This window comes from Coffea arabica, chromosome 8e (assembly GCF_036785885.1).
Source record: "Coffea arabica cultivar ET-39 chromosome 8e, Coffea Arabica ET-39 HiFi, whole genome shotgun sequence".
Classification (NCBI taxonomy): domain Eukaryota; kingdom Viridiplantae; phylum Streptophyta; class Magnoliopsida; order Gentianales; family Rubiaceae; genus Coffea; species Coffea arabica.
The window spans coordinates 49,943,634-50,157,738 of NC_092324.1; the positions used below are offsets into that span (position 1 = coordinate 49,943,634).

Consider the following 214,105-nt stretch of genomic DNA (forward strand, 5'->3'; position numbering starts at 1 on the left):
ATAATATTACACTTTTGCCACAGTTATTGTGAATGAATATATGCTTAATCTATATTGGAAAATATATGTGTACTAATTAATTATATTTGAAAAATAGATCATTCCATTGTATTGCACATACATTAACAATTTTTATTGCAAGGGAAACGCTATTTTTGTCAGAATCAAAATTTTAATGTTATAGCAATAAAATGACTCCTCCGCTCAATCTTTCAAGCCTTGGACTAAAAATTGTCTGTGAATGGAAATGGCCAACCAACAAAATCAGTTTCAACGAAGGCAATTCGGCTATGTAACACTGGTTACTCAAACTCAGGAGTGGTGAAATGAACTTTGCATCAACAAATGATTAATGCAGTTCAGCAGCAAAGTCTGTCGGGCAAATGGTGTGGATGTCTCAACAAGTCCACAAAACCAAGCACAAGAAGTCCCCATTCACAAGTAGTTTCTCAAACTCGAATCGATGGAGTGGAAAAGGTATTTGCATGAATGAAATCTCAACAAAATAAAGAAATTGAAAGACCACATTTTAGAGATGTTTTTGAAGAGATTAAATGGGAAAAGTTGCACGGCAAAGTTAGTTATATCCCACTTTGAGAACTGGATGATAATAGTGAAGAAGATAGTGACAGAGATCAAGGCATTATTATTGACCAAGAAATGAAACAGTAGAATTAACAAACCAACAAAATAATGCAAAAACGAAATAGTAAGATTTTAAGTAAAAAGGCTCAAACACCTTCACGGTACCCTAAGTGTGGAGCATGTTAATTTCATTTAAAAGTTTGTGAAATTTCCAATTTTGCAAATGATTGATTACACAGTCTAAGATTCTCTTTGAAAGGGAGTAAATACTTTTCATTTAGTCGTTGTTTTCTCTTGAACTTGGGTGTATATTTCATACGTATTTCTTTTTTTTTTTTATGTAATATCCATCATCTGTTTAGGAGGTTATTTTGCCAAAAAAAAAAAAAAAAAAGAAGATTTCCTGCCCCCGATTTCAAACAAATACAACTTCTATGACCCCGAATTTGAAAGAATGAAAAGTAGTAGAAAGCAAGAAAAAGAAGAAAGACACACACGTCAAGCCTGACCGGATGCAACAAAAATTAAGGGAAATAATGCAAATGAAAATACTGCTGTTACGATAATTTAAAAAGTGAGGATCCTAAAGAAAGAATAGAATCAATGAGAAAGTAACAAAAGAAGGGGAAAAAAAGCAATGAATGAAAAACAAAACATTAAGGTTCTAACTCGTCGTTTGCTCCCTGATCTTTGCGCAATGATTTTGACTTTGTCTGGTGGTACAGGACTATTCCACCTCAGATTATTTGTTCTACCTCGTTGACATATTATTATAAGCAAGCATACCCCGACTGCATAGCTACTAACATACTTGTTTTCATGAATGATTTCAACACCTTTTTTTTTTTGGGTGTGTGTGTTAATAGTCAACTACTCCGATTCTGATTTGTAGTGGAGGAGGAATGAACAGGGTCAAAGAGAACTAAAAAGAGCATGATTAACGCCTCTAAATCAAAGAAACGCACTACTATGGAAAGGACTCGGCGTGGCTAGAATTCCATGCGTTTCGGTCCGGTTGTTGTATTTTTTATATTATTTGATGTATCATTGTATTGCATTGTTGTATTTATAGTAAAAGTGATGTACAAAAATCAAATATTTGATATATATTCAGTACAACATTTTCATGTATTTGTATGCCAAAAATTCGAACACATAGAACAACCGGACAAAATCGCACAAAACATAACTGCATTGAGTTCTTGTCCAATTACTGCATACTCTTCGATTTTTTGGTGTAAGTGTAGAGGTTTGAAATTTGAACTTCTAACTTCTATCTAGGCTTGCACCTTATCTTTAATTGGCGTTCAACTTACCTAAGGAGAGTTGAATGATTTCAATGCCAATTGGAAGTCAAAATTTTAGTCCCTGTTTGATAACCCAATTCAACTCTTAAATTTAATATATTCAGATCTTAACATATTCAAACCGTTTGATAACCAAAAATTAAAAATCTGAATTAATTAAGTGGCACTAAATTTACGAGGCAAAACTCGCTTCCAAAATTAAGTGATAAGTTATTCACTTATCACTAAATGTGACATGCACTCAAGTGTATTAGATTTAATATTTAATAATTTAATAAATTCACAATTCAGATTTAAGATTTCAATTTTTAAATTTCAGTTTTATCAAATGCGCGCTTAGTCTAATGATCCTCTAACTTCATTGTTCTAATGATCCTCTGACTTCACTGTCTAAATTTTTACTCGTGTGAGTGATGAACATCACATCCAAATTTCTACTGCAAGTTTTATATTTCGTACTGCGTCCTACATGTGTATGGTTTAATCTTGTCCATACATAATTGGTTGGTTATGTTCATCATGATATGGATTGTAGTATAGCACATTGTCTAGAAAATTGAGGATTGAGAGTGTAAAAATTGAAATGCGTGATAGTATAATTTTAAGCTTTGTCATGGAATTAAACCTCTGCAATGGGGCCGATATTACACCATTAAATGCAATTGAAACGAATTAATCTAGAAAAACTTAGGTCCTACTTGGATTGCTATTTATAGAAATTTTTATAAAAAAATTGTATTGTTATAATTTGATGTATGTGAAGTAAAACGATGATTGAGAAATATGCTTAGGAAAACGTAAAAAATTTTCATAGAAAATTACAATCCAAAAACTATTCTCTCACCACATGAGATTTTGAGTGCGATCACCAAAAAATTGAAACGAGTTTGTAGTGCTTATGGTTTAGATAACTTTCAAGTAATCTTACGCAATTGATTATGTATGTTTTATTATGAAAATTAAAAGAGTATTATATTTCTATTATAAATTTTTTGAATAAAAATAACAATTTCATTATATGTGCACTAGAAAATACATCAATATCTCTATTATAAAGTTGGACAATTGTAGTGAATTATAATAACTTTAAACCCTAAGGAGCAATTGAAGTGCTAGTGTAGAGTGATGTTTTGTTTTGTTGGCAAGGCTTCACGTAGACACACACTAACATACACGCACCAAACAAACTTTAATTTCAAGTGTCAAAGCCAAAAAAAAAAAAAAAGGGTAAATAAATACTTCCACGAAATTCCAAGCGTGGCGGTGAAGTCACGACGGCAATATCTTGGGCCACTCTAGCCTCAGCTTTTCGTTGAAAAATGTGTCCCACCACAATTCTATTTCTAACTTCTAAGCCCCCTCTTTTCCGCCAGGAGTTCTCTAAGCTGGCTCCCCAGGGTGCCGTCACAATCATTCGACGGTGCCGTTTTTTCATCTTTGATTCTGTAATCTTTCCGTTGAATTTGGAAATTCGTTCTCTCTTTCGTGCCGTTGCCACTGAATAAACGAAAAAATATAGGGATAATTTCAGAAACCTACCCTGGGGTTTCTGACTATTTCACTTAGTTTCCTTAAAGTTTTAAAACATTATACTTATCTCTCTTAATTTGACACTTTGGTAACCAAATCTTAAAATAAGGTCAAAAATTTAATGAATATCCTAAAATACCCTTATCTTATAAAGTTTAATTTATTTTTCTAAACAATTATAAAGTAATTTGACACAATTATTTAAAAAAAAGGAGTCTCTAGTTTTTCATGTTAATATTTGTTATTTAATAATCAATTATAACAATAAATCATTTGCCATGATAGGTTATTTTTTATAGTGTTTTATTGAAAATATAGATTCTTTATAAGATAGAGAAGAAAGTTATCTTGTGTTTTTTAAGTTTATGGACTATTTTTTAAAATAAAAGTTTATGAACTAGTTTAGTGATGGAACTACCACAGTTTGTAATGATTTTGAGTAATTTGTTTTAAATTATTGTTGATTTATTCTTGATTTTGATACAAAAAAAAGAGTTACAAAAAAATTGGATGATATTAAAAGTCATGCAAAAATTCCTAATTTAATGTTTGATCTGGATAGATATTAGTGACAACATTAATAGTTTTTCTACACTTCTAATGAAATATAAGAGAAATTAATAAGAAGGAAAAAGAAAAAAATTATAAAACCCATCTTTTGTATAAACATGGCAATAAGTAAATTTTATTAAAAATATTAAGGTTACTATTGTCGTTTTAAATCGGTAAGGGAGGTAGGTGTAATTTTTGAAACCTTAAAGGAGCTACATGAAATTATTAAAACCTTAGGGGAGGTTTCTGAAATTATCCCAAAATATATTAGCTATCGCCACTACTCAAAATACAGAAGGCGAAATTTGCATGGCCGATTTGACAAATTTTCCCAATCAATAACGGTGTTCAGATTCAGGCACGTTAGAATATGAGCTATTCAATCAATCCAACTCAATCTATCTGAGTCACGTAACGAAAACAATTCCATAAAGGGTCTGTCTGACATTGGACGCCCGTTAAGATTTACTTCAATTATTAAATTTTTGAAAAGGTATGACTAATCAGGAAGAAAGTATAAATACAAAAGAGAATAATAATTATTATTGGGGAAAATGACCTGTTTCACCCTTCACATTTCGCAAAAATATTCTTTTCATCCCTCACTTTTATAATGAAGCAAATTCGTCATTGGCATTTAAAAATTAAAGCTATTACATCCCTTAACCTAATTTTCAATCTGAATCAAACCATTCAATAACCCAGTAATAAATTTCAGAAATAGAATTGATAGATCACTCGGTCAATTTCATCATATTTACATGACATTTATTAAACCAAAAAAATAAAAATTATAACATAAAAGGCCATTCTTTGTCTTGGAATAGTAGAGTTTTTTTTTTTGGTAAATCTTTTCATGCACCGATAGTATATCCGCTTGCAAATCTAGATGTGTATCATAAATATAAATTTTGGTGTTTAAATTTAAATTGAAATGATATGGGGGTACATAAAACTATCAGTGTATACAATGATGATGTATGAAAGATTAATCTTTCTTTTTTATGTTATAATTTTTTATTTTTTCTTTTTGGGTTCATTAAATTTTACATAAATATCAAGTTGAGATAATCAAGTAATCTACCAATTACAGCCCCAAAATTTGTAATCAGGTTAATTGGTGGTTTGATTTAGATTGAAATTTGGGTTCAAGGATGTAAGAACTTCAGTTTTTAAATGTGAAGGACGAAATTGCTTCGTTTTAAAAGTGAGGGACGAAAAGAATATTTTTGTAAAATGTGAAGGATGAAACCGATCATTTTCCCTTATTATTGTGTATACATTCATGATAGATCGAATAGAATTTAAATGTGTTAAGGAGTGTCGGTTGGACACGAATTAAAAAAAACTCTTGCATTAATTAATTAATTTCAAAAGCCAAGTTTATTGTCCTTGAGCACTTTATTTGAACCATTTCCTTCGTAGTAGAAGTTCTATTACTTATTCGAGCATGTTATTCAGATTTTCATTTATTTGAATGTGCAATGAATCAAGTATTATTCAAATTTTCATATAAAAAAAAGTATTATTCAAATTTATTTTCTTCAACTTATAATTTACCTGTTTTTCAACACTAGTTTTCGTTTGATAATATGCACTGTTTTCAACACTAGTTTGAATATGCACTGAATCAAGTATTACTAAAAATTATTTTTTAACTTATAATTTATGTGTTTTTTAACACTAGTTTTCGTTTGATAATAATAAATTTTTATAAATATGTGTAAGTTTTCTCTTCCTATTCCTATCAATAAAACGTGAAACTTATCAAAAAAATCAATTAAAAAATAACAACAATAACTTCTAAGTAATCACACGTTCTTAAGATTTAAATTTTTTTTTTCTAATCGTCACAACCTCGAATCATCCTTTTAAAGGTAGAATTCTTTTAGGATAAAATACAGTAAACTCCCTTGTAGTTTTGCTGAAAGACAATTAGACATCTTATGATTTCAAAATATTCACATAAATTCTTTGTGGTTCAGACCAAAGTGGAATAGTATTTTTGTTTGGATACCCTATTTTTTTAACTAATATTTTGTTTGTATCATAAACACATTTTTCAATCCACTTTTTTATATTACCAATCATTTTTTTATCTCAAATACATTACATTACAAAAAGTGTTACTATTTTTTGACCTATTGTGATATCGATACCCATCGTTTGTTACTTTTTCTTCCTTTAAAAAAAAAAAAAAAAATTTCTGGTCACAGGGAGGAGGGGGAGAGAAGGGGAGGGGAGGAAAAAGGGAAGAGGAGCGAGGGAGATTTTTGGAAAGGGTGGGTGGGAAGGAAAAGGAAGGAGTGGTAACCGATAATAGTGGTAAGTGACGGTGGTGGTGATATGTGAAGAAAGGAAGATGGATAATTTAACAAAATTTTAAAATTGTCTCAAAAGTTCTAAAATTTGCAAAAATGCTCATTATAGTTAAGTCAAAAGTTTTAAAATTTGTAAAAGCATTCACAATAGTTAAATTAAAGGAATTTGAGCACAAAAAAAAAAGGAAAAATATTTAAAAAATAATAATATACTACATCACTTGCACCTTCCACGTCAGCTTAAAGTACAAGAGAGTTACGTGGACATTTCGAATTGTCATGTGAAACCACAACAGAGTTTATTGTAATTTTACCCTATATTACATCTTTCCGTGGGGTGTGATTTTCTTATTCTTGTTGCTCACTTAGCTAATGCCTAATAGTAGTAGGTGGTTTGAGTCCGGGTACAATGGCAACAATGTCCTTGAACAAAACCACCCACTGACAGTTTATGCCCGTATTATTCACATATTTTTACAATTTCCCACATTAATGTTGTATATAACTCTATTCACGTCGATTGACCACTATCAAACTGAACTTTACTTTCTCCCTCTGTCAAACTGATTGCCTCCCTTCATCCGCCAGTCATCTTCTCCAACCGCCCAATCCCCCAGCCCACAAAACCACCCACTGAAACACACATAACTTGCACACAATTGCATTCTTTCTATAACCCTTCACGCGTTTTTAATTTCTCACCCCTCCTCCCCCTCTATTAATTATAAACAGTTACGACCATTCAAAAAAAAAAGAATTGGTTAAATCTTTGCAAGAATATCCAAAAGAAACTGACTTTCTCTAACAAAATTAAAAACCCAGAAGTAGTTCTGGGTTTTTTTCCTTCAATAATTTGTCGGTTTTAAATTGGGTGTGGTGATGATGCATGGAATGGAGAATGGGGGGGCAGGCTGTGGGTTTGTGGTGGTGCCGGTTTTGGGTTGGAGAAAAGCAGGGGAAGAAAAGGAGGAGGACGCAAATGGGGATTATGTGAAATTGAAAGATGATGATGTGGAGGAAGGTTATGGTAGGGTAGCAGATATCGGAGAAGCGGTGGGGCCTGCATCATCATCATCATCTTCTTCTTCCTCCTCTCCTTCTTCTCGTTGCAGCAGATGCTGGTATTCTATTTGGTGGTGGGCTAAATTGATTCTTTTGGTGGGATTTGTATCAGTCTTGGCAGCTGTTTTCTTCAAATGGATTGGACCATTCTTTATGGACAAGGTTAAATAAAATTCCAGCTTGTTTTTTTTAAAATGTTTCTTTGAAGAAGAAAGATTAAAAGCATGCAACTTTATGGTTGGTGCAATTCAATAGATACAAGTGAATGTGTGTGTTTATGGGTATATATGTTGTCGTTGGTATGTCCTTGCACGCGGGCTTGATGCTGTTGAAGGGTTTTGATAATGACATTTATATTGATGTGCTGGTGTTTGATTGTCATATTTACTGGTTAAGTTCTTCTTTTGTATTAATTTCTCAAATTAGCAAGTTGTTAGAATTCAATCCTGATTGTTAAATTGAAACAGTGTTGAAAATTGTCTTCGTAGGCCAATTTGGACGTCTTTCATTGAACGATCTTTATATTAGCAGAGCAACAGCATAACATTGTCTACCCTTTTAGTATACAATTAATATATTACAGATATATATTTATCGATAATCCCCAGATACTAGTAGCATGAATTAGTTGTTTGTAGCTTTATTAACTTGTGGTGAAATTGTGATAGATATAGGTTTACTGGCTTGTAGAGATAAGAACATCAGCCCTTTGACATCTGGTATTTAATTGCTGTTATACTTTTACTGGCTTTTAGATATAAGTACGTCAATCCTTTGACATCTAGGTATTTATTTGCTCTTAGTACTTGATACATGTCAAATGAAAGTTTAGGAAGATAATTCCTGATAATAACTGGTGGTTTAATATTGAGACTGTGAATGCATACTTGTTATCTTCATCAGCTTTGTTAATCTGCATCTTGCTGTTCAAGCAATAATTGATGTTCGTGTTATAGCAATGGGCAGTGAGAAAGCTGGATGTTGAATTCCAATGTACACCATTGAGCAATAGTAATTTCTAACTTATAAGTTGCCTTTTCCAGGAGATCATCCCTGCTATAAATTGGGAAACTAAAACATTTAGTAGACCAGTTTTGGCACTTTTGGTTTTTGGTTCTGTGGCATTATTCCCAACCCTGCTTCTTCCATCTTCACCATCCATGTGGGTGGCAGGAATGACCTTTGGATATGGTTATGGGTTTTTGCTTATCATTGGTGCCGTGATCATTGGTGTTTCACTTCCATATTTCATAGGGTCTCTTTTCCACCATAAAATTCAGGTCTGTATCCTTTTATGAAGGATATTCTCCATTGCTTCGCTCTTCCATCTCTCTTATTTCAATTTTATCCACATTAGTGATTTTATTGCTTTGCTGTGTAATGAAGGGATTGCTGGAACGATATCCTAAAAGAGCTTCATTAATAAGACTAGCTGGTGAAGGGAATTGTTTTAACCAGTTCCGAGCTGTTGCCTTGATCAGGATTTCTCCTTTTCCATACATTATTTATAACTACTGTGCTGTGGCAACTGATGTTAAATATGTCCCTTACCTGTTGGGATCACTTGTTGGCATGGTACCAGAAACATTTCTTACACTTTACACGTAAGAATATTCTTTCTCCCTTTGCTCCTTGTTGTTTTACTGTATAATGTTTATTGGCTGGGCCTAGTTTGCTCTTGTAAGTGTGATGCATTTCTTGTCCAACACCAATGTACCCATGTAACTGCTTAGTGTACTTCTGACCTCATTTTACTTCTTTCTATAGTTGGTTAATGCCAATACTTAGATGTGCAACTGTATATGTTTGACCGTATCTACTATCTTTTTGACAAGCTCTGGGGTTGGTTCCTGATGTCTTCCGCTCTAAATGACAATGATTCTGCTAACTATTGGACAATAACATATATTTGGTAGCAGTCAGTAGCATATTTATTCATTACAAAATCATTGGATGACATTGTTGCTAGGGACTTGATGAATCTGTTTATTCTGGGTGGTTTGTTTCATGGTTGGTTCTAGTGTAATTCTCACTGATTTAGCTCATATCTTGATTGTAACAGAGGATAATGTAATTAGATAACTTCTGAAACAAAAAGCTCGTAACTTTGTATTGCCCTTTTTTGGGTCAAGTTTGTCAGAACCAAAACAAGGGCAATTCCCCTTCTCCAACTTGTAGTCACATAAAAGACAAGGTTTGAACTGGATCTAGGGGGCTTGGCGGCTTGGGCAATCAGGTAGAAGTAATATCTTTAAGACTAAGTGATGCTATAGTCCTATAGAACTCTTGAAACTGAGACACCTAAAAAAATTTGAACTGATGCTGGGTTGTTTCTGCTGTGACTGGGCAGTCAGGTAGAAGCAACATCTTTAAGACTAAGTGATGCAATAGTGCTATAGAAGCCTTGAGACTGAGACCCCTTAAAAAAATTTGAACTGATGCTGGGTTGTTTTTACTGTGAACGAAGTGCTTCTTTGATGGTCAATAGGGTGATTATGTCTTCATGTACAATCTATCTAAATCATGGTTTTGGCTACAGCAGCTATGCTCTTCATTGCTTTGGTATTTTAGTTGGATACCTTAACTGAAGAAGTTCATGAATTGATTGGCATTTGCTTTCATGTTATAATTGCTTTCTGTTCCTTCTGTCTCTTTGCTCTGGGCTTTAGCATCTTCTCGTTTGATGATTACTCATTGATCCCTTCCACATTTCTCATCCAGTGTAAAGCTTCAAGTTTTCAATTTTGTTGGCCCATTCCTTTATTCACCACTTCTCGACCTCTCCAGATTCTTTTCTGAATGTCTTAGCATATGACTATCCCCCCGGAATCCACAAGTGCAGACATTTGTGCTTTCGCATGGAAGAGTTTTGTTTGTACCGGTGCACTGTTCAACAAACCAGCCATCTAAAATTAAAGAACACAGTTGGACCAATTTTTATGGTGGCTAGGGTTGGGAAAAGTTGATTAAGTTGCAGTTTTCAAAATTAACCAAAATGTTGTATTATGAGGATAAAAGGCATTTAAAGTGATTTGGCTGTATGATGCTGGAAGGAAAGGGTTATTGCAGTTACCAGTCAGTAGATGCTAAGTAATGCTGCTTGTAAAGGCAATGGAAAGTTTTTAAGTCTAAGTGGCAGAAAAAGGTGCTTGTGAAAGAAGTAGCAGATAGGTTGAACGAACTTCTTAGAAAGGATAATAAAGTTTCAGTTTGTACAGTGTTCTAAAGTTAACTGTCTATGCAAAAGTAAAATCTCTTGGATGAAATAAAGCAAGCTTGGAGCTTGTGTTCATAAAAAGACTCCAGATTAATTTCAAGTTCTATGAAACTTTTGATTGTGTTTGCTTGGTATGCTGCTTCATCCCTTTACCTAGGTTTTTATTGAGGTAATTTTGTCTGTTATTTTTTTTGTTATGTGTTAATTTTGATTTACTTGAGTAATAGTATACTTTTTTGCAGAGGTATTTTGATAAAAACTTTAGCAGATGCTTCACATGATCGCCGTGCCTTGTCAGCTCCGCAGATAATTTTGAACCTTGTTGGTTTTTGTGCTACTGTGGCTACTACAGTAGTGGTAACAATCTATGCAAAAAGGAGGCTCAAAGAGTTGCAGAAGGAAGAAGAGCTTTTACTTCAGTGAGCCTGTGTTGTTTTCTTTCGGGACCAAAGAGTGAGATTGATTTGCATCCAGTTCAGGTTTGATTGGCATGTCTAGATGCAAATTGTTGCTGGATGGATTGTTATTGACTGATTACTCCATCCTTAATTTCGTGGTCAACTTTGTGGGGCTGTGTCCTGCATGGATTATTGGTGGATGATGGGGAATTGAGACAACCAGCTAACATGACTGATATTTATACCGAATTGTATAGTTGTCCCAAAATAAGGGAAAATCATAAATGAAGTTGATGTATGTAACATCATTGCCTCCAACCCCCAAATGGAAAAAACTAATCTCCCTCTCTCTCTCACGTTGCAACAGTCACTGTATATAATTAGAATGCCCCTTATGGTTGTAATAGAATTCAGGGTGTTATTTTGTTGGATTTGGAAGATAACAATTTTATTCGATTGTTTAGAGATATTATCAGTTGGACACCCGAGTTGCCTATATAAATTTGGTGAAGAATTTATTGTATCCTGGGGCAATTTAGGTAATCATTATATTGGGATTGCACTGAGTTTGCAGGTGCCAAGCTGCAAGGGCTGTCCGGAATTGTAATCCATTTCCAACACTATGAATTTAGCTTTCAGCTATATTACTTCTTGATCCTTTTTTTTTTTTTTTTCTCTCAAGTTAATCTTTTACGTCGCAGATGAAAGCCCTTACCCTCGAAGGAAGTCAGCCTAGTTATTCACCCTACCTTACCTCCTGTCCCTACTGGTCGAGTCTGAGTCTCTTTATCTTTTGCAAGATTTCAGCTTGTAGAGGATATGGAAATTGTGAATAACATTACTGCATTAGACTTTTTACTCGCGCTATGGATCTTTTATGTGCTTAGCGCATGTTGGAAAATCTGGCCTGCACTGGATGCGGAGAAGCATCGGGAAGCTGCTTTGGCAATTGGAAGAACCTTCTACTTGACAAAGAAGGGAGGGGGGAAAGATGCAGGAAGTTTTTCCTTAAATTCTTTCCTATATCTCTTTTGAAAATTGCCTCATGATAGCTTGCCTTATTTATTTGTCTTGGTCAATGTTAATGATGACTTGCTATCCCTATATGACTTGCTATCCTCTTTTATCGAGAATTAAGAAGGGAAGAAATGTCAAACTAGAGGCTATGTAAAAAACCCTTTTGGCTGGATCATCATGAATTCATTAGAAAGCAAAGAATATGAATGTCAGTCATGCCTTGATGATCTTCTTACCCAGTTTTCTTCCTCGCTTTTTCTTGGAATCCTTTTTGTGGTCCATCCGCTGTCTCAATCATGTTTACTGAGAAGGTGGAAGCTTTGAACCTTTCTTCTAATTGTGTAGTTTCACAGTTGCATTACAGATGGATGCAAGTTAAGTATTGAACATTGGTATTAGCGACTAAATGGTATTGGGTTTAAGTCTCCCCTTCTCACTCCCTGCTTGCCAAATTCCACTCCTCCCTGCTAATTTTTTTTTCCAAAAAAAAAAAAAGAAAAAAAAAACCTAAATGGGTACTTATTTGGAGCCCTTGATCAGTTAATTCAAAGTTGTAGTATACAGCCAAGACTAAGTGTAGGATGCTGAGGTTTGTTTTGCTGCAAGAAGAGACCGTTTTTTGTATATCAAAAAGCTTTTACATTTCTATGACGTTAATAAAAGCAGTATGGTCTATGAAAGATGGAACCAGGTTTCAACACTGTTTCATCCGATCTTTAAAGTTGATTGTTTATTCCCAGTAAGTCACAGGGATAAATTATAAAGTATAAAGATGACTGGTGGTTCCCATCCCATGCAACCACCGTCAAATTTTTATTTAACCAACCAAAAAAGAGAAGCTTCTGCAGTTGTCACATTCATGTTTTCAATTTCACAGTGAATTAAAGTGAGTAGGAAATGATCTTTTAGTTAGCAACATCTATCATATTGCCTTTACCAAAATTCCCATTATGTTTCTATCGCATTTATCGGTATTGGCATCTGGTGGTTTCTTTCCCGTTCATCATTGGACCAAATGAAGTTATATATGCTTGTCAGCAGCCAAATCAGATTAATTCCAGAAGGCCCACATGCAGATCTAATCTGTTCTTGGCTTTAGGAATAAATTCTCCAGACAAGTATTTTCATGTTCATAAACCACTTGAATTAATCTTGGTCTCAGAAAAAGTTTCAAAATTTCTTTTTACATGTAAAAAAAGGAACTTGAAGAAGCATCTTCACAAGTTGAGGAATGGAGTAAGAGCAACCTTGTCCTCGAGCTGAAGGCTGAATGAAAATGTGCATATGAGACAAAACCCACAAACATAATACAAACAAGAACGGGACCTTATTAACTGGCCAGAAACTTTTATGCACAAAGGAGTAGTAATACATGGTCAACAGCATTTTTGTAAATTAATGAGGGAATCCAACTGTACCCTGCAGGTGAATGGTTGTTCTTTGATGGAGTAGTACTGTTATGCTCGTGCGTTTGTTTGAAGAGGTCCATTGCAGCGCTCGATTGATTCTCTAGCTTCTTCCCGGAGCCACGGTACATTTTTACTGCTGTGGTAAAATACATTGCGTTATTGTTTTCTCTTGCCAAACTTGAAACCATTTTTATGAAACCAAGCATTCATCTTTGCAAACAATGGAAGAAACATCACGACTTAAGCACCATAAAAAGAGAGTTGAGCATAATAACCTTGTGAATAAGGGATCATATTTGGTTGAAAAATATTTGTTTTGTTAGCTCAGTATACGTTAAAAAGAAGAAGAAGAAGAAGTTGCATTGTTATTTCAATTATTTTTTTTAATCTTTTCAATCATTTTTTTTTGTTTACTGGTATTACATCACAAAAAGTGTTACAATATATTCTAAAAAATTTGTTTAACATAATCCTCTATCCAAACACAAATTCCACTTGCTCTTCTCCTTGTAAGCTCTAAAGTATATTATAAGGCAAAAAGGAAAGGGAAAAGAGTTAGGACCGCATAAAACGTCTTGGCGTGCACTCATTTGTCATCTAACTATGTAAGCAGAAAAAAAAAAAACCCTTAAAAATGTCAAAGAAAATCATCAGAAAGGAACTTGATTAGTAGTTAAATAGTACTGCCTACTTACTGATCAAGGATGGTGAAGTAATATGTAGCATATAATATGATCACCTTTAGATATAAGAGTACTCGTTCCCGTAACGCAAGGGAGGATTGCTTATGCTAAAAGTTAAAGAATGATGTTGATATATGGCCATATATATATATATATATATATATATATATATATATATATATATATATATATATATATATTGATGTGGGAAACAGATAAAGGGAGAATTCCTAAGGCTGCAACAGCCAACGAGTATGCTTCTGTGGTTACTGTCTGGTGGGGTTCATTTCTTACATAAATTGCTATCTACCGTTTGGCTGGTCTCCTAAAAGCTTTTGATTCACTTAGAATATCCCAGGTATAAAAACCCTATTCATATATCCAGAAGGATCCCCAAAATAAGAAAAAAAAAGAGAGACTATTCTATATGTGATTGTTGCTAATCTATTTTGATCTAAGAAACCCCCACCCACAACAAGGTCCAAGGATTATTTTCCTAGGAAATGTTTACGTACATAGACTCGTGTGGCAGCAAGAAAATCTAGGCAATTATGCTTGCTTAAATTCCATTTTCTGTATACTAAAATCAAGAAACAGGAATAAATGCACATAATTAACACAAAGAAATATCAGATCGTGCATCTACTGCATAGTAAGTTCATACAGAAGACATAAATTGTCAAACCCAGAAAAGCCAAGAAAATCTTTTGCTACACGTTTTAAATGTTGAAAATTTGAGAGTTTGAAAAAAGAGAAAAGTAGAAAAAACAGGCTAGATGTTCCCAAAAGATTTTTAGCTCGCCACTATGATCCAATTTTTTTTTTTTTTTTTTTTGGCAAGCCACTATGATCCAATTGTTTGTGCACAAAAGTCTTCTACCGGATTTAATGCATATGCTATCTATCCATTCATAAGAATTCTCAAATGTTTGATAAATGGCAGTGCAAGTATTTCATGCTTTGTACTATATGACAAAGTAATCTCTACCTACCTTACCTTATATGAGCCATGAGGAGAGTTGGAACAAAATTCATTTGGACAATAGTCAGAAAAATGATGCCCGTGGCATTTTAGTATATCACTGATCACCTTGACCTTTAACCTTTAGCCGTTGCGAATTAAAATTGCATGGTCTTGATTACTTTTTGATTCTTCTTTGTCCCAAGTAGTCAAACGCGCAAATGAACAAAGGGATTGAAACAGAAAGGACTATAACGGGTTGAAAACAGATTATATATTTATGCAATTCGTAGAATCCAGATGGGGTTCAAAGCTTGAATGATAAATAAATAAAAATACTTAAACATGACAAGGAAATGAGAACTAATCATGGATGTCATCAATATTGGTACTCAGCAGCCAACAAATCACATGCTTAGACTCATCAACCAACTACATAGCTAGTTTAGTACTAAATCAGCTTTTGTTAGCCTATACTTATCAATGCTGTTTTTGTCTAATGTAGGAAACAAAATTAGGTGGACCCTTTTTGTTTACGTTTATGGAACAAGCAATAATAATATTCTGAGCGAAAATGGTGTATGCTTGAATTAGCAAGAAAATGTCAAATTGCTGGATACTTAAATTAGAGTGGCCAAAACCAAAACTTGAAGAAACAAAAATGACCGAGGAAAAATGCTCATTTAAGACTGCAGCCCCTATCATTCTCAAATTTGGGTACACACTACACTGTAGGACTCAGGCAGGGGCGGTGGCGAAGGACCGATGGTGTTGGTGCCCTGGTTGTTGATGAGAATAAATGCTTCTTTGCTGTGTTGAAACAGACCCTACATCAAGTCTGATAGGTCATAGTTATGGTCAATAGCATGAAGACTCGTAATCAGACAGAATGGTTCCTTCTTTTGTTTCTTTACCCCAGCATCCTCATTAGTAATTACTGGTCATAACCACCAACACATCCCACAAGAAGACCATAACTTTCTCTCTGTGTTGTGTGTGAAAGAGAGAGACTCATGGAGAGTGAGGTGTGAGAGTGGAAGAAGAACGGGGCAAAAAGTCCACGTGGTGGCAACTCTTTGATTTATAGTGACCTTTTTTAGTTTTTTCTTGATACAAGAGATTTGAGCAGTTAATATTAAATTTTGCAAACTGTACTGTACCTGCTCTTTTCTTTCCAGCCAATTTCCATTTCATTGCTGGCGTTTCTCTAGCATGCCATTGCCATTTGCCAGCGAGCCAGCCAGCCAGCCCAGCAACAAAAACAACTATTTTTCCCCACCTTTATTCTCTGATTCTCTCTGTTTATCCCCAGTTCTTGGACGCCTCAATTTTCTTGAAACTCTAGACAACCATAGAATTTAGGGCTCGCAAGTCACAAACTACCCTAACCTCCCACTTCATTGTGAGAGAAGATTCCAAAAAAAAAAAAAAAGAGAAAGAAAGAAAGAAAAGGGTTGGACTGTTTCAGGCCAAAATGTACTTGGGTTCTTGATTTTCTGCTGCAAGGTTAAGCATTAAAAACTAACAAAGATGCTTCTTTTCAGTCAAGATTGTGATCTCGTTCTTTTTCTTATAATTGAGGACCACTTACATTGATGGGCATCAGTGTGTATGCAGCACAGAAGCAGAGATCAAGCTGTTTTAGAATTGGATCCAGCAATTATAATGCTGGGGTTATGCTGGGAGCATGAAAAGATTAGGTACATGTTTTCATTGCCTTGCTCTTTTTAGCTCCTTATGTTTGCTAGAGCTTGTGACTGTTTCCTCAGTGACTGAAAAAGAAATCTTGCTTCAATTCAAGAGTAGCATTTCTAGTGACCCGTTTAATAGTTTGAGCTCTTGGGATCCAAGTGGAAGCCCTTGTCAAGATTACAAAGGTGTGTTTTGTAATCCTGCTGGAAATGTGGTGAAGATTGTGCTGTGGAATACTAGTCTTGGTGGTAATCTGTCTCCAGCATTAGCAGGATTAAAATCTTTGAGAATTCTTACTTTCTTTGGGAATAAATTTGCTGGCAACATACCTTCTGAATATGGTCAAATTGATACACTTTGGAAGATTAATCTTAGCTCTAATGCTTTATCCGGCTCTATCCCAGAATTTCTTGGGGATTTATCCAATATAAGATTTCTTGATCTGTCGAAAAATAGGTACAGTGGAGATATTCCTTCAGCTCTGTTCAAGAATTGTTACAGAACCAGGTTCGTTTCTTTTTCGCATAATAATCTTTCAGGAGCAATACCAGTATCAATTGGGAACTGCTTAAGTCTGGAGGGGTTAGATTTTTCTTATAACAGTCTGAGTGGTGGATTGCCTTCAGAAATTTGTAGTATTCCAGGATTAGCGTACTTATCTTTGAGGGGCAATGTGCTATCAGGAAGTGTTCAAGAGCAGGTTTCTGCATGTGGAAGCTTGGAGGTTTTGGACATCGGTAGCAATTTGTTTACTGGTTTGGCCCCTTTTGGAGCTCTTGCACTTGCAAACATCACAAACTTCAACATTTCCAGTAATGAATTTCAAGGGGAACTCCCTGAGATTGAATCTTGCAGTGAGAGATTCGAGTTTCTTGATGTTTCAGGAAATAACTTGGATGGAAAAATTCCATTAAGCATTATAAAATGCAGTGCTCTTAAGTACTTGGATTTGGGGTTCAACAGACTTACTGGAAGCATACCAGTTGAGATTGCCAATTTGAAGAGACTTTTGGTAATTAGGTTAGCTAATAATTCAATTGATGGGACCATTCCAAAAGAATTTGGGAGTATTGAATGGCTCCAAGCTCTGGATCTGCATAATCTGGGCATCAGTGGTGAGATACCAGATGAGATAACCAACTGCAGATTTCTTCGTGAGCTGTGAGTCCAATTTTTCTATCCAATTCTCTGTCTAAATTATCCATATTGCTTTCACTCTGTGTTTGAATGGACTTTGTAATGTTGCTGCAGGGATGTTTCTGGAAACTCGTTACGGGGCAGCATACCGCAAAACCTCTACAACATGTCATACCTTGTAATTCTTGACCTACGTAGCAACCAGCTTAATGGGAGCATACCATTCACACTTGGAAATTTGTCTAACTTACATTCTTTAGATTTGTCACATAATATTTTATCAGGACAAATCCCTTCTAGTCTGGGAAATTTGAAAAATTTGACTCACTTCAATGTCTCTTATAATAACCTTTCTGGGGCTATTCCTTTGGTACAAAGCATCCAAGGATTTGGACCTTCAGCCTTTTCAAATAATCCAGGCCTCTGTGGTGCTCCATTGGAGACATCATGTGCACCCAATGGCACCAAAACTGAAACAGGAAAGCCAAAGTTGAGTCCTTCAGCCATTGTTGCTATTGTTGCAGCTGCTGTGATCCTCACAGGTGTCTGTGTGATAACAGTGATGAACATCAAGACTCGCAGGGGGAGACGAGAAGATGAAGCAGTGGTTGTAGCAGAAAGCACTCCACTGGCATCAACAGATTCAAATGTCATAATCGGAAAGTTGGTTCTGTTCAGCAAGGCTTTGCCCTCAAAGTATGAAGATTGGGAGGCTGGTACTAAAGCATTGCTGGATAAGGAGTGTCTAATTGGTGGGGGTTCCATTGGAACAGTGTACAAAACTACTTTTGAGGGTGAGATCTCTATTGCTGTGAAGAAGCTTGAGACCTTGGGAAGAATCAGAAACCAAGATGAGTTTGAGCAAGAAATTGGAAGATTGGGAAATCTTCGACACCCAAATCTTGTTGCTTTCCAAGGTTACTATTGGTCCTCCAGTATGCAGTTAATTTTATCTGAATTTGTTCCAAATGGAAATCTGTTTGATAATTTACATGGGCTTAGTTATCCTGGAACCAGCACCGGTGCTGGTAATCCTGAATTAAACTGGTCAAGGAGGTTTCAGATAGCCTTGGGTACTGCCAGAGCCCTAGCCTACCTTCATCATGACTGCAGACCTCCTGTTCTTCATCTCAATGTCAAGTCCACTAACATTCTCCTTGACGACAACTATGAAGCTAAATTGTCTGACTATGGTTTGGGGAAGTTACTTCCTCTGCTGGACAATTTTGGGCTAACCAATTTTCACAATGCAGTTGGTTATGTTGCACCTGAGTTAGCTCAAAGTCTCAGACTAAGTGATAAATGTGATGTTTACAGTTTTGGCGTAATTATGTTAGAATTAGTTACTGGAAAGAAACCTGTGGAAAGCCCGGCAGCAACTGAGGTGGTGATTTTGTGTGAATATGTTAGGGATTTGATAGAAAGGGGTACTGCTTCAGACTGTTTCGATAGAAGTTTGCGTGGTTTTGCAGAAAACGAGCTGATTCAGGTTATGAGATTGGGATTAATTTGTACTTCTGAAGTGCCTACCAGGAGGCCAAGCATGGCTGAGGTAGTTCAGTTTCTTGAGTCCATCAGAAATGGTTTAGGCTTATAGCAAGTCAACAGAAAGAACTGTTGGACAACCATGGCATTCAGAGTACATGTGGGGTGATTAGGAGTTTAACTTTTTCAGTATAAAGATACAAAAGATTCTTTTGTATTCATTTTGTGATTCATCATCATCAATTGTTCCCTGTAATTCTGCAATAAATTCATTCGTTTTTTTATCATCTCTCGATGCAATCAGAGAAGAGTTTGTAGCAACTCATTCTCTTCCATCTGCTTTTAACTCAGCATTTCTATACTGGTACATAAACTGCTTTCCTAGACTCCTAATATCAATACTAACATCTTCTTAAGCCGAGGGTTACCAGCTTCTTCACTGGGATATATGTTTTTATCTCATTGCCCTGTGGATTTAGTTCCAAGAATACGTAGGCAAGGAAGATGCTATTTGCTGCAAAATGCTCCGTTTCTGCATCAAGCTTGAAGATGTCAATTTATAGTGAAGAAATGAAAGCGCTTGGTTGTTTTTATCATATTTGGTCATCCCGTGGACACCAGAATTTCCACTACTTTGAGTGAGAAGGAGATAGTAATTAATCACTTTAACTCAATTGTTGCACAAAATTGATTGCAGAGGAAAGAGAGTGACATAACCAATTCTCTGTCCTAGACAAATGTAAGAGTTCTTCTAAACTTATTATTACTACCAGAAAAAGGTCGTGACTTGCTTTTTGCATCAGCATTAAATGACCTATTTACAATTTCAGATATTTAAGGCAAATAAACTCTTCGATTTTGCAATAGCAGAATGAAGAAACCTACTAAGACACATCAAGGCCTTGTAGACACTCAGCTCATGAGTACATGATACTGTTCAGGCGTGCCAGAAATGTTTTGACTCCGAGTTCCTGCCAGAACTGTTCCTGTCAGCTCATGAGTATCTCCATCTCTGAAATGAACGGAAGACACTTCATCTTTAAACAGCCAGAACTGCAGACAAAACCAGATCATCAAATGCAGCACGGGTCTCCAATTCTAAGTTCCTCCACCAATTGTTCCCAAACAATCTGATATCTTCAAATCATCCCTCAATGATTCCCCTCATCTGGTCTGGTTCTGACGTAGCCTGAAACTCACAGAATTCTACAAGAGGACATCCTCCAAAGAAATTGTAGGGTTTTGATTCTTTAGCTGAATGAGCAAAGCAATATCAACTCAACTACGAGATTTACAGATTTCAGAAACTTTCCTAATACGATCCATGACTACAGGAATATCATTTTCGCTCAGGGTGGTGAAGCATAATCTGAACCAACCAGGTTCAATACAGTGACAGGAAGATCCGGGAGTAACATTAACCTTACCCACACTCAAAAGCTTATCCCAAAGCTCAAGTTCTCCTTTTTCATTATAAGATCTGATTAGCCCACTCATGTCCATCCAACAGTAGAAACCTCCATTACTCTTCATGCACTCAATTCCCAACTGCTTTAGTCCGGTAACAAATGCATTGTACATCCTTTCAAGTCTTTCCCGATTATTCTTCATAAACAAGTGGATGAATTTTGTGTCTGCCAGCATTGAGATAAGCAAACGCTGGCTTGGAGCTGAAATGGATGAAAATCTTGCCAACTTTTTAGCAGCAGCCAAAACATTCTCATTAAAAGTATAAATAACTCCAACCCTAAAGCCTGGAAGAGAGAGATCCTTCGAAAGACCATACACTATATGGACTCTTGTCCGATCAAAATCTTCAGAATCAATTATCTCTGCCAAACTGACAAAATCTTCACTTCCATGAGTGGATCCTGCCAATATTTCATTGGAAATGAGGTGAATATTCTTCTCTGTTGCAAAGTCCAAAAGACTATAAAGTGTCTCTCGATTGAACAAATTGCCCACAGGATTTGAAGGGTTCGAAATTATGATCCCACGAACTTTAAGCCCCCGTTTCCTTGCTTGGTTAAAGGTTCGATCAAGAGCAGTAGTACTCAGACAGAAATTGTCAGCACTGCGGCAAGGTATGGGTATAATTTCGACACCTGTTCGCCATTTTACATCCCTGTCAAGACTGGACCATAACTTATGACATCAGTGCCTGGACAAAAGAAGCTGATGACCAGAGATAAATATTCTGTGAACAGTCAATTAATCTTACTCGGGATAATATGGTGATGGAACAAGAAATGCATTTCCAGGATCAGCTAAGCAGAAACTGAGAATTTCAATTGCAGGGGTTGCACCAGCTGTCAAAACAATTTGTGAAGGGTTGAAGGATACTGATTTGTCCATTACTTGAGACATGAATCCAGCTACTGCCTATAAGACTAGTGAAATCAGCATATACAGCAACAAGATAAAAAGCAAGTCCAAGCACCGTACACATGATTGCAAGTCAGCTAATTGAAGAGACAAATTGGATATCCTAATAGCTGGAAGCTATAAGAGCTACGCCTAGAGCCAAAAGTAAGCTATAAGAGCTACGCCTAGAGCCAAAAAGTCAAACTTTATCCGAGTCCATGTTAATAGTAACCTGTGGACTTATTGCCCGAATAATTACGTTTAAGACTCCAAAAGTGGCAGGGGGAGAGAAAGTGCTACTACAAGAAGCAGAAACATATTCAAAACTATCATCTTTTAACTAAAGTGAGTTAGCAACTAGTGTTCATTAAGCACATCTGTCAATATCATAATTATGCAGACACAGTACTTTGGTTAGGACACACAGTAATGTCAAAGCCATTATTTACAAGTGACAAATCACATACAACAAATTGTAGTGACCAAACTTGTAATTCATTGTTTGAAAACCACAAATTTGATTACCAAAAAACATGAAACAGTAATCATTTTCTAGATTTTTGAACAAACAAGTTTTCTTTAATTGAAAGAAATGCAAATTCAGTTCATATTCGGCAAAAGCTGCTAAGATAACTTGAGATCTCTCAGCCACACACACTAGGCTAAGAAAAAGTTCTACACTGCAGAAAACAACTCAACAAATATGATTTCCATCATATTACTAAGAAGATAAAGCCATAAATAATTATAGACCGGATAAGAAAGAGTTTAATATTAACTGCTCCAAAGAACTGTCAACAGAAAAGCCCAGAATCACCAGAAATGAAAGCATCCACTTATCAAGATTATCTGTTCAATAAATCAAGGAAATTGTAGATTGAGACTTTAGGCAGGCAAAAGCAAGCCCTGAGTCTTGAATACGTTCGGAATTTTTTAATCTAGTTTTTCATTTTCTTGCCTGTACTCTACTACCAATGGAACGCATTGCAAATTCCAGTAGTTCAAAGAAGCAGTACAACATACATGACTAATTTGTGCTGTGACATCTGCCAAAGATTGTCTTCATGACACGACTCTGTGCATTGACATAATGATTTACACTCATGCAGGACATATTTGCTTCATTTCGAATGTCTTTCCTTTGTTTTTCTGTCTTTTGTTTAGATAGAATCAGGATATCAACCAGCTTCACACTCAATTTTGTATCACAGGTGGAGATTCTTCACCAAGGTTCTACTCGTTCTAAAGCACTTGCCAAAAGATACTCATATGAATTAAATACACATCTTCCGAAAAAAAAAAAGAATTAAATACACATCGTCAAAGCAGCCATTCAATCGAATTACTTGCCGCATGAGAAGTTTCTACTTCAATTTTAACAGAGTCAATAGCACTTCAGAATGGATATTGCTTCAGAAAAATTAACACATTAGAAGCAGGAAATGCAATAAACTTCAGAAATTCTTATGCAACTCGACAAATATTAACCGTAAAACAGATAGAAGGCATTCATTCGAATTACTTGCTGCATGGGAAGTTTCTCCTTCAATTTTAATAGAGTCAATAGCACTTCAGAACAGATATCGCTTCAGAAAAATTTGCACAGTAGAAGCAGGAAATGCAATAAACTTCAGAGGTTTTTATGCAACTCAACAAGTATTAACTGCACAACAGATAGAAATGAGACGTAATGTCAAAGTACTTGCCACTTTCAACTCCATCAATCCATCAAATGGCTGATAAGTTGCTATTCCACTAATACTCATGTCCTGTCCCAATATTGATTCCTTGGCATTCTCTGCTAGCCATTCTTGAACCAAATCTAGTGACAACTGTTACAATAAACAAAAAAAAAAAAAATCTTACAAGTAATTACACCCCATCCTTAAACTTAAAATCAGCATATAAACAAAAGCGAACACTTAAGTGAAACCTACAAAAATGTACCTAAACTGCAACCTACAAAAATGTACCTAAACTCATATAGGATACAATTCGATTCCAAACTTTCAATTTTGCCAGGGAACCAAAACGTTTGTTCTAATTCAAACATTTCTGACTACATAATAACCACACACAAATAAAAGAATTATACTATTCATTTATGCGTCAAAATAGCCAAATTCACCATGCAATGCTAAATGAAATGAGACAATAATTATAAAAATAGAGTTAAAACCAGAAACAGCTTTACAAGACCAAACACACTGATCCAGCCTTTTAACTAAAAAACTAAGAACATAGAGACACAGCCTTCAATAACTTAACAATGACTATCCAATCAAACTACCTACATTGCAATTAGTAAAAAGCCCAGTAGTTAACATCCCTCATTCTCTATCAGTCTATCTCAGATTCTCAGAGTTTGCATACCCTTTCTCGCTTCTTCCTTCCCAACCTAATCAGATGATTAATTAACAATGCCCAGGTAACAAAGAGACTAAGTTTCAATGACAAAAAATAAATTAATTAAATAAAGGGAAATACCCACTCTATTTTCAGCTAAGCCAAGTTGAATAACACCATCGGGATTACTTGACCCGTCATAAGGGTCCTCTGAGACTCTCTTCAACCCAACATAGTAGGGCCCGTCAGCTTGCTTGGCAATAGAATCGGCCCGTGAAGCCAACAGTGGTGCTGGCCCACTTGACCCTCCTCCTCTGGGAGATAACAAAGAACGAGACTGAACCCTTTGCAAAGGAGAACTTTCCTGCAAATGGGTTCCCGACGGTGACCTCGCCGGAGGCGGCGGCGGAGAGTTCTCGCCGGAGCCACCTTTAGACCTGTTGCGCTTTAAATAGAGCTGGAAAAAATAAAAAAGAGCGCAAGGGATTACAGAGCCTAGAATTAGGCCACCTCGGCCCTGAACTACACCTTGTAAGGGCACAATCACCCTCATCGCCGTCGTGGCTCCGCCGCCAGTGCTGGTGCTGGAAGGAGTGGATTCTTGGTCTTTTTTCATTGCTGAAACATTTTCCAGAAGCGGGCCCTCAGGAAACAATGAATCATGAACTTGGGGTCGTGGAAAATGTCAGCATGGGGGGGGTGGCTGAAGTGAAGGTAGCGGACGACGGATACTACGAAGGAAATGAGCGAAGGAGAAGTTAGAAAAAGAAGAGAGAGTGGCTGAGGAAGGAGGTTTCTCGCTATGATTTAATTTTTGGGATAATTTCAGAAACCTCCCCTGAGGTTTCTGACAGTCTCAAGGACCTCCCCTGAAGTTCCGAAAATCCCTTATACCTCCCCTAAAACTAAGTAGATAGTTTCAGGTACAACCCAATTGATGTGGACAATGAATATAAAATGTGTTTCAGGAGAGAGAAAATAATCAAATTCCACCTCTGCCCTCAAGATTGTCATTAGTGAGGATGTTTATGTTAGGGGCTGCTTGGTTAAAGGGTTTGGGAATCACAAAATGGAATAAATCCCTTATTTGTTGCTTGGGTTAAGCCTATTGGAATGCTATTTTTGGAATCATTCCCGAGTAAATTGGGAGGTTTTGGACAAAACCCTCAACTCATTCCCTCAGACAATATTTATCAAACCAGAGTCTTCTTCTTCATCAGTTTTTCTATCTCTTCTTCTTCAATCAATCGCCACCCATCACCTTCATCGGACATCTTCTTTCTCATTTCAAAGTCCCAAATTCAGGTTCACAAATAGTAGCAATAGCTTTCCAAGATCTGAAAGTCTAAACGAGAAATTAGATCATGTAGTAGATGATTTGCTTGAAAAGGTTGAAGCTTCCAATGTGGAAATTGGAGAAGAGAAGATTTTATTGATTGGGCAAAACATTCCTTAGAACCAAACAATGTCATGAGTGGTGAAGTTCTAGTGAAATTTTTTGATTGTGTTCTGGTAAATCTGAAGGATCTGCTTAAGTTTGAAAACAATTTGATTCTGTCTTTGAAGGAACAAATCTCAACCCTTGAAGTGAATTTACTATTCTTGAAAAACTTTGTCATCTTCACAAATAGGCTATGCAATGGGTATGCGAATATCGGACTGTTTTTTACTTCTATTGAAGATGCTGCAAATAATGGTATTTCGTTCTGGTGTTGGTTGGGATGGAAGAAATAGGGAGTCAAAAGTTGATAGTAATAGAGACAGCGACATTTTAACCCTTCATTCTAAAGCCATAAAGAGCTGGTGTTTTATGGAAAAATAGGTACTCTGTTCTTATAAAGTAGGAAAGTCATAAAGAGCTGGTCTTTTATGAAAAAATATGACTATTGTGAAAGTGACCGCGATTTGGTTTATGAAATTATCCCAAAAAAATAGCAGAATGAATTTGTTTGTTTTGAAAGTTGTATAACGGTCGTTAAACTTCAAATATTCCTTCCTTAAACTTCAAAATCTACAAAATCTCATATTTTGAACCCATTGAATGCCGAAATTAAAATAAAATAAAATAAATTTATTGAATTAAAATAAAAATTTTTCGGAAAAATCATGCCAAAATATGGAAGCATCATACGAAACAATGATGGGAAACTGAGGTACATGACCTTGCATTTGTTAAATGCAAGGTACATGATCTCGCATTGAAGGAAAATGGGTACTCTGTAAGTATAATGGACGAAAGCCATAAAGAGCTGGTCTTTTATTTAACAATGGGTTTAAATTTATTTTATCCGATAAATAAATTTCTAGAAAATTTTCTAGGCAATTTTCTAGGAATTCGTATTTATCGGATGCAAGATACAGTCCAACCAAAAAGCTTGCTAGTTTGATGCAATTTTTGGCGCCTTTTCTCTTAGCCCAAATTAGCAATTCATTTTATTATCAAATTCCAGTTAAGTTACTTAATCCTTTCTATTACTCATTTCACTAATTAATTCATGTTATTATCAGAATATATTACTTCAACAGCAGGGATATTTGTGTCAATTCAACGTTTTTCAAGTCATTTTGGGACCCAACAATCTGACAGGGGAGGTATAAGGGATTTTCGAAACTTCAGGGGAGGTCCTTGAGACTGTCAGAAACCTCAGGGGAGGTTTCTGAAATTATCCCTTAATTTTTGTTAGTATCGCTCCAATTTTTTTGTTAGTAGAAAAATATGTGTGGTTTTAGCAACTTTTGAGGATAAGTCTTAATAGGGTGGAGTGGGGAGTTCGAGTCTTCGATGATATTGCGCGGTTTTTGTTTCGGTTTCTACTTTCGACTTTCGAGGGGGAGGGGATGAAATGAATCTTGTCGTTGGGATCTTTTCGGAGGGCAGGTGAATTGACTAAAATGGCACTCAAGTAAAGTTGGGTGTAGTACAATTTTTCAACTTTCTTGGGGGTGTGTTCGACACAAAACCAAACTCTGCAAATTAAAATCTGAAACTTGAAATCTGTATTTATTAAATTACTAAATTTTTAAACATTAAATTTGATATATTTGAGTGTATATCACATTAACTTATCACTTATTTTTTGATTTAATTTTATCTAAAAAATTCAGCGTCGTTTAATTAATTTAGATGTTATATATTTTTTATCAAACGTATTTGAACATATTAAGATTTAAACGCATTAAATTTAAACATTGAAATAAGGCCTTAATTAATCATTGTCGCTGTAAATTTTATAAGCTTTCTTTCTTTCTTTTTTATATAAATAAGAGCATCAAATTCTAAATTTCTTCAAACCGAAATGTCTCTGCAAATTCTTAAAAAACCAAGCAGAATTTAAAAGCGTCTTATTTGTCAAGGAAAGATAGCCCTCCTGTGCTAAATTGCCCGAGATCATATAGATGTCCTAAAATTGATACCTATTCAAACTTTTTTTTTTTTTTTTTTTGCACTTAATGAGTTTTGAAAACCGTCAAGATAGCAATTCCATTAAATAAAATTCTGTACGGATTATTCTAAATATTTAAGAAAAATGTTTCAAAACTCAAAAATTCATATATAGAAGTTTATTTGTATAAATAAGTAGTTCACAAAATAGCGTAAAAAATATTTTTTTGTAACCATGATTTGCAGTCCAATAATTCACTATACGAGTGTATTTAGGTTCGTGCTACATGCAGTCATCCAGCCAACGTTGTTGGTGATTGTACAACAAAGATTCAAACAAAGCTATGGCTTGAAGCAAATTGGTTTACTTGTAAAATCTGAAGAATTATATTTAGAGAATCAAGTGGATATATATACATATATATATAGAGTAGATACATCAATTTACTTCCTGTATCCGGTAAAGAGTAAAGTGCATGAACTGATATTGCACATCCGACTAGCTAAGGTAACAAATATTTTTCAAATATGGAATGAGTAACGGTACACAAAAAATCAACGCTGTAAATTTATCATGGGCTCAATCATTTCATTGGGAACAAAAGAAAAGGCATTTCAGTCAAGTAATCATTTCATTCTAATGTTTTACTAGCAAGCATTTTCCGTATAAATAAAGGATCAAAATATTCCTCCCTCTAACACGAGAGGCAACTGGCAAGGGCATCATTTGCATGCGATGCCAAAAGTCATTTTTTTTATTGTTTTAATCCATAGTAGCTTTGATTGTGGGAAACTCCAATGTATTTGAAGAAGCTATCCTATCTTATATAAAAGTATTTTCGTTTAAGGCCTGGTTTGAATGGCTCTTTTTTTTAAAAAAAAATTATGTTTTTTGTAAGTATATTATATTTCCCAACTATTACCTTTTTACTTATAACATTTTTCTACAAAAATTCCTAAAAATAAATCCCTCTTAGGTCCTCCTTAGCTGCAAGAAGTTAAAATACCAGCCTGTCCCTTCCCCGCTATTGACAACCACAAAGAACAGAAGTATCCAATCCCATGAACGCCAGTGGAGCAAAAGCTGCATGGCTCGACAACCTCAACCACAACGGGAAGAATCCAGGCCGCCAGGAGCCCGAATGAATGTTGCCTTTTTTTTTTTTCTTTTACCCCTTTTTATTTTCCTCTCGGCAATAACTTTTAGATCTCAATAATAGTTTTTAGGACCGTAGAACACGCTACCAAGTAGCCTTGAATTGAATCTTCCTCTTATTAAGTATCTTTCCAATTTTAATTGAAATGAATAAAAATACTCGACACAAGAATACAATATATATATCTATTTAAAATACTTTTTTGATATAATTTTAAATTAAATTTTTTATCTCACATACATCACATCGTTACAGTGTATTTTTCTGCAAAACCTCCAATATACTTAGAAAAAATCTTGCTTCTTTCCAAGTCCAAAAGTTGCATGATGAAATATTCCAAGTATTTGTAGTTTTACGTTTTATGCACAGAAATTGAGCCTCTGCAGTATTGTCAGCAGTAGCATTAATTCGACAGAAAGAAAGATGAACCTAACTAAATAATTATAAGCCCTATGGGACCATGCAACCCACGAGGACCAGAGCAAATTATTCAAACAAACAAATAAACTCTTTTTATGCAAAAAAATATATCAGGAGATGTTATGAAGTCTTGATAGTAAGTTACAGTCAAGTACAGCTAAAATTCGCTATTTTTAAAAGCTTTTATAAAAAATTTATACTGTAGAAATTTGACGTAGAAAAATAGATCAAGCGATGTCATGAGCATGCAAGCGATGGTGAAGACAAGGTATCACCATTGCCAGATGCCGTCCAATTTGGGATAGGCCTTTCGTTTCTGTTTTTGTTCCTCTTTCTTTTTTTCTTTTTTTTTTTTAAAAAAATTTATTTATTCAAATGTCATATTCCTTGGGCAGCAGCAGTAAAGAGGTTCATTGTGTTAATATTTTGGGGTAGACACTTTTACCTCATAGTGTTCAGAGAATCAGAAGATATGGCTTTTTCCCATGGGCTCCTTGTCCAGATGTTGTCCAATTCGAAGGTTTACTGGGCTTTCCACACTGGGCTTGTTTTACATTTTAAGCCCTCTTCTTCCTCTTGTATGCATGAGAAATAGTAAAAAATCATCAATCAATCAACTAAAATAAAAGAAAATAAAATCCTGCATTTTAGTGTTGAGGTTCTACTACTTGATTCAAATTTTACATGGGAAATATCCAACAATAGGTTTAGCACTCGAAGGCAAAACAACAATAACAAAATTTAACAAACAAATGCATGTACCTTCAAAAAAAGTTAAAATTCATAGACATCTGGATGGTGCTTAAAAAATTCTGCATTCGGAATTGGTCATAAGTGGATTTCTTAGTCATAACGGGCTGGGCTTTAGCCCTCCAACAAACCCCAAAAACAAAAATATTAGGAAGATTGATGTATGGATTCCTTTTTTCTTGTCTTCTTGTGATGCAAATTGTGTAGCTTGATCATCATGAATAAATTGAATTTATTGAAAAGTAAACTCTAGAGGAAAAGGCACAAGTTACATTTGGCAAAAATGCATGTACAATTGGAAACAAATCCATCCTATGAGATAGGGTCCAAATGAGTCGAATCTCAATATAATTTTATGAAACTCGAATTCGATTTTGAGCTCGACGAGGTCAAAATCTTAAGTTCGATTCCAATTCAAGTCGAGATCGAGTTTAAAAAATAAAAAAATTATTTTATTTTTTAAAAATAAATAAAATAAATTTTTTTTAACAAATAATAAAATATTAAAAATATATATGTAATTTTACTATTTAAATAAAAAATTATATATATAATCGAATTCAAGTCAATTTGCGAGTTAACGAATTTAATATTTTTTTACTGAAATTCGACTTAGTCAGTTTGAACTCGACTCGAATTCGAATTCAAACTACTCGTGACCGGCTTGTGAGCGGATCAATTCATTTGCAACTGAGATAGACAGTGCATTTATTTGTAAACTCCAAAAAAAAGTTGTAAATGGCTGGCGTCCTCATAAATGATAAACGATGGGTGATGAAAATTTCGAGCTCATTTTCTCGGTAAAGTTTCGGTCAAAGTCTGGGATCAGAGAGGACAATCTTTCAATCGAGGATGGGCAGGCACGGGTAGTAGTATTGTGCAGGTTATACTACCATATTCCACTATTTATGACGCCAATTTATTACTTTTTTCAGCTGAAAAAAAAAAGTACATTTCCATTTTGTGATATTTCCCATCTTTTGAATTTTATGGGGGCGGGACCCACTACTTGAATTGACCAGACAAGGAAATCAACCGTTAGGGTGGCAATCTCGCGAATGGATGACAAGACAAGGGGTAAAGCTGGACGGGCGCCGAAATTTCCTTCGATTCGGACAGTTTTTGAGCCGCCCGAAACAGAGCTCAAAGTCCGATGGCAAGTTTGCCCCTCTCCTCAAAGACAAACATATTATCCTCTTTCCATCAAATGACGCTTCCGTCCCCAATTCCCCATGTTTTCAAATTTCAAATCAATTCTCTTCAATAATCTCAACTAAAACACACTATTAAACCAACCATTTGTCGGCCAACTACAGGCTACAGCTACACGCCAAAATAAAAAAAAAAGAAGAGAGAGAGAGAGAAGAAATTAATAATTGACTTGAAAAAAATTAAAGGTAATGGCCAATCGTAGACTTTATTTGATACAAATTATATATCAATTTGGCTAACCAATTACTAGCAATAGCATGAATATTCTTAATATTGTTGTTAAATCTTATGTATTAACTCGTTTTTGTAAATGTGTTTTTTTAACGGGTGCTCATTAGATACTTGTTAAGATTTATCTAATTTAATGTGTATATACACATACTAATAATTATTACTTTTTTTTATATTTATATACTTTTCCTATTATGCCTTGTATTTATTTATTTTCCTTAATTAACCTTACATTTCAAAAAATATGACTACTAAAATATATTTTTAACGAGTTGTCTATAAATAGAACCGTTAAACAGATCCTTTATAAATTGAATTGATGACCACGATAAATATAGGTATTTTTTATAGTATCTTTTCAGTAATATATTTGTCATTTTGCACAAAATTTTTCGATGGACTTCATTTTTTCTTCTAAGTTTCAAACAACATTGAATCGTTAAAAGTACAATTATAAAAACAAAACTAAAGGTATAGATTAACAAAAAGACTTTTTCATCTTTCCATGCATTGATTGCATTCCAAAACTATTTTTTTGCAAATCTTGATAACCAACCATACCCTTTGTTTACACCATAATGACCTTGGATTAAACTATTTTTGCATACTAATGACTTACAGCTTGCCTTTCACAAAAATACAAAAGATCAATGCTTATCCATCATAGAATCCAAAAGATGCCGAAGTAATTAAGAAAATATCGCCAACGTAATTCGGGGGCAAATTCGTCATAACGAACACTAAAATGCTAACGTTATCTGCCCGGCCCTTTCCCCCTTACCCGTCCTATTCAAAAATTCGATCCTTCTTATTCCATCTGCCTTTTCTGCCCTCTGCTGCTTTTCTCCATCTATACACACAAAAAATCTGTACCTATACAATACCCTTTTTTCACCGGCGCCGGGGGACTGAGATCATTAGCCGGACTAGAAGAGTTAGCAACTCATTTCAAACAAAATGGACGAAGACATGGAGGAGAGTGAAGTCTACACCTTCACGGCGGTCGAAATCGACCTTGATTACGAGTTCGACGCCGTTCGCTACTTCGACTTTAGCCGAGAGGAGTCGTTAGCTGAGGCTCATGAAGCCGAGCTCTGGTTTGAAACCGCCACTACTTATCCGCCTTCTCGTAAGTCCTTGCATCTTTTTTTTTTTTTTTAAATCCCCAGTTTTTGGAGGAAATTTTATTTTTTGTTAGCATTTAGTTAGTAATTCTTTATTTGAACAGAATAAAAAAGATCAGATTTTACAATCTTAGTGGGAACGCTGGGGCCATGGGAGGGTTTTAGGAAACTTTTTGGTGGTTTATTATGCTATTTCATTGACTTGAGTGATTAGTTATTTTGTCACATTTCTTTGCCAATTTCTTGTTTTCTTTTTATTTTTTGTGGTGCGTGTTTTCGGTTTCGAAATTCCTATCCGGAGCCTGATATTTAGCAATCATCGTTTGCATTGTAGTTAATTCAGTTATTTTAAGCTCTCTCTTTTCCGGATTGATAAAGAATTTCTGGCATTTAATTCGACTTTATTTGTACACACTGGGATGATGCAATGGCAGTGATGAGAGTTGGCATACTGTCCGTGGTAGGGTGACTTTATCATTTTAAATTTAGCATTTTTTTGGGTAAGAAACACGCAATAACGTGTGTTTGGGGTACGTAATTTCGTCGTTGTTGTAGTACAATAATATGCTGTTGCAATGTACAAGATGTTGAATTGCAAATATACTTTGATTTCACACTTGTTGAGAATTTTCATATTGAAACTTGAAACTTTACATCTCTTGCATTCTTTTTCAGCTTTTGTGGCAAGGTTGTTTAATGTGAATGATGGCTTGATGGAAAATGTAAATACATCCCCAAAACCTAAGCACGTGGAGGAAGCAAATATGTTAGAGAGTGATTCCGATAATGAGGTGGATGAAGAGACTTCAGCTGTGGACAAAGGTATAATTTATATCCATAATTTTTACTTGTTTCATTTCACGTAGTTTATCTTTTAGCTGCAACATCCATGAGGACTGGCCGAGCATGTGCCCACCTGTGCTCTGAAAATGTTCATTAGTTGTTTGTTGAACTCAATGAGTATATATAATACCACCTCATCTGACTGATAAAAGTTAACTGCATGAGCATGCAATGCTCCAAGATTTGCTATTTATGCGACTCTGAAGTGGGCGAAATACAAGAGGTACTAGTGTGTGAGACCGTCAATACTAGGTTTTGAGGATGGTTGCATGAAAAATTGCTCAGACTGTTAATAACCATCCATTTTAAACCCTATTATCTTATTAAAAATAAGTTTTGTCTCTAAGAATAAATTTAGAAGACTTTCATGAAGCATATTTGCTCTTAACTTAATGCTCCCTGCTGTTGATGGTTGAACAATTACTTACTTGAAAGGCATCCCAAAAACTTATCGGTTAAATGCAGTTCATGAGGGAGCTTCTTAAGAAAGTTCTCTTCAGGCTGATAATCATCCTAAGGTGACATGGGTTTTCCATTATTATGATTCTTATTTAACAGATGGTGGACAAAAAGAGTTCAACAGTAGAGAGACTTCTGCAATTTTGCAGAATAGCAACCAACAAAGGTTTCAGAACCACCAACAATTGGCTTCAGGTCTTATAGCTTCCTTCTTTCTGGCATTTGTGCTTCAGATTAACTCTTAGGATCTAAAATTTACGCTGATCAGAAAGCTCATTTGAATTTGACTTAATTTTCTAAATAAATGAAGTTTTTGGGTTTCAAACTCTAAATATAGCTGATAAATATTGCCTTCTATGGAATAACATTTTTGAGTAGCAAAAATGTTTAGATCTTAGTCCTCTTCTCATGCTTTCTTAGGTTGAAAATTATGCTTAGGAAACTGTATTCTGTGTAGGGTTAACATTCTATAATCACATGAAGAAAGATAGTTTAAAAGCTAAAACAAAGTCCAGTGTGAAGCCATATCTATCAAGGACTTCAACCCTAATGAAACCAACAGCAAGTCAATTGGCCAAGCAGAATGAACCTCGTCAAATGTGTTCTTCCAGGTATGTATGTATATGAAGAGATTATACTCCTTATTTCCTTGTTTTCCTAGACTATCTTTGTATTGTTAATGCATTTTACACAATGTTCTCTTCTCTCTGATAATGATTAGTATAGACAATGTAGAGTTTCTGGAACTGCTAAGTCACCTGGCTTTTTTGGGCTATTGATATCTTTGTTATACCATCTAGATGTGGGTTCAATTTCGGTATGCTTGAACTGATACTGAGTAATATACATTATTGTTGTCTCAATTTGCTAGAGAAGGAATGTTTACCAATCATATAACTCTTTGACCAGTGTTTGAGTGCACTGCCATTTGAGCAAGCTATTAAAGGTTTCAAGTCCTTATCATCTGACTAATTTCTTTCCTGAATCCTAGGTTTCAGAGGCAGTTGGTTGATAAAAATGAGAAAAGCACAAATAATTCTTTTGGTGTTGAAATTCAGGCTGCCAAGAGACAAAAACTTGAGGGAGGTCACTTGAGCAAGGTACTTTTTTGTTGTTTTGTGTTGATTTTCTTGGTTGCTTTAATCCACATTCAACTCTTGTATATATCAAATGCTTTTTTTACTGTTTCATTGTGATGGCCAATTAGTCACATTTCTTTATTTTTTCTTAGAATGTTGTTAAGAGTATCAGGTAGTCCTTTTGTTGGATATGATGAGCATAAGAAAAGGCCAAGTGAAGAAGAAATGAGACAGAGATATGAGATCATAGCATTTCCATGGTTATTTTTATTTGATGTTTTGATATGCTTATCCTTAGATGTTATTGGCAGCAATTTTTTTTTACTGTTTAAATTTAGTTTGTCTACAGCAGACACGTGCTATGGTTGCATGGATCATCTGCTTTTTGAACGCTGTAAATGAGCTAAAAATGTAAGGATGACAAATTTCCCATCCGGTAAAACAATCTTGGTGTGTTGGAGAGGAGTCTTGCTATTGATTGTTGCAGCCAATGGTCAAGTCTCCAGCATGCTTTTGTCTTTTAGATGACTTTGTCATCTTCATGAATCACTAATATCAAAGATCTGACATTTTTTTTTTTGGAAAGGGACTAATATAATTCTACAATTTCCTTTGTGCTTTTCTATATTCATTTCTTTGTTGAGAAAGATATTATATTATTTCTGTTTTTACAATATACTACTACTGATGTTGTCAACTATGTTAACGCTCATGGGCCACTGCTGTTACTTGATGTAATGATGGCAATGCGACAATATTCAATCATCATTCATTATGGCCATAAGGTGTCTGCTCAAAATTGCAGGATACAATGTTCTTTTAGTGCATCACTGAATGATCAAATCCTTATGGTTATCCTGATATATCATACATTTCTTAAGAACCTTATAAGTTCACCTCATTGACATTGTTGTTTTTTATGTGTTTCAAGTTTTTGTTTTTGCACAAGGATATTAATTTAAAGTGTCTACCTATTCTGATTCTCTGGAACAGGTTATTGACACAAAGCATCAAGTGAACTTTGTCCACAAGGAGCCTAAAAGGGTAAGTCACTTCCACTGGAAGTATGAAAGTCAGCCAATTTATGTACTTGCTTATAATATGGTATTATTGATAATTTTGACCCTTAACTCCTGCACATAAGAGAATTTGGCCATGACAAGGTTAGCCGAGTGTGCTGTCTTAAAGTAATAAGGCCCAGCTGGTTGGCATCTGCAAGTCTTGGTTGGTTTTTTATTTGATTGGAGAAGGCAGTTAGGGAGGGATTGGGGGACTCTTAAAATGGCTTGCATTTGTTTTAACCACTGTGTCTATGTGTGTCAGACGTGACAAACTATTTTCGTAGATTATCTGGAATTGTATAAAAGTTGTAAATTTTGTAGCCATTTGGTGCTTTGATAGCCCAGTGATTAAGAAAACAGTATATATAGGACTTCTCATTGCATCTTTTTCTAAATGAATTTTTGGTACATGTGATGTGCTCTTGGAATGTTCCACAGGATGGGATTGTTGTTGGCAACACCGTGCAGACCAAGTTGAGGATTACTATTCCTCGAGAACCTGATCTTGAAACAACTTACAGGGCTCACAGAACGAGGTATGCTATACACATTGCTGAGTTCTAAGCGGAGATATCTTTTTCTGAAAACATCAACTGATGCTTCTAATACTTGAAATTCAGACCTAAAACTGTTGAAGAACCTCGAAGTTTGACATCAACTGTTCATAGGTTCAAAGCTCTCCCATTGAATAGAAAGGTTACTCAAAACTGTTTTATCAAAATCTTTTACTAACTGCCTCTGGTTGTACATTGCTAAAAGTAAACTATTTGCAGATACTTGAGGCTCCTTCTTTGTTGGCTCCGAAAAGAAGCACCCCTAGAGTGCCAGAGTTTCGTGTAGGTTCTTTAACCATTGCTTTTCGTATTCGTATGTAATGAATTCGGCTCTGTATAAAAACTATTTCTTTTCCACAACTTTTTAGTCTTAAATTCACAGTGTGCAACATAAGTGATATCCACATGAAAACCTCTTGAATATATTTTTGAAAATTATCTGTCACTAAAATGTGTAGGAATTTCACTTGAAGACTTCAGAGAGAGCTATGCAGCACACTGCAATTGCTTCAGTGTCTGCTGCATCTTTCAGTAATTCCAACAAGGTTAGCTATTAGACATATTGGATGTGATGAGATTAGGTTCTTGTAGTGTATGGTATTCTATCTTTGTCAGCTATACCTGTTGTTCTTGACTTAAAATAAAATGAACAAAAGTAAATTGTGATGTTACTCTTTGTAAATTTTTTCCTGCTTTGTGGCATTCTATGATTTTTAATGGTGAGGCTGACCATTTCTGTTTACGGGGCTTACATTTATCGTATGAAAGAAATGTCCCCTTTACTAATATCTGAAATAATAATGCCTTGTTTTCTGATTAATGCAAAACTTATTTCAGGAGGTGGAGAGCAGGAATTCAGCCTCACAACAATGTAGAGATGAATCCAGAAGGTAAATTTAGTGGAAGCTTTAGTGCTTTTTTGTAGTTTACTTTCCAAAATTTCTCTACCACCTTGTGACGTTCACAAATTCTGTCTAGTGTTACTTTTGGTTTCATAGCTGTCCTGGTCTGTGTTTAAATTTTAGATTGTCTGAGAATTTGGGTACCCTTTTTAATGAACGGCAGGCCTTAAGCATTCTTTTTTTTTTGGCTGTGAATGTTACTTTCACTACTTTTGACATTAGTGCAACCCTGGCACTTCATTTTCTAATCTGTCTTGACGTGTTCTTGTTAGTATCCATATCGACATTTTCAGCTCCACATGCGTTCTTTTAATCTTTGGGCTGAAAGCTTAATTACACTAGTAGTTGCAATGAATTTGTTTGTTTTTGACTTGTGATTATTGTCATGCTTACTGTTTCTCCTCTCTCTATCAGATGTAATGTTGTAGATACATCAAAAGAGAGGTCCGAGTTATCTCACAATTTCAAAGCTCTCCCTCTTAATAGGAAGGTCAGATGTAAAACATCTCTTGTAGAACTTATCAAATTGTTCTCTAGGAGTTATTGATGGTTTCTAGTACAGATACTTTCAAGTAAAGGAGACATTGGAGTTTTTAGAAATAGCAAGAGAGAGATCACAGTTCCAATGGTAGAGAGCATACCATATTTCAATTTGTGGTTTGTTTTCCAGTTTGGCAATTCTATTTCCTTCTTATGTTTGTTCGCTCTATCTTACAGGAATTTAATTTCCATACAGAAAAGAGGGTTCAGCATAATCCACCAATTGAACTTTTTAACAAGGTAAGTCCCAAGATATCTACTCCAAGACATGCAGCAGAACTTCTGTTATTCTTCCACATTGACGGACTTCTACACTTCTTTTTTCTATGCCAGCTCTCTCTTACGTCTGAACCCAAATCAAAGATAAAGCTGCCACATCCTGCCAGCCTACCTGCAAAGGTAAGACATTTTATTTTAGAATTGATTTTGTTTGTCTGTGATGAATTCAACTGCTTATGTTTTCTGAATGAGAAATCTTTTTTCCTCTAAGGGTTCAAAAGAAAACAGATGGGATTCTTTTCAGGAAGAACAACAGGTATGCAAGGCTGTTCCATGATTTTATTTTCATTTCTATTCCAATAGGATTCGTAATGATTGTTTGAGAGTTGTTCTCTGTTAATTGCATAGAAAGCTGACAATCATAAATTTTGAAATATTATTATTATTATTTTTATTTAAGGTAAAACATGACATGAAAGAAAAACTACCCTTGAATGGAGGAAAGCAGTTCGGCAGCAACGTGAAGAAAGCTGATGATGGTTTAATCTCTGGCACCAATAGGTTAGTGGCTTTAGGCTTCTGAGTTTCTGAAGGTTATCTGTTGAACTACATATTCTGAATTGAGTTGGTTTAGGAGTTTGGGAGTTCGCTGAGAATAAAGGCCAGAGGTCATAGCTGCATCATTGATGGGCAGCTATTCACCTAAGCTTTCATTCTGATCGAAGTTGGCAAAACCATACAGGATATATGGCAAGTACATTCATTGTCAAAAAATTGAAGATCGTTAGGCAAATACATCCACAGTGAAAATATCGAAGCTTGTTCAGCACAGAGGCCAACTTTGAGGAACCTTGTTTTGGTTCTGCAAATCATTTTTTTGCAAGTCATGCCTGAAGGCAATGATACTACAAGTTAATCATCTCAATATGCTGAATGTTGTTGGACAGTGTACAGAAACCTCATTCCATCTTCTTCAGGTTATACACCATCGAAAGTTTACTGTATCAGAGCTTATAGCTAGACAGAGAAACGGCTCAAGATATTATATTAAATTATTAATATCTGAGCTGCTGCTTGTAATCGACCTTAAGCTAGATGGTTAGTTGATAAAGTGGTAGTTTTTCTATTTGAGAAGAATAATTAGTTGGTCTAACTGTTTCCAGTAGTAAAAATGCTAGAACTTTGCTTCCATTGAATGCACCAGATCTTCATCCCTTCCCAAAATTTCAGCATATCTCTGAGCATGGTGCTATTTAACCAAATATTTTGCTTAATATAATCGTATAAGATGGAAACTCATCTACTTCTCCTCAAAATTGGTATATGGAGTTGCTGCTTTTCTACGGCTGCATGAAATCTGTATGCTAGTAGCAGAATTGTTTATTTCTAGAACTCTCTTACTGGTCATGAGCACGTTGATAATTGCTGCAGCATTCAAATCTGTTCATTTCTACAAACACATGCCGTGAGTTGTAAAGGTACTGAAAGTTTTTCTGCACCATTTTCTGCGACCGAATGGCCTACTTACTGTATTTAAGAAACTGACTTATTGGACCATCTGTAAATTTCATTCTCTTTGCTATCAAAGTCTCCTTAGTTCTCCCCATCAGAACCCTTATTTCCTGAGTTATGCTTTCTTGTGGTAGATACAAGAGATAGAGGGGACTGCTTTGTCCAACGCTTTATGTCACAACTCTTTTTCATGGGTTTTTTCTCCTTTGCAAGCCTTCTCTTTTTTATGGCAATGGCAAGGTCATTTGGGAATAATGTCCGCCAGACAAAAGCATGGAGCAGTGTGGAGACAAACAATATTGACACCAATGCTGATGACATAAAAGAAAGAGTCAAGGCAAGGCCTTTGCTTACTGCTGAAGGGGCTGCCTCTGAATACTTGATGCTTGCTATTGACACTGTTGTCATCGGGAAGGTATAAGACCACCATGCAACAGAAAACCTACAGAATGCAAGATTATTTTTGCTGTTGGAAAAAGTTCTATATTCGGAACGCGAGGAAAAAGAATGTCATATAGCTATCTAAACAATCGTATATCTTGGTGAGGGTGGGAAGATAAATCTGCCTACAGCAATTTAGACAGTCAAACCCTACCTGAATCCCCTGAAGAAGTTGATACGGACAACCAGTGATGAGTAGAGAAATAAAGCAATGAAGTAGCAGGTCCTTGCCAAGCCATCAAATTCGCCATAGACAGCTCCCCAAGCAAGGCTTGCTGCAGCTGGAGTTGCTATAAACATGGAATAGACGGGGTGTAGCTCCTTAGGGAGTGCTTCACTTGTTGGCAATCGCTGATACAATGTTACAAACACCACCAGATAATGAGCAAACCCAATGGACCACAAGAACTTGCCAGCTTCTTTCCATCCCACTTTGGCAGCCAATATTGCTCCAACAAAGTTTCCAACAACTGAGAGATGGGAAGATGGATTTGCCACCTTGCAGAGACGTCGTTTTCCGCCCGAAAGCCATTGACCATAAATTTTGAGATCAAGAAACAGAATTGGGGCCATAAAGACACACCAAATCGCTGGATGAAGAGTTTCTGGTGCTATTCTCGGTGGTGCTCCAATGGCTAAGAACATGCAGACAACCCAAGGTGCAAAAAAGAAATTGACTCTTACTGGATGAAAATACTCTCTCTTGACTGCTTCAAAATACAATGCACATTTGAGTGCATAGGTGACAGAAATTGCAACAAGGACACCTACGGCCAACAGCCACAGCACAAAATTGATGAAAGGTGTAACATGAAGGAATTTGGTAGATGGACTGCTGGAGAGAGCACGCCAAAGAATGGCCTGACTGCTAAGGCCTAAACAGATACCAAAGCAACCAATTGGGAAACGAAGGAGGAATGGCCATTTCTCATCTTTGGGTAACAGTATGTCCTCCGAGTCCTGCAAAATGATTAGGAAGAAATTGACACTTTGGACTCAGCAAGAAGCTGGTAAAGTAATCAGGGATAGTGCTAAAGAAAGCATCATATAATGGAAAACATGCCACTGATCTCCTAGTGTGGCGGTCATCAATTTTCACTCGAAGGTTGGAAATCCAATGGTACCTTGACTTGGTCTAATTCAGGCCCTCTAAGAGCAGCAAAGTATCTTCCTGCGGGAACACTCTCGTTAACAGATTCACCATCATGTTGAAGCCCTTCTCCAGGAGCATCTTGATTTTTCTGAATATGATCAACCCCACTCTCTCTCTGGGGCAATGCTGAATTCTGTCTACTCAGAGCAGATTTAGTTCTGAAGATGTTGAAGTCTGCTTTCCTTCCTTCAACAAAGTGACGAGTTGAGCCATAGTCTCCAAAACTTGTTCCGCTTCTTCTAAGTAATTCACGTTGATCTTTGGTTTTAGACTCTTTACTCAGCACCGAGAAGCCTGTCTCCAGGGAAACTTGTCTGCTAAAATTTCTCCGAGCCCTCTTTCCTTCCCTAGCTTTAACAAGCCTGTGAAATCGGTTCTCTGCATTTTCAACATTGCTGGCTATCTCTTCTTCTCCTTCTGCTTCTTCGTCTTCTTCTTCTGGCAAGATCTCATGGATGTCGACAAAATGAGTTTCCAGGAAACTCGGAGAATTATTTGACTTTGTATCCATTTGTATTTGTGCGTATAAAATTTCGCTTCTTTTGTCAATGGAGGAGCCTAGGTTAATTTAATGCTTGATATGGTTTTCATGCATTACAATTAACTGATTAAAGAGACACAGAAATATTTGTACTTGTATGTAATTTATTAATGTTGGTAGGATCACGAGAATACAGTGTATACCATAGGTGGTTGTTTATTTGGTGCATGAAACGAGAACCAAGGTTTCTTTGAAAAAAGTAAACTGCTTTAAGGGGTTTCTCGTGAGAGAAGAAGAAGAAGAAGCAAAAGTTGTGGTTATTATCAACCATGATTTGAATTTAGGTGCAAAATGCAAGAGGCATCAGTCTGCCATACCATGCTTTGCTGGTAGATGAAGGAGGTTTCCACCTCTAAATTGCTTCACGGGCGCTAAAATAGTGGGCAAGAATGGAAGAAATCTACTGCCTGGAGTCTTCGATTGTTGAATAAAGTTCTGCGGAGTTTGACCATGCTGAAAACCAATCACCAAACTGATCACCGCTGGTCATGCACCACTCAGCATTAGAGAATACCCATTTTTGCGCTTTTAGATAATTATTCTTTGACTAAACTTTTGCAGTATATTCATTTCTTGACTTTCAGTGCTATTTAACAGTGTCGAGAAAAGACTTTTGCATATTTAATCCTTCGCACACATACATAATTTTTTTTTTCAAGGGAAAAAAAGGAAGAAAAGTCTTAAAAATCGAACTAGGAACGTCATCATGACGTGGTTAGTCTTGGGGATGAAACACCCACATTTGCTGCAGCATTTTTTTGTTTAGAAGTTTTATGAGATCCTAATACAGCATGATCAATTTGGAATTAGAATTGTCTCTCCCTTTTAAACGGACGTGGGTTTGTTGCGAAGGCAATGAAGAAAACCTAGGACGATCAAGTCGCAACCTGGGCTGGGAACTATTTCATGTGTGCATCCAGACCTAGACCCAACAAAACTTCAGATCCTTGACATCTTTGTTAATCAGATTTTGACCTTCATTGTTACAGGAAAAGATCACCGTGATAATTTTTATTGTTACAAAGACCAAAAATTTGTTATTTTTCTCAGGTCTATATTCTAGTTTCTCATGGTTATTCATGTTTATTCTTCTTTTTTTTTTCTTTTAATTTTTGGTATAGTCATGAACAATTAGTTGGATGAAAATTACATGTTGAAACAGAGCTAATGTGACACAACACAAATAAACAAACATAAGCACGTAAAAGCAGTTAACTGAAAATAATGATCAGTTTTGTCATTAACACACATTAGGTCATTAATTAATGCCAAAAGAAAGAATCTAGCTAGCAATTTAGCAACTGCTGAAGATCTAATTGCATGCTCTGACATTTTTATCCTGTGCTACCATTTGCTTTGCAAAGAGAGGGAAAGAAGAAAGAAAAACAAAAAAGAAGTTGTCCATCATGCATGGAATACTGGGGCACGGCTCAGCATATATTCTCTCTGAAGCAGACAGGAAACTACAGAAAAATCCACTTCTTGTTGAGATTATTACGCAATACAAACGAGTAGTTTTACTTTAGCCTTTTCCGGTCATAGCAGTGGAAGAAGATTTGCAAGCAATGCCAATTGGAAACTTTTAGTGTTTTTAAAGACCATTTCCAAAACGGGTTTATTGTGTTCCTCCTGAAAATGTGTTTTGCTATTCTCAAATAAGCAAAAGATGGCGATAGTTTTCTTTTACATACATTTCAATGTTACCCAAATAATGACAAAAAGGAAAAAAAATCTAAAATAAGGGCTTTGTATGTGATTACTCTTGCTAGTCCACGAAAGAAGTGGTACATTTGTGGAATGGACAATCACTGTGCATCCGGGATGAAGCTTGCTGTTGATGTTACTACACCTGATTTGGGATCTCCTGCTTCTGCACCTGCTCCCAGTTCCAACCCTCGCTCAGCTGCAGTTAGAAAAATGGCTCCAACATTCTTTGCTTGGATTATTGCTGCATTTGGTGCATTCTTGATGGTGTAATACATACATACACAGGCCCAGAGAGCCAGTACTGCTGAGATAAGAATATGCTTTTGCATTTTTTTTCATTATTTTCAAGTCAAATTCTTATTGTATTTTACTTTTCTGCGTTTCATATACATGACATAGAAATGATATATATAATTATGTTATGCACTGTTTCCTCTAGCGAGATTGTCTTAATCTTGCATTTTTTTAAAACTTGGCCTAACGTACTTGACCAATTAAAAGATATGTATTCTCGAGTTAGATCTAGATAGGGTGTGTAAACAAACTTAGTCAAGCCAAATCTTTAGTGTTAAAATTTGTTTGATTATTTTATCAAATTTAAAATTGTGTTTAATTTCATTTGTTTATCTATTGAGTCGAACTCAAATAAACATTTATCAAGGCGAGTTTGAGTAACTTAAGTTTTTACCTATACATTTTTATTTTATCAGTAATCAAGTTAAGTTTAAGCCGAGCTTACAAATTTATGGAATGCAAAATACTATTAAAACTTGATTGGATTAGTTAACTAATTAAGTTCGAATATGCTCTTGTTGAGCCAAACTCTCTTTGAGTATCGAGTAATTTGATTGATCTTTTAGCCTTAGATCTAGATGGTGTGACCAGACTGACTTGGAAATGTGTTTGGCATGAATATGTATATTGGTGAAAATGAGATAAAAAGAAAAATATTTCCTCTATGTGTACGTCTTGGACCTTTCCCTTTGTAATTTTGGAGATAGTACTGAAGTTTGATGGAATTATTAATTGGGATCATGCAGGCTACTACACTAAAATTGTCGGACTCTAACAAACTTCTTTTCAAGGATGGAGAATGGATATCTACACTGCTTCTTGGCCAGCAACCAGCATCAATACAACAGGTTAGGGAACCGCGGAACAGCAGTGACCGTTGCCAGATCAACCATCCCTGACCAGTATAACATTTTTTGAACGTTTTGTAATTTTATGTAAATTTTTTGTATATCCTTACAATAGAGGTGTGATATTTTGTTACTATTTATGTGAATTCCATATGTAATAATTGTGTCTCTGTTATTAAGTTTTACAAGTAATTCAAATAAAATTACACCTTGTTCAAAAAATATTATATTGTTCAGAGCTATTGTCACTAACAACTGTCCGTGGCCTTGGTCCGGTAGGCCATTATTGACAGATCAACTCGGCAACTAATTTTCACACAAGTGATTAACAGACCTTATCATAAAGGAAGAAAAATATGAAACTCTTAAAAGTAAACGAGGATTTTAACCGGTTAGCCCTCTTTGTATTGGACGCACCAGCCTGCCATTTTCTTAAGGAGGAAAATGAAATTTTTGTTCTCCATAGTGGATCATTTGAGAAACATAGAGAAGGAAAAAAAAATGAATTGGCTTTTACCACTTCGACCGTGGCAAAAGACATTACTCTAGGAGATAAAGATGATTGGAAGCTAGATTTTGATTACCAAGCTTGGGCTAAGGGAAAAGAGTTCTACGTTTGTGACAAGCTCAGTAGGTTCACAATTATTCAAAATTTTTTGGGTCACCTTCACATTTCTTTTTTATTTTTCCTTTTCCGGAATCCTCAATTAGCATAACATCTTTCACCTTGTAGAAAGAAAAAGTTCATATTAATAAAAAAAAAAAAAAGTACACGTTTATCGTCTTAGATAAGAATTCTCAAAATGGCTTCTCAGAATGCATCGTAAAAGTACATTCCATAAACAGTAATTTTTACAGGATTAGAATAAGCTAGCTACAAGGTAAAAACTAAAAGTGGGGAAAAAATGGGCGCTGCTTAAGATTAATTCGTTAAGCCGATAAACGCAGTAAAAATACAAATAAGATGTACAAAATAAATATGGAACTCTTTGCTATAGTGCGTAATTAATTGTTAATTGATTTGTTTTATTTTATTTTATTTTTGGTGATATTCAATTACATAAAAGGAGCCCACAACGTAGAAAAAGTGTATTGAAAGGGTTTCAGAGAATACACCAATCCAGCTGGTCAAAAATGCTCTAGATAGTGGGAAAGATGTAATCACTACTCTTGCAACTCCAGGAAAGAAATGGTACATTTGACTTTGAGGAGCTGCAAACCACTGTGAATCTGATCAGATGAAGCTGGTTATTAACGTTCAACAAAAAGAGGGATCATCTGACGAGAAATCAGGGACAGCAAAAGCTTTCAGTTCTGGACACTTAGAAGACATGGATGATTGCTTCATTTGCTCTCTTCGCCATGACAATGTTCTGAAGTTTGAGAGGCTGCAATGGAAAGATTAGTGCGAGATTTTAATCAATTCCTCCACTATGATATAGGGATTGCTGAAGTGAGATGCATGTATATATTGCTAATTATTTCTTCATTCGTTTTTTCTGATAATTTCAAATAATTATAAGTCCTAGTGTTTTTGCAAGGTTATGGACCATTAATAAGGTCCCCAAATTGTTTTAGGACGTATTATGAAACTCTAGTTTCTTTTTAATTTCAATAGCTTCCCCCCCCCCTTTTTTTTTGGAGAAACAATACAACTTAATTTATTAAGATAAGCAAAGGTAATTCACTAGTTTCTTAGATTGTGTCAATCTGTAATTAATACCTTTTACTTGATTGCTTGGCATGAAGGCCAAATTAATTGTTGCGGACGTTCTTGAAAAAAAAAAAGACATTCAAACAAGTAGATCGAGTTATGTAGTAAAGATTATCAATTGTGTTAAAGAATTTTTCAAAGACTCAGCATATGCAAAAAATGGTTAGCAGTGAATGAAGTAAGCCAATATCAGAAGAGTTGCTTGAAATCTTTTTGGGAAAGCAACATAGGAAACCATTACTAACCTGTACACTTCCACATAATTCATATCAAATAATTAAAGCTCAATGAGGTGTCGGTACATTAATCTCTAGAACTTAGAACCCTTAAAAGATGAATTAAGAAAGAAAAGATTGCCAGAACTAAAAGTGGAGAGAAGCTGACAAATGAACAACGAAATTGAGAGTAAATGAAAATGAACACCAAAAGTAATACCCACAAGGAACCGAAATCATCTGCAAATGCTCCACAATATGTTTTTGTGGAGAATAAAAATGCTGGTTTGTTGTACTAAAAGGTGTACTATTGTACTACACTACTTGCCTGCTTTTAAGAATATATATATTTTCTTTCCCTAAATGCATGCTTATATATGAGGCTCCTTGTACATGTTTAAATACTTTAACTCGATATTAGAACTCTTTCACAGAAAACTCTTGCCTATGTTATCACTTCACATTGAATTGGGATGAGCTGGTTTGATTTGTACGTCTAGTCTTAGTTTTTTTTTTCCCTTCTTTTTGCTTTTTTTGGTAATGTTAAATACGTTTCATTATATCAAAAAGAAGCTTTATTTATTCATTTTGGCCTGTTGCTTTATGCCGGAAGAGAAGCTTTTTTTTTTTTTTTTTCCCGGTGTCCAGTCTGCAACAATTGCAAGTTGCCACAAAAAAAAAAGGGTTCTCAAGGATCGATCGAACTCAGAAACAACCAAAGGCATGTCCAGCATATGCGAGGACAAGGAGGCCAAAAGTATTGATGGGAATCGGTCTAACTTCCCTGCTCTATTGTCCAAATGGAGATTTCGAAGCGAATATCCAGCAAGCTGGAAACAAAGGCAACCCTTCCTGGCTCAACCAATCCAAATACTGTTTTCCTTATTACATTGATGATTATTTCAAGGTACAGAAATTAGAATGTTATATAGACAATTTTTTTTAATGATTTTTTAAAGTATGTATGATTGGGAAGTATAGACGGTTGGAATATTAGTGTGGCCTACATGACCACATGATATTGTTTCAATATTCAATTGTTATCTCACTAGCTCATGAGATAAGTAACCACATGAATAGATTTATGTTGATAGTTTTAGAATCCTAAAGATAGACAAATTGGAGGAATTAAGAAGTTCCATATTCGTTGTATATAGACGTACTATATGTTGTATTTTATCTGATAATTACAGTGATTATTAATCTGTATCTTATCATAATAAAGTATCATATATCTGAAGATATTAGAGTCTATCATAATTCTATGATGGGAGGGATTGTGACTCTATAAATACTCTAGGGCTCCTGGTCCCTCTCACCACTCTGACATTCGTTATTTTTACCCATCACTAAAATAACATAATAGAGAGTTAGGTAAGGGAAGGCTAGACAGCAAAGGTTTATAGTTTACAATCTTGGTGATTGGAAGGTTTGCTGAAAGGGCTGTGAAATTCTTCTCCAAAATGTCTTCAATATCTCAAGGTATGCTAATCTAGAATTTATTTCTTAATTTTAATTTACAAATCATACTAAAGATCCTGCTCCTTATGTCTAACATTTGGTATCAGAGCTATGGATTGATGTTTATGATTTGTAAATCTATTATGTTAATAATTTTATTGGACTTGTATAAAATTTGATAGACAATCAAATGTAAACCTAACTATTTGTTTACTTCACCATAATGACTTGGTCTAGAATTGAAGGATCCATTTTCGTTTCCTTATGTCTAACAGGAACTGTTTGAATTTAGCTCACTGTTTATAATTGGGGTAGTACTTTTTTGGTGATTTATGTATTGCACATAACTATTGCACCGTACTTGAAGTTCTAACATATCATAATATCAAACCAATTATTAATGGGTTGACTTGGTATCACTTTAATGGTACTAATCAAATGACGTGAACGAGTTTGCATCTTTGACTCGTAAAAGGAATAAGCATCTGGTATTGATGATTGTTTTGAGTCTATCGGCATCATAAACTATCTAGATACTATATAAGGTTATATATATTTTTTAATCATTGAATTCCCGATCTTTACTTGTGAATACCATATGGGTTAGTTTAATGGTCTGAGATATATAAATTCAATAATTGAAAAGCCTATAATGGGCGTCTCTTATAAGGCCAGCATGCTTCAACATCACTGGTCACTTAAATGGGCACTTAATTGTTTAAGTCAATAAATGACTTTGTGCTTACATGTATAAATTAATCGGATATTAATGTATATATATATATATATATATTTTGGAAATTTTTGGTAATGCTATTTTGAAACTTCCTTATGGTTCATGCGAGTACTATGTTTTGTAGTCCCTTAATGTTTTGAATTGAAGTTTCTTACGTGGCATCAAGTTATGATTTCGATTTTAACATAACAAATTCACATGACCTTAGACTATATCAAAGGTTATTGTTTGTGAATTTTTGGAATATTTGTAATATATTGCTCTAATGTTATAATTTTGATATGCCCTTGTTATTTTTCACTGATTTTTGAATAATATAAATTTTATTGGCATATCTATTTTGAATTTAAATATTCAAACTTGATTTGTAAAACTCAAATTATTGAATATTGAGTTAACATGAGCTCAATGGTGAGTTGACAAGATTAAATAACCTTTATAAACATTTCAAAAAAAATTATCAATTAGTTATCACCAAAGTGGCCTAATCGATAGTTTATGCAATAGTTATTTATATCTATTTTATATGATGATTATGGTTATTAAAATTTGCCCAAAGGTATTTTAGTTTCTATAGTCATGAGTTATTATATTACCCAAAGGAATATGATATCTCTATTAAAGTTGTAAGTGAATAATTGTTATCACTTACTGAGTGAATCGTTAGCACGTCGTTTTTCTAGCCCAAAGGTAGAATACGATGATGCACTTGATTACTCTATATGTGTATCTTATGGCTTAACTTGTATTTATAGCTATTACTCCAGTTTCAGTTTCGGGGATTGCAGTTAATATTCCGGAGTTGAATGGGTCCAATTTTTCTGATTGGCGAGACCAAGTGCCTATCACCTTGGATTGGCTAGACTTGGACTTATGCCTCTATATTGATGAGCCCGCGCAATCTACTTCTGAAAGCACCAAACAAGAAAGGATCCTGTATGAGAATTGGGAGTGTTCCAATCGACTAAGCCTAATGATTGTTAAGAGTAAAATTGCAAAACACATAAGGAAATCAATTCCTGATTCTGATAGGGCTCGTATGTTTTTGGCATCAGTTGAGCAACAATTTCAGACATCGGACAAAGCTTTGGCAGGTACTCTTATGGCTACTTTGACAACTAAGAAATATAATGGGGTGAGTGGTGTTTGTGAACATATCATGGAATTGAACAATATTGCTGAATAGCTTACGGGTATAGATATGACTATTTCTGAGTCCTTTTTGGTGCAATTCATCCTCAACTCTCTTTCTCCACAATTTGGTCCTTTCAAGATCAATTATAATACACAAAAGGATAAGTGAAATGTTTCTCAACTTACCTCTATGTGTCACGAAGAGGAAGAGAGGTTGAAAAAAGAAGGATTGCAGACTCAGACTGTGCATGTGATTTCACAAGATCATAATGCAAATATACCTAAAAGGCACAAAAGGAAGTATCCTAAGGCACCAAATAAAGAGACATCCAACCATAAAGGTATTGGTAGGCAGTGCCATTTTTGCAAGAAGAAGGGGCACATGCAGAAAGATTGCGTAAAATGCAAGGCATGGTTTCAAAAGAAGGGTAATTTCCTTTCATTTGTTTGTTTTGAAACCAATTTAGTTGATGTTCCTTCTAATACTTGGTGGCTTGACTCTGGTGCAACTATTCACATTTCTAATAATATGCAGGGATACCTTACAACCAGCCAACTAATGACAAGGTAAAAGGCAATACTAATGCGGAACAAGATGGGGGTAAAAGTTGAAACTATTGGGACCTATAGACTTCTTCTACATTCTGGCATTTTACTAGATCTTCCAAACACTTGCTATGTTCCTAATTTTTCTAGAAATTTGATTTCTTTATCCCGTTTTGATTTAGATGGCTATAAATTTCAATTTGGGGACTAAATTTTTTCTATGTCTAAAAATAATAGTATTGTTGGCAGTGATTTTTTAGTTGGTGGATTATATAAAATAAATCTTGATCCTATTTTTTCACAATCTCTTTTCCTGCATATGAATGTTAATGTTTGCACTAAACGCAGCCGTAATAATGAGACTTCATCATTGTTGTGGCATAAACGTTTAGGTCATATATCTAATGACCGATTTAAACGACTTGTAAAAGATGAAGTTTTACCAACTCTTGATTTTACAAATTTTGATACTTGTATAGATTGCATTTAGGGTAAGCAAACTAAAAGTACCAAGAAAAATGTCACTAGACGTTTAGGGCTGTTTGAAATGATACACACAGGTATTTATGGTCCATTTCCTCCTTGCATAAGTGGTGAAAAATACTTTATCACCTTTATTGATAATTTCTCACGTTATGGCTATCTCTATCTGATTAAGGAAAAATCCGATGCTTTGAGTATGTTTCAAATTTTCAAGACAGAGGTTGAAAATCAATTAGATAGAAAAATAAAAGTTGTGAGATCTGATAGGAGTGATGAGTATTATGAAAAATATGATGAAACTGATCGTAATTTAGGACCATTTGCTATGTTTCTTCAAGATAATGGAATTATTGCTCAATATACAATGCCTGGGATGCCACAGTAGAATGGTGTAGCTGAAAGGCGTAATCGAACCTTATTAGATATGATTCGAAGTATGGTTAGTGACACAACTCTTCCTGAGTTTTTATGGAGTGAAGCCTTGAGGACCGCCCTGTATATTTTAAACAGAGTTCCTACCAAAGCTGTTACTAAAACCCCTTATGAATTATGGGTTGGTAGGAAACCAAGTTTAAATCATATATATGTTTGGGGTTGTCCTGCTGAAACAAGGTTTTATAATCCACATGAAAGAAAATTGGATCCAAGGACTATTAGTTGCTATTTTATTGGTTATCCAGAAAAGTCCAAAGGATATCGATTTTATTGTCCTAATCATTACAATAGAATAATGGAATCGAATAACGCTAAATTTCTTGAAAATGAGAATTTTAGTGGGAGTCGTGATAAAAAAGATGTGGTGTTAATTCCAGAATCAAAGGAAATTTCTGAAACATCACATCCTAATGGTGATAACGATACCATTATTCTCACAGATACACAGTCTGATAATCATCAGATTCTACGAAGGTCAAAAAGAACAAAGATCAATGCGATTTCAGATGACTATTTAGTGTATATGCAAGAACAAAATGGCACAGGTGTTGATGATGATCCATTGACGTTTTTACAAGCCATAAGTTGTAGTGAATCAAATGAATGGATGGATGCTATAAAAAGTGAAATGGCATCTATGCAGGCTAATCAAGTTTGGGAACTGGTTGAATTACCTAAGGGTGTTGTACCTATTCAATGTAAATGGGTATTAAGACTAAATGAGACTCAAAAAGTAATATTGACCGTTATAAAGCCCGACTAGTGGCTAAAGGATTCACTCAAAGAGAAGGAATAGATTATAATGAAACCTTCTCTCCAGTATCCAAAAAGGATTCTTTCCGTATACTTATGACCCTTGTAGTTTATTATGATTTAGAACTATATCAAATGGATGTAAAAACGGCTTTCTTGAATGAAAATCTAGATGAAGAAATTTACATGCAACAACCCGAAGGGTTTAAGGAGGAAGGCAAAGAGCAATTAGTATGTAAACTCAAAAGATCAATATATGGACTTAAACAAGCATCCCGTCAATGGTATCTTAAATTTCATGATACCATTACATTCTTTAGATTTCAAGAAAATAAACTTGATGATTGTGTATATCTAAAGGTTAGTGGGAGTAAGTTCATATTTTTGATCTTGTATGTTGATAACATATTATTTGCTATTAATGCGTTGAGTTTATTGCATGAAACTAAAAGCTTTCTTTCTAAGAACTTTGAAATCAAAGATATGAAAAATGTATTTTTTGTGCTTGACATTGAGATTCATAGGGATAGGTTCAAGAAAGTTATTGATTTATCTCAAAGATCTTATACAACCAAAGTTCTTGAAAGATTTCAAACGCAAAACTGTTCAACAACTCCATGTCCCATTATTAAAAGTGATAAATTGAGTCAAAATCAATTTCCACAGAATGATCCTGAGCGACATAAAATGGAAGCAGTACCATATGCCTTAGCTGTAGGAAGTTTGATATATACTCAAACTTGTACATGGCCTGATATTAGTTTTGTAGTTGGAATGTTTGGTAGATTTCGAAGTAATCCGGGATTTGATCACTGGACTGCAGTTAAAATGGTGATGCGATATCTTCAGGGTACCAAAGATTTAATGCTCACTTATAAGCATAGTGATCAATTTGAAATTGTTGGGTACTCGGATTCGGATTTTATGGGATGTGTTGATAGTATGAAATCTATTTTTGGATACATTTTCATGCTCGCTGGTGGAGTTATATCACGAAAAAGTGCAAAACAAACGATAACTGCTTCTTCCACAATAGAAGCAGAATTTATAACTTGTCATGAAGCTACTTCTCAAGCTATTTGGTTGCGAAATTTTATTGAAGGTCTTCAAATTATGGACTCTATATCCCGACCTAGTATGGTATATTGTGATAATTCTACAGCTGTATTTTTCTCGAAAAATAACAAGTGCTTTAGCAAATCTAAGAATATTGAATTAAAATTTCATGTTGTTCGAGAGAGGATTCAACAGCAAAAGGTATCCATGGAGCATATAAACACTGATTTGATGCGTGCAGACCCATTAACGAAAGCATTGGCACCAAAGAAATTTCAAGAACATGTCAACTCCATGGGTCTTGCTATTGTATGAATATTATGTATTACTCTGGACATATAATTGCTTATATATTATTTTCTGTTTTGTGCACATTTTTGTATTTTCGAAAGAAATTAGTCAGGATATAATATATAGACCATTAAAGAACATTCTTATTTTGTTGTTCATTCCTTCCTCAATTAGTTTATCTACATCTGGTTATTAAAATTGTGATATATGGAAGGGAATATGTTTGTCAATTGACACACAACCGCCATAATCCATTTTGATAACAATGTAGGGTAAACATTTTGTTGTGGCCACTTATTTTGTTTATGGATTGTGAATTATCAAATGAATGTGGTCATTTGTCCAAGTGGGAGGATGTTGGAATATTAGTGTGGCCTACATGACCACATGATTAGAGCTGTTAAGTCAATCGAGTAGTTCGAAAGCTCGTTAAAGCTCGACTCGTTAAGGCTCGAGCTCGGCTCTTTAATTTTGGTTAACGAGTCGAGCTCGAACTCGAACATGCTCGTTTAGTTAACGAGCCGAATTTGATACTCGAGTAACTCGTTAGAACTCGTTAATGAAGGGCATATTTGTCATTTTAGAAATCAAAATTATAAAAATTAAAAATTATAGATTTTTATTAAGGTTAATTTGCACGAACTCGAGTTCGAGCTCATGAAACTCGACTCGTTTGTGATAAACAAGTCGAGCTCGAGCTCGAGCTAGAGCCACATGTATATTTAACGAGTCGAGTTCGAACACATTTTAAAGCTCGTTTTCTTAATGATTTCGAGTCGAGCTCGGCTCGAATTAAACTCGAGTCGAGCTCGGCAGCCAAATACTCGGTTCGACTCGGCTCGATTAACAGCTCTACACATGATATTGTTTCAATATTCAATTGTTATCTTACTAGCTCATGAGATAAGTAACCACATGAATAGATTTATGTTGATAGTTTTAGAATCTTAAAGATAGACAAATTGGAGGAAGTAAGGAGTTTCATATTCGTTGTATGTTGATAGTTTTAGAATCTTAAAAAAAGACAAATTGGGGGAAGTAAGGAGTTTCATATTCGTTGTATGTTGATAGTTTTAGAATCCTCAAGATAGACAAATTGGAGGAAGTAAAGAGTTCCATATTCGTTGTATAGGTTAATTTCGCGAAGGTGTGGAGCCACCAGTTCACTCGCTGAGTCTTTTTGCATCCATGGTTGAATGGTGAAAGCGCCCAAACTCTACCAACTGAATCAAGCTATTTTATAAAAAATATATAAAAAAGCATGACTTTCGAGTCACGAGTTGCATTATAGGTTTTAGGAAAAAAGCGAGTGTCTCCGTCGTCTGCGAATCTATTGCTTTCATCGAAATAAGGAAGGGCTTCCCTGCCCCTTTGTGGGGACAGGAATGAAAGACTCAAAGTAGACGTATACAACGAATATGGAACTCCTTACTTCCTCCAATTTGTCTATCTTTAGGATTCTAAAACTATCAACATACAATGAATATGAAACTCCTTACTTCCTCTAATTCGTTTATCTTTAGGATTCTAAAACTATCAACATACAACGAATATGAAAATCCTTACTAATTGGAGGAAGTAAGGAGTTTCATATTCGTTGTATATAGACGTATTATATGTAGTATTTTATCTAATAATTACAGTGATTATTAATCTGTATCTTATCATAATAAAGTATCATATATCTGAAGATATTAGAATCTATCATAATTTTATGATAGGACTCTATAAATACTCTAGGGCGCCTGGTCTCTCTCACCACTCTGACGTTCGTTATTTTTACCCATCACTAAAATAACATAATAGAGAGTTAGGTAGGGAAGGCTAGACAACGAAGGTTTATAGTTTACAACTTTGGTGATTGGAAGACTTGCTGAAAGGGCTGTGAAATTCTTCTCCAAAATGTCTTCAATATCTCAAGGTATGTTAATCAAGAATTTATTTTTTAATTTTAATTTACAAATCATACTAAAGATCCTGCTCCTTATGTCTAGCATAGACTTGTTGATATCTTATGTACACAATTTGATAACTACAATCAACAACCCAAAAAAAATGATAAATTCTTTTTATGTCATTGCAACAAATTACTAGTTTTTTCTTTTTGTTTTGCCTGATAAAAAGGATTACTAGTTTTTGTCTTGAATTCGCAAATAGATGGTATTGGTTCTAAGTTTCATGTTTGGCCTAGGATTTTGCATCGGCCAAAAGTGAATCTATATACATCTTTCACGAAGTACACATTAATATTGTTTTAACGTTAATCTGTGAACTTATTCGAGATACGGCAATGTTCTTCCGGTATACTTCCAATTACCTTCAAAAGCCGCTGCCGTCAAAAGCCGGCTGATTTTGTCAAAGTTTAATCAACACTCTATATAAATGTTGTACCGTGTATTTGTTCCTCCATGATCAAAATTAAGGCACAAAAAAAAAGCTTTCGCAGAAGACAGAGAGAAATTTAATATACAAATGGCGTCGAAAGCTTTCTTGATTGCAGTAGCTATGGCTGCTACAATTGTCGCTCCAACAATGGCAAAGGAAATATTGGTTGGAGGTGAAGATGGTTGGAGATTGGGCATTAATTATCAGGCCTGGGCTGATGGAATTGAATTTGACGTTGGAGATACCTTGGGTATGTCAATCTCCTTCAATCCAGATCTTGATCATGATTCTTACTTTCATACATTCATCATAAAACATTATTCTGATTCTAACAAGTCAGTAATATTAGACAAATATTAGTCATGCTCTTTTTTTTTTTTTTTAATAATGACAATCCTGCCATCATTTTTGTCACGTAATTTTTATTTATTTATTAGACTATATGATAAAAAATAATGAAAATATCATTGTAAAACTGTAGATTACGATTGTTGAGTGAATTAATAATGTCTGAACCCAAAGTGCTTGCTGTACTGATTTATCAAAGCTTGCTCAATTCTTAGGAGTGGTATAGCATTTCAAAAAGTAATCCTTAAAAACTAATACAGATTGGACAGGAAAATGGTTATGCTTGTGTATCCATTGTGGATGCACAAAAAGCTTGAAATTTATCTCACATTGATTGTGAAAAGACCAGTGCGAGGAAAAGTCTAGCTAATTTTTAAGGCAAGAGATCCAAAGTGTCACTTTTTTTTGGATTTTCTAACATCCAACAATATGATGGCAGAAATTATCAAATTAAAATCAGTTGAAATCTTCATTTTTATTACCAAACAAAACAAATCTCTGTATATATATATATATATATATTTTAAAGATTCATCGTGTAATTCACTAACCAAGTCTTTTGGCAACATATAGTGTTTAACTACGTGGCTGGAAACCACAATGTCATCAAAGTAAATGGGACCGACTTCCAACGTTGCGCGGCGCCGCTCGGCGCTGCACCTTTAATCTCCGGTCATGATGTGATCCTCCTCGCCACTCCCGGAAGGAAATGGTACATTTGTGGCGTTGCCAATCATTGCCAGGCTGGACCAATGAAGTTTGCCATTACTGTCCAGGTCCAGGGAGGTAGATCTCCTCCACCTGCATCTGCTCCAGGATCTCCTTCACCTGCATCTGCTCCAAGTCCTGCCTCCCCATGTTCTTGAAATTCTGGAATTGCTTCCTCAAAGAATTTCCAGATTGTGTTCTATGGGACACACCCTTTGATGTCGAACATCATCCATTACGGATGAGGGGCTTATAGGATATTGTCAATAAAGTTGCCCAAGAAGTCATTTGGATTTCTTAGTTGGGGAGGGGTAACCGTCGTGGTCTTATATTGTTATTACATTTTCCAGTTGTATTTGAGTTTAAGTTTTAAATTACTAGTACAATAATCGGACGAGATGTTGGAGCAGCTTCCTTAATTGTTCTTTAATCATATTTAGTATGTTGTGCCTTGTAATAGCTTATTATTACACTTTTATCGACTTTGGTTATTCAACTTTGGTTGGTTATTTCCAAATGTTTTGGGGTATGAAGAAGGCCGTCTAGTGTATATCATTTCTTTCTTTGGAATCGGTTTGATGTCAATATTCTACCTGCCATATTTCTTAAAGTAGGAAAATTAAATTTTTATTCTATTTAGTGGATCATTTGAGAAATATAGACAATATTTTTTTTTTTTTAAAAATGGAGTAGTTTTTCCCAAGTAATTAAGAAAAACTTACCAAGTATTGTTCCTGATTCACTACAATGAATCATGTAATCAGTGACAAGAATTTAAATTCTCATTTCTAGATTTTTTTTTTCACTAAGCCAATGCACAAGTATACACCCATGAATTGACTGACTTCTTGGTCTATAATGTCTTAATTACTCAAAGTGAAACAGAGAAACCTCATACTTAATGTGCACGCGCGCGCGCGCACACACACACATATATATATATATATATATATATTCAAAATCCAAGATATTATCGAATCAAACATATATATATAGATTAATATCAAACATGCATTGATATATTTCTTGTACTAGGATATTGTACGAAAATTTGCACTTAGTTACGGCCAGTATGACATCTTCCACATTGTAGAAGCAAAAGGTTCATGTTAATGGATGATTGTACACATTTATTGTCTTAGATAGGAATTCTCAAAATGAATTCTCACAACGCAACGTAAAAAGTACATTTCAAAAGACAGTTCTTTTTCCAGGATTTAAAATAAGCTAGCTCCAAGATTTAGGAAAAAAAAAGTGGTAAAGAAGGCATAGCTTTAGATTCGACTTGGCCTATGTACACGCTACAATTAATCAATTTGATATAAAAAAAAAATTGACATAAGCCTCTTGTATAGAATGTTTAGTATCGGTTGTGAGCGCACGCGTAGGTGTATGTATATATGTATGCATAAATAAATATATATATGATGACGCAGTATTCAATTACAAAAATAGGAGTCCACAATGTATACAAAGTGGAGTGGATGGAAACCCTTTCAAACAGCTGACCTACCAAAGGCGAAAATGCCCTAGAAAGTGGGAAGGATGCATAGTCACTCTTGCTACTCCAGAGAAGAAATGGCATATTTGTGGAGTTGGAAATCAGTACTGTAAATCTGGGATGAGGCTTGTTATTAACGTCCAACAAAAAGAGGCTTCTGCTGACAAGAAATCAGAAAAAATCACTTGACACCCCTGAAGTTTTAAAATGTCACTTGTCTCCCCTAATAATTGCAAAAAAAAAAAAAACTATATTTACTCTTACTTGATAAATAATTCACATATCAAATAAATGGAACTCAAAAAATTACAAAAAAGAAAAAAAAGTAACTTTGTTCTCTTTCTCCTTTCTCCAACATTCTCTCTTACTCTTTTTTTTTTTTTGGATAACTATGCAATTTTTTATTTATAAATTACAGTAAATTGAATTTTTTTTATTTTTTATTTTATGTGATTGTCATACAGTGAGGTTTGATACGTTTGTTTATTTTAAGTTGATTTTTATAAATGATCAGTATAATTTAACGGCTTGAGCACAGGTTGAGAATAAGTTGAAAAAAAAAAAAAAGATTCATAAGAAATCGATTTTGGGCATATAAAGCTAAATTGGTGCTAGTGTATTCTTTGCAAATATCATTTTTGTTTTTCAGATTTATATTTTTATAAACTATATAGCATTATGACGTGGTAGTACTATTGGAGATTATTTTTTAGATGATAGTTTTCTTGGAGTAAACAAGAATTTTGTCGCACAAATAGCAAATGTAAGGGATGTAAGTGATATTTTTAAAATCTTAAGGGCGCTAGGTGATATTAAGAGAAACTTCAGGGGAGGTTTTTGATATTATCCCAACCGAATATCCGACAAGCCGAGAATAAAGGCATCCCTTCCCGTCTCAATCAATCCAATTACTGATATTCCAAAGTACATTAATGATATTTGCATTAGCTACAGAATAGTTATAATACTTGACATTTTTTTTCCTTGAAAATAAACAGCTGCTTGCTTCGAAGTTTCACGTATGACCTAGTCGAGAATCCATGAACAGCTTTTACGAAGTACACATTGTTATGTTTTTAACGTTAATTCGTGGACTTATTCGAGAAACGCATTCCACTTGCCAAATCTATTTTCGATGTACGGGTTGCCGTCATAAGCCGGCTGATTTTCTCAAAGTTTAATCAACACTTGCCATATCTATAAATGTTGTAGTACCGTGTATCAGTTCCTCCAAAGCTCACAATTAAGGCAAAATAAATTTTTTTAAAAAAAGGAAGCTTTAGCAGAATACATAGAAATATAATATACAAATGGCGTCGAAAGCTTTCTTGATTGCATTAGCTATTGTTGCTACAATTGTTGCTCCGACAAGGGCAAAGGAAATTGTGGTCGGAGGTAAAGATGGTTGGATGTTGGGCATGGATTATCAGGCCTGGGCTGATGGAATCGAATTCCACGTCGGAGATACCTTAGGTATGTCAAAATTCCTTGAATCCACAGATACCTTAGGGATTGCAATTTCCATTTATTGTGTTCCATTCTACAACGTAATCCTGAACTCACTAACGTTGAATGAGTTAATTATAATCTCTCGAAGCTAAAGAACTCTCTATACTGATTTTTAGTAATTTGCTCAAATAATATTTCAAAAAGCATAATCCTTAACAAGAACACAGATTGGACAGGAATAAGGTTAATCTTGGCTAGTTTTTGGGATGACAGAGCCCAATAACACCCGACAATATGGACGACAGAAATTATTAGAAATTAGTTAAAACCTTCTTTTTTCTATGAACCAAAAAAAGAAAAAGAAATCTTTATCATTTAAAGTTTCATCATGTATGTAATTCACTAACCAAGTTTTTTTTTTTTTTTGGGCAGTGTTTAACTACAAACCTGGAGCACACAATGTCATCAAAGTAAATGGAACCGAGTTCAAACTTTGCGCAGCACCACTCGGGGCTGCTCCTTTAACCTCCGGTCACGATGTAATCACCCTCGCCGCTCCCGGAAGGAAATGGTACATTTGTGGCGTTGCCGACCATTGCCACACTGGACCAATGAAGTTTGCCATTACTGTCCAGCCCGGTTTAGGATCTCCTTCACCTGCACCTGCTCTAACTCCTCCCAAACCCGATGCTGGAGCAGCCACCGGATTTGGTCCCTCAAAAACTCTCTCTTGGCTGATTGCTGCATTGGCCGCCTTCATGATGATCACGGCTTGACGGAGATTCAGGAGTAACCTTTACTACTATTTATACTTATTTGAAAGCAGAAAGACTTACAGGTTTCATTTTTTTTTTCAGTCCTTGTAATCCATTTATTTCTACTTGTTTACGTAACACATCAGTCAGTTAATGCATGCGGCTTTGTACGAGCTTTGAATAATACAGCATCTTGATCCCATTTGATTCCCATTGTAGCTTCATTTGAGTAATTACTTTTTACTGTAGGAGTTTGATCAGAATAACAATGATGGCTTAAATATTTATAACCCGTTTTTCATTTCACAAAAGTCATCCTCAATCATTTTAATTTTGGTCAAATCCGTATAATAAGATTGGAGGAAACTTTGAAGAGATGGAGGGTCAATAATAATAAAATATTGTCTTGTACGTGGTGATTGCAACAAATAAACCACACACGGCCATAGGTAAGGAAGGGGGGATGACATCAATGACAACAACTACATGCAAGAATTAATATCCGTTCTCCTATTCGTCAAGATTCAACCAACCAATCAAGCAATCCTTCATCGAAAGAGAAGTCCCTGAAAGACAGGGCAGATTAAATGCACAAAGATTTCCAGCCATTGCAGAACTTCATGCAGGATTCATCGTCAATCACAAGAAAAGAAAGAAGAAAAAAAGGGGCATAACATAGCAATCATTATTGAAAAAATTTGTCCATATAAAGTAGTAGTATATAATTTTAAATTGAACTCTTTTCATTATGAGCATAGTTACCTCTTGACCTTGGGTCCTTCCGCACTACTAAAAACATACTACCATTTAAAAGGAAGTTAATACAGTAGCATGTTAACTTTCTAGTAAATATGCTTTCCTTTTCCTACAAACTGCAAAATGGTTGCATGAAAAGTGCTTAGACCTGTCTTCCTAAAATCTTACTTCTGTCTGCAACTACGTTAACTATTCACAAGATTATCATTAAGCTGAGCTAGCTATGCTGAAAAAGAAGTCTCAACCACCAATTAGTGTCGTAAGTGCTAAGTTGCTTTCTCCATGTGGAAATGGTCCCACTCCTAACTTGTAGTCGACAGAGCAACAGCTGATATCAAAAAGAATTCCCAACTCCCATGACATGAGAGCAAAATCATAACAGTAGTTGAGAGATGTATATTACTTGCTAATCCAGATCAAAAGCAGAAGAATTCAGACCCAACTTTGGGACTATCCTTGCGACCTATTAAGAGACTGGGTACCTTCTCCTTCAGCTTAGAACAGTTAAGCATGTAGCATTGGCTGGCAAATAAAAAACTTAGATTATACATGCTGGCAGATTTAGATCAACTCAAGATTGACAAGTGACACATCCCTCCCCTCCCCTCCCCTCCCCCCAGCTAAATTCCTGTTTAGCACGAAACATCCCTCTAAAGCACAAGGAAAGAGGTTGACATAAGCTGAAATGGTAAAGTTCAACAAAATAAAGCGTGACAGATCGATCCATAGGAGTTGATTCAGGAAATGGACAAATAACATTTCCAGAGTCATGCATCCAATATCCTTGAATATAGATAGCAGCCTGAATTTCTGCTGTTTATTGACATCAAATTGATTGCACATGCTATGATGGCTAGTGACGAATTAAGACCTAAATACATTTTCTTAACAAATTACCGAACAATTTCTCAAACATCCTAATTTTCAACTTAGATGGATCACAACATCTGATCTCATATGAAGGCAATAGCTATATTACATTCCTACCGACGTGCCACCATACTGTTTTAATCTTGCATCATCATCTTCAACAAACCACGACAATTTCCCATTATAATCTGAGCTAATTATGCTAGGATCACTCCAAATGCAATGATCTCATACAAGCTTTCTCATTACATAAGATCCAATCCCAACTTTTGCAAATCCAACTGAGAAATCAACTACTGTATATATAGAATAAATGGCACCAGATCAGGAAACAAAGGGCATGTCTAACAGAAGTAACAAGAAAGAATAAATTTTCCCCCCTTAGATTTAATAAAAAAACTAAAAGAATTTGTCCTTCCTTCTGTGGTAATATCATAAAACAATATAAAGTTACACGAAGGGGATAGTAAAAGAGGAAACTTTATTCTCTTAAACCACCCCTATTGAAGAAGCAATTGTATAAAGCAGGAAAAGAAAGAGAAAAAGAGAATAAGCATAATCCCTTCTCCCTAGCCCAACTTCCTATACAACAAATCAGTGAACCTCTCTCCTTTTGATCCCACAATTAAATCAACCAATTAAAGACAAAAAAGGCATAGAACAATTGGAAAAGAGCCTCACCCCGTGTATTCTTGTGCCGGCACCACCACCAACTAGCTGATATTTGCTATCAATGAGCTGTAAGTTTAGACCTCTTCTTGGCCTCACTGTAAAGCACCACCCCCATTAGTGTCACAGCAAATCCGGTCATCCCCATAACGGTCACCGGATTCCTGAATATCAAGACTGAAACCACAGCAGCCACAGCAGCCTTGGCATTCCCCAACACTTGCAAAGTCAAAGCACTAGTATGCTTTGTCACCAAGAAGTTAGTCAAATTCACCAAATAAGCCACAGTGGCATTGGCAACCAACAAAAAGATCATAAACCCATCGAGCCTCGCCTTCTCAATTGTCACGGCAGTCACGTTCCCCTCAATATACAAAGTAAAGGGTAACAAAATCATAGCTGCCATCGGAGCCATGTACAACAAGAGATTCATCGAGTGCAATTTCTCAGCATCAGACGTTAACAACAACCCTTGAACCACAGACTTCAAGGCTCTCCCAGCAGTGGAACCTAATGCCATTAAAAACCCAAAAAGATGAAACAAGGGCTCGCTATTGCTAGCCAAAACAATCCCAAGAACCACAGGGACAAGTGCTAAATAAACCTCAGCAGATTCCTTTTTACAAGTAATCACAAATGCAAAAATGGCTGTGAAGAAAGGGGTAGTGGCACCAATTGCTTGGTTGAACGAGACAGGCAAGTACCTCAAAGAAGTATTCCCACAGACAACAGAAAAGCAAAAAATAGCAGATAAAGCAAGAATCTTGAAAAACTGCTTCCTACTATGAATTTGCTGAAAAGGGACAATTTCTAGCCACCTGATGGCTACAAAGCTATAAGAAGCACAAGAGATCATGTGCAGCATGGTAAGGAAGATTGGGTAACGGTAACCATAAAAGCTGAGGAGATATTTGTTCAGTAAAAGTACACCAATGTTTGACAAGTACCATGATGCAATGATAAGTGCTGTCAGCAAATTTGGAGAGATTAAGGATCCCACCCCCTGTTGATGTTTTATTTCAGCAGTTGGCGTAACTGGGATATCCAGGACTTGGTCTGTGGACTCCAATCTTGGGTTGCTTCCCCTCCTTGTTGTCCATGACTGTGCCTCCACCATCCCAGTTCCCAAACGTCACCCTTGCTTGATTGAATAGTCTGGTGTTTTTAGGCCTGTGCAGTGTGCGTAGTATGTGCAGAGCTGGTGGAGGAGATTTTGTTGTATACACTATACACTGCAGTGGAGTTAGAAGTCTTAGATCTGGGGGTGGTGACTGGTGACAAGGTGTGAAGGGGGCGTTGAGTTGAGGGGAAAGATAAGGTGGGAATGTGGGCTTTGGGCTTGGGGGGCGCTGATGGATCGGATTTGACTCGAAGGTGGAGATTTAGATTTGGGTAGGGAATGAGGACAACAGCCGTTGGATGAGAGATGGCGGGGAATAAATTATTAATGGCAATAACATCATTAGATTTCTCGAGATGGTTTCTGAATTGTGTCGGCCTTGACTTGGATTGGGTACTTCGGTAAGTTATGTACGTCACTGTGTGTACTCTACCCTCTCTGTGTGTGTGTTATTTTTTTTACTGTTGGTGGAGATGGAGAGATAGAGAAGGTATTTTCACTCGTGGGGTTACTGCTCCTGGAAAAACTACTACTACTACTAATATTCTCTTTATATGGGTCGGGTCGGGTCGGGTCTGCAGATTCTTTTTTCCTGTAGTGTAATGCTAGGCCCCTACAAATTTAATGCAGTTGAGAATATGTTGACTCTGATTCATGGACCAATAAGAGAGTGGTTTAGATTGTGATTCTTGGTTCCGAGTAGGGCTGCAAACGAGCCGAGCCGAGTCGAGTTTTGAGCTAATCGAGCCGAGTCTCGACTAAATTTTACCAAGCTCGAGCTCGAGCTCGAGCTCGACGAGCTGGCAATTTTCGAGCTCGAGCTCGACTCGAATCAAGTCGAGCCGATCTCGAGTCGAGCTCGAACTCGAGCTCGAGCTCGAAAAAAATAAAAAATAATTATTTTTTTTAAAAATAAATAAAATAATATTTTTTTCTTAATAAATAATAAAATATTAAGGATATATACGTAATTTTACTATGAAAATAAAAAATAAAAAATATATATATATATAATATACGTAATTTTATTATTAAATAAAAATAAAAATAAAAAATATATATATATACTCAAGCTCGCGAGCCGGCTCGCGAGCTAACGAGCTTAATATTCTGAGCTCGAGCTCGAGCTCGAATTTGACTCGAGCCGGCTCGAGCTCGACTCGAGCTCAAATCGAGCGGCTCGCGAGCAGCTCGATTCGTTTGCAGCCCTAGTTCCGAGCATCTGTCCATAATTGGATGGCAACAAAAAAAAAAAAAAAAAAAAAGAGGGAAGTAGTCCCTGTATTGACAAAAATAAAATAAAAAAAAATTTGGATGGCAACAAACTGTAAACTCTTCCACTGCCCAACCTTTGTATACAACACAACCAGCAACACTACACTTCTTTTTTGTAGTATAATTTATGGGATTACTATATTCTTTTTTTTTTACCTGATATGATAGACTTATTCCTACTTTATATTATGGAAAAATGGATGATCCAATTGGACCAATGGGGAAATTCGAGGGGGGGGGGGAACTGAATTATTACTGATCCAGACGGATACCTACGCCCTCACTGGCAAAATATTTCAGGAAATTCTGAATTTTTAAAATATAAATCAAGGATTCGATGGTCAGTTACTTTAAGAATAGTTGGTTTATGGGACTCCTGTGTTCACTTGAGTTGGCAATTTGAATCTAGAAACATGCTCAAGAAGAAGCCCTTTGCAAACCCCCCGTCTTGTGCTATTAAAAACACAATATTATATTTGTAAGAAAAAAAATATAGTAGACCCTTTTTTGGTTTGCTTTTCCATAGCCCATCTAAATTGTAATTTTTTGAGTTTTTTATAGAAAAATATATTATAATAATTTAATATATTTGAAATAAAAAAATGATTAAAAAATAGGTTTATGAATAATAATTTTTTTAAAAAAAAATGGCAATTCGAACGAGACATAAGTTCTTGATTAGTTCAGGATATCATTCTCAATCGGGCGACTCCCACTTGATTAGTTCTTGTTTTCTGATACTTGTTGGATTTCTTAAAGGATTAGATGTAATCAAACTCGAAAGAAGAAGAGAGAACAAGAAAGTGACTCAGAAGATTCCGAAGCATCATTTGTTACATGCTATTTGCTTTTTGCCAATTTGATATATGCTAATTACTGAATTGTAAAAGAAAAAAAGGATGGAAATGATGAATTTGTTGAACTTTTGGATTTACATCTAACGAAACTTTAAAAAAATTAATTTTACATATTTTTTCTTCAACTAGAATATCAAAATATTGATAATTTAACGGGTACATGATGCACTCCTCCGTAGACGCTGCTATTCTGCATATTTATTGAACTAATGGGGTGGATTAAGAACTTTGCCTCCTTTTTCGTCTCTTGCTCTTTTGTTGTGCAAATACAGATTGAACCTTTCTTTAAGTTTCAAGACTTCATATTTGCTTTAGTCTATAGAAATACGTGGAATTTTTTAACCAAAAAAAAAAAGAAAAGAAAAGCTGGTTGGACAATACATGGGTTCAAATATGCTATTTTCCACTCGTTCATCAATGACAAATGTGTTTTGGCAAAAACTTCTGTACAAAATAGGAATTAACTTTCTTGAATTCTTGTTTGATGCCAAATGGCTCCACAAAAAGTATAAATACAAACTGACCCATCTAAATTATGTTTGTTTCATTCGATTTTCTTTAAGACATACATTTGGAAAATTTAATACGTTTTTACACTATCTTTTTTCTCTTTCAAAAACAATTAATCAATAAAAGTGCTACACAAAAAACTTTCTATGACATCCCACAAACAATCATTCAAACGGAGGAAACGTAACTGTGAAGTCTCCATTTCCCTGTGACCAAGTGGTCCCTGCAAAATTGATTTGGGTACATCTCCCTAAAAAGAAAAGGAAAAATGTCTCGAAAGCCCAGTTCATGAACAACCAAGGATCCTTGTCAAGGGTTCTATTCCTTTCTTTCGGCCTAAATGAGAAACATCGACCCGGGTGTGTTCATGGCGGCCTGATTCATTCTGTCCCAGCCCAGCCCGGTTACCTTGGTATGAAACCTTTATCTACAATACTCTCGGCATTGGATGGACTTCCAAGGCCTGTTATCTAGAGCTTTTCACGAGTCGAATTGAACAAACCCTGCTCGTATATTATACTAATAAAGTTTGAATTCACATGAATATTAATGAGTTACAGATATTAGTTGAATTCAATTTGTTTATTTGTATAAATATTCAAACTCGGCTCGTTAAACTATACGGGTTGAATTCAAACTACAACTCGAGCTTGAATTCGATTTTGAAGATGATTTAATTATATTTTTTTAATAAATAATACATTATTTAGAATAAGTTTAATTGCATTTATTGGTTTTTTAAAAATAAATAATGCTAATTTATGTATAATTATTTTTTAGTAAAATATAATATATATTTAATAATATTAAATGTATTTATTTTTTATAATTATTTATATGTTCGCGAACTAGGGATGTAATTGATACTCAAACTCGAGTCGACATACAAGAAGGGTGCTTGAGCTCGAGCTCGAGTGAGTAGTATTATTAGAGCTCGAGCTCGATGCTTGCTTACAGAATTCGAATTCGACTCACATGGGTTTGAGTCAATGCGAGACTTATCAAGTTCGAGTTAGAAAATTTTATTTTCTTGACAATTTTTTAGCAAAAAGGCATTGTTGCCTTTTAAAAATTTTTATACGACATGAAACATTTCATAAATTCAACAACTCTTTTGGGTATAAAAGTAATTTTATAATAATAATATATTAAAGAATTAAAATTAAAAAGCTCAATAAGGTTCGACGAGTTTTCAACCATTGCTTCTGAATACTCGAACTCGACTCGCTCGCTTTATTGAGACACTCGAATTCGACTCAAATTCGGTCAACCCGAATTCAAGTCAAGTTTTTGAGCGAGCTGCTCGCGAACAGTTCGGTTCGATTATATCCCTATCGCGAACTATTCGAATAGTTATCGAATAAGTTCGTGTTCGACTTAATTATTAAACGAGTTTAATATTCTATTCGAATTTGATTCGTTTATTATACAATCAAACTTTTTTCCAACTCGGACAAGTTGAACACAAATACGTTCCTAAATAGCTCGGTTCATTAAATGCTTTGTCAGCTCTGTCATCCATTGATTCTGGTTTTTGTGGTCAAAATTAGAATTCAAAAAATACGTATCTTATAGTAGTTTCTCATTTTGGCTTCTTTTTTTATTTTTATTTTTTAAATTCAAAAGCTAAAAGACTAAGTAATTGAGAAGATCACGTAATATATTTCTCAAGCTCAGAAACTAAAGAAAGTCCATGAAAATTGGTTGTAAACAGATCCTTAAATCTCAAGTTCTCGCGGAATAAAAAAGGTAGGACCTACTAACTTTTATCCACAAAAGCTTAAACTTTCGATACAAAAGTATATGTAAATTAAGAGATGGTGATAATTTCAAAATATTTTAATGGGTGTTTATCTTATGCCTTAAGCCATATAATAGAAAAAGCATTTAATCTTTTACCATTCTCCCAAGTTTAATTTACTTGGCGAGACATTTACTTAGCATAAGTATCAAGTTTCTCAAGGCCCTTCGGCTTTCTTATTGTAGTCTTGAGGTCTAGATATCAGCAAATTTGAATGCAACTCGCGCATAAATGAGTTGACATTACCTTGAGTTAAAAACCCCACATTAAAAAAAAAAGAGAATCTTAATAATATTAATTCCATAATCAAGGTAGAGAATTTGCTATTCTTTGCCCCAATGTTCATTAGAGCGTAAGTGTTTTGAATTATATAACAGCACATCTCAAAAGCCAAAACCTAGATTAAGGAATAGCAAAAGAAGTTCCTTAGCGCAAGCAAGAGCTGAACCATCATTTATCATGCAGAAAATCAATGCACGAAATGCCAAAAGTTCACTAATGCCTATAGTTTTAATCCCTCTGTGTAAGGACATAACTGACATTAATGGAATTGTTTACTGAAACTTTGAAAACCGCCCTTGGATGGTCTACTATCATTGTCATTAAAGTTCTCATGATTTTTAAAGTCTAATTTAATTTACTATTCTTCAGAATAATAAAATGTTCTTGCCTAAGATGTAAAAAAGATATGCATAGAGTTCAGAGAATGGACAGTGCCATCCTTGGGAGGCAATGAGATGACCATTTATTTACATGAATATTGGTCGAGCTGTGAGAGTATGAATCGAGGAATTTTTTTCATATGCTCTCTGATGTAAATTTGAAAGTTAATTATTGATTATTTATTGACTTGCAAAAAATGTCTATTATTCAAGGCCTCCCATTGGTGAAAATGAAATAAAACTAGAAAATAAATAGCAATGATCAATCTTTTCCCGGAACAGAAATCAATCTTGATCATTTTATTCACATATGGCGTTAGTTAGCCATTAAAAGATACAAAGCCAGCTTGCTTAGTGACAAATTGATCAATACGAAAGGACATCGACTTGGACACTGAAATATGGGGGGATTCCCTAACCCCAACAGTCTGATAAGGAAAACTTCAACAATTTGAAACTCTCATTGGAATAGCAGCAAGTGGCTTAGCTTTCTCAAGTGTAAGCCCAAACTTATCTCTCATGTCCATATCCTTTGGCTCCATACCATTAGGAAGTTTCCAATCAAAATTATGTACAAGAGTAGCTAACAACAATTTCACTATTCTCACTGCCAGCGGCAATCCAGGGCAAATTCGCCGTCCAGCGCCAAAAGGGATGAAGGATAAATCCCTCCCCCTGAAATCCAAATCTGAATTCAGAAACCTTTCTGGTAGAAATATGGTGGGATCTTTCCAGTAAGCTGCGTCCCTCGTGATCGACCATGCGTTCACCATTACTTGAGTATGTTTTGGAATGACGAAACCACAAAGTTGCACGTCTGTCATGGCAGAATGGGTGATAAGCGGTGCTGCGGGATGAAGTCTCATTGTTTCTTTTAGGACTGCATCTAGATAAGGAAGTTGCAGGATGTCTGCCTCCTTGACACTAAACCCTGAGCCAATTTTTTCTACAAGTTCTTGCTTTACTTTTGCCATTTTCTCTGGGTTGTGAAGAAGTTCTGTCATTACCCATTCCACGGTGGCGCTGGAGGTATCTGTACCTCCTATAAACAAATCCTGTTGGTGGCGCAGAAATATTATTGTCAATATTCACAGAGTAATAATATTATATGTGGGAATTGGATGTTTGAGATAAGAATTTCATTTAGCACTTGTCATTCAAAAGTTCTACAAGCAAGTATTTGCGTAAGCTTTCTAACACATCCAGCCAATCACTTATCTGTCACCTTATAGTCCCCCCTCCCTCTTCAGAAGCTGTATTATGTATGGAGTACGTAGGAAAGTCAACGTGAGATGCATCTAATGTCATTTATCATAATAATAAATTGTAGATACACAGATAAGAATTACGTATTCAGGGTAACAAAAAAAACTGTTGATGAATGCAAAGTGCATCTTAAGTTACTAATCTTATAAAAGAAGAATTAGATTAAAAAAAAAAGAGTAGTTGGTAGATGAATGCAAAGTGCAATTTACGCTACTAATTACCATGAGTAGTAGTCTAACTTCGCGGCGATCCAGTTCATCCGGGCCATATTGTTCACTGTGATCGAGAAGAGCATCCAAGAAATCCCCCGATCTTTCTATGCTAGAAGCCCTTTGTTTCATCCGGCGATCAATATTGTTCTCAATTAGCGAGTGCAAACCATCATAACCACGCTTAATATCTCTTCTAATTCCCTGAGGGTCAAATAGCTTTAGAATAGGAAAAAAATCAGCGAGATTTGGCTTGCCAACAAGCTCCAAAATCATCTGAATCAAATCTTTTAATTCTTTAACTTCTTTTGAATTTGGATCCAGCACGTCAGCTGAAAATGACATGTTGGACAATAAGCTCAAAGATGTACCGAACACCAATCTCCCAATATAAATAGCTTCTCCAGCTTCTCGAGCTTCGAAGACACGTTTAAGCATGTTTTCCATCATTTGGTGCCGTAATTCTTGCAACGCATCCAATCTTTGGGGGGTAAAAACTTGATTGTTCAAAAGCTTTCGCAGCTTTTGCCATTTTGGACCTCCAGGAGTCCAAATTACGGAATGCTGGTAATCAGTTTCTGCAGTTGCCGCATCTGGGATTGGCCTGCTCAAGAAAGCCTGATCATTCTTTTGGAGAATTTCTCTAGCCATTTCAGCTGAAGATGCAACTACAGTTGTGACACGGCCAAGTTTGATTGTCATGAGTGGACCGTGAATCTTGGCTAACATGGTCAAGGACTCATGGGGTCTGTCACCTAATTTGAGGAGATTCCCAATAATTGGAAGGCCTTTGGGGCCTGGAGGAAGCCTCTTCTGCTTGTTGATTGATCGGTTTGCTATGTAAAGCAAGATGGAGGTAATGCAGAATAAGAGAGGAGACAGGAGAAGTAAACTGTTAAACTCCATGGCCAACTTTGGGGTTACCGACCGGAACATTTGGTTATGCTAATCCGGTATCAAACCAAGGCCTTAAATAAAAGGCGACATGAAGTGTTGAGTAGTTATTTATTCCTGAAAGAAAGAAGGGCCTGATCCAACGCTTGCTTGGTTGCCCCATTTTTGGGTTTGAACAATACCTTCTAAGACCGGACGAAGACAAAATTAGAGACCTTTAGCAAGTTAGGAGGGTGAGGTGACGGCTGTCTAATTAGCTGGGGACAGCAAAGCAATAGGAATCATACCAACAACTATATACTACAAAACAACGATGCAAAACTTAGAATATGTGAAGTTACCAACAATTTTTGATAATATAATATAAGGGCTTAGATAATTGGTGATATACTTTTGAGACGATTGTACAATACTGTTTCAATGCATGTATGTGTAAAATGTACCCAAAAGAAGTAAAATAAATTAATAATGAACTTCAAAATTTACAATCAATTTTATCCATTGAAAGAATGAGTGTATAGCAAGTGTTTGGACCAAAAAAAAAAAAAAGAAAATCTCTTACTCCTCTTCCCAGAACTTGCATTGTAGCACATTAACCTTTGTCTTTGTATATAGCCAGCATCCTTCCGAGTTCTGGGATTCTTTTTTTTTTTTGGGAGGGGAGCTGGTAGAAACCTCATTAGGGACAAATTGACGTAGTCTTCAGCATACAAGGTGATTGATATATTTACAAGCATCCTCATTTCCTCAAAAGATAAGAAGGGGTCTGACAAAAATGATATTCTAAAGGTTTTTTTGCTTTTTTTTTTTTATGTTTCAACTTGGATTTTACTACTATATTTTCTTCCCATCTTTGTTTCTTGTCCTTATTGTTGTTTAGTAATTTTAAAGAAGGATTCCGTTGATTTTCTTTTGAGAATTGTTTGGGTAAAATATGAAGTAGGGCATCCATGACTTTGTAGTTTGTCTCCTACATATTTTTATAATGATCATTGGGTTTGGTCCGGAGATTCTATTCCTTCCCATGGCGTCATTTTGTGAATAATACTACTACAAACGAGCTGGCAACCATGTCGGGTCTCCAGTTTTTTTTTTCTTTCTGTTTTTATTGAGCGGGTAATGTTTTTCTTTTTTGGTAAACTAGAACATGTCTCGATTTGAATCCTTAGGATCCGAGCCGGCACGCCAAACCGTAGGAGTGCGCCACGGCTCCACGCAGCGATTTCGGACGAGTTACGAGAGTTCAAATTCAAGGTAAAATTCGAACCCACGACCATAAGAGTCCTTAATAACCCGCTTACCACTGAACGACTCCCGTGTGGGCTTGAGCGGGTAATGTTGACTGTTGAGCTGAGTAACCAATGACCTACTGCAAGGATATGATTTGATCAATTGCAGGCAAAAGGATTTTCAGCACTCAACTTTATCAAATGTGACACAAAGGCGCTTAGTTCTTTGTTCCTTCTCTTTTGTAAGCAAGAAAGTAAAGTTCCTTAATAGTACTAGCAGAGTTTGCCAAGGATCCCAGGTTGGACATTAAGGCCTTATTTAGTCCCAGGAAGAGTGAGGAAATGAAAGGTAAGTTCCTTTGAAACCTCTAATTCGTTCTCCTATTTGGTAAAACAGAAAGGGGTGGGAAAATAGTAAAGGGTTTCAAAGAAAGTAGTAATTTCTTTGTTTGCATTTCGAATTTTTCTTTAAGGGAATGTAAACGAAGAACACAACTATTTGCATTTTAACCAAACAATAGCTAATTACATGGAAATTTCAATTTGGTAATTGTATGGACAGTTTCAATTTGCTAATTTAAGTTCTTAAAGTATTAATAATCATCCTCTAAGGAAATGAGGAGTTTTAGAGTCGAATAAACGATATTTGTCAATAGGAAATATTCCAACTATGACGAGTTTGAGAGTCGAGTAAAGGATTAATGTGAATAATATTCCTACCATGTGAACTGACCATTTAATGGTTATTCAAATATTAAAATTGAGTTGGATAGCCACCGCAAAAAGAAGTACTTGCAGTCAGATTAGGGACTTGTGACCACCGTATAGTGTAGGTACAAGAGCAACAGACAGTGACATTAACATAATAAATACACAACTAACATAATAATTATTGTTTAGTTTGACCAAAAAAAAACATAATAATTGTTTAGTGACTGTTGAGATTTTTTTTCAAAAGATAATTGTCAGCAGCCCAACTCTCCGTTTTCTAATCGGCCTGAAGAATCCAAATGTTTTCTTGATTTTGTGTTTCCGCCACAATTTCTCCGAGCCTTTTTCAACTGAAATTAAGTCCACAATGGAAATTTTTCCAAGCCATTTTCAACCAAAGCCGGACCAGCCCAGTTACCTTTTTCAATACTTGCACCCCGTTGACAATAGGGGCGTCAACGGGTTGGGTTTGGATCCGGATCCGATAAATTTTTTCAAGTTTGGATTGAAAAATAAATACTCGGATTCGTAATTGTTTATTGTAATAAAAACGGATCGAATACGAAATATAAGATTCCGACCCATATCCGATCCGGACTCGAATAATATATTAATAATTATAAAATAAATATTTCTAAATATATTCTTTTACCAAATTAACAATTTATTTATGACTTTGTAGATTGATTTGTGATTAGTTTTGGATTGGCTATTACGAGTTATTTGTGATTTAGTTTTGTAATTTGATTTATTTAAGTTTGGAGATTGGATTTGTGATTGATTTTGGATTTAATTTTAAAATGTTTAAATCTGGACATTTTCTTTCTATGTAGACCTGACCTAACTCGGGACCTGTCGGACTCGATTTTGAGACTCTAAGGTCAAGACTCATTGGATATAAGGATCAAGTCCGGATCTACTATATAAAAATGGGTTTGAGTATGGAATTTTCAATTTCGACTTGAACCCGGAACCGTTGACACCCCTAGATGACATCGACAGCATGTCTAACCTAGATCCGCATGTTGTATGCAATTGCAGTCCTCTAAGGCTGGGTCCGTTTGAATTGGGAGTTTTGTATGGAAAAATTTACAAATATTCTTTTGACAAGTTCTGAATTATCTTTTCACTTTTGAATTTTTTTTAATAAGTGAGACTCAAAACCTGTTACATACAATTCCTTTCACCTTATCATCCAACTCAACCCTTCTCCAGTTATCTTTTCACTTTACAAAAATCACGTCAATATGTTTTTTTTTTCACAAAAAAAAGTCCTACAAATACCAATCCAAACAGACACTAACACATGGTTGCGTGCTTTTCTATTTTTTTTCTTTTTCGAATTTCATTATGGAGATAAGCGTTTGGATGTAGGTAATAACCTAGATTGAAACTAATAGTTGGAGCTAATAATCGTTGTCAAGCGCTGCTGCACCTTCATTGTCATGCAGAAAATAAGCGGATGCATGTCAAATTAAAATGAAGTACATAGCCTGTAGTTTTAGCCCCGCTATGTAAAGATATGACTCACATTAGGGTAATTGTGTCTGCAAAGTTGAAAATTCCACTTGATCGCCTAATATCAGTATTATAAAAAACCACATGATTTGAAAAGTATGCCTTAATTTTTTTTTTTTGGGGGGCAGAAGAGTATATTTTAATTTAATTTCAGAATTTAAATTTAATATCTGAACGTACAGGGCTGCGGTTTGTGCGGAACTCTAGTTTATTACACTCAGAAGAATGAGATAATCATTTCCTAGACATGAAAACATCCTCGAGTGGAATTGATACGATCACATGAAACATGATCATTTCCGCATCCAGAAATCATGGTCTTGACTTTCTTATTGATAGATTAATTGCTTTACTCAACATGCATACATGTTGTAAATCCTTATAGGACCAGGACTTGCTTAGTAAGGAATGGATCATATCATTCATTACTAAAGAAAACTTTTGTAACTTGCTGCAACTCTTGCAGGAATGGCAGCAAGTGGCTCAGCCTTCTGAAGTGTGATCCCAAACTTATCTTTCATGTCCATATCTTTTGTTTCCATACCACTGGGGAGTTTCCAATCAAAATTATGAATAAGAGTAGCCAACAGTAAGTTCACCATTCTCACTCCCAGTGACACTCCGGGGCAAATTCGCCTTCCAGCGCCAAAAGGGATGAAAGATAAATCCCTGCCCCTGAAGTCAATATCTGAATTCAGAAACCTTTCCGGTCGAAATATGGTGGGCTCTTTCCAATAGGCTGTGTCCCTTGTGATTGACCATGTGTTCACAAATACTTGAGCATGTTTTGGAATGATATAACCACAAAGTTCTACATCTGTCTCGGCTCTGTGGGGCAACAGAAGGGGCGCTGTTGGGTGAAGCCGCATCGTTTCTTTTATGACTGCATCTAAATAAGGAAGTTGCAGGATGTCTTGCTCCTTCACGCTAGATCCTGAGCCAATTTTTTGGTTTAATTCTTGCTTTGCCTTTGCCATCTTGTCTGGATTGTGAAGAAGCTCCGCCATTGCCCATTCCATAGTGGCGGAGGTGGTATCTGTACCGCCTATAAACAAATCCTACAATTGGTTGCATAGATATGCTGTCAATATTTGGAGAATTTTTTGGATGCGAAAGGAGAAATTCATTTTTGGTTAATTGGTTATACGAGCAAGCTATTCGTCACCTTATCACTGTTTTGTCCCCTAACAATGGCGTATTGCAAGAGTTCATTGATAATTGCGTCTAACTCAAATACATTTCCTAATTCATAATAGATTTGACCAGACAAAAATTTCCGAAATAAGAAAAGCAGATATGCTTATATGATATGCTTATGATAGTCTGTGATTCTTGCTTGGCTAGATAAATTAAGGGTATTATTAATTCAATAGAAAATTCTGTAAGCAACGTTAAGCAGAGGTATTATATGATCCTGCCATTGTTCTGGAAACACTAGTGCATGTGCAGATGCCTACATACCATTAGAATACATGTTAAACTTTTAGCATGCATGAAACCAAAGAGTTCTCAGGTCAACAGATTTTTATTGCTAGTAAACTTCAATACGAGATTAAATTACCATATCTCAGGAGTGCTGTTTCCAAATTATTCTAGCCAGATTCAATTACCAAAGTAGATGAACGCAAACTGCAAACTAAATTAATCGTTACCATGAGCAGTAGCCTAACATCGCGGCGGTCAAGTTCATCCGGGCCATGTTCTTCACTATGATCAAGAAGAGCATCCAAGAAATCTCCCGACCTCTCTGATCTAGAAGCCCTACGTTTCGTGCGACGATCAATTGCGTTCTCAATTAACGCGTGCAAAAGATCGTAAGAACGCTTAATATCCCTTTTTATTCCCTGGGGATCAAGTGGCTTCAAAATAGGGAAAAAATCTGCAAGATTTGGCTTGCCACAAAGCTCCATAATCCTCCATATCAACTCTTTTAGTTCTTTAACCTCTTCGGAGTCCGGATCAAGCATGTCAATCGAAAACATCATGTTGGACAATAAGTTCAACGTTGTCCCAAACACTAACCTCCCAATATAAATAGCTTCTTCAGCTTCTCGAGCATCTGAAACTCGTTTAACCATGTTTTCCATCATTTGATGCCGCAATCCGCGCAACGCATCCAATCTTTGGGTGGTGAAAACTTGACTGTTGCAAAGTTTACGAAGCTTTCGCCATTGTGGACCTCCAGAAAGCCAAGCCATGGAGTGTTCGTAATCAGTTTCTGCAGTGACTGCATCCGGGATTGTCCTGCCCAAGAAGGCATGATCATTCTTTTGGAGAATTTCTCTAGCCATTTCAGTTGAAGATGCAACTACAGTTGTGACACAGCCAAGTTTGACTGTCATGAGCGGACCATAAATTTTGGCTAACTTGGTTAAGGACTCATGGGGTCTGTCACCAATTGTGAGGAGGTTCCCAATAAAGGGGAGGCCTTTGGGGCCTGGAGGAAGCCTCTTCTGCTTGTTGATGGATCTGTGAGCTACGTAAAGGAAGATGAGGGCAATGCAGAATAAGAGGGGAGAAAGGAAAGCTAAACTGTTAAACTCCATGGCCAACTTTCGGGTTTCTGTCGTGACCTCTGGCAATAACAAGCCAGGGCCTTAAATAGAAGACGAGACGACAGCTTGATGAGTTGTGTGATATCCACAAATCGATAAATAAGAGAAGGAAGACCTGATCCCATTCCAACATGTGCTGCGGGCAGCATAGGTGGGCTTGAACATGCAGCTTATTAAAGACAGCTAAAGTTGAAATTAGACAAGTTTAGCAAAATTAATTTAAGGGTTATGGTGGGTTTTAACTTTAAACTAGGGGAAAGCGAATAGAAACTATCTTTAGAATATGTTAAACGATAGTGCAATTTGAGTTTCCTTTAAATATGCAAATTCAACCATCATAAGAAAAAAAAATAATACTAAGCAATTCATACACTACATGTCTGCACTTTCCAAGTCTCAGAAAAAATTCCATCCAGCATTGCACTTTGAATTTGAAGCATTTCATCCATCAAGATAGCCAATTTTTTTGAATTAACAATAAACGTTGTTCTTGCTCCAACTCCCAAGATTTACAAACCAACAGATTAATCTACACCTTTGTGGTTGGCATTTTTCCTTCCACGTTCAGGCAAACATTGATAGCAGAACATGTTAACAAATTTATTACTGCTATAATCAAGTCGTAACTTCGGGTTCCTTGCCTCTCATGACCTCGTCGATTGAAACATCAAGAAAAGTAGAGAGGCTGGTTCTTTTTCAGGATTTTACTTTTTGAATCTGTCCAGGTTGGATCTTTAGTAGTATAATCATCTGAAATTTTTCTTTAAGTTTTGTTGGTGACAATTTCCAACATTAAAGCAAATTGATACGATAATATTGCTAATCCGTAGGCTATAATTACCAACAAAAAAAAAAAGGAACTTCAATTTCACCCTTTGAAATTATCAAACTTTTGAAGAGATTGTTTTGCAATAAACAACATCTGCATTCACAAATATTTGGTGCACCGTAAAATTATCTGGTGAAGTTTAGGTGGCGTAAAAGCTGTTTGGCCCAATCTCTGGGGGGTCTGAATGTAATTAAACTCTGATAGTAACATATAAATTCCCAAATATGGGGAACAATCATCAGAAATTAAAATACGATGCTAAAAGAGGACTGGAATTTAAGGCTAAAAGAGGGAAACACGGATAGGACGAGCAATTGGCATATTCTTTTTCAGTACATAGCATATTTGGCATGGAAAGGAAGGAATAAGTACTCCAGGCAAGGAAAAGAGGAAATTATTAAATTACAGTCTGGGAAACTAAAGGAATTGGTGGGTCAAGTACAACAGGCAATTGAAAAAAGACGCAGGTTGGAAATGAAAGAGGTAAGACTTATAAAATAGTCATCACCACCACTGGGATGGGCGAAAGCAAAGTTTTGAAACCCAGATTCTTCATTGATCCAGAAAAATGAGTGGAACTGGTTCAACTGTTTTGGGCTGATCGTTATTAACTAGTGATATTATAAACATGTCATACATATTATTAATAAATATTAAACATCTAAAAAACAAACAAATATTTGTAAAAACTTAAGTCATATTGTTAAATGTAATCGCTTCAATTCTCATTCTATTATTATAAGTAGCATTATTTGTTTGAGACTGAAAAATTGCTTTTATAAGTTAAAGGATTTTAAATATTATTATTTCATATATATTTAATTTTCTTAAATTATATGAGTACTAGTTTATATGATAAAAATTGAAACACTTAAAAGGCATTTACAAATAAATGAAATGCAATCAAAATTTTTTTTTAAAAAAACTAATATAGTCAATTGTATGTTATAAATGTTAAATAAGAGTTAATATGTAATTATAGAGGGGAGAGAGAGAGAAATGAGTAGAATAAGGCAATAATTGTTATTGTCTAATTAATTGAAGATAATTACTTATGGATAATTGGTAAACTATTATATTTGGAATGCCATCAACGAGATTGGTTGACCAAATTCAAAATTGTTGGCTTATTAAGGTTGAATATTAAATCGATCGGTTCTCACAAAACCGTTCTAGGTCAATAATTCAATAGTTGAATCGAACGGTTCAATTGATTTAAATATAAATTGATACTAACTGATTTTTTAATCAAATTCAAATTGGAAAAAAGGTCGATCAGCGGTTCAATCGATTCGACCGATCGGACTGGATTTTAAAATATTGGGTGAAAGAGTGAATGTTGATAAAGCTTCGAGAGCAAACCCAGGAAAAGCAAGGACCGCAGGTACAACCAGAGACATGATGAATCTAGGAGTAGCATTGAATATTGGTGCGGAGCTGTGGGGGATACTGAGTGGACTGAAGTTAGCTTGGGACAAGGGATATAGAAAGACGGATTCAAAGACAGATTTAAAGGTGGGATTAAATTTTGGAGACAGATTCAAAGAAAGATTTAAAGGGGATTAAATTTAGTCCGGGAAGCAAAATAGGAATCTCCTTACTTTAACCTGAAGGTCCAAAAAACAATGGGAAGGCAAGCTACAACACATTTGGAGAGAAGGGATATGATTGGGTGACTACCCCCAGACTTGTTTTGTGTAATTAGGAGCCCTTGCTCTTCCCCTGTACCAAAAAAAAAAGGGGAAAACGATGCAGCATTTGGCTTTTCACATATCCCTGTCTCCCAGGCATTTCAAGAAATTCACGCTCCCCACTGTTCCCATTCTTCTTCACACACTCTCACACGGTACGAGGATTCGTCGGACCTACTCCACGAAACTGTCAACCGAGTCACCTTCCAGCTCGCGACAATTCACCCACATCATCAACCTCCCGCGTCAGCTCGGCCAACCCGTTGATGTCGTCGCCGCACCGGGCGTCTCCAATTCCGACTTCCGGTGCGTTTATCCCCCTACTCAAAGTTTTATACTTAGCAATCAAAAATTGGATAAAAAAAATCCCGCATAATTGGCAGTGCTTTGTTATTTATATCTAGATTGCACTTCTATTTTATTTTCTCCGGGCAGACTTTTTTTGCAAGACTAAACTTTTCCTTGTCATCATAAAATGAATTTGTTAGACTTGCTCATCTGAATGTGTGCAAGAATTTTTGGGGTTCGGGACTAAACTGTATATTGGATATGGTTTGTTGCAGGAATGCTATTGAATCATCTTTGTTCAAGCAGTGGTTGAAAAACATACAAACTGATACAGGACTTCTGGCTAATGGAGGGATGTTGTTGAAACAAGTACTTATCCAGGTTAGCTAGCTTAGCTACTTTCATTCTTTAATAAGTTCAAAGAATTTTTGAAGTGATGCATTGCTGTCTTGGTACCCTTTTTTCCAATGGAGTTGTGAGTCTAGTCTTGTTGGTGCAGGGTGTAGATATGTTTGGGAAACGTGTTGGATTTCTCAAATTTAAAGCAGATATCTTTGATAAGGAAACTGGGAATAAGGTACCTGATTTTCAATTCTTTGTTTATAAGGGTGGGATCCATTTGTTTAACTTCATGGAGTTTCTGTATGGATTCAAAATCTTCTTTTGTTGTTGTTATGTGTGGATTTTATGTTAATATTTGACTAGGTTCCAGGCATTGTGTTCGCAAGAGGACCAGCTGTTGCGGTGCTGGTCCTTTTAGTCTCAGAAGGCGAGACATATGCTGTGCTGACTGAACAGGTAAGTTTCTGGGAGAACGACTTTCTACCTCATTAATGACATTGCGAATTTTGAATAAAATTCTCATATAAAGAACCGAACTGTATATATAGAAACTTGAGCTAGTATTAACTAATGATAATAGTTCTAATGTAAAGGTTAGGGTTCCTGTTGGGAGGCTTATTTTAGAATTGCCAGCTGGAATGTTGGACGATGACAAAGGTGACTTCCTTGGAACAGCAGTTCGTGAGGTCTCTGTTTCTTTTGCTCTGGGAACTTTCTCTCTAATTTCTTGAGTGCATTTCTGCCTCATCTGCTCCTTTTTACGTAAGAATGAAATAAACCGGGGTTCGTTGTCCATTTTACCTGGGATGGTCTTCAGATTTTAATCATGTTATTCGGTATTCTGTTAAAGATCTATGCATTGAAGTACGCTAACACTTTGCTTTTAAGTCTGTGGCAGGTGCAGGAGGAGATAGGAATACACTTGAATCTGGATGATGTGATTGATCTCACTGCCCTTTTAGATCCATCAACTGGATGCAGAGCTTTCCCTTCTCCAGTAAGTTGGCACCTGCTTGTTTGAACTTTCATTCCATGGTTTAATCTGACCTATCTTCTTTCCATCTCCATGGTTTAATCTGACCTATCACTCTAGAGGTTGACAATCAACTTGAGAATTCTGAGTATTTCTCAAGGAACTAAAACAGCTCCCCCTGGAAAAGATTTTTAGGCTGTATATAATATTTTATTATGTTTGTAGAATAGAAGCATTGTTAAAGACGAAAAAGAATCAAATCAAATGTTATAAAAGTAGTTGCCGCAACCCATACTATCTTACTGATTCTCTTGCCATTTCAGATTATTTGAATGATATTTATTCCTTCTCTCTTTTTTTGGGCTCTCTTGAGAAACTACTGCAAGATAAGCCATCTTTCTGTATCCTCCATTCAAAAGAACAGTTTCATACAACTCATTTACTGGAATTCTGCAGTAGTAGCCATCATCGAAGTGGCATGGTTATAGAGATTAAGTTTATGTAAAACTACATGTGCTCTGAACTTAAACATATATGTTAAAGATTTATTCATAATATGACATGGACAAGGAATAGAATTGTTTAGTAATGGTATCACACACTTCATTCCTAGAAAGATTTTCAGAAGATACTATAATTTCAAGCTTTTCACTCAGTTTTTTATTCTCTCATTTGTTTTCGAATGTCTACCTGTTGGATGGTTTCATTATTTTCTCTAGTCATCTCATTGTTGGCAACCTGGTTTCCTGTTTGTTCAATCGTAGGGTGGTTGTGATGAGGAAATCAGTCTATTCTTGTACAGAGGAAATGTGAGTAAAGAAGTCATCACGCAGCTCCAAGGGAAGCAAACGGGCCTTCGAGACCATGGTGAGTTAATTAAGGTGCATGTAGTTCCATATCAGAAACTCTGGCGTGCCACAGCGGATGCGAAAGCTCTAATGGCCATCGCTTTGTATGAAATGGCTCAGAGGGAAGGGCTGCTGCCACCTTTGAAAATTTGAGTCTTTTCCAGTTTTGTTCCACCGAATAAAATCATAATCTATACTGTTTATGGACTTATCAGCTGTGAGGTTTTTTGTGTGACTCACCTTTTTGCAAAAAGTCTGTACAGCTTTGCTGAGATCAATCATCAATTTGGTTCATCAAGATATATTTCATAAATTTTGTTCAACAAAATTGCCTTTTGACGAATTTTTTTCATTAAACTTTCTTTCTATTTCTATTTTCCCTCGCGTTTCATGCGTAAGAAGTTGTTATCCTATCTTTCTTTTCATTTCTTCCTCGCACTTCATTTGTTGACTGTTGTCATAATGCATATTTTTGGTTTGTTTTGGTCGAACACTTCTGTACATATTACATAAAGGATCTTAAAAAGTGAACTTTAAAATACTAACAGGGAGATATCGCCATGCATGCTGCCGTTTGTAGAACTATCGGCTCTCCATTTTGGGTAGGTTAAATGAAAGGCAGAGCGAGGATTCTTATGATGTGTAATGCAGACGAGTAAATCAATGTCTATAATGAAGTTAAAGGAGTATAATCAGTTGTAGTTACGGATGATCTGATTCGGAATTTAGATGAATAGGATCAAGAATTAACCGCAAGCTTCAATGAGTCACAGAAGTTTATTGTGTTAACCGCGGTTGTTTTAAGCAGTAATTAGCTCCATTTAAGAAGCTTGAGAGTTCGATTCTCCAATCCACATCTTCACGAGTCACTTCATTCTCATAAAAATTCTATGAAAGAACCAATGATTTGAGCGCATTGCTTCTTTGTTATGACCACCGATCTAGACATGTCCGATCCACCCCAACAAAAGAAGGAAAAAAAAAATTCACTTTCCAATTTCATGATCTCCATTGGAAAACAGCAACAGCCATCAACTTTCACCCTTTTCCGATCACTCCGCTTTGGCCATGTCTCCTGCCAGTCTCTTAGGCAAAAAGAAAAGAAAAGAAAGGAGCCTTTTGCATTTCCTTTATTGCAGCAAAATAAATAAAACATTTAGTTGCCTCACAAGTTATCCTTGCATCACCAATAATAATACAGTACATACATGACATCTGCAGGATCAACTGCTTCTACACGCATGGATGATGTATGAATCATAAATTTACTAGGCTTCCCAAATGGTTGTACCATCACATGTGCAAAGCTTTTTGTAGTTCTCACCCACTCCAGCACTTCTAGCTATCACTGCTGCTACAAGTCCTGGATCTGATTTATCTTCAGTTTCATATACCACGACAGATCGCCCAATGAGATCAAGAACTCGCAGGTTTTGTTTACCACCGGAGAAAAATGCATCACCTTTCTCATCAAATTCTAATGTTCCCAGGTCACCCAGTGGCTGAGAAATGAATGTAAATTTTAGAAGCAGCATTGACCATGTATTCATATATCAGGAAAAAGAAAAGGCAAAAGAATGAAGAGAGGACCCCACACACAGACTGCATGTGCACAAAAGAATGAAATTTAGAAAAGCCATGAGGAACATAAATTGAGGTTCCCTGCAGAGGAATCAATTAGAACATAAATTTCCGAAAGGGGCGCTTTCACAGAAGTTACTGCCTATTTCAAAAGGGTAATGATGCTGTGAGAGAAACTGTACTGCTTATGCAGAACAACATCTCTCATTGGTGGCATCTCATGCTCTCTTATTCTACAGAATTAACATAATCAATCCATCTTCTGAAAAACCATTAATATCACAGGAGTTGTTCATACCAACCAAAGCAATCACAACCTTTTGACATATTGCATCCACCTTTTGTCCAACTTTAGTATTTCAACAGATCCATACAAGTAAAAATAGAGACTCAAGCTTTGCCAATATATGTACTATTGATTATTGCAGCCTCTTCTGCATGTAGACATAAAACACTAGAAATAGAGAATAGTGAAAAGAGATTTTGTAGTATTTGGATTGCAATGGGTTCCTTGTTTTTGTGGTATTAAGCTCATTGGCATTTCAAACTCGTGACCTTGAGCTAAAAGGATTTTTCTGTTGCTTTAGGATCTATTGTCCTGTATCCTACAATTTGCACAGGCAGAGCTTTAGCAATATGGCAAGGTATCACTAAGATAAAAATCAACTCATGAATGTGTTGACAACAAACTAAACCTCAAATAGACAAACACACACACACACACAAAAAAGATTTCTAACAGCAACTTTGAATCCCTTCTTTTTAAATGTTCCACCTTGTAAATCTTATTGTGCATACATTCTTGTGCCACTGCTAGAAGAAATACAAAGTATTACTTTGACAAAATGTTATTCTCCCATTTTACAGGTTACTAGAATCAAATTTCTACAAGCTGTTCTCCGATTCTTCTTCTTCTTCTTCTGCAACCCCCCTTTTTGTGTTCCATGCTTTGAATGTTACTGCTAGGTTTGTTACAGTTCTTAAAGGAATCTAACATCCTATTAATGCAATGAACAACCATGTCATAACCAGAGTAGTTTAGGAACAAATTAGAACAAGCAAGATGTATTGTACTTATAAGAACAGGCCACAAATAGTAAGGTGCTTTTAAGTAATTTAAAGACTAGTACTTAATACAAGTGAAATTATCTCGGGCAAAAGAATGGTATAAAGCAGCACATAAGTGAGAAAAAAGCACACCTCTTTATCAGCAGAGTTAGCTGGGTTGTAAACTTTGCCAGTGCTTGCTGCACCCCCAGTCAAATCACCAAATTCATTAATGGACCAACCATGCTTTCCAGGTGATAATCCATTGAAATTAGCTTCAATTCTAGCCAATTCCATGTTTACTTGAGCGAAGCGTACAATACCAAAAACCAGTGGACCCTTAAATTCGGATACAGCAGCAGAAACCAGATAATCTGCAGCACATCAAAATGCTGAATTATGTCTAGAACATGAGCAATATCATTGCATTAAGACCAACAGTCCTTTGAAGAGAAAGGACACTGAAGCATCCAATACAAAAGATAAAAGGCAATATGCAAGTGCAACAACCCGTAGCACTCATTATGAATTTTACAAGACACCAAGGACCACAAACCAAAATTAAGAAATGAGCAAACAATTTCACAGTGGGATGTTGGATTCAAAATATCATGTAACCATCAAAGGAATAATTTGAAACGAACGAGTTGATGGACGACATGATAAATGAAAATAAAGCTCCAAAACAAACCATCAGGGCTCCCTTGTCCAATCAGCCGGGCTTTTCGACCAGTCTGCTCCAGAGCATCAGTCATGGTTTTCACAGGTGAAGTACCGAGTACCCTCACAACCTGGTTGGTCAAATCCACTTCCACATTCTTAACTCCTAAAAAACTCAATCAAAAAATGTAGAAGTCAATAACACCGCAGCAAAATACTGAATCAAAATGACATACTACAAAACTTTCAGGCACCCACCAGCTACCGTCTGCAATTTATTCTTCACTGCCTCAACACAGCCCTCACATGACATGTCCACCATATACTCTGTCTGTTACCATATTAATACCATAACTCTCAGTACCAAGACTCCATTTTTCCCACTAAAGACTGTCAGAAAGCATTTTCTATTACATCCATTTTCATCAATAGTAACAATCTTAGATCTTTCCCCTCCCCCCCTGCCCCCACCAGCAACGTATATATTTATGTTGATCAAATTGATACAAGACATGCAGTAAAAACAACCAAAGAATCAAACTTACAAGTAGCTCAGGCAAGAAAGCGCCATTCTGCGAATAAAAAACGCAAAAAATTAGCAAAAAAGAAAAAAACGAAGCTCTCTAGGCCTTAGAATCTAAGAACACCAAAAGAGACGATAAGAATATTCTCTTTCATAGAAAAATTCCACGAAAATTGATGTGGGCACCTGAATAGAAGAAGAGGGTTTGTGATTGGATGAGGGGGGCTCCATCTTAGAAGCAGCAAGACTCTTGACTACCCCCAATCTGAATGGTCCAAGATTATCTTTCCAAGACAAGGGAATTGACCCAGAGTTTAAGGTTTTCGATAGGAATCCTGGGAACTGTGAGGAAGAATGTGAGGAGGAAGATGAAGGTAGAGAAGAGACGAAGGCAGCAGCAGAAGCTATGGCAGCTGTTTTTGGTGTCAGCATCGACCTCAGAAATGCCATCCTTAATATATATAGTTCGGCTTTTTGAGTTTTTCCTTTCCCCCTCCGGGCTATGGAGGGTATTGCCTTTGTCTGACCATTTGGGTTTTCTTTGATCCTCACTTTCAAGTTTCAACGTTGTTGTTTACGGACGATGCGGCCTTCGAAAGATAGAGAGTAGTCAAGGGTCATGACTCTAGATGCATCCACATCACGGTCACTACGGCCTTGTTTGGGAGATTAAGATAACAAGGAGAGCAACATATCTTATTATTAATATAACAAGAAAAAACTCTATTCTTTTTTAAGTAAATCGTACATAAATTGATAGTACATACACTATTACAGTTGAATATATGACATATGAGTAAATTTTGGATTTTAATTTTAAATGCAGAAGAGTTATTATGCATCTAATGATGACAGTGCATACACTGTCAATATATAAAAAATTAATTTTTTTTTTTTTTTTATAGAAGTTAACCTTATACATTCATACTGTATATACTGTTTATGAATATAAAATTAATCTACATAAAAATTCTTTTACGAGCAGATCTCTCAATCGCCATTTTACCAAAAAATTTATCCCAATTGACAGACACATGACGCAGAATCCAAGCAAATATTGACCAAATAAATGGGTTTAGCCCACAACAAGTGCCGAAATGGACCTAAAACGGAAACTAGCCCAATACTTTTGGGCTCAAAAGAAGCATTTTTGTGTTTCTTTGGTTGTAGAACATCTGATGTTCGTTGGATCCTTAAGCCATTCATCTGCAAACAAAATGGAATGATGTACCAACGTGGGTATCCAGTACTTCAATATTGTTGACAGAGAATTGCAATTTTGATTTCAAATCTTTGGGTATCGAGTGTTTTAATCCTTAATGTTTGAATAAAAGCAAATGTAATTTTAAGTTAGTTTTTATATACATTTAGTTCTAATGGTTGATTTTTTACCAATCACTATTGGAATCTGGTCATGTGCCAACAACTAATTGTGCAGAAAATTAGAAAAAAATAATAGAAAGTTGCTAGCCTTAATATTTAACAAAAGATACTAATGACTCATATACTGGTCATGCGAGTAATTAATCTTTAACTTAATTTTTTTGTTAACTATTTTTGTATTTCTGAGCTAAAGAGTAATTATTCATGTGATTAGTATGGGAGTAATTAGTCTTCTTTCACTACAAATTATGACCAACAATATTTATATTAAGTTTTTTAATTCTTTTAAAAAAATTAATTGCCGGTATGTAATAACATGTCACCAGATTCCTATAGCAATTGGTAAAAAGAGAGGAAAAGTGACTGGTCAACAGAGAGAAAAGGAAAAAGAAGAATGTGAATATAGTCAACAACACAAAAGAAAAAAGCACTGATTTTTTTTTTTTTAATTTCTCTCAAAATTATTTATAAATTTTTCGTGATTGGCTCCAGCATTTTATATTGGGTGGTTCAAAATATTCACTGTTTTATTTTACTTACAAATGAATTTATGAACATGATGATTAATGAATCCCAGTGGACTAAAAGCGTTTGACACATAATCGTGAACCATGTCATTTAGGTTCCGTTTCATAAAACTGAATGTGAATTCTGAAGTCTGAATTCTGAAATCTGAATACTGAAACAATTAATTTGCTGAATTTTAAGCACTGAAAAGAAATATATAAATGTCTGAATTTTAATGTTAAACCTATTTATACTGTTTGATAAACATTTATAACTGAATGCTTAATAAATTAAATTGGACAATTTTGCCGTTATATATTTTCATCCAAAAAAGAAATAGAACCTATAATTTAATTATTTTAAAATTGTTAGGTATGTAAATGATAATATTTATTTTTAAATCAAATTAATATAAAAGATGAAATATATTATATGAAGAGTATGGAGAAGATGTGAAAGTCATTAAAAAAGGAGAAAAGAGAAATAGAAAATCCTTAGATAGAGAATATCAGGTTGTTTAATTAGATAAGAATTTTGAACATAATTAACAAATAAGGGTAGATTTGGTAGATAAGATAAGGTAGTTGAAGTAATTCTATTAATTCTTATCAAAATTAAGCATTCAGTTAGGATTCTTGTGCTGAAAAAAATACATACGATTTCAGCACTGCTTAACAAGTTCAGTAGATAGATTTTCATTTGTTAAACACTCAAAACATCTGAATGTCTGAAAAAGTTCATTTTCAGCATATTTTAATGTTATTAAACAGACCCATTGTGTTCTGGTTCAATTCAGACAAACGGAAAATAATTATAAAGAAGAAATCCTATAGAATCCTCCCAACTCCCAAGTATTGAGAAGACACCCAATTAATCCGATTGATAAGATATTGTATATACTTAAGTCATTAAAAATGTTCCATCAATAAAATAACCAAATAACAATGAATTTAGGTTCTCATCAAAAAAAAAAATGGTAAATGAAATAAGAAAAATTTTTGGACAAGTTCCCTGCATAACAAATAGCCAAAATTCGTTATATCTGTTTTGTGCAAAAAAGAGAGGACTATTTGGTTAAAAGAACAACCGCGTAATTCTTGTGAAGTGCTTTTCTTCTAAATTATTCTGCTCAAAGATTAACTGTCGGATAGATCAGAATCAATTGCAGCCAAATAGGGTAGATCCCATTTCATACTAAGTGATGCGCGAGTGTTAAAAGTACTGATATAGTGGCTTATGAAATTGAAGTCAAATGCGAGAATTGTTGATCAGCTTTTGCTTTATATAGTAGATTATTCTTGCAGGTTTGGCGTGTTTATGAAAAGCCTGATCGACGATCATGACTACTTCAACGCGTCCTCTGACCCAAAGAAGACTTGGTCACAAAATCTTCTCAAAGAAGATGAATTAACGACGAATTTCCCACCAGTAGAAAGCTATGATTGGTGTTGCTATATAAATATGCCTCTGCTGCAACCTTGAGAATTATGCTCAGAAAACTGAATCTTCACTTCCCTTGAGTAAATACCTTCATTTTTCGGTGCAGAACACTGGCAGCTGCAAGCTGCAATTTGGCTTTTTGAAATTTTTAGCCACTTCAGACATGGGATTGACGGAAATTCTCATTCTGATTTCTGTACTCAGTTTTCATTCTTTGGCAGTTGCTATTAATGATTTTCTTGGCAAGAGCAATTTAGAGACTTACATTGTTCATGTTGAGTTTCCTGAATATTCTGATATTCAACTTTCAAGTTCAAGCGGCCCAAATGAAGATTTGGACAGTTGGTACAGGTCATTTCTGCCAACAACATTTGCAAGCTCGAATGAAGCACCACAAATTGTTCATTCATATCACAATGTCTTCAAAGGTTTCGCTGCAAAATTATCGGCTGAGGATGTGAAAACGATGGAGAAGAAGCCTGGTTTCATATCTGCTCAGCCTCAAATGTTACTATCTTTGCACACTACCCACAGTCCTAATTTTTTGGGGTTGCATCAGAATGTGGGATTTTGGAATGAATCGAATTACGGTAAGGGGGTCATCATTGGAGTCTTGGACTCTGGAATTGCACCGGACCATCCATCATTTAGTGATGAAGGAATGCCTCCACCACCTGCTAAATGGAAGGGAAAGTGCCAATTCAATACTTCAGCATGCAATAACAAATTGATTGGAGCAAGATTTTTCAGCGATGGAAATGGTTCGCCAATGGATGAGGATGGTCATGGTACTCACACTGCAGGCACTGCTGCTGGAAACTATGTGAAGGGTGCTAATGTTTTCGGAAATGCTAATGGCACTGCTGTTGGTGTTGCGCCTCTAGCTCACTTGGCAATTTACAAAGTGTGCTCCCCTGGTTGTTCGGAGAGTGACATATTGGCTGCGATGGATGCTGCCATACATGATGGAGTTGACATCCTTTCCCTCTCCCTCCAAGGAGGATCAGGCCCATTTTACGCTGACAATATTGCTATGGGTGCATATAGTGCAATGGAAAAGGGCATTTTTGTCAGCTGCTCTGCTGGAAATAGCGGTCCTTTTAATCGCTCTTTATCAAATGAAGCCCCGTGGATTCTCACTGTTGGTGCAAGCACCATTGATAGGAAAATCAGGACAAGTGCCAAGCTTGGAAACAATGAGGAATTCAATGGCGAGTCGCTTTATCAGCCTAAGGATTTTCCTCCGGCATTGTTCCCTCTGTACTATACTGGCATGAACCAGAGCGATTTTAACTCTGGATATTGTGGCTCAGGATTATTGAACGACACTGGAGTCCTGGGGAAAATAGTGGTGTGTGACAATGGTGGCGGAGTATCACGAATTGCGAAGGGACAAAATATCAAGAGTTCTGGTGGTGTCGGTATGATCCTTATTAACCAATTGTCACAAGGATATGCAACATCAGCTGATGCTCATGTCCTTCCTGCAACACATTTAAGTTATACTGATGGAGTAAAGGTTTTGGCCTACATAAACTCGACAAAATCACCCATGGGTTCGATCTCGTTTAAAGGGACTATTATTGGAGACCATCAAGCTCCATTGGTTGCTGCATTTTCTTCTAGAGGTCCAAGCAGGACAAGTCCTGGTATTCTGAAGCCTGATATTATTGGCCCTGGTGTCAACATTCTTGCAGCCTGGCATCGCTCTGTCGAAAACAACAGCAACACAAAAGCCACTTTTAACGTAATCTCTGGGACATCAATGTCTTGTCCTCATCTCAGTGGTGTTGCCGCACTTCTCAAAAGTGTGCACCCGGATTGGTCTCCAGCTGCAATTAAGTCTGCGATCATGACTACAGCTGATATTGTGAACCTGGCCAAGAATCCAATTGAGGATCAAACGCTCCTTCCTGCTAACGTCTTTGCCACTGGCTCAGGCCATGTGAACCCCGCTAAAGCAAACAATCCAGGGCTGATTTATGACATCGAACCGAAAGATTACATCCCTTATTTGTGCGGATTGAATTACACAAACAGGGAGGTTAGTCACCTTGTACAACGCAAGGTGAACTGCACGGCAGAATCAAGCATTCCTGAAGCACAACTGAACTACCCTTCATTTTCAATCGTTTTTGGATCCAGTATTCAGAAGTATACGAGGATGGTTACCAATGTGGGTGAGGCTAAATCGGTTTACACAGTTAAGGTTGCTCCGCCAGCAGGGGTCAATGTTACAGTCAAACCCAATACACTTAGTTTCTCAGAGGTGAACCAAAAATTGACATATGAAGTCACATTTAGCCTATTAGCATCTTCTGCTAACAATACAGTATCTCAAGGTTCCCTTGCATGGACTTCAGCAAAGTACTCAGTCAGGAGCCCAATTGTAGCACTTTTTGGAGCAACGCAGAGGTTCTAGCAGCATGGGGGGATGGCATTGAACTGTTGCCGTCGTCTCCGGCATCACGAGTGTAAATTTTTTCTTGTTGAATTCTACTAGTAATTCTTTGTGCCTGAGTTGTAATCCAGGCTTGCTTGAATAAGTGATTGATTGATATCTGACATACATGTATTCTATTTTCTTGATACTGATTCTAAGATAAGTTGCTCCAAGAATGTGTACAAAGTTCTAATCTTCATTAATTGACAATCTGAGATGGAGTATTTGTTTAAATCATGCTGCACCACGCTCTGAACTAAATGTCCTTTACTTATTTCCTTCAGGTCTCTGAACCAAATGTGTAATTCCTGACTGTATTAGAAGAGAAATTACCTACTACCAGTTTTACTTATTACCATCTGTTTGGAAAGCTTTGCTATCATACAACAGTAAAAATAACTGGAACTTTCTAGCGAATTAACAAACTTTACCACTCCTATAGTACCAAATATATTAGGGTAAAATACACTTTACCTCTCTCTGCAATTTAGTGATTTTTCATATAACTCCCTGTAGTTTCAAAACTATACATAAGCCTCTCATAGTTTGTATTAAAGTGTCGATGTGACGGAAATATCTAAAGAAATGTCGAGAATATTCTTGTTTAAAAACTAAAATGACTGAAGTGACCAAAATATATAAACTTAATATGCATGACATTTTAATCTCTCATGGTTTTATGTTTTAGTACATAACCACTTATAGTTTAGTGATTTACCATATAACCCCCTTATGGTTTTTAAAATATATACCTAACTCTTGTGTAGTTAATTAATAATTTTTAACTTTAAAAGGGATACTTTTGACATTTTAGTTGATTTCGTTATGGAATGCAAATTCCATGACTTTGACACTTTAGATCAAATTATGAGGTGATTAGATATAGTTTTTCAAACCACAAGGGAGTTATGTGAAAAAGCGCTAAACCATAGGAGAGGTAAAGTATATTTTACCCAATATATTAGAAACTTATTACCTATATTCAAAATTATTGAAATTCAATGCTCGAATACCCTAAAACCGATTCCAACTCTCCATACCGCTTTCCAGTTATCGGATCAAATCCAAATGTCTCCAGTTTATTTTCCAAACCTTCTGTCAAGATCTGTTTGAACTTCAAACAAAGTCCCAAAGCGTGATTCTGCAATTATTCCCTTTTTTTTTTTTCTAATGTGAATTCACTGAAGTCCCCTCCATTTGTCCATGGATTCTAGAATAGTATGAGATGGCTAGATGTTGTAATCTATCAAAATTGGCGCCTCAAGTTACGGTCTCTAGCAGTCCCGCTTTGTGGAGGGCATTTTATGTTCCAGGGCAGCGAAAGAGTTTCTGGACAGCAACTTTATACGTTTTCCAGTCAGAATAAACAACTTTATATGACCCATAATATAATGTTTCCCTTAAACATGCATCTGCTGAATCCGTGCAATTGGAGAGGAAGGACAAGTAATGTCTGAATTGCCTTGGGCTTAAATCTTCTTAGGGAGAAAGAAAAAAAAAAGAAAAAGAAAAAAAGAGAGATAGGGAGAAAGAATAGTTATGGTCAGCAATTTGAGCGACCAGTTCCTGCCGTCAGTTCTTCACAACTAAAACCTACCCCAAGTCAAACCCTTTATACCGAATAATTCATGCTTGTTTGTGAGGTCAAATCTTTGATGATATCAGTTATACTAAACAAGCTGTTGCAGGAATAGTCAACTTGGCAAACTTGCCGTTGTGGAAGATTAGTTCTCCTTGTGCCAAGTCAAGATGACGCGAGTTTTGACATAGTTACATTAACCATTTCAACCTTATAATCTCCTCCGGATGAATTTAACAGTAGCTAATCTTGCATGATGCAGGTAATCAAACGCCGAGTTGCAAAATGACATATATTTTCTTCACTTGAAAATTAGCGCTTTTTTGCTCTCTGTGTGTATATGTATACTTTTGGATTGCTATTTTTTGACATTTTTTTAGAAAAATATACAGTAACAATTTAATGTATGTGAGATAAGAAAAATGAATGAAAAATGTGTTTATGAAAAATGCAAGGATTTTTCGATAGCGAACTGCAATCCGAACACCAGCTTAAGATTTTATTTTCTGTCGATTGCCTATGGAAAATTTACCAAGAACTTTATTTTTAATTAATTTTTCAAAGCATCAACAATAGAACTCCACCAACTAGCTCCTCATGTCTTGAATCCGATAATCAATTGATGAAGTGTTTTACTAATTAAATTATACTTCGTTATCAATCTACGCATAACTTTTAGTGGGCGAATTAAAACTAGATAGAAGAGCAATATATCCTACAGTAAATTGCATTCCGCCCAACAAAGTGAAAAAGAAGAAGAAGAAGAAGAAGAAATTCAGTGATAAACACAGTTTTTAAAATGATGAACATTTTAAAAATTGAAACTCTACTTAGGGTAGGCTCTCGAAAGCCTTTATGTTTACAATTTTTGCATTCTAGAAGTATTACTTTGTTGTCCACTTGAGACCAAATAAATGCAATTGGGGTAGATGTTTATACAGGCTAAGCCAAAACAATTAGGCGCCGAAAATTCAAGGAATTAAAAACGATGGCTTACCACGACGATGACCAAGTACAGTCATTCCCCGGAGCCCGACGAGTTACCGGGACCTATTCAACTATAACTTCTGGGGGTGCATGAAAAAGACTCTCCACATAAATTAATATCATCAAACACATTATAAATAGTAGTAGTTTGTAAGTCTTCTCCAAGGCAATTCTCAGCCAAAAACATTTTTCATTACATTGATTCATTTTATTAACCATCTTCAATTTCTTCAATATTCATGGCTTCTATGGCTTCAATTACTCTCTTTTTCATTCTTTTCCTACATTCATCGCTTGCAATACTAGTTGCAAGTGATGTTTCTAACCAGATTGAGTTAGAAACTTACATTGTTCACGTACAAAAACCTCCTGCAAGCAAGGTTTTAAGTGACTTGGAAAGTTTGGACAGCTGGTACAGCTCATTTTTACCAGCCACCACAGCCGACACAAATGAGGAGCCACGCATGGTTTATTCCTATCACAATGTTTTCACAGGCTTTGCAGCCAAATTATCTTCTGAGGAAGTGAAAGCATTGGAAAATGTGGAAGGATTTGTATCCGCGCGGCCTCAAAAAGTTGTATCATTACATACAACTCATTCTCCTGATTTTCTTGGTTTGCACCAAAATTTTGGCTTTTGGAAGGAGTCAAATTATGGAAGGGGGACAATTATTGGAGTGTTGGACACCGGAATTAGGCCTGATCATCCGTCTTTTGCGGACGAAGGGATGCCTCCTCCACCTGCTAAGTGGAAGGGAAGATGTGAGTTCAATTTCACTGGAGCATGTAACAACAAACTCATTGGAGCAAGGTTTTTTAGGAGTGCTGGAGGAGGGACGCCCTTAGATGAAGAAGGCCATGGAACTCATACTGCAAGTACAGCAGCTGGAAACTTTGTCAAAGGGGCTAATGTATTTGGCAATGCTAACGGGACTGCAGTTGGAATTGCACCATTTGCTCATGTGGCCATGTACAAAGTATGTTCAAGTTCTTGCCCAGAAAGTGACATACTGGCTGCAATGGATGTTGCAATTGATGATGGCGTCGACATTCTTTCCATTTCGATTGGTGGGTTTTCTAGTTCTTTCTATGATGACAACATAGCACTTGGTGCATTCAGTGCAATGGAGAAAGGGATCTTTGTGAGCTGCTCAGCCGGAAACAACGGTCCATTCAGTAGCTCTTTGGCAAATGAGGCCCCTTGGATTCTCACAGTTGGTGCAAGTACCATTGATAGAAAAACAACGGCCACTGCTGTGCTTGGAGACAATCAAGAATTTGATGGCCAGACGCTTTTCCAGCCTAAGAATTTCCGTCACACACAACTGCCTCTCATTTACCCCGGATTATTGAATGCAAGTGATTTCGGTGCTCCAACTTGTGGTTCAAGCACACTGAACAAGACTGATATCAGGGGCAAGATCGTGTTGTGCATGATAGGTGGATCAACAACAAGAATTGAAAAAGGCAAATTAATAAAAGATGCTGGCGGTGCTGGAATGATACTCATGAACACTCAATCCCGAGCCAATACTACATTAGCAGATGCTCATGTTCTCCCTGCTACTCACATTGGTTATGCAGATGGACAGAAGATCATAAGCTATATAAACAGAACTTCCAATCCTACTGCTACAATCATGTTCAAAGGAACTATAATTGGAGATGTTCATGCTCCAGCTGTTGCGGGGTTTTCCTCTAGAGGTCCTAGCTTGGTGAGCCCAGGGATCTTGAAGCCTGATATTATTGGTCCTGGAGTAAACATCCTTGCAGCTTGGCCTGTCTCTGTCGAGAACAACACCAACGCAACATCCACATTCAACATTATCTCTGGCACTTCAATGTCTTGTCCTCATCTTAGCGGTATTGCTGCACTTCTCAAAAGTTCCCATCCTGATTGGTCTCCGGCTGCTATTAAATCAGCAATCATGACCACTGCTGATCTACTAAACATTGAGAACAGGCTTATTGAGGATGAAAGATACCTTCCTGCTAACATTTTCGCCACTGGTGCAGGCCATGTCAATCCCTCAAAAGCAAATGACCCTGGACTTGTTTATGACATCCTTCCTGAAGATTACACTCCATATTTGTGCGGCTTGAACTATACAAGTCGACAAGTTGCTATCATTTTACAACGAAAGGTGAACTGCACAGAAACCATACCTGAAGCACAGCTGAATTATCCTTCATTTGCCATCAGACTAGGATCATCAAGCACTCCCCAGACGTATACAAGAACCGTTACTAATGTTGGTGATGCTAATGAATCTTACAAGGTCCAGATTATTCCACCAACAGGTGTTTCCGTAGCTGTTGGGCCTTCAACACTCAACTTTTCAGAGCAGAACCAGAGGTTGACATATCAAGTGACTTTTAGCCGAACGGCAAATAGCTTCAGTGGCACAGTCCATGGATTTGTTATCTGGTCTTCTGCCAAGCACTTCGTCAGGAGCCCAGTAGCAGCTACTTTTCTCTGACTCTCTGAGACAAGATAGAAGAGTTTTCTTTTATCATCTGTGATTTTAATCTTTTTCTTTCACGATTTTTTGGATTCTGAATAATCTCACGTCTGTACTTTTCTTGTCTTTATTTGTCATTTTTTTAGAATATGTTAAATTCCAATAACTAAGCAAGATCGCTTGCTTAATCACTCATCGATCTGTCAATAAATATTTCAATGGAAGTATTTAATCCTTCTGGTCTTTGGGCTCGAAGTTAGTGAAATTTTAAGGGCTTCTATAATTAATTTAGAAGAATTTGTATAAGTACTCATATATATATATATGTTACCGTTCAAAGCATTCTTATTTTCTAAATATGAGCTCAACCCTAATAACTACAACAAATTCTGATGCTGTTTTAACTTGATGATTACAAGGAAGTAAAAATGTTAATCATTGGTCATTGCTTCCAATATATATTATTACATGGTGAAAGTAATGCCTTTCCCCCGTTAAAGTTTCTACGCATTTTGGTTATTAGTCAAGAAACTGAATTTTATGGTACTATTCTTTTTTCTTGCTAATATCCTTCTAAAGCTACAAATCTGAAAGCCGTACGTTTGCATAACATGTCTCGTAGAAGTCAAATGTTTGAGGTCCTGAATCCACTCTTGCATGTTATCTGGCACTGCCATTCTTGGTCTTGTCTATGGCATTGTACCTGAAGATTAGATGACACATTTTGTGCTGCTTGATCCTACCACTATGCCTGCCATTCTTGGTCTTGTATATGACATTCTACCTGAAGATTAGATGCCACATTTGTGCGGCTGGCTTGATCCTACCGCAATGGAGGATTCCACTGATGGCTCCCATCCTTAGATCAACGGATGCAAAGACTATGTGAGGTTCGTTCTATATCAAATTAAATGTCACATTACGAAGTTGAGGGCTGGCCTAACAGCTTTGGAGCTATTCACGGACTCAAAATGATTAACTCAAATTATTAGTATCTCATGAATCCTAGACTTGTATACTATTCGTTTCCTTCCTCTCCCACCTGCGACTTAGGGCCTCATATATTTGATGGCTAGTAGAAATTAAGTCCAGCAGGAGAAGGCTTAGGTTGGTGGACAAAATACAGAAAATTTAAATGTAAGTCTTATCATGCCATATAAAACTAGAACAACTAATATTTGTGAATCATACCAGAACATTATGTCCCTACTATAAAATTATGAAAGTTATTAGTCATGAATTACAACTTATTAAAAACATTACACGCTACACAATTGTACTGTCAACTCTTCCACGAAAAAACTTCTAAGTAGCATATTTATACTCCAAACCACGTTCCCATGTTGGACTACTATTATATTGCTACTGATCAGTCTTCGACCAAAAAGAATTGTAAAGGATAATTACTAGTCAAGAAACTTTCCCAAAGCCAAAAGATAAAAGCCTAAGGTTCTTAGGAACCGCATCCTTGGGTAAAAACTATTTAAACAAGAATATTATAATGCTATCCTTTTGTTATGAAAAGCCATACACAGAAGTGAGAAACTTCAGGTCCTATAGGTGACCTAAAGTTTGTATCATCCTCCAAAATCCAACTACCATCGAACAAGGAAATGAAGTTGTATTTGCCAAAATTCACGAGTTCCAGCATTATTTACCAAAAGCAAACAAGGCAAATATTCAGATTCATCTTATTTTTAAAAAGTTCTACTAGAAATAAAGCTTGTAAATTTTGACTGTCAATATTTTAAGTAAAATCAAGTGCAAAAATCAACTAAAATGTGCAGTTGAAGGAGATCAAAGACTTACCTATCCTTGTGGATTATGCAGAACAACTAGTTGAGGGAGCACTGCTAGTCATGATTTTCTTGTAAACTCTTCCTTCCTTCGTTGGGTTTAACTCTTATGCCTAGTTTGGGAGATGAGATTTGAGCAAAAAAGAAAAAAAAGGAAGAGAAAGGTAGCATTTCCCATGTTTGAGAGTTTTAAGTGAAATAGAAAGGAAGAGAATCTGACTGATTTGGAAGGAAAAAGAGGCTGCTACAGTTTAAAAAAATTTCCAGCCCAAATCGGGCAGAAAGCAAATGAAAGCTAAGGAAAGGCTGCAATTTTTTTTTAAATTGCCCATTTTATCGTTAAAAAGTTATTGAATGAAATATTTATTGATCAATGTGTCCAAAATCACCTCCTTTCTTTCATAAACTCCCAAATAATATTAAAATCTCTTCTCTTCTTTTCTTATCCTTTCTTTTCTCTCATAACTTAAACTTTCTCTTCTTTTCTTTTCTATCCTCAACTCACAAACTAGCCATTAAGTAGGCAATTCCAATAAATTTCCACAGAAAATTCGAAAATCAGAAAAAAAATTAGGGTTTTTTTGCTAAAATTTCATATGTTAATTAAGAGTTCATACAACTACAAAATTTCTCTTCAAAAGCTCGAAAAGAAACTTATTAATGTTCTTATATCTAATATCAACAATAATATCAAAGAATAAAAGTAAAGGAAAAAAAAAAGCCTATATCTAATCCCAAGCTCAGCTTGATGATAGCAAAGCCTGGATGACGGCAGCTAGGGTTCTTGACATGGTGAGTAGAAGTCAAAATTTTTTTGTGAAAATTTTGCGATTTCACATCGCAGTAAGAAAAGAGAACTGAGGTGGTGAGATGGCAGCTAGGGTTCTTTCCATTTTTCAAAGGTGTTAAAATGCTTCTATGGTCGATGTTTTGAGATTTTTTTGACATTGTTTTGTCATTTGTGCACTAATTTACATTTTAACCCTTCTTTCCTTATCATAGCAAAAGAGGTATTTTTGAAATTTAGAAGAACTTAATACCTAAATATGTAATTTAGTACACACTAATATATATATATATATTATATTAACAAATAAATGAATGAATAAATAAATAAACAAATAAATACATATATATATTATAAATATGTTTCTTTATATATAGTAGGTACTGCTTAATTAGACTTGACAAGCTATCGAACTTAAACAAATGATCGATACTCGACTCATTTGATCGACAAGGTCGCGAGTTACTAGGTTCATTTGCATCCCTAGTCGTAACGCAGATGACATCCCATGTCACGATGCACTCTACATGTGCCTAACTCGCTGCTTCTTTTCAGTTTTGTCTCTATTTCGTTGTGCGACGTGGTGGAGCCTTCTTCTTAACTATTTTCATTTTGTGCGACGTGGTGGAGCCTTCTTCTTAACTATTTTCATTTTCTTTTCGACATGACAAGAGTTCCTGTTTTTTTTTTAATTGACAATAAAAAGTTTAAGTGGTTTCAATTCCAATTATCAATGTAGACCATGACATAACTTTACAAAATATTTACCAACACAACTTTTACATTTTAGAATCAACCAAGTGTTTTTTTTTTTTTTTGACTATTTTAGTATTGTGTGTCGTTATAATACGTTTTCTTGACAAAAATACTTGTGAATTGAATTTCATAAAAGCACAAGCACTCAAGTCGTAGAACTGAAGGCTTGAACATCATTACCTTAGAATTCTCTTTATTGTTTAGGTGCTTTTGACGTACAGCACAAGTAAGAAAACGAACTAGAGTCTAGAGCTAGCTAGCCAAAGAGAGAAAATTCAGTGGATGTTAACTAATAACTAATGTGTCAAACGCATTTAATTTCCCGACAACATTCGAAGGTATCAACAAGACTGAACAATCATGTGATGGCAAAGTTCGTAACTTGACAATCCATTAGCCCTTTTAAAGTGGAAAATGACACTCAAACACAAGTAGAATTTAAGAGGAAAATTATATTTAACCCTAAATATTATGTTGATTTGCTCTCGCAAAGTTGTGTTTTAAGGCGCAAAACCGCCTATAGAGAGATTCATCGTACTACCATCCTGCCAAAGATCCATACACAAAATCATGTGAAATTAGTCAATTTGTTTATGTCTTAATTTCTTCACATATATGCGCATACTTTTTAACATATACATGAGAAAAACCATTTTGACGTAGCTGGTTAAGGGAAGTTTTTTTTTTTCTTCTTCTTTTCCTCTTTTAGGCTATAATTTAACGTTACAGTAGAATGGTTCCAGATAAAACCAGCTCCTTTAGTTGTTTTTCAAATTATCAGTAACCTTGATTTTTTCTTGAGTTACGCAATTAGTTTTGTGAATAAATAGAATCGAGCATGATACTTGAAAAAGAGTAATATTGATTTAGTGAGCCTAGACATTGTAATAACTTTTAATTGGCATGAAGCAAACGAATAACGGATTCAAGTAATGGTCACGATAAGAGTTTCTCAAATACAAGTAAATAACAATCAGGGCCATCAGTGGTTCTCAGAGCTGGAGTGCTGCAATTTAGCAATTGACAACTAATGAAAACGATCAAAATAGAAACAGTAATCGTGTTGATTCATTCTTTGTTTAATTCTGTAGTGACTTACCTAAGACTAATGGCCAACAAGATATTCTATCAAGGATGATTCTGAGGGGTGTTTCCAAATTCTAACTAGAGTTTGACACACTTTGATATCTTTTGCTAGAAGATGCAGATGCCACGCCTGATAATTCATTGCTTCTCTTTCCCAATTTTGCAGTTTTTGGTATGCACTTCAGAATCGTATCAAAGAAAAACACAGCCCATCTGTATATAAATATGTTGTTATTTTAGCTGTAATTACTCGAAGAAAAACTCTGTTGTTCTTTAAACATGGCTGGCATGTTTGTTTTCCCTATTGCTTTCTTGCTTTTTAACTTCTCTTCAGCATTTTCTGATGAAACAAAACCAGTACCAGTCCAAACACAGCCAGCGAGAGACCCCTTAAAAAATTTAACAACTTACATTGTTCATTTAAGGCTGCCTGCTGGTGATAATTCTACCCAGTTGAATGACCTGGAAAGCTGGTACCAGTCCTTTTTGCCAAAAAATACAACAGGCCTGAATGATGCATCGCGCATGGTTCATTCCTACCGACATGTTTTCACCGGCTTTGCAGCCAAACTATCACCTGAGGAAGTTAAAGAAATGGAGAAGAAAGAAGGATTTCTAGATGCTAGACCTGAAAAAACCTTGAACCTGCAGACAACCCACAGTCCTAAGTTCCTGGGTCTGTATACCAACCACCAATTTCAGTGGCAATATGGACGTGGAGAAGGTGTCATAATAGGCATTATAGACAGTGGAATTACACCTGGCCATCCATCCTTTAGTGATGAAGGTATGCAGCCTCCACCACCTTCTTGGAAAGGCAAATGTGAGTTTGTTGGAACTGGATGCAATAAAAAGCTCATTGGCGCAAGGGACTTACTCGGCCCTAAACCTGGACAACCTCTTGACGAAATTGGTCATGGCACTCATACTGCTAGCACAGCTGCTGGAAATTTTGTGGAAGGTGCAAATGTATTGCGCCAAGCCAATGGCACAGCTGCTGGGATGGCCCCTCGTGCACACTTGTCCATTTACAGAGCCTGCTATCCTTCTGGAATGTGTACTGAGAGCGCCATTGTAGCTGCAATGGATTTTGCTATCCAAGACAATGTTACTATGCTGTCCATGTCACTTGGTGGACCTTCTAAACTTCCTTTCTTTGATGACCCCATTGCTCTCGGAGCTTTCCAAGCAAATAAAAAGGGCATTTTTGTGAGCTGTTCTGCTTCCAACTCTGGTCCAGAAAATGGTTCTTTATCAAACGAGGCTCCCTGGATTCTCACGGTTGGTGCAAGCACAATTGACAGGGACATTAGGGCAACAGCCTTACTAGGCAACGGCGATGAATTTGATGGTCAGTCTATATACCAACCAACAGATTTTCCTCCCACTTTATTACCTCTAGTTTATCTAGGAATGAATGGTGACACATTTGCTGCACAATGTACTGAAAACTCGTTGAAAAAGGCCGGTGTCAAAGGAAAGGTTGTATTATGCGAGACAAGTGATCTCATGGCAACAGTTGAACAAGGCCAAAATGTGAAGGATGCTGGTGGCGCTGCCATGATTATCATGAACCAGGAGATTGAAGGATACACCATTATTGCCGATCTTCATGTTCTTCCTGCAACACATGTGAGTTTTGCTGCTGGACAAGCTATCAAGGCTTACATAAATTCGACATCCATGCCTCGAGCAACAATACTGTTCAAGGGAACGATTTTAGGAGTCAAGAATGCACCTGCAGTTGCCTCATTCTCCTCAAGAGGACCCAACAATGCTAGCCCAGGCATTTTGAAACCTGACATTATTGGGCCTGGAGTTAACATCCTTGCTGCATGGCCTCAGTCTGTCGAGAACATCGCAAACACAAGTTCAACATTCAACATACTCTCTGGTACCTCAATGTCATGTCCTCACCTTACTGGCATTGCCGCCTTATTAAAAAGTGCACATCCTAATTGGTCCCCAGCTGCTATCAAATCAGCTATCATGACCACTGCCAGCTTCGTGAACAGAAATGATGGCCACATCCACAATGAACAGATGTTTCCTGCAGACGTATTTGCTACTGGTGCTGGCCATGTGAACCCCCCAAGAGCTATTGACCCCGGGCTAACATATGACATACAACCAGATGATTACATTCCCTATTTATGTGGCTTGGGTTACACAGACGACCAAATTATGAAAATTGTGCAGAGCCCAGTTAAATGTTCAGCTATCCACAGAATTCAAGAAGCAGAGTTGAACTATCCTTCATTTGCGATTCAACTCAAGTCTAGTAAGCAGACATACAAAAGGGTAGTAACAAATGTTGGCGAGGCTCTTTCAACATATTATGTTGACATTGACAAGATTCAGGGTGTTGAAATCGATGTTCAGCCTAGAGTGCTCAACTTCAGAAAGGTCAACCAGAAGATCACCTACCAAATAAGTTTTAGAAGGCTAAACATGTCCGTTGGAAATTGGTATGAGCAAGGGGCAATCACATGGAATTCTGAAAAGCACAGAGTCAGAAGTCCAATCTCTGTTAAATTTGCCTAAACGAAGAAGTTGGCTGTTATCCTGTAATAATCTAGCAGCTAAAGTTCCAATTGCTTTCTAAATAATCAAATTACTACCCACTGAATTGATTACAACAGATTTGTTTTCAAGGTTCAGCTATTTGTGTAGCAATATTTTTCAAGTATCAGAGGCATAACCACACTCAGCTCGTAGTTTCATGACAACACTTTTAAGCGGCAAAGAACCATTCATTTTTTTATTTTTAATGATATGCATTTGGTGAACACTTCAGGCAATATAGTGCATTTAAGTTCTTTTCAAAATCGCTACATGGTTAAAAATGCACCTAGACATGGCTTGAATTTTCAGATATATATTCCTTGCCGAGCTCATAGGCGGTATGAGAATTTTGGCTTCAGGGAGGACGTGGTTGATGAAAACTTGACCGAGTCCACCGATTTTATTTACTATTTATTTTTTTGGTGCCTATTTTGTTCTTTTAGAGCACAGAATAGAATTATTCTACGTTACCCTATCAGTTTCATGATTTCACCATTCCAAGTTTCACGTCAAGGTAATTTACCTGTTTACTTGGACAAGTGGACGGAGGTTAGAATAATAAGCGCCATATCCAAAAGCATGATAATATTAATCCAGTATTCAATTTTAAAGTAGTTATATTTAGTCTGAAACAAATATGAAAAAGAGAAGAAATCTTCAAGACCAGCATGAAGAATAAATCAGTAAACTAACATGTCAAAGAGAAGTCTAGATTCAGTCCACAGCACAGCGAATTTCTAATGTGAAATAATCAAAATTTTTATGATTAAAGTAAAATTAGTGTGATAATTTTGAATTTCAGTTAATCAAGACTTCAAAATCTTATGACTAAAGTAATCAAAATTTAGATTAAAGAAATCTTAGTGGTTAAACCTTCTCTCTTCATTCAATTATTCAACCACTGAAATGAAATGTGCAAAAAGGGATTCCACATATAGCATCTTAGTCGTCAGATGCTATGTATCTTTACATATCGGAAACTTAAATCAGCCCAACTTCTGATCTTCCGTTTCAGATACTGCTAAGAAATGTTTCAAATCAAGATGTAGTTCACAATGTTAGGTTAGACCCAGTTCAGGCAAATGGCTGCCATTCAAATGCATGCAACGTAACGTGCAACCTCCCACCATCCCATCAAAGATGATCTCGACGTAATTGGATATTTTCCTTTATTGGTTTAATATTTTCATCGCCTGTCCCTAACGTGAAGATATTGAAATGCAACTAATTTGTGCTAGAGCACTCGAAGAGATCCTACAAAGACAAATTCGTCTTTTCTTGATGAAATCTTTAAGATTCTGGAAATCTGGTCCCTTCCATACAGTATCTCTGAAAAATTTCTCAATACAAGACTTCGTAAAGATATTAGCTGATTTAAGAAGTGGTGCTTTTGGCTGCAAGAAACCGAGCGAAGCACTGAGACGAGGACGAAAAGCCTTCCCCATTATAGATTCTCAAAAGGCGGCGGACGCTCTAATTAGGCTTTTACAGGACTGTGAACTATGAACTAACAGCTACTGAAATCAAAAGAAAGATGGGTAATCATGCAAGTTGATGCAGCGAGGGGCCATAGAACTTTTAATACTTTACTCAAGACTAATTGCCAATGTAATTGTTTTATGCACGGGGGACATATCACCGCTGTTAAGCGATGTTTGCAATCCTGAGTGATAATATCAGAAAAACTTTTGCCATCCATCGTTCAAACCCATAATTCTGTTCAAATCTCTATCCTTGGCACGTTCCATAATCGTGTATGTATCTATGCGAGTAGTTCATAGAGCTGGGATGACTCAGAGTGATACTTTCCGCAACGGATCTTCTGTCCCACACCCTGTGCCACTCTCTATAACCATGCAAGGCAGGATATATCGAAATTTGCCGATGATGGCTCGTTTCCCAGTTGTCTCTTTTATCTTCATGGTTAGTTTCTCTCGAGCAGCTTTTCAGGAATTTGAAGTCATGCCTTTGGAAATAGTACCAGCAAGTAACACCTTTTCGCTGAAAGATTTAGAAACATATATAGTCCATGTAAGTTTACCTGCTGGGGTAAGTTCAACCAACTTAGAAGACCTGCAATACTGGTACCATTCTTTTATGCCGAAAACTACCACAGGCTCGAACGATGCATCGCGCCTGGTTTATTCCTATCGTCATGTTGCCACTGGCTTTGCAGCCAGATTATCACCAGAAGAAGTAAAGGAAATGGAGAAGAAGGAAGGATTTCTATATGCTAGACCACGAAGAATCTTTTACCTGCATACGACACACAGTCCAGTCTTCCTGGGGCTGCACCAGAACATTGGGTTATGGGCAGGCTCAAACTAGGGAGAAGGTGTGATTGTGGGGGTTTTAGACACGGGAATTACACCAGGCTATCCTTCCTTTGATGAGGAAGGCGTGCCACCTCCACCAGCTATATGGAAAGGGAAATGTGAATTAAATGGAATTGCATGCAATAACAAACTCATTGGTGCCAGGAATTTTGTCAGTGATGTACCCGGGCAGCCTCTTGATGTTGATGGCCATGGCACTCATACAGCAAGTACAGCTGCAGGAAACTTTGTGCAAGATGTCAATGTGTTTGGCAATGCCAACGGAACAGCTGTTGGTATGGCTCCTCATGCACATTAAGCAATTTATAAAGTTTGTTCTGGGAATAAATGTGCAGTTAGTGAAATGCTAGCTGAATGGACACTGCTGTTGAGGAGGTATTGATGTGCTGTCTCTATCAATTGGAGTTTCTGTTCCTTTCTTCGATGACGGCATCGCTGTTGGAGCTTTCGGTGCAATCCAAAAGGGGGTTTTTGTTAGCTGTTCTGCAGGAAACTCTGGCCCAGTTAATGCTTCTTTATCGAAAGAGGCTCCCTGGATACTAACAGTTGGTGCAAGCACCATGGATAGGAGCATAAGAGCAACTGCCCTATTAGAAAACAATGGTGAATTTGATGGAGAGTCACTGTTCCAGCCCAAAAGTTTCCCCAGGACATTATTGCCTTTGGTCTATGCAGGTATGAATGGCGACCAAAATGCGGCACTATGTGCACCAGGGTCATTGAATAACACTGACCTTAGAGGAAAAGTAGTATTATGTGAGAGAGGTGGTCAGATTGCTCGATTTGCCAAAGGGCATACCGTGAAGGATGCTGGAGGCGCTGCCATGATTCTCATGAATGAGGAGACCGATGGATATAGTACTTTAGCTGATGCTCACGTCCTTCCAGCATCACATGTGAGCTTCTCTGCTGGACAAGCAATCAAGGCTTACATAAATTCCATGTCAACACCTGTAGCAATGATACTGTTCAAAGGAACAGTTATAGGAGGACAGGATGCACCTGCAATTACATCATTCTCCTCAAGAGGCCACAGCTTGTCAAGCCCAGGCATTTTGAAGCCCGACATTATTGGCCCTGGTGTCAGCATTCTTGCTGCATGGCCTATCTCTCTGGAGAACAACACAAACAAAAAATCAACTTTTAATGTGATCTCAGGTACCTCAATGTCATGTCCTCACCTCAGTGGCATTGCAGCCTTACAAAGAAGAGCACATCCTGATTGGTCACCAGCTGCTATTAAATCTGCTATCATGACCACTGCGAATCTCTTGAATGTCAATAATGACCTCATCCTTGACGAAAGGATGCTTCCTGCAGATGTATTTGCCACTGGAGCTGGCCATGTAAACCCCTCGAGAGCTACTGATCCTGGGCTCATATATGATATTCAACCTGTCGACTACGTTCCTTATTTGTGTGGTTTGGGATACACAGACAAAGAAATTGCAATTATCGTGCGGGACCCTGTAACGTGTGCCAGTGTCTCCAGCATACCAGAAGCACAGCTAAATTATCCGTCATTTTCCCTTCAACTTGGATCTGCTAGTAAGACGTACACAAGGACAGTAACAAATATCGGAAAAGCTAGCTCAACTTATTACATTGACATTGGGTTGATTCCAGGTGTCGATGTGTATGTCCAGCCTGGTACACTCAACTTTACAGAGGTGAAGCAAAAATTGACCTATCACATCAGTTTTGGCAGATCAGACAAATCCATCAACAACATTTACGTGCAAGGAGCAATTACTTGGGTTTCTAAAGAGCACAGAGTTAGAAGCCCAATATCTATTGAATTGATATAAGACAGAAATAGCAGTTCTAGAAAACTAGCAGATTAGACTCCAAACACTGTTTTCAATAATAAGTCATCCATATGAAACAGGTTTCATTCAGAACAGTAAAGAGCTAAACTTGTTTTCCCCAACATGAACCAATTTGTCAAATTTCTTAATCATTAGGTTTCGCAAAAGTACTTAAAATGGAAATAATGTCCACAAGATGTCTGCAGGCTTCCACGGAATAGGAAGAAACAATGGATGCAGTCAGTAGACAAATCCATTTTCCAGCATTACCATTTTTTGGTCCTGGAGCTGAGAAGAATCAAATACGTACAATAAGCACATGTACATTGCCTATCAATTCCAAGGTAACCTGCCAGATAGTGTCGTGGGTAATTGAGTATCTGGAATACGCAACACCATACTTATGAGAATGAGAAAACTACATTTAAGATTTTTATATTACCTTTCAACATTTCATCAATTGTTTGTGCTAAAGACAGAAAAAGTCACGGATAAGTATGAAATGATTGAGCCATCACCAAAGGAGCTAATCCGTTCAGAACTCAGTTGACTGCTTCAATAGACAAGGCAGAGCGCCTCAGTGTTATCGTGGAAAGCTATGATCCAATGCATCAGTTGAACTATCCAATAATGATATAGCAGACAACAAAGCAGGCTTACTTCCAAGTTGATAAACAGTTGTATGAAATCTTCAAAATCCAATCACATTAGTATACCAATTAGAAGATCAGCAAGAGATGCAAGAAGAGAAAACAACTTTACCTCAGGCTGCCTACTGACTCATCCAACCACTATGTGACTAATAAATTAGCATATCCCTCAAAATCAGAATGCTATACCTTCTTGTCAAGCTTCCTTCTAAGCAGCCTTTTCAGATTAGCACACTACTTTTGCTTCATTATTCAAGGCAATAAGATCCTAAAGCGTTTGGAAAAACAAATCCAGTTCATCTCAAAGTAGAACCTCAAGCTAAAAAGGTAATGCAAGAATATCGCCAGTTGTGGTAAAAAACATCACTAACAAAATATTCTAACTACAGGACATCGAAGTAGAGTCCAAGAGGCAAACATTCTTTGCAACTTACCACAACAAACAAAAAGAGAGATGATGATAAGCACGATGCATAAGATACTTCTGGCACAAGAATTTGCATTTGTCAATCCAAAATATGCATTAAAAGAAAAAGTTATATGCCAATAACCTGACCGATAGAGGAGAAAAACCAAAATAATCTTTGATTAACATCATTTCGAGTTTCTCATTGTGGAAAAGTTCCAAAGTCACAAATTTTGACACCAATATAATTTTGAGTTAATAAATTTGAGACTTCTTACACTAGAAAACTACGTGTATCGTCATTGTCATGGACAAAAATTTGAAAACCTATGCCTTGCAGAGTTATATAAGGTTCCCTTAGAAACTAAGAGGTTGAATTACATCACGACTCGTCAACCAAATCCTGGAGGTACATCTGGGTCATCATCAGTATCACCATCTAAATGCTGCTCAATGACTTCATGAAACCCAGGCTGCACATTGTTATATACACTCTGAGGCTCCAATCTATCAGGCGAGGAAGTGGTCTCTTTTATAGGTTCCACTCTTGCTTTACCATCACAAGGCCTAGACATCCGTAGTCTCTTTCCAGGTTGATCATTCTCATAGCTGCTTTTGTTGTTCCAACCTTGACCATGTAGACTGAACCCCGGTGGTTCATTTGGCTCCCCCTCAGGCTCTCTGACATCAACTCCACTGGCTGAAACACTTCCATTAACATCATGTCTCTTGCGTAGTAGTAACAAGTCAGAATGCAGTGGTGATTCACCATCTTCATTCACCTTGGGGTCTAATAACTTGTTGTAGACTGATTGCACAGTTTCTATTATTTCAGCTTTCATTTCACTACCAGACCTAATTATCTGCCAGACACCATCAGAAATCTTGCTCATGACTTTGTCCCTGGAATGCAGGAAAAAAAGGTATAATTTCTGAGCATCAACCAGCAATCATGGTTGAATATAACTTCTAAGAGCTTAATAGGACAACCAGATGACAGTACTAGAATAACCACATTACTTCACGTTTGTGACATGACGTAAGTTTGCATCAAATAAGACGAGAAATATCATAACCTTGCAGTGGAAAACACCATTCAAACATCTGAACATCATAAGGAAACCTACCCAATTTCTTCATGTATGGCATCAGAAAGTTGCCGTGGCTTCATGGTTTCAGCACCGGGACGGTTAAGTACAGCTGATTGCTTCACCATTGATATAATGTTGTCCCGCAGTTCAGCCTACAAAATATTGGCACGTTGATGACTAAATAGTAGCACATTTTGGTAGCATATTTAAAACCAGGAACAAGTACCCTTTTTTCCTTATGCTTCCGAGAGTTAGTGTTTCAATATGTCAATTCATTCAAAAAATTGATGGCAGGTCACTTAGGCATTACAGATTCCACTTTATCTGTTCAAATCCTTCACGACAAAGGAATACATTGTTCAACTCTAAAAACAGCATGCATAAAACCAAAACCTCAGCACCACAGGGCAGAAGCCTTCGCAATCAGTTCCCTTCAGTCAGCCATGGTACTAGTCCAAAAATTTGTTACAGGAAAACCAACGTTGAACTGATATTTACTTATTTTTTAATCTTTCACTCACCGAAGGGGCTTCTAATGTTGAATATCAGATAAATTCCAACTTTCCCGTGAATGTAACTGTCTATGTCTGATCCATATCGATCAATTAACCTTTTTACTGAATCATTCCAAAATGACAACAATATAAATCCACTAGAAATCCTGCAAGGACTCCGTTTGTTTGTTTGTTTTTTTTTTTTGGCACAATAGAAGAATTCTAATTTTTCTAATATGAAGCATATTATCTAGTCTGCAATCATTCAGGAAACAAATGCATCACATCATATCACAAACAGGCAAAATCTCATCATAGCCCGAACCAATACATAATTCAACAAAGTTTTTTTTTTTTTTTTAAATCGTAATTCGTCAAAGTTGAAAAAGCATAATCTTTGAGACATATATCATAAATTTTTTACAAGAAAAAAAATTGTATGCTTACATCATCTTTGAGTGTGCGAATAATCTTGAGACGTAGCTTATCGAAATCGCCGTCGTCCTTGAGCTTCGTTAACACTTCCTCTCCACTAATTCTCGCCTTATTATTATCCATCATCGATACCTTTTGTCCTGCTCAATATCTACTGGAAGAAATCCGCAGAAACAAATTCACATACATGTGTGTGCCCGTGAGTGTTCTTGAGACGTTGAAGAACGATCTCTGGGTTTTGTTTTTACGTGGGAGAATTGACGAGGAAAAGCAGAGGTTTAAGGACTAATAGGAAAAATGAAGGGAACAAAATGGGGACGGTCAATCGGGCCGGCCAGCCCGAACTCGGCTTGTTTGGCCCAAAAAAAGCCCAATAAACCCGACATTTTAGTGAGCCAATCTTAAATTGAATCTAACCCAAATTAAATATGAGCCGAGATTTCAACCTTTAAAGATGTATTGGATTTATGACCGCATATTTTATTACTATTTTCCATGTATTTTGAACGAATTAGATATAAATATTATTGAAAAATTCTTAGTTTATGTAATTTTTAAGAACTATTACTTGTTCATGTTTAGTTTTAATGTTGTAGTCATGTGAATGTTAAACTAGTTTTACAACTTAATAGTTATAGTAATTATGCTAAAAAAATTGTGGAGTAATAAGTGAATTTGGGTTAAGCCAGAATAAGGCTCAAAACCTGAATATTTTGTGAACTGAGTGTGATCAGCGCATTAATTAACTCGAATCTCACGACCCGAAACCTTAAAGTATTACAAATTAAATGCGTTGAGTCTAAGTTTACGAAAACTCGGCTCAAATGGCCCGATTGACAGGTCTAAACAAAATGTCCTAGGCTTTTACTGTGCCAATTGAGAAAATTTTCCTCTTTTTTTATTTATTTTCAGAAGAATGGAATTTTTATAGGCAAAGTTTAAATGGTAAATAATAGGGGTACATGGTCATAAGACAGTAAGATCATAAATAAATCTTTTTTATTTTTTTAATGAGTAAGATCATGAGTAAGTTAGAGAGGTTTTTTTAATTACTAATTTGTAGGGGAAAAAAGAAAAAGGTTTGCTTATGTGATGATATGTTTCTCACTTTTTCTTCTATGATGAGTTAGAACTTAGTAAGTAATTTTATAATCTCATAGTTATTAAAATCCATTTTATTGCCCATCCTAACAAAACATTTAATTTTAAAAAAAAAAAAAAAAAAAAAAACAAGAGGCTGGTTTATATGCATGGAAATACTCTTACCAAATACACTTAAAGGGATTCAAGAACAGATATGATAATTCATGATAAGTTTAAATGTTCTAAAATACATACATTCATAAACGATACGGATCATTATGGGTGTTCTTTTTAGAACAAAAAATAGTGATATATCTTTTCAAAAGAGTTATGAATGGAAAACATTGCATTATTCACCAAGACGTGAAAATATCAGTAGCAGAGTATTTCCGCAATTTAAAACAAAAGGACGGGGGAAGGATTAGGTAATAACCATTTTCCAGGGGTTAAAATTCGGCTGAAAAGTCGAGTGCCACAAAACCAATTCTGGCTAAAAATGTGAAGTCCATAATTTTTGCAAATTAAGGTAACAAAGCAAAGAGTGAGATAAATGCATATACGCAGGTCAGGTCGGGCTTCAGTAAGCGTTGGGGTAGGAGTCCAATACGAAGTTCCTCCTACCACTCGCACAAATCCCATCTACATGATCGACCACCATAATCAACAGTGGATTTTCAATCTTCATTCATCCGGCTTGAATTGAATAATTCTCTCATCAAATTTGTCGAAATTACACAACCCTCTGCCTTAGCTTTTAATTGTTCTCATAAGATGGAAGACAAGTCATTGCAGCGAGGAGCTGATGACAGACATCAAGAAGGCCAGCTTTTACTTCATACATATTCATAGTTACATGAAAAAACAACCCAGAATAGTCCAACAGCAGAACTGTCCCCTCAACCAGTAGGCTCCAGATACACAGAGACCAATTAATCTGATACTAAAATCCATCAAGTGCCTTATAATTTATCCAATATGCACATCTGTTCCTATGTATGCAAACAATAATCCTAGCTATACCCTTTGAAATAGTAACTCAGTCAGCTATCTAATGAAATCTCGTCCATATTACAACCATTCAACATAAAACACCAAATACTCTGCTCTTATCAGCAACAGGAATTGCATAGCCATCAGCTTGAGCTGTTATCCTCTTCAACCCCTCCATCAGTACAGTATTCAGAGTGAGCATCACCTTCAGCCCTAGTTTTATCAACCAGTCCACCACCACAAGCCATAACAAAAGGACAATTATCAAATCTTGTACAGTAGGAAATATTCCCAGTTTTCTTTTTTTTAAAAAAAAAAGAGAGGACATCAAACTGACAAAACGTATCTAGGGTTATGGGCAGGCAACAGTCATTTTCTGTACAAGTTTGTTACCACCCATACAAAAAATTTACTAAAAAGATGTTCGCTAATGATTCATATAATAGGTCAACACTATAATACAACGTTACAACAGTTAACTCCTAGTTCCAGGAATTACAAAATAAGTAGTAACTCCATAGCAAAGCCATTTTGTGCAAAAAGAACAATTCTAACCCGGGACATTTTCAGTCTCATCATTGGGCTAACTACAGCAGTCTTTTCTTAGAAAAAGCAGTTATCGTCTTGGGGATCTGTGACGAGGCCTCTTCTTTGAACTGCTGCCCAACTTCCTGCAAATTGTGTGCCCTACATTATAAACACATCTGCCTTGCAAAGTGACCATTTATGGAAAATGTAAATAGCCTTACACATCATCAAAACGTGCAGCTTTAACTGATGATTTTTGAATGTTGGAGGCTGGCACAGCACCCTGTCAGATAAAGCATCATTGCACATGGGTCAGTTTGAAATCATAGTATGCAAAAATAAAGAAAAGTCAAACAAGAGCAGATCAATACAACTGCACAAATTAGGCGGGGGAGTCTGTCAGTTCAAAGAATTCTCAGCCCATACACTCAGCAATTTTGATTTTACTATTCCATACTTCTCCAACTATACACTAGAACATTCAATTGCAAGTTCCAACCAGATATATCATTTACTCGTACTTGTATCATATATCTTCACTGGCGAAAGAGTCTTTTGAGGAAACAAATCTCCGATATCCTAAAATAGAACATCAGCATGGCTTTAGCAACATTCATGATTTTAATTGCTTGTAATAAACCAATGTGCTCATGTCAGGATTCATATGCAGCCCAATCATGTCCTTTAGGAAAGAAGGTTCCAAGAAGACAGGAGTTCACATAAGCCTGGTCTAATTAAAACTTTGTCGATCTTTCAAACCGTAGTAACTCACACAATATATTCATCATCTCATTCTCTACTATATACTTAAATGTTGCGGTACACAGACTACTAACCGACTGGTATAGTTTCTTGTTGTGTCTGCTATGAGCTTCAAGGTACTCTTCATATGTCTACACAATGAGATAACCAAAAAAAAAAAAAAAGTATCAGGAAAACAATCTAAAATGAAAAGGCACACCAACTGTAATATCATGAATATTCAGGAAGAGTATAGCAACCACCAAAATGCAATGCACAAGAAACAAGGAACAATAATAACAGGAGTGCGACAACATTTAAAAGAAACCATTGCAAAGCAACATCTTTACAGGGTATTATCTTGTTATCTAATCTTTACTTAATCTTTGCTTTTGTTTTATATTGGGAGGAAAAAAATTTTGGGATACTTCATTTTTTCTTTCCTTGGGAAGGTGGGGGTGGGGGTAGGGGGTTAAGGGGCTTGGTGAGGAGCTAATGGTGTAAAGAGAGGAAACTGTAGCTTAAGCAAATTATGATGATCAATAAGCTAAAAGAATATCAGCCATCAGGTAACCAAAATCATTACAATCTCAGCTTTCTTAGAGAAACATATGGACAAGATGCTAACATACCAATAGCAAATTACAGTTGATTAGCTACAAAAAACATGGTTTAGGTACCTAGAAGTATTCCATACAAGTTCACGGAACAGATTCAGAATATTGGATACAGAATGTTAGACAATATAACACAATACACTCTAGCCAAGAAACTAAGACAAGACAATGCCTCTATTCATTTTTTCCCCGCTTATTCATCTCACAGCTGAAAAAGCAAGAGCAGCTATTGAGAACCACGATTTTGTGTCACTATTAATGTTCCAGAAGTACCCCTTGTCCTAATGTTACTTAAATTCAAAAGGGTAAAGCACCCATTCTCAAGGGAATTAAATTATTTCAACAAGGATTATATGCTATAGCAGTACTTTTCCCAAATTAGTAATTTAAATTTCAGTAACAAAACCATACCATTTCCAGGAGATCATCTTCAGTCAAACTACTAGCAAGGGGGCTCCTTTCAGTTGACTTTCCCCAACCAATAAACTGAGCAGATGTATCACTGTCAGAGCGTACATTCCCATGGCTTCCAGCTGCAAAAGGTCATGGTGAAAATGTAAGCATTATTCTTCTCAGAAGGAAGAACGAGAATCTCGAAATATACCACTTGGTCTCTGATATCCTTGGTCAAATCTACTAGCTTCAGCTTGATGGTGGTAGACTAATGAGGGATAAAGTGTGGGTGCCATATGCACTGAAGGCACAAAGTCTTCAAATCTTAATGAACCAGAAGGCTCCACACAAGGCCTCCTCAAAGGAAGATCAACCTTGGAGAATTCAACCCTGCATCACCTTGGTACAGCATATAAACTTGCTAACAAGTAATCTGCAGTATGCTCATATTCTAAATTGAAAAAATGTTAACCTTTTCAAACTGACATCCACATCATCCTTCCCGTCAAGAAGCTCACAAAGGGCTTCACCAATATCCTGAGGTAACTCCTAGAAGATCACATGAATCAGAATCGCCTATCCAAAAGATCTCCCAATTGACCAAAGGACAGGCAGTTTTACACACTAAAATTAGATGGGCATTAAGTAGAAGAAACTATAACTCATACCTGGCAATCTCTACTAATTTTAACAGGCTTATATTGATTCAATGGATTTTTTAGATGCAGAGTCTTTTGAAAAGGCAAATCATGTAACTGCAGCCATTTGACTTTAAAAGTGCGACCCCAAGGATTATTTCCACCAGTTCCTTGGCTCCAAACATTGTCTCGTCTCCAACCAATGGAAGACATCATTTGGGCATACCCTTGGAAGAACCCACTCATGTTGACACTGAAAATTAAAATTACTTTTCCAGAGTTCTGCAAAATGAGTACAATCCTCCTTTAAAGAAAAGTAAGAAAATCTTCATGAAATGTTCCAATAAACTGAAAGGAATCCTTACACGAAAGGCTTCTTCAAGAATAGGCTCATTCATGACTTGAGTAGCCCAAATTCCCTTCTCAATTGACAACTCAATATTTTGGTGGTTCAAACTCTTGATAATGAAGTATCTTGTATTGCATGGTTTACCCTTTTTAGTTTCACTACAATTTTGACGCTGTTCATAAGAGTGAACTTGCTCGTCTGCTCCAATTTGACAGCCATCCTCATTGGATCTATAGCTATGGCTCTCTGACAAAACTATTACAACTTTATTCATTTGAATGGCTAATGCAAAGCAACAAAGGTATGAATTGTTTTATCCATAGCCCCAGTGTAACAGATAAATAAACTTCATCAGGAGCAGCGGACTTTAGTAACCACATCCATTATAGTCACCAACTATGTGCAACTTGACATATCACATATTTACATTTACCAATCTTCCCTGTAAAGGAAAAATCTAGGAATAATGTATTCGAGCAAAGGAAATAAAAGAGCCTGACAAAACCAATCTTGTAATGAACCATTCAATTTTAACAAATAATTGAGGTTTTTCTCAAACAAACAAAACTCTAAAGAATTTTTCTTCCCCTAAACATAAATGCATGTTTCATAAACTCAATAACATGTTCCATGTCAAATATTTTCAGCCCAAAAATGCTAATTTCCTATCGTGCTTTCATGTCGTATCAGAAATTCATCACTCAACCTAAACATGGTCTTAGGAGATAGGAGCCAAAGTAACTTACAAAAGTATTCAAATCCATGCTGGAGGTTGCTAGGCCTATTTTCTCGCACTTAATTAAATTGGGGATTTTGTATAAGGTTCTCACTCATTACTCAAACCTGGGTTCCAGAAAGGAGTGAAAAGTAGCAATTCACATTAAGAAAAACAAAACCCTCAATCAGAAAACGTGCCAAATCCACCTAAAGTCTCAATAGGAGGACCCAATTTGGATAACAGAAATTCATCAACAGGTCAGAGATTTCTGAAGTAAAAGACAAACCTTGAAAACAGACACATTTTAGCATATGCAATAATCTAATGCATCTCAGGAAAAAATAGGTGAAAAGAAAAAGAAATTACAGAGGGAAAAAGAGAATGACAGGGAAACAAAGTTTTCCATTATAAGCATATTACATGTGAATCAACTAATCTAAGAATACCCATTTTTGCCTTTTTATGGTAAGGGGGGTAATGTTTGGTCTAGGATACTTTGCAAACTCCAACTGACAAAACATGCACATAATCATGAAAAGTCAGAACTCAGATGCAGCACAATCATCTAACATAATGCTGCTGACATGTAAATTATTAGAATTATTTGTACCTGGACCATCCAGATTCCTGTCATTTTTCCATTCAGTCACTGATGAATCAACTACAGATGCGTTTTCTTTGGCAGTATCAGATGACATGTCTTGTTGACCACCTATACGATCAGGTATCAGATGAAGGGAAACTGAATTTAATATCAAGGAATATCATTATGGAGCCAGAAGCTAGAAAATAACCACAAGAAATTTTCAAAAATCAACCAACAAAACATATCATGGAAAGAACCCAAGTAAACACATCCTTTCTGGTGGAACTATTACCAAAAGCTCATGCTAAAAAACATATAATCTTGATTATAAAAACGTTAGCAGGCACATGCCAAACTATTGCAAATTAGGCTACTATAGAAGCCAGAAAGCCAAAATATTACAAATCTACAAAATTATACTGCCCAAGCAATGGAAAAACTCAATCAAGCACAACAGTAATACAAATTCCATCTCTACTTTTCTAAACAAAAGACCATGTATAAAAGTAACTTAGTAAGATTATGCGCATCAATATCAGTAGAAGGCAATCCCTATAGTCAAGCAACATCAGCCTCGCAGAAGGAAAAAATGAGAAACTCCGATAGTCAAGCAATTGTCACTAAGGAAGATATGAGAAACTTGCAACATCAGCCTCGCAAAAGCAAATCTAGATGCCCCTCTTCATAGCTTAACCTCTTCAATTGTCCATAGGACGAGAACTAAAGCTGTCTTTGGTCTCCAACAAAATTGGAATTGGAATTGGAATTGCAAGTTACTCAGATTACATAATAAAAGCGATTCCATTTACAATCGGTTCCGAAGTTAGAAACTCAACACAACCAAGAAACCTCGCAAACCTGCCTTGTTTCCAGCTGTTACTATTTTCTGATAACCTGACTTAATTAGAAATCTTTAAAGTGAGATACATTCAATGCCAAACACTTACTAATTCAACAAGTCCCTCAAGACAACAACATTTCCATAACTCTCTTCGTATATTCTTGTTAAGCAGTCAAAACATTTCCATCCTTTTAACTCTTATACCTAGGACCACCACCAAACCAAAGATCCCACAGCCAATGACACCATATAAATCCTACAAAACCATTTCTTCCGTAATTTTGCCACTAAGTAAAAGCTAAAACCTTCTCCCCACCCCCTCTTCCTCAATAACTTCCAATCACGCTAAATCCTAACTTCCAATCACGCTCCATGAACAATCCACCTCCAGATTACGCCTATTTAAACCCTTAAAACCCAAGTAAAGAACAGATTTCCAATAAAAGAACATCTCGAATTAACCATAAAATCCATTCCGTCATTCATTAGCCCCTACTTAAACATTAATTACTAGAAGCAATAATTAAGACCAAAAGTTATCAAAATTTTCAACATACTTGATACAAATATAAAAATCATGCCAATAAGAAAACAAAGCAGATACAATTCATACTACATACAAATGCTGAATAATACATAAAAGTAGTTAACAACTTCAGAGCCGGAGAAAAAAGCTTACCTGATTAGAGGCACAAGAGGGTCGGAACAAAAACTTTGGGGAATTTTGGAAGAAGCAGAGACAGAAAGCGAATGAACCTTTTTCTGGGAAGATTTTCGATAAAGCTCTCAGCCCTAGTCTTTTTCCAGTGATAGTGGTAGAGTGAAAGAACGAAACCCTTTCTTAGGCCCCAACAGTAACACAAACCGGTTTTTCTCTGTTCAAATTAAAAACGAAAAAAAAAAGAAGACAGGTATTAGTTTCTGATTTTTTGAAGGGTTAATTACAATTTGCCTCCTCAACATTAAGGAAAGTCACACTTTTCCCCTGTGGAGTATGGATTGGAGCATAGGAGAGAAACATGATTTTGTTGTTTCGATTGACTTTTGAGAGGGAAAGAAAAGAATAAGGAGGAAAAGAGAGGGGAAGGCTCTAACTATTTTATTTTGTTAAATTCTATTTTCTGCCCAAAGTGGGCGGAATTTAGATTTCTTCCATTTAACATTTGTTGGAAAGAAACAAGAGTCACGGAGAGGGTAATAGCCAATGTTGAAGGTAAAACCAAGAGTGCGAGTGTTTCTCTTTCCCCTTTCTCCCACATCGGTCCAGTGAGGGTTGAGTGAGTGAGATTTAAGTCCCTTGGTCGAACCCAGAAGTCAGCAATTGCCTTTTGGGTTAGATTGAGAATCAAGTTTAGATTTCTTCCATTTAACATTTGTTGAAAAGAAACAAGAGTCATGGAGAGGGTAATAGCCAATGCTGAGGGTAAAACCAAGAGTGCGAGTGTTTCCCTTTTCCCTTTCTCTCACATCAGTCCAGTGAGAGTTGAGTGAGTGAGATTTAAGTCCCTTGGTCGAACCCAGAAGTAAGCAATTGCCTTTTGAGTTGGATTGAGGATCAAGTTTAGATTTCTTCCATTTAACGTTTGTTGGAAAAAAAAATTGAAATGAATTTAAATATTTTTAAAAGATCATTTGTTTTTCTCTATCTTTTTCACTAAGTTGATACTTATTCTTTTCCTTTTCTTTTTTTTTTCCTTCTTCAATCCAAATAAAAATTCAGTATTTTTTTTTCTTTTCCTTCCATATTTAATCCAAATAAGATGGAAGGAAACCATTTTCCTCTATTTTCCTTTCCTTTCTTTTCCATTCATATTCTCTCCTTTCCTTTCCCTTCCCTTCCTTCGTTTGGTTCAATCCAAACGAAGCCTGGACAAGAAACCAAAAGCTTGGAATATCAGTAGAAACTGTCGTCTATGTGTAATGCTTTAACATGGCATAGATTAGTGTCATATAACAGATTTTGTGCAATTTTTATGCGTTCCAAGAATTTTTTGGACTAGTACTACTCTAACCATTAAGTTTTTGAAGACGGACGCTATTTGTTGTGGGAAAAAGGCTCATAAAAAGATTGAGTTTTCATTTCTTTAGGATAGGTCCAGTCCAGTTATAACTTCGTGAACGAAGAAGAAGAAGAAGAAGCAAAAGAAAAAAAAAAAAAAGAAGAAGAAGAAGAGAAAAAAAAAAACATATTTCTTACTTAGAGCCATCGGTTTATTTTAAGAAATCAAAGAAATGGAGAGATTTTAAATTTCATAGAAATTGAGATATAAAATTATGATGATAATTAATGCACTAAAAGTCTACAACAAATTATTTGCTGTAAAGCAGAACGTTGTAAACTCTAAACAAAAGTCTTAATGAGGAAAATTACAAACAAGGCATTTCAAATACAAGATGCAACGGTAAGATGGGTACCATCCCAGAGGGCTGCCAGAATTATGCACGCCCAAATGTCTATAACGATGCATACTGTCTTTTTCCAACACCAGACAAATGAGCTACGAGACGGTCAATATTAATCAAGTGCAAAGGTTGACCAGTGGTTAAGTCCTATTGTCCTCGAATCTTGACGCTCGTCAGCAGGCATGGTTGGCACCTGGCGCCCATCCTTCCATTGGCTAACCACAACCTATAGCTTTGGTGTTTTCATTTTAGAATGTTGTTAGAGGATTAAGTTTAGATTTCACTCACGGAAAGCGATTGAAAATTACAGCATGCTTAAGTGATAAATATAAATGTGAGAATATTTAAAATCAAGGAATTATATCATTTTAACTTTGTTCCTATCATATAGAATCGTGTATCGCATAGAATGACATTTTTTTCCAAACAATAATTACATGTAATCTGTTATCTTCTAAACCTTGCAATGCCAAACAATTTCATTTGAGTACATCATTATTTTTCACGCGTATGGTAACCTTTCCTCTACCTTGTGAGGTATAGAAATCATTTCTTTCCTAAATCGGAAAAAAAATTTAAACATAGATTCTTCTTAGTAGTATGCGATATACATGAAACTGTAGTCATTCTCGAGCAAGTCGTAGCTAAAATTTATGCTATGCCAACTAATAAACTAGCGTATTTCGAATCAGGGAAGGAAGAGATTTAACGAGCGAGAAGAGAAAATAGGGAATTTGAATACATAATCTCTAATTGTTGAAATCTCAATCTCAGCCATCGGATCAAAACCTTCTTGACAACATATAAATATATAGTTTGATACAAAAAGCTGGCTGTTATAACTAGAATCATCTCTAACTTTTTTTTCATCTCTTTTTTTCCCTTTCTCTCTCTCTCTCTCTCTCTTTTTTTTTTCTTCTTTGAACATATAATTTCTAATTTTTGACATCTCAATTTTAACCACTAGGTCAAATGTTCCTTGATAACCTATGACTATATAGTTAAGATACAAAGCTGACTTATATAATTAGAATCATCTCTTCTTCTTCTCCTTCCTCTCTCTCTCTCTCTCTTCTTTGCCCTCCCACCCAAGCTTCCAACCTAGGCCTCAGGGATCAATTTGTTTGCATGGTTAATAGTATGAGATGTACCTGAAATTCCCCCTGATCAAGAGCCCGGAGTATAAGTTCAAAGTTCACTAATGTGGACACAAAATCAAACATTCCGTTTTACTATATATTCTGGCAAGTAAAAAAGATAGCAAAAAATTATAACAAAATCCCTACCAAATTTTGGATGCTCGATTTAGGTGTCACCAATCGTCAAGAAAACAAAAATCAATTCTTTTATGTTGTTCAAGTATTTCTGCATTTTGAGTTGTCGGAAATTGATTGTCAGCGCTGAGCGAGAATTCTTATATAATCAGTTGTTGCATCAAATAGCTAGACTGCTTCCGCTACTACAATCACGTGACGGATTATGGCAAATGAATACCAATCGTCCACCACCGACTTAGGAAACTTGTACTAGTATTATTAACTATATATTGGCATTGGGTGAATCAAAGTTTTAACTCCCTGAACTCCCACCCCACCAAGCCTTAATGACTGCCTACGATGCTTTCGTGTTACCTCATTTGTGAGCATGTACACTAAACGAGTGAAGGAGTTAGACTTTACTTGCGTCGTTGTATCAAGAGTTGATCAATTATGTAATCTTACCTAACTTGATACTCAATATAGGTCAAGTATAATCCTTTATTGAGTCATTGTATAATAGAAATTTATCCATTTAAAATGAAAACGTCCACACAAGATATGATTTCGACGTATAAAGAGTTGCCAGGAAAAGAAGGACATATAAAGAGTTGTACTTGTACGTCCATAAAAGTGGAAAAGAACATGTAATTAAAAACAAATTACACGCAGTAAATCTTTATTAGTGGACAACATTTTGAAATCATTTGTAAGGAGAGGTAGACAAGACATGAAAACAGTTAATCTAAAAACGTTTAAGTACTTTCTTACAAATGCTATGATGGGGCATTTTCCATGTAATTCTTGTTACAGAAAAGGTAGTTCAGCGGTACAAGGGCTCCTTTTTTTTTTTGGGTAATTCAGTGGTGAGCGGGCTTATTTTAACCTGAGTGCAAGTAAATTAGTTTTCATTACTACAGTTACAGATGCAAATTCTATCAGTTTCACTGTCTTATTCAATGGCCAGTGTTGCTTCCATATCAGATAGATCGCATATCTCTATATTTCTCAATATATTCCCTAATCTTCCAAAAATTAGTATTACTTCTGTCTGCCGTAATGATTTTTTAAAGGATCAATCGTATGAGGTGGCTGTTTTTGCAGTTGCCAAGTAATATAAATAAAATGTTATTATTTCTTTTTCTTTTTTTTTTGTTAGAGCTGTAAATGAAATTCCGACAAGCACAATTAGCGAAAGAGAAGTCCTTGACTTTTTAGAATCATAGTTGGCAAAAGTTGAGAGTGAGAGAGAGATCCGGTGAAAGATATGGGTGAAACCTATTATCATTATTAGAGGTCTAAACGAGTTTAATCAACTCAAACACTCTCGTGTTCAAGTTTGTTTGATTATTTTAATGAGTTTAAAATTTTATTCAAATTTTATTTTTTTTCTTACCGAATCGAATTTGAACAAATATTTTATCGAATTTGAATGTTATCGAATATAAAATACTATTCAATCTTGATTTGGCTAGTTGGCGAACCAAATTTGAACTAATTCTTATGAAACCGAATTCGATTTAAGTATCAAGTAATTGATTTATCTTTTAACCCTAACTATTATTGGCATTTTTGTCAAAATGTGGGTATTGCTAATTGTGGAAGTTATAGCATGACTGTTTGAGAGTTTTCTCCTCTATTTTTTTTTTCAATAATTTGACCGTTTTGTTGGAATGTCATAGTCATGATAACTTCTGTCAGTCCACATACGAAATTGGTTGACCTTAAATTTTGCATTCTGAGGTTTTTAAAATTTGTTGGTTTACTTGACCTGTTGGTTATGTTGATTTCTGGTTGCATCCATGAAAATTGTTGAGAAAAAAATAGTGAGCAAAAAATAATACAATGGGAGAAGCTGAATTCACAACACCTTTTATCTTAATTGGAATGGTAGAAAGTTGATTTATCCCCTCACACACACAGATACACACGCTTATATATATATATTTGTGTGTATGTATGTATATATATATATATATATGTTTATATATATACACACACGTATCTTTATGTATGTATAAGCATCTGTGCATTTTCTATGCATGCTCTCAACACGTGGTAAACCTAATATAGAGCTTTTAACACGAATATGTTTGCCATACCAATAATATTACAGCACAAGGGTAACAAAGGCAGCAATGATTGCAAGCCTATGCAGTGGCAGAGCCACGTCTCATTCACGATATGGACAATTGTCCCTCCTCAATTTTATAAAAATTAAAGAATATGCTTAGAATTTTTATAAGAATTTTAAAGTTTTTGTCACAATTTTCCCTAATAAGTATTAGGAACTACCCTTCCCCCCGACTTGAAACCTTATAGTTTGGAAAATTCCTATATTCCCTTACATCGCCTCACTAAGCAATCAACTTCTCTTTGACGTCTCTCCCACAATACAATTGTTTTGGAGTTATTGAAATAAATATTGAATGCTATTTTAATTAAAAATAAATTTAAAAGTTTTAAGTAGAAACTCAAAATAAATAAATAAACTTAATGCAAACTGCTCTTCATGCATGGCTTAATGATATCAATTTACAGGTATATATATTACTTCCCCACTAGCCTTATGTTTGGTTTTAGCAAATTATGAGAAAACATTGAATAGAGCAGAGCACCTACAAAACGCGACATGTTACGTAGTGCATTAAAATTGACCACTCACTGTCAAGTAGCAGTTGGGATCCTGTATGCCACTACTCGGTGCCACGTCCAGTGCCAATCCAACTTATCACGTGATGGTAGAAAAAATTTAAATAAACAACACATGATAAATTAAATAAATAAAACACTTGCCATAAATATATATAGAAGACACTGAATTGCCACTGAAAAAGTGACACTGAGGATCCCGTATGATCAAGTAGTACTTGGCTAACAAATACTATACAAGAAATGATTCAAAACAATATTTGGTACTTTCTGATTAGTAATAATATGCCACGAAAGTTAGGAATATATATATATATATATATTTTCGTGCTGCTACGACGGGTGCACCGTTGTTGGCAATGTGGATGGACTGAGCAACGAAGCCAACAAGATTTAGCTAGCAAAAACCTGGGAAAATCATGTAGTCCCCACAATGATTTGGCGCCCAAGCGAAGCCTTCTTCACTGCCATCCTGCCACCTTTATAAAGAGTAGCATATATACTTACAGCAGGAGAGCGACACAGCCACTGATTATTTGAATTTGAGCCAAGAAGAAGTAGAAAATAAAAAGGCAACTGGTTTTTCTAGCTAGCCATGTTTTCTCAATGGCTAAGTGACCAAGATGAACTTTTCAAGTTTATTTCACCTCCTCGTCCTCAACAACAAAACGATAAACTTCTGGTGGATGTGAATAAACCTCCCTTTAATGATTTGGATCTTAGTACTGTTGCCAAGTCCAAGCCAAAACAGGGCCGTCGAAGGAAGATTAGTGCCTTGGAAAACATTGAGGAGAGCCCTAGAGACTACATCAAGAAGATCATACATAGAGATGTCGAAAGGCAAAGAAGGCAAGAGACGGCTGGCCTTCACGAGACTCTGCGTTCACTGATCCCCTCTCAACATCTCGAGGTAAAGCTCGGTCATATGTTGTGTCAAACATTTATAGTTCCATGATCAAGAATCTTATTTCCATACCTTAGACGAATGCTAGAGGGTTTTGAACCTTTTACTGCCTCTCTTCCAAATCCTCAAACGTCGCTTACAGAAACAAAAGATAGGAAAATCAACATAGCCCTAAGATTAAGGATTTTTAATTTTTAAGAAAATGACATTAACATACCTTTTATTATTTTTTTTAAAAGATTTTTGCACATTGCTGACTCTACTATGTATTTTATTTAGGATAAATTACCTTTTACCTCCTGTAATTTGGTGTTTTATCACATGACTCTTCTATAGTTTAAAAATCTATATATAATTCTCTCATAGTTTGAATTAAAGTATCATCATTTATTTTTCTGTTAAAATTAACAGTCAATAGCAAAAAGTTAAATTCAAACTAATATTTCACTATTTTTTTAACTACCACATAGCGCGTAATATGCTTGTTATTTAGTCTAAAAAAAACATTGTGAATGGTGTGCAATAAACTAAAACGAGTGTTTGAATATCATTGGCGCACGTGACTTTCGTCAATTTATTCTCCATTTCCATCTCAACCTTCCTTGTCTAAAAATTAAAGAAAATTGGGAGGAAAAAATTCACTCATTTTATGTAACATAACATACTGAGTTCATATCATATTGAGGGTGAGCATTTCTAACGGTTTTGGTTTCTCATTGTTCTAGGGGAAGCGGTCCATATCAGATCATATTCATGCGACCGTGAAATATATTAGGTTTCAAAAGAAGAAGGTAGATGAGCTGAAGAGCAAGAGAGCAAAGCTCAAGGAATGGTTTATCAATCCGACCACTTCCAAGGTTGTAGAGAATGAAAATCCACAGGAAGATTTTGAGCAACCTAGTATTGTGGTTAAAACTTGTAGGGCAGGGATGGAGATCACCATAACCACTGGATCCAAAGTAGATCTTCCTCTTTCCAGAATCCTCAATTTTCTCATTTCAGAAGGCAAGTCTATCAAAAGCTGCATTTCCACACGAGTAAATGAAAGGCTACTCCATGTTATTGAATCAGAGGTACTAATTTTCTGTCATATTTATATATGTCTGTTTTTATGGATGTACATTTTGGTTTTTTCCAGATGAGATATCCAATAATCTTACTATCACTTCCTAGCTAATGCAGGTGAATGACGAGAAAATTATAAGTCCAAATGAGCTGCAGGAGAAATTGACGGAGATAGCGCGCTATCAAATCAGTTGAAGTACCATATAAACTTAGATAAGGGTCTCCTCTACTTCTTTATTTAGTAGAAAAATAAATTGGTGAGGTCTGAAAAAGTTTGATGTTGAACTCGAAACAGTGATGCTACCATAGGATCATATGCTTGAGGTGATATACTATCTTGCAAAAATATTACTTTTCGATCGGGCATGGACTAATATGCCCTACAGGGCGAGGGCCAACTCTGCTTTGATCCACCACCTGGATGGCTTCAAACTCTTCTTTTCGATGATTTGAAATGCGGTCTGTAAAGTTTGTCTTCTGTTTGTTGCTTGGCTTCCACGAAGCCATTGCATGAGGATCTCTGGCATCATGGCAATTGATAGTCTTCTTCTTCTTTTTTTTTTCCTTTTTTGTACTCTCGTTAAAGATCTATCTCTCTTTCTTATGAAACATGGATTATACTGAATTCTGTCTTTTTTTTTCCCCTTACTGAATTTTGTCTTCCTAAAAGCAGCTCAAACGACTAGCCATTTGGATCAACGCCTTTCATCCAAATGAGACATAAAGAGGTGATCCCACCAAAAAAAAAAAAAAAGATATAAAGGCATCACTTTGTATTACGTCCAAAATAACTTCTTTTTTAACTAGCCTGAAATATTGACTTCTTTTCTGAACTAGAAAGATCACTTATGACTCCAAAAACAAATGGAAATAAATCATACTTAACCTGCATAGTTCAGATACAGTTACACCCGTATAATTAGTTCAATAATCAGTAAGTTCTTCAAATGCATGCCTAGGATACCGAATACCGTATGAAAACAACATTTTTTTTAATATCCATTATTTCACCCTGTTGAATTTCAATTTTTTTTCTCGGTTAAATAACTTTTTGAGTATCATTATAATCATTGATCAACCATTACCCTTCACGTTGACAACAGCTGGGTAAAAATTTGAAGCGTTTGAAGTATTTTCAGATTTTACAAATACATGACTAAGTGGTATCAAATTTTTAAACCTTTCATAAATTTATACTTTGACTCTTTTGATCATGGTAGATTCTGTTAATACCTCAGTATTTTGAGTCTATTGTTGTAAATATCTCCTTTCCTCCTTTGGCTCTACTGTTGGAAAACGATGGCTGTGCATCAACGTTTTTTTAGCCTCAACGTGGCAGCAAAAATAGTAACTGTTCATGCTAATTTTGGAATATTTGATGTTTAATCGGAATGCCATATCATAAAACCATGCAAGTAACGTAATTAGGTAAACCATGTTGATTATTGAAGAAGTTAATAGCACATTCTAACTTTTGCGTGTTTTAATATCTCATCCTGATCCTGGTGTGGCTTTTTAGTAAATCAACCGGATCAGTACAATAATAACAGATATATATGGTTCCTTTTCTCTATAAACGTTTATTTGCAGAAAGAACTGAACTTGCGCTATTACTACTCCACCGAAAGGGAACGTTACGGCTGCTGAAATGGCCTTTGCATGGATGCTCCACGGAACGTGGAACTGAACTTAAGAGCAGCTAGCTTTCCCCAAAAACGAAAAAAATAAATAAATTAGGCAAACAAGTCAATAACAAACCCTAGAATCCAAAGATGATGGATATTCAATCAAAGGATAACCTAGTAATTAACGAGCTGATTAACTTCAGGATACCGTCTTCAAATGCACACACAAAATGGGATGGGCAGAGGTGCATCCGGCCAGCAATTTCTTCCAACTTTAGCAAGTACATATTTCAGCCCTGTGCATTCTTTAATTTAATCAAATGATAAAATTTGGACAGTTCATTGACACTGGGACACATCTCTTTAAAAGATCTCTATATATATTTTTTTGGGTAAGCAATTTAATACCTAATAATCATGCAAGGTTCCGTCACATCTGTCACATTTTAGACATCTTATCATGTCTAAAATGTTGATTGGAGCAACACAACCTCTATGCCAAACTGCATTAATCCAGCAGACAAAATCACTCGAAACATTTCGTTCTAAACAAGAAAAAGAATTAAACTAGGTAGTGGTTCATCTAGTGAGGCCACTAACTTTTAAATTTAATATTTATGTGAAACTAGCAGTTTTAATTCGTTATATAGGTTGCTGCGTGCTGTGTTATTGTTGTATGAAGCTGAGAATAATGCATTAACTGTATAACAAGTGGAACCGTTTGCAGTGGTCTTACAAAGCTTGCTGTGTTGTTACTTATTCGTTTGCAATGGTCGATCACTTGAAAGTATTGCTTCGGTGTGGTCGTCAATTCTCTTACACAATTAATAACGTGTTACCAAACCCTGATTGTCATTAGTAAATTAATATCACCCGGCAGTCCGTTTTCAAAATAATAATGATTGGTAAGCAGATCCACCAAAAATAGGAATATGGTTGCAACTCGGCATTATTCTCAAATAAGTAATTCAGGTAGCCAAAATCGACTTCCAAAATCTGTTGTAGGTCCTGGAAGCACATAATGACTTGATCTTGGTATAATAGTGGGCTCTATATGTTTAACGTAGCTGTTTCTTGAACTATTTTAACCCTAATGTCGGAGAAATATCAAATGTTGGTGGTACATTATGACATATCACCTCCACCAGTATCAATGACAATATTCTACCAAATAACAAGGTGAGCTTATTTTGCCATAATTATGGAACCAAAAGAAAAACTCGCATTGTTTATTTCAGTGTTCTGAAAATCGAATCACGAACCGACCATGTTTGTGATCCAGTTCAATAGTTAACCAGAAAGTTAAATTAAATCGGTCAAATTCAGTCAAGAATCAGTCACACCAATAAAAATCGGTAGGTTCAACCGAAATTCATTCAGTAAATTTTTATTTAAAAAAAAAAGATTTCAACTATATTCGAAATTTTAATATTAAAATAAATTAAAAATGATTAACTTTTAAAACGAAATTCAACTGATCGAACCAATTAAACCACAAATCCGGTTCGAATTTTGAAACATTGGTTTATTTGATGAACTATAATTGTTAATAATGTCATATGCCAGTATCTCGTGGCAAATCATTGTACAGTGTCATCTCAGTCCAAGAACGCCAAGTTGCCATTACCAATCCATCCTCATCTAATTTGGTCTTGCTATTTATCTTCCATTTGATGGTTACTTCTACTCTATTATTGGGAGGTATATTAGGATGTAGCACAAATTGTTTCTTGTTCCACAGATATATGTCAAATGTACTTACATATACACCTCCAACTAGGGCCTAGAAAGACTCTACACTTGTAGGTTTCCCTTTAGGTGCAACGTAAATTAATACTCCCTCCGTCCCACTTTGATAGTTCTGGTTCTTTTTTCATACAGTTTAATAAAAAGTACTCCCTCCCTTTTTTTATAACTGACGTTTAAGAAATTTGTTCTTAAGTACTTTTATCTGTCGTTTTACTATCCCCATGCAACATTAATTATTTTTTCACAATTTTACCCTTTTATCTCTCTTTTCCAATACAGGGTTCTTAATTACTACTCCTAGTTAGTTTGCATTGCTTTTGGCCTGGTAAAACAGCACCATTTAGTACTCTAGTGAGAGAAAACATGGGTGAATTGGACAATTAATGAGGGTACAAAAGGAAAGTAGTGTATAGATTTAAACAATGAAAAACTTTTCTTAATTGGTGTGCAAAACCTTAAACGTCAGTTATAAAAAAAGGGAGGGAGTAGTTAATTTTGTTGGAACAGTCAATTTAGGTAGCTATTTTCCTAAAATACCCTCACATTAATTAGAGTACAACTTTATGGGAACTTGAATTGATGGTAAAAATAGAATCAACTCTCATTAAATGGGGTAGGTTTATAGTAACAACAACTTACATTGAATAAGGGTATTTTAGGAAAATTAAAATACAACTATATTTTTCAATTGGAAAGTGGACTACAATTTGGGACAGACGAAAAAGAAAAACAGGACTATCAAACTGGGACGGAGGGAGTATGCAGTATAATATGACTTATTTAGCCAATAAGTTCAAACTTTTAAGCAATGTGCAGTATCAGCCAGCTACTTCAGATTTCAGATCTCTCTGTCACACGTTAGCTCCATGGGTCCTCTACTCTTCGTAATTGGCAGCAAATGAATACTGGACCCAATTGACCAGCTCCATAAGTCCTCCTTAAATGAATGCTGAAACCAAGTCACCATTAAATGCACGTTCACTTAATTGTTCAGTGATCAAGTTGAATTTTCTTTCGAATTATGCTGATTTTAGTATCTTCTTTTTGAAGTGATCAGCTTTTACGATGGTGCCTACTTTTCGATTTTGCTAAAGTTTTACTTATAAAATTTTAGGGGTCAAGTTTTTACTAGATTCTCTTCTAATGTGTGCTTAATAGCACTGAGTAAAAGATGTCATTTTTTTCAACAATCGAAATTACTGCAAAGCACATAACAAAGTTAGATTAACACTCAGAGTAAAAGATGTCATTGCTCACTAGAAATGTTGTTCTATAGAAGATATTAACCTTCTCGTCCCTAAACTTTCACTTGTAATTTAAATTTATCCTTTATGCTTTCTTCTAAATACATGAATCTTTGATAGTTTTAAATTTTACTCATCGAACTATTGACGGTTAATTAGTTGATTGCTAATTGAAAAGAACACAGTAAAATTTTTGCATTTTTTGTCTTTAAAAATAGAACTCCAATGAATTGGCATGGGAATAATTTGGTCAAGCTAGCTAGGTTTTATGTATTAAAATTGCAGCCGTATGCACTAAATTCGGAAAACAACAAAAGTCTAAGGATGAGTAGTGTAATATTCCCCTGCACCGACACACAATCGTTGATATTTTTTGGGAGCACAAAATGGGACATGAACTGAGATAATACAATAGTCATTATTGTCACGTGCACCTTCCAATAATGCAGATTTTGAAACCATATCTGTTTCAGACTATATAATAATTATATTTCTGACAAGTCAAAAATAAAATACTTTTATCCATTTTCCTGAGTGAAGAACCATCAATGATACATACGTACCCACTTACGTAGTAATAGCTAGTGAGATTAAAAAATTGATTAGCAGTGTTTAATTAACAGATCGAGGTTGCTTCAAAGCAAGTACAAATCTAAAAGATGATGATTAATGTGTCTTTTCAACTGCTTTAATGCGACTTTCAGAGTTCTTAATCACCAAACTCTTTATTATTTCTGTCCTTTTTTGCCTAATCATAAGCAAATATTAATTTTCTCGGGACATAATATTTCTACTTACTATATCTTTCCATTTGCATGCATTCTCTCGTTTCATCTGTGCATCAATGATTATATATCTTAAGCTGTGGCGGAATCAAATTATGCTAAAGGGATCAAACTTTAATATTGAACTGTGAATGAAATTGATTCACCCATCTGTGATCATGCAGTAACCAAAAAGTAGTTGCTTCAAAATCTCTCTGGGAACGGTTACAAATTAATGAACATCTTTTTGCTCAAGTTTGATTGCACGTATTCATCTGACATGTGTCAAAAAATTTCCTCTTCTTATTGTTGCAATTCCAATAAAGGAATCTAAATGTCTTTCCATTTTTAGAGTTTTTGTAATGGCAGAATATATATAAAAAAAAGTCTAATTTAATTTCCTACTTTTATGAAATAAACATTTTAATTAGTTCACTCACAATCACCTAAATTAACCATATGTTTCAATGATCTGTGTACGTAACTTCAATATGCAATAAACCATATATCCTCAACTGCCATTATGATAAGAGATCTCTTAAATGTGAGGTGGAAGTGATCCAAAAGAAGGGCAAATAATTTTCTTTTGAAATGCTTCAAAAAAGAAAAAAGAAAAATGATTCAAAATCAACAAAAATAGTATGCTAATATAATATATCATTTGTATGAATTACCCTAATTGACTAAGGCCTACATATGTTGCCAGGAAGAAAGGTAAGAAAACAACGAAAAAAACTCCAAGAATCAGTAAAATCACGCATTGATGTACATTTAATTCAAGAATAGGCGTTAGTATCCCTTAAAAGATTTGGCGCTGGATAGCCCATTGGATTACAAACCTGAGATAATTAATCCGACAATGTGGTACGTACTTGGTGACAGAGCGCTAGTTAATAAGTATCAAATTAGAATCAACTACAAATTAAATAAATAATAGCACTAGAAAACTATCTAATAATATGTGATGGCTAACCTAATTTTACTACTAATTAAAAACCCTAAAATGCTTTTTATGAGCAACTTTATTGATGGTACGGAGTTTGGTCCAAAATCTAGGGTTCAATGCTCCGCGTCAAAATGCATACTATAACAACAAAAGTAGGATGAAACCAAAATTTTTTGTAAATTGCCTTCAAAACATAAGGGATTAAACTGAGACTACACTAAACATAACGGAGGAAAGGTAAAATGTCCCCTTTAAAAACTTGAGGAAGAAACCCAAGTCAAGTCTCGCCAATCGTTTTCTCCCAGATCCTCAAAAACTTTGGACCGGTAACATTCATCTTCTGCTCTTTTTTCTCCATCTTTGGCCTAGAAAGATTTGATGTTTTAGCTAACAATCATGTTTTCAATGGAACACGATGAACTATTCCACTTCCTCTCTATTCCTCCCCAGCAGCAGATCCCACAGGATACACCCCTAATGGCTCGGGCGCCTAATCCAAACTCGTGTAAGCCAAAATCTTGCACGAAGAAAAGGAAGTCATCGGTTGCTTTTGGTGACAATAATGTTCTTGACAATGAGAGTCCAGTAGAGCACAAAAAGCGGATTATACACCGAGATGTTGAAAGACAAAGAAGACAAGAAATGGCTGCTCTTTATCAATCTCTCCGATCACTGGTCCCTGATGAGTATCTCCAGGTACTTTAATTTTTCTTCTGTTGACTTTATAACAACAAGAAAAGAAAAGAAAATTTCGATTCGCAGGCACTTAACTGGGCTATATTCGACTCTCGGTGTCTCATCACTGGAACTTTTTTGCATTAAAATATGCTGAAAACTATAATAAATTTATTGCCGCAAAATTTCTTGATTAGGGAAAGAGATCGATATCTGATCACATGCATGGGACAGTTAAATATGTAAGACATATGAAAAGAAAGGTAGATGAGCTGATAAGTAAGAGAGACGAACTCCAAGAACTCACGAAACCTGGCTGCAGTTTCAGTATTTTAACAGAATTTACAGTTAGTCTCAACAAGACTAGTGTAAGAGTGCAAAGTAGCACTACAGGGATGCAGATAATTTTGAAGACTACTTTAAGAGGAGGGCTGCCTCTATCAAAATTTCTCAGCGTTCTTAATGGAGAAGGCTTATCAGTTATAAGTTGCGTTTCCACCAACGCCAATGAAGGACAACTTCATGTTATGGAATCCGAGGTACCGTAAGAAATATTATGATAATGTCCTCAGTTATTTATTTCGTGTAGAATGTATATTATTATAACTGTTTGATTTACTTTAGATTCTGATAGCATAAATAGTAAATTTATATAGGAACTCGTATGACAGGTGGATCAGGGGAGGAGCTTTGATCAAACTAAGCTGCAGAAGAGATTGAAGGAATTGCTATACAACCTATAAGCCAGAACCTATTCTCATTCTTGAAATTCTGTTTTTTCGAGTATATAAGGATTGAATAAATTGAACTTTCAATGTGTGCAGTTAAATCGAACGCAAATAGTTTGTGAGCCTTCTCATGTGCATCTTGTTACACAGCTGTTTAATTCTCCAACAGCAAGAAAGGCCTTCGTTTAAGAGTCTCAAAGATCTGCTACCATGGAAGGATGTTCTTCTGATTCAAGTACATAAATAGTATAGTTTCTTGTGCTTGCCATCCAATTGAACTTCAAAATTGATTTGCTCTAGGTTGCTGGTTGTATGGACCGCATGATTTCAAAATTATTATCATTTCGAGTCTTTCCTCAACAACTGATTGGCGTAGTTGGATGAATATACATTTTGCTGCATGTTCAGCCTGGCCTCCATAAATTATGCATTTAAGTACCCACTTGTTTTTATGGTTCACAGACATAGATGGGCTCCCTTCGATGTCAGCAGAGAGTACCAGATAGTGAACATTTAATGACCAACAAAATTGAAGTTTCAGTTAAACGAAGGAAATTTACTGAAATTCCAGTTGTAATAAGAATCGAATAGTTCAAATGGTACCTTTATATGTCTTAGAATTTTTCAAATTCAGACACAAATTTTTGTGTTGTGTTTCTGAAAATGGATTGCTTGGATCTTTTCTTTGTTCAATATCCAACTGGATTGCAGTTGATTGAATTTCATTGATGCCTGAACATAATATTAGTAGCCTAAAACACATTCAGGAACAGATGATCAATAAATACATGATTTTATTCGATGCAAAGCAAAGCACGTAATAACTTTAGAGGACATAAGGACCAACTTCAAGGAATAATGAAACACAGCAAAATGGCGCTTGAACCAGTTGCAAACCGGACTCCCAAACGAGAACAAGTAGAAAAGGTTATTAAGTACCTTGGTACAACTTGGATTAGCAGAAAAAGTAGGAGGGATCTCCATTCACGAACGTTTACCATCTTCACGAGGTTGATTGTCTTCAGGAGATTTATTGTCCTCAGTGGATTGATTTTTTTCAACAGCTCCCCCGGTTTTCCTGAACAGTTTATGGTCAATATGCTGCGCAAACGTTCGAGGCAGGTAGCGAGGGGGCTCAGTCTCTGAAACTGTCTCAGGCAGTGGTTTGAGGATGATCTTCTCCTTTGGTGGTTCACAGAAAACTGCCCAAGAGATTCTTACTTTGTCTTTGTTCACAAGGCTTCTATGAAGAATGCTCTTGTATTTTCCATTGCTTAGAATCTCAATGGTGTCCCCAATGTGCATGATAATGGAATTGGGGACACATTTGGCAGTAATCCACTTGTCCTCATAGAACAATTGCAGGCCAGGCACCATATTGTGAAGGATGAAAGTCAGAGAACTGACATCAGTGTGAGCTTCAACACCCAATGCTAGCTCCGGTTGAGGGCATTTGGGGTAGTAGTTAATCTTCATTTGCAGAATTAACTCTTCGATACCACCAACTTCCTTTTCTAGCCTGCCTTCTTCTAATCCCAAGCCAACAGACAGCACAGCTAATATCTTGGTTGCCAAGCCTCTCAATTGCTTTGCATACTCACTCGCTGCAGGGCTGGAAGTGGCATAATTTGGAGACTTAATAAAGCTGATCAAGAGGGATAAAAATTGAACTTGAAAGCAGAAACCAGAAATACTATGAGCTGATGACATTTTGTGCATAAGAGTTCTATTTCAGATGATATCTACATGAGAATATATGCTAATGTCTTCGAAGTTCAGGAAATCTGAAAGCACCAAATTAATGTCCATGGATTTAAATTGTGTTTTAGCTTGAGATTGATTAAATCTTTCCTTGTAAATTTTGAGGCATGTTAAGAAGTACTTACATATAGTCTTCTGGAGTCTTGGGCCAAATCGACAAATCCCGCTTGTCCTCGGGGAAAGCACAATGGAAAAAGTAGTCCTCCCATTCAAGCTGACCACTGGCACTGTTTGCTAGTTTGCTGCCGTATCCTTGCAGATTGCCTGATGCCTGATCATTGGCATACTTCTCCTTTTCCTCAACGGGTGAATTGAAGAAGGCCTCTCCAGCAACCTTGACTCGATTAATGAGCTCATTTGATATGCCATGGTTGACAAGGTGCATTACTCCCCACTCCATGGCGGCCTTCTTCAACTCGTTGCGACATCTCTCACGAACAGCTTCGTCCTCTGCTTCAATGTCCCCCAAATCAATGGTTGGCACCTGAGGCCCTTCGTTGTTTTTCTCTTCCTCAAAGACATTACCCATGTTCGTCAGCTCTTCTTGAAGCCTCACATACTCTTTTGGTATTAATTGAATCCCACTGCTGGCCAACCTCTCAACTCTTGAAGTCACCGCAGCAGTGGTCATTTTTCCTGTATGTTACTTTACGCGATTAGCTACTTTTGATATCGCTTTTTCTATTTAACAGTATATCTATAGCCTGCCGAACCAATTTTAACACTGCCCAAAATTCTTGACACGGGCTATATATAAGCTATGCCTCTGCTAAATTTATCTGCAAGTTTCTTGATTTTCCATGTGTTGGCGTAGTTTGTAGGTTATTCCGTGATGGAGTTGAGCACTAATGTACTTAGAAGTCATCCTAGATACGACCAAATTGTAGCTAAGGTTAATTGACTGGCTGGTGACGGCACGAGGGGCGTCTGACCATGACCATCCTTCAAACTCAGGCAGTCAGCCAGCCAACTAATTTGGCAAATTCTTGCAGATGTATGGTACTAACAGAAGAAAATTACACACCCCTTGCAGTAACCTTGCGATTGATAGATGGCTCTAAATAAAAATATACCAGAAGATGCAGCAGAGCAAAGCACCAACTACATTCACGTGTTAGCTAACTAAATTTGAGGTTTGCATCAGGGGCTTAAGACGTCCAACAACCAAGCCCACCTACGCTTGCAACTTGGCAGGTTCTCCTGCTAAACAAATCAACTTCTAATCTTTGTTTTTATTAGTCTTGTAAGTACTATTACTGTTTTTGGATTGAGTGGGTATTCAAAACGCTATTTGTAAAATTGGTGCTGTCAATTTTAGGTAAAACGACTTGCAAGTTTATTTTGGCCAAGATCGATCCCACTCTCTTCTTCTCAAATCATTTTGGTTAAATTGGCAAAACATTAGATAAGTGACAGTAAAGTTTCTGATTTTACTCCCAAACCTAAATAAATAAGGATTTTTCTAATGAGTGTCCAACTAACACTTATTAACACGCCTAAAATTTACCTGACTTATCATATATATACAAATGCTAACAATTATTATTATCTCTTACATTTATATATTTTTCTGTTTAATATTATATACTCTCTTTTGTATTTATTTATTTTCTCTAATTAATCTTATATTTCTAAAAATATGACATTGAAATATATTTTAACGATTGTCCAATAGCCACCCATTAGATAAACCCAATAAATAAATAGAATATCCTGATTGCTTCAGTTCGACTCGTTTAAGCTTGAGCAAACTCAAGCCCAATTGAGTTCGGACTCAAACTTGATGTATTGAGCTCGATTAGAAAAGGAGGTATTTTGAAAATTTACAAGAACTTAATACCTATATATGTAATTTAACATACACTATTATATATATTTATATATATATATATATATATATATATAATATGTACTGCTCGATAAGACTCAACGAACTATCGACTTTAATTAAAAATGATCGATACTAGACTCATTTGGCTAAACGAGCCACTCAAGATTGACTCGAACTCGGTCAATGTCAAGTCAAGTAAATCGTTTGATCGATCAGTTCATGAGTAACTCGCGAGCTGCTCGGTTGGTTTACACCTGTAACCACTAGTACGTTTCTAAAAACTTCCATTCATTAACGAGTGGGGCTCTACCCGAGTTTCCTAGAAAAAGGATTCCAAAATTATCGTAGCAATTAAAAATTGACCATTTCACTTTCACTTCACTTGATCCATGCATGGAAATGGGACATTATGAGACTTGGGTAGGACCAAGCTAAATCAAACCCACACTACACTTGCCTGATGAGCCGCATCGGTGGGGCCCAGATATGTAAAGCCCATCTGCGGTTGCATGAGCCGCATCCGTGAGGCCCAGATATGTAACGCCCATCTGGGGTTGCTGCCATTTATCTTATCTAGGGGAGCTAATAGAGATGTTTAGGTCGGGTTTTGAAAAGTCCAAATTCAGCTCACAAAATAAAGCATAGCTTTTGGACTTTCGAACTTAAACTTTGGGCTCAATTTACAATGTTCATACTTAGCTGACAGAAAGTTTTGAGCTTCGAGTCTAATTTTGATTTGGTCCAAACTCAACACACACACACACACATACTATAGGTCAAATATATATATAGGTAAAATATAATATATATATATATGCATAAAAAAGCATATGAACACCTAAAAATTAAGGATTAATTTTCTATACACTAACAATGTATACACTTTCACTATTAGATACATAAACCAAAATTGAATTTGAAATTTAAATTTTGCATATGTGTTGTATATCTAACCGTGATAGTGGATACACCGTCAATATATATAAGATTTCCTCAAAAATTAATTGAAATTTGCATCAAAAGTTATTATTATATTAGTATTTAAATTTATTATATTAGTATCTACATTTATTTAGTTAAAGAGTGAATGGCCCAAAAGGTCACTAAACTATTAAAAATGGCACCTTCTAATCACCAAACTTTTTTTGTGGCTGAAAAAGTCACTAAACTCGCAAAAACTCTCCAGCGGAGTCATTTTACCGAATTTCAACGGTTTCTCACCCGGTGACAAAAGCACTTGGGTTGAAAGAATATTCTAATATGGGCAAAAATGTCTAAAAGGCTATTGGAACAATAGATTGTTTAATGAGTGAATGGCCCAAAAGGTCACTAAACTATTAAAAATGGCACCTTCTGGTCACCAAACTTTTTTTGTGGCCGAAAAGGTCACTAAACTCGCAAAAACTCTCCAGCGGAGTCATTTTACCGAATTTCAACGGTTCCTCATCCGGTGGCATGGGCAATGTGGAGTGGAGGAATATAGTAAAGGGGCAAAAATGTCCAACAAAATATGGTAAACCTGTTTTTCTCTCAAAAGACGTGCCTTAGATCTAGAAATTCGGTGACTGCTCAGATGTGGCAAGAGTTGTAGATTAATTTTCCTGTTCGTGACCCAATGACAGCAAAGCGAGGATCAGAGCCTGTCCACTCTATTAAGGCCAAGCTTTCCCATCGATAAAGGATTCGGACCGGACTTTGTTGGTACTCTGTCTGGGATCTTTTTTCTTTGACTTTCAATTCCTCCAACCTTGAGCAATCTCGCATCCAACCCCTTCAACATGCCGATTCCCTTAATAAGTCACATTCAAATCGTTTTAGCCTATGTTTTTGGCTTACTTTTAGGCATAGCCCATGAACTGACAATGAAATAAAGAACCATTGGAACACTCGTCTGCTTAAGAGACTCCACAAAGGAGGAATCCAGCTCCAAAATAGAATTGATGGCCCTTAAGAAGCAGGGAAAGGGCCCTGAAGTCGAGGCCTACCGCTATAGAATTGATGGCTCGGCTGGTGCATTCCTTGAGAGTGGCATCCAAAGATCGGAGCTGTGGATCGGCTTGGCAGGCGGCTTCGTAGGAGCTCAGATCCGGAGGCAACATCGTTAGCTTTTTCCCCATTACTACTACTATGGTTGCTGTGACTGGAGTTGCTGCCTCTCGTTGCGGTGGGGTGAGCGTGCTCGGTCCCTTGGTTTTGCTAAATTGACTACCCATTTGAAAACTGGATGAATCCCAACTCCGAATCAGCTGTTTTTGCGTGTCTGTGTCTGTGAAGGTGTTTGCGAAGGAGTTTACTACTGTTTTTGGGTGGGTTATTTTCTATTTTCATTTGGTTTACAGGCAGTCACAATCACCCTTTTTTACCGCCGAAGAAGATGAAGTAAATCTCATTAGGTTGGAGGTTGGTCAACTTTGGGAATTAAACAATCTATTGTTCCAATAGCCTTTTGGACATTTTTGCCCATATTAGAATATTCGTTCAACCCAAGTGCTTTTGTCACCGGGTGAGAAACCGTTGAAATTCGGTAAAATGACTCCGCTGGAGAGTTTTTGCGAGTTTAGTGACTTTTTCAGCCACAAAAAAAGTTTGGTGATTAGAAGGTGCCATTTTTAATAGTTTAGTGACCTTTTGGGCCATTCACTCTTGTTTAATTCCCAAAGTTGACCAACCTCCAACCTAATGAGATTTACTTCATCTTCTTCGGCGGTAAAAAAGGGTGATTGTGACTGCCTGTAAACCAAATGAAAATAGAAAATAACCCACCCAAAAACAGTAGTAAACTCCTCCGCAAACACCTTCACAGACACAAACACGCAAAAACAGCTGATTCGGAGTTGGGATTCATCCAGTTTTCAAATGGGTAGTCAATTTAGCAAAACCAAGGGACCGAGCACGCTCACCCCACCGCAACGAGAGGCAGCAACTCCAGTCACAGCAACCATAGTAGTAGTAATGGGGAAAAAGCTAACGATGTTGCCTCCGGATCTGAGCTCCTACGAAGCCGCCTGCCAAGCCGATCCACAGCTCCGATCTTTGGATGCCACTCTCAAGGAATGCACCAGCCGAGCCATCAATTCTATAGCGGTAGGCCTCGACTTCAGGGCCCTTTCCCTGCTTCTTAAGGGCCATCAATTCTATTTTGGAGCTGGATTCCTCCTTTGTGGAGTCTCTTAAGCAGACGAGTGTTCCAATGGTTCTTTATTTCATTGTCAGTTCATGGGCTATGCCTAAAAGTAAGCCAAAAACATAGGCTAAAACGATTTGAATGTGACTTATTAAGGGAATCGGCATGTTGAAGGGGTTGGATGCGAGATTGCTCAAGGTTGGAGGAATTGAAAGTCAAAGAAAAAAGATCCCAGACAGAGTACCAACAAAGTCCGGTCCGAATCCTTTATCGATGGGAAAGCTTGGCCTTAATAGAGTGGACAGGCTCTGATCCTCGCTTTGCTGTCATTGGGTCACGAACAGGAAAATTAATCTACAACTCTTGCCATATATGAGCAGTCATCGAATTTCTAGAGCAGTCACCGAATTTCTAGATCTAAGGCACGTCTTTTGAGAGAAAAACAGGTTTACCATATTTTGTTGGATATTTTTGCCCCTTTACTATATTCCTCCACTCCACATTGCCCATGCCACCGGATGAGGAACCGTTGAAATTCGGTAAAATGACTCCGCTGGAGAGTTTTTGCCAGTTTAGTGACCTTTTCGGCCACAAAAAAAGTTTGGTGACCAGAAGGTGCCATTTTTAATAGTTTAGTGACCTTTTGGACCATTCACTCTTAGTTAAAAGTTAAAACACACGCTGTTATATATATAGTTGAATTACTCTTGACAAGCGCTACATTCGCCACGGTGGCACCTAGATTCATAAGCATTGTACAGTATAATTTACCATACATCTACGTTCACAAATGGCTTGAACTTGCAGACTGAAAAAACAAAAAGACATCGCATGAACATGACCAATTCCTTGGATGCTTAGTTTTGCTCATGCAATTGAACATATAAGCAGCGTCCTTCCACACACAAAAAAAAAAAAAAAAAAAAAAAATATATATATATATATATATATAAGCAGCGTAACTAATGTAACTTTTTGTGGAAATTAGCATGTCATTGTATGAGCAAGTAGAGTTATCAAGAAATGGTTTATAGCCAATTTGCTTCTTTCGATAACGTGTCAGCAATTTTGAGATTCTAAGGGAAAACTGGGTGCTGAATGCTGATTTGGCAATCAGACACAGTACTACAGTACAGGAACAAAAATCAGTCTTGATTTTCTTGAAAATCAGGCCAAAGTGTCTGTACAAATTCCCTCCACAAATCTTCATCTGCCTTATCCTCAGTAGTGTCCCATTTCTCAACCAAAACCATCAAATCCTCCAGCATGCAAACATCTGTAAAATCTTGGCCTCCTTTGCTTCAGCGCTGCTGCCACTCCCGCCACCATCACAAATGGCCACCAAACTTGCCTTTACTATAACAATTCCTCGTTTTTACTCTGCCCCTTTCAGAAAACCATTTAGCTGTGTCCCCTCTTCACCTTCTTCTCCTTTTCTGCACTCTTGTTCATCCTCTGCTTCAAGGTATCAACAGCCCTTTAATTTAAATGGGGGAAGAAGGCAGCTGGTTCTGTCTCCAAAGACCACTACTGATCAGCCAGGTTTGGTTGGCCTGCCTGCATTCATTTACTCATGATCTTATTCTTGTTGTTGTTGCATGACTGGCTTCGGTTGGATTAATAAAGATAAAGTACTTGATCAATTTGCTAGATTTTAATTGCTTTTCTTTCGCACTCCATGATTGGCACAAGAGAGGTTTGTTTGGCGTTTCTTTTATGTAGAACGAATGAAGTACTATGAAAGATCATCCTTTGGGCCTATTCTTGGATTCCATTCGGGAATTTGCACCTAGTGGCATCAATTATCTAAGCATGTTTCCTGATACTGGGAGAGCATATGCATGGACTGAATCATGCATAGTTTCTGTACAGGTTTTACGGCTTGCTACACTTCAACTAAATAACTTTACTGTCCTTGGTTATTACTTTATTTCACAACCTGCTCAATTGGAGATTTTTGCTGATACAAAAATGAGATGCTCAAATTTCATGATCAGTTCCATAATTTTCTACCGAGTGCAACTTTGTTCTTCCCCATTTTAAATCAGATGCCTTTACAAAACCAAGGTTCTGGTCTAAGGAAATACTTATCTTTCTCCTTTCCTGAATAAGATTATTTGCTATATCAACCTTCAATCTCTATGTACAACGTCCATCGAGATGTCTCCATTCTGAACATACCTTTTGCTTGTTTCGCCATATATTTTGCCCATTACCAAGTATTGAGTTAGTTTAACCTGGAGAGATGATAAAATCATTCCAAGGAACAAGAGTTATTGAGATATGCATTACATTAGTTCCATTGCCATGGTTTGGCGCTCCATCTCTATCATATCATGTGTGAATAATTTGTGCTGAAATGCCTTCTTGCCTCTGCTAACTTGTGCTCTTGGTGCATCTATTGGAGTTCTATGTTCTTCACTTTACATCCTAAAAAGGACCCTAAAGATCTGTACCACTTTAATTTTCCTCGGTATTGACTTCAGGTCCCGTCCAAGAGGATGAAGTAGTTGATGGTAAGATCCTGCAGTATTGTAGCATAGATAAGAAAGAAAAGAAGTCCCTGGGGGAGATGGAGCAAGATTTTTTGCAAGCACTACAAGTATGTCAGAGAAAATTCTCTCTCCCTCTCTCTCCTATTTCTTTTTCCTTTCTTTGACATGTAGATATGGGTAGTACTTTAATCCTTCAGAATTGCTTAACAGGTCGCACATCCATTTGTAAGAGAAAATCCTCTCTCCCTCTCTCTTCTATTTCCTTTTCCTTTCTTTGACATGTACATGTGGATATTACTTTAATCGTCCAGAATTGCTCATTAGGCACATCCATTTGTATTTGCAACTTGAAGATAACTAGAGTTTTCATAGTTTCCAGTGCTGACATCTTAGGTCCATTTTGTTTCTTTTCTTTGCACTACAGGCATTCTATTATGAGGGGAAAGCCATAATGTCAAATGAGGAATTTGATAACCTCAAGGAAGAACTAATGTGGGAAGGAAGCAGTGTTGTCATGCTAAGTATGCATTCATTCAATATTTTGGATCTGATCGAATAGCTTTTTAGAATGTTGACTTTGTTATCACTTTGGAATCTGTAAGCTGTAGGTTCTGTTTATATAGTCTTTTATTCTAATGTAGGTTCTGATGAGCAAAGGTTTTTGGAAGCTTCGATGGCTTATGTATCTGGGGATCCAATAATGTCAGACGAAGAGTATGATAAGCTGAAGATGAAACTTAAGGTGTGTAGCCGTCTATATGGTATGCAGAATCATGTATTACTGTGATGACTTAGATAAAAAATAATAATAAAAGTTTACTTCCATTTGGAGTTCAAAAAGAGCTGTGGACCTTTTAGTGTAGCATGTTATGAGCATTTCAAGCCCAATTTTATTCTTCCGACAAGGTAATAATGATATAGGGTTTTCTGTTGACATCGATGTCAGATTACATAGATAATTTTCAGTGGAGCCATCTCAACATGTTGGAATATGAGAAATTGTGAAATATGCCTGTCCTCTAAACATTAGCTGCATGAATATTGTTTCTGGTGTTGTTCTTTATTCTTCTTTCAACAGCTTTATCATGTGAAATTGTTCTTCTGTAGATCGATGGGAGTGAGATTGTGGTTGAGGGTCCACGATGCAGCCTTCGCAGTCGAAAGGTCTGTACTTCAGTTCTATATCCTATACTACCAATTCCTTGGCTTTTCCATCTGTTGTGTCCTCAAATACACACACTGAGAGTTTTCTTTTGTGTCTTGTGCCATATATTTGTTGCTTAACTTGTTCCATAGATGAAAACTTTTCAAAATATTAGTAAAAACGAGTGTATATTTAAGTGGGACTGATTTACTCTTGTCTGTATGGACTTTTTGCTCTAGTGCACAAACAGTTCTGAATATCTTTGGTGAAAAGGAGAATTGTCTTATGAGTTTTCTCTCTCTTGAGTGGCAATAGTGGATATGCATGATACATGTTCTAAGCTTTTAAGAGTATCGCAAGACAGGTTTAACTGCTGGCTTGATGGAGTATAGATGCTAGGGAAGTCAAATGTTTGGTGGTTTATATTTTGGTGTTTTGATAATTGATATACAGAATTAAATGTATGGATATGTAGTTCAAGCGGAAAATGATACTAGTTGTCTGTTAATTGAGTATATTGTTTACTTGGAATCAGTTCACATACAAAGGTGAGAAAACACAAAACTTATTATTACAATAGCAAAGAAGAATTATTAACATGATTGCTGAAGTGGATAATTTGACACAGTGAAAAGAGGTAAATTCACATAGTTACTTCTAGCCTCATTCCAGCTTTCCTTTTCTAGTGAAGGTAAGCTTGATGATATCTGGTTATGTTAGTTTCAAAATTTGGATTCTGAAGGCATGCTTTCTGTCTGTGTTCTATCACTTCTTGACCCCTGCTGGTAGATAAACGTGTTTCTTACTGATAATGTTCTTTCACTCAGGTTTACAGTGATCTTTCTGTTGATTATCTCAAGATGTTCCTTTTGAATGTACCAGCGGCTGTTGTTGCACTGGCACTGTGAGTGAGACTTTTATCTCATTAGTGCACATATTCACAATCTCATAGAGAGAAATTATATGGGTATTATAAGCTACTTTGATTTTTTGCTGCTGATCATCATATTTTGATCACTTCCTAATTTCTGTGTGTAAATTTATAAACACACTTCCAAGTATTGGTAGTTTAGCTTGCGGTGAGGTTTCATGTAGTATTTAATTTCTGGTTCTTTTGTAGCAACTGCAAACGTGCTGATAATTGTAATTTTCATCTGTGTCATCTTAGGTTCTTCTTCCTTGATGATTTGACTGGATTTGAAATAACTTACCTTTTGGAGGTAAGAAATGTTGCATTTTGTGTTTTGCTTTAAGTGGTGTGGAAGAAAATCAATTTTCCAATGTAATTGGCCAATGACATCATGATAGTCTTAATCTATCTAATTTCCCTAAGTTATCATATATTGCTCAAAGGAAACAAATTGTGAATATGCAGGCAAACAATTGCATCACTAAATTCTTTCCCTTCAGATTACCATATCACTGATATGCAGCATAACAAGTGTCTTATCATGAAAGATCTAGTGTATGAACGCTATTTTTGACACTATCATTTCATTAGCTTGCATTCATTTTTAACTGTAGAGAAATGCTGATAAAGGGAGACCCAAAAAAAAAAAAAAAACAGGATGGTTGGACGGGAAATAATGATGGGTTTGATAACAAAATAATATTGGTAGATGTCATAATCGGAACCTACTTGAACCATCCTTAAATATCCTGTACATGACATATCAGTAATTATCACTTTTGGGGTGATGCCTCAACAACATATTTACTTGCGAAGGCATGCTTATCTGAATGTTTGCATAGGTAATTACCTCTTACATCGCTGAGGGTTCTTTAGGGAAATTGTGAATTATCTTTCTGTCCAAATAAAACAAAAAATAAGACGAAAAAGGAATTAGCGGTCTATCTCAATTTTATACCTGGAGGAATTCTGCCGTCGGAAGGGAGAAGATCCAAAGTAAAGAAAGTTGAAAATGCATAAGTTAATGTTCCAAAAGTAGATATTGCCACCTGCTATGATGATCCATATCTTGTTGAAATAAGGGAAGATAAATTTCTTTACTTGAACTCACTTTGAAGTTTAACTCCACAAGCTTCCTAGAACGGTCTGTATGAGAAAAAAACCAAATATTGCAAGAAAAATTGTAAAGAGGAAGGTAAGTTATCAGGAAATCTGAAGGTGTGATGTGAAGAATAAAATCCAATGGAAGGTGTCCTATTGACTTTGCTGTTGTTTGTCATTTGACCATAGATGGCACATTATTGAGAATGCTTATTAGTATCCTAGATTGCAAAAAAGAACCAAGAAGAGAATATCATGACTGAAAGCAGATAGTCTATGTGAGCAAAAGGTCCCGATGTGCAACTAGCTCTTGTCTAACATGCTTTTGTTACCAATACCTGCAAACATACTTACAGTATGCCTGCTACTATCAGCTTCATGTCTAGTTTGTCTTTAAGGCTGCAATTCCATGTTTTTTCCTCCTTTCTATGACCTGTTGTCAATATTTCTTTCTTTAGCATCACTTCGGGCATTTAATTACATCCATATCAATGCGTAAGCATTGACAAGCCACAAAAATGTCCACATTTTACATGATTTAAACTATCTCTCTCTCTCTCTCAAACACAGACACACGCACACTCGTAAGTACACGAGAACATATGGGCTCACTTACACAACCAAAGGCACTTACTACATATTTTGGCCTGTTGAAGTTCAGAGATGAGGTGATTGTGGATGTGTGTGACCTACACACACATGCACACACACAGAGATATCAGCATGCTTCCTTCATTGAATCATCTTCCAGAAACCTTAACGAGCAATTAACTTATTGATCTATTATATTGCAGCTTCCAGAACCCTTCAGTTTTATTTTCACGTGGTTTGCTGCTATACCTGTTATATTATGGTTATCGTCTACACTTACAAAGGTCATCGTGAAGGATTTTTTGATCCTAAAGGTCAGAGCTTGGTGTGTACCATTGTTATAAGAACAATTATACCATAATTGTTATGTATCTGCAATCAGCTAATTATTTTGTTTTTTCAGGGCCAATGCCCCAACTGTGGCACCGAGAATACTTCCTTTTTTGGAACCATACTTTCTATATCCAGTGGTGGATCTAACAACACTGTACAATGCTCAAAGTAAGTTACCAAATTTTGATATTAACCTTTGAATTGACTAACTAATTTCTTGAACTTATGTTGATTGGACACAAAATTTTCCTTAGTTGTGAGACAGTGATGATATACGATTCAGAAACAAGATTGATTACATTGCCTGAAGCCTGAGAGGTAGTTAAGCAATGATTCAAGGTAAAAATTCTCTACACTACAATTCTGACTAAGAGATACAAGTCAACAATAATATGAAAGAGTAAACTCCTCATTGTATCTTTGTTTTTAACTACATGCAATTCAACGTGATGGTGATAGGCAGTGGGTTGCAGATAGTGCAAATTAAGAAAGAGATTGCGAATAGAATAAAATATGATCAACTTTGAATGTCATTGGCCTTCCTAGTATTACACTAGATCTTGATTGATTAAGTAACTTTCTCGACATCAAAGTTTATCAAGCTTTACCGGATTTGAAGGATGCATCTTTTGTCTTCTGCAGTTGGCAATGTCTAATAGTAGAATGATAGATTTCTTGAAGTTACACACAGAAAGAGGCACGTAATTGTGCTAGTAAGCATGTATAAGTTTTATTGCAACAACTGGAGGGATTGTCCCCGTTGTATTCATTTATTTCCGTTCCCTTCAGTTCTTTCTTTCTGGATGTCAATTCATTCGAGGATGCTCAGTGTGCTCATACTGTACTCTGACATTACTTGCAAAGATTGAACTGCATTTTCTTGGCTCTGTGCAAGTCATACCCGAGGCAACCCACGGACGCTCCTGCAACTTGCATTGATAGAATGATCTTGTAATTTGCAGTGTTTCATTGAGAGATGGTTGTTGTTCCAAGTGATGAAACTTGATTTGTTAAGTGGCCTTAGCAATTTCCACTGAAACTTGATTTGTTGTTTCAAAAATAGTATAGACAGATAAATAAAAATCAGCTTCAACTTTGGTGATGCAGGATGAACTGTTTTTGCACCAGAAATATGCAGCAAGTCCATCACTAACATGAGTTGCCAAAGAGGAAGACTATATCCAGGATGAATCTGTGGAAGTGGAAAAGGATTCCAATATTCAAATTGCTGGCTGCTTTATATTTGCCTGTATAGCAGTAATGTGTAATTTAATCTTCTAGTACCATGTTGTATGGAACATGCTTTGTAAAGGGGAGAGCAACATGAATTCTCGCAACAAAGTTGTAACAGAAAACCTGGTTTTTGTGTAAATCATTATCTTTCTTATTTTGGATTTACAAATTCAGGTATTTGTGTAGGCAATCTATGAATGGATGGCTGTATATTTTGCATCTGGCCTATCTTATAATGGAGTAAATTTAACGGTCCATACTTGTTTTACTTGGTCATACGTACTTAGAATCTATGCATGGTTAAACGGATAAATCTAGACGCAAGAAATTTTTTGTTTTGTAAATACATAACTTATGGCTTATTACTCAGAACGCTAATTATCCATCAGTTCTAAGCTGTACCTATTTGATGTAACATTCCATGTTATTCACAATTTTCTCCATGACTACTTCAATGGTCCTTCATGCCAAAGTCACAAATTCTTAGACAGTTAATTTTTGGGGGATTCAGTCTACACAAGCCACTGTTTCGAGGGCCGAATTCACATAAATCCCTATTTTTAGTGTTCATTCTTGAACTGAACTTTTGTGTCCAATGAGCTTACATTAAATGTGTCCCTAATTTTCCTTGGATGTAGTCTGCAATCATTAGCAAAACAACTATTGTGTTGATCAACACAAACCAAGACATTAATATATTAGTAGTTCTTCCTCAACGTAACCAAAAAAAAAAAAAAGGGTATGGCAGAAAGCACAGATATAACCTGCCTCCACGTTCCCAAATATTTCGTACACTTAAGACATGCAAAGATATATTAATATTCATGTAGAATAGCTACCAAATTGAACCTTTCAATCATTTAAACACAAATGATCAGTTGACTTGAGAGACAAAATGTTCGTGAGGATCACGAAGCCACTCTTTTTCATTCCAAGGCACAAATTATATAAGGGATACGTTTAGAAGTCAATTTGGCATCCAATTTTATGTCAAAGCTCCTCTGAAAGAGCAAATTGAGGAAAAGAAGAAAAAAAAAAAAAAGTTTGAAGAAATATGGCCCCTTTTCTTCAATCTCTGAGCTCTATCCTTTTCTTGATGGCATTGATCAAATTGTCAATCATGAGCAGAATATCAGCTGCTGGTTACAGTCCAGCAGTATTCCGGCCTTCCCCATGGCAACTTGCTCATGCCACATTTTATGGAGATGATTCTGGCTCTGGAACAATGGGTGCGCTACTTTAATTTCTCAAGTTTGTGACAATATCTAGTGTGCAACAATTTTCTACTTTTTTTTTTCTTTTGGATATTTACCACTGTTCAAGAATCCATTCAAAATTTGCATGCTTATTATCATTTGGCAAGAGTGATGTTAATTTACGCCACAAATGGTACAAATCAGAGTTATGTCAAAACATTTTTAACATGAAATCTTTATATGAAAAAAAAAAAAAAACTTTTTTCGAAGTAACAGAAGCACTATCCTATTTATATATACATGCGAGATTTCTTGGCCTCTTTCTGCTTCTTTTATCCTTGAAATTTGTTTTTAATTGAAGGGGGCAAAATGCTATTAGCCAAAGCTCTATGTTTATACTAAAACTGTGAATCATTGAACCGGCAGGTGGGGCTTGTGGATATGGAAATCTGCTCAGCAATGGTTATGGAACAGATACAGCAGCCCTGAGCTCAGTACTATTTAACAATGGATATGCATGCGGCCAATGTTTCCAAATACGCTGCGTTCAATCACCATTTTGCTTTAAAGGGTCCCCAATTACCACCGTGACTGCCACAAATCTTTGCCCCCCTAACTGGTCCCTAGACTCCAACAATGGAGGCTGGTGCAACCCGCCTCGCACCCACTTTGACATGTCCAAGCCTGCATTTATGAAAATTGCCCAATGGAAGGCCGGAATAGTACCCGTCATGTACCGCAGGTAAAAAAGCTTTATGACCACGTTACAATAATGCTAATTGCCGCATGTAGTTAGCTAGGTCTTTCTTGTATATATGATGCCATGCTTGCTTCTTGCAGAGTACCATGTGCGGGGAAAGGCGGACTTCGATTCAATTTCCAAGGAAATGGCTACTGGTTGTTGGTGTATGTGATGAACGTCGGCGGAGGTGGCGACATCGCCAGCTTGTCGGTGAAGGGAAGCAAAACAGGGTGGATAAGCATGAGCCATAACTGGGGAGCTTCGTACCAGGCTTTCGCAACTCTATCACGACAGGCTCTTTCTTTCAGAGTAACTTCGTACACTTCCAAGCAGACTGTCTTAGCATACGATGTTGCTCCTTCAAATTGGAACGTAGGAATGACTTATGAGGCCAATGTCAACTTCCACTGATATACAAGAAAGACCTAGCTAACATATCCGTAAAACTTTGTATGTCGCCTGCAGGCATCATCATCGTGTTCGATTCCTTTACCCTTTCTTGCCTCATTTTTTTTTTTCCTTCCTTCCTCGTAAAGTTTCCTTACCTTGTAAAAGGTCTCTTGCTGCGAAAATTTTTGTGAACATTAAATACCAATATCGTATGATGTGCGCCAGTGCAAACAAAAGTGAAATCTTTATTTTACCCTGGCTCTGTTGCATTGCATATTGTAGAGCTTTAGGATTTTTTTTTTTTTTAAAGTTTCGCTGCTGATTTCAATGTTGACATCCATTCAATCATCGTACTCTTAGTTCACCAGAAAAGCTGAGGGAAATGGATCAGTTTTACAATCTGCACACATCCAATGGATGGCATTAAAATTTAATGAAGGGTTCTGTTCTGTTGTAAGCCAAATAAAAATTGAAGGAACAGGGACCCTTACAATGTGAGGGACAAGTTGAAATTCTAGATTGGTGCTCTACGTCTAATTCACTAACTAACCGTAAAGTGCTTTAAGAAAAGACATCATTCGTGGTTAGTCAGATGAATTATCTCTTTATACCCTATAGTTCTTCCATCTTTTCTTTTTAGCCCACATTTTTCCTTGTCTCTTGAAACAAGAATGTCGATCAACTATTTGGACCTTTCAACAGAACGCATTACATAGACAACAGATCCATGGATTAGGTACCACATTTCAATGCAATTGAAAGTTTTTTACAATCTTTTTTTGGTGACAGTAAACTGTTCGTAGAAAGACTGCTGCAAATCTACAACATGCCTATTGCGCAATCTGCATGAAAAAAGGGGTTGGTTGTGCCGTTTAAGAGCAAAGAAGAGTCTTTTTAAGTTCTGAATGCTGATGCATGCTAGCTAATAATAAGAACCCACAGGTAGTTGGAGTGGGTAACATGTTATCGAAAACAATTAGCATTTTGAGCCCCATCCATCAGGAAGACTTGCCTTCATTCCATTCCTTAAGCACGCCAACCTTCCTTTTTATTACCTTTAGACTTGAAAAGTCATCATCACGCCATGCTCCAAATCATTCCCCCCAACCTTTGCCACCTGACTCTAGACCCCCTTTACCGCATACATTTACATTAAAAGGCAAGCATACCTAAAAGACATACACATAAATTTGATGCACTTAGTTAACTTGAAGCACTAGCTAATTTTTTCTTATCCTCTTTACGTAGACTAAATGGATAAACATGTCCAGAATGTAATCCAACTTGATTGGTTACAAACCTTTCCTTTTACTTCTTCCGGAAATAGAAACATGAAATTACAGTTGGTCAACCACTTGACTTGCCAGGAATTCAAAATTTCCATCAGCTCATGTGTCAGGCAAAGTCCTGTTTCATTCAGATCTTCCAAACCCCTTTATCACAGCAGGATGTTCTTCAAAATAAATAGTCTTTTCTTTTTCTTTTTTCCCTCAGCAATCGGTAATAGAAGAGGATATAATATGTTTTCTTCTTTCAACTTTCGACTTTCACCTTTCACCTTTCACGCAGAAAACAACTTCTATATTAAAAGCTTTCCCCAGCAATCCCAGTGCACTCTTTACAATCCCAAATAATCTTTAATCAGTCAACAGGGGCACTAAACCTGTTTAACAGACAGGTTCCACACAAATTAAAAACTTTCTTTCCATGTTCCGCCCTGCAGAAGAACCTGAAAAATCATACTGCAGTGATAAGGAACTTCCTTGATCCTTCTGGTTAAATCTGCCACTTCTTCAAATGGGCTCTTTTCATACTGTCACTTTGATAGTATTTCTTTCACTAGCATCTTCAACAGGCTTGCAGATTGAAGCCCAGGGAATAAAATCAGCTCGTCTTCTTGATCTTGTGATCAGAGATTACACTTTCCAATCTTATGATAGATTCTTCGGCACAGGCAAACTACACACTGTAAGTTTGCCAGCAAATCTCTCTGGAATCAAGGTTGACACAGTGAGATTCCGCTGTGGCAGTCTTCGAAGGTATGGTGCAAAAGTTAGCGAATTTCATCTGGGGACAGGTGTAACTGTGAATCCATGTGTAGAGAGGGTATTGATAGTCGCTCAAAATCTTGGATCCAACTGGTCATCCATATATTATGATAACTATGAACTATCAGGATATCAGCTGATTTCACCAGTTCTAGGCCTACTAGCTTACAATGCTGGAGACAACATAAATTTCAGCAGCCCATTTGAGCTCGGCATTCAAGCAGGCAAAGACCCTATTAAGATAGACTTTCGGAACACTACAAAGTTAAACGCTACAACGGGGATCATACCTTTGTGTGCTCGATTTGAACGCGATGGAAAGGTGACGCTAGCCAACCAAGCATCACCAAATGTATGTGTTTCCACAAGACAAGGGCACTTTGGCTTGGTCATCGAGTCACCATTGATGCCAATGAAAAAGCAGGTAAGCAAGTGGAAGATAGCTGTAGGAAGCTCCATTGGAGCTGCACTTGGTGCTTTCCTTTTAACTTTACTTTTGATAGCAATATTTGTTAAGGTGAAGAAGAAAGCAAGAATGGAAGAGTTGGAAAGAAGAGCTTATGAAGAGGAAGCTCTGCAAGTATCAATGGTTGGACATGTGAGAGCTCCTACTGCATCTGTCACTCGAACAGTGCCTATAATCGAGCACGAGTATACACCTCCTCCCCATTGATCTGCTAGTTGTTTATCTCCATAAACATCATTCTTTGTGTAAGATCATCTGAAATTATAGGTTTATCTTTATAGATTGAAACGTAGGCTTGGAATATTTGCGTAGTCTTTGATACCTCAAATCAAGCTGACTAATTGTTGTATGTAATCTTCTGATCTGACAAATTCTTCTGTTGCGCCATTGAGTTGAAAAACATTATTGTGATTCATTAATTGTCTCTTGTCTAGTGATCTGATTATCCATGTTTCATGCTTGCCATAATAGTCATTAACATACGGGCTTACATCAACAATTTACAAATACCGCCTGTCATATTCGATATTACCCTTCAAATTCATAAATCAAAATTGGAGCAGTTGATCCGAAACCTTAATCAAACTTTAGGGTGTCAGAATTTCAAAGGCCTTGAATGAGATGGGAGCCCTTTTTCTTTTCTTTTTCTTTTGTCTCTTTTTTCCTGAATGAGTCTGGTAGGAGCCTTGGATTACTAAATTCCCATCTTGTTGCAGGCAAAAAAACCAGGAAAATTTGTTATTTGATTCCTGTATTTTGAAACATGTTTCTTTTGAGATGTCCGCTTTCATTACTTTCTGTTACTAGAATATAACCACGCTCTGCTCTGAGAACGGAATGTGTCAGCTAATAATTACGAATGATAAAAGGAAACGATCAATGATGTTTTTTTTTTTTTTTAGTTTATTGCTTTGAACGTATCCGTATGAAGAATTATACTGATGTACATAAGGACTTTTCCTTGTGTACAAACTCTTCTTTTTTTCCGATGACTGAGAAACTCAGACTTTTTCGTTACTAAAGTTGACCTGCGAGAAACCTTCAAAAGCCGGCAACTTTTGAAGGCTCCCGCAGACCTTAACAAACTCTTCTTGCTTATGTTAATAATATACTTCGATTCTTGCTCAAAAAGAAAAAAAAAAGTATTCATATGACGTACGAAATAAGACAGTTCTGTCTTTAGGAAATGTTATAATTGTTGTTGACATTTCTTGCAATCAATTTAATACTTTACCCAAGAGCAAGAATAGAGGTAGCTTTGGTTGTACTCAGCAAAGCATTGCCTGGTCCACCCCAAAAAAAAAAAAAAAAGAGGTAGACGAATCAGGGCCTCAATAATTGTCAATGACTACTGTAATGTGCAACGCAAACATTAGCAAAAATAAATATAGATACTGAAATAATAAATATAGACATTAACACAATTCTTGAACCCGAGTTTTAACAAGCGAGAAAACGGAGACTTGAGAAGTCTGAAATCCACAAGGCCCAGAATCAAGAATTCGAAGACTTCATGAAAAATCAGCAAAAGACACAGGATAAATCTCTAAGCCCAATAAGAAACCAAGAGCCATGCGTACGTGTATATATATGCCACTAGTCCGTAACAGTATTTATATTGTTAGCGTATATAAAATTACTCACATAATAATAATAAAGTTGTTAGAATCTCTAATTTCTCAATTCTTCGTGAAATATGTCAAATTTATGTCTGGCCTTGAGAATAATTGAGCTTGCAGTGAACAGCATCTTGATAAAATACCTTCACCTTCTGATGAAGTTAGGATTCTCCATAACAGGTTTCAACTTTCAAAGTTGACCAGAAAATTATGAATATCAAGAAGAATTAGGAAATATGCTACATCTACGACTAACATTTGCATCATTAGGGTTTCAGGGTTGGCCTTATTTGTCCCATTTGACATCTGTTCCATGGCTGGAATGCTTGAACCTTGTGTTGTTTTTGAGGCCTCAAAACGCTCAAGTCCTGACATGAACATACAAGTTCTTTACAAATACGTGCCAAATATGATGACTGTATGAAGCACATATGTCGAAAATTTACAGCTCTTTATTATTTATTATTATTTAATTAAAATGGGAATACAGACCACCGCTCTCAAACTGCTGGAACAAACAAACGAGAAATGTTTCTATTTTTCCTCTTAACGATTTAATGATTCAAAATAGTAAAAAGCAAGACAATCTACCACAAATTTCATGCTCTCCCCTGTCTCATCCATAATTGAACTTCCTGTTTCGTCTTATTTTTGTCCCTAGCAACCTATAAGAAAGAATCTACGATTAAATAAAATGCAAAAAAGAATTAGTAGCTTTTCTGGCCAACAAGCTTCTCTCTATAAATTGAACAAGGTAAAGGAATGGGATCATACTCCAGTCATTTTATAGATTTAGAGTTAGAGATATTACCAACTATTGATTTTTTTTTTTTTAATCAGTGACACAGTTTTCATGTCACTTGTTATCAATAATTTTTATGTTTTACATCACCTGTTGTCAATAATTCTTATTGTTTTTTAAATTAATAGGAGGATTCAAACACACAATCAACAGAGTGGACGACGGAAAGTTAGATTGAGTTATAAAATAATCCCTTTTAATAATTTTAAAATAACAGCGAAATTCAAACACATAATCCCGAAAGGATCAACAAAACATTAGATTAATTAATAAAATGAAAAGAAGAAAGTTTTTTATTCAATACCTTCCATTTATTATAAAAAAAAACACACACACACACACACACACTGACCTTAATAGTTCCCGGGATCCACCAGTAATACCAGAAACTAGAACTTCACTAATCCGGTCAATTTTCCCGCAAAATTCCCCCTTCTGTTACTAATTTTCCCGGGAAATTTTAACTCCGTCGAGAAAATCAAGCCCCTTCACCCCCATAGCATTCCCCACCTACTCCATCAAAACAGTACCCACAACCCTCTTCAGCTTCCCCTGCTCCCCCACAGTCTAGGGCTCTTCCCGCTCTTCCACCACCACCATGGACGGCACAACACCACCGTCCACCTCCACTTCTGACATTACCACCTCCACCACTCCTCCTCCTCCTCCTAAGACCCCATTAAAAAACCACCTCATCCCAAACCTCAATTCCTACCACCCCTCCCCCTCGCGGACCATCTACAGTGACCGCTTCATTCCCAGTCGATCTTCTTCCAATTTCGCCCTCTTCAACCTCTCTCCGTCCTCGCATTCCTCCACCTCCGATGACTCTACCAATGCCTACACTGCCCTCCTCCGCACGGCCCTTTTCGGCCCTGACTCAGCTGGAGTCGTGCCCCCTGTCACGCCGGATAAATTATCTGGGATAAATGGAAAGAATTTGCAGATTAATCCTCCTAATTGTAATATTTTCAAGTTTAAGACTGAGACCCGGAAGTCTTTGCATTCTTTGTCCCCTTTCGGGTTTGATGATCAGCTCCCCGGTGTCTCCCATAGCCCTGTTAAGACTCCAAGAAAAGTCCCTAGGTCTCCTTACAAGGTAGTCTTTTGGATTACTTCTGTTTGCGATTGCTTGATTTGGGTTTCTTGAATTTGTTGCTTTTATCTGTTTTTGATGCCATATTTTGGGTTTGTATGTTGATTAAATATAGGGATTGCGTTAAATTGTTAGAATTTTTGGTTTCCTTAGTTCAGGGACAAGATGTTGTTTTGCTGCTTTTTGTGATGTGGGATGCTTGAAATTGAAGTTGTGTGGTTGTTTTTGGATAGGTTCTCGATGCACCAGCATTGCAAGATGATTTTTATCTGAATCTTGTGGACTGGTCCTCGCATAATGTATTGGCTGTGGGATTAGGGAACTGTGTTTATTTGTGGCATGCTTCTAGTAGCAAGGTGAGTCTTTGATATACGAATTCTCGGGGTTGGACTTTGACACGTGATTTATGAAATGCTGCTATTAAACTTGTTGTGGTGTTTCTTTGTGCAGGTAGTGAAGTTGTGTGATTTGGGAATAGATGATAGTGTGTGTTCAGTTGGCTGGGCACAGCGTGGTACACATCTTGCTGTTGGAACTAGCAATGGGAAGCTCCAGGTAATCCAGAATTGCTATATGTTGTTACTAGTGATACACATCTATTGAAGAATTCTTGTTGGAAGGGACTGAGCTTAAGCATGCTTCGATGTTCTCTCTAATTGTAGGATGCCTCTTCATTATGAGCATCAGAATTCGACTTGGTTTTCATTTTCCCATTAACCTTGAATTGGACTACAAATTTGGATTAGTTTTTAGCGTTCCTGACTGTAAGTACTTGTCAATGCATTATGAGGTGGGAGAAAAGGATAGGCACATGAATGTATGAAACTGAGTGAAAATTGCATTCTTAAGTCCATTAATTAAAACTCGTGTTTGCAATCCTTTCTATGCGATTACTTTGAATTGCTAATGAAGCTATAATTTAGCGTATGGCATGGGTTCATCTATTTACTACACCAAGGATCATGATGTACTTAAGGAAACTATGATTCCCCTTTAGACTCTATCTAACACCATAGAACCACACAGACCAAGTTTCAAGTTCTATTTTGTGATTATTTCTTAAGTTTGCCTTGATAAGGATTCTCAATTCCTTCTAGTTAGAAATCGCAAGAATGCTAGTACATATAATGCAATAGCTCGCTGGAAAATGTGCATAGACAATTATTTGAACTCATCATCATAGAGCATGCCCTGAGGTGAGAGCCCAAATTGAGCGGCAAATAGCATTGTATGAATTTCTTGTTCTCAGCTTTAGTTGCTCTAGAAGTTCTTTTTTTAAGAAATCAATCTTTCTTTAGCTTTGCATCTTTTAACTGGTTTTGGTTCTGCTTCTCAATTTGAAATGTCTTGGTGAGATGCAAAATTCTGTCTTGGGTTGCTTTAGCTTTGTCAATTGAGTTAAATTTTATCTTTAAGCTGCATTTTTTACAATATGAGAGTGATAAAAATGTCACATTTTTTTAGTGTCTTGCTTCTAACTGACAAATCTTTGGCATTGCTGCATGTAGATTTGGGATGCCTCTCGTTGCAAGAGAGTAAGAACAATGGAGGGACATCGTTTGAGAGTTGGTGCATTAGCCTGGAGTACGTCTTTGTTGTCTTCAGGAAGCCGTGACAAAAGCATTCTTCAACGTGATATACGAGCTCAAGAAGACTTTGTTAGTAAGCTAAGTGGACACAAGTCAGAGGTCAGGCTTCCCCTCCTCATTTGGATCAACCTATGAACATCATTTATTAATCTTGTTCCTCTTACCAGTGCTCAACATTCTGTAACCTGAATATCAACCATTTTATGTCTAGGTTTGTGGACTGAAGTGGTCTTATGACAACCGAGAATTGGCATCAGGTGGAAATGATAATAGAGTATGTAGTCTCCTATTATGCTTGCAATATAGTGGCATCTCTTATACTTTTCCTTTAAGCTCTATACTTTTTAACTCATGAAAATTTCCTTTTGCAAAATGCAGCTTTTTGTTTGGAACCAGCACTCAACACAACCCGTATTGAAATACTGTGAGCACACTGCTGCTGTTAAAGCAATTGCTTGGTCCCCACATATGCATGGACTTCTTGCTTCTGGTGGTGGGACAGCTGACCGTTGCATACGGTTCTGGAACACCACCACTAACTCACATCTCAGCTGTATGGACACAGGCAGTCAGGTATTCATGATTCTTTTTGGATTGGTTCATTATTAAGATTTAAGGTGTGCGCTACTTTCTCATGCATCTGGAATTCACAAGAGATGTTTTTTGGGCTTAAAAAAAAAAGTATGTCGTGGCATGACATCATGAAAGGATTACTTATAGAAATCACTTCATATTCTTGCTTATTGTAATAAGTCAAAACTTTGTATTCTGATGATGTTGATACTGGAAACATGGTACAATCAAGGCTATACATAATTGCCATCCTGTGCTTGCAGATAATTTAGACCTCTCATTTGTCCTCTTAATAACTACTTGTGGCATTCAATTTTTGTTGATCTTGGCAGGTGTGCAATCTTGTGTGGTCTAAGAATGTCAATGAACTTGTCAGCACTCATGGGTACTCTCAAAACCAAATAATAGTGTGGAGATATCCTACAATGTCAAAGGTACTGTACTCTAACCATGACTTATTATCTACTACTTCTGTGTAATTTTTTTTTTCTGCTGTTGATATTTTGTAACCTCATGTCAATTTTACAGTTGGCTACCCTCACGGGGCACACTTACAGAGTTCTTTATCTTGCCATCTCACCAGACGGACAGGTACAGCTGTAAACTGCCGTCTATTTTCCTTTTAACTTTATTTTGACAATAATTAAGTGCAACGCCATGATTTTTAAGTTTCATACTGGCTGACATTTCAATTGCTTATTATTTGTTTGTTATTGTAGACAATTGTTACTGGAGCAGGAGATGAAACACTTAGATTCTGGAATGTGTTCCCTTCACCAAAATCTAAGGTGAGCAATCTAGGCATGAATAGAATCGCTTTCCTGTGTACTCTATGCTGTATGAGATATTTGAGTTGCAAAAAACAAACGGTGACAATAATTGGTACTGGTCTAGCTGAACCTTGTTGTTTAATAAAAATAAGCTGATCCTGTAATCTGCATGATAAATTGAGCTGGTTGGAGCTTTTCCTGGCACTGTGCTAGACTGCAGCACAAAATGCAGTTGGTTTTCCTTAAACTAATTTGCCATTTTTGATAACTCGGGGTTTTAAAATGAAGTTGCTATGGATGCTTATCAGCACCTCATCAGATGAATGAGGACTAATGCCCACCCCATCCCCCAACCCATACATAAACAAGAAGACCCCCAAAATCGCAGACTGAGAAGTACCTTGTTTTGTAACGTGCTGGTGAAGGTTGTAACGTTCTCATGCTTCTTGTCTGTGCAGAACACGGAGAGTGAAATTGGAGCATCATCTTTGGGAAGAACTCAGATTCGGTGACTCTAGCAAGTTTTTCAGGTGTCACACTCTTTGATAATTATTTGTTGTCATGTTGGTGCAAACAAGCAGAGGTTTTCGTCTGTTTGCCATTAAGTGAAGGAAGCTGGAAAAGTTGTATAAAATTACCTCTTGGAGCCTAGCTTTTCAGCAGCAAACAAGCACCAGTGCCCAGATATAGTAGAGGCCTAGATTCTGGCAAAGTGACAACTTGATTTATTAGTTTTTTTAATACCAATTGTACAGTGAGAGATGTTATTTAATGCTCAATAGCACTCTCCCTCGCCTTGTGTATGATAGAGAGAGCTTATTATGTACGGGAAATTAACTGTAGCATGGAACTCAATGCTGACATTGTAAATAATTCACAAGTTATTCAATACTCAAGACTGCTCAAATTAGCCACCTCCGTGTGTGTTATCCTCCTTTTCCTCTTGGAAAGAAGACAAGCACTTTTAGTTTGGTAACCATTGGAAAATTCTGTTCCTGTTCGGGTCTAATTTTGCTGTGTCTGGAATTATCATATGCAATGCCATTTTCATGAAATATCAGCAGTTCAGAGAAACTGCACCTAATTCTAATAGCAAAAGTTGAAATTTCGACTGCTTGATAGGGCCTTCAAGATCCAGCAGCAAGGGATTTTTAGGCCTCGACACTTGTATATTCCAAGCATGATTTGACGGCCCAATGACAATTTGCCAGATATCACGTACCATTAGGGATGGCAATGGGGGCGGGTGACCCCGCGGGGGGCTAATGGGAAGGGGGTTGGGGCGGGGGGAATTTTTTCCCCCCCGCTTAGAAACGGGGCGGGGGGCGGGGGGCGGGGGAGTGTACCCCCGCCCCATTCCCTGCCCCACCACCCGCTTTAAAATATATATATATAATATATGTATATAATTATATATATAATATACAATTTAATTAATTACAAACTTATGATAATGATATTATTAGTTATATATATTATATAATGTCTATTAGTATATATAATATAATTGATATTATTAATTATACTAATAATTATATATACAAATTATTAATTGGTTATACTAAATTTACTAATACATTTATACTAAATCTCTAATTACACTTAATACAATAACATTTTTTTTTCTTAAAAAAAGCACAAGCACAATAATGAATTAGTGATTGCATTTGTGCCAAAAATGAAAACTTGACTACTTTAGTTATATTTATTTCATCATTGGATTGTATTCAAATAATTTTTGTTTGATTGTTTTTATAAGTTTCAATTGTAAAATTACAATGAATAATAATTTGATGATGTATTGATATTTTAGTACTTGATTATTTGCTAAAATTTAACCATAATAAAATTATATAATAAATTTTTATTAACCCCGCGGAGGAAGCAAGGCGGGGCGGGGGGAGCGAGGGACGGGGGATGGGGCCGGGGCAAGGGAAGTTTGTAGGTAGCGGGGCGGGGAATGGGGGAGAGGTCCCCCGCCCCAACCCCGCCCTGTTGCCATCCCTACGTACCATTGTTGAGTCTAATTGTTTTGCCACATGAAAATTGAGCGAAATTTCTTTGAAGTCACAAGGTACCTTTTGGGCGGCGTCCATTGAAGTTTGGAGTTTCGAATGTCATTTTCCACTTGTTTGACAAAATTTGCAATGGCGTACCCCTAAAATCTGCCTTCGTTCTTCAATCGCTGATATCTAACAATCCTGCATGAATTATGACGATTGACAAGCAGCAATAACATACACGGATCTCTACCGCGTTCAAAGGGATAGAGGACGGCAGCAGCACTAGTCCTAGCGCCATCTCTGCCTCGTTCGTGTTTGTTTTTCTTTTAGGTGTTTTTGCTCATTGGCATTACGGGTGTAAACGAGTCTAATCAAATCGAGTATCCTAGGATTCAAGTTTATTTGATTATTTTATCGTACTTGAAATTCCGCTCAAGTTTGATTTATTTATCTATGGAGCTGAATTCAAACGAACTTTTACCGAGCATAATTTAAGTAAAGTTCCAGCGATTTGGATTTTTAACTCATAAATTTCAATTTTATTCTAACAAGTCAAAGTTGAACAGAACTTAAATATTTATTGAATACAAAATATTATTCAAACTTAGTTTGATTAATTGGTGAATTAAGTTTATACTGAGTTGAATTCGATTCAAGTATCTGGTTCTTACTTGTGAATTGTGATACAGATTTTCAAATGAATACCGAACAAGTGCAACCCAAATTCCTAATTTTCAAGGAGACGACTGCGATAGAGTCCCGAATCTCAGCTGTCCATAGATCTGTGCACTTCCTTTCCTCTGCGGTTGACACTTGGCAGAGGGACCGAATCTAATGGCGACACCATCCCAATTTAGCACACCACGCTCGTCTAAACTCTAAAGCGGTCGGCGGCAGCATTTAGGTCTACCTCACAATTTAGCCAACTTATTTGGCAGGAAAAACGTGCTGTTCGGAAGAGATCTTAAATATATTGGCTCCACATGTATTGTGAGATTAGAGGTCAAGAGTTCAAATCTTATTTCCATCAATGTGCCATTACATGTGATTTCTTTTAGATTTATAAGGATACGTGGTGCATCCGTATGATTCGATAGTAGTCTAATCATCGTCGGTTCTCTCGATTTAACTGAACCACCTCCTTAAAGTAGATTAGAGTAGGAGGACGAGTCGGAGTAGACTATGATAGATATGCTGTTACGAACAAAAAAAAAAAGAGTTCCTAAATAAAATTCAATTGGAGATAACATGATTTACTTTTACAAAGCAGACATTCTTGAAAATATTGAAATACTTGTGGACGTACAAGCCCCCTCCACTTCAAGCATTATTCTTTCTTCTTTTTTTTTTTAGTTTAACGGCACATCTAGCCTAGTCTAACCTACTCCTACTCCTAAGGGGAGGGGAAACCTACTCTATGGGGTGGCCCACTTCAAGCAGCATTCAGATAACATGTTTTGCATTCCAATTCTTTTAGAACCTAACACTTGCATCATTGGCGATGAAATGACTTTACCATCCTTACAACTTAAGATATTTTACACATATTCATGGAGAGAAACAATCAAAACATTTGCTAACTAAATTAACCATATTTTGTAATTTAAAGAACAACTAATTGCTATATAAAAAGGGAACTAATGCACATTTTCTATTAATGTACTTGACAGATAAAAGGAATCATATATGATGTACCTTATAAATAAAATGATTCAAACATAAAAAATAATTGAGTCATTTACAAAATAAATTAATCATAATTTGATTATGTTAGAAAAATTAATTTAGCTTTAGAAAAGGGCTCCAATACTAGGCTAGCTTCTTTTTTTTTTTTTTAATGTACTTGAAGATTAAAACAAATTGGACGTGAGGAGACTTCGGTTCGTTGTTTCTTCTTCTTATCACCACGATGATAACAATAGTCTTAAGGTAAGAAAAAACTTTGTTTTGTTAAATTTCGAAAGTTGTTACTTTTTGGTTACAAATGATGAATTTTTTTTGTTAATCATGTGTAATTACTACTCGATAAATGAAATAATAAGTCAGATCGAATGATTAAATTAACTAATATTATAGGTAAGAGGCACTCTTTAGAATCAAATGATGTTCTCACACCTAAATTCATTTTTTTTATTATTGCTTCTATTTTTTTTGGGAATGGGATAAATAGTTACAAGGATATAGTTTTTAAAGGAAGTTAGTGATAGTTTCAAAAATTTCGAACAATGGCAGTGAAACTATTAGAAACCCTAGTGGAGGTTTCTGAAATTATCCCTGTAAGTTATTCAAGAAGCATAATTGACTTCAAACATCAGTTCCCCTTCATTTTTACTTGAAAAATAACAACATCGCTCCTTTTATTCATAACAAATATTGGAACTACTTTCATTCATAACAAATATTGGAACTATGTACCAAAGTTTTCAAGCATCACATTCCCCAAAGGCCCAAAATAAAGAAAAAATTGGTAAGCTATATGTTCTAGTATCTAGCTGCACTATTAGGGGGGCACGGGCGTCTGCTTCTGTGTACTATTTACATTTTCAACAAATCACCTGCATAATCAATCATCCGTGGAGTAGTCACTTGGAGATTAAACCCATAAAAATAGGGTATCTCAGCTTTGCTGCTGCTGCAAGCTCTTGCCTTGGGGCTTCGTTCCATCATTCTCCTTAGAGCCAGAGGAGAAAGATTGTGACCAAGGAATCAGGCTCATGGGTGGAAAGCAGCATGAGCAGGCCTCTTGGCATGGTTTTGGCATATCCCAGCAATTGCTGGCCGGGATTTCCTTGTTCTCCATCTGGATCCCGCTAGAAGGAGAAGCAGCAGCCTGAAGTGGACCCCAGCATTCTACCTTGTTGAATTCTGGAATGTTTGAGTGAAAATATACCCAAACCAAAGCTTCCTGTAATTCTGGATAGTTATTCAGCAACCCTCCGTCAGCATAGACGAAAGCCTTCAACACCTGATCAGATTTCACCCCAGTTAATGAATAGCTTTTTTGGGGGTATGGTAATGGAATGATCATTTTATTCTTTTTGGGCTTAATTACCACAGGGAGTTCTTTGCAGAAGATCCAGTATCTGAGCCTAGCACACAAGTCTAATAGGAAATGACCACCACTTATGTGACAGTGAACATGAAGAGACATCTTTCCTTTCACTTTCTTCCATTCTGCAACCACTTCATCTCTCTGTAATTTGCTGTACCACCCCTGTATCTGCAACACAAAAATCCCATGTTCTCTTTTGCTGTAAATATCTATTGAAAGAATTCATCAACCCAGGATGGTTAGTGTGACAACATAGCCAGCTTCCTATTCCCTCAGCAATTAGCAGTAAAATCTGAGAAAATTAGGACTAATCAAGATAGTTAAGAGGGTTCTAAAGATAAACAGAATTTCGATGTTCGCTATGCCTCCGTTGTTCCCACCCTTTTTTGTTTACAAAAAATAATAATAATAATAACAACTCCCCAAAAAAGAACTATAAAAACAATAACAAGAAAATGTTTTAACCCTTAAACTGCTGTTAATTTGCAGTTTTAGGTTCAAAAATAGATAATATCAAATAAAATCAAGTGCGGAGTTCACATGGGTTCCCCTGTTGTACTCTGTTCTTGACCGCTTCACCGCTAGTGTGGTGTTAAACCAGAAGATAAGGATTACCTGAGAGTTATTTATGGTTTGAGAGATAGCCAGAGTGAGCTTTGAGGTTACATCACTATGTGTAAACGTATAGGCTCTAGGTAGCTGTCCTGGATGCTTCTCCTCATCAACTCCTAAGAAAACAACCTGCAACTTGGATGCTTCAAAAATAGCAGGTCCAAATAACCTGGCAACCTGAACCAAAACTCACCATAATTAAAATACATAATAATAATAAAAAAAAAAACACAAAGAGAGCCCCTTTTTGATCCTTGTTTATAAAGTTAAGAATTTTAATTCAGAACGTGATAATGGTAAGACTTACAGGGTTCAAGGATTGGCTTTTCTTGGATTTTCTTCTTGTTGTTGGGTACACAAGAACAGAGCTTCGGTGTTCTCTGTAGAGTGAAGAAGGCCTTAGCTCTTTTGGAAGCAGAGGACTGGTACTCAAAGTGCCCATATCTCCTAGTTCTGTTGAGCCTGGACTCCCTTCTCTGAATTAAATCTCCAATATTTCAGGACACCCTCCCAAACAATATATCAAATATCTCATGTACATCAGATTATTAGTTATAGGTGGCGAGAATCTTTTTTAGGGAATTTTGGGGCAGTTTGGTTTGTTTGCTTTGCTTCGATGCTTCACCTTTTGCAGCTTGAAAGCTTTGGATATCAACTTTTCTTCGAAGCAAGCAGGCGAGCGTATCTTTCAAGGCATGTGAAAGTGTTTTGAGTATGTGTTATTACGTGTATCAGAAGAGTTTTAGCGGTAGAAAAATGGACACAGTTGTGGAAAATGACGAAGACGCTGAGAATAGCGTATAAGCATGAAGAATATAATACTACAAAGTGAAGCAAAGGTTGCTTGAGGGCATGAAACTTCTTCCTTCTTGTTGCATGGCATCTTTGTTTTTCTTACACCTTTTTTGTAGTTTAGTTGGGTTTCAGTTGTAGTTTGACTTTGCTTTTTTCGCACTAACGACACTTTGTTCATTTTGACTAGAATCTACTCTAGAATTAATGGTTGAATAGAGTATTGCTTTTGTTTGGATAGGATAATTATTGAAGTATTTTTTGTGATGTGATGTATGTGAGATAAAAAAATAATTAAAAATATAAAAAGTGAATTCAAAAATGTATTTATGATGTAAGTAAAATATTATTTGAAAAAATTTGCTACCCGAACATTCGTAACATTTTTCTGATTTTGACTAATAACGGACAGTTAATAATTGTCTATGGATCAGTTAATGAATTAGCGAATGGAAACCACTTTTAACAACCACTTGAGCGGAAAATGAACTCAGAATGTGGATTTTGCTGTCTCTAATTAGTTTCACCATCTGGGAAATGAGTGGACACTTTTTTTTTTTTTTTTAACTTTAGTACCCAAAACCCACTTTAATTCTAGCAATTTGCGGCCGTCGCGATGAACGTTTGGGATACTTTTTCTTTTTCCTTTTTTTTCCCCCCTTTGAACTTTGTCTCTCTATGTGTCGGTATAGCCCCGCGTTTTGTTTTTATGCAATTTCCGGCTGCAATTTGTCCTTCATACAAAGTAGTATGCTGCCAAAACTACACTATTCTGCGGTTTGAGGAAATGCTCTTGCATTGAATTATCCACTACACGTTAATATACAACTCCAGGAAATGACACAGAGGACAAATCATGAGTAAAAGTTTGGTGCTCTTTTTCAGCCCATTTGGATTGCTATTTTCTGTCATTTTTTGTGAAAAAAAAAATACACTGTAACGATTTCATATATATATAATAAAAAGTAAATTTTTATTTTAGAAAAAAAAACAATTCAAACATTAGTAATAAGGGGTAGAGATGGGTTGGGTGGTAGGGAGTGTAAACAAGAGATCGTGACCTCAAATCCTCTCGCTTACGGAAAAAAAAAAAAAACATTAGCAGTGAAATCTAGAAAACATAGAAAATTAACGTTAATTAATTCATGATAGATTGTATAAGCATGGTGCGTGATCACATGATTATTGTTGATACATTTTTACACTAGTTCACATGCACAACTTTTCTTTAGCCTTTAGTAGCCCAACAACAACTGCCAGAATCAGCAAGAGGAAAAGCAAAAGCGGCAGCCGTGGGCCTGAGAATGCTAGGAATAACGAGGGTGTAGCCGGCGGCAATATTTGGGCGGTTCAATTTCATAATTCTGGACTATTCAGGGAATTCTATAAAATTTGACAGTTTTTTGATGGATTACCTATAATTGATAACGCAGAATTATGACGAATTATTGATTGTCTGTTATTATTATTTTTTTAGTTTTTTATCTAATAAGGAAACTGGAACACGTCGTAGCGGGAATTGTGGGCGGTTACGATCCAAGTGAGACACGTTAGGCGTGTTTTGTCCAATCCCCTAACTGATTTATTCCCGCGAGTAAGGTCCCACTGCATTCAATTAAAATCCAATCACGTACATTTACGTTTCAGTTAAAGATTACTTGAAAAAAAAAAAAAAAAAAGGATTGTTAGAAAACGTAGTTGTTAGAAAACGTAGTTACCAAATAATGAAAAAGATTTTGCATATTCAAATGGGTTGGCATTAATGCTTATTGGGTATATTTTATGAGTGTCTGTGGGACACTTATTAAGATGTTCAGTTTTGATGTTAAATTTTTGAAAAAGTAAAGTTAGTTAGTAAAAGTGTATAAATGTAAGAGAAGGTAACAATTTTAATGTGTGTATTAGGTAAATTGGGTGTTATTTAAGCGTGTTAACGATGGCTTATTATTACGTATCTGATAGAAAATTAATTTTGTTTTTTTTTTGGAGGTAAAATTGACTCCAAGAAAAATTTGACATGCTCGGTTTGCTTTTGTATCATAAAAGCATTTTGTACATGGTAACTTTTTTTGGATTCTCTTTTTCCTAATTGTAGAAACTGAAAAAAAAAATAATATTGTTTCTTTTCTCATTCATTGGAGTGCCTAATGACGGGAATATGATACTAGAGAAGAAGATTTGGCTACCTAATCGATGGATAATTTTCTAAATTTAACAAATTATATTATAAACCGCGAAAAAGACAAAATGCCACACGTGGCCCTTGAAACTTCTAGCAATGTCCATCCTAATCCTGTAGAAATTGTTTATTCATTTTTTTTGTCTCAATCTTCCGGGACACATTGCACCCTCATTTTTATTGGCTATAAAAGTTTGCACAAAATTTCTTTTTTTGAAGGAAAAAAGCACAATTTTTAAAGCTATTGCAGCTTGATCATTTTAATATTAATTCTGTAAAATAAGCTTTGACGGCATAATAACCCAACAGGCCAATGGGCTTTAAAAACAAAACAAAAACAAAAAAACACGTAGCCAAACACGACTTTGTTTTATCCCATATTAGATACTTCTTATCTTCCAAGCATTATGTTATGCCCCTAAAATTACCTTAAAATTGTACCAATTGTTATGAAATAACAAAAGGTCTGAATGTCCATTTGTATTATCAAGAGGATTAATTCATGATTCATTAGTACATTAAGTAAAGGAGTTATATTGAATGAACCGTTTCAATCCATAAAGCTATTCATGTATTGGATGAACGGTTTCAATTCATAGGACTATTCCTATAATGAGTGTTTAATAGAAATGATGTACTTTTGATTTTGTAGTACCTATATATTTATATATATATAAGTACCCTGGCACTTCTTGGGATGGTTTTGATTTGTAGGAATAATAAGAATATTATTCTCTATTCCTCTACTTCTTTCTCTAATATTTCAATCCCTACTACAATAGCTTATTTTATTAGTTTTACAACACCAATACATAGAATCTACAATTTTGATGTTACATACACATCACCAGTTGCAATACAAGTAGCCTATACAATACTCCATCTATCAATTATGTAGACGTTGCTGTTGCCTTATATTTTATAATTTCCAGCCAGCATGAAATAAAATGTGTTTTAGAAATTAAAAAAAAAATGCAAGAAAAACAATAAAAGAAGTAAAGAAAAACAAATCATACAAAGTTACATAGACTGATAAATTGTTCTTTTTTCTTTGTGGGGGAACAATTCTAACTTTTGGGAGGTCCGATAAAGAGTTGTGTTTCTACCTCCTTTACCTGTCTCAGTGGCAAGGGTTGTGGACTAATCGATAGTTCCAATTGTTGCTCTTCATACTGCAAATTTTATTTTTTTCAAAAAAAAATGTAAGTTACTCAATAGATAGGTTAATTTGGCCTACACAAGGTGCATTTATAATTTTACTGTTAGCACTAAAACTTGTAAAAGAGGTGAATTTAAGATAGAAATTTATAGATCTAGACCATACGTAATATCTTTTTCACCCAAGTTTTTCCATATGTGGGAATTCTTTTATTTGAAAAAAAAATATTTGGATATTCAGTTAAAAAGAATATTCTAAAATGAATTTACTCGCTTCTATTATATATCCATACTTACCCAACATCACAAAGTTAAAATAGACTTTTCATTTTAGGTCCATTTAGGGTATATATAAATTAATAACGTCACGAGTAAAAAGAGTAATCCACCTTTCCCCGCAATTCAGCATTTTCCTTTCTGAGAATTTTCTCCTGAATTTTGAGAAGACATGCAAAGAAGATTAACAATGGCGATTTACATGTTATGCATAAACTATATTCCTGACCAAAATGTGAATAAATGAATAAGCAACTCAAAGGCGTATTTTTTACCTCTTCTTTCAGCTGATCCATTCGCTCCCTGAACAATAAACTCTGCAGAAGAATTGGATGTTCGATTTTGACCGTCAAATTCTACATTCTGATCAAATCATTGTAGAGATGCCTATTGCAAAACGTACCTTTCTTGACCTGATGATGCTTAAACTTTTCTCCAGCCGATTTTCTATCTGTTGCAATTCATCAACACTGGAGGAATCTAAACCATCTCCCAAGAACCTTCTGCAACATAAAAAATTTACATTTATTGGTTTTTGTAATCACCAAAAACTGTAATCATTCATGGTGTTATACAATAAGGATGAATCGTGCTTAAAAACTTAAACAAATGTGTCAATGTTAGGACAACAACCGTCGAGTTTCCTCAAGGATCTCAATTTTTTTTCTCAGGATTGCAACCTCTTCTTCGAAATGCTGCACGCATAAGAATAAGCTCAGCACGAATCCAAAAAGGTAGCAGAATAAATTCGTACACAAGATTCTTTAAGTCAAAGAATCAGTTGGCACTGTAAACATCCATGATCTTGAATGAGATTCCCAGAATCAAGAGATCAAGTGAATGTAAGACATTGCGGCTATTCAACAATAGTTGTTTTCGCCGGTTCAAAAGGATCTTGAATGCAAGACATTACCGCTATTCAATAATAGTTCAACAGGATCTTGCCTCCCATTCCGAGAGGGCCAGAAGGTGAATGTCAAGGAATAGCTTATTTTGGACATTGAACGCAATTCATAGGCTTTCATGCAACTAAAATTTGGTACCAGAGGGAAAAAGTAGATTTAAACCCAGGACCTCTAATTTCTTGAAACGCAATGTCAGGACACAATTGAACCTTAATATGCGCTGTTCAAAGAAAATTCAAAAGGTCATTTCACATGTGAAAATGGTACATAAAACTCAACAAGATGACATTCTTCCCCAAAAACAAAGCAAGTTATATATCATCAAAATGGTAAACACATGGAGCAGACGCACAAAAAGCACATATGTTCAGTCAAGGGGATGGGGTGTGGGGACGGTGTGGAGAGAAGAATTTTCTCAGTACGAAACTTTCTCCGTGTAAAATATTTATAGATACTGATTAATCCCATAAGCATAAAAAGATACCGTTGCTACTGCTTACATGATCATTCTCCATAAAACAACGCAAGTGAAAAACAGTTGCAGCCATATCCACTAAACTGCAGCAGCAAATCATATATGGAAAGAGATTTCTTAGATATGCTGATCAATTTCTGACCTGTGCTTGTTCCATTCTTCTGCTCGGACATAGATTCTTGATATTCTTCTGGTAGCGCTGTATTGTACTTGTGGCACTAAAAGCATTTGAGGGAACCGCCATGAGGTCAAAGGGACAAGTTGCAAGTAATAAACTATTTCTTGTGTAGCAATTTATGTAATAACAAAAGAGCAATCAATGGTTTGATTCAGTTTCCATTCGGCAAGACCCAAATCCTATGAAATTCAAGATACAAATGTGTATGTACTTTAACGCGAGGAAAATGATATGGTGCTTACTGCTTAACAACAAATGATTGTTTTGTTTAGAAGATAGTAAGTTGGGTTATGCAACTAGCAAGTCTCATTGAACGACAGGATATACCCACTTATCACCAAAAAAAGAAACTAATTTCGTCATAACTAGGAAAAAAGCTTGCTATACTTGACAAAATTTGCCACTCATGTTGGGGTTGCTTGGTTCCTTCAAGGTACCTCAAAATTATCCTTTACACCGATACACATGTATACGTACAGTCATTTTACCTTTTAAGGCTTCTTTTGGATTACTAAAAAATGAGCTAATTATAGTTTTTAGTTCAAATTTCAGGTTATTTCGATGTATCATCTTACTACTTGTAGCTTATTTAAAGTAGAAAATAATAGTACTAGTTGCTTTGTTGAATGTATTGGAACTTCTGAAAAATTGTATGTGAAAATCACAAACCATCTAAACAAAGCTTAGTAAAGACAGTAATCAGCCATTCTTACTTTGTTATCAAAAATTAAAAGAAACCACATTAAATGAAACTGCACGACACGACGGAAAGATCAAATTTAGTGAAAATTGATTAAAATATGTATTATACTTCACTACAGAGGATTAAAACTGAGCAGTGATGTTAAAATCAACTAAACTGGGGTGGTGAACCAAATCTAGCCTTTCATCTAGTTTCTATCGAGAAGATCCTTCACCATCAGATAGAGGATTTGAACTTGCAAATTTGCGAACAGTGTCATTTGAACGCTAAAGGTACATCCACGTACTTAAAACTGACATGTTCCTAAGCGTGGTAACAAATTCTTCTTCTAGTTTTTGTTGTTTAATGGGACAACTAGTAAAAGGAAATATGCTAATAATAGCAGGAGAAATTTTGGGTAAAATCACACTAACGCAATTACATCAACGCACTAGTATTATTCAGGGAATAATTTTAGGGTAAAAAACAAAAAAATCTCTGTGGTAAATCTAATATACAGAAATACATCCTATGGTTTCAAAACGTACAACATGACACATCATACTTTGAACTAAATTGTAAAGGTGACGGAATCCGTTAAATTCAACGGAAATGATTTATTGGAACCTAAAAAAAAATTTTTATCCCTAATTTTTAACAAATATATCTGTTCTTCCCCTTAACCCTTAATTCTCTCTATCTAGAGAATAAAACAAATGATTTTTTTGAACTATCTTTTGTTTAATTATATCAGGGCATTTTGGTCATTTCGTCTATTTCCGTTAAATTTAACGGATTCCGTCACTTTTTCAATTTAGTTCAAAATATGGGGTGTCGTGTTGTACGTTTTGAAATCACGGGAGGCTTTTTTGTATATTGGGTTTACTACGGGGAGCTTTTTTATTTTTTACCCATAATTTTAAAATAAAGTTTCTAATCCAGATTTCCGACATTGTATCAGTTCTCTAATGGATCTAGAGACTTTAAACTAACTTTTATCCCCAGATTTTGTTTCTTTTTTTTTTCCTCTCGTTATCAGTTCTCTAACTGTTGTCAAGAAACTTACTTCTGCCCGTCAAACTTTACTTTCTTCGTCATCAAACTTAAATATCTCACAAAAGCAAATCAGTTCACTATTTCAGTCCTTAGGTTGGCATTTGGCAGCAATGGTAGTGCAGTAGAGTAGATTTCTTCATTAAGACCAAGTACACAGTTGAAACCAATAAAGCAAAGACATGCACCCCATATTACACCGTAGGAGCCAGGAAAATATTAGGGGCACAAATAAAAGAAACTCACTAATGTCTTATGAACTTATCAAATTACTAAAGTTTTTGTTACTTACTAGCGGTCTATAACCCCTTAAAACAATGGTTTCAATTGTAATGATAATCAAACATATGGATTATACATGTAATTTTAATAACAGTTGTTATCAAAAGACACCTGCATATTGACCTTCTACAAAATAGTGAAAGAAAAAACTATAAATTCTTCTAAAATCTAATACCTAATTAAAAAATTTTCTTTGACCAGTTTGGGCACATTAACAAATTAATGATGTTAAAACAAACTTTATTTTTGAAAATGTCATATTTAATATGTATTTTTTTGGGTCAGCGGAGGAAAATGCCTGCTAATAATATGGAGACCTGCTGCCCATGCACTAGAACCTAGTCATTTCAATATGCCGTTTGAGGATAAACAGTTCTCGATGTCATTAATAGCTGTTTGGGATGAAATGAGATGGAGAGAAGAGAAAAGAGATATATATACACACATATACTACCTCCCTTTTTTTATAACTGACGTTTAAGGTTTTGCACACCAATTAAGAAAAGTTTTTCATTGTTTAAATCTATACACTACTTTCCTTTTGTACCCTCATTAATTGTCCAATTCACCCATGTTTTCTCTCACTAGAGTACTAAATGGTGCTGTTTTACTAGGCCAAAAGCAATGCAAACTAACTAGGAGTAGTAATTAAGAACCCTGTATTGGAAAAGAGAGATAAAAGGGTAAAATTGTGAAAAAATAATTAATGCTGCATGGGGATAGTAAAACGACAGATAAAAGTACTTAAGAGCAAATTTCTTAAACGTCAGTTATAAAAAAAGGGAGGGAGTATATAACTAAAGAGAGCGAGATGGAATGATAAAAACTTAAAGAAAACTTTCTAAGATAAATGACCTCATTTGTCCCTCACTGTTAACTCATCATCCTATTTTGTTTCTTTAAGGTTATTAAGAGTCTATTATGTCCTTTGACTTATAAATTAGGTTTCAAAAGACCCCTAGAAAACATTGTGTCCATATTGATATAATGGACGTCAATCACGAAGGAAACATGAGTTCTCCATGGCCAATAGAAGGAAAAACTTTTTATTACCAAAAAAAAGAAGGACAATGTTAAGTTTCTGGATCTGTAGCTCTAAGTTGACCACAATAGACCAAGTACATGGGAGGAGAAGAATCCTACCACTTCTTGCATTATTGCATTATTGCATTATCTATACATCCTTTTTGCTAATCACATAAAGAGAAAGAAAGAGCGGCTGAGATGGAGAGAAAATGAGAGAACAAATGGCCAAAGCTATAGGTTCAATAGCAAGAAAGGAAATGAGAGAGAATATTGATGAAATTACTTGGCAGTGCATGGAAAAAGGCCAAATAACTAATAAACGAGTGCATATTCTTCTAATGGGAAAACTTAAGACCATACTTAGAAGTAGTTTCACACATTTACTTTATCCATTTGATCTCTAGCGCTTGCCATTCTATATATATATTTATATATATATGCGTATACAAATTTAGAAAAAATGAAATTGATTATCAAATTTTGCCCCAATAGTGCAATAGATTTTTGTAGGATCCTTTCCCTCTTATTTACTCAGTCTGTTTAGTCTGTTGTGATCAACCTAGGGGATGGAGGTTTAGGCTTATCGTTATTGTCATCTATTGCCCTAGGAGAACCGAAATATCTCTCACTTGATTGACATCTATTAAGTCAATTTGGATAAAAGTTTGCTTAGGGACCTTTTAAAGCACAATACGTGATTTGAAGAACATAATCGGTTCTTTCAAAGCACAACAAGGCCATCTATTGTCAAATTGGTGTCCTCAAAAATAATAAAGTAATCCAAACAATTGAAAATTTTTCTTATATCCTGTTAGTTATTTAACAATAAAGCTATCTGTTATTTCCTTGTTAAAGTTGAAAGTAATCCAATGCAAGTAAAATTTGCACCAAAGCAGATAATAACCATGACATACGTCCTTTTGTAGAGGAAATTAAGCACATGGCCACTAAAATTTGTAACTACCAAGATATAAAGTCAATAGAAAAGTCTTGGATCCTGAATAACGTCAAATGATACCACCGTATCGTCTTCACCAAAGATATGCATTTCATTGGAACTTAAAGTTATATTTAGCATAACATGTTAATTTAGGAGTATTAAGGAAAGCAAAGCTTCAAAAAATGACTATTACTTTCCTACTCAGACATTTTAAGATGTTGTGTATTGTGCTAAACCATGACTCCGATAACAAGAATGCATTCTCTAAATCTTGAAAGTTCGAGGGAGTTTTATCATTCCACAATGTGCTTCAAATGTGTCAACATTAATCTTACTTACACTAAGGATAGCCAAATTTGAACTAGCTAAAAAGCTTAAAGTTTCATAATATGCATATGTGATGTGACCCTTACTGCACAAAAAGAAGATAAGAGGAAGCCAAATATTTCCATCGACTGTTTAAAATGTTTGATTATACTCCGCGTTCAGAGAACACTTGTTTTCATCACGAATGCTGCACATTATACTTATTGCTATGTATCTCTCAGGTGATACTGGACTACCTCATATTTCATGGACAAAACTTATGTATATCTTATTATGCATAAAATTTTTTTGTAATTTCAACCTAAAAACCTAGAATGCTAAAACAAGTTGCTTGATCGGATGTAATTGCACCAACTTAAAATTGAGAAATGACCTAAAAATTTTGTGAAATGATGCATTCCGTGGGGAACATATTACTTTAAGAGACGGTGCCATTATGTAGAAGTGATGATCACCATATTGGTGATGTATTTCAGGATTCATGGATATTTAAAATTAAAGATCCATTATCACGTATTTGTAATACTGTAGGTTATATTTCAACTTTGACAAGTTTAACACGAAACAATCAGTTTTATGCAGTAATTAGCATATAGTTAGACAAATGAATCAAGCAAGAGTGAAAGTTGAATATAACTCTTAGATCCCACAATTTGAAGACATTGACCCAGAGACCATGAGTCATGACTATAAAGTTTAAATGTAAGAAATGAAAGAGGTATTCCAATTTGGTTTGTCGTATTGGCATCTACTGTACACTCTAAAATCCCCGATGATGGCTTTGATTAAAGCACCAGACTAATAATATCAATCTTGGGTTAATGTTTCCCATCTCTTTGGCCTATAGTAGCTTTTTGTCGTCATCTTCTTGTCCCTTTTGCTTCGAAGCTCTACTGCTCATAGTTATTCTTCATGGTTTCTAACTATCAAGTCACCTATTGTATTATTCTCCCCCGCTCACTTATTTTCAGATACATATATATGATATCTTTTTGTCCATACAATGAAAATACCCACTGCATGTGTGTTTAAATTTTAATATGAAAGCAACTGCTATGCCTCTTCTGATACCGAACTTACCTTCTTAGTGTGATGAAGTCTGCACATTGTTCTTCATTAGTTTGAGAATCTATAAGTTATCAGAAACGAAGTAAAAGAAGCCGAATTTTTAGAAGATTACCATCCCTAATTAAATCCGGTATAAGTAGTTTGAAAGGGTTTATTTTGTTGTTGGCTTCCTTGAGATTAAAGCTCACTGTTGGTTCGCATTGTTTCAACAAAGAAGTTAAACATTTGAAATTTTCTTGGAAATAATCACCTCCTTTCATAGCACCTGAGATGAAACTTCGAATTGCTGGAGATTTGGTGATATCCTTTTGTAGTTTCATGAAAGAGGAAAACTCGTGCATTTGATTAAATAATATTTCAAGTTTTGATAATACATCATCACCTTTGGCTACATTCACTAGATTCTCATTTAGCAACATATATATCTTGAATTCTTGATCTATCCCTGAGCAACATATATAACTTGAAGCCCTTGATCTATACATAGTCATACACCCCTTGCCTCAGAATATGTATTCGTTGACTGACTGCTTTTAAATGCTTCAGTATGGTAATGCTAATAACGTCCTTTTCCATAGCCCAAAAAAGTTGTTCTTTTCTGTAACTTTCAAAGCACTGTCTAATATGCTAGTACGCAGGTACACTTGATTGCAAAGATTAGATGTGATGATATAGCCAGACTATATGCACGTCTACTCTTACTGGTACAATTTTGACTTACCCAAATAGCTTTAACTTTAACATGCAAATCTTCACAAGATATCGGATTACCTTATTGAAAAGTTAAACTATATATACACCTATGGTTAAGAACAAGCTGCCAATTTGGAAGAGAAGAGATAAAGCTGACTTTTAGGAGATGAGAAGGTTCACTTCCTCACGGTACTAAAGCATATGGGTCTGGTGTGGTTTCACATTTTCAAGAACAAGTACAAAAGCACAACACCTTCTTACTGGCTTCATTATAGACATAGTACCATGTCCACTTGTAAGTTGTATATATACATACATATATATATATATATATATATATATATATATATATATAGATAGAACATACACTTTTTATTTAGATTGTAGAAAAACAAGTATGATAGCACAACCCATTAAATAGAGTATTTACATAATTAGGTCCTCTAAGAACTACTGCGAAAAGCTACAGCCTGTTGGGATGAACTGCTGTATCTCGTAATTTATGCTCTAGGAAGATAACTCATGTTACTGATTTTTATTTTCTTTGAAGTTGACAGCTTGACATATAATATCATCAATAGTTGAAATGCTGAAGAATCACTACTTTTGATGACACTGGTATCTCCCGTACTTCCTCAGATTGTGTGTATCTTGTCTATAGCTAAATTTGGCCGTGCTTCCAAAGATCTAAGATTTCCACCTCCGGACCAAATAATATCAAAATCCCACTAAAGGCGAGGGGTAGAGATACCATAGACAAGGTACCTTCAGACAAACTAATTGTTGGTAAAAATTGATTATATCATAGAAGCGGGTATAAAACAAGATAACGGGTCCCTTGGCTCTCATAAAGGCTTGAGATCATACTTGGAATGCCTAATGACCACTCCAGTGTAAAAGAGAACATAAACTTTGATGAAGGTGATGTCGTTTTTCGATGTTGTGTAGTATACTAAAAAGGAGGAGCGAAGGAAAATTAATAACAGAGAGAGAGAGAGAGAGAGATTTTGAGCAGATGATGCGCAGATGTTAATGGTTGATGTACCTGGAACTTGAGAACTCATAAAGCTTCCCTTTTGGGGAGAAAACGATCAGTGCAACTTCTGCATCACAAAGAACTGATAGCTCAAAGGCCTTCTTGAGAAGTCCACTTCTCCTCTTTGAGAATGTCACTTGTCTACTCGTTGCATTTTCAATCCTCTTCAGCTGAGTTTTCCCTCTCGCCATTCTTACAAATTTAGATAACAAAAAGAGGGCCAAAATTGAATGTATGGACAGTGCTACAGTGCCTATAGTTATGGTAACGATATTAGGGAAACCTGCTATTATAGGTTTCTATTACCTTTAGTGACAGATCAAATCTTTTAGTGACTTTTTAAATATTATATTAAAATAATTAATATTAACTTTAGTAAGTTTTTAATTAAAACTAGTAAGTATATGCCTGAAAGATAAGATTTAGTCAGAAATAGAAATTTACACTTTGAGTAATTTAATTTACTTATTATTTGACAAAATTTACTTATGTTTAAATTAAACTTACCAATACTGAAAGTAAAAAATGTACATATTTAAGTAAAAAAACGGTTTTGGGTTCCTGAAAACGGTTTTGGGTATCACCTTTCTCTTTAAAGTTATCTACCTTCTTCTTATTCAGTTCCCAGTTCCAATGATACGATTGAATTCCCAAGCAAAGGTTTCCACTTTGATCCACACATTCTCTTTGTTACAATTGAATAAATCTTCTCACTTCAAAATTTTCATCTTTAGTTCACACTTTGCTTCTATCCTTTCTCATCGTTCGGTTGGGTTTGAGTGCTGCCATATGCAAACACAACAAAAGGGTTAGCGACGGTGGTAGCCAGCCAAAGAGCATATGAAAAATAGCAGTGACGAGGTTAGATCATCATGTTCTCGTGAAATCGTTTGATTATATTGCTGTAATTTATTTATATTTCATTTGTTTTGTTTGTCAAGATTTTCTTGGGAAATCAAGGCTGAGAATTTGAAGATTTTATTGCAATTTTGGGGCCGAAAATGTCCGTTGAAACATCTAGGAAATGGTTGTAGTTTTGATTGTCTACGGGTAAAATATGTTTAATAGCCATGTGAAACATCTAGGAAAGGACTTGAGACCAGGCGTTTAAGTTAAATGTGATTAATTTGTGAATGCATATAAGATGTTTGGTGAAATGTCAAAGAGAAATTTGTATGTTGTGATTGCTACTCTGTGCGGGTGAGAATTACTAATATATTAGTAACTCAACATGAGCTTTATAACTTGAATTCTTCAGGCAAGAGAGGTTTCTCCCGTTTTGGAATTCTAAGTTGATACGCTTGATGGAGCATATGTTATTGAACTGAACTGATCTAGAATCATTGTTGCGAATCTGTTGTTTCTATGGAAATTTATTATCAGCCTCTTGAATTTTTTACTCCATTGTAACGTCTGCAATGCCACGGAAATTTGGCCATTATTACTCTTGTAAATCTGTGTTGCAGAAGCAATTCTTATTACCATCCTATGATACATGTAGATTTTGTAGAATCACATCTTCCCTCTTCTTCAGTCAGGAAAGGAGAGAAAATTCATAGAACAGTTTCCGACCATCAATCAATTATGGTGTTATACATACTTCATATTTTTGCATTTTTTTTGTTTATTTTTCTTTTGAATGGTGTTGCATGGGGCAAACCTGCGGAATCCAGTGGTCTTTGAGCAAAGGATTGTCAAATGCTGGTTGTTGATACATATAGACACAATCAATTATATCACCGTCTTTGCTCTGTCATGAGAAAAAATTTTGAATTTCATTGTAAAGAGCCAAAGGCATTCAACATAATCTAATCTACCTACCCGCAAATTTGTGACTTTCATTGAACTAAGGATTAGATTATGCTGGTTGTTTCGATATTTTGGACATGTGAATAACTCATCTTCCTCCTAAAAAATTACTAATACGTAAACCCTTACCGGGAGAGTCAAAATAGCTTGTTAATGCCATTGCTATATCATAACGATTAGACTGGAACATAAATCTGTTGAATGGGTTGATTGGAACAAAATTCAGATGAATGGTTTATATGAGAATTGAGGTTTTCAATTAGTTTGATGATGGTTTGTAATATAGAGAGAATGGAGTTCTAATCATAAAATACCTAGAAAAGAAACGGGTTGCCAAGTCGAGAAGATAAGTAAGTTTTTAATTCAAACTAGTAAGTATATGCCTGAAAGATAAGTTTTAGTCAGAAATAGAAATTTACACTTTGAGTAATTTAATTTACTTATTATTTGACAAAATTTACTTATGTTTAAACTAAACTTACTAATACTAAAAGTAAAAAATTTACATATTTAAGTGAAAAAATCACCGGGTTTCTAAAAATGATTTTGGGTTGCTGAAAACGGTTTTGGGTTCCTGAAACACTTTCGGGTATCACCTATCTCTTTAAAGTCATCTGTCTTCTTCTTATTTAGTTCTCAATTCCAACGATACGATTGAATTCCCAGGCAAAGGTTTCCACTTTGGTCCATACTTTCTCTTGGTCCAATTGTTGTTGCTACAAAGGGACAAAAGGCAAAACAGTCCACTCACAAGCGAAAGCGAAGACGATGCAAAAATTGCAAGTAATCACCTACTCTTAAAATTGACTTATTCTACGGTTAGAATAGCTTTGCAAAACCAGATATGAATGAGCAATGCTAAATTTCATCCACTCATTGGCTTTATGTTAGAAGGCCAAAAATGTTAGTTATATATGTACACTTCATATACGCCTTTATAAATTCAATCTTATTGTTTATGGATTGTGCTTGGCAATTTTTTTCCCGCAGGTCATTTGGACATGATAGACGAAAATGTACTAAAGTGTGCACAGATGCATATGAAACTCACAATTATGATCATGTTGGGGCACCCAATAATGTTGAGAATGTAAATTTGAATCTGATAGGATCATCCGATGGCCTATTGCAATCAGATTCACAGCATGGATGCAATAAGGAATTAATGGATAGTAATTGGTTTCAGATCATTCCTCCTGGTCAGGTAATGTATAGCTTGCTTTTATTTATTTTTGTGTGAAGGCATGAAATATAATGGTGCTCTATTTGCATTTGTATAGGCATTAATGTGGGCATGCAATCCTTCATTAATCCAAAGTCATGTACAAAACACTAGCTTGTTAGGAGATGAAAAGTATTCAGGTACATTTTTCCTTCTTCACGCCTAAGTTTTATGTTATTTATTTGCTATGATTATGTGTTGTTGTGGCCTTTTTTTAATACAAATCTTGTGATGGTTTTGTAGTGAATGAACCAGATTTCAGCCAAGACCATTAAGGAATTTTATTCTTGAGAGAGTACAAATGTTTTTGCACGTCTTTGCTCAAAGCTTTTAGGATGATTTAAGTTTCTTCGAAGGTAGTTTAATGCGTTTTGATTGTAAATCTGAACATAATCTCCTTAGTTTGCAATTTCTGGTGTTTACTTGTTTTAATGTGAATAATTTCAGCTTGCTTGGAAAAAAGTTTGGTGATCAAATTTCAGATATTGTTAGCATCCAAGTGCTCTTGGGTTTGTAAACCAGAAATGTCAATCCAAACTGAAGCTTTTGATAGTGATATCAGAGCCCTTGATGCTGGTGATCAAATTCTCAAATCAAGTTACTAGCCTTTTGATTGCTTCAGATTTCTGAAGCCAAAGTCTTTGTGCTCTAAATTCAGTTCTTGGCCATGTAATCTTGTCATGCTTAGATAGCTATATCTAGTGTCCTGCCAGCTTAATTTTGATGCGTAAGTATCAATTATTAAAAGTTAGATTCATTCTGATGCTCAAAATGAGCCGTTTTCTCCTATTTTGAAATACCAATTTCATATCAAATGTCTTGTGCATGTAGATTTTGCTGTTTACTTCAAATTGGACTGGCTTACTTGATGAGCAGAACTCGAAAAGCAACTCAAATACTCATGTTATACAATACTCAGCACACGGTTTTTTAGGCTTTAAAACGTCATTAATGAAAGTTACCCATTCGGTTGTTTAGGAATGTTAGGAGATTCGTCAAATTCAAATGACGATGCCTGAAACTTGTACTTATCCCCAAATTTGTGTTGTAGTACAGTATCAAGATCTTGCACCTATTCCATTCACCTATAAAAATTATGATTATCATAAAATGACATTTTATAATAATTTACATACTATTTGCCAATTAAAAGCAAGTTTCATAAAAAATGTGCATGTAAATCCATATTGTGAATGATACGAAATATATTTGAAACTCACGAAACTTAATATATGGGTAAATTTACTATAATTTTAAAAGATTACGCTACATTAGATACGATCACTTTACCTTTTATACTTGTGACCTAGAAAATAAATTTATTAAAACACATAACATTTATAAATGATGCATACATTTATTAAAATGCTTAAAACGCAAAACATTTATGAATGAAACATACAATCATTATTATACATTTATGTTACCAACAACTACTAACTATAATATTAAGTTTCAACCATTAATAAAAAAATCTTAGCACTAGTTTAAATAAACTTCTTAATACTTGTTTCATATAAGTTTCTTTAAGTAATATAGTAAATTTATGCCACAAACTAGTAAGTTTTGATGATTAACCAAATTATTATTCTTTCAAGAAGATTTACTATTAATCTATAAAAACTTACTATTACTTGAACTAAACTTACTCCCCACAAAACTAAGTTTCGAATGTAGAGTAGTAATTTAATTTTTAAAAAAAGTAACTTTCATTTTTATTTCGATTTACTTTTTGAAACATAAATAGGATAACACTTATATGACCATTTTCGATTTATTTTTTATTTACTTTTAGCGGCCATTTGATTATTTGATAGGCCTATCCACCTAAATAGGATAACACTTAAAAATAAGAAAGTAAGTTTTCCATCTAAAATAGTAAGTTAACAGTAATAAATTAGTAACTTTTATACTTCAAAATGTAAATTGGAATAAATATTAAACTTACTTTTTAAATAAATAAATTACTACTTTATATCCCAAACTTACTTTTTATAGTGTAAGTTTAATTCATGTAATAGTAAGTTTTAATACATAAATAGTAATTCTTACTGATAACATGGTAAAATTGATTAATAATCAAAATTTACTGATTTATGAGACACATGTACTATTTTACTTTAAAACATATTTCAAACTAGTGTTAGGGAATTTATTTGAAATAACGATAAGATGTTTTATTAATGATTAATTTTTAGTACCTTAGTTAGTAAGTACTCATAATATACCTGTATAATACAAGATTATAGTTAACATTTAAAAAAATTTATTTACATATTTTAAAATACTATGGAAAAAAGTTTGACTTTTCACATAATCTCGTAAAATATGTAATAAAATTTTGTCGTATTATAAGTTTTAAATTATTTTCAATTTTTGAAAAGTTTGAAAGTTTGGATAATAATAACAACAAATCTTCCTAGTTATATATAGAATATTACTTGTTTATATATCAAAATTTTTATAAATTAACACCTATGAATATAATAAGATGATAAAGTTTTAATAAATTTACATCTGAGACACAAGAAATAATAAGAGTAAAAGCCTAAACAAAATGAGAAATAATATAATAACAAAAATTATAAATTTAGTATAACAATTAATATAAGAAAATTAAATTAAATTTAGAAGGTAAATTAAATAACAATGTCAAGGTTAGAGGTCATGGTAAATGTTACAAATTTTAGGAGAAATTATGTACTGTAAAAATGGTTTAATAATTTTCTATTAAGCATAACTATTGCATACAAAAGGAAAAGATATTTTATTTTATTTTGCTTTGATTAGAAGAACTTGTACTAGTAATAAAAGAAATTTCAATTCAACAATCAACGTGTACATGATTACAGTAATTTTTTAGTCATTTAGACTAATATGTGTCATAAAGTAGTCAGATTTAGTCGTTTGTGAATTCATAATTTTAACAGTTTACATAAAATTCATCTATTAAAAATTATGATTATTATAAAATGCCCTTTTATAATAATTTACTTACCATTTGCCAATAACAAAAGAGTTTGATAGAAAACATATGGATACAAATCCATAATGTAAATGATACAAAGTATGTTTGAAAGTCACAAAACTTAACATATGGGTAATTTTACTATAATTTTCAAAGATTATTCTATGTTAATACAACTTTAATTTTTATACTTGTGACCCAGAAAATAAATTTATTAAGATTTTACCATTTTATTAAATTCATAGGCATTAATATATGAGAATTGCGTACCATTTAATTATATTCATCGGTGTCCATATATGGAAATTGTGATGTATAGATAAGTGCAATTCTATATATAACTCAAAAGATTTTTTTTTACTGTCATCCAAACTTTTTAACCTTTTACAAATTCAAAAATAATTCAAAATTTATAATATGACAAATTATTCTTACATATTTTATAAGGTCATATGCAAAAAAAAAGTTTTCATAGTTTATTTAAAATGCTTAAAACATATAACATTTATAAATGATACGTACAATTGTGTATCATACATTTACATTACGAGTAATTACTAACTATAATACTAAGTTTCAATTATTAATAAAAAATCTTAGCATTATTTCAAATAAACTTCCTAATACTTGTTCCATATAAGTTTCTTTAAGTAAAATAGTAAATTTATGCCATAAACTAGTAAGTTTTGATGATTAACCCAAATTTACTATTCTATCAACAATATTTACTATTAGTCTATAAAAACTTACTATTATTTGAACTAAACTTACTCTCCAAAAAGTAAGTTTTAGATATAGAGTAGTTATCTACTTCAAAAAAAAAGTAAGTTCCATATTTCTTCAAATTTACTTTTTGAGACATAAAAGTTACTAATTTCTTGAGTTAACTTACTATTTTTAATGTAAAACTTACTAACCATATTTTTAGGTACTATTTTATTTAGATGACCAGTATAACAGGTAATCAAATGGTCGCTAAAAGTGTTTTTACCTGTTATATCAGGTAAAAACAGTTTCGTTATCATAACGCTCGTTACTTCAGACTTTTCCAGCATACTTTTTAAAATCTTCACCGTTAAAAGCGAAAATTGTTCAAAACGTTTTTCTCGTTGTTTTATCAAATGAATTTTTTGTCCTTCATATTTAAAATAGTAACTTTGCTTCCATTGAAAAATCAAATCCGTAAAATTTGATTACAATCTAAATTTTAGACCACTTTCTACCTTAAATCTATTATGTAAACTACATATACTCATTTTTTTAGGAACGAAGGGGTTAGACCCTATTTGTAGTTAAACAAATAATTCGATCCATATTCATTTTTATCTTTTAAAAGGTAAAATTTGATTCGAATCATATTCATTTTTTCCCTTAAAAAGTGAGATCAGATCCAATCCATATTCATTTTTTCCCTTAAAAAGGTGAAATATGACCTTTTATATATTAAAAAAAATGAATACATATAGGTCGCATGATAATTTCATATTAAAAAGTGGTAAAAAATTTAGGTTAAGGTCAAATTTTGCTAACCTAATTTTGTAAGGGCGTAAAATTAATATTTTTAAAGTAAAGAATGCAAAAATTTACTTAATGAAATACAAATGACGTTTTGAACGATTTTTTCCCATGAAAATATTTGCAAGTCATTTATCAATCTGCTTTTTTATACATTAAAACTTGAAAGTTTGAGTAGAAATGCTAACACTGATACACCAGATCCCATCAGAAACTTTAAAATTGAAGAAGGAACGAATGAGAATTAAGTATGCCATGTACTAAGGAAAGCTTGCAAGTCTTTGGAGACAAAGTGGCAATTGTACAAAGGTTAACCTCTAGTGAGAAACTCAAAATTCCAGATTTGGGGGTAAGATTAGAAAAGATATATATTTAACCAACCTTGTATATTTGTACAAAGTCTAGTAAGTAAAAGCTAATTCGTAGAAGGATACTATAATTTTGATATCTTAAGTACGTATAAAGCAATTTATTTTATCGCGTTTCTTCTCATATCTATTAGTGACACTATCAACATATAATGCTCATTTATGTTACCACTTTATAAGTTTTTGTGTGTTATTCTTTCTAGTTTATCTCAAAATAACAGTCATTATTTTTAGTTAAATTTATGGATTAATTTTACGTACACTGACAATGTATATTCTATTATCGTTTGATGCATGATAACTGATTTAGATTTAAATTTAAATTTGATATATACGTCATATATCTAACCGTGATAGTAGTATATACGTTATTAATATATATGAGATTAACTCTAAATTTATTAACCAAACAAAATGTACCTCATTTCAAACCGTTTACATGCATTTAAAAAAGGGCATATTCTCTCAAACATTATATTGAATTTTAATTCATTAATATGGTAAAATCATTAATTGGCCTGCACTTGTTTCACATTATGTACTTATCGAATCTAACAACAATGTTCAGTTTTTTTTTTAAAAAAACAATGTTCAGTTTAAAACGAGTTTGTATTCCTTTTTTTTTTGTGGTAAATAGAGGAATTTGTATTCTTTTGTAGTAAAACTATTTTTGGTGTATCGGTAGCTTTCACAGCATACAAGGACGCAGAAGAGCAAAAGCTGGGGTTTGGCTGGGGCGGTACCGGCCTTACCAATTCGTCTATGAAGAAAAAATTGAGATGGGGACCAATCCCTTTTTTTTTTTTTTGTTGATACAAGATGGGGACCAATCTAGAAAAGTTTGTTTGGACAGCTGATTATTTCCCCAAATATATTTGCTTACATCATCATTACAATTTTCAATACACCTTTTTATCTTCCCAATTACCTTTTTATCTCACATACATCACATCACAAAAAGTGCTACAGTAAAAATATCTCAAATAACTTACAATCCAAACAAACCCTGCTGCCCACCACCTAACTAGACGTGGAATGCTTAACCCAAAAAGGGGTGAAAAGAAAAATGCATAGATTTTTTTTTTTTGATAGGTAGACGGAATCAACCTAAGTCTGTTTTTCCGGGGAAAAAAGTGGGCTCATATTTGAATCTTTATGGCCTATTTTAGAAAAATAAAAGTTAATTTGGTTAAAGACATCATTTACAATAACACTCTAAAATACTCATAAATTTTAGACAAATATCAAAAAGAAAGTACATTGATAAGATATTGGCGACGGAGGTTGTTGGTAATGGGTGGTGGTTGGTAGGGGAGAAGGAAGAATTTTTTTTTTTTGTGTGGAAAAAATAGAGGATATTTTCAATGTTTTAAGCAAACACTAGTATTTTTTTTAAAAAAATATATAGTAAGTTATAATAAAATTTTAGACAAAAACTCAAAAAATACACTATTCAGACCCATTTGGAATATTAACATTTGCTTTAGACCAAGAAAATCAAGACCTGACATCGCAAAAGAAATAGCAAAAGTTGGGGATACCGTTACCAATGATTAGTGAATATTATTTTAGGGTTAATGTTGAAACAGGTACCTGCATTTGTTCTGATACTGCCGAAAGGAAACACAAAAAATATATATATTAATCATGATAATAATAATAATGACAATAATGCTAAACCTATTGATTATGAATAATGGCTGATGTGTACTAGTCCAGCAATTGCATATGGATTTTCTACTTTTACCGTTCGATTAAAATGCAACTTCCACTGTCACTCCTGATATGATCAAAAGCAGAAAAGAGTAGAAAATAAGTTTAATTATTGTCAGTACTAGTCATAATTCAGATGCATTTGGTCCTTAATTTGATTCCATACTGCAAGATCCGAGAAAACAGCTAGCAGATATTTTAGCCAGGTAACATTCCATATTCAAGAAAACGTACAAAGTAGCAAGATACTAGCCTGGAAACTTTCCCCTGAAGATCTTCACTCTTTGAACCGTATTCTTTTCTTTTCTTTTCTTCTTTTAGTAAGGAGTAAGGAGCCTTTGTTTTGTTGGATCCAAATCAGATCACACCAGAGAAAAGGGCCCCTTCCTGTAAACTTTCCTTTTATTGACTCCATATATCGGCTTTTCCAGGTTGTATTGCCTCGAACAAGCTTGCTAGGCCTAGACTTCCAGTTTCAACAGTTGCCGTTGTTCCCTGATCATACCTCTTCTGACAAACACTATTATAGAGTCTTATTTACCCCAACTCCTTGTGTTCCTGCTTTCCAGAGCATTAGAGTCCACGGAATCCATCATACCCCATGATTAAGGATCTTGTAGTAGGGCTTCTGACACTCTTACCTAGTTATAAAATTTCCTGATCCTAGTTAGTTACATCATGAATTTCGTCGAACTGAAAAAATAAATGCTAATGTGCAAGAGTTGACCCCATCTCTCAAACCGGTAGGTGTCTCTGATTAGCCAGCTAAAGCTGGTAAGATTTATAAGTCAGGAATTTCCATTTCCAGGTATGCGATTACATAGAAGTTAGTATAAGATCGCCACCTTTCTAGAAGAAACTTTCTACCGATACTAAGGACCTGTTTAGATGCTAAATAAACTTTCCATCGATGAATCAACTCGATATACGCCCCTACTAGATTCATGAATGAGATATACTCATAAACAAACAGGCAATGTGACTTTTCCATTCCATTCTGGCGCAGTTACGTTTACTTCTCATTATTATATTATATGTAGGCGTGTTATGACTTAAAATACTATTCCGTAACGTGCTTAAGGTTCATGATAGTAGTAGTTTTCTTTCCATATTTAGACTTTAGTTTGACAATTGTCATTGTAGCTTCGTAGCATGTTAATCCAATTGCAATTAGCTTGTAAGAGAGTTATGGAGTCATATAATTAAAAAAGCTTAAAAAAGAGTCATTCTGTATTTTTTTTTTCAATAGAGGAGGGGTGGGATTCAAGAAGTAGGGAAAGGAAGGGGGGGATTTGAATTCAGAACCTCTAATTTTTAGATGCCTCAACCTTAGCGATTTATTTGTTTGCTATCCTCGGATCCTAATTCATAATTTTTTTAAACATCTTTCTTGTTGCATTAAAAACTAGTCTGATTAATGAGTTTGAAGATCCGACCAAAGGCCATTGGGTGTAATGTAAGCAGTTTAATGTTTACTGATTCAAGCTCCCTTCTCTTCCTGCCCAAACTCCTAACCACCAGAAGGAAGGAAGATGGGTTGGACACTGTCAAACCTGAAATTGAAGCCCATGCTGCATATTATATGGAGAACTTCAATTCAACCCAAAGCTTTTTGGGTTTTAGGGCTATTTCAACCCAAAGCTTTTGGGACTTCTCCGGAGTGAGGGATGATCAAAATAAACAGCCATAGTGATTAGGATTTCGTATTGGATTTTGAAAGTGATCATGGGACAGTTTGGAACCTGATCATTATGGCAAAGTTTTCAAGTTGAACGAGACTTGGGCTCCAATCACCTGACAACTGGGCATTAGTTGCCAATGTCCAAATTAAAGTTAGTTTTAATTTGCAATTAGTAATTTTTTTTTTTTTAAAAAATCGGGTCTTGATTTAATAGGCACGTCCCATTTTAGGCTTGATGTTATGTAACCAGCTTTGCATTTCAATCCTCCAAAATAAATAAATAAAAAAATAAATAAAACAAAAATAAAAAGAGTAACGGGAAAACCTTTAAAATAGTGCTAAGAATTAATTTATAAGAAAAATAGGACACCCCCTAAAAAAACTTTTAACTTTTAAAACAACTAGAACCCTAGAAGCATGTTCCTTTTTGGCTCCAATTTTGGCCATGCATCAATTGTGAGTAACCTGACAAGAATTGATGGTTTGACTAACGAATTGCACCTGTGAATTTGAAGAAAGCTAAAAGTTTGCAGATTAAATTACAATACAGATAAAGATGAAGAAGTAAGATATTGAATATTTGGCGTAGAAGGAAAAAAGACTGAAAATTGACAAAGAAATATTGGGGACCATCAAAAAGCTAATCAGAACAAATAAAAGTATTAAAGAAAACATTTTTCATCACCTGTATGCAAATCTTATCCAACTTGCATTACTCACCTCACCCATAAAATTTAACATGAAAATCTTATCCTTTTTTTATTTCCGTTTAGCCTGTTACATCTAGAAGCCATTTGCATGGCCTGCACCAATTTATTGTCTGAAATTATTTGCATGCTAATTCCTACCCTTCTTAAATTTTCTCCCTTCTTTTTTGTCGGAATTTTTTTATATTGCATCAGAGGTTTGTACCATCATGTACTATAAAACCAATTCCCCAAATTTCTAATGTGCAACTTTAATATCTCACAAATTAGCTTTTGATGCATAATTTCATAGCTTGGGTTTGGTTGAATTTTGTATCTTTCATCGCATAGATATTTATGGAACTGCCCGTACATGTAATCAAATATGAACCGATGGTTCGTGATTCACAGTGTAATCTTTCTTATTTTGTAACACTGTTAAATCTAAGGATTTGTCATATGAGATTTACCGTGGTATGTTCTATATAATTTCTGTCATTAGGGCAGCTTTTTTTGTCAAGTAAATCGTGCTTGACGATTTCCGGCTACTTTACTTCTGTTTTATAAAATTAACTTCCATGATTCGCCTTCGCTCAATATAAAAGTTATAATTAAAAACAAAGTTGTTTAGTTAAAGATAACGTGATGGTTTATTCGCCACACCTAACTGTCAAACTATGTTTAATTTTCCAATTCATAGCCGCCGTTCTAATGCCTGCCTCAATCCTACATTAGTTTATCTTTGTTAAAAGTTCCAAGTCGGGATTTCAGAGAAGTATATCCTTAATTCCTCATCAGACAGAACCTCAGTGGAACAACAATTCCAACTGCTCTGATTATTTATAACGATACTGGATTAGTTGGTCTTCGTATTGGAGGTTTTTTTTTTTTTTTTTTTTTATTTAAAAAAAGGTCACTCCAGAGTCTAGGGTTTGGTTTCGTTAAGCTGCTAAATCACACATACCACACAACGGGTCTCAAAGTATTCCATACCATTCCTCATATGTACACGTCACGTTTCTTGATGAAAATCTTGAAGATAGATAATATTAAATGCTTAGGAGGGCAAATTTGATGTATCGTATTTTTTTTTTAACAAAATATATTTTAACGGGAGAAGAGTAAAATTTAAGAAGCAAGAGAAGGAGAATGGAGAATTAGAATTCAGGTTCTCGAAATGAATTATGAATCCGTATCAAGCAAAACTTTTAAGCATCAATAGCAAAAATCCACCTTGCTTGAGAATCACATTTGATGAAAACAAATACTTACAAGTCATTATAAAAAAGTTAGTCTTGGAAGCAAACATCTAGAAAGCTATTACTTAGCACACAAGTTGCCAAAAAACGATTTAGTACAATTGAATATTAGGTCTACATGGTAGCAATGTTGATACGAGAACTCCTTTCAGAATCACATCAACTTCTCAAACTTCCAAGTCCCTAACACAAATGTGGAATTAAAATTCCCTATTCTAGCAACTTCTAGCTATCACTTCTTACACCTTGAGCGTTTCTCAATTTGTACTTTGAGCTTAGCGTTCAACTTTTCATATGACTTGGTTGGTAAAAAGCAAATAAGAGAGATCTCTCCACTTTAAAATCCATAAAAGCAATTAAGATTTCATTAAAGAGTGCTAGGTGGGACTTAGGAAGTTAGGTTAAGGAAGTACTCTAAAAGCAAGACAGAATAATAAATGTAAAAAAAAATGTGCAATTTATTTGTAATTCACACATAAAATCACTAGTGTTAAATAAGATTGAGATTCCAAGAGTTCAATTAACTATCATCCACTACGAGTCTATGCTACCTATGTTTTAATTTTCATCATATTATTAGTGACTTATTAGGTATAATGTTGTTGTTTAGTTATAATCTATCTTCATCTATTGATCCCAATATGATTTTGTGTACTCAAATTTTTTTTTAAAAAAATTAGTGCCTAGTGAACAGCCCTGTTTGGATTGCCATTTTCTGCCAGAAAATTGCGTTATTTTTCGTGATCACATTTCCCTATTATCTTTTTCTTTCATATACATTAAATCGCTACAGTAATTTTTCCATGAAAAATGACGGAAAATGCAATCCAAACGGGCCAACGGGAAATTTTTTTTGATACACTACTTAGAAAAAGGAAAGATGAAATAAGATCAAAGGCAAAATCAAATTAATTACCTAAAATTTCTTGCCTACTAGTCTTGGAACGAAAAAAGAAACCATACCTACTTTCCCTTTATTTTTTCCTTTCATTTTCTTTTTTGTGAAGCCATACTTAAGGGAAGTGTTCTCGTCGTCGTCACAATTCAGTTGAGAAAATCTCGGCCCGACCCGCCTGCCGGCCCAGCCACACTTTCCCCCTTTTGTAGTCTCGCCGGTCTCCCTCTCTTAAACCTTTTCCTCACCCCTTCCTTCTTTCGTCTAAATTTTCTCTCACTATACAACGTTTCTCCCTCTAGAAATATATTATAGATTGTGGGTGTGAATTGACAAAATTCAAAATAAATTCTGAAAAATGGCGGAGTCTTCAACCTTGGCATCGACGGCGGCAGCTGCACCGGAGGAGCAAAAAGGCGGCGATAATGAAGAAATGATGCATAAAACTAAAGTCATTCAATTCTTGGGCCGAACAACTCCCATCATTCTTCAAAACGACAATGGCCCCTGCCCTCTGCTTGCCATCTGTAAATTTCTTTATCTCGATTATATATATATATATTTTATTGTTTTTGTGTTTTTTGGGTTAATTCTTCTCCCTCTGTTCACAGAGGGTTTTAGGCTTTACATATTTTTGTGAATTTTATTGGTAATTGTTGCAAGAATATGTTTTTTTTTGTTCTTTTTCCCGTTTTAGAATGCTGTGTTGTCAAAATTGTGGAACATAGGTCTGAACAATAAGTATGGAATTAATTTTGTTGTTTTCTTCTTCTTTAGAATTTTAACATGTTTGAACTTTAGCTTGGAATTTTTTATTTTTGCCTCAAATGAAATGCATATTTCAAGATTTTGAGATCTTGGTTTACTCGCTGAGTGAGGAAATAATTAGGTTGAATGAAAAGTTGCATTATCAATGAAAAAGATTTGGAATTGTATGTGGATAAGTATCAGCTGAGTTGTAGGTTAGTAATTATGGATGCCACTCGTTTTTTGACAGAAGCAACTTATAGGTTACATATAGTTGAAGCAAGAAAAAAATTTTCCCGTTTAGTTGGGTCAAGAATGGCATGTAAGTTTCAAGACTTTGAGACATAGGCATAGGGTTTGAACAAGGAGTTAATTTGATCAATAATATTTCCAGTTTGATTTCTTAACTTGACTTGATGATAGAGGTATTTCTATTTAATTGTAGCTGGAAATAATAGGCCATTGTCTCTATAACTGGAGCCAAGCCTTCCTTTTTTGGTGGAAGAAGAAGATTTTTGGTTCATGTTATCATGAATAAAAATTTTTTGGTGAAAAGTTTTGTAGCATGTCGTTAAGGCGTTTTTTATTTTTTGCTTTTGCATAGCGGTTTCTTTGTGAATGGTCGGTTCTTCTGCGCTGCTATTTTTTATTTGCTTTATGCCATGGTTTCTATTGCACTTCTGTTGGTTAAGTACATGGTTAAGGTGATAAATAAAAAATAGAGCTTGTTCCTATTTTTCAGCCTTTGACAATAGATCCGTGGTTTACTGGTTAGTTATTTTAATCAAGAAAGGTTAGGATACTAAGTCTGTGGATATTCATGATTCTGCCATGAGATTTGAGCAACTTCTTTATAGTGATTCCATGTGTTACATGATTTTCTTCATAGGAGTTAATTTTAGAATGTCTAGCAACTACATCATTCTACTTCTTTGTTGGTTTTTTTCTCCCTTGTTTTTTTAAATTTTTTTTTTAATTTGGGGGAGGGGTGCTTTTGCTTGGAATGTCTTTTTGGTTTTAATGGTTAATTACAAGTTTTGCTGATATAATCTGTATGGCTTGTGTGGTAGGTAATGTTCTTCTCTTAAAGAATAACTTGAGCTTGAGTCCAGATATTCCAGAGGTTTCACAGGAGAAATTGCTTTCGCTTGTTGCTGAGCGATTAATCGACTCAAATTCCAATATCAAAGTAACTTCTTTCTGTTTCATTACATTAATTGCTATTTGTTTACTTTTTAATTGTAACAGCTCCATTACTGTATGATTATGGATAAAAAATTTGGAAATAAATAACTTGACTGAAAAGAATTTTGTGTTCTCTATTTATTGAAGGTTGTTTGTTCTTTTTGTTTCTTATTCTTTATAATCCAAGTGAAACCATACAAATGTAAGTTCTCTCTGTTGGTTTTGGTTCAATTTTTCAGGACAAAGATGCAGGATACGTTGAAAATCAGCAACAAAACATTGCTGATGCCATTGATTTGCTTCCTAGACTAGCAACTGGGATTGATGTAAATATAAAATTCAGGAGGTAAATGATGGCCTTTTTTATGTCTATGTAGGTTTACTTACCTTCTTCTTAATTTTTTTTTTTTTAAAAGTTGCACTGTTGTGTAACTAATGCATTTTATCATTCAGAATTGCTGATTTTGAATTTACTCGGGAATGTGCAATATTTGATCTACTGGACATTCCACTCTACCATGGTTGGATAGTTGATGCCCAGGTATTTGTAGGTGAACTTAAAGCACTTTTTCCTTATATAATTTAAATGTGTATTGTGTGTAATTTGGAAATGCAAAGAGCAGTTTTCATTAGTTTGATTCAAGATAGATTAAAACCTGAAAGTGAGTTTAGACATCAAACTGCTGTTTTGTTAAGAATTTCGGTATATTTGGTACCAATTACATTGAGTGATTAGCTTTAGCGCTAAAGTTAGAAGGTGAAACTTTCCATTAAGTATTCTCCCATGCTGGACATATCTTCTCCTGAAGATTTGGAAACTTTCCAGCCTTCTGTACAAAAAAAAAATGTATGTTTGGAGTTAATTCATTGGAATTGCTGATTCATTTTCTCACATGTACAATCATGGATTGACTGTCACTGTAATACTGATTTCTAAAGTGATTGCACCAATACATTGTAAGATAACTTTGCAAGTATTCAGGGCAAGGAAACTTGATTAATTGTGTCCACATTGCTCCAGGAATGAGCTATGAACAGCAGGGTATTTGTATTATGTGCTTAATCTTTTGAATTATTGCCTTGATCTAGGCTTCTGCTTCTGATTAGTGTAGAAATGGTAGTGTAAGCTTCGTGGATGAGATTTTCTTGCAGATGCTTTTCAATTTTTGAAAAAGGGAAATTAAGAACTTGCTGGATACTAGTTTTCAGTATCAGCACAAAAAATTAATGGTTACTGTACTCAAGGTTATCTTAGTCCAGACATTTATTTCTTTATGGCACTCAAAGTGGACAAAAAGGGCTACTTGTTCTCTTGGCATGCATTTACCTTTATTCACATCTCGATTTGCTATTAAGCGTGTCTCTGCTCGCTTAATTTTTACATTAAGCTTCTCAATTTTTGCTAACATATTACCCGTACTTTCTTTCCTGTCGCTTGTCAGATTGTCTCCTTTCTTTTTAATGCCTTTTGTTTCTGCAGTAACTTACTCCTTTCTATCCTTTCTGGAAGGATTTGTTAAATTAATATCTATGTGAGCTTGAAGCATTGTTTGTTCATGTCTACCAGGATGTTGATACTGCAAATGCAATTGGCTCCAAGTCATATAATACGCTTATGGGGGAGCTTGTTGCCCTTGAGACGCAAAATATGGAGACACAACATAAGAAAAATTCTGAAGAAGATTGTGTTGATTTTGCTGCTGCGACAACTGCAACTCTTGGAGTTCCATCTCCATGCCTCTCAAGAGGTAGATCATTTGATGATGCTCCTATTTCTCTTCCTGATCACCTCATAGGAAGAAAAGGAGACATTGAAGAAGAACAAGAACTGATGAGAGTCTTGAAATTGTCAGTGTCAGAAGTGCCTACTTCATCAGCTGATGTTCCATCTGCTAATAAGCCAAATTCATCTATTGTTACAGAAGCGAGTTCAGATTTCAAGCAGTCTGAACCAGTTTCTTTAATTGGAACATTAGAAGAAAATGTGTTTGATGGAAGTAAAATGTCTTGTCCTGATGAAGTGACAGTTTCTAGCAATTTTGAGACCTCAAGCAATCACGACTTTGACCCAAGAGGTTCTGAAACAGTTTGGCAGGATGCTGTATGTTTGCCCTCAAAGACAGAGCCGGAGAGATCTTGTATCAAATCAATTTCAGGAGAATCTGAATATAATACTGTGGTTAAAGTTGTTGAAGATTGTGGTAGTAATACCTTGGTCAATATTGGAAGTGGAGCTAATCAATCTTCTTCAAGGGATGCTTCTTCTGCCGCTGGAACTAATGTACATAAACCTGGAAAAGATGAAGACAATCAGACCTTGTCATGTTCCATTTATGAAGTTGATGAAGTAGAAAATGAGCGAAATGGTCGTGAAACTGTTGATCCCTTCGGTTCATTGACTCATGCTCCCTGTACTGATTCATTAAATGACAGAACAGATAATGTAGATGAACATCAAGTTTTTATTTCCAATGTTGATACCAGTGAACCTATTTACGAAGGTGAGGAGAGCATATTGGAGTCAACAGATACAACCCATCAAAACCGAGAACCTATGTACGAGGGTGAGGTGGTCCTTGCAGAACAAGGAGACAGAAGTTCTATAGAAGTTTGTGATGCAAAGAAAGATCAAATTACTACTAAAGAAGGTAATGGAATGCTCCTGACAGATGGAGTGGTCTCAATTTTTATTGCACCACTAAGACATGCATTCTTGTTTCCCTGTTTTGCTTCTGCTCTCCATCCCCTCCCTCTCTCTGTTATGGTGCAGAATATATTTACTTAAGCTCTAATTAATTTTCTTTAGGGGAACTGATTCAGAATTTTTTGAAGAACAGTGCTAGTCAGTTGACTATATATGGGTATGTTGGTTTTGTGGTTTTTTTTTTTAACAGATAATCAATATGTTTTACTTCAATGGAGGTAAGAATTGGAACTTAACTTTGGTCTGATGCATTTTGTGTCTCCTGCAGCCTGTTTTGCTTGCAAGAGGGATTAAAAGAACGTGAGCTTTGTGTTTTCTTCCGGAATAATCATTTCAATACCATGTTCAAGGTCAGTCTTTGATGTTTTTATTGTAATGTCTTTCACTATTACCAATTTCAGCGTACAACAACTTTTATGTGATACTGGAATATAGTTTCCCCTATATAAGTAAATTTGACTATGCTTCTTGACAGTGACATCAGTTGCTCTTGTACCTATAATGATGTAATGTGCAGTTTGAAGGGGAATTATATATTTTGGCTACAGACCAAGGTTACATCAATCAGCCTGATTTGGTTTGGGAAAAGCTGAATGAGGTAGGGGGCTGAGACTGTTAGTAATAAATTTCTTTTTATCTGACTTCATGTCTCATTCTAATCATAGCCTCAAAGATGTAAACGTAAGATAATATTGAATTGAAGTGAACCTTCTTTTGTAATAAAACATTACCTGCTGAGTGACTAGAATACACATAAAATTAACATGCATTAAAATTTTAATTGATTTTTCTTTGTTTTTTAAGACTTGATTTCTAGAATAGCAAATAATACCCTTGTCCTAAAAAGCCGCAAAAATGACCAGATCCCATTCTATTGTTAGTGTTATACTGTAATGTGAGTGAAATAGAACCTGAGTTTGTTATGCCATTACCATATCAAATCTTTTGGTTGACATTGATATGCAAACTGCCATCTAGATGTACCTGCTCCAGTTGCTTTTTAAAGTTACTTGGGCATTGTATCTAGGGTGGAGTACATTTGTTAGTTCTTTTAAGTTGTTCCTAGGAAATAACTTTAGAGCTCTCCTAGATGTATGTAGTGTCTGTGCTTGTGACTAGGAGGAGATCTAATGTCCAGTTTTATACTGGGGAAAGTAGTCAATTATGTCATCATAGTCTCCTCCACCGTCGAGGAAAGCAAAGGATTGAATGTCCTGCAAGCCACCTTCAAGATTAATTCTAATTTTGAGATTAAAGCCTTTACACTCTAAACTGTTCTCTCATGAGATGCATGTGTGCAATAGAAGCAGAAAATAGAGTAATTCATTCTGTGCAAGTACTGGAACTTTTGTCAATTTGCATGTTGTATTTGTATCTTTTCTGAGTTCCAAGTGTTGATTCGATTAGAAACTCTCGAGAGTCCTGACCAAGCTTTTCCTTTTGAGCTTTTATCTGAAAGATCTGTCTGTGCAAAAATCTTTTCACAGAAGCATCACTTGTTTGGTTGTCTGTGATTCCATTATTTAGGTAAATGGGGACACAGTGTACATGACTGGTAACTTCAAGGAGTTCAAGGTGGAGAATCATGGCAACAACTCATGGGATGAACAGAATGCTATGGCCAGTACTGCTGTATGTAGTTTCGCATTCTTGTTCTGTTGATATAGCTTTTGTAGATTGCTGGTGTTTCCTCTATTGACTTCTTTCATCCCTTTCTTTTTCCTAAACTGAATTGTGAATTCTTTTGCAGGACTACCTAGCAAGCATGGACAATTCCATGCAGGCAGATTCAAGTTTCAAGTAATTATCTGAACACCGTACACTTTTTACCTTTTTCCTTCAGAATTCTTAATCATACTTTTGTAGAATAGGTTTAAGTGGACCTTTCACTTGGATGATCTGTCTGTGTGAATATGTGCGAGAGTGGGTATGGTTTGATGGTTGTGTTCTGTATATTTGTGTTTAATTATGCATCTCCTGGGTGATGCTGGACCTTTGCTCCACTTATTTATGCTGATGAATTTGATTGCCATTCCTTTTTCGTTCTTCTATGGTTGTGCCTTAGTTGATTACTACTGTGACTTGATGTTTATCAATTTTGTCCATCCTTGAATTTGGACTTTGAGAATATTGCTTTAAAGGTTTTAGTAATCATGGGACCATTTCTATTTTCCTTGGAACAACCATAGCAGCATCAAGATTAGGAATTGGTTGACTTTGTGGCATTTTTTTTTTTTTTGGGACTAGCGGCTTGAATCTTTTATTGCAGTTGTCATTTTGTGCTTATTTTTCCTGAAATGAAAGGCTTACTGGATTTCTGTAGTGTCTTCTCAAACATGTTGTGGTTAATTGGCTCATGTATCTATTTACTAGGTAAAAGAATTTGTGAGGGTGATATCTTGATCTCAAGGTATATATTTTGCTTTTGACAGTTCCGATTTGCAACTGGCAATTGCCCTCCAGCAACAGGAATTTGAGCAACAGACATCACAGCGGCAAAATAATTCACAACCACCCTCTGTGGGTGGTGGTAGGTTGGTTACTGGACCTCAGGTACATTATAAAATTCTCCTCCTATTTCCTACTCCTTTGAAAAATTATTTGAAAGAGTTTGTGGTGATTAAGAACTTCTATCTGCTGTTCTAGATTGCGTTGACATGATTTAGCTCAAGTTAATGCTTTGATTTGTGGTCTTCAACTTGTGCCAAAAAATAAAACAAGCTGCAATAATATGGATTACTGAATTTCCTGCTTCTCCTAGGATTGGAAAACCACCCAGATAATTATGAAGGGATTTGCAGCTATACTTGTCATTTGTTTTTTCACATTTTTGCGCCTTTTCCTTCGTTTTCCTTCTGAACTTATTGGCAGTAGTTACCAAATTTTCTAATGAGCTTTGTCCAAAATGTCTCCCAAGGTTGTCTTTAACTTCCCTACATGGATCCTCTCTTGCATATTTGCTCTAATTAATGAGTATGTTGATGATTAGATATGAAATCACTCGGTAAAAGGAACTGTTACATGTGGATGGATGATTGTGTCTTGTAGGTTCCAAGGAACAGTGGGAAGTATGCATCTCAATCTCAATCTCAATCTCAATCTTCCAGGCAGCAGGAGACAAAGTCATCCAAAGACAAGTGTGTTGTGATGTGAAAATTTGCTAACCACAGACGACAAGACGCTCGTAAATATTTTGTTTTGTAAATACTATAAAAACATGTATTGTCCTTTCAGGTCTAGCTTCTCTCTGTCTCTCTCTCTCTCTCTCTCTCCCTTTGTAAGTAAAGTACATGACACCACATTTTTGGTCTCGGCAAACAGAAAATTATTTTTTCTTTTTCTTTTTCTTTTTTTGGGGGGTGGGACCTAAGCAGAACTTCTGTAGAATCCTATTGGCAGATTTACTTTAGATTGAGATTTAGTTAGTTTCATCTGTTACGTATGTTTTGCTGAACCCCATTCTTATTGCTTTATTAGACTAAACAGATATGTTACTATTTACTGGCTTGCTTACTAGTAATCAAATCCAACTTGCTAGCATCCGGAAAAACAATAAAAAAAAAAAATTCAATGGCTAGTAAAATTAGCCATAAGCAACTAACCCAAGATAATTGTATGAATTTGGTATCGTCGGTTCCAAAAATCCAATAATAGTTGGGTACAAGTCCATTGCTGAAGAAAAACTTTTTACAGTCAAATCAAAATTTCTTTGAGAAGAAACATAAAATTTTTTTTTTTACACATCTATTTTGAGAGTTTTCAAGAATTTGATCAACCAAAACTTAGGCAAAACACGATTCTAATTCATGTCATCGTGACATAATAATTATGGTATGAGTGCACGGTAAAGTTCTAAGTTTTGCAAACCAATAATATAATGGTTCAATTCATCGAGAGACATAATTGGATGCTAAATTTGAACATCCCAAAACATGATTCATTGCATCACGACATAATTTTGGATAGAGCTTTTGCATAGATATCGTATTTATTGGAAATTTGCATATTAGGCAATACTATATTATTGTCCCTAATAGGAGTACAGGTTCACTTTCCATATTTGATGAAATTTTCTCAAGGGGGAAAAGATGTTAAAAAGGAAAGGAAGATAAAAAGACAATCTCTTCTTACGGTTGTACCTATATATATATATAGGAGTTGAAGGGTATAATTCTTTCATAACCAAAGATTTTGGACTAGAAAATTCTTGAGGGATTATATAGTATCCCATTTGAAAATGGAAAAACATTTGCCAAGTTTTTGCTTAGTTTTTTTCCTCATATTTTCATCAGGTAAATGTGTTGCTTTCAAAGTTAGAAAACCAACCATTTTTGGTGATAATAGTGAACTCTCTGCAAATATACTTAATGCTCTTTTTTTTTTTTCTTTATAGATATAAGAATTACTTAAATCTGATTAGCTAATATGTCTATTGCTCCGTACTCGAAAAATGTTGCAGTTAGTGGAACGCTGGCCATGGAATCAAGTTCTCCAATTACACAAGCAAGAAGATGCAGTTCTGTGGTGGGCATATGCAACTGGGAAGGATGCAATTGGACGCGTTGCAATGAGCAATGTAATAATGCATATTCCGGCCGCAATCCCAAAGCTTTTTGCCAACCAGGAGTATGCAGTTGCGAATATGATTGCTGGGATAGTATTCCTCGGATACGACGGGTTTTCGGGTTAGCGGATAATTTTGCCCACCCCTAGTATCCTATATGTAAAATAAAGATGCACTTCTGGTCTGAGGTGCTATCTGCAATGACCAATGTAAGAGTATATGCAGTTGCGAATGTGATTGCTAGGATCGTATTCTTATATGCGCATGAAGATAGAGTATAGATAATATTTATGATTTATTTTGCAAGACAAAGGGTCTATCTCTAACAGTTTTCTCATGTCTTATTTTAAACATCCACAATAAATTGAAAAATACCCAAAATGCATAAAAATACCTTAAGAAATACCTAAATTTAAAACACACCAAACAAACATTGGTGTATCAGAAATGCAATATTTCCCTCATAAAAACAGGCTCTTCCATCCAAAACTGCACCAAGACGACTCCCAAAATCTCAGCCACAAATAACAGAATTATCAAAATCATGCCAACATAAGCGACACCAAGAAAACCAAGAATCACCTTCTTCAGCAAGACACAGATTCAATCGACCACCTTGTAAAACATATCAGCTTGCAATATTATCAGCTTTGTGAACCAGTCTAACGTAGAATTTTCGACTGGAAAACAATCCTTCACCGATACATACTCTTCCTTTTCCATCATTGATTTCTTTGCTGTGGTAGAAATATTATTAGCTATCCCAGCTGCAAGTTGGAATCTTGCTTTATAGTTTGCTGCATACATTTAAAATATGGCCCTGGTATGCAAAATTATTCATTCTAAGTGAGTTGCATTACACGTGAACTATTATAGTGTCATGATTATCAACTGCGTTATTAGTATTCCTGAAGATTGCTCTTGGACATAGTGGAAAATGCTTAAGATTAACACATTATTCACCCCACATAGATTCAATGTACTATGATTCATTTCTGGAATTGAACCTTGTTTTTTGATGCTTCAGGGTCATAAGTTGTATCAATTGAGTAAAAAATGACATTCTATAAGATGTTTATGGTGGGGGCTTCTGCAGTATTGCTACTCCTCATCATTCTGGGAATCATTCCGAAGCATCATCACCAATCCTTTCCACCATCATCGCTGGAAAAACCACGATTGCTGGATAATTATACCATGGCATTAAATAAGGCCGTCTTGTTTTTTGATTCACAACGCTGCAAGTGAATTCTACTTTTTACTTTCTTATCATGTAAAATATTCAATTAAAAATTCCCCTTAGTGCTTCAGTTTTTTATGACAGCTGGAGTGCTTCCACGCGACAATAACATATCATGGAGGGGGAACTCTTGCACACGGGATGGCCTTACAAGTTACAACAGCTCATAAAAATTTGGTCGGGGGATACTATGATGCAGGTGATGCTGTAAAATTTAATTTTCCTGCATCATTTGCGATGACGATGTTGAGTTGGAGTGTCATCGAGTACAGAGCACAGTATGAGGCTGCTGGTGAGCTTGACCACGTCAAAAACATTGTCAAGTGGGGGATTGATTACTTCCTCAAGTGCTTTGCTTCAGAATCTCCTATAGATCATATAGTAGCACAGGTAACTTAGTTTAATTACAGAATTATACACGATAAGGAATATGAATATGAACCGATTCTATTTCTTTGGATTGTATTATCTCTATAAATTTGTCATTTTTTGTTTTACTTTTTCTTTTCCTAACAGGTAGGACTTGGTGGTTTCCCAATGGCACAGCCAATCCCCAATGATCACTACTGCTGGATGCGTCCGGAGGATATCGACTATCCTCGACCAGTCAGTACGTGCCAGAGTTGCTCAGACCTTCCAGCAGAAATGGCAGCTGCATTGGCTTCTGCATCATTGGTTTTCGGGGACAACGTGACATATAGTGAGAAACTCGTTCATGCAGCAAAATCGTTGTTCCAATTCTCCATGGACCATCCTGGAACATACAGTATCCTAGGCTCTGATGCTGCTAAATACTATGATTCTACAAATTTCCATGATGAGTATGTCTGGGGTGCAGCTTGGATGTATTATGCGACAGGTGACCCTTCATACATTGAGTTTGCAACAAAGAAAGACAACGCTGATTTTTCTGGAGAGTTTGGAAGGGTCACAGACTATGCTGGACTTAGCTGGGACAACAAGATTGCCGGGGCTTTAGTAAGTAGATAAATTATTTTTTGTTGCTTTGAAAGATGATGTGCCGAACTGTTATTAAAATGATGTTTTTCTCTTTCTAGGTGCTTCTTAGCCGTTTGAGAATATTTTTGGGCCGTAGTTATAAAGAAGTTCTCAAGGTATATCATGAGCAAGCAAACTTGTTTAATTATGTGCTCATATCTGCCACTCTCTTCCCAGTTTAGTAGAACAAGAGGTATTACAGTCTTACCATTAAACTCGTTCACTTTTTAAAATCGTATTTGGATGTTTGACTTAGTTTTATCCATATGTTATTAAGGGGGCCTGATCTTAATTAACCAAGAAGATCCCCATCGTCTTCAGTATGTCGTGAATGCTGCCTTCTTGGCAGCTTTGTATAGTGACTACTTAAAAGTTTCAGAGACACCAGGAATTTTGTGCGGTTCAGATTTTGTCGCCAGCGGGTGTCTTGAGAAACTTCTCCAAAAACCAGGTCAGAATAACTTTGTTTTCTTTTTGTGAGATTCAATGCTTCATACATGTATTAGTAATCAAAGGAGGAGAGTATGGATCCCAAGAAAAAATTTCCTACAACCTCCCAATTTTGTATGTAAAAATCAACAAAAACCCATTTGGTTGATAATGTGCTCCATTATTTATTTGAACAGGTTGATTATATCCTTGGAAAGAATCCTCAGAACATGAGCTATGTTGTTGGTTACGGCATTAAATATCCTTTGCATGTCCATCATAGAGGTGCATCCATCCCTCATAACGGCATTAAGTACAGTTGCACTGGAGGATGGAAATGGAGGGATACACCAAAGGCAAATCCAAATACCATTGTTGGAGCTCTGGTGGCTGGTCCTGACGAGAATGATGGCTTTAAGGACAACCGGAGGATGATGAACTACACGCAGCCCAGACTGGCAGGGAATGCTGGTTTGGTTGGTGCTCTTGTTGCCCTATCAGGTGATGGGAGCATACGAATCAACAAAAGTAGTATGTTCTCATTTGTGCCAGCAGCAAAGTTTCCACCTCCACCACCGCCCCCAACTCCTTGGATTCACTAATAAGTTTAGTGTTGCATTTGTGAAATTGAAGGTCACATTTTATTGGTTTTTGGACTGACCGACCCAATATCATGAAAATCGCAAGCAATTGTTCAATCTTTTTGCCATCACTTTCTTGATATTGGATACTATATCTCTAGGATGAAAGAGAAACTACTGCCCGTCACCATTTTTCGACTTAGAAAATTTCTGAAAATAAATTTAGAAAATGAAGGTTAGTAAAATGTTCTAAACTATAAACCATCCAGATCTGCCAAAGTTCCCAAAATATTGTCTGAAACAAAACGGAAAATGGACAAACTTACACCATTTATATTACTTCTATACTTTTGTCAGTAACCAAAACACTGCAGAAGCTCAACCTATAATTACTCAACAACGCCAGCAAGAATATATGGCACTGGGAAGCAAAAAAATTGTAAACCTAAGGAAACAGCATGAGAAAATGGAAAATGTAATGAAGATTCTCGTTTTATGAAACCAAAAAGAATTATATAAACGTAAAGACGAAGGCTTTGAATAGTCTAAGTACTTGTCTTGAATGATCAAGCACAAAGAATTTGTAGTTCATGTTGATCTCCCATCCCAACCAAGAAGCAGATCTTTAGTCTCTGGAATAGCTGAGTAAAGAGATACATATCATCTTCCATTTCTTTCTTCGTCTGCATATGGGTAGAGGGATAATTTTGTTCAAGTGTGTGTGTGTGTGTGTGTTGTGTTGCAGGAGGGGGGGCCAGTCATATGAGCTTTAGAATTTAGGTATTACCCACATGTATACATACTGAACAAAAAATGGGGAGAGAAATTAGTAAATGCTAATGACTTCATCCTGAAGCATTTTCAGCAGTTTAATAAGATCATATATTTCACCATAAAGGAATGTGGAATTCAATCTTTAGAAAAGGGGTAATGAACTCAGCCATTTCTTACCTTCCAAAGTTTCAGTCATAATTTATTTGTCCTATTTTTCCCACATTTCACGAAGAAAGGAGAATGATTCAATCTTCAATATGTAATGAGAAGGTGGTTTGTCTTTAAATGATCCCAGAATGCCTGCAAAATAAGCTATCTAAGGCTGCATTGGCAAGACTTGTGGGGTAGAGAAAGGAGCGGAGTAAGGGAGAATTCAGTGAGGAGGACTGGGTGGGACAACAGGCGGATGAAATTTGGTAGGAAGAATTGGAAGAATTCGATGTTTTTGCGGTGGAAGAGAGAAAAAACTATCGCATCTGAACGGAGAACGAGAGGCAGGCCAACCACTATATGGGCCTGAGAAGGATATGTAGCACAAAGGTCACCAAAGTTAGATTGTTCTTGGGCTCGCTACAATTTATTTGTAGTCAATACTAAGCGTTCGGGTGAATGGAATGTTGTGTGTAGAGGATGATATCTGCCTCACCATGTGTATATAGGCCTGTTATTAGAGCCCCTTACATGTCTAGCCTCGTTTACAATTTCTGGTGTTTGCATTGAATAAGAGTGTAAACGAGTCTAATCAAGTCGAACCCTCTAATATTCAAACTTATTTGATTATTTTGATCAATTTCAAATTTTATTCAAATTTGACTTATTTATTTGTTGAACCGAACTAGAACTAGCTTGTTATCGACTTTGATAGGGCTGCAATCGAACTGAACTACTGGCAAATAGCTCGTGAGCAGCTCGGTCAAAAACTTGACTTGAACTCGGGTTAATCGAGTTCGAGTGCCTCGATAAAGTAAGCAAGTCGAGTTCAAGTATCCAGAAGGATTGCTCGAAAGCTCGTCGAGGCTTATCGAGTTTTTTAATTTTAATTCTTTAATATATTATTATTATAAAATTACTCTTATACTCAAAAGAGTTGTTGAATTTACGAAATGTTGCAGGTCGTATAAAAATTTTTAAAGGGAAATAATGTCTTTTCGCTCAAAAATTGTCAAAAAAAATGAAATTTTCTAACTCAAACTCGATAAGGCTCGCATTGACTCGAACCCATGCGTGTTGAGCTCGAGCTCCAATAATACTCGAGCACGTTTCTTGCATGTTGAGTCGAGCTCGAGTATGGCAATATTCGAGCTCGATTCGATTCGATTCGATTACATCTCTAGATTTTGAATATTATCAAACATAAAACGCTGTTCAATCTTTATTTGACTAGTTGACAAATCAAATTTGAACAAATTCTAGTATCAAGTAGTTTGATTCATCTTTCATCCCTGTTATTGAATTATGAAAGGCCAACAACTGTAGGATTGAGTTTCTCCACAATTTCAGTAGTGATACCATGATTGCAGAATAAGGTTAACGGCGATAGATAGTAGTACTGTGTTTTCAAATTAAAGGGAGGAGATTTAATGGATATTGGACGCAAATTTTAACGTGTCAAAATATTTGTGGTTTTGTACTTTATTGTGATAGTGTCTACATATATTGTTATAACAGTGACTGCACAGACTGCAGTTGAAACCCATAATTGCAGAAGCCCTAGATTCGTAGCACCAGCACAAGAAATAGAAGGAATGTAAACATGTTACCCGCTCTCAACATTTTGTGGAAAACTTATATACAAGTCTAATTTTGTAACAATCAAGGCATGAACGTGTTGTTACCTCGTCTAACTAGAAATGATTCTCTAGTGCCATCCTTTCTGATGGATCTATCTCAGCAAAACTATTGGCACTGTTTACATATTGATATGAAAATGGATGTCGTGACGATGTAATTTGCATTTTTCGTCCAAAATTACAGTAATTTGAGCAAGACAAGGGTATGCCGCCATCTTCCCTTTCTGTGTTGGAAACATGACATGTTCTGGATTTGCGTTATCATACGAATGTGGTGTATTATAAATTAAAAAGGTAGTAACATGTTTTTTGGTATATATAACAGGGAAAAAAAATCCCATTTTAAAAATCCTAAGTATATTGGACTGTTGTGATATTGCATGATCGATCTTACTCTGCTTATATTGGTTGCGATTGTGTTTAATGTTGATTAGTTGGTGTATTGACTTTTTGGCAAGCAAGAAAATACTAGTAAATGAAGAAAGGAGGAAGGAAAAGGAAAAGTCGGGATGGATGAAAGGGACACGAGACGACCCGCTCTTTTTCTTTCTTTGTCCTGTTTCCATGCAAAATTTCCCCCCATCTTTCTTTCTTTCTTTCGGAGTCTCTAATGCTTGCTTGTTTTTTGGGTTTGGGGACCGCTCCGAACCCGTCTCAATCTTGAACGCTAAGGCTCGGGAATAAATATGACAAGCCTACAGCAATGATGTTGACCCTACTGCGTCCACGCGCCATTGCCTTAGTGGTTAGTTAGTGCTAGTGTACTATCCGGCTCGGCTCAGCTCGGCTGTTTTCATCTTGGTTTAAGCTTTGCTAGCCTCTTGGCTCTTGTTCCGTGCGTCTCCGTAACAGTTTGGATTGCCCATTTTTTTGACAACAACAAATTTTTCGTATACAATGTTACAGTAATACAGTAACAAAAATAACTTTAAAAACATCACATCTATACAGTATATCAAAAACAACTATAACTATTAAAGAAAATTAAAAATTAAATATACACTATTTTTTTCTTCCATCTATCACCTCCACCCACCACTCCCTCCCTTCTTCTCTCTCTTCTCCCACCCTCTTTTTCCTCCTCTTCTCCTTCCCTCATTTCTCTTTCTTCCGCCATTTTCCTTTCCTTCCCCTTTTCCACCACAATTCCCACCCCTCTCGTCTCCCCCTCCCCGAGTTGTCCACGACTAGATCGAGGAGGGGGGGAGGACTGAGAAGGGAAGGGGTGGAGTTATGGCCGAGAAATGGAGGGGAAAGGGAAGGGAGGAGAAGGAAGAGGGAGGACGAAGAAGAAAGAGGGGAGGAGGAGGAAGAGAGAGAAGGAGGGAGGGGCTGGTGACGGTGACGGTAGCGGTGGTGGGTGGCGACGGTGAGTGGTAGACTGTGAAGGGCTGTTTCCAACTACAGTGTTAATTTTTAAAAAATACACTAAAAGGTTTTTAAACTTTAAAAATATCCCAAAATATATTTCAAAAACACTACAAAAAACATTAACAATAAAAGTTTTTCATATATACTGTTACAGTAAAATATTTTAAAAACAACCCTGAAAACAACTAATCCAAATGGAGCCGTTGCACTAATATATGAGAAATTTAGAATTATAGGCGTTTGTTCATAGCACAAACTAACAATGGCTCTTAGTCTCTTATTAATAGCATATTGAATCGCTCTTCTATATGCTATCAAGGGATTTTCTATTTGGATTTTAAGGGCACACGATATAGACGCTAAAAGAAGATGGTGGATTTCACTGTTAATGCTTCAAAATTACTACTACTATTTACTCCTTAAATTGTAATACTTTTGCCAAAAAAAGAAAAACACTAGACCTACTTCTTATCGCGTGCTTGGCACCAAATCAACAAACTTTGCTGGTATTAATTATCTTAATAATGCCAAAGAAAAGGTTCACTAAAGTTGCCCAAGAAATAGAGGTTAACCCATTTTGCGTGTTTGAACTGTACTCCAATTATCACTTTAATTCCTAAACTAAAGTTGAGGACATTTTATCTCCTAAAGTCTTAAATTGTCTAATTTTAGTATAATCGTTAATGAAATATACAAAACTAACATATTCACTGTTGCTCTTGAATATTTTCGTTTAGTAAATAAGGTAACCAATGTTTTTAAATTTGGACCGAAGAGCGAATAGAAAATCCTTTCGTTTTGCAATTCGATCCTCAGTTCAAAGGTTTAATAAATTTATTTATTTATTTTAGCATTAAAAAATTTGAATAAAACTAAAATATTTATTTTAGAAAATCAAAATTTAATAAAAACCGATTGAAAAACCCTATTTTTTTTTACTGCTTATCATCAGTTTAACCGATTGTTGATCGGATTTGACCGGTTTAATTGATTCTTTGGATTATTCGTTGAATCAAACCGACGGCACGATGATTTGCAATTTGACCGGCCAAATTGCCTAGTCCAATCTAGTCCTGAAAACATTGAAGGTAGCTGAGAGTAGTAACTATTCCGGTAGTCTTTAGCATTCTATCAACAATTGGATTAAAGTAGGATGAGTTTAAGATTTTCAAAGAGTAAAGTGTTCAAAATGAAAGTTTAAGAATCAAAATAAGAATTGAGGTATGTATGGTAATCCTTTGAATAATAATAATATCAACTCAACTTTAGTCTAACCCAACCATCAGCATTATTAAAAAAAAAAACCAAAATTATAAGGAAACAATCAAGTAGTGACTGCTTGAGAATGAAACAAAAAAAAAAAAACAAAAAAGAAAGGGGGAAAAAAGAATATAATCATAACATACTTTTAAATGACCTATTCATTTTTTGTTACGGGAGTGGAATTAAAGGTCCATGGCGGGGGATGTTATTGTGCTAGAGATAAAACTTAAAATAAAATAAAATGGGTAGGTATGTTTCAGTTGTCATCAATTATGCACAACCAACTAAATACCAGTACAATCTTTAGAAAATACCAAAAAAATTATGCCAAATATTCCTACTTGTTAAACCATATATTTTGGATAGTGCAAGGAAATTGGAAGGTGCCGTGGTCAATAGCTAAGTTACTAAGATGTTCTTGCAATGTTTAACACATGAGAAATTGACATTGCTATCACAACAAATTAAGAGGACAACTATTCCCTTCAAAGAAATTATAAATTAAAAAAAAAAAACACACACACACACACACACTACTAATTTTAATAATATTCTTCAGAAAACCCAACAAATTAATATCCTGGCCTTTCCTTCCAGCTCCAACGCGACACGTTCCCACCTAAAACAAGAGGAAGAAGAAGGTTTTTATTTTCCTAAATAAGCACTCGACCAATATTTCTCCAGGGATGGGACCCGCCGTACCTGATAATTATCTCTGGGTTTGGTGGTCCCTCAACGGACCTCGCGAGTGGATCCCTTTTCCAAGCATGCTATGCACAACCTTACACTATCTATCCTCAATAAAGTCGCATTTTCCACACCAGTCCCCTATTGCTCTATATATTTTTTTAAATTCCCTTCATATATAACAGATTGAACTTGCTCCACACCAGCCCCCTCTCTATCTCAAATATGATTTTCAAGAACAAGTTCTAAGTTGGTAGGGTCAGATGCGTATCACATATGCGAAATATAACCCTTTAATTTCCTTATTTATGTGATACGACCATAATTTTATCCCATTAACTTGTTCTTGAAAATCATATAATTAATTTGAGAACGGTTTATCAAATTGACATTCATAAGTTGGGGAAGGGGGTTTTGCTTAATTGTTAATACTAGAACAGGAATAACTTTTAAGTTAATACAAGGACAGCATATATTAATCCTCGACCTGTCCACATAGGAGCAACTTCAATGTCAAATGCGAATAATTTAAGTCATATTTCACCAACAATGCTTAATTGTTAATACTTGAAAATCTGTTGCTTATTATTTTTTGAGCCAATGCAATGCTTGCTAGCATTGTCCTATATATTATTGGATGTTAGTTTTCTAAAATTTGAGTCCCGAAATTAGGTTTTTTTTTTAGGGTAAATAGGAAGGTTTGAATCCGAGATATCTCACTTACACTCACTTCCGCCGAGCCACCCGATCCATCCCTTTTCCGGAATGGTTATAAATATTCACGTATCAGCACATTATAGGAAAATCTTTTGTCAGGTGAAGAAAGAAAGCGAGAAGTTTTATTGGTCATGCTGGATATAAATATAAAAAAAAAATAGAAAGCAACCCTCTAAACAGAAAATCGAAAGAGACAAAAAAAAAAAAAGAAGTAATACAACTAAAATTATACGCAAGATACATACCATTATCAGCCATGGAAGGTCGACAGCTAAATCGTAAGCCGACATTCTTAAGTAACGTAGTTGTAGGCTGTCTCTTAACTAATGGGGGCTCCCACAATAATTGGATACTTTAGTTTTCGTCTCAGCTCAACTAATTGAACAACTGAGTCAAATTAATTGTGTTTCTAGATGGCCGAATTGCTTGATAGATAGGAATAAAAGCATACGGGTCATGGTTGTTTTTGCTTATCATCCAAAACAAAAAGGAAAAAAAAAAAAAAAAGTAAATGAAGAAAGATTAGTTTTACCCTTAAGTTTGCTGAGGAGATGTTTTCATCAACTTAAGCAACAGTTTGTTGCATGTTTTTCTTCCTTGGGATGGAAGACAAAGGGAGTTTTCATGAATAAACAAGGTCGAGGAAAACTAGTTGTTACTTTCTTAGGTATTTCCTTTGCTTGAAATTTTCACTGTCTGTTGTTGGTTCTCTCTAACAAAAACATGATGATCTCTTTAAAATTAACGTGTGAAGGCGTAAAACCTTTTTTTTTTTTTTTTTCTTCAAAGAAAAATGATACTACTAGATTTCTATGTGATGCAACACTAGAATATGAGGAATTTATTTTGGTCCAAATAATTTCCAAAAAATTACTTGGTAACCACTCGTTCAATCAGGATTTGAGAGATTGTTTAAAAGAAGGGTTGAAACTTGAAAGATTATCTGAGAGTTTCCAAGCATACATGATTTGTGTGCATATAAGAACAGGGGAAAAAAAAGGCAAAAAACTAACTTCTCTATTAAATGCCCCCAAAAGGTTAAAGTGGAACAACATCAAGATTAACGTGAAATCACCCTATATTCTCCATGTCGAGTAAAATAAATCTAATTCTAACTTTGAAAAAAAATTAAAATAGATTCCAAGACGGAAGATGATCACATTGACATTACAATTTATCGAATTTAAGAAAATATCACAAATAAGAAAATTCCTCTTATAATTCTAATTACCTAGTACAGTTCCTTTTTTTTTTTTTGAAGGATAGTTCTTTCAATATTACTGTAACAACATAAGAATGTACTATATACATACACATACATACATACGTACATATGCTAAAAAGGAAAAAAAGATGAATATTGCGTATGCACCAAAATAAAAGAAGAAGAAGAAGAAGAAAATATTACATAATTGAAAAGGCCAAAAAATCAGGTCGGGCCATAGATAATTTCTAGATAGCACAGCAGCTTTATCTATCAATTATGTTCTCATTAGTGCACCTCTCTCCTCCTTCTTCCCTTATATGGTAATGATTCTACAGCTCCAAGTGACTTCTCCCTTCCCTCTCTTTCCCTCTCCTTCCCTCCGTCCCTCTCAACTCTGAACCCTTTTCTTTTCAAACAACTCAAAAAAAAAAAAAAAACAGAAACAGAAGCAATCAGAAGTTGATAACATGATAACACCGGCCCTCTATCCATCCATGAATCCATCTCTCTCATCTGTTGCTACAG

The 214,105-nt window shown here is 35.7% G+C and overlaps 27 protein-coding genes, 3 long non-coding RNA genes and 2 pseudogenes across 47 annotated transcripts; 20 read left to right on the forward strand and 12 right to left on the reverse strand.

The window, feature by feature from the left end:
* The first annotated feature begins 6,793 nt into the window (after window positions 1–6,793).
* On the forward strand, window positions 6,794–11,614 carry LOC113702842 (uncharacterized). The gene is made up of 4 exons (XM_027224000.2): window positions 6,794–7,519; window positions 8,401–8,637; window positions 8,744–8,961; window positions 10,817–11,614. The coding sequence occupies exons 1-4, from the start codon at window positions 7,175–7,177 to the stop codon at window positions 10,995–10,997; spliced, it is 981 nt and encodes a 326-aa protein (XP_027079801.1). The 5' UTR covers window positions 6,794–7,174; the 3' UTR covers window positions 10,998–11,614.
* Window positions 11,615–15,741: 4,127 nt separating this feature from the next.
* LOC113703799 (probable LRR receptor-like serine/threonine-protein kinase At1g12460) lies at window positions 15,742–19,643 on the forward strand. Its single transcript, XM_027225280.2, has 2 exons — window positions 15,742–17,895; window positions 17,986–19,643. The coding sequence occupies exons 1-2, from the start codon at window positions 16,730–16,732 to the stop codon at window positions 19,466–19,468; spliced, it is 2,649 nt and encodes an 882-aa protein (XP_027081081.2). The 5' UTR covers window positions 15,742–16,729; the 3' UTR covers window positions 19,469–19,643.
* A 336-nt stretch (window positions 19,644–19,979) lies between these two features.
* On the reverse strand, window positions 19,980–24,855 carry LOC113704322 (1-aminocyclopropane-1-carboxylate synthase 6-like). Of its 2 annotated transcripts, none has more exons than XM_072061369.1 (4): window positions 24,212–24,855; window positions 23,423–23,552; window positions 21,578–21,734; window positions 19,980–21,490 (listed from the first exon to the last, which is right to left on the reverse strand). In XM_072061369.1, exons 1-4 carry the CDS (start codon window positions 24,680–24,682, stop codon window positions 20,635–20,637), a joined length of 1,614 nt encoding a protein of 537 aa, XP_071917470.1. In that variant the 5' UTR covers window positions 24,683–24,855; the 3' UTR covers window positions 19,980–20,634. The 2 variants fall into 2 exon arrangements, with proteins under 2 accessions (XP_071917470.1, XP_071917471.1); XM_072061370.1 differs by having other exon boundaries at window positions 24,208–24,346.
* A 7,195-nt stretch (window positions 24,856–32,050) lies between these two features.
* Window positions 32,051–38,809, forward strand: LOC113703075 (uncharacterized). 2 transcript variants are annotated; one of them, XM_027224295.2, is made up of 18 exons: window positions 32,051–32,347; window positions 33,018–33,164; window positions 33,744–33,839; window positions 34,102–34,255; window positions 34,636–34,744; window positions 35,717–35,767; window positions 36,223–36,320; window positions 36,405–36,480; window positions 36,558–36,620; window positions 36,797–36,883; window positions 37,176–37,228; window positions 37,655–37,730; window positions 37,803–37,868; window positions 37,958–38,020; window positions 38,114–38,179; window positions 38,271–38,315; window positions 38,460–38,560; window positions 38,634–38,809. In XM_027224295.2, exons 1-18 carry the CDS (start codon window positions 32,176–32,178, stop codon window positions 38,650–38,652), a joined length of 1,542 nt encoding a protein of 513 aa, XP_027080096.1. In that variant the 5' UTR covers window positions 32,051–32,175; the 3' UTR covers window positions 38,653–38,809. The 2 variants fall into 2 exon arrangements, with proteins under 2 accessions (XP_027080096.1, XP_071918277.1); XM_072062176.1 differs by lacking the exon at window positions 36,797–36,883.
* On the reverse strand, window positions 37,807–41,729 carry LOC113703074 (guard cell S-type anion channel SLAC1). The gene is made up of 3 exons (XM_027224294.2): window positions 41,077–41,729; window positions 40,107–40,912; window positions 37,807–39,953 (listed from the first exon to the last, which is right to left on the reverse strand). The coding sequence occupies exons 1-3, from the start codon at window positions 41,614–41,616 to the stop codon at window positions 39,593–39,595; spliced, it is 1,707 nt and encodes a 568-aa protein (XP_027080095.1). The 5' UTR covers window positions 41,617–41,729; the 3' UTR covers window positions 37,807–39,592.
* Window positions 41,730–45,497: 3,768 nt separating this feature from the next.
* On the reverse strand, window positions 45,498–46,663 carry LOC140013130 (uncharacterized). The gene is made up of 2 exons (XR_011820203.1): window positions 46,455–46,663; window positions 45,498–45,883 (listed from the first exon to the last, which is right to left on the reverse strand). It is a non-coding gene; the product is annotated as an uncharacterized lncRNA (long non-coding RNA).
* Window positions 46,664–49,264: 2,601 nt separating this feature from the next.
* Window positions 49,265–50,482, forward strand: LOC140012513 (uncharacterized). The gene is made up of 2 exons (XR_011819670.1): window positions 49,265–50,183; window positions 50,291–50,482. It is a non-coding gene; the product is annotated as an uncharacterized lncRNA (long non-coding RNA).
* Window positions 50,483–55,723: 5,241 nt separating this feature from the next.
* LOC113704985 (blue copper protein-like) lies at window positions 55,724–57,256 on the forward strand. Its single transcript, XM_027226849.2, has 2 exons — window positions 55,724–55,954; window positions 56,626–57,256. The coding sequence occupies exons 1-2, from the start codon at window positions 55,792–55,794 to the stop codon at window positions 56,916–56,918; spliced, it is 456 nt and encodes a 151-aa protein (XP_027082650.1). The 5' UTR covers window positions 55,724–55,791; the 3' UTR covers window positions 56,919–57,256.
* Window positions 57,257–59,487: 2,231 nt separating this feature from the next.
* On the forward strand, window positions 59,488–60,678 carry LOC113704986 (blue copper protein-like). The gene is made up of 2 exons (XM_027226850.2): window positions 59,488–59,734; window positions 60,143–60,678. The coding sequence occupies exons 1-2, from the start codon at window positions 59,572–59,574 to the stop codon at window positions 60,484–60,486; spliced, it is 507 nt and encodes a 168-aa protein (XP_027082651.1). The 5' UTR covers window positions 59,488–59,571; the 3' UTR covers window positions 60,487–60,678.
* Window positions 60,679–61,131: 453 nt separating this feature from the next.
* On the reverse strand, window positions 61,132–64,123 carry LOC113703740 (probable sugar phosphate/phosphate translocator At1g12500). 2 transcript variants are annotated; one of them, XM_027225215.2, is made up of 2 exons: window positions 62,773–64,123; window positions 61,132–61,743 (listed from the first exon to the last, which is right to left on the reverse strand). In XM_027225215.2, exon 1 carries the CDS (start codon window positions 63,875–63,877, stop codon window positions 62,822–62,824), a length of 1,056 nt encoding a protein of 351 aa, XP_027081016.1. In that variant the 5' UTR covers window positions 63,878–64,123; the 3' UTR covers window positions 61,132–61,743; window positions 62,773–62,821. The 2 variants fall into 2 exon arrangements, with proteins under 2 accessions (XP_027081016.1, XP_027081015.1); XM_027225214.2 differs by lacking the exon at window positions 61,132–61,743 and adding an exon at window positions 61,954–62,387.
* Window positions 64,124–69,253: 5,130 nt separating this feature from the next.
* LOC113703479 (geraniol 8-hydroxylase-like) lies at window positions 69,254–71,437 on the reverse strand. Its single transcript, XM_027224859.2, has 2 exons — window positions 70,473–71,437; window positions 69,254–70,040 (listed from the first exon to the last, which is right to left on the reverse strand). Exons 1-2 carry the CDS (start codon window positions 71,394–71,396, stop codon window positions 69,429–69,431), a joined length of 1,536 nt encoding a protein of 511 aa, XP_027080660.1. The 5' UTR covers window positions 71,397–71,437; the 3' UTR covers window positions 69,254–69,428.
* Window positions 71,438–75,011: 3,574 nt separating this feature from the next.
* Window positions 75,012–77,395, reverse strand: LOC113704987 (geraniol 8-hydroxylase-like). Its single transcript, XM_072062093.1, has 2 exons — window positions 76,465–77,395; window positions 75,012–75,870 (listed from the first exon to the last, which is right to left on the reverse strand). The coding sequence occupies exons 1-2, from the start codon at window positions 77,356–77,358 to the stop codon at window positions 75,241–75,243; spliced, it is 1,524 nt and encodes a 507-aa protein (XP_071918194.1). The 5' UTR covers window positions 77,359–77,395; the 3' UTR covers window positions 75,012–75,240.
* Window positions 77,396–79,341: 1,946 nt separating this feature from the next.
* Window positions 79,342–82,666, forward strand: LOC113703070 (nudix hydrolase 14, chloroplastic-like). The gene is made up of 7 exons (XM_027224289.2): window positions 79,342–80,193; window positions 80,451–80,556; window positions 80,675–80,752; window positions 80,881–80,973; window positions 81,111–81,203; window positions 81,416–81,514; window positions 82,255–82,666. The coding sequence occupies exons 1-7, from the start codon at window positions 79,946–79,948 to the stop codon at window positions 82,489–82,491; spliced, it is 954 nt and encodes a 317-aa protein (XP_027080090.1). The 5' UTR covers window positions 79,342–79,945; the 3' UTR covers window positions 82,492–82,666.
* A 774-nt stretch (window positions 82,667–83,440) lies between these two features.
* Window positions 83,441–86,735, reverse strand: LOC113702662 (copper chaperone for superoxide dismutase, chloroplastic). Its single transcript, XM_027223773.2, has 6 exons — window positions 86,336–86,735; window positions 86,172–86,198; window positions 85,885–85,957; window positions 85,658–85,792; window positions 85,120–85,340; window positions 83,441–83,840 (listed from the first exon to the last, which is right to left on the reverse strand). The coding sequence occupies exons 1-6, from the start codon at window positions 86,597–86,599 to the stop codon at window positions 83,607–83,609; spliced, it is 954 nt and encodes a 317-aa protein (XP_027079574.1). The 5' UTR covers window positions 86,600–86,735; the 3' UTR covers window positions 83,441–83,606.
* A 2,907-nt stretch (window positions 86,736–89,642) lies between these two features.
* LOC113704988 (subtilisin-like protease) lies at window positions 89,643–91,986 on the forward strand. The gene has a single exon (XM_027226852.2). The coding sequence runs from the start codon at window positions 89,643–89,645 to the stop codon at window positions 91,899–91,901; it is 2,259 nt and encodes a 752-aa protein (XP_027082653.2). The 3' UTR covers window positions 91,902–91,986.
* A 2,696-nt stretch (window positions 91,987–94,682) lies between these two features.
* On the forward strand, window positions 94,683–97,140 carry LOC140012601 (subtilisin-like protease). The gene has a single exon (XM_072060864.1). It carries the CDS (start codon window positions 94,728–94,730, stop codon window positions 96,966–96,968), a length of 2,241 nt encoding a protein of 746 aa, XP_071916965.1. The 5' UTR covers window positions 94,683–94,727; the 3' UTR covers window positions 96,969–97,140.
* A 4,496-nt stretch (window positions 97,141–101,636) lies between these two features.
* Window positions 101,637–104,035, forward strand: LOC113704989 (subtilisin-like protease). The gene has a single exon (XM_027226853.2). The coding sequence runs from the start codon at window positions 101,655–101,657 to the stop codon at window positions 103,917–103,919; it is 2,265 nt and encodes a 754-aa protein (XP_027082654.2). The 5' UTR covers window positions 101,637–101,654; the 3' UTR covers window positions 103,920–104,035.
* A 1,839-nt stretch (window positions 104,036–105,874) lies between these two features.
* Window positions 105,875–108,084, forward strand: LOC113705673 (subtilisin-like protease; annotated as a pseudogene).
* Window positions 108,085–109,293: 1,209 nt separating this feature from the next.
* LOC140012971 (uncharacterized) lies at window positions 109,294–111,452 on the reverse strand. Its single transcript, XM_072061743.1, has 3 exons — window positions 111,173–111,452; window positions 110,268–110,383; window positions 109,294–110,043 (listed from the first exon to the last, which is right to left on the reverse strand). Exons 1-3 carry the CDS (start codon window positions 111,284–111,286, stop codon window positions 109,533–109,535), a joined length of 741 nt encoding a protein of 246 aa, XP_071917844.1. The 5' UTR covers window positions 111,287–111,452; the 3' UTR covers window positions 109,294–109,532.
* Window positions 111,453–113,504: 2,052 nt separating this feature from the next.
* LOC113704027 (uncharacterized) lies at window positions 113,505–119,502 on the reverse strand. Of its 5 annotated transcripts, none has more exons than XM_027225640.2 (11): window positions 119,324–119,461; window positions 117,828–117,929; window positions 116,516–116,745; window positions 116,181–116,432; window positions 115,985–116,061; window positions 115,724–115,902; window positions 115,531–115,652; window positions 114,598–114,654; window positions 114,283–114,340; window positions 113,983–114,044; window positions 113,642–113,904 (listed from the first exon to the last, which is right to left on the reverse strand). In XM_027225640.2, the coding sequence occupies exons 2-10, from the start codon at window positions 117,913–117,915 to the stop codon at window positions 114,004–114,006; spliced, it is 1,104 nt and encodes a 367-aa protein (XP_027081441.2). In that variant the 5' UTR covers window positions 117,916–117,929; window positions 119,324–119,461; the 3' UTR covers window positions 113,642–113,904; window positions 113,983–114,003. The 5 variants fall into 5 exon arrangements, with proteins under 5 accessions (XP_027081439.1, XP_027081438.1, XP_027081441.2 ...); XM_027225639.2 differs by having other exon boundaries at window positions 113,763–113,904; window positions 116,516–116,754; XM_027225638.2 differs by lacking the exon at window positions 114,283–114,340 and having other exon boundaries at window positions 113,505–113,904; window positions 119,324–119,502.
* A 6,048-nt stretch (window positions 119,503–125,550) lies between these two features.
* LOC113704990 (transcription factor bHLH118-like) lies at window positions 125,551–127,119 on the forward strand. The gene is made up of 3 exons (XM_027226854.1): window positions 125,551–125,865; window positions 126,585–126,932; window positions 127,042–127,119. Exons 1-3 carry the CDS (start codon window positions 125,551–125,553, stop codon window positions 127,117–127,119), a joined length of 741 nt encoding a protein of 246 aa, XP_027082655.1.
* Window positions 127,120–133,263: 6,144 nt separating this feature from the next.
* On the forward strand, window positions 133,264–135,018 carry LOC113704222 (transcription factor bHLH118). 4 transcript variants are annotated; one of them, XM_027225976.2, is made up of 4 exons: window positions 133,281–133,578; window positions 133,703–133,948; window positions 134,125–134,466; window positions 134,599–135,018. In XM_027225976.2, the coding sequence occupies exons 2-4, from the start codon at window positions 133,730–133,732 to the stop codon at window positions 134,668–134,670; spliced, it is 633 nt and encodes a 210-aa protein (XP_027081777.1). In that variant the 5' UTR covers window positions 133,281–133,578; window positions 133,703–133,729; the 3' UTR covers window positions 134,671–135,018. The 4 variants fall into 4 exon arrangements, with proteins under 4 accessions (XP_027081776.1, XP_027081775.1, XP_027081777.1 ...); XM_027225977.2 differs by having other exon boundaries at window positions 133,706–133,948; XM_027225975.2 differs by having other exon boundaries at window positions 133,264–133,948; window positions 134,584–135,018.
* Window positions 135,019–135,429: 411 nt separating this feature from the next.
* LOC113704221 (anthocyanin synthase) lies at window positions 135,430–137,200 on the reverse strand. The gene is made up of 2 exons (XM_027225973.2): window positions 136,542–137,200; window positions 135,430–136,267 (listed from the first exon to the last, which is right to left on the reverse strand). Exons 1-2 carry the CDS (start codon window positions 137,045–137,047, stop codon window positions 135,640–135,642), a joined length of 1,134 nt encoding a protein of 377 aa, XP_027081774.1. The 5' UTR covers window positions 137,048–137,200; the 3' UTR covers window positions 135,430–135,639.
* Window positions 137,201–142,592: 5,392 nt separating this feature from the next.
* Window positions 142,593–149,397, forward strand: LOC113704230 (PGR5-like protein 1A, chloroplastic). 2 transcript variants are annotated; one of them, XR_011819986.1, is made up of 11 exons: window positions 142,593–142,913; window positions 143,858–143,973; window positions 144,291–144,387; window positions 144,508–144,608; window positions 144,974–145,030; window positions 145,838–145,914; window positions 146,179–146,230; window positions 147,816–147,937; window positions 148,016–148,113; window positions 148,200–148,284; window positions 149,053–149,397. XR_011819986.1 is itself a non-coding variant. In XM_027225995.2 (11 exons), exons 1-10 carry the CDS (start codon window positions 142,706–142,708, stop codon window positions 148,258–148,260), a joined length of 978 nt encoding a protein of 325 aa, XP_027081796.1. In that variant the 5' UTR covers window positions 142,594–142,705; the 3' UTR covers window positions 148,261–148,284; window positions 149,053–149,397. The 2 variants fall into 2 exon arrangements, 1 of the variants encoding a protein (XP_027081796.1); XM_027225995.2 differs by having other exon boundaries at window positions 142,594–142,913; window positions 147,816–147,926.
* LOC113704991 (expansin-A18-like) lies at window positions 148,291–151,628 on the forward strand. Its single transcript, XM_027226855.2, has 4 exons — window positions 148,291–148,768; window positions 150,328–150,407; window positions 150,801–151,116; window positions 151,215–151,628. The coding sequence occupies exons 1-4, from the start codon at window positions 148,665–148,667 to the stop codon at window positions 151,525–151,527; spliced, it is 813 nt and encodes a 270-aa protein (XP_027082656.2). The 5' UTR covers window positions 148,291–148,664; the 3' UTR covers window positions 151,528–151,628.
* Window positions 151,629–153,027: 1,399 nt separating this feature from the next.
* On the forward strand, window positions 153,028–154,413 carry LOC113703526 (uncharacterized). Of its 2 annotated transcripts, none has more exons than XM_027224923.2 (2): window positions 153,028–153,978; window positions 154,072–154,413. In XM_027224923.2, the coding sequence occupies exons 1-2, from the start codon at window positions 153,304–153,306 to the stop codon at window positions 154,225–154,227; spliced, it is 831 nt and encodes a 276-aa protein (XP_027080724.1). In that variant the 5' UTR covers window positions 153,028–153,303; the 3' UTR covers window positions 154,228–154,413. The 2 variants fall into 2 exon arrangements, with proteins under 2 accessions (XP_027080724.1, XP_027080725.1); XM_027224924.2 differs by having other exon boundaries at window positions 153,033–153,978; window positions 154,058–154,413.
* A 2,474-nt stretch (window positions 154,414–156,887) lies between these two features.
* LOC113703014 (B-type cell cycle switch protein ccs52A-like) lies at window positions 156,888–161,383 on the forward strand. Its single transcript, XM_027224222.2, has 10 exons — window positions 156,888–157,540; window positions 157,771–157,893; window positions 157,988–158,092; window positions 159,046–159,225; window positions 159,338–159,400; window positions 159,505–159,699; window positions 160,032–160,133; window positions 160,228–160,290; window positions 160,419–160,487; window positions 160,928–161,383. The coding sequence occupies exons 1-10, from the start codon at window positions 157,040–157,042 to the stop codon at window positions 160,979–160,981; spliced, it is 1,455 nt and encodes a 484-aa protein (XP_027080023.1). The 5' UTR covers window positions 156,888–157,039; the 3' UTR covers window positions 160,982–161,383.
* Window positions 161,384–164,827: 3,444 nt separating this feature from the next.
* LOC113703289 (protein STAY-GREEN 1, chloroplastic-like) lies at window positions 164,828–167,023 on the reverse strand. Its single transcript, XM_027224601.2, has 4 exons — window positions 166,444–167,023; window positions 166,140–166,313; window positions 165,525–165,692; window positions 164,828–165,437 (listed from the first exon to the last, which is right to left on the reverse strand). The coding sequence occupies exons 1-4, from the start codon at window positions 166,576–166,578 to the stop codon at window positions 165,090–165,092; spliced, it is 825 nt and encodes a 274-aa protein (XP_027080402.1). The 5' UTR covers window positions 166,579–167,023; the 3' UTR covers window positions 164,828–165,089.
* A 2,845-nt stretch (window positions 167,024–169,868) lies between these two features.
* LOC113703123 (agamous-like MADS-box protein AGL19) lies at window positions 169,869–179,432 on the reverse strand. Its single transcript, XM_072061883.1, has 7 exons — window positions 179,216–179,432; window positions 172,064–172,139; window positions 171,175–171,236; window positions 170,945–171,044; window positions 170,817–170,858; window positions 170,655–170,696; window positions 169,869–170,279 (listed from the first exon to the last, which is right to left on the reverse strand). Exons 1-7 carry the CDS (start codon window positions 179,395–179,397, stop codon window positions 170,175–170,177), a joined length of 609 nt encoding a protein of 202 aa, XP_071917984.1. The 5' UTR covers window positions 179,398–179,432; the 3' UTR covers window positions 169,869–170,174.
* A 6-nt stretch (window positions 179,433–179,438) lies between these two features.
* On the forward strand, window positions 179,439–183,312 carry LOC113703124 (uncharacterized). Of its 3 annotated transcripts, none has more exons than XR_003451365.2 (5): window positions 179,439–180,067; window positions 181,682–181,798; window positions 182,006–182,219; window positions 182,481–182,593; window positions 182,685–183,009. It is a non-coding gene; the product is annotated as an uncharacterized lncRNA (long non-coding RNA). The 3 variants fall into 3 exon arrangements; XR_011820074.1 differs by lacking the exon at window positions 179,439–180,067 and adding an exon at window positions 183,069–183,312 and having other exon boundaries at window positions 180,090–181,798; window positions 182,685–182,964; XR_011820073.1 differs by lacking the exon at window positions 179,439–180,067 and having other exon boundaries at window positions 180,827–181,798.
* A 10,156-nt stretch (window positions 183,313–193,468) lies between these two features.
* Window positions 193,469–201,396, forward strand: LOC113704214 (uncharacterized). Of its 4 annotated transcripts, none has more exons than XM_027225955.2 (13): window positions 193,480–193,849; window positions 195,140–195,258; window positions 195,494–195,600; window positions 195,708–195,795; window positions 196,822–197,665; window positions 197,756–197,902; window positions 198,061–198,115; window positions 198,227–198,308; window positions 198,476–198,556; window positions 199,486–199,590; window positions 199,709–199,758; window positions 200,391–200,511; window positions 201,007–201,295. In XM_027225955.2, exons 1-13 carry the CDS (start codon window positions 193,681–193,683, stop codon window positions 201,109–201,111), a joined length of 2,073 nt encoding a protein of 690 aa, XP_027081756.1. In that variant the 5' UTR covers window positions 193,480–193,680; the 3' UTR covers window positions 201,112–201,295. The 4 variants fall into 4 exon arrangements, with proteins under 4 accessions (XP_071917650.1, XP_027081756.1, XP_071917651.1 ...); XM_072061550.1 differs by having other exon boundaries at window positions 196,822–197,620; XM_072061549.1 differs by having other exon boundaries at window positions 193,469–193,849; window positions 196,822–197,902; window positions 201,007–201,396.
* A 1,530-nt stretch (window positions 201,397–202,926) lies between these two features.
* Window positions 202,927–205,899, forward strand: LOC113704993 (endoglucanase 9-like; annotated as a pseudogene).
* Window positions 205,900–214,105: the final 8,206 nt, after the last annotated feature.

Bases quoted from the DNA above. Each gene is read 5' to 3' on its own strand.
- LOC113702662 (XM_027223773.2), bottom strand. From the start codon at position 86,599: ATGGCATTTCTGAGGTCGATGCTGACACCAAAAACAGCTGCCATAGCT. The intron at 85,958-86,171 runs GTAAGTTTGATT...ATATGGTAACAG, and splicing joins CTTTCTTGCCTGAGCTACTT to ACAGAGTATATGGTGGACAT. The intron at 83,841-85,119 runs GTGTGCTTTTTT...TTCATTTCTCAG, and splicing joins CTAACTCTGCTGATAAAGAG to CCACTGGGTGACCTGGGAAC.
- LOC113704322 (XM_072061369.1), bottom strand. From the start codon at position 24,682: ATGAAAAAAGACCAAGAATCCACTCCTTCCAGCACCAGCACTGGCGGC. The intron at 21,735-23,422 runs GTACTTTGACAT...TCTTATAGGCAG, and splicing joins GATGGAGTTGAAAGTGGCAA to TAGCTGGATTCATGTCTCAA. The intron at 21,491-21,577 runs GTAAGATTAATT...GTTATGGTCCAG, and splicing joins CCATCACCATATTATCCCGA to TCTTGACAGGGATGTAAAAT.
- LOC113703526 (XM_027224923.2), top strand. From the start codon at position 153,304: ATGGGCTCTTTTCATACTGTCACTTTGATAGTATTTCTTTCACTAGCA. The intron at 153,979-154,071 runs GTAAGCAAGTGG...ATATTTGTTAAG, and splicing joins TGATGCCAATGAAAAAGCAG to GTGAAGAAGAAAGCAAGAAT.
- LOC113703123 (XM_072061883.1), bottom strand. From the start codon at position 179,397: ATGGCGAGAGGGAAAACTCAGCTGAAGAGGATTGAAAATGCAACGAGT. The intron at 172,140-179,215 runs GTACATCAACCA...AAATGCTTTTAG, and splicing joins TATGAGTTCTCAAGTTCCAG to TGCCACAAGTACAATACAGC. The intron at 170,280-170,654 runs GTGGATTACTCT...TAAAATTTGCAG, and splicing joins ATGCTGAATTGCGGGGAAAG to TATGAAGAGCAACAATTGGA.
- LOC113704222 (XM_027225974.2), top strand. From the start codon at position 133,649: ATGTTTTCAATGGAACACGATGAACTATTCCACTTCCTCTCTATTCCT. The intron at 133,949-134,124 runs GTACTTTAATTT...TTTCTTGATTAG, and splicing joins TCCCTGATGAGTATCTCCAG to GGAAAGAGATCGATATCTGA. The intron at 134,467-134,598 runs GTACCGTAAGAA...CTCGTATGACAG, and splicing joins TTCATGTTATGGAATCCGAG to GTGGATCAGGGGAGGAGCTT.
- LOC113704988 (XM_027226852.2), top strand. From the start codon at position 89,643: ATGGGATTGACGGAAATTCTCATTCTGATTTCTGTACTCAGTTTTCAT.
- LOC113703070 (XM_027224289.2), top strand. From the start codon at position 79,946: ATGCAGCATTTGGCTTTTCACATATCCCTGTCTCCCAGGCATTTCAAG. The intron at 80,974-81,110 runs GTAAGTTTCTGG...TCTAATGTAAAG, and splicing joins ATGCTGTGCTGACTGAACAG to GTTAGGGTTCCTGTTGGGAG. The intron at 81,515-82,254 runs GTAAGTTGGCAC...GTTCAATCGTAG, and splicing joins GCAGAGCTTTCCCTTCTCCA to GGTGGTTGTGATGAGGAAAT.
- LOC113704985 (XM_027226849.2), top strand. From the start codon at position 55,792: ATGGCGTCGAAAGCTTTCTTGATTGCAGTAGCTATGGCTGCTACAATT. The intron at 55,955-56,625 runs GTATGTCAATCT...GGCAACATATAG, and splicing joins TGACGTTGGAGATACCTTGG to TGTTTAACTACGTGGCTGGA.
- LOC113704991 (XM_027226855.2), top strand. From the start codon at position 148,665: ATGTATAAGTTTTATTGCAACAACTGGAGGGATTGTCCCCGTTGTATT. The intron at 148,769-150,327 runs GCTCAGTGTGCT...TGCTGGTTACAG, and splicing joins ATGTCAATTCATTCGAGGAT to TCCAGCAGTATTCCGGCCTT. The intron at 151,117-151,214 runs GTAAAAAAGCTT...TGCTTCTTGCAG, and splicing joins GTACCCGTCATGTACCGCAG to AGTACCATGTGCGGGGAAAG.
- LOC113704987 (XM_072062093.1), bottom strand. From the start codon at position 77,358: ATGGAGTTTAACAGTTTAGCTTTCCTTTCTCCCCTCTTATTCTGCATT. The intron at 75,871-76,464 runs GTAACGATTAAT...AACCAATTGTAG, and splicing joins ATGTTAGGCTACTGCTCATG to GATTTGTTTATAGGCGGTAC.
- LOC113703074 (XM_027224294.2), bottom strand. From the start codon at position 41,616: ATGGATACAAAGTCAAATAATTCTCCGAGTTTCCTGGAAACTCATTTT. The intron at 40,913-41,076 runs GTACCATTGGAT...ATCATTTTGCAG, and splicing joins CTGAATTAGACCAAGTCAAG to GACTCGGAGGACATACTGTT. The intron at 39,954-40,106 runs GTAGGGTTTGAC...TGCATTCTGTAG, and splicing joins AACTTCTTCAGGGGATTCAG to GTTTTCTGTTGCATGGTGGT.
- LOC113703014 (XM_027224222.2), top strand. From the start codon at position 157,040: ATGGACGGCACAACACCACCGTCCACCTCCACTTCTGACATTACCACC. The intron at 157,541-157,770 runs GTAGTCTTTTGG...GTTTTTGGATAG, and splicing joins TCCCTAGGTCTCCTTACAAG to GTTCTCGATGCACCAGCATT. The intron at 160,134-160,227 runs GTACTGTACTCT...TCAATTTTACAG, and splicing joins GATATCCTACAATGTCAAAG to TTGGCTACCCTCACGGGGCA.
- LOC113704990 (XM_027226854.1), top strand. From the start codon at position 125,551: ATGTTTTCTCAATGGCTAAGTGACCAAGATGAACTTTTCAAGTTTATT. The intron at 125,866-126,584 runs GTAAAGCTCGGT...TCATTGTTCTAG, and splicing joins TCCCCTCTCAACATCTCGAG to GGGAAGCGGTCCATATCAGA. The intron at 126,933-127,041 runs GTACTAATTTTC...TAGCTAATGCAG, and splicing joins TCCATGTTATTGAATCAGAG to GTGAATGACGAGAAAATTAT.
- LOC113703289 (XM_027224601.2), bottom strand. From the start codon at position 166,578: ATGGGCACTTTGAGTACCAGTCCTCTGCTTCCAAAAGAGCTAAGGCCT. The intron at 166,314-166,443 runs GTAAGTCTTACC...GTTTTGGTTCAG, and splicing joins AAAGCCAATCCTTGAACCCT to GTTGCCAGGTTATTTGGACC. The intron at 165,438-165,524 runs GTAATTAAGCCC...AAATCTGATCAG, and splicing joins TCTGCAAAGAACTCCCTGTG to GTGTTGAAGGCTTTCGTCTA.
- LOC113704989 (XM_027226853.2), top strand. From the start codon at position 101,655: ATGGCTGGCATGTTTGTTTTCCCTATTGCTTTCTTGCTTTTTAACTTC.
- LOC113704986 (XM_027226850.2), top strand. From the start codon at position 59,572: ATGGCGTCGAAAGCTTTCTTGATTGCATTAGCTATTGTTGCTACAATT. The intron at 59,735-60,142 runs GTATGTCAAAAT...TTTTTTGGGCAG, and splicing joins CCACGTCGGAGATACCTTAG to TGTTTAACTACAAACCTGGA.
- LOC113703479 (XM_027224859.2), bottom strand. From the start codon at position 71,396: ATGTTCCGGTCGGTAACCCCAAAGTTGGCCATGGAGTTTAACAGTTTA. The intron at 70,041-70,472 runs GTAATTAGTAGC...CGCCACCAACAG, and splicing joins AAGTTAGACTACTACTCATG to GATTTGTTTATAGGAGGTAC.
- LOC113704027 (XM_027225637.2), bottom strand. From the start codon at position 117,915: ATGTCATCTGATACTGCCAAAGAAAACGCATCTGTAGTTGATTCATCA. The intron at 116,755-117,827 runs GTACAAATAATT...AAGTTGTAATAG, and splicing joins CAGGAATCTGGATGGTCCAG to TTTTGTCAGAGAGCCATAGC. The intron at 116,062-116,180 runs GTATGAGTTATA...GTGATCTTCTAG, and splicing joins AAATTAGTAGAGATTGCCAG to GAGTTACCTCAGGATATTGG.
- LOC113702842 (XM_027224000.2), top strand. From the start codon at position 7,175: ATGATGCATGGAATGGAGAATGGGGGGGCAGGCTGTGGGTTTGTGGTG. The intron at 7,520-8,400 runs GTTAAATAAAAT...TGCCTTTTCCAG, and splicing joins GACCATTCTTTATGGACAAG to GAGATCATCCCTGCTATAAA. The intron at 8,962-10,816 runs GTAAGAATATTC...ACTTTTTTGCAG, and splicing joins ACATTTCTTACACTTTACAC to AGGTATTTTGATAAAAACTT.
- LOC113703799 (XM_027225280.2), top strand. From the start codon at position 16,730: ATGAAAAGATTAGGTACATGTTTTCATTGCCTTGCTCTTTTTAGCTCC. The intron at 17,896-17,985 runs GTGAGTCCAATT...ATGTTGCTGCAG, and splicing joins TGCAGATTTCTTCGTGAGCT to GGATGTTTCTGGAAACTCGT.
- LOC113704230 (XM_027225995.2), top strand. From the start codon at position 142,706: ATGGCCACCAAACTTGCCTTTACTATAACAATTCCTCGTTTTTACTCT. The intron at 144,609-144,973 runs GTGTGTAGCCGT...GTTCTTCTGTAG, and splicing joins AGCTGAAGATGAAACTTAAG to ATCGATGGGAGTGAGATTGT. The intron at 145,031-145,837 runs GTCTGTACTTCA...TCTTTCACTCAG, and splicing joins GCAGCCTTCGCAGTCGAAAG to GTTTACAGTGATCTTTCTGT.
- LOC140012601 (XM_072060864.1), top strand. From the start codon at position 94,728: ATGGCTTCTATGGCTTCAATTACTCTCTTTTTCATTCTTTTCCTACAT.
- LOC140012971 (XM_072061743.1), bottom strand. From the start codon at position 111,286: ATGATGGATAATAATAAGGCGAGAATTAGTGGAGAGGAAGTGTTAACG. The intron at 110,384-111,172 runs GTAAGCATACAA...AATATTTTGTAG, and splicing joins TTCGCACACTCAAAGATGAT to GCTGAACTGCGGGACAACAT. The intron at 110,044-110,267 runs GTAGGTTTCCTT...CCTGCATTCCAG, and splicing joins GCCATACATGAAGAAATTGG to GGACAAAGTCATGAGCAAGA.
- LOC113704214 (XM_072061549.1), top strand. From the start codon at position 193,681: ATGGCGGAGTCTTCAACCTTGGCATCGACGGCGGCAGCTGCACCGGAG. The intron at 195,259-195,493 runs GTAACTTCTTTC...TCAATTTTTCAG, and splicing joins ACTCAAATTCCAATATCAAA to GACAAAGATGCAGGATACGT. The intron at 195,796-196,821 runs GTATTTGTAGGT...CATGTCTACCAG, and splicing joins GTTGGATAGTTGATGCCCAG to GATGTTGATACTGCAAATGC.
- LOC113704221 (XM_027225973.2), bottom strand. From the start codon at position 137,047: ATGACCACTGCTGCGGTGACTTCAAGAGTTGAGAGGTTGGCCAGCAGT. The intron at 136,268-136,541 runs GTAAGTACTTCT...TGCCACTTCCAG, and splicing joins AAGACTCCAGAAGACTATAT to CCCTGCAGCGAGTGAGTATG.
- LOC113703075 (XM_027224295.2), top strand. From the start codon at position 32,176: ATGGACGAAGACATGGAGGAGAGTGAAGTCTACACCTTCACGGCGGTC. The intron at 35,768-36,222 runs GTAAGTCACTTC...AATGTTCCACAG, and splicing joins TCCACAAGGAGCCTAAAAGG to GATGGGATTGTTGTTGGCAA. The intron at 38,021-38,113 runs GTAAGTCCCAAG...TTTCTATGCCAG, and splicing joins CAATTGAACTTTTTAACAAG to CTCTCTCTTACGTCTGAACC.
- LOC113703740 (XM_027225215.2), bottom strand. From the start codon at position 63,877: ATGGTGGAGGCACAGTCATGGACAACAAGGAGGGGAAGCAACCCAAGA.